Source organism: Oenanthe melanoleuca, chromosome 4 (assembly GCF_029582105.1).
Source record: "Oenanthe melanoleuca isolate GR-GAL-2019-014 chromosome 4, OMel1.0, whole genome shotgun sequence".
NCBI classification, from domain to species: Eukaryota; Metazoa; Chordata; class Aves; order Passeriformes; family Muscicapidae; genus Oenanthe; species Oenanthe melanoleuca.
In genome coordinates, this window is record NC_079337.1 from 30,429,993 (window position 1) to 30,718,350 (window position 288,358).

Here is a 288,358-nt window from a genome sequence, read left to right on the forward strand (position 1 = left end):
TCTTTTGATACCCTAGTTAGATACCTTCAAAGGTAACTACACACTATCACCTGCACTGTACTTAAAGCACTATTTAACTCTGCTTTTATTAGCTTATAATTATTTTCCTAAATTTCATTAAAAGCCTGAGGCTGGAAAAGTGCAAAAGAAATGAAAACAAGCTCTACCTTCCTGTCAGCTGCTAACAGTCTTTCAAGCAGTTAATCAGAACACCCTATGAGAATAACAGAAATGATATAGTGAATAAGTCCTGCTTGGCCAGGTTTATTACTTAGTTTACCATCTTTGCTTCCTTGAGAAGATGGTTTCTGAGGCTGTATGAGACCTTAGGTTTTTTGACCTTAGGGATGTCAGTTTGATCAGGAGATCTGTAGAAATGTGAGTGCATTATTTTTTTTTAAAAATTGGATCACAACAAGGGAGTCATATATTCTGTTGAAATCAGGACCAAGAAGCTTACAGATACTATTGCATAAATAAATCCCATTTTATTTTTAAGGAATTATTTAAGGGATTTTAAAAAATAATCTTCTTATATTTAAACCACTGGAAATGGAACAGTAAGCATAAACCTATCTGGAATATTAGGAACTATGAACATAGATGTTTGGTTCTTTATCTAAAGAGTCCTATGCTTATAGGATATGAATAATATGCTAATTATGAGCCACTTGCTAAGTTGTAAATCTGCAATAACACTCTTGCTTCACTACATGCAACAGAACTCTATAAATAATCAGGTGAATTTTACTTTTCCTTTTACAAGGTATCAGTGTCACTAATAGCAAGCTGTGCATTCCCGATTAGCGATTATGTTGCCAATATTAAGTTACTTCTGGTGCTTCAAAAATAACCTTGTCTATTCCTCTTGTCTCAGAAATGCCTGGCACAAATCTTTCACAGAAGCAATGCCTGTGTCACACAATACTGCAGTGACATTATTGGATTAAAGACAGTCAGCAAGAAGAGTCCAAAGCACTTCCCAAGATAAGTTTCTCAGGAAAAGTGCTTTCTACAGAAAACCCATGCTCCTAAGAGAGTGTAATCCACCATCTACTGAGAATAACAGCAGCCTTGCCATGATACTAGATGGAAAGCAGGGTAAAAAAGCTCTTTGGCAGGAAAACCTCTTAGGACCTCTATAGCACAGTAGCTGGATTGAAACAAGGTTATCCAACTTGACATTTTTTCTGAAACTTGCTCAATTTTTTTAAAATGGCATTAACAATGCTGTAGAGGGGTCGAATAGGTAAACTGACAGGCTGTTTTCATCTCTGGGTGCTATTTATGCAATTTACACCATGCAATTTCACCACTTTGTGCTCCTTCTAGTATGGAGTGGGGACAGTATCATTGGCTTTTAGACAATTCAGCATAACCTCCAGATATTATACCACTGAATATGTTGGTGCTACACCTATATCTTGAATATCTTGTGCAGTTCTGATTCCCCACTCTTTTCAATATCATGAAATGATCCGTTAAAAGAAGAAAAGATACAGAAAAGTGTTGATGTGGATGTACTTATCTACCTGTGCCATTCTGTTAATCTTAACAACTGACTAATTAAAACTATTGGTAATCTAGAATCAAAGTCAATGTATTTGACTTCATTTTTTTCAGGAAGTTGACAGAAATGTTCCATTCCCTCTCAGAAATGACTGAAAAGGGTGTGGTAGAGAGTTGTTAAATATCGTTCTGAAGATGAAGAAGGAGCAGTTGCAACACTTCATAAGCCAAAACTTAGAATTCAATTCCTAGAAACATATTTAAATATCAAAGGGAATTCTTTTTTTCACACAGTTCATAGCTAAATTGAGTAACCTTTTGGCACAAAGGAATTGCAAGGTAAGAACCTGTGAATGAGATTTAAGAGCAGTTCTGGCAAGGATATGAGATGATATGAAATCTTAATCTGACCTCAAACTGCTGATTTTATGTTCCTGTGACTTGTACCTCAATAGTAGAAGCTACTGCTGTGTATAGCTTGAATAGAACATACTCATATGTTCAGTGCTACTGGAACACATATACTGTATTACAACTCAATTTGTACTATCCAGATATTGGTTGTAGTATTTTGTTATTTAAGAAAAAAATAGAATACTGAAATGCAATTTCTACAATTCTTGCTTAATTATTACAAGATATAAATGTATCAGTCTCTAAATCAAATCATATTGTGTCTGTACGCAGACCATCACTATAATATAAAAGCAGTTTCCAAAACACATACAAATTCTTTTAATAAAGATACATGTTTTGTCAGCCCATCAATTATATTCTGGGTTCTGCTCGTTTGCAGTCATACATTTGAAATTCAAATGGCACTGTAGTAAGATAACACCTCTGAAGCAGCTTTTAACTAGAAGCCCAGAGAAATCTTTGCTGATGCCCAGCAGGAGGTTTTCATTCAGCCCCTGGAGCAGAACCTAATTTTCTTCTTGAACACTGCCAGGGCTTTTTCTTCAATATGGAGGTGCAGGGCATGCTTTTAAGTAATGAATGAGAACTGCTGGGCAAGGCATAAAAGCTTCCACACTGAAAAAACATCCAGTTCATGTTGCTGTCCCTAGGTGTGCATGCCTTTATGTGCCTAGCACACCATAAATAATCCCTTGTGGTTGAAAAATACCCAAATACTTGATATGAAAAATGTAAACATCAATTTTACTTTTCTTTTTAGGCATTAGACTGTCATGAAACAAAGACTATGGTGCATTTAACATACATTTCGTGTCACTGCTTAATCTTTTCTGCCTGTGTGAGTGTCCCTGGCGCTGGCCTAGCCTGGTCTGTGGCAGGGGGCAGCCCTGGGGAAGCACCCCTGCAGGTGCCCTTGGAGAGGGCTTGGCTCCAAGTGGGGCCCACATCTGCTCCCCTGCATTTAATAAGTCTGCTGGAGACCTCCCACTCACAATTAAATTATTTGTCTTCAGGAAACTGGAGTTGTAGGAACCCTGACTTCCTGGGTTTTAGGTGCTATTTGCTGCTTCAGGGGGTCTTTGTCCAAAAAGATGGATGCTGGGCAGCACCTGTGGCTCTTCAGAGTCTTCCACTCCACGAAACTGATCTGAGTGAGGATGTGTGGGTCTTTTTCTAGAGCTACTTTTCCTATGGTTCACTGAGTAATTTTGTTGAGATTTGGTTTTTTTGGTGCTGGCAAAAGATATGGAACAAAGGGGCCCCAAACAAAAATCTGTCTGACATGCCTGTCAGAGATGCCTTGATTTCTGCCAATCCTCCTCCTACCAATGCTCCATCTGTCGTCTCCTGATTTTTTTTTCACTTGTAACCACCGTAGGGCACAAGCCACTTCTGTGTGTGTGAATCTAAAGGGACTGGAGTGACACAATTACAAATACTCTATGCTTCAGCAATACTACATATTAAATGTAAATACTAATGTTAAAAATGCTCAGCGAGAGATTTTCAGTGTATTTCCAACCACATCTGAAATAAACTTCCAATCAATGAATAATAAAGAATATCAATGTTCCTTACACTCTGGTTAAACAATTGTGGCAGCTCTGATTTTTGTACTGAAGAGACTTTATTGTCACTTTAATAGTTTTCCTTTTCCCAAACATCCCTACAGGGCAGTTTCAGAGCATTTGATTGGCAGTGCCTGTCTGTGCGTGCCCACTGGCACATGCTGATCCTCTGAGTAAGAAGTGAGCTAGTGGACACCTTGAATCACCAGGGATGACTTGTTCATCAACATTTTGCTGCTGTCTTCTCTTGACCCTTCAGCTGCACCTCCCAGTGTGATTTGCCTCAGTCTTTCTTCCTCTTCCTAGCCTGGTCTCCCGTTTCCACTCCTCCTCCCTTTACTTTCCCACAAGCCAGGTTTTTTCCTGCTCTGTCATGCAGGGCTGGGAGTGCACCAGCCTCTGCCAGGCACATCCAGGGCTTGGCCACAGCCTCCTGTTGTCATCTGAGCTGTTCATCTGCAGTGCTGTGCTGGGCTGCCTTGCAGCACACACAGGTAGGCTCCAAGGCTGGCTTCATCCTCAAGCCCTTGTTTTCATTAAAAAGGGTAGCTTTTGAAAACAGCAGTGTGGTAGAAGAGCTGTTATACTTACACAAGCACTGCCATGCTTTTTAGGTGTGCATATGTTCCTACTGATTTTCATACAAGAAGGGGAGTAACTTTTATTTTTTCTGTCTTTATTTGTGCTACATAAACTTCTTCCACAATTGATGGTGGTCCACAATTCTCAAAGTAAAAGACCACCCTTCTAGTTGGCATGCTTGTATTTTGTGTAGAAAAAGCCTGATAAATAAAGTTAGATAGAAGATGGGAAAGTACAGCTGCTGTGTCATTGTACTGCAGATGAAATCACATGATTTGAAAATTTTCAGCAGCAACAAGAACAGCAATGTCAGTAAAACACATTGCAGAAGTACATTCAGTTTTGAGGCAGCCACGTGGTGGACATGAGGGCTTCCTCAGGCCTAACAAATAAGCTGTCTTTTTGAAATGGTCTGAGAGATTCAGGGAGATATGAGGCAGCACATGGTCTGCTTTTTCTATCTGTATGGGCTTGGTTACACACTTAATTTAAATAAAGCTTCAAAATTAACAACATGTATCCCCCAACTAGGTGAATAGTTTTGTTTCAGTCCACAGTGTGGCATTGCAATTTCAGCAGCAAAGACTTTGTTGGAAGATGCCAGGCCCGGGAGTAGAACAGCTGAGATGTGGACATGTGCTCTTCTGCCATCCCTGCTGTGGAGAGGGGGAGGTCAGGAAATCGAATGCTGGGATTAGTAATACAATATAGCACAGTAGGAAAATTCACCAGGGCTCATTTGTTTCATCCTGAACATTTCTGAGAGCATATTCAAAGTATTTTGGTTTGGTATGGGGTTGGAGTTGTTAAGAACTGGTTTGGTTCCTTGGGTTTTCTTATTTCTTTTTTCAGTGGACTGAGCTTCTCTATGGATTTCACTCCAGGGAGCCATGGAAGAGCTGGCCTGTGCTCCATGGGTTCCTGGAGCAAACTGCAGGAAGACATAACAAGGACTAACAGAACTCTGAAGTAGATGACCTGCGGCCATATTAATTATTGATCATGTTAGCAGCTGATAAGTTGTGCTAAATTGATCTGTTGCAAGATAATGTGAATTAAAAGCTGCTTAAATATTTAATTTTGGGCTCTTTCTATATGGCAGAAATTTGAATGAAAGGCTACACAGGAGTCATGACTGGAATCAACTTTTCAGTAAAGACAAGCTGTCAGAATAAAAGGTACTATCTAAATGTAAATCATGATTTATTAGAGGAGGAATCTCTTGCAAGTAAACATTTTAATGGAGGACTGGAAATCTTTCCTTACAAAATTCTCTAAAGGTAGGACAGTAGATTAAGATTTTTTTTCTTATTGGTTTAATTCCTCCATATTTTACTGTAATTAAATGCTGCTGCATCTGCAGGGAAAAAGAGAGACTGAAAGCCTGTAGGAAGTGAAGGAGGACTATTGGCTGAAACTCCATATGTTTGTTGCAGCACTGCAATGCTGTACAGCTGGAGCACAGCTTGAGCGAAATGAATCTGTGGATGACTGGTGAGAGGAAGTAAGGGGGCTAATTCTGACATTGAATACATATATGTGTGTGTGTGTATATATATATATATATCAGGCAAAAGAATTTGCTGATGACTCTGCACAGGGGCTTGTAAAAGTAGGGAGCCAGTGCCCTGAGCTAAAGTGCTTTTGCCAGTGAGATAAGTCCCACTGAAGAAAAAGGTTGGCATCACTCCCTCTGAAGAAGAGCTGCTTAGATCCCCTCAGCATACTCAGATCCCACTGCATTGCATCACAAATTATTTTGAAAGACTTCATAATGTCATTAATAGAGTTTTGAAGGCTGACATGCATTCTTGGTTGGTTTAGGTGCTGTAGTTCCAAATAAATCCTTCCCTGGCTTCTCCCAGCCTCTCTACAAAGAAACATCCTTAATGTAAAGCAGTCTTGGTCCTGAAGTAGAAATGTGTTTTATTTCACCAGTTTAATGCAAACAGGCTTGAGTTATCTTCAGTGAGAAGAGGAGGTTCCTGCCTACTGTAGTTTCTTCCTTACAGTTCATCTCGCTTCATTCCTCCATGTACCAGAGAGCACTTTGGTATTCGAGGGTATTTGTCTTGTTTTTTCTCACCCTTCACAAAAGCTGTCCTCTGCTTAACATGCACATTTTTTCCTTCAGAGCCATTTTCCTCTCTAGGCTCTCTGAGCTGGCCAGCTGCCAAACAGTAGGGTGAGCTCCATGAAAAAGCCTTGATCATTGACAGGCTGTCTTACAATTTCTTTCTTGTATTCAAGATGCAGATGGATGTTATTAGAAAGGTTTTTACTTCGAATGTGCATGGCTTGTCCACATGGCTGAGATTAGTACTCAATACTCATATAATGCTTTTCATCCTCAAAAGGACTTTACAAGCTCCAGCCCTCACAAGGTAGGTGCATGGGTTTTGTTGTATGTTATAACAAGGAGGGACACATGTTGGTAACTTGTTCAAAGATGTATAGCACAGCAAGCATTATAAAGGAAGGAATTATTTACACTTTCCTAATGTTCGTCTGTGATGTGTTCCTATGAAAAAAATAAATTAAAAGACTTCACCATGGCAACGTGGCTTCCCCCACAAAAGAAGCGATTAGTGACATCAAAAATTAAAATGTATCTCAGGTTATAGTACTACTAGATAAAAATGCAGTATTTCTAAAATTTATGAGGCCAAATATGCTACTGCACTAAGCTTCAATTAATGCAGCAGAACTGGAGCCTACAGGGATAGTCAAAGAGACTCAAATTTGATAGAAGATTTGGAGCACTTGCCTCAAACCATACTTCAAAACAGAGGGAAATGATTATAGGAAGAATGATGAAAAATGCCTTCTCAGTTGAAAGGACAGTGCAGGATTATTTTTTTTTTCTCTGCATGATTATAATTAAAACAGCTCCAGTAGCCTGAATAGTCCCAGTATAAACTCCCTTCCACTGAAAGTTCTTGTAATAGTGTACCTCTTAGTGAGGAAGCTGAAATAAGCTGTAGCTATAAAAGATATCTTTATAATTATGTATTTGCACTGAGCTTCTACTGGCAAGGCTACACTGACATGCTTTACCTTGCACAGAGAAGGCAGTGGAAGTTTCCAGTGTTGGCCAGCACACACAACCTGGCCAGGGCCACTCTGGGAATGTGTTTTCTAAACTAGGCAGGCAAGACCTCGAAGGCTGTCTGATAATCATCATTTAAGGTCTTTGTAACCTCAGTGGGCCCTAGGGCCTGCATAGGTAGCTGGAAAAATTGGCTTGGAGAACAGTAGCCAACTTGGCCCCATAAGGAATAGTTGATACAGCTGTGAGATGGTGAAGCACTTCTGAATAAACCAGCAGGGGCTGTCTGGGAGAGTCTACAGGCACAAGGGTTTGCTCCACAGACACACACCTACTTTATGCTTCCTGGGTAAATAGATTGCAAATAGCCCATGTCCTGAGGAGGGTAAACCTTGATAGGCTAAAGCGAGAATATATTTTAATTCTGTTCCATCTTCCCTATTTTTTGATGCAACCTTGATTTCTTTCAGATCATTGGTTTTTTTTTTCACAGAAAGAATACTTGGATAGTTATGTCTATTGAATGAAGGACTCTGCAGCATCTCAGGAAAGGTGTGGAGTGTAACTGAACTCTCTGGGGTATCAGGTAGGACTGCATGGTTAGTGCTGCATACAGTGGGGTGGATTGGAATAATATTAACTAGTCATGCTTTTTTAACCCTAAAAATGTCTTATTTTTTTTCCAGAATACTTTGACATTCCATCTTATCTCCCTCTTGTTTCCCTGGGAAAGGTATCTGGCCCAACAAAGTACTCTAGAGAAAAAGGAAAAGCAAGTTATTTTCTGGTTTTATTTTCTGGTTTTTATTTTATACAGTGCTTCAGGTAAATTCAGGGAAATTATGGGTACATAAATTAATGGAATTTTTCTTAAGGGAAATTACAAGTGGAACAAATTATCACATTTTCATGGTTCCTACATCCTTAGCCTATAATGCCAGCCACCCTATTTCACTTTAAAATTGTGCAAGTGCGTGCATCTAGGCCAATTAAGTATTTTCAGTTGCCTTCAAAAGAGTTGCAAATGCATGCTAGAAGATGCAGATAACAATATGATTCAACCTTAATAATTTGGGTTTAAGGTTAAGAGATGCTTTTTCAGGGCCACAACTTACCTGCATGGAAAAGACATACATGTGCTCATACCATGAGGTATTTTAGTGAATAGCTCAAAGATATATATTTTGCTTTGGATATCTTCAGTATTTTTATTTCTCTTTAAAATTTACTAAAACAAAGATCTGCAAGCACTGCAGAATGAATTCAGGTCACCATGGTCCAATTTTTCTCAAATGCCATTACAGCTTCATCCACCTACAAATTCCTCTGCTATTTTCCACAAGATTAGCCTTGGAACCTTCAGGTTTGAGGCTCCACAGTGAAGTGCAACTTAATTCCCACATGCACAGATCTTTTAAGATCTAACCACAGTAGGAAAATACTTCCCCTAACCACAGTATTGGTCTTCAAATTCAAATCAACTGAATAGCTGTAGCATTATTGATGGTTTAAAAAAAATTATTTTTTTGCTTGAAAGGCCCTTCTTTGCACTTTGAAGATCTGCTGGTGTGTGTTTTTAATCAATTGTGTTTACACAATTAGGAGTATCAACTCACTATCTGGGTCAGAGATTTACATATAAGGTGAGAGGGACCCTCACTGAGAGTATGTTAGTGATAAGTGTGGGTTAAGGAATTACAAGTACTTCGAATAAAACTTCAGAAAGTCTATTTGAAAATAAACAAAGTATCCATGCAAATACTTGACTTCTGGAGCATTGAGAGTATTTTTGTAACACAAGGGACCAAGACAGATTAATTAAAGCTGAAATTTTCTCCTGTACTTCAACTCCTTTGCTCCGTAGCAGGAGGAATCTAAGTTCATACCTGAATGCAGTGGTAATGCAAAGGCTTGAGGCAACATTGTTAGCTACTCACATCAACGGAATGAAGTTATACAGCTCGCTTCCACCTGAGAAAAGAACTATTTTAACAGTTCGTGCATCGCTAACAAGACACAGATGTCGCCATTGGGCAAATAGGGGCAAGATTGTTTTGCTGTTCGTCATGCAGCTCTCCCCGGGCACAGCTGAGTGCATGTTAGAGAGGTGTCTCTCTCTGGGGGTTTCAAGCAGTGGATTTTATTTTTTTTAGGTAGAGACCATCCTGTGCTGTAGCACTGTGAGAACTCCCTAAAAGACAGGGGCTTTAATCAGATGAGGATCTGGGCTGTAAAACAGAGGTACATTGAAGCAGAATGATCCTCCCCAGCTCTTCTCCCATCGAAGAACCTGCTTCCTCATGTGAACGCTGCTTGCGCACAAACTAGAGCGGGTGGATGCCAATCTCCACCCTCCAGTTTATTTGCAGGAGGGTACTTGTGAAGTATTTCAAGACTTCCTTATCCCAAAGACTAAATACACAGGACTGTCTCCATTCCAGCTAGCTTGAGCTGAAGGAAGAGAGATAAAATTTAAATACGGATACCAGGAGTGTGGTTACTGCGGCAGTGCACAGGGCTTTCGTCATGCAGTCAGGTGCCAGCACATATCACCAGTCTTGTAAGTGGCTAATAAGAAAAAAGAAAGAAAGAAAGAAAGAAAGAAAGAAAGAAAGAAAGAAAGAAAGAAAGAAAGAAAGAAAGAAAGAAAGAAAGAAAGAAAAAAAAGGAAAATTCTTGGCAAATAGCTTCCTCAACAAAACAAAATCTTTGAGAGTTCCTGTGTTTTCCGAAAGTTACATCTTCCAAAGAGGTATTTATTTGCCACAAAGCATTAATCTCAACTACCTCTTTTTTGTACAATTGCTTCCCACATTTCAGTTTCTCTTCCTGACCTAGAAAACTTATTTACAAGATATACTTGGTTGGCTACAGATCTTCATCTGCAACTTCTCTCTGCTACTTGCTCTGCTAAGCACAACAACAGAGGCTTTTTCTTCTTATTTTAATTTTTTTCTAGAAAGGAAAAGTGAAACAGGCTGTGTGTTCCCATGTTTTTCCACCAGTGGCACAAGAAGGCAATGGTGAATGTTCTCAGCATGAATCAGTTGTTGCAGGAGTAGGAAGATAGTGCTTATCACAGCTAGCTGCTGAATGTTTAAAGAGTATTATGAGTATCTGTTACATAAATGAAACAAATAACAAAATTAACATAAAAACCCTAAGGGAAAGCGATAAGTTATTGCTGTCTGTCTTAGATCCAAGAAACACAAGGAATACATTGTGTAAACTTCTACCTCAGAGCTAGTGACTGCTCAAGAGTGCAATACTGCTTATTTTTGTCTGGTCCTTCAAATCTCTGTTTTTGTGTTACTGGAGGATTTGTTGCTGAGTTTAATCCTTGAATTTATCATTATGCATTTGTACAGAAGCTGAAAGTTACAGTGGAAATAGGGATCTCTTTGTATTAAGTTCATTACAAAAGGAAAGGAATAGAAAGTCTGAGTCTTCACTGCTGACATTAACAACGGTTGTAGAATCTGAAATTTGGTCATAATAGTGTTTTGAACCTAAAGTGTGTAATTTTTTTAGTGATCAGTCTATTAAGAGTATTCTTTGAATACAGGTTCAATGGTGAGCTCTGCACACACAAGGTCAGGCATATTGTCATTAAATTGTCTAGAATGATCAAAACAATTTCACGATAATCTTAGATCACCTTGGTAGCTTAGCTCAGTGTCCATATACATGGAATATGTTTTCTTTGGATAGAGTAAAATTAGATTTTAAAAGTCTTCAAATTCAGTTACTAGATAGTTTCTTCCTGGAAGAAAGATGGGACACAAATTGATGGAGTCTGGCATCACTAATTTGTAAGTAACAAAAATACCAACTTTTACAGAATTCACTGAACTTAAAGCTGATTCTATCCATTTAAATTGGTACCTAGTACTTGTCACATTATGATATAGGTGTGAATGTGCTTTGCCAGGATATGTATGCACAGCAGAGAAACATTCACTTAAGTACACACCCACACATCCCATATGCTTTGAACAGAGCTACATGGTGACTGAAGGATGAAGAAGGCTGAGCCACACAAACATTATCCACAATGACTATTAATTTCAAGGCAAGGCAATAATTTATAAAGGTTGTTAGGAAGCAATGTAAATGCAAATGCTCTTCTAATAAGCACCGGGAGTATTATGTTGTAACATGTTTGTGATTCACCATAGTGTGTTAAGCAGGGAAGAGTGTGGATGATTCCTGTGGAAGATGGTGACAAGAGTAAAGAAGTGAAAACTGACAGGAATGTGGCGGCTGGGGACTCGGTCCAAGGAATAGCTCTAGCAGGGGCTGACTTAGCAGTGCAGTAAGCAGTGTTTGGTGCTGGAGCAAGGACGGGCAATATCTGGAATAATTAATCAATAATTCATTATGGAAAAATGCTACCAGCTGTAAACTTAATTTGTAGAATAATGCCCTGCGGTAATGCCAAAAGTTATAAATATATTCATATTTTTGAAACTGCTAGTACAAGCTGAAGCCAAATGCTTCAGTAATATATAATATATAATAAAGATGACTATAAAAAAAATGAAAAGGTTTCTGATGGCAGTCAGTGAAAATTAGGCATTTGGTATAGAATCCTAATACTGAAAATAGCTCATGTAGGGTGAAAGGTCTTAATAACAACTTTAACAACATTTTTTTTCTCATATAAATATTTTATATCTTGATGCAGGAATTAAGTTCTTATCTCCTATGTCTTTCATTTTCCTAGCAGAGCTTTACATATTTTATTAATCACTGTGCATGATCTATTAAATAACTTTATCATCGAGTGTTTTATGAAAAGCAGTATTGTTGGATATTAATGATCATCTGGCTATCTATCATTAATATGTATGAATTAAATTATTTTAAAGACTTGGCCAGCTTCGAATAAGTAGTAATCTCATCTATATTTGACTCTATATAATTTCTACTTTTGATACTTTGGCACAATCATGTAATATTTGGGTTGTAGAAACAACAAGATTATTTTAAATAACTCAATTATAGTTATTTCAGAAAGAGTAAGCTTATATTTTCTTTTAGGAAATATATTTAAAAGGAAAACTCTGAAATGTAAGCTTGGGCTTTAATTTGTTCAGTAATTTAAATTTCAAAGGCAATGAGTAAGAATTAAATATTTTTTTCCTTATTTGAGGTGTCATTTACTGAAATATATTATTAGAAATATATGTGACACTGCGTATATAGATCATGAAACTGTTATGATATACATCCAACAGTTGAAATCATTCCTATGCATATCCTGCCTGTATTAGTTCATGGATGACTATTTGGAAAGGAGTGGAGTCCGTTTTTTAAGCTATGTATTATTCAGAAAGTATAATCTATCTAAAACAACACTGGCTTTAGTCTCTCTGATACCTTTGCCACTGTGCAGCAGGTGCAATTTGAGACCCACTCAGAGCACCTCTCCACGCTGGCAGCCTGCCCCAGAGCACATCAGGACTGAAACACTGAGTTATTGCTGTGGGCTTTGTACTGTCCCACTGAACCAACCTCTTCCACCACATGTCCTGATAATGACAAAAGATGCTATTTCACTGTTTCTCTCTGTGGTGCATTTTCTGTTTAAAAAACCGCTAAAATACTGCTGCTACTGTTACTAGAAACAGCATTTTGCAGTGCCTCCCTATGTCTCAGAATACCTAAGAAGTTTAGTTACTACTTTTGTGTGTCTTTTCACAGAAGGAGAAGCTGAGGCAGATGTTGGAGCACACCTTCCCAGTGAGGGTACCATGATAGAAGTCCTCCCATCATCACTTTTACTCCTGAGGGTACAGCAGACCTGAACCTTGGTCACAAGCACAGAGGAAATTTGTGGAGATGTTCCTGAGCTTCAGAAATGCACACCTGACCTTCGAGAGTTGCTGCTAATTTGTTCAGGGTTCACACAGTGTGTAGCATAGGCCTCCTGCTATGCCTCCTGGGTGCTGCTGCAGTACAGACACCTTTCCTTTTGTTTGGGCACTTTTATCAGTACAGCTGAAGGGAATACTGTGTGGACTGTAAATTCCTCTCCAAGATCATGTAAATACTTGGATGGTACATGCTGTTGCTCCTAGTATTAATCTAACTAGCTAAAGCTGGTTTGCATACATCTGCAGCTACAGCAGAAGTTTAATGATAAATATTTCCAAATTTAGCTATGCAAATAGTGTCAATTTCTGAATAAATGCATTATAGTAGTCAAAAATTTTTCTGTTTTTCATTCAAGAAAAAAACAAAGGATTATTTTTCCTTTATGGTTCTCTTTTGTAACCCTTAGAATTTCATATATCTTATGAGTATAAAAGGGTCATAAAACCTATATTAAACATTCAAGGATTATTTTAGTATGGTCTATGTTATCCTTCTATCCCACCCTCTGCATCAGAGGTGCAGAGTGGTTGTCCCATATTGTGCCCATACATAAATGATTAGTGGTCAACCATAGCCACAATAACAGAGGATGTTAGGTAAAAAGCTAACAGACAAAACCACCCACCCAAACAAACAAAGAAACAAACAAACAAACTCACATGCTCTTCATCATAATGTAAAAGACACTAAAAGCTGGAAATGCAAATGGTAGTAATCCCAGTCATGCATAAATCCCAAAAGGTGAGAGACATTCTTGGAAATGGTGCCACCCCTAAAGAGAGAGCATCGAGGCTGATCTTATTTGAAGCATGAGATCATCTCCCCTTGGTAGTGACCTTACTTGTACCTAAAATAATTCATCTTTGACTTAAAATCTGACAAAATTTGCTTCTGCCCAGTCCAAAGGGGATGGCTACTGTTCTCAAGGTCACCTCTGGAGGGGTTCACCAGGCCAATACCTCTGTTCCCCTACAACTCTCTGTCTCCATGAATGGTTATGGAAATATCTTTCCATAGTTGCCAAGACGGTGCCAGGAGAGAGCTGGGAAGGAGAGGGGCAATTCTGAGGGCTGGAGTTTGACTGCATGGATCTGCTTCAGCTGCCATGCCATCTCCAAGAGACTGATGAAAACCCTACCCAAAGAAATTGGAGAAAAGAGCATCCCTGGGCTTATAACCATACTGACTGTATAGAATTCATTAAACTCCCTCAAAGTAGCAATGTTTTATTTCTTACGAGGGCAAACTGGAGCATTCCAAGCAAACCAAGTGTTTAACTGTGGGTGCCTAACTATAGGTGTAATGAATTAAAAGCCTCATGGTTAAGCCCAGTGCAAGCTTTTCAAAGTGTATCTTCTTAATAATGAGGTTTAGCAAAGGAACAAAATGCTCCCAAAACTGCTTTTTTGTTTTCTTAACCTTTTAGTAACTGTTTGATCTGACCATGTCAATTTACCACCCAAAAGAAATGGACATATTCAGGAGGGCAGATACCCTGTATTTCTAAGGCAAAATATTTCTCAAAAATAACATAGCGATTACTTATAGCTATCCAAAAAGATATTATGCTGAGCTTTCATATTTTGTGTTGCAGCCTTTTCATATTGTTGAAATATCAACACTGTATGTAGTGCATGTGTATAGTTAACTCTTGGTTTCCTGGTGTAAGATGGGTAGGAGCCCTGTAAAATGTATTAACATGACCAGAAAAACATGCCCCCCCTAAAAAAAAACCAACAAACAAAACCATTGTAAATAAGAATAAGCCTAGATAATAGAGCCTGAAGAGTAACCATTAAGCAAAATGAATGGCATGTCCTGGTATACAATTGTATTTTAAATCATACTGATTTTTTGTTGAAGCTGGAAAACAGGAAGACAGTGAGACTAAGAGAAAATGTAAGTTGCAAAAACCTTTTGACTCTGTAAATTATATTTTGTTGAATACTTGAAGTGAAAAATTAGGATTTCTGGAGATAATTGGATGTTTTCTCTAATAACTGTCCTTACTCTGAGTCTTGATGGCTATTTCCTGATTTATTTATTTTTTTTTTTCTGTTCAGAAATAACTAGACTAATTTCAGCAAGAGAAAAACCCTGCATAAAGGACAGGCTAGTATTCACCATGGAGGATATGAATAATCAGAAGTATTTACATTACACAGATATGTTTCTTACAGACACTAAAAAATATGTTAACACATCCTTAAATATTACTGAGAAATTGTTGAGTATATTTGTACATAGTTCTCTACCTACAATTCTCTTCTTTCATTCATTCATTTATTCATTCATTCCCATTTATAACAATTCATGTAGTGTGTGATTGGCCTTTGACACAGATCTATAACCACTGGGATTTGTGACACTGATCAGAATATGAGAGCCCCCAGATCTCATCCTCTCAAGTGCAATACCTCTGTGAATCACAGGTATTGTGTTACCAGACAGCACAGCAAAGATTAACCAGTGCAAAACACTCGACTTGGTGCTGTTACAGCTAATAGGTCTGAAATGAAAGATAATTGCATATTAAAATGAGTGGGTAGCTCTGTTTTGATGTAGAGATATAAAGATGTCATGCAAGCTAGGCTGCAGCAGCAGGGAATGGGTGCCCTGAAGTGATTGAGAGTGAAGCCCAATAGAGCATTCCTCACATTCCTGTGGCACTCCTCCTATACATATGCCCCCCCAAAAAAGGGAATTCCAGCACTCTGGATTGGTAAACTGAGCTTCAGAAAAGCTGGCAGCTTTCTATAGCTGCAGGCTTGATTAATTTGAAGGAATTATTATAATCTCTGGATGATGAACATGAGGCATATTTAAACTGTTATTTTTTAGGACAAAGGCCATGACATTTCCAATCTGTTGCTTAAAATAAGAAAAAAAAAAAAAAAAAAAAGAATAAGGACTTCTAGTAAGCACCAATAAGCAAGATGTAGGGAATGTGGAGAATGTAGAGCACTCCCTAGTATTTTCCCAAGATCTGCCCAGAATAATTGGTATTACTGCAAAAATATTTTGCTGACACATGAGTGGGATTAGCCTAAAGAGCTATCTTTGTTAATGAGCCATATCTAGAAATTCAGTAGGTTTAGTAGATTACTATCTGAAGACACTGAATTTTTGAGAGCCACTTATGTCTAAAAGTGTAACATTTTTTCTCTTGGGACTAGCAGCATATGTTTTGTGAGGAAAATATGGTTATCCCTGGGAATTTCACAAACAGAAAAATCAAATATAGATGACACTACCTCACTTGGAATCGAAATGTGACTGCAAGTGACTGGGAATTAAACAGATTTATTAGTGTCGACATTATTTACATTGTGTGATCCGTATCAGCGAAGGGTACACATCACTTGTGAAAGCAAATACATTAATAGTATTACCCGCCGGTAATGGCACGTTAATAACACTTCCATGATTCGCGTTCGTCAGGCTGCTGCTCAGGCGTGCTCGGTGTCGCGGTAAACAAAGAAAATCAGCCATGTTGCGAGACCCTTTATTCTTTAAAAACTTAAGTTCACGTGAGAAGAATCCGCCGCTAGATAACCCCCAGAACAGTGATAAATTAACGATTTCACACCCTTCCCTTCCTCGTTTTTACCCCGTATAGTAATGACAGAGGGGACAGCCGGCCGATACGGATTACTTTTGAGAAGCGTGACAACAGGTGGCCTCCTCGAAGTCACTAGATCCGGCAGATCAAGTCTTTATTTATTTATTTATTTATTTTTGTTGCGTCCAGCTTGCCCATCGCCAGTATCCACGCACGGGGGGCACCGCCGAAGCTGCGAAGATGCGCGTCCCTCGGGCCCATGGCGGCAGCCGCCCAGACTGATTATTTGTGGTTAAACCCGGGAAGGATGCGCTCCCGGGGGCGGGATGCCGAGGCACCGGACCCCGCCGGCCGCGACCCCGGCGACCCGCCCCCTCCCTCCTGCGGCCCGCCCCGGCCCGCCCCCCGCCGCTCCGCCTCCCGAGCCGGCAACTTCCCCGTCGCCGGGCCGGGCGCGGAGCCCCCCATCAGCCCGGATGGGAGGAGGAGGAAGAGGAGGGAGGAGGCGACGGCGGCGGTGCCCGGGGGGATGCGGTGGAGCGGGCCGGCGGGAGGCGTAGTGCCGGCTCGTGAGGGAGCGCCGAGCCCTTGTCGCCGCCGCTGCCCCCGGCGGGGCTCGGCCGCCGCCTGCAGCTCCGGGCGGCGGCGCTGCTGAGCCCGCGCTGCCTGCGCGCCGCCGCCTCCCCGCTCCTCGCCCAGCGCTCCGGCCGCGCAGCGCCAGGCCGCGGCCGCCCTCCCCCAGCGCCTCCCGGGCGGCGGCGGGAGGCAGCAGGGGCGCGATGGCGTCCTACGTGGATAACAGCTTCCGCCAGGCGGTGATGAAGAACCCGGCGGAGCGGAGCCCCCAGGTAAGCGCCCCTTCCCCGCGGACCCGGCGGAGGGGCCGCCCCGCCGCCCCCCGCCCCGCGCAGCCCCGGCCGGGGCAGCCCGGCAGCGGCTCGGCCCCGCTCCGGGCAGCGCGGGCACGGCTGTCCCCTCCCAGCCCCCGCCGGGCTCCCCGGCGCTGAATGCCCGGCCGGCAGCTCCCGGGAGGGCACGGCGCGCGTTAGCGCCACAACTTTCCTCCTACTCCCTAATTTTGGGGGAAGCGCAGGGAGAAACACCAGCTGGGTTTGTTTTCAAGATTGCTTCCGGTAAAAAGAAAATTAACTTAGAGTATAATTTTTCGGTGTTGTGTTTTTGCTTCCCCCCGCCCCCTTTTATTTGTCTTTTTTTTTTTCTTTTTTTTTTTTTTTTTTTTTTTTTTTTCCCTCCCTCTTTTTTTTTAACCTCTGTGTGTGAGTGTGTGTGTTTAGTTATTGCCCCGGAGTACGGGTGGCTCAGGATTTGAATTCAATCCCTACTTTTACAGAGCTGGCTGGAGCTGGCAGCGCTGTTTCATAATGTAGGGGCTGAGGTCAGTGGTATTCTTGGCAAGTCCTTGCTCTCCAAAGTAGGGTGAAATCCTTACACAATGGCACCAGGCAGGAATTTTTCAGATACCTGCGCCGGGCTCCTGGAGCCTTCTTTGTCAGAGGAGTGTGTGAGTTGAAGCTGTTTCTAAGCGTTGTTGCGCTTAGAGAGGCTGAGAAAGGTTAAGCTGGGGACTGGAGTGCGTAGAGAAACATTTTGACTTAACATGACCTGAAAAACAACTAAACTGAATGAGTTCCTTCTGCTCCCGAACGGTTGCTGCAGTGGCTGTTGCTGCCAACTGTCTAAAGACTAATAAGCTTTACACTGATCCCCACATCAAGCCGCGGTTCAATAGCTAATGATACAAGGAGTTACTTTGCTTGGAGTTGTAATGCCATCTGTCCTGTTTTCTGAGGGCTTGTCCTGCCCTCTGAGCAGTCCCCGTGTTCGGGTTTTGGGGAAGAGATGCTGTTACTGATTGTTTTGGCAGGCGTCTGACTGGCTGGTGATGATTTCAAATTGGGGCAAAGAGGAAACCTTGACTTTTGGTCAGCACCAAGTCATTCCTCCTACTATAGATACGTCATTGTGGTAATGTTATTTTTATCCCTGTGCTCATGGAATATGTGTGAGAATATAAAACTTCTCATAGGAAAACGTACTGACTACATAGGCATCACATCACATGTGGTGTGCCTTTTTGGCAACTGTTTTTTTTTTTTTTTCTTTTATAAAAAAAGGAAGCTGCTTCTGAAACATGTTTTTGTTGGTGCTAAACTTGTTTCTCTGTCCTTGTTTGACCTTTTCCAAATATCTGTTTGCCTTCAGTGCTGGACCCAGCCCTTCAGTGTGTTGTGAAAGCTGAAGGAGGCTGAGTGCTCTCTCCTGGGGAAGACACTCTGCAAGCTGCTAGCAAGGTCACTTGAATTGTTAGAGGCATAGATTCCAGCTGGGGGAGCCTCCCAGCAGTGTCCAGCCTCAGACATGGTTATGGAAGCATGGTGGGTGTTCATGAGGAGAGATGCTGGCAGATGCTCAGAAACCACCAGGTCAGGCTGTGGGGCCATCAGGCTGGGCTTGGGGGATGATGCTTCCCATGTGGCATAATCTGTGCCATGTGAACTGTTAAACTTTCTCATGACCTTGCCAGTTGGCCTTGCTGTCTAGAAGGGATAATAAGGAGACACAAAAAGGCAGAAAGTAAGAAATGACGCAGTGAAGAATCCAGCCTGGATGCAGGGATAAAGCCCAGTGAAGGGCATGGAGCAGAGAGCTAAATTGGGAACACCTGGGCTGTGTTAGTGCTGTGAAACTTCCCGAATCAGCACACTGGCAACCTGCTGTGGCAATCGGCATGGAAAAAGAAGCCCACCCTTAAATCCATGAAGCTGACACTGTCCCAAAATAATCCACAAATAAGACCAAATATGTGAGAAATCTAATGTGTTGTTAGCACTGGAAACACTTGAAACTGGTGGTGCTCTCCTATTGCTGCTGGGGAGACTGGGCTTGCAGTGAAAACTTGGTTGATGTTTTTTAAACTGCTAATGTTGAATTGTGCGTGTTAGTTTTCTACTGCTGGTTCTCTGTTCAGGAAATTTGATTTTATTTTACAGTAGTATTGGAATTTGAAAGAAATATGCTTATGCATATAGTCTTTCATCATTATGTAAAAAGGAAAAAAAAATATATAGAAAGGTACAAAGAACTTGTTTATCCTTCTTCCCTTAAAGTAACTTATTGCCTCTTTACTTGTATTTTCCTGTCCTTGTTATGCTATCTCTAGAAGATAGGTACTTAATTTTGGCTTTTGGTAAGTCATGAGGCTTTTTTAAAGTTGAGAGAGGGTTGGAAAGAGAAAATATATTTATCATATTCATGTCAGTGCAGGAAGTAGCAAGAGAAGTATGTTAGTAGCATATTTGCTTCTAGCTTATGTAAACAAACTCTTTGGGGCTCAGTTTCTCCCAAATCACGATGAAGTAAATGTCTGTTTGGTGTTACTATTCACTCCGGACTGTCAGGGTGCAAATTTGGCACCGTGCCTTCACTGCAGGCTCAGAGGACAGGAGTGACAGAATGATAGCCAGTATGTACAACTTTGATAAGTAGGTCTGATAAACAATCTTGGAGAAAACAAAGTTAACTTGGCATGAACTTCTGCAATGCAGAAATCTCTTGGTAATTTTGGACTGGATATTTTGTATTTTTTTTTCCTTTGAGGTAAACAGTGTAGTTGCAACTGCAGTTGCTTTTGTAAATTCATAATGTTATATCTCTTTGCTATATCCAGCCTTTACAGAGTGTTCCTGAATTTTGTGAATTGGAACTCAATATTCTGTTGGCTGGCAAAAGAAAATGAAATTTGAAAGAAAAGGATATATATGTGGCCTGTACTTTAACATGCTTGTTGTGTAACTATTCTCTTAAATTGATGTATTAAACTATTCATTTTCTCTTTGAAGATGTGAACTAGGAAGTTAATTTAACTACTTTGGGGAATGTAACTTTTAAATGTTCCTAAATTACAAATGGTTTTATGCCCTTAAGCTGTGAGTAATAGCAATCCAGTTTTTTTTCTCTCCTAACGTTCTCTTGTGTGGACTGTTACAGCTTTAAGTCTTTACAAAACAAATTCTTTTTGGCATTATAGGCCATTTTAGAAAGTGTGCAATTTTTATACTGGTGTAGCTTGGCCTGAAAAAATAGGGTTGCTTTTGTTTTCAAACAAGAGAAACTGAGCTCTAATCTTTCTTTATCCTAACAACTCATTTGCATGGCATGGTATGTGAATAGCTAGTTGCTTCAGAAACTCTGCATGCTGTTCACTGTTTTCATGCCATGTAGTGATGTCGGCGGGAAGAAATTTTTTCAATGTGTGCCTTATAGATGTTAGATGCCTAAGGTTTGCTTCTGGAAACTGCCAGTGTGGTACATGAAGGCAGTTCAGTACAGCAGTAAGGAAGAGCACAGATGTAACAGCATCGGACCAAATCTCCAGGGCGGAGGGGAGAGCTGTACAGTAGCCCTTAGTTTGATACTAATGCGTCATTTAATGTCAGAAGACATCTAAACAGGATGCTGTTGTTAAGCAGATACTCCCTTCTTGAACACTTGAGAGGAAAAATGGTTTAATTATAGGATGTACCTATGCTTTTTCCAAATAAACTTTCAGCTTGTTCCCCAGTTGTGTTATTTTTATACTTGTAGCCAGTGATAGCATGATTGTCTGCAATCTTCAGATAAGCCAGAAATGAACGTTTCCTTCTTGCTACAGTCATCTCTTAAAAAAGAAGTACAAGGCTGTGTAGTTTAATGGGATCAGAGGAACTAAGAGTATTATATGTGAGTCTAGCAAAAGAATATTTAGTCTTTAAATTTGGGCTGATTGTGTGTCTGTATATCACTAGAAGACTAAAATGATCTTTTGAAAAAGAGCTTATTTGGGATTTTTCCTTTGAAAAACAAAAATATTTTGGAGCTTGAGTTTTGCTTTCAGATTGTCTTCACTGTCAGCATGCTACTGTGTTGCCATCTTTCTGAGGTGAGCATTTACAGAGGAGCATAACCCCTATTATCAGGCTGCTAACAGCAGTATAATGCTGAGAACTGATTCTGTTGCTAAGTTCTCCTGCTGGTTCTTGGTAGCCCTGAGATGCAAAGGTCTGTGACAGGTGATGCCTGGTATTTGGCTGTACTGCAGTGATATAGTGGTCTTTCCATAATACATCTCAGGGCTTTGTTATGTGATTCTTCAGGAGTAGCCTTATTTTGCAAGATTGGACATTATTTCTTTCTGGGGAGCCCATTTAGCCAACAAAATTAGATTCCTAACTGTGCTTCCCAAAGTGGTGTTTAGGCTTTCTGCAGACTGCAGTGACTAATTTTAAAGTGGGGTCATGAGCCTGTTATGTTTTATGTTAACACTGGAACCATCATTAGTAACACAGCTTAATGAAGAAAGGTTGTTGATGGTTCTTGATCTGGGCTTCTTTCTTGCTCAGCAGTGGGCTTCAAGTAGAATTGCCATCATAAAGTCAGCTGTAAGGGAGTTGGTCTGAACAAAAAATCCTCAACAAACCTCTAGATGCTGTAGGGTTTTGGAAGCTTGTTTGAAACAAACAAACTGAAAAACTGTAGGTTGAGTGGTGTCTTGTGGTGGCTCTTGGGCTGTAAGTAGGGGAGGTGGATACAGATGAAAAAAGTTACGATAGGCTGGTGTATCTAGAGACCTTTAACCATAGGGATTTTCCCTGCTGTGTTTCAGCACTTAAGTGGGAGCATAAAAACCAAAGGACCTATTGGAAAAGTGAGACCTTTACCTGACAAAGCCAATAATGTATTTGTTTAGTACAGAAATAATACCAGAGAATGTATTTTGGAAGTAAGTATACATTTTTTCCCTCTTCATACTTTTCTCAAGCTAGTATTACTATGCTGCATTATTTCATGCCCAGCAAACTTACTTGTATGAATATATTTTTTTTGTGGCTGATAAGTAAAGCTGAAAATCCTTGCATAGCTCAGACTTTCTTGTGAACTGTAATCTCAGTCTGTTGAAACAACCTTGGAATGTTTGATTCTGAGCTTGCAGTGTCAATTTTCATGTCATTTTCAACACTAAGGGTATGTACTGTAATGGGCTGCTTAGTATCCTGTTTGTTTTTAAAGAGTGTACTTATTTCCCAGTCTTTCTAATGGGGATATGTGTGTGTGTGTGTGTCTGTGAATTTTCCCATAGCCATTCATATTTTCATGGCCAAGATATGAGGATGGCAAGAATATTGACTTTTTAATTGCTTTTGCAGTAGTTCTACCCTGTCATAGGGCTAGTACTTTCTGCACTAGTGGATTTCTATATCTTTTAATGGTATGAATTTTGCCAGCACTTGCAGAAACCTCGGTATGATCAGGAAGCCTTCACCTATAGCATAGAAATAGCTGAGTTGAAGCCTTATCCTAAACACTTGTGTGCTTTCTCATTGCATCAGGAGATTGCAGCTCGGTTAGCTGTATGCATCTGAGCCGGTTTGAAACTGGTAAAGTGAGGCTTTAACTGTAGCAACGATAAGCTCTGTGTAATTTCCTACTTGATTAATTATCTGTTTGGTAGAGTTTGCTTTTGATTTCTGCCCTGCAGTGGCTGCAAAAGTGTTTGCCCTGGGTTTGGGCTGAGTATGTTCCTGTGAGCAGGTTTTTGTCAGCCTTTGTGAACACAGTCTCTTTTCTGCACATGAAATCTGGGAGCCTTTCTGTGGCATCCTTGCCTAGGAAATGTACTGAAGTGAGCAGTGCTGGGCCCAAAGCCCAGGGGTCTTCTTCTCAGTCCAAACTTCTTTTGTCCATTTGCTTCCTGAAGTGCTGTTCAGACATCAGAGCTGTGTCTGTACCCTCTGTGATGCCAAAGGGCTGGGACACCCCAGCCATCCTCACCCACCCACTGGGGCGTGGGGTGTAGCCAGTGGTGCTGCAGGGGAGGCTTTGGTGGGGGAGGATTACTGTGAAAACAAGCCTGCTTGCCATGGAGAGGCTTGCTCTTCTGCCAAAACTAGTAATGAGCAAAGTCATCTGTCGGGCTTCTGAGACCAACAGGACTGATAACTCTTTCATGTCTTGGGTGTGAAAGTGTAGGTCAGCAAAAGTAAAGGATGCATAAAGCATTTTCCCAAGATCATGTTTTTTTTTTAGTAAGAGGTTGGAGTCTTCTGTGGGTTATCTGTTTATTCAGGGAGAACCCTTGGTACCTGAGGGGAAAAAAATAAATTTAAGTGTAACCTCTAAAGATGACTCATTTATTTTACTCTGATTACAATATTCCTTAGCTAAGTTTTTTTTGGTAAGTTGTTGTTTCTTGATATCCATTGTTTTAAAAAGCCTGTATGCATAAAAGTTTTTAAAAGTCTATGCATATGCAAATTACTGAGTAGTAGCTAGTAGCAATAGCTATTCATTCTGTTAAACTACTGATCTGATTTAATTTTTTTCTCTGTATCAGAATGTTGCAAGTTAATCTGTTAGCATGTTTCAAGAATAACTATATGTACACTGAAAAGTCATTGTAAGAACTTTGACTTCCTCATTGAGGATCTTTTTGTCTCCTCATGAGAAAATATATTTTGGCTTGTGTTTTGGGAACTTTCCCACAGTTGGAGATCTAATTTTTGCGAGGTATTGTTTGGGAATTCAAAAGGAGCACTGGCAGAAAGATAGCTCCACAAAGATGCTTTGTGAAGGGCAGCTGAGCCTGCATGCCTTGTTTGCTGCAGCCAGTGTTGCAGATTTAATTTACTGGGTATATTTTGCATGAAGGGCTGTATTTCAATAAGTCTCAAAATGGAAGTGGTGCTCTGCTTCCCTTTTTCTCAAGTTGGTGAAGTTGACCATTTTTCTTTAAAAGGGAGAGAGGAGCCCTACTGCAGTGCTTTTCTTACAGCTTTGTTTGCAGTTAAAATTAGCTATTTGTTCTCTCTGGGTATCTCTGTTACGCCCATAGAGCTATAGATGTGTTTCTTTGTGTGTGTCGGTCTTGTCTGACCTGAGTAAGAGTGATTAAATATTTGATTTAGAGCAATTGTAAGGAATTCTAGTCAACAATAAAGAGCAGCATGTATACCATTACCTGAGCAAAAGACTGAAGGAATAAGAAAAAAATCAAAATATTTAAATGTTTTTCAGGGGGAAAAAGGGCATGAGTTTGCTTTTCAGCACTGATAAAAAATGAAGGAATATTCTGTTACTAACACTTCTGTGGGCAGCAGGATTTTCCTATTTTTCTCTTATTTGTGTGTGTTCTGATAAAAGTGAACAACACAATGAAATAGCATCTGGTTTCAGTGTAAATTACCTGGGAATGGGTATTAAGTTTCATGGAAGACACGTTTGTGGAGCATGCCTGTTGTTGACTGTCTTTACTGGGCTGTTTGTTTCTGTTTGCTTGCTTTTAGTATGTCTTAAAGTTGAAATAAACTTTGCTTAATAAAAACATTTATTATGTAGTTGTTTTGGGCTTCTAAAGGGGAAGGTGGTTCCTGTTACCCATGGATTGTTTGCTTAATAGTTTGTTGTTTTGTTTGTTTGTATATTTGCAGTTCTATATTGTTAAGGATACTGGTCTCCCATCTTTATTTTATGTTTACTGTAGTTGGGGAAAAAATACTGATATAGCCTTTTCCATCTGAAATTAGTCATTCACACTTTTTGCCCTGTTATGCAGAAAATAACTCGAAACTCAGAGGGGTGAGAAAGAATGTTACACAAATGTGGTTTGTAAATAGTTGATGGGAAAACAAGACTGTACCACCAATATCTGCTTGAGGTTTGACTTGCTGAAACCAAAGGCTAGATCTTTTTTGGTACTTGGTATTTCTTTAGCAGCAAAGCTAGTTGTAGTGGGTTGATACTGACTGGATGCCAGGCACCCACCAAAGCCACTCACTTTGTTTCCTATGCTGATGTTCTCTGCTGCCTCATTCCTGCCTGTCCAACTGTTTGTGAGGCTACAATAAACACACGATAAGTGGTACAATCTTGTTAGCTGAACAGAAGAAAAGGATCTTACCTTTGAGAGAAAATGTAGTAGGGTTTTTGCTTTCTAAAATTTAAGTGACTTGGTCTGGTTTAGATTGTGGCTTCAAATGTTTGTGTTGGTGCAACTGAAGGTGTGAAGACCTGTGATATAAGAGATTGAAAATAAATGCTTATGGTTGTGTGTAGGATCCTCTGAAATACCTTAACCTCTCCCATAGAGTATATAGTGCTCCATTTTCAAACACTATCTAGAAGTATAAAACAAAGTAAACTGCATGTAATGTTATGACATTATTTCTTTTGATGAATTTCCTAAAGTGAGATTTTGTTGGTTTTTTTTAGCTTAAGGGGCATGTGTATGAGATGCTTCTTGAGAGAGGTCTTCTATTTTTTCTGAGGATTAACGTAAAAATAAATTTTTGTAGGAAGTTTCTTGCTCTAAGTGTTTCCCTCCACTGGAATATAGCAGTGGTAAGAAGCCTGGGTAGTAATGCTACCTTTGCATTCCCCGAGTTGGGTGGGGGAGATGGTAATGCCTGGGTTTTGTTTGTTTGTTTTGTATTGTTTTACTGAATCTTGTATGTATTTACGTTGGTTTGTTGCATAGTTGATGAAAATTGGATGCTGGTGGGGCTCTCTTCCTGGGGGCAAAACAAAGAAGTGGCAATTTTATTGGCACGCAAGTTAAATAACGTACACATTTTTCCATTCAGAATGGGAAGTCTGTTGGGACATACCTAAAATATGTACCCTCTATTGCTTTTGTTTTGATTTTGAGGTAAGTGCTTAATCTTGTCAGGAAACCATTCCCTCGCCCTCATAGAACATTTCCTCAAAATTCATGACCTTGCAGAAATCAGTTAGGCATTGCATTGTGTGAGTAGCCAGCACTCATTTGAATGGTTCTGCGGAGTTTTGCTGTTTGTCAGAAGACGTGTCAGAGTACACAGCATACATGGTAGTAAATATTTAGATACATTTTGAACTGAGAGAGAGAGGCTTGTCTGTGCAGTATTACAGACTTCTATTGTCCCCTGCCAGTGGTGCTGTGGGTGTTCAAAGTCAATTTCCTCGCCAGTGCTGTAGGACAGGCAGGCACTGCCAGAATGCAGCACCCCATTGCTGACTTCTCCTTTGGTGCAGTAGCTCGGGCAGTTTTTGAAGGTGCCATAGCTGTAGTAACAAAAAAAGATGGACTTTGGTTTTACTAGCTATGTCAGTATTTCAAAGTTGTGGCATTTTATTGTGCTCATGTATGATGGTGCTTTATGTTGAAATAGCTTTGAACTTTATATGCTATTAGCTGCAAAATTATAATGTAGTTGTTCTTATCTCTTGATCTCAACCCGTGGTCTTTACCTTTTGTGCCTCCAATTCCCCTTTCCATCCTGCTTCAGGGGAGGGGAAGGGGAGAGTGAGTAAGCACCATGTGCTCTGGAATGTTTCTATAAGCACTAAATTGGAGAACACTATTCCTAAACCACAGCAGAAATTCTCCCTGTGGAATTCTTCTTCAACTCTGGAGGAACCACAGTCTCCCAAAAGAGTCAAAAACTGGAATAAAAAAGCAGATGCTGGATGCTGCTGAAGCAGAATGTGTGCGAAGGTGTGTAACATGGTTGGGCTTTTATCCCAGTTGCTCAATTCATAACAAGATGCTGAAAGCTGAAGTGATGTAGTTGATCATGACACATTTGGTGTTTTCCTGTTGAGGGTGGCTGATAATCAGCAGTTTCACCAATGAAGGCAGTAAGTGGACCATCAATTGAAATTATATTGTCTTAAGAAAAACAGTAAATGGGAGTGTGGTTCATAGATGATGCTCTGAGTATGAAACAAGACTTTGCACTGGTTAATGATGAGTGGTGTTCAGGTGGTGTCTTCCTCTAAATTTGATTAGTGCAGTAACTAAGTAGCTTGAATATATTCTGTGCTAAGGAGGTGGTGAGCACATGGTAAGCATTCCCAGTGTGGCAATTTTCCTTCTGAGTTACAGGAAAGTAGTTGTGAGGGTCTCAGTCTGAGATGCATTTTGTGTTCTCCATCAATCCTATGGTACACATGGCTGCATGATGCATCAGATTTATTGGGGGCCTTCAGTGGATTTGCTACAAATTTATACAAAGCACAAAAGGTCAGACCTCCGTGTGAATGGCCTGCAGTGGTCTGATCTGAAGACTGAAGTATTTCACATGTGCCATAGATATGGAAACACAAGTGGCTCTGCCAGCTACATGCTGACCAGGAGCAGGCGCTTGCTGGAACGAGGGTAATTGAGCTTCTGTCCTTGTCACGGCTTCTCCCTTACTGCTGAAAGCTGCTAATTAGCACCAATGCCTTCTTTTAATTCAAGATGACTTAGTTGGAAGATGCCAACTTCTTGGTCATAGGCCACTGAGCAACTATCAGATGGCAGCACAATTCTACCTCAGCTGTTAAAAATGGCTTGAGGTAACAGTGCCAAGGGAAGGGTGATAGTTGTTTTAGCTTAGTTTTAGTTGATGTTGTAGGTGTTCGTCAAGGTGGAAGTGAGAGTATATCCCATCTCTGCTGTATTTTAGACAACCATTTATTTTAGTGCTATTAGCCTGTTATTTTACCAGACTCAGTATGGATAGATAGCTGGTCTCCACTAGTACTAAATCTTCTTTAAGCATCTTGTTAAACTCTTTAATTTAAGATGATTTTTAGAGTAGTATTACTTGAATAGTTGAAAAATTTCTAGACTACAGGATGTTTCTGGAAAATGTGATTGACGCAATGCATGGCACAAAGGGGTAGAAATGCTGTTAGCTTTGTGAAACAGTTCTAAGAACATGAAACAAAGAAAATTGAGTTTTGGGATAGGATACTTCTTTTTGATGTATGTTTCTGAATGCCCAGGCAAATTATGAGTCCTTCTCCCTTTTCATAGTAATTCTTTCTATCTAGCCTTGTGCTATGGTTTTTACTTCTTAGTAATTTGATGTCCTGTGGTTTCTCCCTTTCTAAACCCCTATTGGAGTGCTTTTTGAATTTTGTGCCTTAGTCATTACTTCAGGTATTTTTCTTACTGCACTGTATCTTTCTCACCTGCACTTAGAGCAGGGTGATTTGGCTAATAATTTTTCACATTTATTTATTTCAGAGTGGGAAAGAAACTGTCCTTTATTTATAAATTGCAATACAGTGTACCCTATGCAGGTTATTTTTCATTTCTGAAACAAAATGTACCAATACCTTGAGTCAGTCATCATCGGAATTGTCATATGTCAGATTGCTACCTTTACCAGGTTTGATAAGCAAACATTCCTGTTTAAGGTCTAATGTTCTTATGTGAATGAATATTTTAAGTGAATTCAAAAGTGAAGAGAAAATAATGGCACTTTCTTACAATCCATGTTGGCTTGATAGTAAATGAACATTTAGCCATGACGAAAGTAATGTGGTTTATAGTGACACAGCCTACATAAATTCAGTTGGGTTTGCTGTTGACATTGGCCCATGTTCCAGCATGAGAGTTACCTTACATTTCTTTTGAACAAAGAAGGTCTGTCTGAAACAGGTGCTCTAATGGTTGCTCCGGCCTTCATAAATAGCTTTTAGGTGAAGTATTACTTCTGTTAACCATGAGTAACTTCACAAGGCACTTTGGTTTATTGTGTGAGGTTTCCATTTTATATTTTAAAAAAACCCCATGGCTGCAGCTTCGTGGTGTTTGGTGCCTCATAAGTCGCTGTTTATTTTTAGAGCACGCTTATCACAATTTGTCAGCCAAATATTGGCCTGTCCCTTCTGCTATTAGATAGCTGCTGAAATGCCATTCTCAAGATAACTTTACCTACCCTGATTGTTCCAGGGTAATCTTAGTTTCAAGAGGAAATAATCTAAAACTTGCCAACTCTGCAGAACACGTAAAATAGTAGGAGATGGGTTTATTAAATTTTGCAACCATATCATAATGTGTTAAACTTAATGTGACAAAATGGTTTTGAGAGTCTGTGGTAACTTGCCTGAGTGTGTTGAAGTTTGAATGTTGCTTATGAACACTACTAAAGAATATTTCTAAATTGGTTGTAAAATGAGCCAGGAGATAGTGAAGTAATAGCTAGGCCAGTCTCTAGGCTGGTAAGACATGGCTACTTGCCCATTGTGCATTGCTTTAGGAAAACCATGTCACGGTTTCTTTTAAGGAGAAAGGAAAGTTCTGCTTTAAACAAGTGACATTTTATATCTTGATTTCTTTTCCTGTTTCTTCTATTTATAGATGTCTTCCGTTTGGGATTTATCTGAAAGCTAAGGTCAGGATGTGCCTTCCTCCAAAAATGCTACTTGTTGTGGTTTTCTGGCATGTCCTGTCCCTTCTCCTTCCCAAAAGGAACTGTACAGAAAGTATTTTTCCACAGTGAAACACAGATCCTCAGTTCTGCAGTATCATGCTGAGACTCTGGCATACACTGGTTCACCTCCAAAACCAAAACTTTTAAAAATCATCTCTTGGTGTCCACAACACTTACGTGAACGATTAAAACACAAAAGACAGTAGCCACTTCAGTTTCAATTATTTCTCATTTTAATGGAGTCTATATGTGGAATGGGATGTGGAGGCAGAGGAACATAGGCTGTAGGTAGGACTCATTTCTCATTTAGATTTTCAGATGACCATAATGAGTTTGGTTTACATAGGGATGTACTTGAGGGAAATGCTCATCCATTCCATGCTTCTACCAACCATGTAAGGTCTTGGAGGATCTTAAATATGAAAGGTCTTTCCCACCTTGGAGGTAATGAAAATAACAAGTAAATGATCATTAAACATGTACTTTTTTGGTGTATGGAAGAGGTTCTCTCCAGTTTACAAACAAAAGGCTTAACCACTTAAACTAGTCCTCTGAGAGACTACAGCAATCCTGAGGGCAGCAAAGATGTGGGAGTGCAATGAAGGCTTTTGACTAAACTGTTTTTTTCATAGTCAGGGTTCAGTGCAAGTGCAATCCTTAAATTCAGAATTGATTTCTCACAAACAGCCCTGTTTAGTCATTCAAGCTTGCACTATTGTTTATGCTGCAGTACAACTGAACCTGTATGCCTGTGGTATGACCACTTAGCAAGCATGCACCCTGAAGTACATCTGAGGAGTAAATATGAAATTTAAAATGAAGTTATATTTGAAGATGTGATTCAAGTCTTTAAATAAACAAGGGCCATGCACCTAGGTCTTCCTGTGATGTTCCCTTTTAAAAGTTTATTTAAGCCTATGTTACTTATTGAAACTTCTGATAGCAAGTATCTCCTTTTTGGAATATGGGTTTGATAGTATGTTATATAGTCTTTAATGACTATTTTGTCATCTGACTTTGTTTTTATATTGTTTTGTACTTCCATATGCAGTAAACTATGTTTAGAATTAGGACTGTCAGCAGTAGTTGAAACTTTTTATAATGGAGCTGATTAGTGTTTAGTACTTTGCATTTGCTTTAGGAGACTTTGCAATGCGTTGTCTTGGGCAGGTTTCAGGAAAGCAAATGGTGAGTTTGTCACTGTTAAACTGCCTCATCTTCAGTGTGCACTGCCAGTTGAAAGAGGCTCATGAAGCCAGCTCTGAAAGTTTTCATAGCTATTGAAATTCAGAGTACTGAATGTTCTAAATTTGTTGTAAAAAGTAGTGTGACATTTCTTAGGAAACAGCCACAAACAAAATATTTTTCTGTATTTAACTGTTTTTAACCTTTTTGGGTGTCCTGATAACTGGGATATCAATTTTTAAGTATTTTTACTTTTTATTATTATTTTCTAACTAACAGAAGTGATGAAACCCCAAGTGTCATATGAGTTCCAGTAATCAGAGGTTTTGTGAACTAGTTGACTTGTTCCTTTTTTTGGTCCAAAATATTCTATAGACTCTGCAGACAGAGTTTTTTGTTTTACAACTTTTCTTTTGCTTTCAGGTAGTTCCTGTAATAATTAGGTTAGTTTCATGTTTCTCTTGTACTCCTAATGCTAACCCTTTAAAATAACAGGGACCTACAATTATGACAAAAAACCCCTTTAACCCCTTGTCTTCCAGCTGTAAATTGTTGAGGGATGGTAAGCATCTTTTCAGGTGTTTTGCTGTCTGCTGAAAGTTGGCCTTGAAACCACTGGAACTTAGTTGCAAGTTAAAATGAGTGATTTTTGTATTCTGTTTAATGAGTGGATTTTGTAGCTTTGAAGTAAGGGAAGAGGCTATATGTTGTGTGCTGAAGACGATCCTTTTTGCATGTGCTTCTTGGTCTCTTAGTTTAGTGTCTGCTGTCTGAAACCTCAGAATGACATTTGTCTTTCAAGATGAATGTGTGTGTTTGTATTTTTTTTCCCAGAAGAAGATGACAAAATAGTGTTCTTAAGGAGTGAAAAATGACAAAGTAGTGTCTGTAGATGATCTGTGACTGCCTCCAGTGACAGACTATCAGAAGTAGTGGTCTGCAGGCAGCACCATGGTGTGCAGCAGTGGCTCCTTGGCATTGAGTCATTTTAGCAAATTCCAGCTCTTAAGGATAGCATGACCCTGCAATGCCTGCATTGCAGCTTCTCTGGAAGGATAACCTGCTCAGAGTACACTTAGAAAACTTGGAGATGCTGCAATCATGAGTCATTTAGAAAATTTTAGGTAGGAGCGTGCTGTTCAGGGACAAACACTCACATGCAGTAGTGTTTCAAATAGATTCCAACTTAATAATTTATAAATTCTTTACTTTGAATATTAAAAGGAAATTATTCCTGGGGGATTAGTTTACCATTTTAATTAATCTTCTAAGGAAAAGATGATCTCTTCAAGATCTTACTAAATATTTTTCCTGTCATTATAAAACTCCAAACTAACCAACCAACAAAATAGGGAAAAGAAGAAAAGCCACAAAAGGGATCTCTGTGTATAAGTAGGTGATGTGTGAGACCACCTGCTAACCTGAAAGTTGTCTTTTGATCTGAGGCAGATAAGGAAAATGGTGAAAATCTCCCATGTAGGTGTGAGATAGTGACCTGATAAGAAGCCAGATACAGTAAAAATGTTTCACTAGTTAATACAGTGTCCCTCACGCAGTGGGTCATCTTTTGTCTGTTTCAGCTTGCATATTATACCACCATCACCCAATTTTGTTTCTTTGAGCAGAAGGCTTTTTTTCCTTTCTCTAGCTGAGAATCTCTGTTATTATCAACTGTAATTTTACATTTTTTTCCCCCCTCGGTTACTCTTCTCATTCTACTGTTTTATTCTCTGCTTTTCTTATTCTTTTCATAGTTGTAGGCTTTCTGTGTGTGGAACTTTATTTCTGATTGGTTTGTGCTGCTAGGATTCAGCTTTCTAAAATTGCAACATTATTCACTTTGGTAATGAACAATGCAAGAAAAATGTTTTAAGGGGTAAAAGGAATTCAGCCTGTCATAAGCACTAAAGCTAACAGATTCCTCCTTCAGCCTAAAAGCTATATGGGATTTATAAATCCCATGCAGTGTCAAAATCTGAAGGGTAGTTTAACAATTGCCCTGACGTCTCTCAGTATGCTGAAATAAAAAAAAAAAACAAACACAAAACCCCTTGGTTTTTTTTCTTAGCTTGTTACTTATAAGATTGCTATTTATTCAATAGTTTGTAGTTTACATTTGCTTTTTATTAAAAAATAAAGTTCCCAGTAACAACACCACAATTCTGAAATGACATACTTAGAAATGGTTTCTGATTGTGTTTATATTAAAAAAATACTATTTTCAAACATCTGTTTACACTTGGATAAAATAAAGAAAATTACCTTTCTGTCCTGTGGGGTGTGTGCGGTTTCTTTGGTTTTGTTTTATTTTGCATTATGGATAAATGTGTTGGGGCAAGTGGAACTAACACAGCTACACTGAAATGGTATTGCTTGGCAGCATGGAATGCTTGAAACAGCAGGAATATGCTCTGTATATTCAGTTGTGAAGGTTTTTTTTTTGTTATTCAGTTCTCTCACAATGCTGTCTTCAGTTATGTGAGTTATAGGAGCTATTAATACAGATCTAACATTTCATGATCATGCTCAGTTTGCACAAATAAAGTGTCTTTAAGAAAGGAAACAAAACTTCTCCAGTTAGTGTAGGAGGACTGTAAAATACTTTAACTGACTGTAAGAATGAGGATGTACTTTCCAAATCATTATTTCATATTTGGAATTGTGGGTTGCAGTTTGTCAGTCTTTCCCCATGTCTGTTAAAGATGTAATCTGGAAAATCGACTGGCATGTAAATTATTCAAATGCCATATCCCAGCTTTAAAAGTATAGGTGGCATCCAGAAGCAAGTATTATTAATTCTTAGTGGACCCCTGGAGGTATTTAGTTGGGTTTCCAAATAGTTTTGAGAAATAAAGCTTTATCTCTTGGATTTTCTGTGAGCTACTGCTTGTTTGACAAAGTAGACCTGGGAAAAATAGTGGATTTGGATACCAAGAAATGCTTTAATAGTCAGTGTAAACTTAGAGTGGGAGGTAAAGACGTATTTTTGCATGTGTAAACAAATATTTTTATGCCAGGCTGCTTTGCTGTCTACTGCCATTAAAGCTGGGACATCAAGCCAAGGAGTTGAGTGCTCTCTTTTCCAGATAATTTGACTTTTTATAAATAAACTCTGGCGTAGATTTTTGTGTCCACCTCCTTTGAGCATCTCTGGAAGTTATAATACTTCCAGTGATAGCAATGTAGAGAAAAAGACCTTCTGGTGTTTCTTCACTATGACTTGTCTGTAATTGCTACCCTGTGGATAGCTGAAAGATGTTGCCTGTTTCAGAAGGCAGATCCTAAGGCTTTTTGGTGGTAGGCTGCTGTTTGGAAGGACCTTACAGCCCTTTCTTTATATTAGCTGAGTCATTTAAAAATGAGTTTTAAAATACTCCAATAGCTTTATCTAACCCTGTCTGTCTGCCACCCGTGTGCACTTATTTACAGGAGAAACACATCCAGGATAAAATTATTTTTGTATATCTTCCAGGTCCTGCAGTTTAACTTGGTAGGTGAAGGTGTAAAAATCACAGTCTTGCTCAGCAGCTCAAACCAGACTTTTGTTAGGGAATCTGCTACAGTTTCAGGTAGTTACATTTTTTGATCCTTTTTTCTAACTAAAGGGAGGAAGAGTGTTTTATCATAGTTATCGTGGCTGAGTCGAGCTGTGCATATAACGTGGTTGTTGCTGATGGAAATGGGTGTTCTTCTCTGTGCATCAACCTGAGTGTACCTGTGCAACTGCTTGTGGAAGGCTTTTTTTGAAATAACCATCTGTAATTCTTTCCCCTCCCTTCAGAATGAAGTTACATCCTGTAGAATTCTGTAGAATGCATTTGGTATACAATTAGTGGTTTTGCATGTTAATGTGACCTTTTCTTCCTAAAGAAATATTCTCCATTATCCAAACCTAAGAAAGGCAATTTGGTATAAGTATTTTGTCCTGTTTCTCTTAAGAGGAATTTAGTGTGGCTTATTTAGGGGGGAAAAAGTGTATAATAAATAAATAAAATAAATGTTAAGTCCAGCTTGAAAATACATGTTGGATTATATCATATGACCAGGTGCTAATATTTAACAATAATGTGGGCAATAATTACTGTCTTGGACAACTTGGAAATATTAGCTGCAGGCATTTAAAAATGTTAATAACCTTCAGTCCACTAGTCCAGACAGTTTCTGAGTGCTGAGGAAGTTGTTAAATAATGAAGTGCAGTGATGTTCGCCAGAAGCAGCCTAACAGCCAACAGACTAGGTACTACTGTATGTGACATTTTCACATATAGATGAGTATTAACCACTTTACCAGAACAATATCTTTCTAAGAGGTTGGTGGTTTTTAAAGGCTAAGCCCCAGATGAGAAGTACAGGAAAAGGAATGAAGTAGAAGAGGATAGGAGGTCAGAGGACGTGGTGCATGTTTCCAGGTAGCTTCTTTTTCTGCCTCTGTTAACTGTCCCCTCCAGCGTTTGGCACTTGGTTTGTGGTTCTTTAGAAAGACATATTGTTTCATTTACTGTAGTGGCAGAAGAAACTGCTTTTCAGAGGGAGGTTATATAAGGAGAAAGAAGTAGACTTCAGTTTATAGCAATTCATCCCATGTTTTTGCATAAATACAACTGAGATAAATTTTAAGATAACCTTATTAATTTTCATTTACTGAAGGAAGTATGTGAATATCTTTTATTGAAAAAAATTGTGTGAAGAGCTTTTTCAGTATGGCCAGGTTTTTAGTTTTTCTACTTTTTTCTTCTCTCCACTGTTGTTTTCATTCAGATTCAGGTAGAAATGTGCTTTGACTGTAATTGGATTTGAGATCTCCATGATTTAAATGAACTGTTCTGGCAAAGCTGTTCATGCACTGATTAAATAGGCTCTAATGTCATATATAAATTGTATGCAGTAGGTTGTGGGAGTTTCTTATGTCTGGACTGAGATGCTCAGAAGGAATAGGAACATCAGTGATGCTCTCCTGTACAATGGCACCAGTCTAGCTTATGCTCTGATGAGGTTTTTCACACAAAAATTCTTTTGATCATGTCATATCACCAAATTCTCATTTTGTTCTGAGAAGTAACATAACTGTACTGGCAAAGCGGCTTTTACAAATGTCTCCACTTGTGGAGACACCATGTGTCAGGTTTGACTGCTTTGCAGGCTGTTACTTTTATAGACCTGCCTGGAGAGAGAGAGTGTAGGTGTGATAATAACAGCTTTCATTTTAGTAAAATGTAGTGAAGTGTTTGTAGTCTCCTTGCTCTCTTGCTGTACAAGTATTACTTCACCAATGAATTAAGTGACTGGTAAGCTAATTAATGACTAGTTAAGTGGCTCTTAGCTAATTAAGTTAATTTTTTTATGTCTATGGTGTCAATAGGCATGTCTCCTCTCTCTGTGCTGCTAATCATACATGCAACAGTCCTATAACTTTCTGATTACAAAAGCATGGTGCAATTCACTACAAATCATGTTTGGAGAGCAAAAAGGGTGAGAGAAGAATGTTAAGGTGGTAAATATTGCTGTATGAAACCATTAGGCAGGCTGACTTAAAACTAAAGGACTGTATTTGAGGAGGATGAGCAGGAACATGGATTGACTGTGCCTTCTGTAGTATTATTTCTGATTTTACTAGTCTAGCTAGAACATCTTTCAAAAAGTGCTGCTGTTGTAAGGGGAGAGAGGGAAATCCATAGATCCATGATTGTATGGTTTGAAGAGGAGGATAAACTTTTCCTATAGGGACACCAGACATACTTTCAATGAATTAATTAGAAAAGCAACCTTTTTATACATTTATGCTTACCTACCAAACAGTGCTTGTAGAGAGAAAATTGAGAGTTAGTTAACATTTTTGTCCCACTTTCATTGACAATATAGGACCTGCAAATACAGGTTTAGAGTATATAAATATGTAAATTTTTTTTGTTGCTTAAAAACTGGTTATGCCAATCTGACATTGAAATTAACAGTGCTAATGGCAATTAAAACAAGCAAGAGTTTCCAATTTCAATGAAACATCCTTACATGGAATAATTACATTTTTAATTCTTCACTTAAAACCAGGCAAATCAAAAGAAAACAGAAGGAAATTATTTGTGCTGGCATTGGATACACTGCTAGCACTGGTTCAAAACATGAGCAACATTAAAAATTAATACATCAAATAAAACTTGAAAGTATGAAGAAAATAACACTTCAAGATGTCCATTATCTCCAATTTATTCTTTTACAGAAAAGTTTATAGGCTCTCTTATTTCTGTACAGGAAAATATTCTAAAACCTGACAAAGGCTCAACCTTCGGTTGCTATTGGAAATGGAATGTATTTACTCTTTGGCATCTTAAGACAGCCAAGTATTTATTTAAATGATGACTTTAAATGATCTTGAAGTGTTAGGAGTAGCATCTGTATTTGTGTTTGGGGTGCTTTTGTTCTCTGAAAGGCTATATTGCATGCAAGGGATTGAAACAAAAATCATGGCATAATGTTCTTAAATACATAAATCTCTTAAGTTTTTTCTAATTCTTAGTTCCAGACTGTACTCAAGAGAGAAGTTTTATTTTGGTAATCTGAAAACAGATCTTTTTCCATCATGGCTAAACAGTAATTTTAGAGACAATGCTACTTGTGTAAACTGTGGAGGCAAAAAATAGACTTCCAGTAGTTGTAAGAACTTGTTTTTCATGGCTGTGTTGTTGCTCATAGGAAGGTTTGCAATTTGTTAAATTACAGCTTGCTCTGTAGCCAGTGGAAAAAAGTTACAACGTTTTTTTACCTGATGCTTCTTTTTATATACTTTGAAAGCTGACATGCCATATTTCACTGGAAAAATGTTTGTTTTCTATACCTGCAGTTAAGAAGCAACTTCAAGTAGTCACTATCTAGATTTACCACACTTAAAAGTGAATCATTTTAGCACTTTTGACAGCATGCATTTAACAGCACGTGTTGAGCGTAGCAAGAGGGAGCAGCAAGTAGATGGAGCGGTCCATCAGCAGCTGCCAAAACTGTACATTGGATTTAAGCCATAGCTATTAATCATTTCTTCTGTGAAAAGGAAAAAAATGCATCAAAAGCCTTCAGGGCATTAGGAGGGGAAATTCCTTCCCTCTGCTAAGCAGAGAAATGCACTTTATTTAGTCATAGAGCAGCTTCTTAAGTTGTCTAAACTAGTGGAGTTTGCTTATGAGAGGTTTCACTTTTTAATGTTTTATTTGTTGCAAATATACTAGCAAAAGGTTTTTTCTGAAAATGTAACTGAGGCCATCAGCATTAATTTATTGTCTTTTAAACAAAGCTGCAAAAATTTCATCTGTTAAATTCTGTGTTTCCACAGAAGAGAAAGGGAGGACGTGAACAAATTGCTTCTGTTGCTACTTTCAGGTGTTGTGAGATCACTTTGTTGCCACCTGATTTTTTTTTTTTTTTTTTTTTTTAAACCCCAAAAAATGTAATGAATTGGAGGGGACCTTTAAAGATAATCTAATCCAGCTAGCAAAGAGCAAGGCCATCTTCAGCTACATCAGGTTGGCCAGCCTGACCTGGAAGGTGTCCAGGGAAGGGCCATCCTTTAGACAGTCATTCACTGTCCTCATCAGAAAAAAAATAAAAAAAAAATCTTCCTTATATCTAGAAGATAACTCTATAGTATTTCTAAATTATAAATTTTTGCAACATTTAAAATTACTCAGACAACATCCTTTACTTGTGTGCTATTGCTATCAAAGCATGAGTTGTGCTGGATTGAAAATAGAACTCAAGAAATGGATGTGTTGGTGGAACCTAAAGAAAATGTTTTTCTTCACACTTATATAAGCTACCAAGACCGCCTGACTTGCTCAGATTTAAAGGGATGTGTCTTGCAAAAGCCCTGCAGTGAGTCATGGACATTTTTATCTCAGGAAACTTTGAATTTCCATTTCAGGAAGTGAAATATAAATAACCTTCTGTAAGAAGATAAGAAATTCTTTAGATAATATTAAATTTTAATAGTAGATAATAAATGGCTGATATTTTCAAGACTGAGAAATAGTCAAAAGCAAGTCAAAGATATTTATAAAATTTTCAAATTTTTTTTTAACATGTTAAATGTTTTTCTAGATTGCAGATACTGAAACAGTTGCAAAGCCTGGAGCTAGATATGGCTATTCAGAGTCTGTTTTTATTTTCTCCCTTAAAATTTTGAATTAAAGATTTGGAACAGGGGTTTGAGTTATTAAAAAAGCATAATAAATGGCTTAGTATGCACCAGTATTTCTTATTTATGCCTGCATTGGTAAAAGCTGGACTTTCAGTCAGCATAGACTGAAAAGGTATTTTTGGGTTCTGTAAGGAGTGGCTGCCTCCCAGTAGTTAAAAATGTCGCTTCTGTTGCATCATGATTTGCAGAAATGTCTGTGCAGATCATGACTCTGGAAAAATTCCTGTTCCTCTGTGCTGCATAGCTGTTAAATAACTTAAATATTTACTAATGTGCTGTGAGGGGTGCTATTATTTCACATGAGATAGGCACCCGAAAATTTTTCTAACAAATTTTGTGGATAAAATACTAAATTGGCAGCAGGGTAGTGAGAAGAAGGATGTCATTCATTCAGTGAGATGGAGTTTTGTTAGACATTCCCAGAGGAAAACTTCCATGTGTGCTCAGGCTGAGAGGGAAGTATGGACCAGGTAAGGAGTAAGAAAGCAGAATCTTGGAGCTGTTGTTAAAGACAAACCACTCGAAGGTGAGGCATCTGTTGGTGAATTATGCTACTGCTTGCTTTTGAAATGAGTCGGGGTGGTGCAACCCAAACTTATTTGGCAGTGCTGGCTTTTAAGGCCTTCTCAACCTTCCTGTCTGGATTCCTTGTTTTGCTCTAATAGTGCCTGAATGGAATCTTAATGAATCAGTATCCTAAATTAGTACTAAAGTGTGTAGGGAGGAATGTTGCTGGTATCTCTTTTGGTCCCAATCCTCCTTATGTTTTCTATGTTCTCTTCAGCAATTATGCTGTCAGGGATGGTAAGTGATTGACAGCTATGCTTTGCATCTTGGACAAGTGAATGACAGAAGAAAAGCGTTCTTTGTGGCTTCAGGAGAGGCCTGGTTTGTGTTGGGTGGAATATATGCAATTTTATGCTGTTATTTAAAATGCAGGATTTAATTGCAAGAAATAATGCCAGCTCACTTGTGTAGCAAATAGGAAGGAAGTAAACGCTGTAAAATAAATATGCAAATATATTCTTGTGCTCTGGGCTTATTAACTTGCTATAATATCATTATGGTACTGCTTAGTAATGGCAGAGTTATCAATCTCTTTGAGATGGATTTTTTTTTTGTTGTTCCATTGTCTCAACTCTTAAAGAAGCTAGAGAGTAATAGTGTGGGAGAAAAATTAGTAAAAGTTAGTAGAGTATAATTAAAGAACAAGTTAATACGTTTCAATGTCAGACAAAGAACTCTTAACTTGCAAAAGTGAACGACTTTGTCCTGTTGATACTGACCTGATGAAAAAGGTCTTTCTTCTGGTATCTTCCTATACTTGATGGTTTAGGAGCCTTAGTTGAAATTTTTATAGTACTGAAATATTTTGTTGTTTCTTGCTTCTTGTGTATTTCTTGCTTCCGTCATTTTCCCAGGGGCAGGACCTTCTAAGTGTAACCACCCTGGTATAAACAGAACTCTTGAAATGCCAGTGTCTTTCTCCAGTGGAAAGGCTGTGCTGCAGCCCACAAAAGCCTTTTTCATGCTACAGCCTTGATATTCCTAATATGCATGTTCAGAAATATTTTAAATACATTGAAGTGCATAAACTCTCTTGCAGTTTCTCTGTAGACAAGCTTCAGGTTGACTTAAAACTTTTACTTGCTAATTAATTTGAAAAAATAGGTAAGAGTTTTTACTAAGTACTTGTAGTAAGGCTTTTTGGGCTGTGTGGTGGGATTATGCCACTGTATTAAGCACAATATTGTTAGAAAAAAGGATGTGTGCACAGTTTTTGTTGGATAATTGAGGCATAAAATGATAGCCCTCTTTGGTCTTGACCTTGTGAATTCATTTAGCTCACAACTCTGTTATTTTAGTTGGGGTGTTGTAATGCTTGAACTTGGTGATAGGAGCTATATACCTTTCTCAGATGCTTTCCAACACTGTAATGGTTCTTGAAGATATACATTTTATATGTATTTTTTGGCTTCTGCCATCTATCACCTTAACCTCTGAGCTTTTCTTTTCCCAAAACCTGTCCTTTAAGGAGGTTTTTTTCCCCTCTCCTCCTGTAGTCCATTTTGGATATTGTGGGCAATGACCTGTAAGGGTTTATAATAAGATATGTCAAGTCTGTAGCTTGATTTCATGGCCTTGTTTTATACAAAATGTTGTAAAAATAAATACTTGATTTTCACTGAGAAAGTGAGATATTTTCCCCCAAACAAAATAATGTATGTAATGCATGCTGTCCAAGGGAGCGTGAGAGTTCATGAAAGGTCATTAGTCAGATAGCTTAACTTCTTGGCTTTCATTGTCATGAAAATATTTCCATGTTGCTGTGGCATATCTAAAAATAGTGACTACATCCCCATATTTTTGTTCAGTTCCAAATAAAAATGTATCCTGTTTATCGTGTAAAAAATATCCAATGGATATCTACTTTAAAAAAAATCAAATTTGTTTTCTTGAAGAGTTAGGGGAGATTTTTGCAGATGGGAACTCTTCAGTTTTTAGTGGTAATGACCTGTCTTTCAAGAAGAATGAGTCCTTTTATTCTGTTCTTTCAGTTTATTTCTTTAAGCCTCAGAATCTAAATGCCAATCTAATTGCCAAATGGAGAATAATCTAATGGAAAACATTTTCTTATAGTGTTTTCTCTCTGAAAACAAGTGAAAATTTTGCATGCTTCTCCTGTCTGGGGGGGAAGAAACCCAACAGTCGAGGACTTCAGTGTGGTCAGACAAAATGCAGCTCATTACAATAGTATGGATATTCTAGAAGCTATAACTTACTTTAGGGTATGTTTATGTTCAGTCTTACGGCTTCATCTTTGCTCAAATTGTGTAATTTTTTTGAGCAACAAAACTTTGCTTTTCCCCAAAAAATATACAGTCCAAATAATGTCATAGTCAAGAACAGATTACCAAATATTCATTGTCATTGAGGAAGACTGGGGTGGTATGAGTGATGGCAAAAGATGTAAGCCTGAAACTGGAAAGCTGACTGTAGCATTGGGATGGGCACAGGTTTGTTAGGAGGTATTCGGATCTCCCTGGTATCTGAGGGTTGGAAAATTGTTGGTACGTTTTGTAGTGTAGTAAGGAAGGTGAAACACATACCTGGAACAATATATTTCAGTGTATCAAGTGTATCTTTTACGCTGTGTGAGTTTCTGGCAGGGCTGTTGGAAGAGCATGGATGAAGGAAAATTAATTTCTACGGAGTAAACAAAAAATGACCACCAATTCCTGTCTCCCTTGAATGAGTTGCTGCCAAAGATAGTTCTGCTGGTCTGTAACCCTTCCTGAAGGCAGACTTCAAGGGCTTGTCTAGCTCCTACTCAGTCTCACTTTGAACTATTTTGCTTCTCACCTTCTTGTCGTAACCCTTTAAACCTCTGACTTTTAATGCTCGTTGTAACCCAGCTGATGGTCCTGATAAGGTGTCCCTAAACCTCCTCATTCTGAGTTTGCAATTAAAGGAGGTAGAGTGAGGATTGACTTTATTGGATGCTTATCTGTTCTGCTTGCATAATTTAATGGAGGGAAGGAAAGAAGAGAAAGATGGTTGTGATGACTTGTGAATTTTCTGGCCTGGAATTTAGAAAACCCTAGAGAGGGGAGTGGTGCACAAAGAAGTGCTTATAGGATTAATGAACAAGGGGAAGGAAGACAAATGGAATCAGAATGCTCAGAGACTTTAATTCTTAAGAGAATGCACAGAGAGAGTTTGCTGCAGAGGACACAATAAAGCAGGTGACTCACCAGCTGCTTGGTGGCACGAGGTGGCCAGGATGTGCTATAGAGGCAGCCGGTGTGCATGTGCTTGTGGAGGATGTGCCAGCTGATGCTGTGGGCAGTCTCTTTGGCGCTTAGTTTGTCTGCTTCAGTTTTACAGCACAGCTGCTGTGTGGGACCAGCTCCTGGGTGCAACTCTTGCTATATTTATGAAGTGCAAATGTGTAGGATTCATCTTTGACTGCAGCAAGGAAGGTTATAGATAATAAATGGTAATTGATTTGTAATGAGAGTGGTGTCATTTCCCAAATCAGCTTAGGCTATGCTTTTCTTAAAAGCAATTGTAGTCTTTTGTTTGCTACAGCAAATGACAACTTTTACAAAACAGAAAAAGATGGTGTACAGAAATTATCCTAAGACTGAATCAATACGTTCAAGTATGATCTCGTTCAGTTCCCTAAATGGATTTTGTCCTTATGTCTAAGGCAGCAGCTGCTGGCGCTGGGGAGTTATGATACCACCAAACAGTAGCCTCCCAGAAACTGCAACAGCTCAGGTTCCTCTCTTCCTGCACCTCTTGAAGCTTTTGCCTCTATCAGGAGTTGTTATTTTTAAATGAACTGAACAAAACCACTTGGGATTTTTCTGATCATAGTGAAACCTGGAGAAAAAGAGGGGTAATATTCTTCTTTTAGAAGTACTAATTCCAGGTAATGGGAGTCATCACTCAGTAGCTGTGCAAAGGATAAGCACTGTGCTCTTAATGTCAATATTTTTTAGAGCTGGGTTCACTGTGCATGCTATTTAATGCTGAAAAATGAATTTAATACAGGAAATCCTGTTTGGGTGCTGCTGGGAGGATGGCAAAAGAATGTGTATCAGAAACAAACTTCTTTGGCAGAACCAACAGCTGTTTTTGAGCCTCATTTGACAGATATAGATAGCTCTGACTGTCAGGCTTTGGTTTTGGTGTTTTTAGTTCTCTAGTTTCAAACAAAAATCTCAAGCCAGTAATATCTCTAGATCAGCTGGTGTCTGGACTTAGTGAATGAGTCTGAATTACATTCCTTCTACATTTCTCACTTTGGATCTATAGACTCTGCTTATAACAAATCCGGACTTTTATCAGCAACTTAGTATTGTAAATATAACTTTATCTATACTAGCTTTTCTTAGTTTATAATTGTGTGCCTAGTCTCATTTGTGGGCACTAAACTTTGAATTTACAGATCCATCTCTCCTTCCTTCTTCCAAAGGAACCTATTTATAGCTCAACAGAGCAAACATCTTAGCAGTGTTTTTCAAGCTGTATAACTGCTGTGGAGCATGAGAACTAGAGAGCTGAGGAAATAAAATCACTATTTTCCCCTTCACTCATTTCTTATAACAAGAGGACCAAATGAAAGCTTAATGAACAGCAAATATATTCAATAGGAAAAAATAATAGGGGCAAATTGGGGAAGTAATTTTTTCGTCTTCAAAGAAAACGTTGAGATTTTCTTATATTTTTGATAGGAATAGTGAATAGTGCTAGAGTTACTTGTGAGACAACCCTGCTTCTCTAATCTTATGTGTTTATCAAAAAGGATACAAGTATTTTAAGTTGGTTTTGATTTCCTTGTTGTTGAACAAATATTTTTAAGAAATATTTTAACTCAAGTTTATGAACAAATTGATATTTCTGTGACTTGTTCAGAAAATTGTGTGGACAGCTTATTTTTTTTCTCAGTAGTAGGGACCTGCATAGATGTTTCTCTTGATCCATTCTTCTCTCATCTTTTTAACATAGCTTATTGCTTAATACACTGAAGATGCTCACCTAGGAGACATGAGTTTAACACAACTGCGACCATTCTAAATTCTTCCAAGTCATTCTGAATAGCCCAGAGCTGGTGGGAGGAGGAGGGAAAGTGGGAGAAACAATACTTTGTACCACCCGAATTGAGCAATAAGTTATTGCTACATGGGGTTTCTGAGAAATCCAAAATTGTTGGTCTCCAGAAGATGAAGCTTTAGTTGTACTCTCTGCAATGTTGCTTGCCCTTATTTATTCTCTCAAAATTCTGGTCAATGTTTTCTGTCCAGTTTTATTCCAACTTTTGAACTCCTTTCACAAATGCAAGGGGACTTTTATAATAAATGTCTTGCATAATTGGTGTCAGTTCAGAGCTGCAGAAGGAGAATAATATGCTTGGCACAGAGGGTGAATCTTGACACAGGCAACTGATGAACAGTGAGGAAAGAAAGGGCATTTTAAACTTAAAATACTCTCATCAGAAGAATCTTGTAATAGAAATTATTAAGTGGAAGTGGAAAAACCCCACTTACATTAGGTTCAGTGCTGATTCCTCTACTGCATGCAGTGAAGTTTTTGCTTCTCTTTCAACTGTTTTGATTCAGTAGTTGCTGCAGTCTGTGCAGCTCTGTTCTTGGTGACAACATCAGGTAGGCATGTGGTGGGGTGTTTTGAAAGCTTTAATAGCAAGAAGAGTTCATTCACCTATTTGTAACTCATGGCATCCAGGGTGTGGGTGAAGGCTGAAAAGCAACTCTGTCTCAGAGGTATGCAAGAACTACAATTTCTCGGTTTCACCTCATGGAAGAAAATGATCTATGGTTAATCATGTCGCCTTCCTCCTCCTCATTATGGTGCCAAAAGGTAGAAAGGATGTGTGCAAGAGCTGAGATGGCAAAGCTAGATCCAAGGGAACTCAACTTACTGGTTTGAGAACCCTGAAAACAATTGCCATGCCTGGTCTAGTACTAAGGAATGAGGAACTGGGGATACCCCTCTCCTTAGCAGTATTAACTTCATAGTTGTCAAATTGACACCTGAGTGTAATCCCAAGTCACTCACTCACCTACATTCCCTGTTTCTTAAGCTGAAAACAAGCAGCTTAGCTTGGGGCAGACACAGGGCAGGGGCTGGAGAGGAGTGAGTGATACACTCAGCAGCAGGCACATTACCCTCAGTGAGTTATACAAACTTCCTACCTAATCTCTTAACTATATTACTATTCCAAGCAGTAAAGTATGCAGTATAAACCTTTACCTATTAAACTCCCCTAAGCAAGGCAGGGCACCATTCTGCCTGCTAATAGTACTAATAGCAGGAAATGAATGACTTAATTTCCCTCTCCTTTGCTGACAAATTGCTCTTCTAAAGTGGGCTGGGGCATTGAGTTGGAATGAAAAAAACCCTTGTTAGTATTTCAATTATGGTGGTTTTTGTGATTTTCTTTTTTCCCCCTTTTTTGCTTTTAAAATTTTTAAATAAGTCTTACTAATACTACAAATAGTTGAATATATTGTTCTTGCTACTCTTTGACTTGGTAGAATGCTTGTATTTGGTCACATGCTCTCTTTGTTCCTTTTTATTTTATGGCAAGGATAACCATAATCTTAAAAGCCAACCATTCTAATTCTTGAGGTAATAAATAGTTTAAGTAGCTGTAGCTCAATGATGCAAGCCATTCTACCATCTCCTACAGGTGTTTTCTCATAAAGGGCAGATGGCTGATATGCTACTGACTCCTCAGGGACAGCATATTAGAAGAAGGCAGATATTTGCTACTTCTAGAAAACAAATTTAACTCCATGTAGTTTCATTTTTTTTAAAGATTTCTCCTTGTTTCTGTCCTTGACAGAAAGGTTTATGTAACCTTTATTAAACGCACAGTGAAGTAAAAAATACAGAATTTTCATCTTGCTGTTTGAGTTACAAGCCTTTAGGAATTGTTTATGTGGGTGAGCATGTATAAGTTGGTATAAGTGTTACCAAATCTAAGCAATCAAAAATCATGTGGTGGGCTTAATCTAATAAACTAGTTTATTAATAAAATGAGAAGGGAGTTTATTTTGTTTTTCTACATGATACACTTGAGCCTTTTCTTAGGACTGAAATAGAAGCCACTGACTAACTGAATCCATCTTTTGCCATGTCAGACTGCTATGCAGCAGAGTATTTCCTAAACGGTTTGTATTCCTTTCCAAATTCCCATTGCAGTGGTGCTTGTGTTACTAGGTCAGCTTTGTCTTTTAATAGCCCTGTGTATATTCTAGTTAAATGTATTTCTAGAGAGCTGCAATTGCCTGTGACCTCTTCTGTGTTTTACCGTAGCCAGCATTTGGGGAATACTCTCTTGCAGAACAGACTCTTTTCTGCAGCTCTCCTGGTTTTGAATTAATCTGAAGGAAATTACTAGATTGGATCTTCAGCTTTTCTACAAATTGCTCTCAAGTAGTTTTGCTGTTATCATAGTATTTATTTCTTTCTTGGCTACATTATGGGCTCTCAAAACTGTCATGTTATCATGACTCACAAATAGAAAGCAAGTATTTTATTATTAGTTCATAAATGTTTTTTCATTATGCATGACTTCTTTAAAATGCTCTCATTTGGCATGGGCATAATTTGGAAAAAAAGTTTAATAATGAAAAGATTAGTGATACCTTTCTGTACTACTTTGCTGTATTCCCTTTTAACTAAATATTTGGCTTTGGTGTTTCTTTGTGTCTTGTTATGTTCTCCATATTCACAAGTGTTCTGTGTGGCACTGCAGTGGTAGTGGTGTTCTGTGTGGTGTTTGTTAGAACTGTCTGTCTTTCTGGATTCTGTCTAAGAAAGCAACAAAAAAACATAACCAAATGTAACTAAAAATGTGGGTTTGGATATATTGTTGTCTGTGTGTTGTAATGACTTTTATTCTTCCCTGTGATCTCTACATTTGGTCAAAATCTCTATATTCTGGTATGTGATGATAATAATAGATGACAAGACTGTTTTCTTGTGTGCCATATTTCAGTGAAGGTACTGCAGGGGCTCAGTACCCTGTGTGTACATGCCCATCACTTGACAGACCCACTGGAAGCCCAAGCATGGGTGAATTTGGTTTTGATCAGCCCCTCAGATTTAGATCATCAGCCTTTGTCCTTTGTGTCTTCTGCTCGTGTTTTGCATCTGGTAGTTTACATTTCTGTATCCTTTTTTTTCTCCTAATGACTGTTGTTTACCTCTCATATCATCCATCCAGTGTTGTATTTTGTTCATGGCTATTAGTAAAGATATAAATAAGATATCTAATCTCCCATTGAACATTTTGGAACGGCTCTTTCACCCTCAGCAAATTTGCAGATGACACTGAGCTGAGTGGTGCAGTGACACACCTGAAGAATGGGATGCCATCTAGAGGGACCAGGACCAGCTGGAGAAGTGGGCTCATGGGAACATTGTGTGTGTTTAACAGGACCAAGGTACTACACCTGGGTTGGGGAAATCCCTGGTATCAACACAGGCTGGGGATGAACAGGTCAGGAGCAGCCCTTCCCAGAAGGACTTGGGGATGCTGGTGGGCGAGGCAGGACATGACCCAGCCATGGGCACTCACAGCCCAGAAAGCCAAACATGTCCTGGGCTGCATCCAGAGCAGTGTGGGCAGCAGGGCAGGGAGGGGATTCTGTCCCTCTGCTCTGCTCTGGTGAGACCCCAGCTGGAACCCTGCATCCAGCTCTTTGTCCCCAGCACAGGAAGGACACAGTCCTGTTGGAAAGTCTAGAAGGCCACCAAGATGATTAGAGGGATGGTGCACCTCTTCTGTGAGGAAGGGCTGAGAGAATTGAGACTATTCAGTTTGAAAATGAGGACTTCAGGTTGACCTAATTGCTGCCTTCCAGGTGCCTCATCCCTGAAAGCATTGGTGCTAGATGTTGAGGTCCCTTTCATCTGCAGGCCATTCCATGATTCTTTCTTTACTGTCTACCAAGATGCTTGAAAAAGCTTTAGTTTAGTTTGCTTTGCAATTTTCAGCTCTATTTGATTTATGATGATACTACTTTGTCACATCCAGGTGTCAAACTGTGGCTGCTGTTAAGGGAGCTGCGTATGCAAAGAGAGAGGAGATGAGTTCATGGGAGTATGGGATGGTAATAAAGGAACATTTTTCAGAAATACCTGTCAAGATTCGTTGTTACTCTTTTAAGACACTGGTATAGCAGAATGAATTCTGAAACTGCATTGGTAATGTCTGAGCACTGAAACATCTGCAGATGGATGTAAACACGTGCTGGCTGAAAGTAAAGAGATTTTGCCAAAACAGAGATATGAAAGCCATGTGTCTCATTTTGTTCTTGGTCTCCTGTATACTCCTTCCTTTCTTCTGAGGGATAAATAAATGATCAAATTGCAGCTGTGTATGCCTTGAGTGTTTGTAGATCAAGTTTTTGAGCAGGCTGCATTGATTCTAGCAGTGTTTTTTTCAAAACTATTGTTATCTGGAACATATAGGCAAGCTGTCACATAGCAAATGCTGTAAGCTAAGTATTGGTGATGCCAGATAAGGAGAAAAGTGTAGACTTGTTCACACAAATATTCAATTTTGTGTAAATGACATTAAGTTTTTTCCCAGTTCATCTGGTAATTGTAAAAAGAACAACAATATAGTTGCTTATTAAAATTATGGTTATTCTTAAAGAAATTGAAGAATGTTCAACCAGTTAATATTGAGGATAATGAACCTAATTTCATATAGTAAAATTAATGTAGTGTATCTGTAATTCTTGGAATTCTATGCTGAGTGCAAAACCTTGGATTAGTTGAGCAAGAAGGTTTCCTTTTTATGGAGGATGTTAAACACCTCTGTCAAACTATTTCTCAGAGTGTGCTCCTGCAAAATAACAGTAAGTCTTAAATCTCAGCATTGTGCACTTGCAAGTCTGTGTTCCAGATGATGAGTGGGAAAATTTAAATTTGAAAATCTACAAAAGTCCCTTGAGGAGATAATGCCTAATAACTATTTAATGTGCTGCATGATAACTGTACAGAAAATATAGAAATTGCAAATGCTTATTCATTGACCACAAATCCAGTGAAAGGCTGTAGGGCTAGTAATCATCTGTATATTCTCTGTGCCATTTCAGCATTCAAATCTCAGATACAAGTACAAAGTAAATTTGATCTGAAGTGTCTGTGCTATTTATGAAATAAATAAAGCAGAATCAATAAAAATATATAAATTCAAAAGGCTACATAAACATTTGTGTAGCAAGTCCATGGGGGTTGGGAGCTGTGCAAAGGAGAGGAGGAAGGAACACTCCTTTAATTTGCTCATGCTGTGATACCTTTGGGAAATAAAAAGTAGTGAGAACAGAATAGCTCATGATCTTTCATAATCCTGTCTTTGCCGTGGCGGAAGTGCTCAGGGGGGTTGTGCTGCTATAGCTGTTCTTCCACAGAGTTTGTTTTGCTGGGATGAAGGTGATATTTCCTTATGCAGTGAGGAAGGTGCTTCCTTTTACCCTCGTGCCTTTGTGTTTGTGCTGCAGCTGACTCGCTCCAATTATGCCCTCTATTTTAAGTGGCTGTTACAGCACTGCTTTCTTTTGGCAGTAGCTCATACATAACAAAGCAACCTCAGTGTCTACGATATATGACTCTGCCTATTTTATGCTTACAGTGGTTGGAGTAGGGAAAAAAAGAACTGGAGGAGGAGGTGCTTTGTACTAGAACACAAGAAATACTTACATTAAAATCTGCCCAGAAGTCACCTGGCAGCTATATATTTGGACTGCCTGAAATACTTCTTTCTAATGAGAATGTTGCATGGCCTTGTTATAGGGAGCAGTCTTACAAAAGGACTTCTAGATACTCAGTTAAGTCATGTTGTGTATGCTGCCTAATCCAGATTATGAATTTGGTGCTGCAATACCTTTCTCTGGAATTCAGTTAAAGTAGACCCACCATGCTATTGCTGTGCTTTTATGCTAAAGCAGTAACATTTTTTTTTTTCCTTTGGTCTAATACAACTTTTGTTGACTTGATCTGAAACCATAAAAACACCTCTGTTGTTTTATGATAGATTATGCTTCATGAGCACTGTAGTGTTCTTTTAGTAGTGTTTACATAGCATCTTTTTTTTTTAAATGGTGAAATTTGTGTGATGGGCAGCTGGGAAAACAAGCAAACAACATTATTAAAAAATGCACTTTTGAAGCTTTGTCCAAAAATAAGAGTACTTTTTCTCAGGAAAAAGGTTAGTGGTAAATGTTATGTTAAGTACCTTGTAAAAAGTTAATGTTTGATGACAAACTGTCTAGCTGATGAACTTGCATAGCTACTGTATACTATTGACATCTCTGCAAGCTGTGAAAGTCATTGAAATCCTTTAATTGATATTCCAGAAGAATTAGAAAAATACATTCCTTTCTGAAAAATGTTATGAGAACTTAAATAATTTGGAGTTGTATGATGTGCATGTTGTTTGCCCTTAAAAGCCAGTGAGTGACTTAGCCTGTTTTCAAATTGGATTTTTTCTGATAATTCCAGATGTCTGTAGATTGTGGGATTCAGCGCTGAAAGGTTTTTTCAAAGGGTTTTAGCCTTTTAGACTAAAAGGACAGTAAATCATAACTAATCTGTGGCTGTGTGAATTGGTGCAGACTTCAATTTTGAGTTGAGGCTTGTTCCTCTGGGGAGGCATGAGTATGTGTGCAAGCAGCACAACTTACTGTTAGCAGCCTTTAATGCTTTTCTTTAATAAAAGCAAGCAAGTCATTTATCTGAAGAACAGAGTTAAGCACTTGGTGAATACCGATGTCACTTTGTTACGATTACTGGAAGTCACATTTTTCTGCTAAACACAGTAATTGATGCTGGAGGCTTCTGGCATTATTGAGTGTAAAAATAGGGGTTTCCTGCTAGCAAGAAGAGAAAGTTTCCTCCAAAATATATGCTTGTATATTTTTGAATTACAAAGCAAAACAATTGTGTTCAGAGCTGCTTTTCCTATATTTATAATGAATTCACTAAATTATGAGCACATTTTGAGTCTGTTGGGTTGTGCTTTTTACTCAGAATTGCTTACAGTTTTCATTCTGACTGCAACGCTTGTTTCTGCCTCAAGTGCTTAAAAATTTCCTCCCTAACGCTATTTTTAGTTTTTTGGGGTTTTTTTTCTTGCTGCCCCCACCATGTTTCTGAGGGCTTGCCTTCTTTCCATGAAGAGAACACAAAACTTAAATCAAATTTGCCACAGTGGTATGAAGCTTAGTACAGAAAAACCATCCAAGAAGTTGCATATGGCTTATCAGGAATATCTGTTTTTCTGTCTTCCTTATGTAGATACAAGAAGATACATCATATATATCTTAAATTGAGGCTGTGTGGGAAGGTACAGTATTTTTCAGCTCAGGTGTCCCTGAATTTGGAGCCAGATTAGAATTTAATTGTGTGTGAGTGTGTTCTAGATGCATTATGAAAGATGGAAACATTTTTATCTGAGGGGCGAGGTTTTTCCATAGGTTTGGGGTGCACACCTACAGCAGTAGCCTGACTGGTAGGAGCTGCTGGGAAGAGGGAGCTAGATGACATCTTGGCAAGGTGTATGAGCTTTTTAAGGAGTGTTGCTTCTCTTCCAAACCAGAACTGTCTTCTGTCACCAACAGCTTCAGGGTAATGCATAGAGCAGCCAAATCCCAATGGTGAGTGTACTGTAGCCAGTGCAGTGCTGCTACCTTAATACACTTTTCTCAAGAAAAACTTAAATTATACTTTGTAAACTAAAGGTACTGATGAAATGTCTGAGTATTTCTAATATAATTTAATTTATGATAGTGCTAATTTGGATTAGAGGGTAGTGTGGCTTAATATAATTTCTATCATCACAAGAAAAAGGTACATCACAGAGGAAGTATTTGACAATGGATCAGTGAAGTTTTATTATCTGATAAGGGTAGGAAGTGTTCTTTTTCCCCTTCTTCCTTTGTGAATCCTCTACTACTCATGACCCTGGGATCCATCCTTGTCTTCTTGAGCTGCAGTTTAACAAAGCAGTACCAAAAGCACTTGGATTTTCTTGTGCTTCCCTACTCGTCTCCCTTGTTCTTTTCATCACTTAGGAGTGAGCTGCAGATTGGAGTGTGATATATGTTAAGCCCATCCTAAACTCATGTTCCTAAACTGCCATCTCAGTTGATGAGTAATACAGGTTTTTTTTCTATGCTTCTTCTGTGTCCTCCTTGAAAATCTGAGGTGTGATTTAAATACAAGTCAGTATGTACAGATAGGCCATTAACTACAAAAATCTTAATCAAAGCTCAGATTTACATTTTCCTCCAGGTGTTTGTAAAGTATCACTGTATGTACAGTATGTGTCAGCCCTGTAATCTCATAAATTATTACTAGTTCCACTGTTCAGTGGTTTTTGTTACAGTTCAGGTTTGTCACATGTCAAGAACCTGGAAAATATGAGACTTGTATAAACTATTGCATTTCTCTTCTGTTCACCTTTTTGGTCCTTTTTTTTTTTTTTTTTTTTTTTTTTTAAGGTAGTGGTCCTGTCAATTCAAAGAAAGGAAAAAATACACCTTGACCCTCTTCTCATGTAACTGATGGACTGCTGAAACAATAGTAGTCACATCTGATACAACAACATCTTATTTATAGATGGAAGCAGCTGCATCCTCTGTCTTTGCATGCAAGAAGACCTATTGTTTTCAAGTCTCCTGGTTAATGACGCTGTGGGAAAATGAAGGCCTACCATGCAAGCACTATTAAAGATTATTATTTAACACAGAAATGGAAGATGTGGCTGGTGCAACTGGCCCTTGAGCTAGGTGTGAATGAAGAGGTTATCAGTGCTGACAGTTATAGGATAGCCTCGAGTTTACTCATGGATTCTTGTATCGTACTTAAAGCATTTGGCTCATTAGAAATACCCATTTCCACAGGCCTGCAATTTCTGATGGCTGAGGCCTGTGAACATTGAATGAGTTCAGTTTTTAGGGGAAAATGCCTGCCCTGTTACGTTCCTTTGCCACCACTGAAGCTGTTCTTCCTTCCCACTCCCCTGGGTGGGTTATGTGCTGGGGTGCCCCGCTGTGCCATCAGCACAATCCTCACCGGGTCATTGGGGCAGGCACTTGTCAGGTGGGGAGAGGGTGGCACGGTCTGGTGGTACTTCTCAGCTAGGAAATGCTCCTATGGGACCAGCTCACTGACCTCTGAATCTGTAGCATGGAATTTGAGAGTTGTCATAGGCTGTTAATCCTTCTGTTGTCATCCTCCTTTTTCCGCTCTGTAGGATGCCCTAGATGGAAGGAATGATCTCTGTCTTCATGGGAGAGCTCTCCCAGGCTGAGGAAAGTGCCTGAGCTTCATTACAGGTCCCTGGAAGTCTGTGGATGAGCAGCCAGGAGATCTTTTTCTGTCCCATTTCAGTCAGGTGTTCAGAGGTGTCAGCACAGCCTGTGAAGCACAGAATGCAGCTCAGTGCAGTGTTTACCCCCTTGTGTAGCACGTGCTCTTAGGAGCTGTGAGGTGTTTCTCATATAGTTCATACTGTGCAAATTAAAAAAATATAGATTGGTTAATGTAACTATAGGATGATAGGAGCATTAGGACTGAGCATTTATTTCTTCAGTGGAAATTCAAGTGGCAGCAGGGCTAGGTTGGTTTAAGGTATTTTTTGCAAAATACTCTTTTTTAAAAGCACATACCTTTGAAATCTGTGCAAGTCTCTGACTAAATAATTAAGTGTGGAAAGATCAACCAACATACAGGAGCTCTGGTGTCTTTCTGTAGCATACATGTAGCTTACAGCCAGTTTGACTTTTGAAAGCCATCTGTCCCTGGTGTAAGTGATAAAATTTGCTGAATTCTTTGGTAAGATAACTGAATGTTTTTAAACAATCTACATAACAAAGACTCCAATAGCCCTTGAAATTTCTAGTTTGAATTGTCTTTTTCCAGGTTCTGGATTATTGAATTTCCCTGTACCACCTTTCATTGAACTGGGATTTGGAAGACTGATATGTGATGCTTGCTTGCAGGCAATCATCCAGTCTGGGACCTCAGAGCTGTCTCTTGGTTCAGCTAACTTGATCAGCCTTTTAAAAAAATTAATTTTATATAAATTTTTTATATATATTTATATGTATATATGGTTTGTTAGGTTTGTGTTCTAGATCTGATGCTGGTTGTTTTTCTTTCCTTTTAAAGCAGTAATAAATGCTTTTGGACGAGAATCCCATGTCTCAATTGTGGAATGTATTGAGTAGGTAATTTCTTAAAATTCGAGTTTTAGACTTTTTTTTTTCTATTAGCAATTAAATTTTGGCTTTATTTTATTGATTGGTTATGCTGTTTAGTACTGATAGTTATGCTGTTCCAACATAGAGGATTTCTTATTTTATGGGGAGGAGGGTGGGAGTTGGGTAAGGCCTTTAAAAATTTTTTTTTTTTCTCCTTTGGCATCCATTCTTGTACTTTTAAGGTAATTAAAAGCAAAAGACTTATATTTTACTGGTCAGGTTGTTACTTGGCTTACATTGTAATGTGTTTATAGTAATTTTGGCTCTTGATTTAATTAATCTAGAGAGTTTTGCTTGTTAAATTAGATGTTTTAAATGGAAGTCATCAAGGTAATATCTTTTTCTTCTGGAGTGTATTTTTAGTTTTATAAGAAGTCATTATTAGGGAGATGTTTTGCAGTGTTTAGGTCTCTTGACCCTTATCTTGTTGAAAATCTAGCTTCAGTAATCTTAGTATTAGACTGCTTTGTTGCACAGATTCTTTGGTAAATAGATTAATCTCTGGGTCTTGTGACTATTAATCTTGCTCTGCTGCTTAGGTTTGTTGAGGGATTTCCAGTAATTAGGACATCTTTGTGCTTGGTCTCAAAACACTTACTGTTTTTTTTTCTAGTGTTGTAATGGTGAAGTAGTAAATAACCAGAAGTATTATTTGGTTACTCTTGCTTTTCATGTTGCATAAAAAGCTTATAAATATTTAAGTGTTTTTTTCAAGTTACTGACCTGAGGCAAAAACCTTCTAAAACCATATTAACTGTGGGATTTGGTGTTGAAATGACCGTGCAGGAGATATTAAAAGAAAAAAATAAAGACTTCTTTTAAAAAGTGCAGGCACTTCATTGCACCTTCTGACATCTCACTGTGGTTGCTTGTAAAGTGTGAGCTACAGTGAGGCTAAATCAAGAGCTTTAATAATGTCAAAATGTATTTCTGCAGTAACGTGATTCTTGTTGAATGGTGCCTGGGAGTTCAGACAGTCACATGGTCTCTTCTTGCTGAGAGTTTATGCTTATCAAAAGGGCTTTTTTAATTTACCTCTTCATGCCTTTTATTAATACAGTGTTCTGGAGAAAAGTGTTGACACCAGGGGTAGTGGAATACTTCTTGTTTGGGAATCTTGTGTATGTTTTGTTGCAAAACTTATTTCACTACACTGCTTCCAGTTATTGAATTTTCAACATTTTACTGCTGCTTCGAACTACTGTAGGGTGCTTTTTAGTACCAACTGAATAGAGAATAGAAGAAGAGTTTTGTATGATGCTGCTTGGTCAGGGTTATTGTGTTCATTGTGTAAATGGTCCACCCATAACCCTTTTTCCATATGTGATGCATGTTATTTTTTTTCAATAAAGCTTGTACTCACCAACAAAGCACTTTCTGGGAGTTAAGTTGGATTTATGTGGGCCATCTCAGTGTTGTGAGGGAATTCTGAGACTTTCTTCTGCTGGCTTGAGGTCAGAAATAAAACTAATTCTTGGTAATAGTCATATTAAGGATTCAAACAGCAGGCTGTTCAAGTGAATGAAATGCTGTTAACCAGACGGGCAATGAAAGCATTTTTTGTTATTTTAATTTGCTTAAGAGAATGAGATTACAGCCAGAAAATTGTCTTGTCAGACAGCCGGAAACTGACTTCCTGGTCTTCCATTGCCAAATGCTCCAGCTTCTCCAGCTCTTCCCTCCCTGAGTGCTCTGCCAGCTCGCCATGAGAGCCAACACTGAGAGCTTGGGATAGTCCTTTCCTTGTTTGTTGGGCAAAATGTCACCTATCAGAGATATAAGCATTGCTTTTTTTGGTAAGATCCAAGAATTTGGATAAGCTGTGCTTACTTAAAAACTAGCAAAGCTCGATTTTTTTTTTTTTTTTGAGGTCACCTTTTATTTGTAATTTACAAGAGTGTATTCATAACTTGAAAGAAAGTAGGATGCTCTGATTGCTAAGATAGGACTCACTTTTAGTTACTGGACTAAGGAAAACTCTGTATTAAATATTAACTTTAATTTAGAAAGCCTGGAAAAGCTGATCTTTTGTTTCAGGTCATTTATGTTAGTATGCAGGCTTGGGTTTTATTAATATTTAAAGAGTTATTCTGTGAGTTTATGAATCTGTGTAAATGTTTGTATTTTCAAGTGTTAGATGTTCTCAACTTGTGCCTTTCTTGTGATTCTCTGCCTACAGACTTGTTGCTTCCAGTTTATTTGAATTTCTCTATTTCTCTCTGTTGTAAATCTTCCATGCTATCAAAAATGTTTGAAACTAGCTAGTGGACTCATAAGTGACAAAAATTAAGATATATGCAGGATGTGTACAAAAGCCTTCTTTGTTCAATAAAAAGAATAAATATGTTGTAATAAAATATGGGGTCCACTTTTTTGATCTGTACCTTTGAAAGAGCTTCAGGTCGTACTATTTCATTTCTCTAAATTATATTCTGACTTTTTTAGATCAGGTTTGCAAGCTTCATCGGTTCCTGTAAGGCTGTTAGCATAGTACTCAGTTTTTTTTTTTCTTGACAACATCTAAAGTTAAGCTTAAACTCAGGTTGTCTTTGCTGAGAAACCTTTATTATTCCAGTCAAATTTCTTCTGCAGAAGGTTTTATGTTTTTTTCCCCCAAGACTTTTTAGGTATAAGTGAATGGAGAAGAGAATTACAAGAAACTTATGAAAAGTTTCTGAAATCAGATGTGCTGCAACTCCATCAGATTATTACAGTGACTTGTGCTTATTTCTTTGGTTATGTCTCTGGATCAGTATTGAATGCAGTATTTGTTTCTCTTCCCCTGTCCCTTGGGAATTCTAAATCACTTGCAGTGAAACTAAGGCCAGTTTGCCTTAGATAAATTCCCATTTACCAAGTGAGACCATACCAATGCCACAAGGTGATCAGCTATTGCCAGAGCTTCAAAAGAAATGCCTAAGGATCTATTGTACAACCCTGCTTCTCAGAAAGTCCTTAATTCCACTGTTTAGAACATCAAAATGATGTAGTTAATTCCCCAAACACTAAATATCTTTGAAGTAACTCCAGAAAATGAATTTCAGAAAGCACAGAATGAAGAAAGCTGTAGGCTTTCTTACAGTGGCCTGAGCCTGGCATTGTCCTGTCACCCCCTGCCCCCTCACAGTTGTGACCATTCCCCCAAATGCCAAAGGAGCCCAACACCTCCACCAGCTCCATGATACAGTAAAGGATATCATGTTGACCCTGAACTGCCTGGAATTATCAGCTGGTTCCCTAAAGGCCAAATGGTCCTTTCATACACTTTGTGTGTCCTGCCTGTGACTGTAACTGTAACCTAGTAAATAGCTAACCTCAACTAGCCACCCTCTTACTTCTTACTCAGCTGGTACCTTCTGGGAGTTCACAGTGCAATTATTTCAGAGAGTATGTGTTCTTGCTTTAAAGCTTAAGCTTAGGGTCTTGTCATGTGCCGTGGGAAAGAAAATCAAAATATCCTTTGAAGGAAGCTGCTCTGTAATTTTAAGGTTAGAAATCTATGACTCCTTTGTATACTAAAATGAAAATGTAGTATTTCAATAATTAACCCCCTCCTCAAAAAAGCCCCCAAAATACAAACCAAGTCATTTGCTGTTCTTGACTTGTAAGTTAACTTTTAAGTCTTAAAAAAAAAACAAAACAAGAAAAAAAAAAAGCAGAAAGGGAAGTGCAAGTCAATGGTAAAAAAAAGTGCAGACCTTGACCCCTGGGTTAGCCAACTGTGCAGAGCCAGCTAAATCATGACTGTAACTCTGGGGAATCTCCTCTGGCAAAACTTGCTGTTGAAACTGGAGGAGCAACTGTCTCTGTCTGTCAGTGTGGTCTTTCATCTGTACAGTACCCACCCGAGCAGAGCTGGCAGAAGACAGCACTTAGTACATGTGCTGCATCAGTACATAGCTTGCAATCATAGGGCAGTCTCTGGGAGGTTGCAAAAAGGTCTTCACAATCTTCCAGGGCAGAATTTAAATTTAGCAGGGCACTTGTGAGTGCAGGTTCCCCCAACCTGCGTGCAGGGCAGGTTTTGTGCCAGCACGTGCACTAAATGTGAGCAAATAGTATTTGGCCAAAGTGCAGTCAAACTGCAGAGAGCTTGAATTTGTTATTTGTGACTAAGATCCACAGCCAAATTTTGCCTTATTTTTAGTCCATTCAGCTGTGGGAAGATAAATATAAAGCATAAGCAGTACAGTTGTGGTGTATTCAAAGTACAGAAAGGAAGGAATCACAGAATATTTTGAGTTAGAAGGGGCTCACAAGCATCATCGAGTCCAACTCTTAAGTGAATGGCCCATATGGGGATCAAACTCATAACCTTGGCATTTTTAGCATCATGTAGTAATCGGCTGGGCTAACTGAAGCTGCAGGGTCCCCTATTTGAGAACAGACATGAAGTATTTACAAAATTTACAAGAAAATTACTGCATTGCTGGTTGTTTTCATGGGCACATCCAGAGTTCCTGGCTGCTCTTTGTACCTTCCCAAGAGCCAAAAAGCTTTAGTTAAAAGTACAGCTGGAAACTCTGTAGAACTTTTACCAGATTTTGCAGGATTTGGCTTGCAATTAAATGTGTGGGGTCTTGGAGCTACTGCTGGATTCATTCAGGCTTTTTCTAGTATTTGAGACTGCCAAGAGAGGTGACAAGTTCTTTCCTCTCCTGGTAGTTTCTTTAGTGCTGTTTTCCCTCTAGCAGCTACTTTGAGACCTCTCATTCATTTCTATGCTGACCATCTGCCTGTTAGGGCTGAATGTTAGTATTACTGAAACTACAGAAGGGAATGCACTAGAAATATAAGAAATTAATTCCTCTGAATTAAGGATGAGGAAAAAGCAAATGGTAGATGTATTTGCTACTCTACATCAATTGATAGTTTCACAAAGGAGCCAAAAACCTCATGTCTTTGTGAAAAAATCAAACTTTTGAAATGGGTTAAGAATGCTGGTGAGAGAGGTAAAGTGGAGGGGCTAATGTGACAAGGTAAAACCTTAGTTTGTCTGAAGCTCTCAGCTGTAGTGCATGGGTCTTGTATGTAGAAACAATGACTTTCTAATCCGAAAACACTTGTTTGTATTGTGTTGTGGATGAAAAGTTTGCAGTCTGCTGTTTCTTGAACTAGATGATTTGTCTGAGACTGCTGACCACTTGCAGATTAAAAAGATAAAATCTGGCAGAAAAGCCAGTTGTTGATGTGTGACATAAGAAATAATAATGATCTGTGTTAAATGTAACTGAGAATGTTGTCTTCAGAGGAAAAAGTCTTAACACTTGCACGCTTCCCTTTCAGTTTACACGTGCTGTGATAATTTTTCAAGGATAGGTCAGGTCCTGCAGGATGCTTTAGTTGAGAGGCAGCAGACACACTGAGGAAAGCTTATGATGATGCAGGGATGGTGTAACTACTGGGGTTTATTTTTGAACCTGGAGGTAGTGAACAGGATGCAGAAAGCACCTTGGATTTCCACAGAGCTAGTTTTGATCCAGTTCTGTTGCTCCTGAGCTGACTCCCTGTGGATCTGCCTTCTGCATCTCACTCTCCACGGTTTCTGTGGCTTACTTCTCCAGCAGAGAAGTGCTGTCTAAATGTAGTGGAGGCTGTTGTGGGTATTGCCTGACTCCTAACATAATGAGCACTTACAAGTGGGGTTGGGGAGCAGAGAGCAGAAACAGTAATTAGCTCTGTAGGTACCAACAGACAGCCATGGAGCCAGAGCTAATGATAAACCTGCCTGTATCTCAGTTCCTTGTGCTGAACACCACAGGTGTGGTGTCCTTATGCCTTGCCCTGCCATCCCTCTGCGACCATTACCTCAGTCACCATGGCCAGCCTTTGTAGGAGCCCTCTGCTGCTAGTCACGTCACTAATCATCCCTCTGCCTCTTTGCCCAAAGCTCAGAATCACCACGGGTGAACGTGGTGCATCCACATGTCCCAACAGATGTTCCTGGAGTAAGGCTCCTGGAGGAGATGGCAGTGTTTCTGATGGGTCTCCCTTTTTTTTTTTTTTTTTTTTTTTTTTTTTTCATCCAGCATCACCATTGTTGGGCCATTGTTACTTTAGGAAAGGTTCACTGCTGTTTGAAATTGTGTTTGTCACCCCTATGTTCTTGTGGCAGACTCGGGAAAAAACATGGAAAGGGGTTTGTTTCTTCTATATTTTAGGACATTCGAGGGCTATGGAAGCAGCTAGTTAACTTTGGCCATATGTATTAGTACAGCCTTAGGAATGCTTAGGTAGTGATGTGGTGCTCAAACCTGCTTAGAGTTGGGTTCCTAATTGCAAAGGCTTCTTGCCACTGAATGTGGTGTTCCGCTGGCAGAGATTGCACCTATTGTCCATCTGAGTGCTCTTTGGAGGGCTGTGATATTCCACTGCCATGCCTCACCTGAGCTCTGTTTGGAGTTGTTTTTTATGTTAAGAGCGAGTCGTCAGACTCAGGAGATAAGAGGTAATCTCTGATGAGGAATGTGCATACCTTTAATGTCTGATTTTGGAGACAACACGTGATTTTAAGCTGCTGTGAAGGTATGCACTTGGTTTGAGAACAAATGTCCTTTGCTCAGGAGTTGATAAAGCAGTATCTTGTTAAGATTTGGTAAATGGATGGCTGTCATATGCTCAGTCTAAATTAGTATGCAAATCAACTGTTAAGTTTTTACATATCAAGAACTGGTTAAAAGTTTATAAAAAATGATGCTTAAGAACTAGGTCAAAATACTTTTATGAAACCAAGGATGTGTATTTTATTATACAAGAGGAATTCAGTGTTATACCTCTAATGTGTTTAACTTGCACTGAGCAAAGCATGTGACATATGGTCCTGCTCTGGAAAGACTATGGAAAAACCTCTTTCCTTTTAATATGGGTTGGATTAAGATTCTGAGAGGCTGCCTGCTGTTGTCCTGTGGACAGGGTTTTCTTGTGTCGGTGTGTTTGGATTCTCAATCCTGCAACACTTGCTGTTGGTCCTTTGGAACTGTACCACCTGCTGACTTGTAAATGTCCTTCTTTGTTGGGGCTTCTGGGGAGAGAAATGAAGATAACATATGGAGGGACGTTTTTGAACTTCAGCTGTGACATGACAGCCACATATCTCACTAGCAGTTTGTAGAAATTAAAGTCTAGTTCAGTAGATCGTTAGCAGGCCAGCCTAGAGCAGTCACTGCTATTGTGATACATTGTGTTCTTAACTGGTCACAAAAAATAACTGGCAATATCTCGGCCTTTATGGTTGTTGGTAGAGTTACTGAAAAATATACAGAGCCAGCAAGTCAGGGAACAGAGTATGTGGCAGATCAGCTGAATTCGCAGCTTCCAGCCTTTTCAGAATCTCCTCTTTGTGATAGCCAGTGAAAATCACGTCTGTGTGACCAACTCTGCAATCTGTGGTACAAATGCAGTGTTTAAGGTATGGACCTGGCTATTTGACAAACGGTGTAAGTGTAAGGTCTTGGGGTTGAGCTATCTGATGGATGCCTTCAGCAGGTGTGAGGAGATGAAAAGGATTTCAAAGAGCTGAGAAAGAGCTATCTAGAGCTGCTAATGGGGGATATTTGAGAAGGGTGGTTCCAGATTCTCTCCTATGATTTAACAGTACAGCCAAACAGGCTGAATGGTTTGTTCCCACCAGGAGGGATTTTTTTAGGGGCTGGCAGAGTGAAGTTTAACAGTGTGACTTCTCTTGTGTTCTTTAAACACTTGTGAGATTCCTGATCATTTTCCCTTGCGGATGCTGTGCCAGGTAAGATTGAACCACTCAAGTCCTTCTAAGGCAGTGATGTTACTTAAGCTGCAGCTGCTCTGTGTCACTGCACCTTAACAGGCAGAGCAGAGCAGATGAGCTGAACCCAGCTGGGTGCCTGCATGACTTCTGCTTGTTGGACTTGGACCACTAAAGGGTCACACCATAAGCCCAAGACAGAGAGGAGACAGCTGTGCCAGGTGGGCTTTGCTCACTGAGGTGTGAGATGCTTTCCCAGTGCCTGAGAGAGCATCTTAATCTCAAAAGTGGTGGTCACATCCTTCCAGAGCTGACATTACTCCTCTGTGTAAAGGAGGCAAACAAACAACTAAAGTTCTCAAGTACTTTCCACAGAATAATCACCAACCCATTCAGCAATGGAAGGGCACTACCTAGTGTTTTGCATCTGGTTTTATGGTACTTGGAGCTGCATTTACCTTGCAGTGCGATGGCCTGAGAGGGGCCAGGCTTCACCACCATGATCCTACAGAAGCTTGACCTTTGTGGATGTTTGCCCATTTGAAGTGCAGATTTCTTAGGTGATTGGTGTTCTGCTCTAAGAGTAAAAATGTGTGCTGAAGTCAGATCAAAGCAGTGTCCCCAGAAAGCCCATCTGAAATACAGAAATCAATTCAACCCTGAGTAATACTCAAAAAAGCAAACCTGGAACTTACATCCCTCTCAGAATTCTACATTGCTTATAGGAAGAGAAAAAAAAACCCACAAAAAAATCCCAGAAGGTGATAATTTGGAGTTATTAAATACAGTCTCTGTTTCAGAAAATACCTGAGCTAAGAAATAAAATCAGGCTTGACGATTATTCTGTGGAAAGTACTTTAGGAGTGTTTAGTTGTCTGTTTGCCTTCTTTACAGAAATCAGCAATGCCAGCTCTGGAAGGATGTGACCATTGGTAACTTTTGTGATTCATTTTTGTGTGAAGAATGATTTGACATGCAAATATGTACTTCAGTATCATAATTTGCCTGATAGCCTGGGAATAATTTTCATGCGACCTACTGTTGATGCTTCAAGTAAGATTTATATCTCTTGGAAGCAGTGCTCTGAAATATGCTGGAAATGTAGCTGCTGAGAAGAAAAAAGCACATGACTCTTGGCTAACTTGTGTGTTTAACTTCTGGGAAAACTCTGTCTGTCTAAATGAATTTTAATGCTTTCTTTAAAAACATGAATATAAAGGATCTATATTGGGATATAAACTTTTGAAATTAATTGTGGTGTAATATTTTCTCCCTCTTATGATTTTCTTCTATCTGCTTTTTTAAAATTCATAAATATGAAGAAACTGAACAACATTATTTCCAATTAAAAAAACCCCAAACTTTCAAAATCAAAAAGAAATAGTTCAGTTTTACTTCAGCAAATACCCACTGTTGCCTTTGTGGTTGGAAAGGGGAACTTTATTTTTGTTTTGTTTGTTTCGTGTTTTTGCTTTGGTTGGTTGTAAGCCAGTAATATGAAATGATTGTAAGCCAGCCACAGAAAACAAGTCAGTGTATTTTCTGGTGATTATAGTACTACTGAGATATTTTCGTAGTACGTTCTGGCAGAGCACAGTTCTCAACGCGTGCAGTTCCTTTTGTTTCTGGATGTGAGTTGTCATGGTAGTCAGCCAGGAGCTGCAGCCTGGAGCTCCTCATGGCTGAAGCTCAGCTCAGTGGTGAGAAGTAGCCTCTGGAGGAGTGGTCAGGGTCTCCCCTAGCATCATGGGCTTCTAGAAAACTCCAGTTTACAAAGTGGAGGTGGCCCTGATGCTCTGGGTAGTTCTGAAAGGAGTATATTGCTGCCTGGGTTGGGAACTGATTTTTTCTTGATGAGGATGGAGCTTGTGTTTCTGGGTAGTTTTGGGGTTTGTTTGGTTTTGGTTGGCAAGGGAGAAAATGCACAAACCCGAGGGTGGAGTGTGATGACATTCAGCACTTGGGACAGTGCTGAAACCCCCATTTCATTGCTGGACTGCTCCTTCCCAACAACACAAGAAGGCTTGTTCCAAGGTGTTGTTTTAAAAGCAAGGTATAATGCAGAGAATTATTAACTGAGAAGTTAAATATGAGCATTTGGGACTGTTACAGCTTCAGGTGCAGACAGATGATTGCAGGTAATTGTGCAGAGGTGGCTTACTGGGTTATCCTTTCATCAGCTCAGGCACATTTCTGCCTTGTCCTGGTACTGAATTTACAATTTGTTCATTATGGAAAGCTTAAAGTATTCACAGGAGCAATTACTACGTATCAGCTGATGAAAGGCACCTCTTCTATGTCACTGTGACATTTTTCTTATGATTGGGAATACTGGCCCCATTTAACACATCTCGTCCACCTTGTGTTCATCCACCATGGATACCAGTATGCTACAAAGTGTACAGTGTTGGGATTTTTTAATGATCACAACACTTTTAATGATGCATTTGAAGAAGGAATAGCTGTGGCTGTGATGTTGAAGTACCAGGACCTAGGCTTTACAGAAGCTTAATTTTTTTCAGAAAATAGATATGCCCTTGCTCAGTATAAGGGAGTTTGTATGATTGTTTCATCTAGGTCAAGTTTGCAGTGATGTGCTTCTTTCGTGGCAAGTTGTTTGACTGGCTTAGTTATTCCTAGGTTGTGTCAACTATAGTCCTTGTGAGTAACCTGGTATAATGGATATTAACCTGCCTACTTTGATATCTGTAGACTAATTAAGCACTCTTAAAAAGCCCCCCAAACCCACCATTAAAGTATCTGAAAACTGTCACAATCTTGCTCTCACAGCTCTTGGGGAATCCTCTAAACACAGCTTACTACTGGCCCTATTTTTGGAAGGAAACCTTAGATGATCCACCATGGTCGTCTTTTTGTAGCCAACTTAGTTTTGTGATGCTGATGTCCTTTAAAGTGCTTCTGCCATCACAACTTGGTGCCAACCTGGAGTTACTTTTTGACTATGAACTCCAGGACATTTGTGTATTACTTCACTTTTCCCTTTTCAGTTCTTGATTCTTTTTTAAAGATTTTTTTTTTTTTAATTGAAAGCTGCCAATGATTATAGTACTGTATTTTTGAAAAAATTTACATAAAATTGGTCTCTGCTACAAGTAGTTGTTTAAAAATAAGTATACCACCATGTTTAGCAGCTGATCTATTTGTTAGTGCAAGATTGATTTTTGTTTAATAGGATACTGAGTGTTATTTCATATAGCTAATGAAAAGTATGGGATAAATAACCCTATCTCAAAACAATTTGAAACTCTATTTAGCATTAAAAAAACCTCTCTGCAACAAAAGATATGAATATTTGTGCAATGAATGTGAAAATGGATTTAGCAGTCTTAATGCAAATCTCAACTACTGGCAATAAATATTGAAAAGATGCAAAAAGACAACTCCATATATTTTCAATGGTGAATAATTGAAATGCCATTTATAAGTATGGACTGTGCTGTCAGTAGAAGCAATCTTTTGTGGTGGAACTGTTTTTCTTCCATTTCGACATGCGATCAACCTTTGGATTTCTGACTGCAGAACTTGGTCTTTTGTGTTAAGCATTTAATTGTCTGACTTCTGAGAGTCCAGAAAGCAGAAAAGAAATGCACTGCACTACCCTGTAATTTCCTATGCTCATTAGTTAGCTCATGGACTTCTATGGCATGGCAGGCTTTAATTTCGTGTCTACCCTTTCCATGTTCATCCCCTCATCTTATGGGATGATTATAATAATGAATGTCTTAATTTTTTTTTCCACTTTATTCTGGTGAAAGCTCTGTGACCAGCAGGATATGTTGAATCAATTGTACTACTCTTGAGACAGTGTTAAAAGTCTGTTTGTGTGGGTGGGTCGCTGAACCTTCCAAGTCATTTTTGTACACTTCCAATTAGAAAAAAAACAATTCTGAAAGGCAGAAATGAGCATGTAATGAAATTGTCTTTTGAGGGAAGCTCTTTAGAAATAAAATAGTTCACAAAAGAAATAAAGTATCTTTTAAAGACAGGAAAGCTGATTTCCCCGCTGAAACATCATATTTCTCTGCAGTTATTTTACTGTGATCCTGTGGTGTTTCTCCAGCATCTGACATGGAAGCAGTAATTCAGTTCAGTCTTTGGAAAAGCATGTTTCTGTTTTGTACTGGGACTACTTCTAGGAAAATGGAATTTCTCCTTTTTCTTTATGGGGTTTTGGAGTTATTCCTGATGAGCTTCATGCATGGGTTTCAGATTAAAATCGCCTGTTCCTTGTGTTTCTAATCCAGTTTAAAAATTCCACCTGTAACCCAGAACTCCCCATGGTGGAGTTCAAAATAACAATTTTTGTGTGTCAACAACTCTTAACAAGATCAATACGGTATCTCTTTTCCACTGCCTCAAGGAAGTGAAGGCTTGGGTTGGCTGGATGGCCTTCTGGTGAAGGCTGATTCCCAAGTTTAGGCATGCCTGGTTGCTGTGGAGTGATGTTTTGTCATGAATTCCCCAGGATATAATGCATGTTAGTTGCGATCAATGCATACAAGTTAAGATGGTAAGATTTTTCAGAACTTTCAGGTAAATTTACAAAATTTATGTTCTTCCTTAAGGAATGGCCCATGGAATTTCATTCATGAAAGTACCAATGAGGGCCATTAAACATATGTAATTTCACATAAATATTTAATTTCTTTTTGTATAGTTGCCAATTCAGCATCAGTAAATTATTTCCAATAACTTAGGCTTTAGTTTATTTTAAGCCATGGATCTTTATATACAATAGTAAGAATGGCTTGTAGAGAAATATTTTTGAAGCTTGCAGTAAAGGTAAAAAGAAAAATTTACTTTAAATTGGTAGTATAATAGGTTGGATAATGCCAGGCTTTTACCGTGTGGCAGCACCCTCACCTGAATTTTAAGGTCCTGGTGTAAGAAAAAGAATGTTAAAAATTTGCAGACAAATATTCTTTTTAATCTCTTTATGGCTCAGTGATAAGTGTGTACATACCTGGGCACGTTCCTGCACAGCAGTTATCAGTGTGTTCAGGTTTTTTTCCACTGCTGGCACACTGGAGGTAAAGATGAAATATTCATCTTCATGTGTATATGGCAGTGACTTTGGTATCAGCAATACTGGATTTTTCTGTCACTGTGGAAGTCAGTTTTTGTGGTTTGCTCCTGTATTTTGCAGGTCACTATTTGCAGAATATGAGCTCACCCTTAGGTGAGTGTTTAGTCTCCCTCAGGTCTCGCCTTCAGAGGGAGGTTTGGCAGGGGTAGCTGATGAGCTGCCCTGCCCTGCCCTGCCTGCACACCTTGCTGTCTCTGAAATGACCTGTCATCTCCTCAGCTGCTCTGGGTGACAGCCTGGCATTTCAGTGTGAACCAGATGTGAGCAAACCTACATGGGAGTGGCCAGAGCTCTTCCAGGCATATGGAAGTTTTTGTGTAAGCCGGGTGGGATTGATGTTGCTGTAGTCCAGTCTTTCTTTTGGTGACTGCTGTGGCCTCGATGAGCCAGTACAGGCAGCCAGACAGGCCAGTGCTAAATCAATAGCAGAGGAAAAAAAGAAGAAAAGTGCTTGGTATAGCTACCCTAGCTGAGACTCATGTGGTTTCAGGTGCTGGTTGTGTGAAGAAAAGGGAAAAAGACGGGATCCTACAGCTACAATGAAAGAGAGGCAGGACTTCAACAACCTGGGTTTGGATTGTTGCTCTTTGGATTCATTGCTCAATAAGAAGAAAAAACTTGGCACTGCTGCTGTTGTTAGTACATCACAATTTGGGGAGGTCCCAGTCTGAGCTAAAATAACTGTTCAGTCAGCCATACAGAAATGCCTCTCTTCCTGCCAGCAGTTTCATGGTCTGTTGAAACCCGTGAAAGACTTGGAGGTCCCACCTCCTCCAGGCTGCAGGAGAGTTGCCTCCCTGACCTTGACACTGGGGATCATGGGTCTGTGCTGCCAAGAGAGCAGCTCCAAGTTGGGTCCCTGTGAGCAGGTGCTCACCCTGGGGCTGGGGAGGTGGCAGGAATCAGCATGGAGGGACCAGGTGGGGCCTCCTGTTTTCACTGCAGTGAAACTTGGGCTTGGCGTGGGGTCTGGAGTGGCCACATGAGATGGGGAGCCTGGTTCTCCTGGTGGTTGGCTGAGTGTGAACTAAAGATAGGTTGTTTTTAAGAGATCAGCCTTTCAAAATACTCAATTACTCTCAGCAAGCAGACCTTTTTGAGCCTCAGGTGAATATTAGGTGCTTTGAAAAGTTACGTTTTTTTTCTATCCTTCAAGACCGTGAATCAAGTCATTAGCTTGTTTTTTTATTTTTGCCTTTTGATTTGAAAGAAACCAAACTATTATGAGATGAAAGCTGCTCTCTGCTTGTTTGCCACATCACAGAAATGACTGAATTTCTTACTTGGAGAGCAGTGAATTTCTCAGGATTTTGCTTAACTGTGACAAGGGATGAATAGTCAAGCTTGGCCTGTAGTTTCATACCTTAATGCCAACCAGGACTGAAATCAGTGTAAGTTTGCATTTTTTAGAGAGGTTTAAGTTTTTCTGTCCAAAATAGCAAGTTTTCACATCTCTATCATCTTAATAAAGTAAAAAATGTCTTCATTAAGCTAGTATGAATTTGGGGCCAGCATTCTGGTTTGGGTTTCTCTGGCTTTTGCAAATGGCAAACATGTTTGAAGCACAAATCAAATGGATAGAAAGTCTGGGCATAAACATAGACAGATTTTTATTAGAATGGAGAGCAGAGGTAAGGTTGCAGACCAGTATGTTTCTGCAGATCTAATTGAAGTTGAGCTGTGTTAAAACTTGAGTGTCTCTGTTTTGTTTCAATGTACAGTCAGAACTTTAAAATGATCCATCTGACACCACAGAAACAAGTAAATTAAGAAATAACACTGAATTAAACAAATTTCATGCTGCTTCCCACACAGCAACCTAAGCATATGACTTTGGCTGCAGTACAGATTTAAGTGTAGATTAGATTTCAGTCTTTTAGCTTTCATTTAAATAAAAACATGCTTTAAAATCTGCACTAATTTGTGCTTTGCATTTAATTTTTGGGTTTGGAGTTTCCATTGAGATATTTTTTCTTTCAAGCTGTTGCCACAACCTTTGTGTACCAAGCCTTTGCATGGCTTCTGCCTTTTTTTTTTTTTTTTTTTTTTTTTTTTTTTTTTTTTTTTTTTTTTTTTTAATTTCTGCTGGCTGGATAAAAGTAGAAGGCAGAAAGCTGGTAGTTCCTCCGTGATTTTGGATAAATGGTCCTTCCTGTAGCAGAATATTGAACCAGTTGTGGTGGTGCTGATTAGCGTTGCTCCTCTTGGAGTGTTCAAACTCTTACAAAGTTGCGTTCGAAACAGTGCAGGGAGAAGCTGGAGAGAATGGCTCTCTCTGAGGTTTCGGTGGCTCGCTCTGCCCTCCGGTGGTTATTTGGGTGCACGCCTTGTGGAAACAGCACCCAAGGAAGCATCTGTGCCTTTGTCACTTGCCTACTTGTACATACCCTGTGCATTAGCTAGAGGCAGCTTTCAGGGACACTGCGAACTGGCAGAAATGTTTGTGTTAGTCACAGTGGGCTTAAATTTAGCTGCTGCTTCAAGGGTTTTGCTTAACTAGTTGGCATAAATCGTGTAGGCGTGTCATGTCCTTTAAAGACAAAGTTCTCTTCCTTAGAAATTTGGAAGTTTAGCTTTTGTCAAGTGTCTTGAATATCAAAATCAAAAACTTTCATAGCTTACATGTCTAAGTTTGTTTGTGTGTGTGTTATTTTTGTTAAATGGTTTCATTTCAAGCACTTGGAATCTGCTTAGGATATTGCAGTATTTGGCACTGATGTTTCCAAAGGACTCTTGCATTCTGTCAATTCACTTTGAATTAAGAAGTTGAAACAGCTATTGGTGTTCGATAATGAGTATTTCTGCCAAGCAAGCACAGTGTAATTTTTCCTGAGATAAATGGAAAACTGATGTGACCTAACAACAATAACTTGACATTCAGATTTTATTCTTTTTTAATTGCCTTCCTCTTCTTCAGTGCTGCAGGCTGACTGAAAGTGTGTGCAGAGCCTACTGACCACGCATGAATTTATATTTGCTCTTTTGACTCTACTGTAGTTTTTTGTACTTTGCAGTATTATGGAGAAGTTGGTTGAAAGGGGTTTTTTTTGTTCTTTCAATTTCAATGCCCAACTTTTGGTGCTAGAGGGAGCTGTTCCCTGCCAGACGCCTCTGGGAAGACTGCTTAAAGAATGAGCAGCAGCTCACTTTGGAACTTGTCGGAAACATCCAGTGCATGGCAGCTGAGATGTTAGAATGCTTTCTTGCTGTCCTTCTTTTATTTTTTTTTTTCCTTCCGAGTCAAAAAAAGCCCCTCACCTTATTTATCTCAGTAGTGAGGTATCTTTAGCCAGCAACTATGATGGAAACAAAAGTAAAGACTTCATTAATTGTACTTTTTTCTTCCTTACCTCTCCCTTTTATTAGAGTTCTTTACATTTTTTTGAACCTCTTTTTATTTTTCTTTTTTTTTTTCTTTTTATTCAAGGACATCCACCATCTGGGGTTCCTCATCTGTGGACCTATGGGATGTTGTACTTGCAAATATTTGACAAGTATGCTTGTATTTTGAAAGGGAATTACTTTAAAAGAAAGAGTTCACTAAGCATAACTTGTTGCTTGTGAAGTTGGTCAGAATGACTTAAGGCTGGGCTGGATGAGATTTTGAATCACCTTATCTGGTGAAAGTAGACCCTGCCCATGGCAGGAGTGTTGGAATGATGATCTTTAACATTCCTTTTAACCCAAACCATTCTATGGTTCTATGACTCCTTTCCTTGATTTAGTGCATTCCCCCTGCACTGAGTCACTTCAGCTGCATTTCTCTCAGAACACAACCTGTGTTCATCACTGCTTTGTTCATCTGTGGGGTTGGTCACTAGGTTTGTGTCACCCATCAGTTTTGGAAACCACATGCCCGTGGGTCCACTTTTGGGTCTGTAAGCTAGCATCCTTAATGGTTCTCTATTCTTCTGTGAATACTTTACAGCAGATAGTCTCTGCCATTCCAGAGAAACCTCCGTGCAAGATGGTGGCAGAAGGTTACTCTCCTTTTTTCTCTGCTTGTTGTTAGAGAGACTTGCTGAAAATGAGTTAGGGCAGCATTTTTCTGGCCAGGCTCTTTCCCATGTAAGATGCTGCTATGAGCATCTGATCCTCAGTGGTCCCCTCCCAAGTTCCCAGGGCAGCTGTTGGCGTGTGCCGCGGCGCCCGGCGCGTCTGGCTGAGCAGCAGCGGTGCCACGGGGACTGTCTGGCTTGCATCTCGCCCTGCCGCCAGCACAGGGCTCCCGGGGGCCTCTGCTCACCTCCAGCCAGTCTGCCGAGTGAGCAGGTCACTGACTGCAGCAGACACGTCTTTCACACACTTCAATTTTATAAAAAAAAGTAAAAAGACGAGCCACTACTGTATTTTCTCTTCAGAGCCTTCTATGTGCAGAGTCCCTCCATCCCAATACATGCATAATTACTTCTGTCTTTGATGTGCCCTTTTCTCTTCGAAGGACCAAGGCCTCTAGAGGGCAAGGGAACAGAAGGGCCAAAATTGAAGTGAAATTGCAGCACTTTGGCGTGTGTGTTTCTTCTGCTTTTTCAAACTGAGCATATGCCTTTTCCACTGTGAGAAAAAGACATGCTTTTTGTTATAGAATGAGTGGTATCTATTTAGCCTTAGCCACTGAGTGTAACTGCCGGTATCTTTTCTGATCTGTACCATGGTTTTAACAAGTACGGCATGTTTCTGCACTTAATGTATTTAACAGGATTTTCTTTTTCTTTCTTAAATTCAAGTTCTCTCTGCGATGTCAATTCTTTGTCTTTGCCCACAGAATATTCTTTCATTGTGTCTGAAAACAAGTATTTCTGTACTTTTTAGGCAATTTTAGATTCACATGTATTTCACAGTGATCAACCTTTCATATATTTCTAACTTGGATATATTCCATTACTTGAAAAACATCTCACAGTAAGTTACGAGAGTTGTGTTGGTGTTAGTTGATTCTCAACTTTGTCAGCCTCAGCTAGTGGTTGTGGACTGTTGCTCTGATTTTTAATGAATTATGTATCATACTTTGTCTCTCAACTACCAAGTTCTAAAATAAGAAAAAGGATGATAAAACAGCACGAAATCCATGATCCAAAGTTAAATCACTCTAAATAGAGGTTGCTGGCTTCACTGAAGCTTTCTCTTAAATGCTGTAGTTATTTTGTGTATAAGTAGAGCAAAGCCTCTAGCCTGGCATTAGTGTTTCCACAGTTGCGTTTTAGGATGTTTTAGTCTTGGATGTTGTTTTCATATCTTTATTAATGTTTTGTCAGCTGAATATTGGAGGTCCACTGTGGTTGAATGTAAAACTTCGCCATATTATGAATAGGATCATATTTGGTTTTTCTTATTATCTCATGCCAATAATTTTCTGTTCATGACAGCTTTTTTTTTTCTCATTTAAGATTGTTGTTTATCTTCCGTTTGAAGAGGATACATTTTAGAAATATCTCTGTACAATGGGGTATTTTGTTAGACTGTGATGTACCTTTTTTTCTTTTCTCCTGAACAAGAAAATACTGATTTCTTATGACCTTGCTTTACAAAGTAAATAAAAGTTTTGAGGATGTTGGCTTTAGAAAGCAGGACTGTGATAGCTGCAAGATAGTTCACTGTAATTCTGGACTAGGCTTGTTTCCTAGACATAGAGTAATGACAGCAGAAGCAGAAAGGATTCTGTATTTGACATGGACATGCTATCATTCTTCCTCATGTGAGGTTCCAGATTATAATCAAAGGTGTTCCTGCAGTTTGCCTCTAACCTCCTGGAAGTGTCCCTACTACCCCTGTTAAGAGAGCTTTGGATGCTTTTAAAACCAGTATTTTAACAGCTTGTACCAAACTGAGAATAATAAAAATGTTTTCCTTATTTTTGTAGGACTTGGAGATTGTGTATTCATATTTACATGGAATGGAAGCATTGTCTAATCTGAGAGAGCATCAGCTAAGGTATGGTACTTTGTCATTAAAAACCATGTATGTTAATGCACTAACAAGGCAAAAGAACAGTAATTTTGGTAACCATATACTAGTCTTGTGTACCCTACCTCAAACTGCCTGTCACTGCGTTCTTCCTTCCCTTCTTTATTTTTCTAACGCTTCCTCCTTGTATGTCTGCCTAGTGTATCTCTATTTGTTCTATCTATTTCCATCTATTATGATGGAAATTTGTTTTGTTTTCATACTTCCAGACAAGAAATTAATGCTTTACATACAGAGTACAAGCCCATATATTGATGAAATGATTTATGTACTTTAGTAGTTATGAGAGCAGAGTCTGTTTTTCAGCTTCTGTTTCAGTTTGTACTTGCTTTTGTGTGGAAATTTTAGATGCATTATGTATAACACATGCAAATAATACTTAGTAAAGATATTTGACAAATGTCATCCACACTTTTTATTAAAATGCTTCATGTAGCAAATGAATTCAAGTCAAGACTTTCCTGACAGCTTCCTATTTTTTTAAAGACTTGTGTTTGTTTGGTTTTTAAGTAATTGTTTCAGTTGTCCTCCCACAAGCATCTTACAGCAGAGGTTTTTAAGAGTATTTGGACATTAGTGGGAGACTGGCAGCTACAGAAGGAGGCCAGCACATCTCTGTGCCTTGTGGGTAGAGGGGGTGAATTACTGGTGTTTTATATCCTGAGCTTTGACAACATTTGACACATCTGAAGATGCTGAAGCAACTTTGATTTGATTAATGCTGGTTTAGGTTCTAATTTCTGGTCTCTTGCTTCGTCATTCTGTGGGAGTCCACATTCCCAAGCCAATATTCTGTAATTTGGAGAAAATAAAAGGTGGGGTTTTCTTTCTGTAAAGTGCTAGAGAGATACATTTTGCAATGTGAATGTTAATTTCAAAGCAGTCTCTGTAATTACATTTGCTTTGGAAGGAGGTGATGGTTACATTCAGTATTTTGTGTTATGTTGTTATATGCAATACTTTTAGCACGTGAAGTTTTGCATAGTTGAAGTTGAACTGATGTTAAGTTGTTTACAAAGATCAAAGTGTGCACATATGGTTGTGTGGTATGTTGATGTGTGCTTCTTGGCTTCCTGTGCAGTATGAGGTTCTTGCTGAGGAATGTGTGGAACTCATTCTCCCAGCATAGCGAATTCCTCAAAGAGAGCTTCTGTTTACAGTACCATACATGGAAAAGGCTGGGCTCTTGGCAGATGTTGGACTGAAAGCTTTTATAATATCCTTTAGGATACAGCTCTTCTTGTGGCACTGGAATGCCACAAAACCCTCTGAGATTCATTAAAACCGAATGTATTAAAAGCAGCCTTTAGTAGTGAATAGCTTACCATTTGGCTTGCTGGTGATCTCATCTGTAATTTATTGCATTTGTTGAGGAAGTGGATAAAGATCACAGTTGAGTGACTGAGCAAAAACTGGATACTGCTATTGATCAGAACTAATTCTATGCTTCAAATATTTGAGAAGCAATCTAGTTTGTACTACTTGGTTGCTGTAGTTTCTAACTGTTTGCTGCAACACAAAAATTGAAACGCTTGGTTACCTTCTGTTAAGAGGCATTTTCTCCCCTATTGCTGTCCTAATAATGGGACAAAAATGCTGTAAAACACAGTGGCAGTGGTGAACTTGTGTGACTTTATCAAGAATGTGCTTCTTTCTATCCCAATTCAGAGGGGAACAAAACTTGCTTGTTAAAGTGATTCTGTTTCCTGTGACTCCTGCTCTTAGGTGGCACACTGCCCAGCATCATTCCAGACCAATGGGGCACAGAGTATCCTTGAGCAGTATTTAAATTTTTAAATCTGATCACTAGCAATGACTTCTGGTATCTTCTCATCAGTGACTTCATGTCTGTGCTCCCCTTCCCTCTCAAAACAGGATCAGAGAGGGAAGATGGAAACCCAGGAGGTAGAAGCAGACAGTAGCCTTTTAGTGTCTGTAAAAGATTTTGACAAGACCCAACTTTATGGTGAAGTGTCTGAAAAAAAATGATTCTGTGGTTCAAAGTTGTTTTGCTGTGCCAGGATGGAAGATAATTTTTCATTAGCTGAAATTGATATGCAATACATAATGCTTAATTTCATACAATAGAGATTTTTCTGTGAGAAAAGTTCTCAGAGATGGTCCAAGGTGTAGATCTAAAATAACAGGGTGTGGGAAAGGCTGTGGTTGTAAAACTTGATTCTTAACTTTTATATCTATCTGCAAACAGAATTAAGATGTCACTTTTCTATTAACAATTTATGAATCGCCATGATACCACTATAAGCCTGCCACTTGAACCAAAGAGCATTATTTTTTAGTGGGCTGAAGTAACAAGTAAAATCCTGTGAGAGATGAGTGCTAAGGTGACTTCTGTAGCAATCTGTTGACTATTGAAATGAATGATCTAGTAAATGGCAATTGATTGTTATATCAAACCCAGAACAACTCTTACAGGCCTCAAATCAACTTTTTGGAGACTTTTTGCCTTAGCAGCAATTCTTGAGTGCTTTTGTCTGCTTATGATTGCTGGCAGCTGGTCATTGATATACCAATATTCTGCTGATGGATTATGTGAGGAAAGAGAATTTATTTCCAGAATTTAAATATAGTTCCTTATTTGAATGTTCTCATGAGCCTCTTAGGTAAATCTCTGTCTGACTGTCAAATAGCCTTGGGGTTTGCAGTCTTCTTTAGAGCTGTAAGACAGGCCAAGGGAGGCAGTGGGATGTTTTTTTTGTCGCCACCCCCCAGTAATTCACAGGGCAGTTTTCCTTGAGGCAATAGATGGAGATGGCATTGTGATTTTTCTACATTAAGTTAACATTGCATTTCCTAGTATGTGGTATGTTCTATTATAGTTGCTCTCTATTATGCCACATTTGTCAGGCAGACAGTGAATATGAAAGCACTTTAATCCTCCCCTCTAGACAGAGGATTTTCCTGCTGGAAATTCTCCCCACTTTGAGCCCTCTGGGATTTCAGCATTAAAATCTCATGGTAATTTTCAAGGTGCTGAATTTTAGCAAAATGAGAAGCATGCAACATAATTTCTTGTTTTATCTATTGGGCCTGCCTTGAAAAAGAGAGCAGTTTTAATATTGTCTCTCTGATTAGTGTTGCACATAGTACATTTCCCACCATTTCTGAAATTCAGAATTGTTTTTATAAAGCTACTGGCTTTTATCACATCTCTATGAAAAATGAGATCAATATAATTTTTACTTATTTTTATAATTTTTTTTATGGAAACAGCTTCATTTAGTGTCCTAAATCAAATCTGATCTTGTATGAACTAGTAAATGCTTAAATTTTACAATTTGTTCTCTTGAATTAGGATTCAGCTTGGGTTTAAATTAGTGGTTGGTTTCTGTAAGTGCTGGAACTTGTGGAAATTACCTGTGGAAATGCTGAGTAACTTTAGAAAGTGAAGTCTTTGTGACACTGAAAGGAATCATAACTACAATTGACTTCTTCTCTTTCAGACTGATGTGTGAAACCGTTAGATATGAAAGGCATGAAGCAAATGAAGTGCTGTACTAGTAAGTATTTCTGCTTCCTCTTGTATGATGTTCAAAGAATTAATTCATATTAAAGTGAGTTGAGGACTATTTAATGCCAAAATTCCTTTCGTAGCATGCACAGTCTGTAAATATAAATGATCCACTTCATTTTCATCAAATGCCAGAGAAATTTGCTGGTGCCAGGGAAAGAGCTAACAGTGGCTCTTGCTTGGTGGTGCATGTTGTATTAAATTTATATAAAATTACTTTATGGATGTGAGATGTCTTCTCCTTAATTATCGTTTAGTCTTACTTCAGTTTTGTGAAAGTAGTAGTAATCAGCGTTTTATGCCAGTGGTGCCAAATTGACAAATCTAACATGGTTTATAATTAGCAGGGATGTGCTCTAGTGTCAACTCAGATTTACAGTAGAGATCTGAAAATTGTAATTGCTTCATTTATGGAAGCAATTTATTGAAACAAAGTGTTTACCAGATTCTTACTTGCTGCTCCTAACCCAGACTCTAAAGGCATATTTTTATAAGTTGTCTGGCATTATTTGAGCATTTAAGCATATGAGGAGTACATGTCTATACCTTCTTTTGTACATGTGTAATTTTTTCCTATATGGAGCATCAAGAGGACGATGTGGTTGAGTTAACTCAAATGCTGGGCCTTGACAATTCAGCAAAGTTAAGTTAAGGTCTAATGAAACCCACTAATGTTATGTATGGGAAATACACAAGGTCAAAATCTATAGGTGGATAGATAAAATCTATAGGTAAATAGATAATTTTAATTAGACCGATATAATCTTTATTCATTTTGCACACTGATTTAGTAGGGATCATTGTGCTGGTGATTTGTCCTTTTCTAGGCAGTTGGTTTGTGTCTCTTATGTAACAGGGTTATTGTTTAGACCCAGTATTTTGGTCACTCTAAGCACTGACTTAAATATGAATTATATACTGATTATATACTGATCCATACTGTTAGCTAGCCATATATTCAATGCTGGCAAAAATTACAGGAAATATGTGCCTGAGCAAATACAATTCATGAACAGAGATTGTGAAATCTGGGTTAACTGGAAGTGCATTTTGGAGTTCTTTTGCACTGATTTCCTTTGTCACTCCTTTCAAGTGACTTCATCTTCACTTTGGTTGTTTGCCTGTCATTCCTATTTAGTTGCTTCTTGACATTTTTTTTCTCCATGATTTATTCAAAAGATTTAATGGGCAGTTTGGCAGTTTCTGGATATAGATGCTAATGCAAAATGTGCTTGTTCTAGCATTTCACATCTCTGATTTAATGTTTAATGGACTAAACCTGAAAGTTAACAATTAATATTTTTTATTTTAAGAAATGAATAAGTCTGTATTTTGAAACTAAAACTATATTTTCTGTTACTCTGAGCTGTAGCTTTAAATTTTTTAAATGAATAATTTGAGATCTACTTAGTAAGAAAATCCCATGAAACCTGCATTCTAATTTCAGTGTTCTATTTTTAGAGTAATGAACTTGGAGGGGTCCTTTTTTTTGTTTCATAAATTCAGCCTATATGTTGAAGATGTACTCTTCTTAAAAATGGAATTTCAGTTTTGCTATGCACATGTTTGGAAAAATTCTTTGAGTACTACAGGAGAGAAACAAAGTGATAGCCAGGCTGTGATTGATCCACTCAGTTCTGAGTGGAAATCAGCTTTGGAACATGCAAGCTGGTTACTTTTTAATGAACTTGGTTACCAGAGTTATCACTTGGGGCTCTTACTTTCAGCATAATGACAAAGGTGTTAAAAGAGTATTAGATTTAAACATTTTAGATTGTTTTTTTTTTTAAGTTGCAACTTCTTCCCCTTGCCCCATGATAGTGTATTTGTGTTGAAATCTCAAATTGAGTGCTATATCTAAAATAGCTGCAACTGTTGGAACTGTTAATTGACCTGTTTGACCTCCCTGAGGCAAAACTTAATGTCTCAGTGCAGAAAAGCTAAATCTTTATCCCTAAATGCTAATGGGCAGACTAATGCAGTTGCACTGTTTACTTGATCAAAAATTTTTCATGGTGAAAGCTGTGTCTATCTGCTTTGTCAGTGGTATGTATAAAAAAGTAAGTTTCTATTGCGTGTATGCAACGCTGAAAATAATTGTTACAAGCACATATTTTATCCTACATTAAAAAAAAAAAATTGTTAATTTTCATAGTAGTTCTATAGATTTTTTTTTTATGACCAAAGGGATAAATGGAGCACGTTGCTTAAAATTGGCTCATCTCATCTGCATTTACTTTACTATCAGTGGGTGTACATGGTAGTGACAAATTCCCAAACCCTACGGCCATCTCACTGTTTAAATGGAAACTGGGTTATTAGAAATGGCAGTTCAGCTTGAGTTATTCTTCATTTGCCAGTCATTCTACTCCTTTCATTTGATGAGAAGTTAATGTTAAAAGGACTTAAAATCTGCAGAGCAAAACTTCAGAATTGAGGCTTACTTGACACGCATATTTGTTTTAGGTTGTTTTTTAATTTGCTATCTTTATTCAAATCTATTTGGAAATCTCATTTAAAAAATATTTATTTTGGTCATTTAATATATATTTTATCAGTAGTCCAAAGAAAAAAATGTTCTGTTTTCATACCTGCTTGATAGTAATTCTTGATGTCTCCAACAGTGAGCTTCCAATTATCATTTTCTTTGGAAAACAAAATTCTAGCAGATTTGTAGAGGGTATTTATGCCTCTGGACAGTTGAATTAAATTTTTCAGATTAAAACTGAATTTTGTGCTATGATGGCAGAGGAATCTTTAGCAATAAGTGCTTTGGATGTAAGCAAACAAGCATGTGTCTACCAAAACAAGCACATTTTTTCCTCCTCATTAGTCATATGAGGGCTGTATGTGTTTTTCAGCCATGCTGTTTGATGTTTCTGTGTGTATGTATCAGTGGTGTTTGGTTTACTCTTTCTGTAAGGAAATATTGTATATTTTTAAGCCTCACTTATTTTTTCACTAGGAATATTGTATTGGCCCAAAATATCTTATGGTTTGCTGACTTGCAGTCCGAAGTCGTTTGATAATAAAACCTTCTGTTTCTGAATTGCCAAGCTGTAGCACAACATAGTTTTGTGATTACATTCCCTGGAATCTGAGCAATTTAATCGGGAGCTACTAGTTACTGCTTGTATTGTTTTTCAAAAATATGAAGGAAACCCCAGTCCAGGTTATTGTGAAGTATAGCTTTTTGGTGGGGTTTTTTTTTTGTTGTTGTTTGTTTTTTGTTTTTTTTTTTTGGGTTTTTTTTTTTTTTTTGGAGATGCTTTAAATGAAGTTCTGATAGGATATATGCTCCTACCTCCCACATGTCCCTACTGAGAAGATTTCATTGATTAAAGTTCATAATAGTAACAAATTCTGCAGCCTGTAGGACTTTAGTAGTAGACTACTGGTTGTGATAGTGGTGATTCTTAAAAAAGGACAAGTTTAAAAAAGGGTAGTTATCTCTTGGACATCCTGAACTGAATTTTAGTGTTAATGTCTCTGACTGGAAAAAGCTCTTAGCTAATGTCAAAATGTTTGTGTGCTTTTATGTAATTCAGTTTGCAACCTTTAATAAAATTCAGCATGGAGAAAGAAAAGTAGAAGTTTATATGAACTGGAGATTGGAGAGAAAAAATGTTGTGTGTAAAGCAGTTATTACTACAGAGAATGTTCACAGCTGAAATAAGAAACAGCAAGCTGATTAATTTCTAAGTTGCTGACTGTGGTAGGAAGGTGTGAGACAAAAAGCTATGCACTTACATTGTGTCTTGAGTTTTTTTCCTCATTCCCAATTTGTCATGCAGTCTGGAATGAAAAAAAATCTACTTTTATTAAGACTGTAGTGCTTGTATGGTGATGGAATTGGTAGGGAAAAGGGGATGAGAAGTGAAGAAGGCTGTTAAAAAAATAAAGATATATAATTTCAGGTGATTATTTTTGAAATTTCCATGATTAGAAGTAAATTCCCAGGTCTATTAGCAGTAATATCACCATCCAGCCTTAGCCAGGTTTTCTGAATTACATGACCATGGCAAATCACAAGACCCAACCACATTGATGCTGGGCTAGTCATGCAGCCTTCTCCAGGACTGGCTTGGCCCAGCCATCAAATCGTGAAACAAGTGAAGTCTGGAAAGGGGATAAAGGAGCATAACTTCTTGGTAGCTACTCAGATACTGATTTTTTTCTTAGATGAAAATGTTAGTGTCTTTCATGAAGGTAGAGCAGAATGCCTCAGAAGTGCTGCAGGGCAGTAGTTCTGTGCAAGGACAAGTAAGAAATAGATCTATGAGTAGTCTTTTTAAGAGTGGGAATCCAAGAGTCACACTTTTAAGTCCTACAATAAAAACAACATTTACTGAATTCACGGCTCTTTCATGGTAACATATTGCCCTGAAGACCCTCAGGAGGACAGAAGCAGTGCGTGTAAGCCAACAAAAATTTGTGCCAAAATTGCTGTATGTTTCTGCATAGGCTGACTTGAAGTGTGGCAAAAAATGAGCTAAAACTATCTTCTTTAGCTATTCACACCCACCACACTCAGAGAATATTCTAAGTTGCAAGGTACTCATAAGGATTGTCATGGCTTTCTCTTAAGTGAATGGCCCATACAGGGTTCCAAACCACAAACTTGGCATCATTAGTACTCTGCTCTAGCCAACTGAACTAATCTCAGAGTCTCATGATTTTTAAACAGAACAGCAGTGCTGAGACCACCTTACTGAAATTGTGTTATGGTGGAGTGCTTTTATATATGCAATGTATATTGTCTATAGCTATATATGCTTGTATCTTGCAGACATAAAACTTAAGTGCTAAAAGACCGCAAAAGGAATTGCTATAGAGTCTCCCAAGTCAGAGTTGATAAGAGGAACTGTCCTCATGTTATGCTGAGGAGGTTTGGATTGGATATCAGAAAAGTTACAGAAGTGGTTGTCAAGCATTGGCACAGTCTGCCCAGGGAAGTGGTTTAGTTACCATTCCTGGGGGTATTTAAAAGATGTAGATGTGGTGCTTGGGAACATGGCTTTAGTGGAGAACATGACTGTTAGGTTAATGGTTGGGCTTCATGATTGCAAAATCTTTTCCAGCGTAAATGATTCTGTGATCTCTGGGTCAGTGTCAGAATTTTCAGGTAGATCTCTGCAGGCAATATATGTTTTCATTCATGCTTCTTCTATATCTATAGATTTCAGTGGAAGTTCTGCAGCAGTATATCTAATAATGCAAAGAAGTTCTGCAGGAGGGCTAGCCTCTTCTGTTTTGTCCTGAAAATATTCCTAAAGGTGTATCATGCCTTCTGATAGTAGGGCAGTTGCCAAAATATCATTGGGATACTGCCAGTTCTGCACTGCAGTAAATCAGGAACACATATGTTGTGTTGTGGATACATTTTCTGTAGGGATTTTTTTAGGAAATGTCTATCATTAAAATAAACACATTCAAGGACTTGGCAGTTGTCTCTGGATAAACAGACCCTGAATCAAGGCTTCACACACAATAGTGTCAGTGATCAATGTTAGTCTGTTGGCTTTGCACAGCCAGTTCCAAATTTGTGTTACTGTTTGACCTAATTTTGAGACTTCCTTGAATGATTACTGAAGTAATGTTTTTGCACCTTCTTTTCTGTGAATATTTCACTGAAAACTATCATATTTTTGTTGTAATTCTGAGAACTTTGAGGCACTCAAAGCTTAGGTTTTGGAGACACATTAGGAAATTGTAAGGTATAAGAACAGATTTGTCTGTATTGACCTCAGAGTCTTTTGGATGCAAGATAATTTTATTTTACTGCTTCTGTAATTGTTTTCTGGTGATTTGGGAGACTGTAATTTTTATTCTGAATTTTTCTTCTGATTCAAAGGGCTAATTCACTGTACAAGTTTAATATCAAGACTTCAATGACAATAGGTCAATTAGTTTGTGTGCATATGTTTGTATAATGTATTTATTGATTGCATGCTAAATCCACTGTCTTAGACTAGCAGGCATTACTGACACTCTCTAATGATCTCTAATTTGATCAAAATTCTTGTTTTATTTCACTGATTTTATTTCAGAAGTAAAAAAAATGCAAATAACCTAAATAAACTAAAGAAATATATATATACACTTCTGATTATTTGTTTTCATGAATAGTGAGGAATTGTTCCTGTGGTTCATTCTTCTGCATTACCCATTGTTGCTACCAGGAGTCAAGACACCAGTTTTCATCTTGAGTCCATCTGTAAAATATAATCATGGACATAAGTTGAAATATGCACACTATTTAGTGGCAATCATAAGCTCAAAATTCTGAGTTACCGGTTTTGTTACTGAATATATTTTAACTGTGTCTTAAATTTATTCCTATTTCTAATCTTCACTCTAAATAGGACTTTAATGTGTTCATATAAGAAGAAAACTATTTAAAAATTGTGTGTGGCTAAAGCATCAAGTACCAATCTCTTTTATTTCTATGTTTGGGATACACCTCTTAATGTGATCAAGAGCATCTGAAATGCTCTGGGAGATGTCAGGTAACTGCTTAACTGGCTTAATAAGGAGGATTAGAGGCAGTGCTGACCATATTAGTAAGCAGTTTTCTGGTTATTCTGTGTTTCAACACTGCAGAGCTAGTGGGCAGGATCTTCAGGCAATGAGATGTCTACCTGAGGGAATTGTTCAACTCTGACATGTTTGACATCCCAAGGCACTTCAAGGCTAGTGTCTAATTCTGGCAATGATTATTCAGGTAAAACAGTAAACTACCTCTACTCTCAGCATAGAGAGGATAACCAAAATGAGCAAAGAGAAACAGACAGATTAATCTGCTGGAACAATATCATATGAAACATAAGCTTGCAGAGCAATGTTCTTTGGGATTTCTTCTTGTGTAGTGCTTAAATGTCTTAAAGAGCTCCCAGTTCTGCCATGTCAAATTTCCATTGTTTTGCTTCTCTGAAGTGAGACCTGGGAACATGAGGAATGTCTTTGGAATTACTCTGCTTACTTTCTGGAATTTATTCAACTTTGAACAATACCGATTATGATTACGTGAAAATGTAACAAGTGCACCTCAGTTTGTAAGTTGTTTTATCAAAACAATTGCAAATGTTATAGATTGTAGGATGATGGTATTACATCCAGTTTAAATGTAAGACTTGAATGAATCCTTTAGAGATTGGAATTGTAAAGAATTATTGTCTCCATAAATCAAACCAGCTCTTTCACAACCAAGAAATTGTTCTTGCTGCATTCATGACCTTTTTATGACGTAGCTTGAAAATAGCTCTGAATGGAAAGTAATTCTGGGTATTGACAATGACTTAAGTTAGGGGTCCTTCCAGCATCTGGAGTTGCTGGAAGTGAAGTGTTGGAGGGAGAATGACACTTCTGTTGTTTAGGTCTCAGGACAGATACAAGTGTAAAAGGAATATTAAGCAGTAACTATATGGAAGTAATTTCCATGTGAAACCTGCATGCTGCTTATCTTTTTTCACGTGCTGTTTTAAAGGAGTTACCTGAGAAGCCAATGACCAGAAGGTGGGCAGAAGAGCAAATACTTTTGTTTAGCATGTGCTTTCAATCCAGGTACTGAATTTTGCACTGAAACGAGGTCTTACTTGACAGAATTAAAGCATGCTTGACAGCAGTCATCACAAAGGCCTGCAAATTCTTGCCACTGTACATTCTTAGGATGTTCATTGTCTCAGTTGAACATGAGTGAGTAAGCATGTGCTGAATATGATTTCTTATTCCAGAGGTTTTAGTAGTACTGTCTCATTTTGATGGAGAACGAGAATTAAATGGATTGCTTTTTTTAAAATCTAGCTGTTTATAAAGAAGTCTTAAAGAAAAGTGACGTATCAGAACTTGTTAGGATAGAGGAAGACACTATAGCTGGTATAGATACTTGAAATTTATTTGGCCTTTCAATAGGTTAATTTAAATCTTTATTATAGCTGAATATTTTGGAGGGTTTTTCAGCACCTTAAGTAATCAGGAAATCTAAAAGCTAAAACTGGACACCTGTACTACTGTAGACAGATGCCGTACAGAATTGATATGTGTGGTGGACATGTTTTCTTGTGAAGAATTTATTTGATATGCCATTAATATATAATTCAGATATATAGTTACAAATGTATAGTTGCAAACATGCAAGTGCTGCTGATTGCTTTATATAGAAATAAAATGTTTATAATTAGAAAAGAAAACTTTGGTTTTAAGTAGTGTATATGTAGCTACTTGATGGTCTGGGAATAAGAAGCTGCACTTCTTGGGGCATAAATAGACCATAGCATGAAGAGTTTGATACAAGTGCTGGGCACTGTGAGAAAGCCTGAAAACTTCTTGGATTTTGTCAGTCTGGAGATTTACAAACACTTTTTGATTTTTGAACTTTGAGTGCCTCTGAGGTCTCAAAGAAAACAGTTATATGCTAGAAAATGTGAAAGCCTCAGTCTGAAAAGACTGTCTAAGCTCACAACCTAATGATGTCATAAGCCATTGCGTAATTACACAGTTGAAGTTTCCAGGCAGAACAGTTGATGACAGATATGAACTTTCTTTGCATAGTTCTGTCATCTTTTTTTGTGTAATTTTCAAAGCAGAAAGATGTCCTGTCTGGCTGCAGATTGTAGTTTGTGTTAAAGGACTACATCAAGGAAGCTGGACTGGGAAACACAACAGGAAGCCATTGCAATCCAATTTATGGCTTTCCATTTCTAGCTCCTGAATTCCTGTAAATCAAGTTCTCTGGCATTCTGGGAAATTATATATAGATTCCCCAGGAAATCCTCTGCTCTAGAAAGTGCTACAATACAAAAGTCAAGACTTCAAGCATATTTATTCAAATTTTGTTCAACTAAAATTCAGATTATGAATAAAACCTGCACATTGGTGGCTGTTTTGGTATTGGCTTTCAGTTTTGCATCACTTTAAGGTTGCTGCTAGAACCTGAATGTTCTGCAAACTTTATCAGTAGGTAGCTCTAACATAGTAGTTACAAGAGAATAACATTAAATCTTGGTACTGGAATCCTTTTGTTGTTGTTTCTGCAGAACACAAATCTTATTTTTAGGACAGAATGAGTGTGTATTGATTTTGTTTTTCTTACTGCCCCTAATGAGTGACTTTGGGGTTGACTTCGTTCTGATTCTCTGCAAGATAAATTGCTTGTGTCATCTAACTTTCTTGGCAATAAATCTTGATTTCTGTAACTAGGGAATGTTGTATAGCTTTGCTGCTTTTGGTAGGCTGTATAACTTTTAACAGTCCTATGTTTCATCCTGATAAATACCCAGAACAGTAGCTGAGCTGAAGAAAGATCCCAAAACAAGCAACAACTTTGCCTCAGTCTTAGGTATTTGAAGCAATGTATTCTGTCACTTAAGGCTAACATGTGGAGTAAAGACTACCTGCAAAGGTCTTGGTATGCCTGCTTGGAAATGTACATGTGTCAATAGTTCCTGATTTCAATTTTTTCCACTCCCGCTATGAATCTAGCCCTGCGAGAGTGGAGGGAGGGTGCAGAGAGGAATTCAAAACTAGAAAGGAAGTGCTATTTGCCTGGGTTAGGTGAGCTTTGCTTTCAGCCTGATCTGGATCATAGAATCATTAAGGTTGGAAAAGATTATTGATTCCAACCACTAGCCCAGCATTGTGAGATCTGCCACTAAACCCTCTCCCCAAGACATCTGTACGTTTTTAAAATACTTCCAGGGATGGTGACTCAGGCATTTTCCTGGGCAGCCTGTTCCAGTGTTTGACCACTCTGTCAATATCCAGTGTAAGCCTGGGGCAGCTTGAGGCTGACTTTTGTCCTGTTTGTTGCCTGGGAGTAGAGGCCAACCCCATCTGGCTACAGGCTCCCTTCAGCTGGTTGTAGAGAGTGATGAGGTCTCCCCTGAGCCTCCTTTTCTCCAGGCTAAACACCTTCAGCCACTCCTCACAGGACTTGTGCTCCAGACCCTTCCCCATCTCTGTTCCTTTGTGGAGCTTTCACTGCCCTTTCAGTCTTCTCATGTGTGACAGCTGGCTCCTCATGCTTCAGTGGTTATGGTAATGCTGGACAGCAGTGGCATCCTTACTAAACTAGTAATAGGAAAGATCTTACCTCAGCAGATGTCTTTCCTTTTTACATCAGCCTGACTGACAGGTGCTATGGATCTTCCCCTTAACTCTCCTAAGCTGAAAAAACCCCCATGTCTCTTGAAGGATGCCTTTGTGGAAAGGTCATCAGCATCAATCCTGCTTCAGCTAATTCCTGGTGAAGTGCTTACATGGACTTAATGCCCTCCTGCAAACCCAGTCAGGGAAGTGTCCTGTCCACAATAAAGCCTTTTAAGAACAATTTGCTGTTGTCTCTTTGGCAGAAGAAATAACTTTAGGATAAATAAAGTTTCTAGATTCTTCTATGGGCTGCTGGGGGTAAGCATTATTCTAGAAGTGAAAGAAAACTTTTTAATTAGGCTTATTCTCTAGAATTCAGTTTTGATGTTGAAAATAAAATGTAAAATGTGAATGCAAAGAAAATTTTTTTGAATTGTGAGTGTTCTCTATTGGGTAAAATGGTATTTGCATAAGTCCTCAGGTGGCTTGAAGAAGTACTTTTATGGTTCAGCATCTGCTTCTTCTATAGTTCCTTCTGCCTTTCATTACGGGCACAAAAGTCCTGAAGAATGCAAATGCATTGTTGATGAACAAATGTCAAGTGTAGTACAGAAAACATGGAAGCTTGATTGAAAGCCACATGATTTTTAAATAGGATTGTGGAAAGCCCAGAATCTTTAAAATGAAAGAATTGCACGTGACAGTACTGTGTAGCAAAAGCTGACTGCCAAATGGCTTTGTTGAGGCTTAATTCTAATCAACTGGGAGTGTAGCAAGTGTTAAAAATGCAGGAGTTAAATATATTTTCATATGAAAGGAATAGATAGATCAGTGTTTAATTAGCTTTTTTTTTCTTTTTTCTTTTTTTTTTTTCCTCCCTCCCCTGTGAGAAGCATGTGGGCTCTGGAGAAATAAATGTTTGCTATATATGTGGGATTTTTTCAGATGTTTTTCAGATGTCAAGACTATATTAAGATACTACTAGTTGTAAAAAAGAGGAGAATTACTACCATATCTGTCTTCTTTGCTCTTGAAGACTGTCTTGGAAATATTTATGATGTTTTGTCTGACAGTGAAAGTTTTAAAAGAATAGAGTGAATTTTGGGGAAGATACCTTGAATACAGGCACATTCTGTAGTAATATTCCACTACTGTGACATAGCAATATTGAATTTTTTTTATTTAGATAATTAAAGTGTTGAGTTCAGTACATATTCATGATGCAAATATCTTAGGGCTTAGAAATTCTCAAATGTAACTGTAAAAATAAAACCAGTCATTACGTACACATAAAGCAAAGGGAAAACAAATCCAATTAGATGGTATTCCTCAAGTTTGATTTATTTTTTTAAATCACTTCTTTCAGCTGTCAAATGAGCAGATTCTTCATTTGATTATATACAAAGTGGATAAAGTATGATGTTCATGACAGATAAGTGAGAAGGAGCAACAACCTTTGAAGAGCCAACTTTCAGAGAAAGAGAATAAACCTGTGAATGGGCCAAAAAAGAGATAAAACTGAGTTGGATGATTAACTGAGTGAAAAGTCATGCTGTGTATGATCAAATAAGAAAAATTCAAACCACTGCAGTTGAATGCATAATCATGCTAGCTGTTTGTTAAAGGACTCAAAGGTAGATTGAAAAGTAGCCTTAATTTGTATATTGAACATGTTGACTGGTGCTTGTGAAAGCCAGTAGCTGCTTTTCTCTTTGGAGTTAAAGGATCTCCAATGAGAAAAGATAACTGAAGCCCCTTACATATAGGTGGTTTGAGAGAGGATTTAATAAGTTAATTAGCTCTTAAAAGAAGGAAAAGAAAAGCTTTCATGTTAGTAGATTTGTGAAAGTTAAAATACTTCCTATTGCCTTAATTTTTTTCTGCTTCAATTATTTTATCATTGGAAATGCCTTTCTGGGAACATGAGAAGATCTAGATTACTTTTGCTTTAGAATTATAAAATCTGAGACTCCAGGTTCTATTCTTAAATACTTGGTCAAACTGCCAGTTTTTAGGAAAAGGAAAAAAAAAACAAAAAACCAAAACACCCCCAAGACCACAAAATTTATGTGGTAATACAATGTGCTGTAATCCACATGGAAAAATCATTATTTACATCCTAGTTAATTCCCAGGTATTTGGGAAATCACTTTATCTAAATCCTTTGTTGAAAATTTCTATTTCAAAAACTTTTAACTGTGCTAATTAGTCCAGATTATTTGTTTGTAGAATGACAGCTATTAAAGAACATAATAAAAATCCTAACAGACTTGCATTTCAGCAGCAATGCTGTTGTATTCCTGTCAGCATAGGACTTGTGGGGAAAGAAGGAAGGGTTTAAAGATGTGTAACTTAACTCAGGTGAATGTTTATGTTTTTAGGAATGATTTTTTTGGAAGTGCTGGGTTGTTTTTTTTTTTTTTTTAGTTTATCTGCTTTAACCTGGTTCTCTGTGCTTATGCACAATGTTGATTTTTCTAGACCAGCAAGTTTGAGGGTGATACAGGCCTATGTGAGAAGCAAGCAAGGCACACTTCAGAATAGGCAGCTTAGAACACTTCAGCTATGTGAATCAAAATGATGTTGTTTTAGCTGTGGGACTGTGTTATTGCTTTGTTTTCTATGGTCTATCAGTATAAAGAAATATTCCTGAAATTTTGATTTTTGAAGATGTTGTCGCTTGTCTGATGTGTGGGGCTGACCAGCATCACTTCACTGGTCAGGACATTGGCTGCTAGAAAAGAAATACAAGCTCCATCTTCTTATTCAGCTCCTCTCTTCTTGGACATTGATTGTGTCCCCTCAGTTTCCTTCAATTTTCTGTGTTTCTGTCCTTTTCCTCATGCTTACGTTATACAGTAGAAAATGAAAATGGAGCATGAGTTTAGATTGAATGGTTTGCTCTCAGCTCTTTTAGTCTAGCACATTTGTTTTGAGGACCACTGTGTATTTTAAATTGTATTAAATTGCAGTTCTTCAAATGAAAAAATACACTGCTAATGTGTACATTGCCTACTAAGATTTAAGATTAGATTTTAATACTATGCTGCCATCATTGTTAAAAGATGTGGGCTGTTCTTACTTGAAGTAGACCTAGTTGCTGGTAAAGACTTGAGACATATAATTTAAAAAATGAAGGTGCTACAAATTAATTAAGTAATCTCTTAGTGTCACTAGGGATGTGGTCTTTGATAAAAATGCTTATGCAGTTCATAAGGATGAACTCCATTAGTATTACATTTAATTAGTCAGTTTCTCTGGAAGAAGCAGGAGTGGTAGAAACTGAAGTACAGTAGAGAGGTTCTCAGCACTGATTGTCAACATGGAATGAGACTTCTACTGCAGCTATTTCTAGTAGCCTTAATCTATTTTATTTTCCAGTCCAAACATTATTTGAGCTTACTTATCCAAAAAGAGTCTGAGCATATGAAAAGGATTTTGTATTACTCAAGGAGCAACATCTGAATCTACAGCAGAATGGATGACAAAGTCTTCCAGTTCCTCTGCAGGTTGAAGAGAGGGGAAAAGAAACATTTTGCCTGTTTTGTTGGGAATTTATTCTGGTGCCAGGAAGAGACATGAAAAGAGCAGTGCTTAGCAGCAGCAGATAATGATGACTGGCAAATCTGATGCAGGTTTACTATCTGCAAATGTTTCCAGTAGTTTCTTACCTTGTAGAAAGGCATGCTGGTGCAGAAAGGAAAATTTCTATTTTGAAGAAAGGGTTGAGAAGAAGATGGCTAGTATTGGGAAAGGATGCCTTTTATTTATAGAAGCTAAGATGCTGCAGCTCTCTTCAGTAAGAACTGTCATTCTTCTTCAATGCATTCAGTAGTATACAATACAGTATATTTACTGTAGCTTGGCTTCCTTTAATCACTTACATTTAATTTGAATTGGGCTGTTACCAAATGGATGGATAGATAGATGTTTTTAATAAAGTCAAGTAAATGAAATTAAACAATCTAATAATGTATATATTTGCAGGTGGAAATTAGAATAGTTTCATGGAATTACTTTTTAAATAATTGAATTGTGCCTTCCTTCCATAGTTTGGAGCTTTTTTGCCTCTTTGATGTTCTTTGTAGTGCAAATTTGTTACTGCTGTGAGTAATTTAAATCAAGTATTTCAAACTGTGTCTTTTTTTTTTTTTATTTTTTATTCCAGCCCTGATGATATTGGTACCTGTTGGTATATCCTGCTGTCTGGTTCAGTCTTCATTAAAGAATCCATGTTTCTTCCAAGGAGCAGGTATGTCAGCTATGAATGTACTGCATTCTATATTTTAAACATAAATCATGAGATGTAGAGAATTTTTAGAATTAAAAGGCAGTGTTTTATATTTAATGAAACACAGAAGAACAAAACTAAATGCACATCTCCTTCCTTTACTAGCTGTGGTAACTCGTTCATGCCCATAGCTAGAATTGAAAGTCCGTCTTTGTGGACAGTGTACAACGTCATGCAGATGCTGTCAATTTAAAAAATAAAACCACTAAAACCCTGACAAATGGTGTGAAGTACTGAGTAGTCTCTTCCTGTGAGTAATCAGATTTGAAATTATAGAATGCACTAGATTTTGGATGTGGATGTTTTCCTTTACTTACTGTGCACAAGTCTTTGGTGCATGTTTTAACATATGCATAGATCATGTTACTGCAGGTTTTGCTGCTTCTGTTGTGCTTCATTGTCCTGGTTTGAAAGACAGGTGTCTCCTAAGAAAGGCAGGAGCCTCTCTTGAAATGGAAAATGTAAGCTTCCTCCTTCCAAATTATTGTAACTTTGAAATTAAGGGGCTCTCAGGCAAAGATAGGGGAATAGGAATAACAATTCTTTTCTGGGAAAAATTAAAATAAAAGTACAGTAATACAAAAAGAACCAAAACACTGACGGAGTCAGAATAAAACCTGACACCCTGTCAGTCAGGGTGTGGGTGGCAGTCTGATTTAATGGTGGCTGCAGTCCTCCTGAAGTGGCAGATGTGGTTCAGTTGAAGCAGTGATCCTGTAGAAGGGTGCAGTTTTCCTCCAAAGGTCCAGTGATGATGTGGAGAGGTCTGTTTTGACTCTGGAATTCAGTGGAAAAAGGCTGCTCTGATGTTCCAGATCTCAGATTTTATCTAAATAGGAAAGGCTTGGCTCCTCCCACTGGGTTGAGCATCTCCCAATGGGATGATGTAATTTTATCAGTCATAGAGTGGGACTCAATGGCCCATTAATAGAAGATATCTCCGTGGAGGAAGGATGGGTTGTGGACGCTGCTCTACCTGATTTTAACAGATGGCCCATTAGCACGAGATATCCCTCTCCAGAGATAAGGATCACTGCCCCACCTGATTTCAACAGATGGTGATAGGATACGCACTTTTGGTTACATCCTGCTTTGCAACCCAAGACATTAATGCAAATGGATTTTCAATAGAGTGGTTTCGTATATGGAAAAAAAAATGTTTGAGCATGAGGCACTCAAAATTTATGTTGCTTCAGTAAAAATAAATATTTGGAGCTATGAAAAAAAAGTAAGATTGCGGTCATTTTAGACTAAAGTGACTGAACTTGATCATTTTAATGGAAGTAGAGCTGAATTATTTGAAAATGCTGGTTCCATGCATATTCATTCAGACTACTGTAAAAGACTCCTTTGAAGTATATGGCTTGTAATAAAATCTGTGAAAGGCAGAGTGAAAGAATGACCTGTCTCTGTGTAGTATCATGATAATGAAAGCACTGGAATTTTTAAAAAATGTTTTAAACAGTGGGAAGCCGCTTCTTGGCTAGTGTTCGTTGGCGTATGAAACTTTAGATCTTGAAATCTGCCTTCCAGTGGGAGGGAGAGCAGTGCAAATCTTGGGACTTCCATTTGATGATGGTGGCATGTTCTTGGTGCAGTCAAGTGTCTTGTGTCTGTCAGACACTGTTGATAAAAAGGTTATGCCATCTAATAGTTAATGCTAAAGGTGCAAAACTGATTATTGGAAAAAGCAGCACAACAACAGAGTATAGGACCCCTACTTCTGTAAGAGTGAAAATAGTCCCATATGTCATCCGTGAGCAGGCAGTGCTGGGAGAAAAGCTGGCAGAAAGTGCTACCTTTTTTAGATATCAGGAGACAAGATATGTAATATCTGAATTAGTAGAGGGGTTGTATGTTGACCATGGCAAGAATCTTCTGTACCTGTGAAATACAGCAATGCTTGTGCTTCACTTACTTGAACACTTGAAGAGAGGTGATATTAAATAAGATAAACAGTGAGCTTGAGATTCTTCCTGGGAGAATGAACAAAAAATTACAGATCCTATACAATAAGCAGAACATTTAAGTGCTGTTCATATGCAGAAATATACATGTCTGGGACAATGTCTGATACCTTAGTGAAGTACAGGCATGGAAGTTAGCATAAGAATAGGTTTTATAGTTGTGGATGAAGTCAAGTGGATATCAAAGCTGGTGTCTTGGGAAACAAATGCAAGAGAGACAATTTGTTAATTAACACAAATAATGTAAGTCCATGAAAATAAAATTAAGAAACTTTATATAAGAGAGAGAGTATTTTGGGAGAGTCAAACCAGAGTCATTCTAGTGAGAATGACTTTGTGCTTAGAAGCTGTAGTCATTGAAGGATAGGTGAGGGCCTTATTAAAATTTAGGACAAGGTTAAGCAGGATTTTTTTCTTTCTAAATGAGTTAGTTGTGGTTGGGCTTTGGGCTCATCCATGAATAAGAAACTTGGCAAAAGTGAGAGGGCACCCAGGTTAAATTTCTGATTTGAATTCTAGTGGCTAATAAGTTATTTATTGATCTATTTATTTACTATAAAAACTGCCTGAGAAGAAAGCTCAGTTTTTCAGCTTTACTTATGCTGCCAGTGAACTGCTGGGAGAGAAATAGCAAACTGCTCAGATATACATACTGGACAGAAGAGACTGACTAGAGGAAATGCAGAAATAAAATTTTACAGTGCTCAGAAAATAGGGAGTGAGACCTATGAAAAGCTGCGAAGAACTTATAAGGTGGTGTTCTGGAATGTAAAAAGTAGTGTCAAAAGTGGACAAAAGATGATGATTGGGTAAGTGTTTGCTGAAACCAACTGTTTGAATATATAGGGAGTAACAATTTCAAGAGCCTTTTGGAGCATTACATAATTCGTGCATCTTCATGTCCTGTTACTATTAAAATGAACTGGCTGTGGTTTAGTAAATGGAGCACATCCTCATGCATCACTGACATCAAGTGATAGGAAGAGATCTAAACACTGCAAAGCAGAGATCATCTAATTTTGATTTTGTTTGTCATTTGAGTAAATTAAATTTGCAATAGTAAATTAATATTTACACTATTTTAGTGTGGTTTTTTTTTCTGTTCAATCCATTAGCTTTGCCCATCTAAAAAGCCACTAGGATATTATATTGCAACATGTGAAGCTTGTGATTAAGAGAGCAGAATGGAGCCAAGAGGTCTGTGTAGGAGCAATCAAAGATGTAGAAAGCAAAAAGTGTGTGCCTTTCTTCAAATCTGATCAACTCAGAAAATTCTCATTTCCCTTTCTTTTCCAAAAGCCAAATGTAATTCATCCTTAAGCATCTTGCCATCCAAAAATACTCTTTTTTTTTTTTTCCCCCCAGTTTAAAATTATTCTTTTTTTTTTTTTTTTTTTTTTTTTTTTTTTTTTGGCAACCTGCCCCATACACCTGTAGTAAATCTCTTTAGACAGGTTCTCTGGGCTGCTGATCCTGCTCAGACTGAGGGCTCCCCCTTGCCTGTCCTGCTGTTCTTCTCAAGCTCACCTTCATTGAATGATGGCTTGCCAGTAGCTGACAAAATTTAAAATAAGACACATGTTGTCATCCCGCCAGTTCCATTCCCACCCCGCCCTGTGAATTCCAAGAGCATTTGCTATTCTTTGTTGGATTTCACTCTTCTAAAACGAATGTCTTTACATGCCAGAGTGTAAGTAGTATCTCTGGGTCATTTAAACAGTCCTAGTGGACAAATCTACTTACAACCTTGCAGGTTTGTTCTCAGTCCTGTGCAGAATTTGATCTTACTCTGAACTTGGTGGCAGTTGGCATGTGAGTCTGTAAAGAACAGGATAGAGGGCTGTCACTAGATTTAAGCTGACTCTTGCAAGTACCTTAGTGCATTTGACTGCATATGCTCAGCCCATTATTTGCATTTGGGTCCTGTATTAGCTGATTTGCTTGCATTAGTTTTAGATGTAGCATCATCAGGCTGGTTGGTGAGTAACACTGGAAATGCTCTTTTGTTTTATATGTTATATCAGGTAAACTTACTGATTTATTTCTTTCTTCCAAATCATTGTGTCCATGACTTTTCTTTTCTGGTGTTAAGATACCATTTAAAATTCTTTCACTAGAGACACTAGGTTTGCCAGATAGTTAATATATAGTTGGGGAAGAAGAATGTTAAAAAAAAAAAAATCTACTTTACCTGTCATGAAGCTGTGTAAAAGCATAAGAAATGACCACATCTCTGCTTTTGCACTGCTGTGGCTTAGGAACAGCACACTCTCAATTACTGTCCCCTCCCCCCTCAGGGGGACTCCCCCAAACCGGACACCTCTCACTCCCCTCCCCTCTCTGGTGGGAGACACAAAGGCAGAGATCATGACTTGGGATAAGAACAATTTACTGGAAGCAGCAATGAGATGAAAAAAAAAGTGGACAGTACCAACATCAATACTACTAAAACCCATGTAAATAGAAAATAGTACAGCAGTCAAAAATAAACCAGCTTTGTCATGTATGAGATATGGCCAAATAGCTACCGTTGAAATAGTTTGAGATGAGTGTCAAAGCTGCCAATTTTTGACAAAGTTTTATAATGTACTGGATGACTTGTAAAATTACTTGTAACTAGCTACTGGACAAGTCTTTAATTCCAAATTTAAAAAAATAAGTTGTTCAAGATGGGATAGTGGAATACATTAAGTCCTAAATTGAGTATTTAGCTTTGGAAGCTGTAACATCTAAGCCATGTCTGTTTTTTTTGGAAAATATCATGAGTTTAATTTTACTTCCCTGTTGTAATACAGTTTAGCTTGTATTTATTCAAATGCCAAGCCATCAGCTAGTAAATGTTCATGAGATAAGGCTGGATTTTATTATCTTAAATTATAATTTTGGGAAAACATTCAATCCACAGTTTAAAGAATTTTGCTCTGAACAATTAAAGCTGCCATTTATTTGGTGACATAAATTAAAGCTTGATCTTGTTCTTATATTTAATTTCTGTAAATTAAAAAAGTGAAATTTATTTTGATAGTTTAATGTCAGGAAGATCATCCCTTTTCCCTTCTACTCCTTTCCCCCCAATTTTCCTATTAATATTTACAAATGTCTTCCTTTACTTTAACCTATCAGGCATATGTTATGCTAAACGAAATATTCCTTAATTCTTCCTCCCATCATGACCATCAAGCTAGCACAAATTAACACTCAGTCCCCTCATTTCCCCTGATCATCTGTACCCTGAAGCAGCTCATGTGGTAGAATAAGGCTTATGTATGAACTCCAGAAAATAAATGAGCAGAAAATGCAATTCCCTGAGGGCTGTCCTGGCTCTTCTCTGTTTTCACATGGCCACTGATGGCTACTATGGTATGGTGACAGTCCCTCAAAATGTCTTTTGGAATGGCCTCCAGCTTGCCTTGACCTGCTCCATGCTCTTACCCTGTTTGGTTGTTTGCTTGGACTTCCTGAGGGTTTATTGTACCAGAACTTTGCTTCTAGTGTAGGCTGCACTGGGTTCCTCTGTATTACTGAAATGGGGGCTGCAGTACCCAAAGGTCTCCTGTATCTCTCACCTCGTGCCTGCTCTTGGCCTCCACAACCAGAGGATGCAGCTATCTCTTAGCAGCAGCAAAATACAGAATTGCTGGGCACATTTTCTCAGACTGGTGGCTCTGGTGCTTGGGATTTTCTGCTTCTCTCCTAGAATGCTTCCGATCCTGTCCGGGTGGTATGAGCTGTGCTCAGGCATCCTGCTGTGCCGACTTGCCACCCACAAACCTGGCTTTACACTTGGTTTTCACTGCTTGCTCATCTACTGTTTCCTTCCTGCAGCCTCTTTTCCTTCACTGCTGCTACCTCCAACCAATTCTTCCCTCACTGCCTCATATGGCAATGGCACAGCTTTCCCTTTGGCAAGTTCACAGATTTTACATACAGGAGCACTTATTTAAGCTTTTTCCTCTAATTAAAAGTTTTAAGTTTTGAAGGTGAGAGAACATGTGTTTTTCATTATTTTCAAAATTAAAAGGGATGTATGTTTAAATATTGATGGTTTTGCCCTCTGGTCTTTCCCATACTAAAACAACTTTAAAAGTGGAATGGAATATCTAATCATACTGGAGAGCCATTGAACAAATAATGAACTTCTTTTGAATGTGCATAAAGCAAAACTCAGTTTATGCAGAAATGTTTTGTCCTCATCCAAGTGTGTCCTCATTAACTTATGAAAGCAACTTTTCAGGATAAAATTTGTTAGGGATTTTGGCAGACCTTTTTGTTTTGACAGGTAATGAATGTGAGTGTAATGGTACTGGAGCTGAGCCCTTGGGTATCTACATGCATTTATACAGCTTTATGTATCTGAAACATACTTCCTAGTTTTTGTGATGTCTGAATCATGCTGTTTTGTGTGGTTTACATAAATCTAACTGATCATGTGTTTATATTCTGAATACAGAATTGCCTTTGATCTTTTGAGTCAGTAAAATTATGCTGATATCTTTAATCACAATGATAAAATCCTTCACTCAGTATGACTCATATATTTGCAACTTAGCGTTTATTAATAATGACTATTACTGACTGAAATCTATGAGATAACAAAATGAAACTGGGATTTTAACTGAGAGTGATCAGTATATGCAAATATTTAAACTATGATAAAAACCCCTAAAAAGGTGATTTGTTTTTTTTCTTTTTCCCCTGAGCAGGAAACAGAGTTTTAGAACAATGGATTTTTGGGAGTCTTAGAGTTGTACTTTTGGGAGCTACTATAGTTTAGTTGTTTAAGCTGCAGAGGGAGTTGATGGAGAGCTGTGTGGAGCTTATTTAGCTTTTTCCAGGTTCTGACTTTCTTATGGTTAAGGATTTGCAGCATTGTGATGGAAACATCAGTTGGATATTCATACAGAAAAAGAACTCCCCAGGTGTAGTTTCAAGTCTGTTTAAGAAGCTACTTGGAAGTGCATGCTTGGGATTTAGTTTGTCCTTGCAACTCTCTATCTTGAGTAGGAAACGTCACTGTTTTTGCTGCTGCTGGGTTTTCCTGTGACCTGTTTGTTGTCTTGGTATGTCTGTATCAAGCTGGTGTGTTCTGAAGCCTTGCTCATGATTATCTCTAAGGGCTGGTGGGACAGCATAGAGTGTGGTATTGTTGTGGGCTGACCCCCCTGCTGCCTTGTCCTCTGTCTGAGGCGTTTGAATGCCTTGGTTCAGCATTTCAGTCCTGTCCATTGAAACTGGATGCGTGAAGGAGTGTCATCTTAGGGTTTCATCTAGGAAAGACTGAGATCATAAGCTGAAGGAGGAAGTTGGTAGTGGTAGTGAGGTCAGTCCGTTTATGACTGTGTGGCTATCATGAGTTACTCACAATGAATTTTAAATAGACGTTGAGAAATAAACACTAATTGCTTTGTACTGTCTGCATTTACCCACAAAACTGCATTTGTCCTTTTGGATGGAGATGTTTACTGTTACCTGCAAGCAGAAAATTAAACTTAGCACGTGTGACTGTGATTACTTATTGAGACTCAAACTGCTAGAGAAAATAAAATCTTGCTTACAAGAGGTAGCATTTTTCTGGTAGTGCCTGATCTGGCCATCTACCTTGAATTTGCTAATCTCCTGTTGGTATCATGTTACCCAGTGAAATCAGCACTCGCTCCTGTGTCAGTGCAGGCTTCCTTATGAGGTGCTGGAGGAGCTGGAGCTGCCATGGGGCTGTGCCTGAGCCCAGCTCCCTGAGGGCTGGCAGGCAGGCCATGCAGGGAGCATTTCGAGTGAGTTGGACTGCATCACTTCAGAGACTGTCCATAGCTGAATTAGCTAAGCCATAAACCTGCTATTTCAACAAAATTTGTGATTCAGAGCACAGGCTACATGTCACCCCAAAGTGTCCCTAGAGTTTGAAAAAAATGGTGTACAGGTTTCTTTGAATATGAGCACTTAAAGTTATTTTTATAGTTAATTTATCCTTTATACCATCCATCTTCTGTTCTGCTGAGTAATTGAAGAGTTCATTGAGGTCTGAAACTGATCATGACAGTATCTGAGGTGTTGGGAAACAGAAAAGAAGACCATTCCTAAATGATGAGATTGGCTGGTGTCTGGTGTTGTTCCTGTCATATTTCAGTGCTACTGGAATTTTGTTTTTGTGGAGCTGATAAAATGTTAAGGGACTTAATCTATTACACTGGCATCTTTTGAGAGCAAAAATAGAAATTCAATGTTGTGGATCTGGTGCTACCAGGCTTTCTTCCAAGTTTGTAATGACAAGATAACAATGAAGCCAAAAGTGTCAAATGACCTGAATATGTTTTCAGTGAGCCTGAGTTGTTTTGATTCCTCTTAAGGAGAGGGAGGCTTTCAGGGATGGAAATGCTCGTGGTAGCAGAAAAGCAAACTTCAGGAGCTCTCACAAATGCAAACTCTATACCAGTTTCTGGATGTATATACTTAGAGCTACTGACTTCTGTCTCTTTCTGTATGAAAGACCTGCAGATGGGCTTGAGAAGGTCTGGATCACCTGCTGGTGCTCAGGGGCATTTGTGGAATGTTCAGAACAATTTCATGTACTTTCTGTAGGGTAGAGCTTGCAGATTTGAGAGATCCTTGGGTTTGATTTTTCGTTGTTTCGTGCATGGTAACTGTAAGCTGAGTTAAGATGACACTTCTTGCCACTGTCAGTACATTTAAAATAAGTAAAGAAGTTAGGCTTTTCTTACATTGTGCTTTATTCACTTCAGCAGTGTTTATCTTTCCCATTGAAACTGCAGCTCTGTAAAAATACTTAAAAAGTTAAGGGTATCTGGTGTAATGAAAAAAATTGTAATATAGAGCATAGAAACCAAGTATACAACATTATAAATCCAGACCACTGCTTTTATGGAGAGTTTTGTCCGTGAACCAATTCAGGTTATTTTTTGTATTTACTATACAAATTAAGTATAATGAAAATTTTTCAATGGGATATTGTCAATGCCAATGAAAAACAAAATATAAGGTAACAGGGGCAGTACATTTTATCTGTGTAAGCATGAATGTATCTTAATAGCTCAAAGTAACTGAAAAGGACCTTAAGGAAAAAATAAAATTAAGCAGAAGAGTTAAACAACCTACATTTATGGAGCATAAGTTTTAAACAGAAAGACAGGAGAGGAAAAGCAAGAATGCTTTAAGGTAGCTGATAGAGGAAATGTAATCTTTGATGACTCTGATACCAACTGTGAGATCCCATTTCTTTAAATCTTAGTTTGTGTTAAAATTTTGAGTAATTGCTGAGAAAATATGCTGGAATAGTGGTAGGGGGTTTTTGGGGGCTTTTTTGTTATCTCCCTTCCACATCTTCCCCCCTATCTGGGCACAAAAAAGATTAATTCCACTGAAAGCACTCACTTTTTTCCTGAAGACATTGTATTCTCAATTGTTGAAAATTTTGTCGCTGTTTAATTGATTGCCTGGTTTCTAAAATGTGCTGCAGTAAAAGCTGGCCTTGAAACAATATGGTTTCATTGCTGACTCTTCTCTTCAGTTTATTTTGTGTCTCATTAGCTAGAAGCACCTTTCTAATCCCAGCATTAGGGTCTCTAATGGAGCACGTCACAATTTGAAGTCATTGAGAACAACATCTAAGCAATCTTAAAAACATTGTTCATCTTTGCTTTTGCTTTTACTGCTCTTCTCCACTATATAATTATGTGATATATTTTATTTCAGCAGTACTCACACTTGTATTTTCTTTCTAAAATTTCAGTTTTTATTTTAATAGTAAAAAGCTGTTTTCTGAAATCGTAAGTAATTGTATACAAATGAGGATGTGGAAAAAAATTCTTTCTGAGAAATTAAGGAGGAGAAAATTTTCTGTGTAATAAAAGTAAATGGTTACATACAAGTTTAATGTGAGACCCATTACATCAGGGTATCTGCTACTGCTTACATTGTTAATTATAGGTATCTATCTGAAGAAAATTGTTGCTTTTTCACAATTGATACTGCAGCTGGTGAGATGTCCTGTTGCATAATCTCTTCCTTCTGATTTAAGATTTCCTCTGATTCAATTTAATAGTACTTAAAGTTTGAGTTTTAGTACAAACCTCCAAAACATCAAAGTCCCCTTCAGTTACTTGGGAAAACTGCATTATAGGATTCTTGCTGAGGTCAAAAGGAAGACCCTGTTTGTTTTATGTGCTCTCAGGATCTCTGGATAAGTTTTATAAGTGTAATTAACTGAAGTAATCTGGTCATTGCTTACCTCAAAATAACAACAAAAAGAGCTATGTGCAAAAATAGCATGAAGAATACCAAAAGGAGAAGTTGTACCCATGTGGAGAGAGGAGACAGAGGACGTTTCATTTTCTTTGCCTCATGTGAACCTCTCAGGATTTAAACTTTCATAAACTTAATTTTGCTGAAGGAAAATCTTGATAAGCTGAAGTAATGATGTTTACTTATGTATTTGGAGGACTGTAGAATAACTGAAAGGAATTAGAATTATTGTCTTGGTTCTTTATATGTACTACTGTAGTTCTTCCACAAATGGTCTTTTTAATAAAATGTTGTTCCATATTGTAGAAGATTTGAAAATGTCTGACAGTTTTGTTTCATGATTGTCACGGTGTGACTTGGGTTTTGCCAATTTTAATGTGTTTAATTTCTTTTAGAGATAGGACCCAGGAGTAGAGACAACGCAGGCTTAAAACTTAAAAAGGTAGAATAAGAAATTTATTAATAACACAAAAAAAATTCAGAATAAGATTCCTAGATTATTCCCTCCTCCCCTTCATTCTACATTTGTTACCAACAAACATACAGAGAACACTTCAGTCAGTTATACACCCAAATAATCAGTTCAGTTTACGTAAGAGAGAAAAGTCTCTTTTTTAGTTATGGCTTAGGGGGTGTCTTCACCTTCACAATCCATATCCGCCCAGGAAAATATTGCAGATTATGACTCTCTTCTCATTTTTCACAGTCCTTCCAGAACTGTGCTATGGGTTATGTTGCACAATTGGGGTACTACTTTTAAAGGCAGGCTGCTGAAAAACAAAATTCTCTTAATCTCTTTTTCTATCAAATGCTCTGTTCATATTCCAGTCCCAGAACAGAGAGCTCAATTTCCCCGAGGCAAAAAGTCTTCTTCTCAAGCATCCAAACCTCCCCAAGTATATTTCACAGGTTAATGGAATTTTAGTGAAGTCTCAATCCCCTTAGCCCACAAAATAGGTTTTCAGCTACTTATCAGTTGCATCTTTTCAATCTCTTCCCACCAGGAACTTTATCTTCATTCAGCTGACCTCTGTAGTCTCCATGCTTCATTTCTTCTCATTCAGGGGAGCTCAGCAGATCGAGGATCTTATCCAGGCATAAAGAAGTTAAAATTGTATCCAGATCATGAAGAAACAACACGGGCAGCTGGAGGCCTCTTCTCTCAGAATGAGGAGGGGAGGGGGGAAGAAGAGCCTTTGGTGGCTCCCCGATCCCACCCTTGGCCACGCCATGTGGAGGGTTGAGCCCAGGCTGCGCGGGGCCGCCCGGAGCCATGCGGTCGGGAAGGGGGGGCCAGGACCATGCGGCCGGGCCGGGCCCCCCACCAAGCCGGGGCCAGGGTCCCGAGCTGGGCCCCAGGATGAGCCCGGAGCTGGGCCGGAGCCCCAGCCAGGGACCCCCGCCCCTCCCAAGGCCGGAAGCTGAAAAAGAGAGACAGCCAACCCGATCCACTGTGATTTGTGAAAGCGAAATAACTTTTCATTGGTTTCCCGAGCTGTCCATCACCAAATCAGCTCTCTGATTGGTGGCAGCAGCCCACAGGGGAAGCTCCCAGAGATGGGAGAGCCCCTCCCACTCCCCAGCCTCATGGAGCCTGGCCTGAGGCGAATCCACCCCTCCGCCCAAGCACGTGAAACCAACACAATGATACTAAAATTTTCATAATTTTCTGAAAAACAAATCCAGGGGTACAAGAAGTGGTATAACATTTTAAGTGAGGAATAATTTATTTTTCAAATTATAAATAGCTAAAACAAAACTGTCACTACTACTCCACTGTTTTACTTTATTTATTAATTCAAAAATATAAAAATTTATCTTGCATGCATCTGCATTGCACACTAATAGATTTATAGAAACTTGTTATTGAGTAATGTGTTTAGCTCTCCATGGGAATGAATCAGTTTTATCAAAATGAATTAGGCATGTAAGTGTGTGTGTGGAAAGTGTCAATATATATGGTTTTGTTTTACTTCTAAAAACCTAGATGACTTGTCAAGTTATTTTAGTAATTTAAAAGAACAGACAATTTTATACCTTTAATTATGAAAATCTCTAGGGGGACTAAAAAATACTTATTATGTATTTTTCAATATCAAAAGTCTTCATTTAGAAATTAGCATCTAAAGTCTTTGTATGACATTGGAAAAATACTCCTCTGTTTTAATGACTTTCATGAATGTTAATAAGCCAAGCTGTGTTTAGACAAGGTCTTGCCTCTTAAGTAATGTTTTCCAACAACTTCTCATTCTTTGAGACCATTATGTAGATCTTGTGATGTCACGGTAATCTCCATGGCAACACAGACGTCATTAACATGAAGCATAAGCAAAGCTGTTTTTATTCAAGCCATTTATTTATTTATTATTTGAAAGGATAAGAAAAAAGTAGGTTAGGAAAAAAAACCTTTCGTCTTTGAATGTTTGCTGAGATAAAATAATACGAGAACTTCCAATTTAAAAAACAAGGATAATTTTTACCAAAGAAGGATCTATTCCCAGGTGTTGTGATGAGGTACTTGCCTTCTGGCTTTCTGTGCTAGAGGTGTTATAAAGCTGAACTGCTGCAACAAGATAAATTTGTTGTTGCCTCTACTAGTAGGTTCCAGTTTTGTTTGTTTATATGATTGTATATTTAGTCTATAAACATAGTTCTTGAATTCAACAGAAAAATGCCATCAAAACGTTTTTTTTTGTGTAGTATATGTAAAAGGGTTGTAAAGGAACACTAAGTGGCATTCTCATCTTAAAAGTATTCAGGTTCACCTGCTGCTATAAAGACCCTGAACATCTACCTTTTTTACAGTAAATTTGCAACACAATTTGTTATTCTCAAAAGTGCTTTTTCAGATAGGGTTTTTAACCGTGTTTCAGCTTTAGTTTTGATGTTCCATTATGAAGAGATAAAGTGAAAAGCAAGAAATGTGAAATTTTACAAACTTGCTACCATATTCACTCTTATAACCAGGTACAATTTTAAAATTAGCCTCACTTTTCAAAACAGTAGTCTGTTCTAAAAGAAAAATTATGTGAAGATCATAAAGCATATGTTTCAGTGTTGACTGAGGGGACTTTATATGGAAGCAAACTTCCAGAATCTAGCTAATTTCCAGCTATTCACTGTGGGTTTTCAGGAACTTCCTTTGAAGTGCTTTCAGTAGTCAGCTATAAATTAGCAGATTAATGCAACCTCTGATCTGGGTTGCATTTGCATGAGAATTAAATCCCTAGTAGTATTACATAGATAAAGCACTATAGTCTGTCATCTGTGAGGATGGTAACTAAAAGTTAGCAAGTGTTCAAAAATACTTAAGAGGTTCACTAAAGTTTTCAGCTGCAGTTTAACTTCTACACATTTTTAGCAGGAATTATTTAAAGCATTCAATTACTGTAAATGTGCTTATTCTGTAGTTTTAATATGGTCTGGTTAGTCATCAAGCATTGTCTCTGTCTGGCTTGCTGGGTTCTTTGCACCCTTCTGCAGCAGCAAAAGGGTTATTATCCTTGGCACCTCTGCCCCACAGCCAGCAGGTGGTTTGGGTCCCAAGGCAAGCAAGGAGCTGCAGTGATGTCTGAGGCTGTTTCCTCTTGTGAAACACTCCTCCCAGGTATTATTAAGTAGCGTGTATTTAGCTGTGATATCGCAAGTGAGTCCCTTCCCTGACACATGAGCTGTTGTATCTGAGACTGTAAACATCTCAGCTATCGTATGACATTGGATAAGCCTAATCATCCTTATCCATGGTATGCAGTGAGCTCATGTTTCCAGGATTTGCAAGCAGTGACAGTTCTGCAAATGCCTCTTCAACTTGCCAGCATCTCAGTTTTCCTTTCAACTGAAAAGCATTTCTGTAAAGCAGCTACTTGCTTTTGCTGAAAAAAAGCTATAAATAGAGTAATATTGTAGGAATTAAATAAGTTAAAAGAAAAAGAAGAGGCTAGTTATTATTTCAATGCAGATGACCACATTTTAATTAAACAGAATAGTTATTACAAGTCAAAAGCAGCTTGAGCTTCCCTTGCATCTTTACTCGCTTTTCCTAAAAGACAGACACTAATTCAAATGAGTTTCACAGAAGTCAGCCTATATTATCAGATAATTTGATGTTCTGTATAATGATGCCCTGTCTTCTAGTTGACAAACCCTTGCTTTCATGGTTTTCAGTGTGCAGCTCTAACTGTGGGGAAACCCGCCACTGCCTTCCCTGCTTGCATCATCCCCAGTGGAGCTGTTCACGTTAGAGTGGCTCTGCATGCATGAAGGGCTCTGTCTTTTTTCTGAGGGGTCAGAAAATGGCCACGCCAAATTTAGTTTTCATCAGAGCACTTAAGCATTCCCCAGGGAATGGCTTGTGCATGTATACAAGCTTCTAAATTGTAACTTTCTTCTTTTCCTTGGCAAGGATGGGTTGGGTGGGAGTCTGGGTTTCAGAGCACACTGATGTGAAACCCAGTTAAACCTAACTTGGCTAGAATAAACCATGTAGAGGGACTTAAGCTTTTCATTCTGATCTGGACATACCAAAATGAAATGTGGTAGCTCTTAATGGAAAAGATGCATGAAGAGAAACTTGACTGAATCCCTTATCTCTCTAAATGGAAGATAGAAAATAGTCCCCATTTTATTTCCCATCTAGATGTCTACTTACAACTGCTCTATATTTCATCAAGGAATTCAGTGTGACTGGTTGGCTTTACAATTAAATCTAACGAACTAACATTTTCATGTTGTTGCTAGCTGAATGTTGATTATTACATCAAGATATGATTTTGGGATTTTTTGGAGACCAGACATTCTGCTCATGTTTTTTTCTGTATCATCAGATAATAACTGATGCAGCGATTGATAGCAGTACCTGCCATGCCCCCTCAGTCATGGCACTGCTGTGAGGGAGTGGTGTGTGCAGGTGGGACATGCAGCACATGATCCATCCAGTGGGATGGGGACTCCCCTCTGCTCTGGTATTGAGAACTGGAGGATAAGAGGGAAGATTGGAAATGCTGAGGATGGCACTTGAATGTAAATGGTGATTGTAATAATAGCATTTTCAGGGTGAGGGCTACCTAAGAGCAAATGAAGACACCTTGGCTTATGTGACTTCAAATTCTAGATATGCTCCATGCAATACTCTGTATTTCATTTTGGTAGTTTTCTGTGTTTCTCTATATAGGTGTCAATTGAAGAAATGTAATTTTCACAAAAAGCACTTTGAAGTATTGAGTTTATATAACTTAAAATCCATTTTTATCATGAATATGTTAAAAGCTTGAGAAACTAAACTGAGCCGTGCATAGCCTTGTGCTTATGGATTTATTCATATACAGTGTTGAACAGATAAGTGTTGGTTGTAGTGAAGGTGGGAGAAGGATAATGTTTACTTTAATCACAATTTTTATTCAGGTGTTCTGCATTGGCAAATACTGCACATTGGTGATCTTAAATCCATTGTACCTCCCATTTGAGAACTTCAGAACAAAGAAAGTTTTTTTTATATCTTGATTTCTAGAGCTTTGGCATAAAATATTTTGATATTCATGCATTACATTTCTTCTTTATATTGTAAATTTTGTTATAAAAAAAGTGCAAAATCTGTATGGAACTTATTTCCTTGCATACATATACCCTATAAGATTCTAAGAACTTGAGAAACAACAAAATTTGCTACTTGTATTTTTCTTTTCATTACAACTTGTAAAAATAGAATATTCTTTTTGATTCAGAGGAAGTGTCAGTTAAATAGATTTTATTCTCAACCAGTAACTTTGTAAAAAATATTGCAATTACATATACATAAAACTATAGCAGTGTTTTTTGCTGAAGAATGTGCACCATGGACATGACCATACCTTGTGGAGCTTTCTTTGTGAGACTTAAGAGTTTTATTAAAACCTTAAGCTAACGTAATGTAGGGAATATCAAAAGAAATAAAAGTTAAGATTACTTTATAGAGGAAACCCTAAATTTTTGTCTGTCCTTTTTGCAAAATAATTGTCATTAGTGAAACTGAGTTTTCTCTGTGAGTGATCTTTGATTTTTAAGTGGGAAAAAAGAAAAAGCTTAACACTGAAAACTCTTTTCTTGGTGTTGTGAGGTTTCCTTCAGATTCTGCATCACTTTTGATGAATGCATTTACATTCCAGTGCTGAGAAGTAACTTTCCATTTGGGAGCTGGGTTGACGTGAAAACAGGAATGTGGAGGCCCAGGGTGAGGGGACAGAGCTGAATGCTGATAGAGGAACATTCCCTCTTCAGTAGCTGCTGCCTCTCCAGCGAGCTTTGAAAAGAGCATCTGTGTGTGTGTATGAGGGTGTCTGGGGACCTGGGGAAATGGATGGGTCATGTCTGGAGAAAACTGCTTTGTCCTCCAATGTCATGATGATAACAGAAAGAATAGAACAAGTCACCTCAATACCTGCAAGTTTTTAGCTGTCTCTATGTGTAAGTGCTTAAAAAAAATTGTGTGTTGCTTATGGCTGTAGATGTTTCATTTAATTGATGTACTTTGTTGTTTTATTAGTAAATCTATTAAATTTGAAGGGGAATAAGTGCTGAGAGTGGTTCAAAATTATTCTGTTATTAGCCACAGTCATACTTAAACTACTGGAGTCTCGTAATAGTGAGGAGTTTTTTAAGTGAAAACTGAGAGTGTAAACTTGGGAAACGTGGAAACCCTTAATTTTCATTTAAAATTTGTCTTCTGTTAACAAGCATGAAACCTGAAAACCGATATCTCTGCTTTTTAGCCATTTGTGTATGTTTTCAGTATAACAAGTTGTAAGCTGAGAAATGTATGTAGTAAGATATACTTCTGGATAGGGGAACTGTCATCTCTGATCAGTGTAAATTCAATTTAAGAATGCGTTAAAAGTGAAACAAAATTGTAAACTACTTACATGCTTGTAAACTTACTACAAACATAAAATACCTGCTTTTAATACACAGTGAAAGAAACCCAGTTTTTTAAAATACTAATTACTTTATTTGGAAATAATGCTTTTGAATAGTCAAGTGGGAGATTAGACTTTTGTCAATTGTTTAAAGGACTAGTATAGTTAGGGAAAATACCTACCTGTCCACTAGAAAGTGGGTTCCTGTGAATAATATTTTTATATATCTTTAGGTAATTGTTTGGTTTTTTGGTTTCTTTTGTTGTGGTGGGTTTTTTTTTGGGGGGGAGGGCGAGTTGATGTTGGAGTTGGTTTTTGGTTTTTTTAATTAAAGTAGGTTTATATTCACATCATGCATTCTGTATCCCTGTGAGGATCTAAGCAGTGTTATAGAAAAGGACTCTAGAAGTGAAATTATCTCTCCTCAGGTACTGAGGAGAGCATCTGTGAAGCTTTATACTCAGGGAATGTCAAGTCAGAGCTTATGTGGTAGTAGGCAAGAAAAGTGTTGGGAAAGCTGCTGCAAACAAGGTTCTCTGGGGAATTTAGGTGTGGCAGCAATAATGACCAGGCAGCCCTTCTGGCTTTTTAAATTAATGTTATAATCTCTGCATCCCATATTGACAGCTACAATTTTAAAGATACCTTTAAACTGCCTTATCTTCCATTGGAGAAATTCTCTTATGCACATCACCAGTTCAGAGAAAACAGTTGCAAATCTGTGATTCTTTCAGGTGTTACATTGACTTAGTAGTTGCAAACAAGCTGTATTTAGATGTTGAAATTAGTAAGGCTTAAGAAGACAATTTTAATTTAAATTATTAAGAAATGGTATGATCCAACTAAATGTGAAGTGTATATGTAAAATTCTTTACTACATTTTAAGAACAAAAATGGGGTTTAAGCTTAAGGTCTCTATATGCACAGGCTTATCTCACCCCACAGTAAGGGAAAAATTAAATTTGTCTAATCCCTGATCTATTGAAACCTGCTGATAAAGGCACTCTACATTGTACTTTAGCCAGCCAGTACTCATGTCGACTATTTTGTGAGAAATCTGGGTAGTCACTCACTTTCTATGGAAAGTCTGGCATCAAAATTTTGTAAAGACTATTGTTTAGTCAAGGTTATTGAAATAGAGCTGATACTAAAATCTGTCAACCCTTCCACTGAAACTTTATTTGCTTGGTACTGCTTCTGTGTGGTTCCTAACATCCCACAAGCTGGCTTACATGCCTGCTCATGGTCCCTTGTATGAACAACTGCTGGTATTTCAGAGAATCACAGAATGGCTTGGGTTGGAAGGGACCTGAAAGATCAGGTAATTCTAAACCCCCTGCCATGGGCAGGGATACCTGCCACTGGACGAGGTTGCTCAAGAGCCCCATCCAACCTGGTTTTGAATAATTCCAGGGATATGGGTTATTCACAACCTCTCTGGGTAACTTGTTCCAGTGACTCACATTCTTATAATGAAGAATTTTATAAAAGGCTTACAGTAAAGTTGGGGCTTTTTTGACAGCTCAGTAAACAGACTGTATCATATGTTGGGTATTTGCTGCTTCTTACTCATGCTAATGTTTCAAATAACCTGTTTTCAATTAAATTGAGTTTGTTTGATGGCTATTACTGCAGCTAAGCATTTTGGAGAAGACTGTCACTGAAATATTTTCGTTAATCCTTTACTTTTCTTTTGGGGGAGACTGATAAATTGAATTAGATACAACTTACTGATTTTGATGTCAGTCTTATGAATTGAAGCAGCAGGGTTAGCAATACCCTAATATGCCAGTTGCTTCTCAGAGGGGCATGTCAAACCCAAACCTGTGTTCCAGTGTGGTTCTGCAAGAGATGGTATGCACTACTGTGATGGATCTTCTACCACAGTTGGAGATGGACATCTCTGAAGTGCCCAGATGTAGTGGACAGTAACAAGAAAGTTCCCTAATTTTCACTGATCATATGATCCTCACTGGTGATGAAGTTTCACCAGAGATTGAAAGTCAGGAGGTTTAGCTGGTGTAGGCATCTGAGAACTGCAACACTTGAAAGGTCTTTTAACTTTCCTGTGCCTTGATTTATTTGTGTTTTTTCTTACAGAACTTCACAAAGTTTAGAGTTTGTTTGGAGCCTGAAGTGCCTTGTGATCTTTGGTCAAAGATAATATATACATGTGATGCACTGTCTGCTCTGATAAATTTCATGCTGTCATAAGAGTCGGAATAGTCCAGGAATGGTGTAGATATTTGTCGTGAGAACCAGTGTTTTACTTGGGGGCAGAAATCAAGAATTTTCTTTATGGGAACTGAATTCATGCTTTCTATCTTAATATGCCGTCTACCTGTTCTCTGGTGCTAAAAAGGTAAAATCTAAACACGTTATTCAAGAGTAGAAAAGCACATCCAAAACACAGCTTTTTGTTTTTACTCTGTTTGCTAAAGCTTGAAACTTTTGCATGTCAGCAGTGATTAGCAACAGATAGAAGTTTAAAGTTGATACTTACAGACAGCAACAGAGGAGGAAGAAAGGTGGAGTGGAAAAGTGTATATGCATGTTCTGTTGAAATGAGTGGTTGCTCTGAGGCAACAAAAATGGGTTGGCAAAAAATACAGCAATACGTGTTTTCTAAGTGGAAAGAGAATGTTTCTGTGTGCTTCCAACTAGAATATCAAATAAGTTGATTTATGAATCACAATTTTTTGCATTTTTGTTTCTCAATGACTTGATTTGCTTTCTCCTTTCTTTACTTTTCCTTTCTGTTTCTATGAAAAAACTGTGGTATGAATCGGGCTATTGGCCAAGAAAATAAGTTTTGATACTTCTGCAACATGAATCAGTATAATGGTTGCATTTTCTGATGTCTTTAAGAGTAGTTGAAATTGTATAAAATTCAAGATTGTATTGTAGAGTAAAGAACCTCGTGTTTTGTTACTGGACTGTAGGATAAAGCACGTGTTTGCCTCTAGGAAAATAAGCATTTTGTCTAGAGACTTCTTTATTGAATATTCTTTTCAAGAGGCCTAGTATTCTGGAAAATTTTTTCTATTGTAAAAGTCCCATGTACCATTAAATGCGATTATTATTTTGATGAATAAGCACAGCTGGCATTTCTTTTCAATATCTGACTGCCTTCTTTTTGAGCCTATAAATGTACTGTTGTTAAGAGATTAGCCTTTGGGGTAGCAAGTTAAATTGTTCATTTCTACTAATCGCCAGGCGGGACAGGAGCATAGACATGAACTGGCTAGATAGACTGTTCTGAGTGATGTGCCAACTGCAGTTTGTGAGTTAGAAAATAAAGTTTAAAACAGTTATCTTTCACCAACATGCTGGCTGCAATGTGTTACCACAAGCCAGCATTGGTTAAAATTCAGATGTTACAGTTTTGTTGAATTGGGTTTGTTTTTCAAGGTGTTGCCCTGGAGGCTTCAGACAGGAAGTTTTCCCACTTTTGTCTGTCGCACAGTGCCAAGTGGAAGAGAGGCAAAGGCCAAATAGTAACATTGGCTCTCAGCTATTTTAGGGTGGATTGGTTACAGCAAACTTAAAGAGGGGTCCTGAAATTGTGGTCAATTTATTGTCTGTCCTGCCCTCCAGTCTGTGATGGGAAAGGCTGGCATCGACCAGAACAAGAATCACACAGCCCTGAAACAGACTTTAGCTGGCTGCCTTTCTTCCACTCTGTGTATGATTAGGGATCTAACTGTAAAGGTCATGGATTTCACTGACTTATGTACTGGTTTACCTCTCTGCACCTTTACGTTTGCACTTTAAGAATTCTTTCCAGTGAGGCCTGAATGTGCACAGGTTCATCTAATAAAGGCAGAGCACTCCAGAAACCAAAATAAAAGCCCTTTCAGTTTTTTCTTACAGGGAACAAAATAGTATCATGTTTAATTATTGCACTATGATGAGAATGTCTCATGAAAGGGCAGAACAACCTTTTGTCCTCATCTATTTAATTTGGGAATATACTCATCTTCCTTATTTTATTAGTTCATTTTAAGTAGAAGAGAGCTAATTGAAGTTGATCTGCCTTTTCATTCTTTCCTGGGTATGCCAGTTAGCTTTTGTTAAAGAAATGCAGATAGCCTAGGTAACTTAATACTGTAATGCCAGAAGATACAAGATCAAACTCTCTAATGCAGTTCAGAGCCAACTGTGCCTCTTCAGTAGACAGCTCTTGATTGACACTTGTTTTGGTGTAATAGACTTATTTACTCTTAGGGAACTGTGTAAATGAAAAATAGTCAGCTCTCAGTGTCCTTGGGTCTCAGTTAATTATCAAAGGATATATGCATGAAACTTATATTGTACACAGGTATGTATGTTTTTTCTGTGCTTTACAATATGTGGATGAGATGTGAATATGTTTATGAATTCTATTATAACTCTGATTTCTTTTCTAACTGAAATATTTTTGGTTTTCAGTTTTGGCAAGCGTTCTGCCGGCAGCTTCAGACGTGGATGTGAATGCATTGTTTTAGAGCCATCTGAAATGATTGTGGTAAGAACATTTTCAAGTCAGTTGCTTTCAAATTTTACAGACCAGCTTTGGTAAGACTTCAACTTCCAATAAGCCTTACCATTTTCTGGTTTCTACATGATTTTTTAATAAATATAAGATGTGATACCTATAATTTGTTGTTGTTAGATTTACTTTTTCTGATTTCTTGTAAGATTAAAGTTTTTTTGTGCTAGCAGAATACTTTGTGGGAGGTTTTTTGAAGCAGCTTTATTATTATTGGTAAACATTGATGCTTTAAAGTATTAATATCAGTTTAGTTTAAGTAATTAATGTTTGAATTAAATTTAATCTCAACGGTCTCAGGTTTTTAAGAAGAAATTTGAATGTTTTAAATTCTGCCAACCTTCCTAGGTGAAGGTAAGGGTATTTTGTCAGCAGCATCTGCTGTAGTCCAGTGGCAGAACATTGTCTCTGAGGGTTTACAGGCTTAAAAGTTTTAAGTCACCTCAGGGTGCATCATGTGAACAAATGGGCTAATTTTTTCTTCTCTCTGTGATAGAGATACAGATCAGTTCATAATACAGGCATGACAATTGTCTAAGCCGTATAGATAGACACCATCTACTTTATAAAAAGTAACAGTTTCTGTAAAACTTGTGCAGGCTCTAGAAAATGTGGTTATTACTTTAGGATTTTACTTGTTTTTTACCAGTTTATGTAACTCACATGTGACCATCTGGGAAACAGTTTGTTGTCCCAGTTTTGTTTTGTAGAAGTATACAATTTCACTGGTTGTAGCTGTGTGAATGTATGTATGTTTCACATGCATTCCTTGTCAAGTTATAAGGAAGAGTGGTATAAAGATAGGCATTGGGAAAGGAGATGACTAAACAAGAATTCTTTTGACTGATGGATAATGTTGACACGTGTTTGTCAAAATAATAACCTCTCCAGTTCTGGAAAGATGAAATTGAATGCTTCACTCAGGCTTTCAAAGGAGTAATTGCACTTTGAATGGGGAGAATGCTATCCCCAGAGCTGTTTGGGCACACAAGAGGTGTAGCAGGGTGTGAGTGTGAAGGTGTCAGATGTGAAATAGATACTCCCTGCAGAGGGGGTAAATGCTGCCTGCTCTTCTGGTGAGCCAGGGACTGTGCTCATCCATTTGAGTTAGTGCACTGAAAGCTGTACTTAGTCACATGGGCTGACTGATGTGTGACACTTCTGACACGAACAAGCTGCAAATTCATAGGAGTATTTTGTCTAACATTTCCTTGTCAAAAAATATGCAAGAACCTTGTATCTCTCATCTCTCATTCTGAGGGATGGAATTGAGTAACAGGAATTAGCTGAATCCACTTATATAGCCAATGCTGGAAACTGTGATTTTTTTCTTCATTTCCTTGTTAGTCTCAAATAACTTAAGTAAGGTTTCTATTAGTAGGGTGAACACAGAAGAGATGTTGATTTTTTTCAGCCAAATTACTGCAAAAAGATCATTCTCTTCCAGGAAAACTAGAAATATTAGTTAAAATATTTTCATGGCAGCATAGTGTTGTGTAGTGAAGTAGTCTTCAAACTCTGTAAACACTGAAACTGAGAAGACTGATTTTATACTAGAATTTACCCAATAAGTATTTTTTATTTTCTCTGTTGTTGTTTTGAAGTGTTTTTTATACATAAATCCAGTGTATTAAAAATCCTTTTATGCCTTCAAAATATTTGAAATAATAAAACCAGTCCTGAAGAGTGAAGCTTTTGCCATGGATTGGTTAGGGAATAGATGAATAGGCTGAATAGATGTCAATAAGGAAACAGGCAAGTGTTCTCTTGTACCAGTATTCATTCCATAATGTATTGATTGGTGAAATGTTTGTATTTGTGCAAGAATAAGAAAGGGGTGAAGAAGGGAGAAATTTTCTTCTTTCATTTTTGAAAAGTGGTCATATTCAGTGATCCTTTTCATACTAATGTTATTCTATTTTTTTTAATACTGGTTTTACACTTAGTGCTGAAAATGCAGGAAACTTGAAGCTGGCTGCTCGTTTTTGGAAATAGGATTTCTTGTGTTTCAAACAGGAAGGAACATTTCTCTCTCTTGTGGGGAAAGACGCATTCTCTTGCATCTGTTGTAGGTTGATTACATGGAAGAAAATGAGGAATATTTCCAGCGTCAAGCATCTCACAGGCAGTCTCGAAGAAGATTTAGGAAAATCAACCAGAAAGGGGAGCGGCAAACAATTATTGATACTGTTGACCCTTATCCTGTGGGGAAGCCACCTCTTCCTAGAGGCTACCATACGGTAAGCTGTCTTTATTTATGGTTCACAACAAAACATAAACAGGAAAACTGCTGAAAATAGCACAGTCACAATGGCTGAACTCGCTGGTGTCTTTGGAGTGTGCTTCTGTGGGGAGGTTTCCCTACAAAATTACTGTGAATGTGGCTCCATCAGTATGTGAATATGTGTGTAGCTTGCATCTTAGTTCAGAGTTGAAAGTATGTTTCTTATGATTGTGGATGTCGTGTATTATTTTTTACTGTTCCAGTCATTATGGGAAACTGTTAAGGAAATTCTGTTCTAATTTCCTTTGGCTATTAAGTTACAGTAGCATTAGTTTAGTGTACTGTGTTAAAAGGTCAGTTAGTGAAGCACTCATTCACATACATGAAAACAGATGTTGCCTGAAAAGGACTGTGCTGCATTGCAGTACACCAAATTGGGTTAAACCTGTACTTTCTTTTTGGAATTAAGAACTTAAATGTAAAATTTAAATTAACTTCTTCAGTTATTTGCCCTTTATACTTGGATTTTAGTGAGCTATATAGTTGGCCCATCATTGAGGAAATCATTTGGTCATTTTGCTTTATTGCTTTTGGGGGTGAGGGAGGGAATCTGTATCAATGTTTCCAGACTTTCTCTTGAGATGAAAATAAACTAATAATTAAAATTTATTCTACAAAGTATTTTATATGGCTTTCAAACTGAGAAAAGCTCTATTAGATTGTTTTTGTATTGATTCCAAGTGTGAGCAAAATACTGAAAAAGCTGTTTGTGTTTGGCTCTCATTTATTTGTGTAAGCCCTAAATCTGGTAGAACCATAAAGGCATGGGCATAAATGACTTTGTGCATATTTAATCTCATTGAGTTCCATGGGCTGAATTTTGTAAAATGTAAGCCATATGCATATACATTTGCAGGATGAGAGCTTTAGTGTTTTTAAAATGCCATATTTGGTAGAATGCAGTTATTAGCTTTTTCAAGTTTTCCTTCCTTACCCTTATTCCTTGAGTTGTTTGCCAGTTCACTATATACTCAATGTGTGTCTATAAGTGTGTAGATGTTTGATTACATCTGTTAATTATACAGGCTTTTCCTCGTGACTTGAATAATTACATTTTATGCCAACAGTTTGGTTTTGTTTATACAACAGCTTTTAATGGTTTAATTTTCAGTGCAGTTTTAATTGCCTTCTAAATTGAAGGTGATTTGAGCCAGTTCACTTTGTTTGAAGATAAAACTTTTTACTGGCCTGTTTTTGCAAAAAAAACCCCAAAAAACAAAAAAGTGATATTGTACTTTGTAGGAATTACAGAAAGAATTACTTTAGTTCATATTCTTTAGATGTGTTTGTTGTGCTTAGCAAACAGTGGTAGTGTGATTTGTACCTAACTCTAGAAGGGCAATATTTAGATTACACAATGCCATTTGCATTTGTAGGTCCCTGCCTGTTGTATAAATTTCACTTTAGGTGTGCCTGATGAGTTTTTGTTAGCTTAACTGGTACTAAAAGCAAAAGTCCATCCTGTGCTATTCTGTTGTGCAATTTCATAATGGTTTTGTGTATATGCTGGGAAATCCATTGCAAGTGAGATTTCATATTAAGATGGAAGAGATTGCCAAATAAACTGTAAAATTTACAATAGTTACAGTCAAATGTTGCTTTTCAAAGTGTAATAGAATGCATATGACTGACTTTATTATTTTTTTCAAGGTAAATAGAGCCAAATAAGCTCAAATGACTTTTAAAATATCATTAAGACTCTTCATGCTGGTCCATTTCGTCCTATTTTTTACAGTATTTGGTGATCTTGTAGACATTATTCTCTCATTCACTTCTATTGCTTCAACCATACATGTTACAGGCTGCGTTGTCTTTTCGCCCTTCCTATTTTATGTCCTTTGACTTCATTTTATTGGTCTTAATTTCTTGAAAAATTGTCTGAAAAAAGCAGGATTTTTTTGGAAACATGTAAGAATTCAAGACATCTTATAGCACTTACCTTGTGAACTTGTTGCCCATCTATTCTCTGGTCAGCATCTGTCAGGGTGTTATCTTTGTTTTGACTTATTAATTTTTGATAAAAAAGATGGAAGCATTATATTAAGGTAAATTGAAAAAGGATTAATATACTATAATTCTTTTCAAGCTTGCTCTTCCATATGCATGTGTTCTACTTTAGGTGTTATGTGTATGAGTCTCAAATTAATAAAGCTGCTTTGATAGTATCCTCTAAATCTTCGCAATGTGTACTTTTCTTATATTCTGTTTTACCCTAAATCCGTAGAGTTAGCATGTAGAATTATTATTTTGGTAGTTGGTAAACAATTATGCTTTATTTGCAGTAGTCTCTGAATGCTTTTCTTCAGAAGGTCCAAACAGTATTTTCTGAAGAAAGTTTTCTATATCATAAAAGCATAGAGTGAAATGTAGAGATGAAGTGCAGTTGCATGGTGTGCTTTTCAGGAATTAAAAGTTAAATGCAGTGCTCTCAGTTGCAGCATGGCTTTCTGCGGTAGAGCCCACTTGTATTGGATGGTGGACCCTCATTAACATGATTTTAACATTATCTTCATAGTGGTGGAATTTACTATGGCATGTCTGATAATGTTCATCTTTTCCTTTCCTCCTATATGGCATTCATTTCATTTTGGCTCACAGGAATGCACTAAACCTCAGGTATTGTAACTTACTGTGTGTGGTCCACTAACGATTTACTTGGGGATTTGTGGTGTGATACCATAATGCTGATGCGACATTATGACTAAAGTTGCCTTCTAGCCTTTGCTTTGATAGTTCAGCAATCTCATTGTGATATAAAAATACTTATGTAAGGGTGAAATTTACTAACAGCACAATGTCTGTTGCCCAGCTTGGCTGACCTTCCTTGCTTTGACACCCTGTGATGTGTAGGAAATGAGAGCTATAAACAAAGGGTGTATATCAAATATTTAGTGTTTGGCCAACACTTTACTCAGGTATCTTCTTCATGACACAGAAGACTTAATCTTTGATTTTGACTTGAGAAATTGGCCCCCTGTCAGCGTTTAGCACCTGTATGTCAGTAAAATGGGGAAATGGCGTGTGACAGGATGAGGAGTAAAGAAAAAAAAAGCCTTTGCCGTGGTGTTTCTTGCTTGTCTTCCATTCTGGTGGTTTCTGCTGACTCAGTACAAAGAGACTGGGTTTTATAGGCAAAGTATGTTTAAATGGCCATTATCTGAAACACTGCTTTGCCAGACTAGGGAGAAGAAGGTGCTCAAATAAGTCAAGTATCTTGGAATGGTACCAAACCAAACAAAATATGGAAGTTTTTCCTGATATCAGACCTCAAATGCACTCCAAGAGGTCTGAAGATCTGAGTGTAATCTTTTAAACTTTAGTGGCATTTGCAGTTGCACATGTCCATGCCAAAATAAATACTGAGCATCCGTCAGATACGTTTGATAAGAATGTGTATTATCAAATTGTTAAATGTCTCCACTGTTATGCTTGAGAAATCTCTTGTAATAGAGCTGAAAACAAATTGAAACTACTTAATGTTTTTTAGGTGAAAATTTCTTTCTTTCTTCAAAAATTGCTTTGATAAATTATCCTGGTATTTTTTTATCAGGAAATGTGTTTATTTTAAAAGTTCCTCCTGTGTCATGTTGTTAAATTCATTTATATAAAGCATAGAGGGTTCAAATATCAAAATGTTTCCAGTATCATAGACAAGTGATTTCTGGGCTGAAATGTTCTCTTTCTTCAAAATGTATAGTACACTTCTTTTAGGAACCCACTTCCTTACCTTCGGATCAGTGCTCCCCAGTTTTTCAGTGGCATGATCCTAAGTAACCTAAACACTAAAACTAAACTACTAACTACTAAAACACTATGTTTAAGAGTGATAATGTACTTCTCAAATTATGGTAGGAATTTGAAAGACTTTGTTGTATTTTATAATTTATTCTAATGTTTGAAAGATCATTTGAAGTGAAATCTAATATTGAGTGTACTTAGGATTTTTTTTTTTTTTTTTTTTTTTTTTTTTTTTTTTTTTTTTTTTTTTTTTTTTTTTAAGAGGGAATAGTCATCTGTGGAATGATTTTGAAACAGGATAGACTTTTTTGTAGTATCTTACTGCCAGTAAACACTGTGGCTGCTTCAGTGCATCTGTGAAGAATTCGTCATGCTCAGTCTGAGTGTTGCTGAGCTGGCTGTTCTGTATATGATGTATGGAATATTTGGCATAAATTGATGTAAGCTCATAAAGGCAAAATCACTTTGTCCAAAATAATGTCCTGATCTTTGGAATGTAGAGGTTACAAGTAGTGATTTGTAACTCCCTGGTTTGTGATAGTCTCTATACTTGGTATGTAAACTGAGATGTGGGTTTTTACTAGTCTTTGCCTTGTAGTCTTTGCTAAAGGCAAAGTATCAAATCTTATGGGGGTATATTTAAAGAGATGCAGGTAGGCCTGTAGGAATAATGCTGAAGCACCTGCAGATAGCCCTGAACAGAAAGATGGTGTGTGGTGTTTTACTCTGTGTGAATCTCTCTAGATTTGAATTACTTAACATGCTTATGAAATTTACTGCTGGTACATTCAGGTTTTCTATAGCCAGCTGCTGAAATCGCTGCAGAAGGGCTCTCTGCCTTTAGTAGCCTTCCTTATCCCATTAAGCTTGAGATTCACGTGGGGTGACAATCTGTTATCCGGTGTTGGAAAGAAAAGAGTGGTGGGCATGGAGCCGTTAATAACACCAGCTTCTATCCCAGTTACAGGCATGTAACAATTTTATCCACACACTGCTGTGGAGCATCGTGAGCTGTGTTTAGGGCAGACAAATACTCCTTCTGGATTTTATTTGAAGGAGTTGACTGAAAATGTGAATGGGAGGAGGGCTGGAAATTATACCATGTCTAATGTTGCTGAGTCAAATCTGATCTGCAGCCATGACTCCCTGAAAAAATATGCAAGAGAGTTTTTCCAGGGGGGGTTTTGTGTGCTATTTTTAGAAAAGGATAAGAGCCTACTTATTTAGTAGCAAATTGTAGGAAACTTTCTTCCTGCCCCTATCTTCTTTTAAAACTAATAGTGCAAAGCATTGGTGAAGTAGCCTTTTTTTCCTGATAATGTTTGAATTCCCATTATTTGCTGAGAATCTAAAACACCTGGGTTGAAAATTAATGTTCAGATTATTCTGTTTTATGAAACAAATTTGCCTTTACGTTTATTTTGTCTGCAAAATGACATTATAAAACTATTATAGATCATATTGCTACATTTTGGAAGGATTTAAAGAAAAAACACTATTTTTTTTCTGCCTGAATTTGATGCAAAACCCTGGTTGTTTTCCTTTATTCAGTGTGTGGCTGCTGAAGTGATGTGGAAGTTTATAAGATGACAAGCAGTGTTTTCTGGTTGTTAACACAGTAGAGAAGAATCCTAAGAAGTTGATTTAAGTTTTAGTGCTTTGTTACAGAAGTCAGTATAATTTGGCATGAGGTTTAATGTTACAAACCAGCAAAATACCATTGCTGCTCTGCATGTTTGCTTATGTTGTATGTTGTAAAACGCATGTTGCTGCATATCCTTCCATGGACCGTACTACATATGATCACGATCATGAAATACCTCACATGTGCTTGGTTTTCAACAGTGTGGACTTTGCAGTATTGTAATGTAGCTTGATAAACTGTATTCATCTTAGTGCTTTGTATTTTACATATTAAATTGATACCAATGCCATAATGTACTTAGTTGTCTTGGTGGAATTTCAGTTGTTTTAAATTTGTTTGAATCAGTAGAAACAGTTACCAGATACCCAGTCTACAAGAAATCTGTTTAAAGGAACACTGTCAATCTTTTAAGCCTGTGAATAGCTGCAGCTTTTAATGTTTTTTTAATGATTTTTAGAAATATCTAGAACTTCCATTTTAATACAAGATCACTTGATAAAACAAAATACAAACAACAGGCTCAGTCATGAGTATTCACATTAAGAAAAGCTTGCTTTCAGGAAGAAAGAACTACATCTAAGAAAATTATTTGGTAGGACACTGGGCAAGAAGGTGTGATAGACACAATGAAAGCTTGGCTTTGTGAAAAGGATGTGGAGAGGTTGGAGGGAAAACCAATTTTTAAAGCAGCCTTGACCTTAGAAGTGTTGTAAATGTATTTACAAAGGGAGAAAATGCCCAGAGAAACAAGTGGGGACAAATCTACTCAGTTGTCAGAAATGTTTGGAGTGCAGGAGATGTTTGAGGGTTTTGGCTTTAGGAGGCTTGTATGAGTTGTGGTACCTGGACCTATTTAAATAGATTAAATATTGGGACTTGCTGGTAACTGATTTTTTTCCCCAAACTGAGGAAAATTGGGAAGGGGAAGGAAGTTGAGAAGGTTCTGCTCTGTGACTTATGCAAAATGAAAGCAAGAAGGTTGCCTCACGTAAATAAAAGTTGAACTGAACTCACACTGTTCCTGGTTATGACACAAATTAATTTAAGTAGTGTCAGCAGAAAAACATGATTGTGTACCCACCTAAATTTGCAGACTATTGCTGATGAGAAGTAGCATGGTATGCAAAGTTTTAAACATGTTGGCATAAATAATGCATGCTTGTTTGCACAAACAAATTTGTATTAATAAGAAAACAGTATAAAATAATGTATTTAACATTTCTAGTGATCATGTTGATAATAAAATGCACTGTATTGATTGTTCCATTAATAAAAGAGAGGGGCTAGTTCTTCTTCTGCCAAGCACGAGTGTCCTTTTACCAGGAAAGGATATTTGTTAACTTGCTTTTCTTCATTTACAAAATCCAGCGTGTAACTTCAAAAGCAACTGCTTTGTTATTCCATGATGGTGATGATCTGCACATGATTTCACGTGAGCATAATGGGAAGTAATACAAAATACTAAATAGATATACGTAGTCTGTATATTTGAACACACCCAGTAATGTTAATTCCTGAAGAGTGTCACAGTGTTATACATGGTAGGAGCATTTTGAAGTGAGACACTACAAAAATTGTAGGATAATTTTACCTGAAATGTGAAATGCTTGAGATGATTTGGGCAGCTCATGGTACCACTTTCTTTTACAGAAGTTGAATGTTTCTTCATGGGAACACCCACTGATAATGTTGTAATGGCAAAAAGTAATACCCATCCCTGTGTTCTGGCAAAACACCACCTTTTTAGCCTTACAGCTTCCTTCCTTCATCTGTGTTGTAAGGGACTGTTCCTGTTATGCACTTATGGATTGTTTTGTATTTTTATTAATATATGAACAGTGCTATCATTTTATTTTGTGTAGCACTCGGAACAAACAAAATTGTTAGTTCATCATTCTTTTAGTAATTACTACTGGCAAGCTAATGAAAAATTAATGACATGCGGTGTCTTATTTACTCAACTTGCAGCTTCTGTCAGAGGTTGTCTATTTTTATAAATTACATCATCCCTACTGCAGAACTCTTGTATCCATTGGGATTTACTGTTCTTCCTTTCCCTTTGGAAGGGCTCACATTGATGTCATAAATGGATTTGTAATTGTGATTTGATTTGGAAACTCAAAGAGAAGCATTGAAGCTATGCAGTGTTTTCTGCAACTGAAGTGTCAGTAATATTTCTGAGGGTTCTTTTTTTTTTTTTTTTTTTTTTTTTTCCCATGACACTAGGTTCTGTTTACAGGTTATAGAGTTGCCAGTACTTTATGACCACTTGTATGTAAAACTTTGGCTAATAATTTTATTGCTGTTACTGACTTGTGATGTGCTCTTTTCTACTATATAGAAGATTGTTTTTCTGAGATGTACAGTATAAAACTAAATGTGAGGTATGTCATCAAAGCAGAAAGTTGTTCATGCAGCAGAAAAAATGAATTTTTCATAACTCTTTTCTAAATTGATCATTGTACAATGTAATTAATGCAAATACTGAATTTCTACCACTTACTCGACGATCCTTGTGGGTCCCTTCCAACTCAGCAGATTCTGTGATTACAGCAGAGGAAAATTTAAGAAATCAAATATATACATGTGTAAAAGGATATCCTCATTAGCATGGGGTTGTTCAGTTAGAAACCCTGTTTGTATATAAAGTACATATGGGGAAATGGTATCTGCCATATTGTATTTGTAGAATGCCAGTACAGATCCTTGCAATGCTGGCATTTCTGTATGGATGAATATCATGAGTGATAGTAGTAGTGCAGTTATTTGCCCTCTAAAGGATGGAAAGAAGCTGTTAGTTCATTTTTTTCCACAAGTATCTGAGCCAGTTATGTGACCTGAGCTTGACATAGTGACTTAAAGATAAAATTATTAGTATTATTAGATGTTTCTGAGTACTTTTAATAAAGCCTTGACTTGACTAATTTGACATGATCATTTTGCTGAGTGAACTTCAAAGCTCTAAAATAAAAAAAAAAAAAGCTCTAAAATTTTAGTAGTTAAAATATCCTAAGCAACTAAGAAAGTATAGAATTGAAACATGGAAAAATGAAATGTTCCAAGAAGGCAAATGGCATTCTGGCCTGAATCAGCAATGATTGTCACCTTTTACTCAGAATTAGTGAGGCCACTCCTGGAATCCTCTGTTAAGTTTTGGGTCTCACTACAAAAAAGGACATTGAGTTGCTGGAGCGTGTCCAATGTGTGATGGGTAAACCCTTTTCAACTTTATTGGGTAGATGTGTGTATTACAGTGCCCAGGCTAGATCCTGCTGAGTGCAAATCCCATTATCCATGGCATTTACATTTACTTGCATCTTTCATGGGTGACAGTTCAGTTCAGGAGAGCTAAGTCCTAAGTAAAGCAAGGTAGTTACCTTGAATTTACCACAACATTTACGTGTGAATTCTTTCCCTGTCCTTTACCACCCTGTTGTGTAGACATACTTTTAAAGTTGGTTTTTTTTTTTTTTTTTTTTTTTTTAATTCCTTGTATTTACACTTTCCTAATGGAAAGATTTGAATTTTTTTTTTTTTTTCATGAAAAAACCATTTTTTAAATGTAAGTTCTAGTTAAAGTGATAGTATTCTGTTGTATGCGTAATGGTTTTGGGAGCTGGGCTTTAGGATTGAGTGGTTAGCCTTAATTATATTTGAATTTTCAGACAGTAAAGTTTTGACATGCAGCTGAAACAGGTGGCAGGTGTTATGTGTATTGTTGATATGCCTGGCAGAAAACCTATACATATTGTGTTCACACTTTTTCATTATTTCATATGCTGTGTATGCGTGTGCTACAATGTAAAATATTTTACTTTTCCTTCCTTCTAAATTGCGTGTTACTCTTGAACACTGTAATTTGCTGAATGTAAATGCTTTCAGCTAACTGGTTTTAAACTCTTCAAATGATCTGTGGTGCACAAAAGGCCACTTTAAAAATAAGAATTCTGACACCAGCCTTGGAATACAAAACAGCATAGAACGATATTACAAGGGAAAACTCGATATGGTAGGTGCACTTCTACCTATTTTTATTTAACAATGCTATATCTAGGTAGCTGATCTTGTAAATGCAAGGGAAAAATGTAGTGTTACATTTGCAAAATGGGACATCCATCAAGTGATGGTAGTTGGCTTCCTGATTTATTTGATTAGGGAAGAGGAAAGGGCATTTCTTAGAATATTATATTAAGCTCTCTTTATTTGAAGGATATAATGTTGTGGTTTGACTTTTTTCCTACATAAAACCAATTTGGCTCATTTTGCTTGGCAATTACTTTAAATATAAAGAACATGTGAAATTGCATGGGGTTTGTTACCCGTAAGAGGTTTGTATGAATTATTTCTGTGCAGTTTCTAGAGGCAGGGCACAAAGCTCTCAGGATATGTTAGTGCATGGTGCATTACACAAGAGAGGATATGCAGGGGTACAAGGAGAGAGTTCTCCCAAAAGAAAATGATCTTACACTGGTAAACTCTTCAGTGTTGATTTTAATTGGGAACCCCAATGAGACTGTGACTAGAGAAAAAAACAAGAGTTATTTCCTTCCAACAGACAACTGGAGCAAGTGAAAATTGTCTGTAACAGCAACCAGCTCTTTCAAAGTTAGACTTCCTCAAAACATCAGAGATAAATAGTAAGTTACTCTGGGAGATGTCCAAATACACATTTAAAAAAATTAGCAATCTGGTGGTTTTCTGCTGGCCCCATCTACATCTGTACCGTGAACAGAATTTCAGATTCTCCCTTAAAGCTTCTAAGTAAGAAACTGTTAAAAAGCATATTGTGTTAGCTTAGAATGAAAATACTGCCCCTTCACTACTGCTGAAGTCACCCAATGAATCAATAAACAAAAAAAGCCCAACAGAAAACCAGCTAGCATTTACAGGAGACTGAAAAATCTGGGGATTGTTTGTTTTTAATCCATTAATATTTCATATGAGACATTAAATAATTATTCCTGTGCCTTGGTTGATCTTAGATGTGTTCAGATCTGTGCCACAACAATCATCCTTGTAATGCAAATAATGTCAGCGTATTTCAGGTAGCATGTTTCAACGGGGCTACTAATGACCTTAACAATGCAGAATTTGGACAGGTGATTGACCTCAGAAAAATCCCTGTGTTTTATTTTCACATTTTAACAGTCCAACAGTAGGATACCTGTGAAAGAGGTAGTTATCCATCTTCTATAAAGTTTTCCTACCTTGTTACACAGCAAAGAGTGTAAAATGTTAGGCTTGCCTCGCGTAAGTGAAAGACTTGTGTCCCTGGATTCCTGCTGTGAAATTGTTATGGACATGATGATATTTGGGAGTTTTTGTGGATATTTTGATAGTTTGTTTTTCCTCCCAGACAGTGGTCTGATTTGTATCTCAGTACTGAACCTTGTCCCCAGTAGGTATGGATGTCTAAGTGCTGTTTAGACCCAGTAAAGACAACTTGCTACACCTGTATGCTTGAGATCATGATTCTTGACCTTAAAAGTGTGTTTCCTGTTTGGCTTTAATGCATTTTCTCCCAGTTTAAAAGCAGAAAGCACCTTCTCATGTTCTCTGATGTAATTAGCATGCCATTGTTAAATCTGGTCATAATAGCGATGTGAGAAAATTTTCTAAATGTTGGGAAAAACTTCCGTCTATCCTGACATAATGCATTTTTTTCTACTTCTGAAGTACTGAAACAGTGAAGGAAGTGAAACTAATCTGTGGCCATCCTGCCAACTGAAGCTATTAATAATGCATTTAATAATGATAATATGTATAGTTTTAAAGCCATGACAATAAGCATTCAGCTTCAGGCTTGTGTAAGAACAAGTGCTTTGTTTTGTGTAAAAATCATAGGTAAATCTGTTAAACATCACATAAAGTGACTTCACAAACATACATATTATACATTATTTTGACCTAGCAGGGACATAAAAGATAAGGTTTTTTTTTTGTTGTTGTTGTTGTTTGTTTTGTTGGGTTTTTTTCCCAAAAGGGGAAGATGAAAAGCACAAATAATTATGGAGTCCAGTGAAAAGTTTCTGTGCTGTGGTGAGCCTGCTGTGGTGAGCCTTTGCTCAAGTCAGTTTTATGAGCTAATTTAGATATTCTGGAAATAGAATGTCTCGTCACAGTTTGGATGAGTGACCATCCATTGGTTTCCTTCGTATCTGTTTGACATAGTTGTCGAACCAAAGAGAATTCAATGGCAAGTATTCTAGATGAATATTGTGACTTGCTCCCATTTTAAGAGGGATGCAAATAAAACATTTACTGTACTGAAAGCAAAGCTGTGCACAGAAGGTGACAAATGAGTCTCCTGTCAGAGGGATGATTGGCAGTCTATGGCACATCCACCCAGATGAGGCATCTGGGTTTGTCATTATTTTAAAGATCTGGATTATAGATTCATCTGCAGCAGCAGTTCAACAGAAGGGCATTTGTTCAAATGGTCTGTAACATTAGTAAATGTGTTATTAAACAGCACACACCACTCTGTAGCAAGTCTTGGTTTGGTGTCACCAGTTGTGCAGTGAACATCATTATAGTATGGCATTATAGTATGGCCACAGCCTTATTTTTAAAAATTAAATTAAATAACTTGGCAAATACTGTTACTTTATCAGTGTGTTTTGGCCAAAGTGGTATTTTAGTACCTTGGAGAACATATTTGGTAATTTCCTTTTATTCAACAGTTTTATCTAAAGTTCTCAGAGTTCTTGGGAAAATACTAGTAGGGTTAGGTATTCCTAGACTGTCTCACATCTGCTTTATGCTGATATGTAGGAACTTGCTTGCATGAAATCAGGTCAGAGATTTAAATTGTTGGTAGTAAATTTGTCTGAACACTTTAGAATAAGACTTATGTATTGTATGGGACATTTAAGTGTATCGTAGCATTTTGAGTGAATTATTGTTTTAGTGGTTTCTGTTGGTGTTCTTAAATCTAATGGGAGCAACAGATTGCTACGTAGTAATCTCTGGTGAGGTTAGTGGGAGGCAGAGAACACCAGCATTACAAGATTCAGAAGCATGCTTCTGGGAGCTTAGTAGTTTTGTGTCCAATAGCCCTGAGCTTAAATTTAAAGTTTTAAACTTTCACTTCTTTCCAAGTGAGGAGGACAGGGAAAAAGATGATAGCTCTGCCTTATTTTCCTTAAAATTACGTACTCTGTTCTTGCACTCTTCAATTTAGCTGTCTTTTATTCCTCCTACACAGCTGTGTAATATCTATGTAATTGTCCCTTTACTGTGAATGTTTTTTTTAGCTACTGCATGGAGTCATGCAGTGGCAGTAAATTTGGTGACCTTAGACTGTTCTGTTGGTTTTTGACTAGGTATTCGAACATGAAGGAAATGATACTTTATTGTGTTTAAAGGGAAGGGGAAAATGTGCTGATAATTTCTGATTTTGAGGTACTTCAGGAAAAGAATGGTCTCTGTATGTAATCTGTATAAAAATTTAGGTACTTTTGTAAATAGTTTTGAGTTTGCTTGAAACTGAGAAATAGAGGTAATCTGTTGTTACAGAATTTGTCATTAACCTAAAAAGGTTTAATACTCCAGGCATTGTTGGCACTGCTTAGGAGAATATCCATGTGATATGGTGTTCTAGAATTTAAAATAGTTGTGAGACATTAGTCAGATGATCCATATTGCTGAGATCTCTACCAATTTTCTACCTAGAATTCTGTTTGTTAGTGAATCCCTAATCCTGTGGGGTGGTACTAGGATGTCTATACCTCTGTAGTTGCTTTTGAAATGGCTTTTTAGCATTCTTTTCTGTGACTCATAAAAGGACATTAGATTTCTTTTTATAAATATAGTATTTTGAAAGCAGCCAGGGGTAGTTCATCGTGTGCAATTATTGCATGTTGGTTTATTAACATTTTACTTTAGTAGCCCAAAAACATTTGAAAACCTGTCTTTCCTTTTTTTTTCCCCCGAACTTTTAAATCTAAGCAAGGAGTTCTTATATAGGTTTTGAAAAATTCATGAACAGGAAGTTGCATGTTGGTTTTCAGTGATGTATTTATGCTTCTTTGTGATAGAAGCTTTCCACAATACATTGTTCTCATGTTTTACACTGATTTAAATTCTAATAATTTTTCACTGTAACTTATAACAATTCACTGGACTTCTTTAATTATTTTTTATGAAAATAAATTATATGTGTTTTCTGAACTGAAAATGGACAGTACGTACGATCGCACCATACCCGGAAATAGTGGCACTTGAGGAGGAAGGAGCAGAAAAATGGAATTGACCATTTATTTTTTAAAACTGTTTTGACTCACTAGTTGTCTGAGAGGGATGTTTTCTTCACCTCATTTCATAAATGTCACTTTTTATGTTTTGAATGTAAAGAGGCTAATTTTTCTGTTTTGAAAACCACAAAGTTTTTGTCAGTCTGATGCATGTAAACATCAATTAACTTCATTAGATTAATAAAAATTTTTGCATTAATGTACAAAGTACTGACTTAATTTACTAACAGATGAGTAGAGGTGTATAATAGTGACCAGCATAAGTGTAAGAAAGTGTTTCATGGCAATGTTACATGGTTTGTGTGGGTTTAAGCATGTTCTCATATTACTTGTGAAGGCTTATGGCACAGAAACCTATGCTGGATTTTAGCTGGAAATATCAACTGTCGTAGAGAGGATGCATGTTGATAGTTGTGTGTGTGACAGAGTTCAGAAAGTGGTGTGCTGCCTTCCTGTGCTGGGGTGATATTTCTGTTTTGGCAGAACTTAATTTTTTTTCCTGACATGAGTATAAAATACTCAAATTCTGCTCATGGTGTTAACCACAAGGCCACCTAATCAGACTGAGGAGGGTTTTAATTGCTTTGTCAACAAGTAATATTTTTAAATTTTGTACTAGAGGGGGTTTGTCTAAGCTTCCTAGAATTTGTAACTTCTGCTACTTCTAATAAGGACTTAATCAGAAAATTGATTGTTCTCAGCATTAAACTGTTTTACAGGGCTTAAGCATCATTTGATGATTTAAAATCATCTGCACTGGCACATGGCAAAGACTTTCAAAATTCTAAACTAATTGCTGTAATTGAATAACTTAAAGAACAACTTATCTTTTAGAATACATTGAAGACCAAAGTCATAAGTGTCATTAAACTCACATAAATGCAAATACATTCAATTTAAAAGGTGCTGCGTGTGAAAGTGTGTCCATTGAATAATTGTGCAAAAAACAGACTTGATTATTTCAGGATCTTTTTTGCTGTTGCTAGAATTCATTTCCACTAATTTTTATAGCCTCATTTGCTTGCAATCATTGCCAGGAGTGAAGGAAATCAATGTGTAACAAACTAAACTCATTATCAGTGTACATGTTTATTTGGGGAAAGGCAGCTGCAGATTGTATGACATAGTATTCTGTAGTATCCAATTTTTTTCCTGTGTATTTTTCCTCTCTAACAACTGTTAAGTCTTTTCTTCTGTTTTCATTGTTGGGGGAAAAAAATACTTTGAAGTTATTGTAAGGCCAGATGGTCTCTGATTTTAAAGAATGCATTGCGAGGATGTTACAGAGAACTGTACTAATGTTGAAGCCTAATGGAAGTGTGTCATGTCCCTGGCTTGGTCACTCCTATGTCAAGTGGTACAAACCTGTGGTACTTAAGAGGTGCGTTGTATGGGGCTGACAATTTATTGCTTGAGCACATCCCTGTTACATTTCAGCTCCTCTGCAGCATGATTTTACTGGTACAGCGTGGGAAGGGCTGGAGTGTAAATGGGAGTGACTGGGACATTTCTGAGTTTAAGATACAATTACATTTTGAGGGGAGAATTATAAATGCCATGTTTATGTCAATCTCTTCCACAATCCTTATACCCGTGTTTTTTTAGTAGAATTTGTGTATTCAGTGTGCAAGGAGGAGCAGGAAAAGCTTGAAATGGTATGTTAAAGGTGTGTGCACATGTACCTCCCACACCCCTGGATGGATGTCTCTGGCCTGTGAAGGGGCGAAGCTGCTGAAAATCTGAGAGAGCTCATCCAGTGCACTGTTTGTAAATACGTGATGAAAATGTTTACAGCTCTGCAGCAGCTCTCTTCTGGGTGGAGGGGAAAGGGAGGTGATGTCTCTGCTCTTGCATTATCTTCTTGAAAAGTCGCGTTCCTTCCGGGATTTGGCGAGGTAAACGTGGGTCCTCATTCCGACCCTGACTTCAGTGATATTCTTAGGAGCCAGCAGCAAACGGATCCCTCCCCTCTGGGGATGCCTTGATCTTCCAGAGGCTGATGCCAGACACAGGCAGGAGCTTGCTGTTTTATCTGCATTGTCCATCTCCACCTTAATGAGTGAAACAGTTAAGTATCAGAGGGGGCGAGCCTCTAGGAATGTGTCTTCCATTTGACTCGAATATTTCTGTGGATAAAGGGAGGGAGGGAGAGGAGAGAGAGAGAGAAATCCACTTACATCACTCGAACTGCATTGAGTGTGTGCCTGTGTGCAGGTTAAGAGACAGACTTCAGTGTCTTTGCTTTCTGCAGGAAGCAGCAATGCCGTTTGTATCCTAAGAGGAATTTTTTATTTAGAAAAGGAAGCATTCTTTCTACCCAGGAAATGGCTTTCCTTGTGCGTTGCTATGCCAACTGCCTGCAGCCATGGTCTTCCAAAGTAAGCACAATAACGTAATTATATTGGCGTATTGCATTCAGACTCATGATTCTCTGGGTTTTTGTGTGTGTAACTGTGTTGTATTTTTGTTACTGGCTCTTTGGGCGGTAGAAGTGCTTGTCTTGATTGTGAGGAAACAGGCATCATAAAATTAAATGTCCATCAATGTCATGCTGCTGAGATTAATTGTGCAAACTTGGTTAGCTGAGTGGAGCAGAGATCACTGGTCACTACTCTGTCAGCATCATTAGCAGCCAGGGGAGGAGGTCCCTATTCGCGTGCGCTGCCCTGATTTTGGGGGAGTGGAGGGTAGTGGTGGCAGGAGGGGGGAGACTGCGTTTGTGAGTGTGTGATTGCAAATGAAACAGGAGTATTAACAATGCTTGACTGAGTGCTGGAGGCTGGTTCCTGCACCCTGACCAATATAATACTGTATTAAGCCTTTTTGAGGGAGTCTGTGCAGTCAGCCATTTTAGCTTTTTTTTTGTCCTTTTTTTCCCCCCCTCTTTCCCATTCCTCAGGCTCAGGGAACGGTTTTGTTCCCTTGAATGGATGCTGGATATGTAGGGTTTCATCAGGCTCTGTACGTCCTGACATGCTTAGACTTTGTGTTGCAAAAATGGAGACTAACGCTGTCATTCGGATTGCTGCTCTGCACTACAAGTGCGAGGGGGGTTTTGAGCTTACCAGTAGTGACACTTTTAGCTCCAGCCTGGCTTCATCCCCTCCACCTCTTTTTAATTTAATGCTGTAGAGGGTGACCTGCCATCCATAAGATATTGGTACATGATGTGTAAATTCAGTTCAGCTTATGTTTCTTCATTATGAAACCACTTGCAATCCCAGCTAACCATGGAGTTATGGGCCAGCAGGAGAAACACTCAGTAAGTATTGCAAATTCTGTTTGTTCTATCAATAACCTGTCACGGGCAAACTGCATGTAGATTGAAACTGCTTGTCGTCCTGCTCACTGGCTTTCCTGCTTGTGGATTTAATAGTGGGTTTGGAGGGAAAGCTGTCTCTGAGGTGGCATTAATGTCGGTGGCTGTATTTAAAATCGTTTTTAGCTTAGAAAAGGCAACTCTGTAGGTTCTTTTAGAATGTTAAAAATTTACTGAAGAAATGTTGTCATACTTTGGCTGGGCAGGGAGCTTTGAGCATTCAGTTAAAATCATTATGCATTTGTTAAAACTTTAAAGCAATATATAAGCTGTATAACAAGTGGTATAATTGTAGGTGATGATAAGAATAGATTTAGTCTGTTTAGTGTATGGTACTGCTGTACTGTTGCCTTGTAGCATGGCGTTTAACATCTGTGATACACTTACGCTGAAATGCAGAAACTGTTAGTAAAACATGGAATGAACAAAAGGCGTAAGTACTGCTGCTTTCTAATTGATCCCATGAGTCAGCTACACCTTTGTCATGCTTTAATCCCATAGGCTGCCTGTGTTTATTGTTTGGGAAAAATGCATTCATAAGCAGACGAGCAAACATTATTTAACAAGGCCTCAGGTGTCAGGAATTAGAAATTTAGGCTTTGCATGACGAAATGATTCTGCAAGTTCTATGAAAATATATAGAACCTTATTGCTCAGTTAAAATGTTTAAATCTTCATGATAGATTTTATATGATTCAATATAGTTTTCAGTCTTGAAATTTGTTTCTTGAGTTTATTTATGAGTATGTGTTCTGTGACTACTGTGTCTTAGAATGTGCATGGGAATGTGAACAGTATGTTCAGCAGATACACTTAAAGAGTTGTAAATAAAGAAAAGAGGTGATAGCAGGAACTTTTTGAAGGAAGAAAAAAATTTTTTTTGCAAGAATTCAGTGCTGATTGTGTAGAAATACATAAAGTAATCTAGAAATGCTTTAGAATGTGTCCAGTGAATTTTTCTTACACATGTAGCAACATATCACAGTTCTTTATTGCAGACTGTTTTTTTCCTTTCCCTTGTTAATTACATTCTAAGTAAAAGGGAGTTCATGTAACTAAACCATTTGGTGCTCATGAAATATTTAGAACTTAATCTAAAAAAAACCCAAACAAAACCCACCTTCTTTCCTCCTGAAACTCAAGCACTGAAGAAACTGAAATAGAATAGGATACTTTGAACTTGCAAATAGGAATAAAATGAAAAAGCTGCATATGTATGGGGTTTTTCTCTTCTTTCTGCTCTCCAAAGAATGCCAGTGGAAAGTTCTAGATTTACTCTGGTAGCAGAACAAGTTTAACTGATGTTAAGTAAGTGCTTATAGATAAAGGAAAAAAATAAACTAGCTTTTTAGAAACTCTACATTACAAACGCTGTCATATTCTAATTGTATAACTTTGAGTTACTTAAATCACAGAGATGAATTTCTCCAGAATGGAGAGTGGACTAAAATGTAGGAATAGTAAAAGGAAAAAGGTCAAGGGTATTCTTTTATAAATGTCCCCATATATTCAAGAGGAAGAAATCATACTGTCTGATATGCAGTTGTAGATTTTGCATGAAAAATAAGACTTAATTTAAAAACTATATAGAATTTTATAACTAAACTGTTAGACTAGGTCAGCGAAAACCATTGCTTTGACAATGAAACTCTTCATGCCTGTTCACCAGGTAGACATTATTTTCCTTGGAAGGTAAGATTGAAAGATGTAAAATTTTCATTCAGAGGGAAGGGAAGCTTGGACTTCCAGGGAAGCTTGGACTTCCAAGCTTCCCTTGGAAGATATGACTTTATCTTACTTTGCCTAAGAGGAAAACTTCTTGAATTAATCATTTCTGGTAATGAGTTATTTTCATGTTAGTGTTTTCCCAGAATTCTAAATATTTTATTAATATCTGACTTGAACTTATTTCAAGGGGAGAGGCTTAATTACTTCTGTGACATCCCCATCCAGTCTCACAGCTTGATTTGCTGAAACAATGCAAAATCCAGTTCCAATCTGGAACTGAATGCAAAAATCTACTGTTCAAGCTTTCACAAATTTCTGTGAATTAATTTTACTTAATGCTGTTAAATCTTAATTTCACACTAGTTTAATTAGGGAATGAGAGTATATGGTTTAAATCTACTGTTCTGTGAAAATGGTGTGCAATCTGGCCATTGTGTTTGTTAATCATGGTGAAAATGGAGAGAGGAAGAGTAATAAAGGCTCTTGTGTTTCCTAGATTTTTTAGATCTATAAAATAAAGTCAGCACCATCAATCAAGTGTATTGGTCTCATGAACCTCATATTTCATAAATTGGAAGAGTTTGAAGCACATATCTGAAAGTGATATTCCTTGATACACAACTACTGTCCTCTGTTTAACAGGTAGTAAAATTATGCTGTGGGTGAAAGATGGCAGAGAAATGAAAGCAGGATTGTTGTAAAAATGCTTCTGCTTAGATGTTGTATTTGATGTACTTTACCAGATTTTGTGTAATTAAAAGAATCTTAGAATAGTTTGGGTTAGAAGAGTCCTTAAAGACCATCTTCTTCCAACCACTCTGGCAGTGGACAGGAACACCTTCTACTAGAGCAGGTTGCTCAGAGCCCCATCCAGCCTGGCCTTGAACACTTTCAGTGCATGGGACATCTTCACTAGGTTCATTCTTTTTGGCTGTGTCGTTGCTGGTTATAGAAGTCCTCTCAACCAGCTTTGTAGGACTTTTATTATAATTTTCCTAATTTTAAATTTTAGGAAGATCAACAGTGTTTCAAAAAATATTGCTTTGTGGATGTTCAAACAATCTGAAAAGCTTCACATGTTGCATCTTATACCTGATTTATTATGTGGAAAAAATCACATGACGGTCTAGTGCTTGAAGGTTCCCATTGTAGGCTTGAGCCTTGGAAGGTCTTTAGCTTTCAAGCTCATTTCTCTTTTTCCTTTGTATTTGTTGTTTGTAGGAACTTTACTCAAAGTCAACTAAAAAAACAAAATGAAAAAATTGTACAGGTACAATGACTTGTAAAAATGGAACTTGAGATGCATAGTTCTTATATGACTGTGTAATGATTACCAACTCATGAATTGCACAATACATTGGAGTGACTTATGGACAACCTGTAAGAAAGTATATTTTTACTTCAGGTGTAATTGAAATAAAGTCTGCTAAAAAAGGACAAGTTTCGCTGCTGGTACAGTGACACTTCTTTAGTGATCATGGATGCTACAGTCTTTGATGTGCTCGACCTGTCTTGAATTACTAAAAAATATTGGAAGCAGTAAGTCAAATTTTTGGGTTGTTATTACCATATTTTAATTCACAAAGATTTGTGACTAGAGGTCCCCTCCCTCCCAGGAAAGACAAGGAAATGAGTGGTATTTCGAGGAAAAGTCTTGAATGGGGATTGTTCAAATATGATGATTTTAGTTTGATGTGTAGTGAGGGTTGGCATGCTTTCCTAAGAAGTCTAGAACTATACTAGAAATCATTTTTTGTTATTGGAAGAGATCATCAGTATTTTTTCTTAACTCCTAGTAATGAATGTAATGTAATATAGTTATTTGTCCTTTGAGTGATCATCACACATCATTAATAAGTTGTGGAAAACAGGTGTGGTGTTGTCATCAGATGACTGCAGGTTGCTAAGCTTTTGCTCGTTTGTATATACATATAAAAATAAAAAATTAGGTGTATGAAAAAGCTCAATCTAGGTAGTAGCGACCTGTTAGCTGCTGCAGCTGCTGCTGGTTATGATTTTGTTCATCTTGATGAATTACCTTGCTCTGGGACTTGATACATATTATCTTCTTTTGTTGTTAGGCACCTTTATTTTTAGTGCTTATTGAAACCAGATTCCTGTTTGGCCCCTTCTGATTATTCCTTTCCTTTTAATTTGCGTATTTTGAAAAAAAAATTCATCTCTGGAGACCAATAAAGGGGTTGTGGATTTTTCATGTGATTAGAAATAGTGTTTCACCTCTTTATAAGTGCATTATGATAGAGTTTAATTGCACTACCGTATATCTTCTGCAAGATTTATCTCAAGATGCATTGCTCTGTAATGAGCAGCTGTTTGATGTTTTGGGCTAGCTTCATTGCTCAAAAGGCCAGGTTGTGTTTATGGTGTAATATTGAAGTCTTACTCTGAAGAGAAAAGCATAAATATTATTCTCTTCTGTGGCTTTTCAAGATGCTTGTAACTACAGTGTTCAGGCAAATAATTAAAGTGTTGCAGGGGTGACATCTTAGTTTTTCAGGTAGGTCTGCTGAAGCAAACCTTTGGCAAAATGTAAGGAAGAATTGTAAGAGCTTAAGATGGTAATTCCATAGCATAGGAAGGTCTAAATAAGCATTCAGAGGATGAATTTTGTTGCTTCAGTCTTCTGTATTGGTCCAGTTCAGGCACTCACAGCCTAATGATCATATGAAAGGTTGATTTTAAGTGATTTGCCTGGCATCCTGCCTGAGATCTGTGGTAGACTCTGGCTAAATTCCTGTTCTGCAGGACAGCATTTAACTGCAGATTTTCCCCAAAAGCTTATAAATAGCAAAATTTGGGTCATTTCATAGGAATGACCGTGAAGGCATTTAGTGACCTGTAGAGATGGCAGAGACAGCATCCTTGGCACATAGAAGATGTCCTGCTATCTTTCTGTTATGGTTTCAATGCCTGGGGATTGCACAGCCTATTTCAAATTGAAGGGAGAAGAGAAAAAAACCAAAACAAAAAACCCCACAAAAGCATACCAGAAAGGCTGCCATCTATGTGTAATGAAGTAGCTAAAATTTTTTCAGGTCAGCGTAGATAGTTGATGTAGAAGATTGCACAGTAGGACATTTTTCAGCAAGTTTATCAAGTAAGAGAGTTTCATGCCTCGCAACATAATCAGTATTATGGCTCTGGTTTACATTCTAAAGTGGCCAAATCTTGTGGTGCTGTTGGAGTGTTTGCAGAGTGATATTTTTCATGGTGCAGACTGGAATGTGATATTTATAGTCACAATGCAGATGCGAACCTGAAAAGGAAAGTCAGCTTCTTCCAAAATGCTATTTTGAGACCAAGAGACTAAAGCTATTCATTATTACTGAGTTGTTGACACTCCTGCCTGATTATCAGACATGCTGAAAATCTAGCTGAAATTGAAAGCTGCTGATACCCAACAATATAAAAAACCAAAAACTATCCAAGCAACCAAAAATCCCAAATATCAAAAGAAGTAAAAATTCCAAAATCCCTTAACATAGTGTTGACTTGCTCCTGGTTCTATGAGTTAATAAAGGCATAGGAAGAAGATAAACTCTAAAATGCAGAGATAATGTGTTAAGTAGCCTAAGTTAAAAATAACTTAAATGTGGAATTCACAGTATGCACAATGAGTAGCATGAAGATCATTGTAACTAGAAGCAAGCACTAAGGAAACTAAGGAAATCCTGTGCCTCAGTATCTCAAGTTCATTATTCCACCTGCAAAATAATTGCAGTCCCTTGCTGAATACTGGCTCAAGTGTTTTAATCAGTGATACTTAATGCTGGTACTTCATTTCCAAGTGACGTAAACTCAACAGTTTAGCAAACAAAAAGGTAAAAATATTCCAGTGAGAGGAAGTAAGTTGGATTTTTTGGGAAGTTTCATTTTTAATTATCAAAGGCGGGGGGATCACAGTGGTATGTAAAGAAACATGTAGCTTATAAGAGGATTAGAAAATGCTCTGAGTTGTGCTACTTTTCTCTGCAGTTGTGATTGCTGCTGGTACTACTCCAGTATGCAAAAGTGAGGGGAGGTGTCTTGTGTTCTCTATTCTGCTGCTAACATGGCCTGAAGCTTATCTGCAAAATACTTGTGTACTTGATAACTTACAGGCTGTCTGCAAAATCCATGAAATATCAAGAGATAAAAGGAATTGTTTAAGAATATGAGCATTAGGAACTATGATTTCTACATTCTAAACTAAAATTGAATAAACATTTAGGCTTTGTTCAGATCATCAGCACCCTGGGATCATGGTGATGGAAACTCTTAAGTATAATTTTTTTTAAGTTTATTTGAAGCTTGTTTCATCTTCAATTGTCTCGCATATTTTTTATTCCTTGTTGCATTCTAGGCTTTAGGCTTTAAAATGCTACAAATTAGCCCTTAACAGCATCCTTGATGTTTGGAAAAACTGAGCTAATTTTACTAATCCCTCAGTGAATACACAGGGGTGTGATTTTTGCTTGAGTGAAATAGAGACAAGATTTTCAGATCTTGGAGTTATTTCATTAAAATCTGATTTTTATTTTTGATACCTTAATTGCAACAATAGATACATGATCAGACTACTAATTCTTTTAATTTGCTATTACTGATGCATTTATGGTAGCTTTTTCTAAAATCTGAAATTAATAGAAGTAATACTGCTAGAAAGAGGAAAAAACCACCACTTGATAGGGTATTTCAGGACTTGTGCAGGTGAGTGTAATACTGAACCAATGTTTCCAGTGTTTTAGAAATATGGGTAATGTTAAGGATTTGAGAAACATGAAATATTAATGTCTTGAGATTCACCCTTGATCAAAGAACCATGTACCCACCACACTTCATTCTCAATATTGTGTTTAAGAATGTGGTAGCTATAGTGCAAGAGAAATGTGGCATGACTCCAGCAGTCTGCAGTGTTTTTAGGATTCTAACCTCTGCCTGCTTAACCCATCAATCTGTTACAGAAATATCACTGGCACTGGTATGGTATCCCAGAATTGGATGATGGGTGGTTATTCCAATTTTGTCAGCTTGGCACTAGTATTTTTGCTGTTCATTTTGAGATGGTGATGATTCAGCTAAGAACTGGGAGAAGAATAAACTGTGATGAAGGGATCTCTGCTCAGTGGGTTACTTGTGAAAGCTGATCCTGTGCCCAGAAGCTAAAATTTATTGAAGGGTTTATCATTCCTTCCAAGCCCCCTGTTTTGTATGAGGATACTAGAAGGACAGATGAAGGACTACAGATTGCATTGCTGATGTGTGGATGATGTTACATTAACAGTACCTGACACAAGCAGTGCTACTGCTTGGTCCCTAAAAAAGTATGAAGTGTAGGGATAGAGATGAGCTATTGCCTGATTTTATTTGTTGGTGAGGACAGATGAGGGCTCACAACATTTGGTGAAATAACTGGAAGATAGGAAATTTTGTGTGTATGTTGTTTGTAATTTACTCTTTTGATGCTGGACCTGGTTACTAGACTGCAAGATTATATTAATTCCATTAGCAGGAATGTTGGTCCTTTGGGCTAAAGGCTGTATTTTTCTTTTTGGGTTGCTCTCACTGCAAATATGAAGCTTGCTGCTGTGAACCAGCTTCATGGTGTTCAGCTAACCTGGCATTCTATACTTAGCCTAAACCTTAGAAAAAGTTTAAAATAACCTAAAAAAGCTAAAAATAAGACTCAAAAAGCTAAAAATAAGGCCTTAGCTCCTTTTGCAATCACTGGTCTCCATTGTATTTGCTGGAACACAAAATCCTGGTGTGTTTAGTTCCCTTTTAATGAAAAGTGAAAGAGGATATTCCTAAATGAAAAGTAGCTTGCTAAATCTCACAGCTTGGTCTGAGTACTTTTCTAGCCTTTCCCAAGTGCTGAGTTATAGGCAGTCAAGTTGATGTCTCTGGTAATATGATGTTCCTTCCAAAGCCTGTCTGAAATGCCTTAAAAAAGCATCAAACAATTTGATCTGCTCCAATTTCAATAGTCCCTGTCCTTTGTGGTGTATGGAGTGTGACTGCCCTTCCTTTAATTTAAATGGATTTTCTGATTTTTCCTTACATGTCTTCTGAATTCCAGTTTAGTGACTTCTGTAAACAGCAGGGAGCTGTGAACCATTTGACAAAATGTCAAAAAGATTTTGGTTTTAATGTGAAAACAGTTGTGACTCCCTACACTCAAATGTATGCATACCTCCATGGCACCTCCAGCTCTTACATGCTCATGGAGATGACAGTTCTCCTTTGGACTAGGAATATGCAAACTGGTTTAACACCAGCCTTTTCTTTTGGTTCCAGCTTCTCAACATGGATCAAGAGCTAGTTGCTTCTCAAAACAGAGGAAAAGCAGGCTTGTGAGTTAGCATGTGGAGAAGAGCAAAGTATTACATTATATGTGTATTTAGGATCTGTTAATAAGCTAACAAATGCCATGCCAGGCATGAAATGTAGCCCTTGTGGTATTCTACCTGCAGATGACTTATTTTAATTGTTCCAGGCTTGGCTGATGACCATATGCCAACATTTGGTGACAGTAATGCATCCTCTTGGTAACTGCAGTTACCTGATCTTCAGAGGCACAGGGACAGCCAGAAACCATGCTGCAAACCCAGACAATAACCTGATGGTCAAATACCTCAGCCTGGCATTTCTTTCACTCAGTCTATAAATATTGCCTCATTTTATCTGACTGCAACCTGTCGATTGCTTGCAGGCATGGGTGCTGTGTGCTGGGTCGTTTGGACAGACTAGATAGGATTTCTGAGTTTATACCTTGACTCCAAACCATGACCTTGCAAGTAAGAAGAATTGGTTTAAAGCTTTCTTCTTTTATTCCTCCTCTGAAGAATGATTTCATAAAAATGACGCTGTTCTATTTTGTGGGTCTCCCTTTGTGTGTGTAGTCATGTTGGCTTGTTTTATTGTTAAAAATAGGCTCATACTGTTCCCTGCTGCTGTTCTTCCTGCAGAGCCAGAAGAATGGGAGCTGGGCTGTGCTCTTAGGCCTCCATCCATAGCATTGTTTCCTAAATGCCTATCTGCTGCTGTGTGCCCTCCAGCCTGCCAAGTGCTGTAGGAGTTGCATGAATGTCAGGAAGGTCTAATGCAGGATGATTTGAAAGAACGTGGGAAAGCCTGAAAAAAGAACATGGATGCAGAACTGGGCCATACATTTGCTATTGGTAGTGGGATTAATGGCTTGAAATCAGGGTGATGAAGGACATTGTACCTGAATGTATTTGGTCATGGTTTAAAAAAATAATTAAAAAAATTCAATTTTGTGAAATTTAAACAGAATTTTGGAAATTATTTCTAGTATCCTAGGTTTGCTGAACCATCAGCCCTGTTCTCATTTTAGTCCAAGTAGGTTCTTTGTGCCCTTCATTTGAGCACAAAGTTGAGTTTTTTGGTGGATTTTTTGTTTATTGGTTTGATTTGTTTTTGTTGTTTATTTGTTGTTTTGGTTTTTTGTTTGGGGATGTTTGGTTTTTTCTTTATGTGTAAGGAGCTAAATAAGGGCTCTTCAAAACAAGCACTCTTAACCTGTGCTGTTTCACCAGTCAAGGTACAATTTGACCTCTAAATCTTAATGTATTTCTGATAACAAACTAGGGAAAAAGGAACCTGTATTTTCCAAATTATTGTCAGGCAGTAGCTCTTTTCTCTGCTAGGTTGCTCAGGAAAGAGTCAGATGCTGGATTTGGATGTGTCTCACTCGCGTTTTCAGTCTTGACCTGCATCACCAGTGGATTTTCAGGTTTTTTGACCTTGAATAAGCAGCTGATTATAGAGGGATTTTTTTTTTTTTTTAAATACACGTAAATAATGAAGAATATTATTTTTTCTGTTGTCCTCTTTTAAAGAATCAGGAGGAAAAGGAAAATGCATGAATTTATGAATTTTGGTGCTTTAATGTACTACTTAAATAATTAATTCTGTATCTGGAAATGGTTGTTCATTGGGTTTCTTTTTAAAGCAGCATAGAAGACTCATATTTTATTTTAAATCTGAAGTTGTTCACAGCTGCAGGAGCAGATTGAAAACCAAATTAAAATGAGAACTGTGTTGGCTTATTTTAATAACTGTGGAAGTTTGTTTGCTAGGTGAACCTCTCCTTGCCTATTGGTGTATGACTTCTTTGGTCTGACTCTGGGAATTTCTGTTCTTTTCAGTCTTGCTGATTTTAATATCAGTAAGTTCTCAATAGTTGATAATATTGTTGTTGTTGGAAATTTATTTTTTTTTTTTATTGTCTGGTTTTTTGGTTTGGGGGGGTTGTTTGGTTGGTTTTTTTTTTTTTTCGTCTTTTGTGTTTTTTGGTTTGGTGGTTTCTTTGGTGGGGATTTGTTGTTGTTGGGTTTTGGTTTTTGCTGCTTTGTTTTTCTGGTGGTGTTTTTTGTGTCTTATGAGAAGATTAGAGACTTCTTGCATTTCAGGGCAAAGAATTTTTAGAAATTTTCAGTTAGCAGATATTTTCCAAAGTCCCTGAATACAGCTGCTTTTCCTAAATAAATGGTTATTAAAGTAGAGTTTCCCAAACAGTGGTGGTGTGCATGTCAGCAGTGGGATATAGAAAATCTAGTTATCTACTTATTTCCTGTTGAAGGAAGAGTTTGTTTAGGCAGTTAAATGTCACTCCTACACCTGCAGCTTCCATTAGTATTGTACATTAGTATTCCTTCTGTGATCATGGTACCCAGGGAAAACTAAACTTAGGAATTCCTGAGTTAGAGTAGCATGGTTATTTTTAGAGGATTCTTTTAAGTGGAGGTTCAGTGTTCCAGCTGGGGTTTTATTCAGTTAAGCATCCAGAGATAACATGCTTAATGTAGTAATGACTAAAATGTCTACCACTTTTATGAAAGTAACTTTCTAAATCTCCTGCACCATGTGTTACAGCAAACTACTACCACCATTTTAGTGCTGTTGTAAATGAGCAGTTGGTTTGGCTCTCAAATTATCTGGTCATTGTAAGGTGACCTAATGCAGTAGTTGATGTAAATGCATGCACCATGACCATGTAAATGCATGAACTACTCCAAAGTTTGCCTGCTGGCAGGTGGGAGAAAAAAGAAGAATGTCTCTTGATTGTGTTTGTATAATGGGCTGCAGTTACTGGTCTTGGTATTTCAACCTGATTTCTGTGCTGCTTATTTTTCTGCAGCTCGGCAATCTGTGATGTAAAAATCTCTTCCTGAATAAACACTGCTGAAATATTTTGTGGATGTCAGTAGAATATGTAAGTTGTTACATGGGTTGTGTTTTTAGGATGCTGTTGACGCAAGGCAGGACCATACAGGATGATTTAAACTGTGCACACCTGCACGGACATAAATAGATGAATTTCTGAAGGTCACTAAAGAATGTCAGCATTTTAAGTGGAATAATATGATGCTTCAATTGACAGTGTCTGCTTACTCTAAAGCAGCAATGGTTATAACAGGCTCCATATAGGACCTTGTTGTTTTGTTTATCATATAATGCAGTTGTGGACATTTGTGAAAATTAGGCAATTAAAAAGCCAAGATGGGAGGCTAATGAAATTTAGTGTTAGATATTAGAGTTTTGAGTAAATGTCACTTGGAGTATAAAAGAAGCTCTGCAGGTTGTTCCAAAATTTATTGGATATATTATTACTATAAAGTATCTTCCTGTGTTGATATGTATAAATAGTTTTAAATGGCTTTGCACAGTTGTTGCTGCATTGTGCTCCAGAATTGAGAGAGCATGTTAGCACTTCCTAAAGGCTCCTTCATGAAAAAGGAAGAAAAATGATCCTTTAATTTTCCCCTTCCTGTGATCACAGTGAGCACACACTAGTAAGTCTTTTGCCCAAAGTGGTAAATGGTTGTAGTAGTTCATAGAAGTTGGAGTCTTGCTCTGTGTTACAGAATAGAAACTTTGGAGGTATTAGGAATGCATAATGGCACGTACAGTTTTAAAAGCTTGTGTCAGTGTAAAATATTTTCATTAATTTTCATTGACTACCAATTGTAAAATAAAGCAGCAAGCAAATCTTGGAGTGTTGCAGCAACATTCACTGCTGTTATATTGCCATGGCATGAGTACATTTGCATTTGCAAAACTCATAAAATAAGTAATAAAGCTGTTTGACTAGTAGTCATGTTAGTATAGTATTAAAATTATAGTTACAGTAAAATCATTTGAAGAAAATGTTTGAAATGTTTGTCATTAAAAATATTTTATCTTGTTACTGTACTAAATCTTTATTAGCTAGAACAATGGGAAGACTACCTATTCTATCTGTAATGCAAATATGAAACCTTTTTACTCTTTGCATTGGTCTCAGAAGTATTATCTACAGACTTGTAAGATTTTCTTAAGCAAGCTTTCTTTTGAAATTCATCTTTGAAAATTATATCATCCGCATTTTCAATCAAAATTAATTGCCTTGTAGTTGTCCAACTTTTTAAAAAAATTTTGTAACGTTATTTTAAAATGCTCAATGTTGTGCAATTACCAAGCTAAGACTAGAGATTATGGCAATATGCCTTTTTTCTTTATATGAAAAAATGCTACTATCAGAATATTTGGAAAATAAGCTTTAGCAAGGGTTTGATGTCTGCTTGTGTGTTATTTGTAATATTGCAATTATTTGTGTTGTTTCTTTTTTTGTTTGAGGTGAAGGAGAAGTGTGCAACTTTTGTTAGACAAGGAAAATAGTGGAAATTTCCACCTACTCTTCTCCTGAACTATTCCTTGATACTGTAAAGCAAAGATAATCCTTTACTTAAAACTCCAAGGGTGGCATTGACGTGGCTGCAGCCATCAGACTTCAAACAAAATTTCTGTTTAATTGCTTGTGAATAGTCATGTCTCTCTTTAAATTTTCATCAAATTTCTTTCAATTAATGTGGCGTTTATAGAGACAGGGCTCAGCTTTTGCATCTGTGCACAGGAGCTCCCTAAGTATTTGTATCTTTAAAAATTTTTCTTTGGAAGTGTACAGAGTACTTAGGTGTTAACTAAGAAGCTACCAGTAAGAAAATCTAAAATGTTTTTCTGTTAGTCATATTGGGTCTTGTCTTTTTTTTTCCTCCATTGGTTAGCCTGCTTCTGAACAATAAGTATACAAAAAAAGTAGTCTCACTTCAGATTTTTCTGCTTGGATGTGTGACATGGATCTGGAAAGGATTTTCTGGGTCACTGCCATTGCACACTTGTGCAGCACACTAATAACTTTGCCTCGTTTCAGTTTGAAAGCCTTCTCTGCCACAGCTCCTGTGGAGTCTGGTTTGGAGAATCTCTGTGGTTCATTAGATAGCAGCCTTCTTTCAGCTTCCTGCTCATTAGGCTTTACACCTGCATTGCCTTTCACTGGAAATACTTCTTTTTGCTCCTTCCTATTTCTGCATAGTGATCATTCTCTGAGTGTGGGATGAAAAAGCTGTGTTCTTCCTGCACTTTGTCAAGTGTTAGCTTTTCTTCTTCTCATAATCCTGATAGTTTGTTTTTTTCCTGACTATGTATGTGTATGGCTTGAAGCCATCTTTATTTAAAACACACAGCTGGGAATGTGTGCAACATTTCCAAATAAGGTCTCTGCTGGGGTCGTGGAGAAGAGCCCAGAACTGTATTTCTGGAGGATGCATGCTGTGATCATACTGGGTTCTCCTTCTGCTGCATCACCTGAACAATTCAGTCACCTTCTGATCAGCTGATACATGGAAACTTTTTCACATTCATTTCTGACAGGGAATTTCCTAGGTTGTAGGTTTTTGTTTTAAACTGTCTGATTTCACATCTCTTCCTACTGCTCATCTCTTCTGTCAACAGTGTCTTTTTGCACCGTGGTGCCAACAGGTTTTTTTTGCCACTTGGAAAGTGGGGAGTTCTAAGATATTTTGTATATCTTTCATATCTCATCTTCTAAAAAATAACAATTACCTAAGTAGCCCTTAATTTATTTTCCTTTATTCTAGAGTCAATTATCTTTCACTATTTTAAGTTAGCTCAATGCAGTAAAATTCAGTGATGTAGTTCAGTATTGAAGTGCAGTAGTTCAGATTGAATGGCTTTGGTTCAAAACTGAACTTCATGAATGTTGAAAAACTTCATTAAACTTTGTTAGTGTGGCTAGAATGCTGTACTTGTGAAGTATTCAATGATCAGGTATAAAAAGCCCCACCACCAACATACAGTGTGGTGTAAGAACAGCCTACTGATGGACAGGCTTCAACACTTGGAACTGTAGGCATTTCATAGGTCTTTGCTTTAACCATTTGAGATGTGCCCAGGATATATGCTTTCACCTCTGGGCTAAACTCTTTTACTTTTCTGTTGTGGTTTTCAATTCTGAGCAGTGCTTTAAAGCTGAAAATAAAATCTGGTTCCGGGTGCCATCATTTTTTACCCCTGCTGGTGTAATTGCTTTTTAGCATCCCCCATATCCACTTGTGAGACTGCTGTGTAAGTAATCCTAAATGAGTCTGTATATGAGATATATATGAGCATTCTATCATTTATTTAAAATATTCTGCAGGATTTAAAACATCTTCCTTGAACATGTTTGAATTAATATTTCCTGTAAACATATGTGCCCACATAAAGTGTACTTGAACTTTTTTTGCTTTTATTTCCTTAGGCATGAATCTTTTGTCTGGTTTCCTGTGGAAACAAAGTTTGTGACCAGGTTCTCTGTTCCTTCCTCTCCCACAGTTACTTGTAATAGGCCAAAGAGTTCAAGATTTAACCTCACAAGCCTCCAAAAGACCTGAAAGTGGGCCATTTAGTTTCCAACCCAGCAGTAGTTCTCAGCATATTAAGCACCCAAACAGCCACAAAAGGAAGTATTTAGAAATACTTACTGTGGGAAAAACATCAACTGGAACATGCATTTTCTTAGTATGGAAATCAGTTATTCCCAAGAGAATATCTCTGCAAAGCCAAGCTTTATTATTTTCTTGTCTACATATATTAAATAACAGGGAGCCTTTACAGAAGTTCAGTGATTTAGCTCAGTTTTCTACTCTCTTTCCCTAGAGATATTTCAGAAGTCAGTTGAAATGCATCAGAACAGTCTTTGCTTCTACCTAAAAAGCAGTCATCAGTGGATGCCTGTCCCTACTCGTTTGTTTTCATTACGTAGATTTCCACAAGATCAATTCCTTTCCCAATTTTATTCAGTGTTATTGGGAGTCTACTAATTTGTGGGAGGGTGTGGGGTGTGCAGGCTCTGTCAGCACTCTTAAATGCAAGTGCTTTGTGGGACAGCAGGGTGCTACCAAGCGTGATAGGCTTTGTCCGTATGGAATAGGAACTCTCTATGATATAGGGATGTATGCAGACATAATACACTGGAACAGATATTCTGCTACTCACAGTAGTTCAGAGTGACTGAGAATAGGATTTGGCCTAAATCTGATCACTGTGTGAAAAAAAGCAGTCAAAATAATACAAAATATCAGACACGTAACAAAAAACAAGCAAACAAGCATATGCACACACACACAAAAAAAAAGGAGATTTTGAAATTTGAAAATTCTGCATAACTCCCTAACTGCCTTCTGGAAGGTTTAACTTCCATTAGACTGTTTGGAACAAAAAGTATCAGATCATGTTTCTACACGTGGGTAGGGGTGTCAAAGAGTTGTCAATACTTGAATGTGTATGCACAGTCAAAACAGTTGTAGAACAGTCGTTTTAGCTTGATGTCTGAGCAGAACTGCTCTAACTTTAAAACCAGAGTCCATGTTTTAAAAGTACTGAATTCTCCTTTGTTGGCCCATGAAGAAGCACCACTTTTACTGGAGAATTTCTGAGACAGGTTTCTGAATAAATGCTGAATAGAAGTATTTTGATCTTGCATATTTATTCTGTTCATTGTAAATATGTTATAAATGCTTGGGTTCGGATTTTCAGAAATCCGAGAAAAACTTCAGAAAATTGTTAACAATATTTAGTTTAGTTTAGCATGATTCAGTTCAAATCCATACTGCTAATTTTTCTTTTGTATTTGGAGTTCACTGGCACTGTAAACACCTATATAAAACAGTTTCTCTTTTTTTTTACTCCCACTTAATTTGAGCTGTTGCCAATAAATTGACATTTGTGTTTCCTGAAGGAGTAGTGTTTATGCCAGGCTTTCTGAAGAAGACACTTGAATGTGAAATGCTGCATTGAGTCTTTGATTCAAATACTTCCAAAAGGAAGAACTAACACATGCTAACACATTCGAACATACAACGGAGAAGGTAGATAAATTAAATAAGAATGAATGTGTTTCAATGATGCATTTTTAACTTTTCCTTTAAAAAGAGTTACTTCTGAGAGGTTTTTCTTCATTCCCCAGACACACATTTAAATTTTACCACCCCTGCCTCTCTGCAGAAGTCAATAATGCTTCAAGCAAAGGATTCGATGCATGAAGTGCTCATAGGATTAGCTGCTGAGAGCTATGAGATGAGCAGTGGCAGTCTGTGTGTGTTTTGTAAGGGAAGCAAAATGAAGTTCCTGTGCATTCACTCTCTCCCTGAGACCAGCAGCTCACATTGCATTAGCTTGAACCTCTGAATAGTTTTTTTGGGAGGCTAGCTATAGCAAAATATCAGTGGAGGAATGAATTAAGAGCTTGCCATGAAAGCTCCCTATAGTATTTTTTCTTTCTGTCATTTTGTGTTTGGTTTGGTTTTTTGTTAGAGGTGTTCTTCTGTGGGCTTTGTATAGAAACAACTGCTAAACAGCAAGAGTATCTACATGCAATGTTTTCAGAAGACAGATTGTGTCCTGTGCTGGATTCAAGGAGGAGAACATTCTTAATAGTAGATCTCTATGAACTTTCACAGTTTCACAGTAGGATGTCTGTCTGAGAAAACTGTGGAGATTGAAAATACTTGAGGTATTGTTGTATAAAGTGAATGATGATACAGAAGACATAATTCAAGTCAAAAAGGAGGTTTTTATTTAAGTCTTGCAGAAGTTTTTGTAGAAAATATATAGAATCTTCTCAATCTTTTCCACCTAGGTGCAAGAAAATCCAACTTCCCTGGGAATTGCATCCTAATTTTATTTGTATATAGTTTACACTTTTAGTTTAAATTTAACTCTGCGTGGACATGTCAGCCTGCATCAGGTCTGTAGACAGAATCGATAGAAATTACTTTCTTATTCTGTAATTACTTACATGGACTGCTGTGTTTAAAATCAGTCAACCATAAAAATGTTTTCCTTGATGTCTCTCTTGGTTAGTGAAAGAATTATGTTGAAATAGCATGTTGATGAATGCCCAGCATTATTACAAATATTTCTTCCTTATCTTATTAAATACCATAAATGTGGGCATAGCTTTAAAATATAAAATACAACAGATGTACAAACATTTAATTTAAAAAGTGTTTCTATAAAATATTGAAATTAAGTGTTAAAATTTTTATAGGATACTGAAGAATGCTGCCTTTGTGACCTATTCTTTTGTAGTGCAATAAAAATTTTAGGATTTCTATTTTGGGTGAGGGAAAAAAAATGATGAAGACTAAGGCATGGTATTGCTTTTATTTGTCTGCTGTTGTTCTCTCTTCATGAAAAAAAACCCAGAATCCCAAAATAAGTTTATTGTAGTTTACTTAGACTTGTGGGATTAAGTGTGTCATCTATAAAAGGAATAAAAAACTTTTTAAAATAATTTATTTATTATGGTCACTTTTATTGTATAGTAGCTTTCATTAGTTTATTAGTAAAGAGCTGCTACAGAATAAATGCTCAGATACATGTGTTTGGAGGTTGAAGAATTAGTGCTTGCTTGTGTTTCTTTAATTTCAGAAAGTGGAAATAGAGGCTATAAAGGTGATAGTTTGTGTTGTTTTATGTCTGCTTGCTTAGCCTATCTCTGTGGAGCTTAATTACATATAAAATCATTCATTGGGAATTGCATAACAGAATGTTACACCTTTGCTCTCTTTAATCTCATCTTTTTTGCAGATGTACTTCAGTCACTTTGCAGGCTTTATAAATATATCATAAAGTGCTGAGCAGCCTTCAGTAGAAGACCTTGTTTATAAAAGCTTGCTGATATGTTTTCCTTAAAATGAGCTGTATGTTGAAGCTTTCCAACCAGAATTCGTCTGGTAATTTAAAATTGCATTCTTGTGTTTTTCTTTCACGTTTTGCATTTATATTTGTTTTCACATATAACTGCATTTTAAAAAAAATGAAACTACAAAAAAAAAAAAAAAAAACAAAACAAAAAAACAAAAAAACCAAACCAAACCAAAACAAAAAAACAACAAAAAACAAACAAACAAACAAACAAAAAAAAACAAAAACAAAAACAACAAAAAAAAAACAACCACAAACCCCAAACCTTCAACCCCAACAAACAACAACAAAAAACAACAAACAACCAAAAAAACCCCTTGAAATGCTATGTAAAGAATGAAAATGTTTTGGTGTAATTTATTTTTTGTCTCTTCTCCTTTGTTTTTCTGCTGTATCCAAGGATTTTAATTTCTTGTCCAGTGAACATTTTCAAAATTTATTTCGTATTTTTTTTAAACATACTGTATTCGTAGCGAAGCCCAGTGTTTCCTTGGGTAGAAGAGGCCTTTTGTTATAATGAAAGGCACGCTGTAGGGTAGGAGAAAATAATGATGTTCTTAAAATAGGAAGAACATATTCAGAACAAAGTAGTTGTTAGCTTTGCATGCATAACATGGTGACTCACATGGAGGGTGGAACTAATAAAATGATGCTTTTAAGATAGTAAGATAGAATGTACAGTGTTGTACAGTTCTAGATGGATTATATATCTTTGCCCTTAAGATAGTTTCACATAATTGTTGAAGTTTTCTTTTGATTTAGGGTTTTCAAGAAGTAAAAATTGGAAGCTTCGTAGTTCTTGTAACTCTGGTTTCTGTCCACACGTGCAATCTCTATAAATGTGTGTACGTATGTAGATATACTTGCATATTAAGAACTACATTATAAATATAAAATACTGTTTTCACCTTTGTCAAATTAAAATTAGGGCTTATTTTATCAGGTTACATTTTCTATAGAAAGTTTTGTCCCTGTTACATGTTTGTCACTTCAAAGGTTGTACTTGTGATTAGGTTATCAGGACAGTTTCTGACCCTTTTAATGCCTATCAATTATTTAAACTAGTGTACATATACTGTGTTTTGAAACTATATTTACCTAAGAACAAATCATGCTTTAATTTTTCTAAATTACCCTGCTATAATTTTACTCTGTGTGCCAGTTCCTTCAGATGGTGTGACTAAAAGTGTTCAGTAATGAAGTTAAGAAATATTGTACGTGTTGGCTTCAGCAAAGCTGTACTTAAGTGTGGTGCTTACTATGTAAAATATCCAAGTTGCTTAATAATTTAATAATAAAGTGATACACAGGACAAACATACCTATTGTCATGAAGTTAACTAGCCGAAGATGGTTCCTAGCAATTTTTTTTCACTGACTTATAGTAGTATGACTTCATTATGTTATTCTCTAATCATGTTCCACTGCAAGTAAGAAATTGGATGTAAATATCCTGGTTTGGGGTAGTCAACTTTTTGCTGGTTGTTGAATGTGGCATTTTGTTCTGCTTAACTGAAAAACATTTACCAGATGTTGTGCTCCAGGAATAAAAGGTTTGACTGGTACTGGGTTTGTGTGGCAGGATTTTTTTTGGTAGTGTGGGCCACAGGGTTGGCTTCTGTGAGGAGCTGATAGAAGCTCCCCCCATGTCTGATGGAACCAACACCAGCTGGTGCCAAGACAGACCTGCCACTGGCAGGGCTGAACTCATCATGATGGATGGTAGCACCTCTGGGATAACACAGTTAACGAAGTGTGAGGGTGGGAGGGGAACAAAAACTGTGCAATTGCAGCCACAGAAGAGAGGAGTGAGAATGTGACAGGAACAGCCCTGCAGACACCAAGTTCGGAGCAGAAGGAGGGGCAGGAGGTGCTCTGGGTGCCCCAGCAGAGATTTACCCAGCCTATGCTGCAGATCATGGTGAGGCAGCTGTGCCTCTGCAACCTGTGTTGATGCACAGGGAAGTAGAGATCCACCTGCAGCCTTTGGAGGACAGCCACACCAGAGCAGGTGGATGCCTGTGGAAAGCCCACAGTGGAGCAGGCTCCTGGTGGGAGTTGTGACCCTGTTGAGAGAGGAGCTCACACTGGAACAGGTTTACTGGCAGGACTTGTGAGCACAGCAGCACAATTTGTGAAGAGCTGCAGCACATGGGAAGGGCTCACTTTGGAGGTGATAGTGGAGATCTGCCTCCTTTGGAATGAGAAGAGTGTGAGAGTCTTCCACCCAAGGAGGGAGGAGTAGTAGAAGCAGTCTGACCTGAGCTGACCACAGCCCTCATTCCCTGCCCCTCCACACCATTGCAAAGGAGGAGGTGGAGAGTTTGTGAGTGAAGTTGAGGCTAGGAAGAAGGGAAGGGTGGAAGGAAGGCATTAAGATTTGAGTTTATTTCTCATTATCCTATTGATAATAAAATCAATTGATTGGTGCCCAAACTGGGTCTGTTTTGCCCATGACAGTAACTGGTGAGTGATCTCTCTTAGTCCTTACCCATGAGCCTTTCATTGTATTTGCTCTCCCCTGTCCATCTGACAAAAGTGGCAGAGTGGCTTTTGTGGGCATCTGGTGTCAAGCCCACCACACCTTCATAAAAGACTTAAGCAGATGTGGGCTTTCATTGTCATCAGTACTTTACTTTTTTCTCCATTGTGTACAATGCAAATATTAAGCATTTTAAACAACTGTTAGCAACTAAAATAGAAATGCATGTATTCCTTACATACATTTTGCAATCACTTTACAGTTTAAATGCTTCAGCTTATTTAATTTTTGTGTTTTATTTTTTTTATTCATGCAGTCTCTCACCTAAACTTTGGGGGGTAGGGCAGTTGAAGTGGATGCTGCTTTCGGGCATGTAGCACAGAGATGTAGTGTTCTGCAAGGATGTGAGCATGTGCTTTCTGCTTGTAAATAGTCCTATTTGATTAGGATCAAAGTGACTAGTTAGGTTGCCTAAAGAAAAATGCTTTCTTCTGATCTTCTGTCACCACTTGGCAAGTCCAGCTTATGCAGCATGGCTTTGACTTGAGGAGTTACTCTGAAACCAGTAATCACCAAGCATTCAGCTGATTGTCTACAGCCAAAAAGATTCAGATAAAAAAAAGACTGCTTTTATTTGCAGTGTATTCCATCAGTTCTTGTGAGATCCCCTGACTCTTCTTTTGCCTGTGCAGTAGCAAAACATAAATCCTTGGTGTTCATTTAAAACAATGAGTGGCTTGATTTCACTTTTTCACATACTAACTGGAGTTGCTTAGATCAAAGGTTCTTTAAAATTTTTAATACGTTGATAAAAAATAAATGCTGTTTTTAATGTTTTTAATGGAGATATTTGCAGGGCACTATAAAATTGAATTGTTTGGCTGGGTGCCACACTGTGTTCATATACAGTTCCCTATGAAGTTAATATTTATTTGGGATTGCAATAGTTAGTGCTTTATAATAGGTAAAACTCTCAAAATATATCTGTAAGTTATCATTAAATGTGTGAATCTCAGGCGATTTGTGGTTGTATTTTAAAATAATACGTAGGATTTCTACTTTGAAATTAACATGGACTGCTTCAAGTATGAGAGACTGTACTTTGAGAAATAGTCAGCAACACATTGCAAAAGCTGTGGCAGTTCATTTCCCTTGCATTCTACTTATGGAATATGTACTTATTTGCAGAATGGCTCAAAAATTATAAAAAAAACCATATAGTGGCCCTGAGTATCAGTATATATGGTTCCATTATATGATAATTCGAATTTACAGATTGAAAAGTAAAGTAGAAAAGACATCAAATACTATAATGCATTCCCTAATGCTGTATTTTCTCCTGATACTTCATTAACAGTAGAGAGCATAACTAGATTTTTCTGGAGGCAGCACTCATGGCTGTGTGTATTAGAGTATTGCTTTTCTTAATTGCCTTTTCTTTGTTGATGAAGATCAAATCTAGCTCTGGGCTTATTGTAGCTTTTTAGAATTATTAGTATTTAGGTGCTGGTTTTATCCCCTTTTTCTGGTAAAATACTAGGAAAAAATTATTTAAAATGTAGCCATTTTTCCTATGACAGATGCAGTCTTTCTGTGATAATGAATAAATCAGTTTCAAATGTATTAGAATGGGAAATGTCATTCAGTCAAAATAAGACTAAGGTTTGCAGTTGTCTGTAATTTTACTGTAAATCATAAAGCCAAGGTTCTTTCAGGGCATGTTCCATAAACAGAACTAAACAAGGCAAAAAGCAGTAAAATCATTCAGTATCTTTGGCTGTATAGAGCTAATAATTTTTTCAAGCACGCTCTCTTGTGACTTGGAGTTGACTTTTTTCTCTAACCTTTTATACTGATCAGCCTATTCTCTCTTAATGCTGGATGAGGTCTTATTTCCATTTCCATCCAGGGAGAACCAGTGCCAAGGTAGCATTCATAATTGACATGGATGGACACATTGCATGTGACATTTTTCATACAGACACAACTCCTTAGAGATGAGAGTATCTGCCTTGTTTGAATTGAAACAAAATTAATGAACAAAGATTTTTGGTTTTAATTATTGAAGAATTTATTGCACACAAAAATTTATACATTATCATACTTTTATTAACTAGCTGTGGGATGTGCAGACTTCTTGGGGAAAAGAGTAATTTGCCCCTGAAATAGCATTTAAATATTTCTTCAGACAGCAAATATTTTCCTTTGCCAAAGTTCACTTTCTGCAGTCTGGAAATGTTTACAGTTCTTAAAGATTTTCATGGGAGCTGTGGACATAAAGCAATAGTGGAAATACATCACAAATCTTGGTGAATGATTGTTAAATGATCAAATACACTGTCTCAGTTCATTCTTCAGCACTGCATGTGAGCAAACTAATTTCAGGATTATAGTTCTTTGTAATTGTATCAGTCTTCCCACATTTCCTATTTGCTGTCTTATTATTTGGCTCAAAGTATAACGGATAGCTCAGTGACTTGGATTTTCCTTGTCTCTAATGTACTTTGTCAACTTGAGAAACAAGAGTTTACCAAATCCAGAGCAGTGCTTGTTGATTTTTAAAGAAGTATGTGACTTAACTCCCTTGTTAATTCCCGTCCTGCAGGAAACCATTGATTTTGAAAGTAGCACAATATTTATATGTGTTTTAATTCTATCCAAACCCCATAGCAAGCTACTGTAGAGTTTTGGCATAGTACTTCACTAATGTTTGTCATCAGATACATGCTTTTCTTAAATCTCTCGTATTTGCAACAATTTGGTGGTATTTTGCTGGCCTCTGCATGAGTTAAAAAAGCTGCATAACTCAAAATTTTTATGCTGCATTCTCAAGCCCGAGTGGTTTTCTTAAATAGTTGATACTGGAAGAGAGTAGAGTGTGACATATATGATTTGAATTAATTTTGCTGTGTATCTCCCTCAAATTGTAATGATGCTTTTTCTGCTCCACCTATAGCTTCCTGCAGATTTCACAAAGCTGCACCTTACTGACAGTCTCCACCCACAGGTGACTCACGTTTCATCTAGTCACTCAGGATGTAGCATCACTAGTGATTCAGGAAGCAGCAGCCTTTCTGATATCTACCAGGTAAGACTGGAAGGGATGCTAATGGGAGGTACAGTTGCCAGCAGTTTTGCACTTAACAGCTGAATGCCCTTGCTATTGACTCTTGCCAGTTTTTATCTGAAGAAGTACTCAACAGACTTAAAAAAAACACTTTTTGTTTGAATCGTAATGATTTCAGGCTTTAGATGTGTTGGGTTCATAATGTAGAACCTATTCAGTGGAAAGAAATATGGAGTGAGCAGCCTGCTTGAGTGGCATATTTCTATTTCCCCACCCTGTAAAAATCTGATGCCAACCCCTTAGCAGTGCTTTCTGTCCTGACCATCCTCAGAAGGGTGGGGAGGTTGAAATGGTGATGCTTTTTGAAGTTAAGCTTCTGAGGTGGCTTCTTCTTGTAAAGCTCTGTGCTAGTCATTTGGAACAGCTTGAATTTAGAGAGAGACTCTGAAACTGATCCAGAGTTTAAATATAAAGTGGAAAAAAAGTCCAAAGTTAAACAAAATGAGGAATTATGCATTTTTCACTTGATGTTTATGGTTCTTGCTATGTCGGAGGAGGATCTGCCCTGATAGGGAAGTGTACCAATTTTTTACTCTGAGTGGAAGGAATCAAATCCAATTAAATACATTTCTATCAAAATAATCATAAAGTAGTGAGACCAGTTCAGCATGAAGTACTGTTACCTAGAAGAGGAATAATATTTTTTGAGATGCTTCTGAAATTGCAAATGTAGTCATTTAAACAACAGGAAAAGCATATCTACGAATACATAAAAGTTCAGCTGTGGTCACAGTTGTAGAATAAGCTTATTCACAGGTGAGTAAGCTTATAGGCTTCTTTTTGTGAAAGAAGATAGGCTATAAAAAGGTCACACTTCAATTTAAACAGTAATTACAATAATGCAAAGGTTTATTTTTGCAAAACTATCAAATTAACTGAACACTTCACGCATAGCATATATCAGTCAAGTAAGTTTGTCAGAATTTCTCCTGAAGACAGGATTGCTTTGAGACAGAATTTAGCTTTATAGTGTGAGAGTGAAGATGTGAAATCAGTTTTATTCTTCTAGTCTTCTATAGATTTTAATTTCTTTCATTATAAAGATTTCCACTCTAACAGAAAAATAACATGTACCTCTAGAGACAGTTATAGGTGGCATGCACTTGCAGTCATATAGTTACTCTTGAGGTAAGTTGGAAGTAAATTTTTTGCAAAGACTTTCAGCAAAACATTCATAACTGTAAAAAAGAGAATTGAATTACTGTTCAATTTAAGAAAAAAACCCAACCAAACAACATAAACTGAAGAAACCTCAGAAAAATACTCTATGTAGTTGCCAACCTGACTCCTATTAGTTTCATTTGCACTGTTGGAATCAACATAATGGTTGTTGTTTGGAGAGAGTTAATGCTTTACTGAAGTATTTATACAGAGAAAATTTACTTTTTAAGTATTCTTTTAAACTGAATTTACAAACAAAATGCATAATCCATTCTTAAAAATATTATCAAGTTTCTTCAATTAATCTGCAGTTAATACCACATTTAAAGGTGACTTGGCACAGATGTATCAAGAACTGCGTAATTGCACAATGTGAAAGTATGAATAATAACCTATGCCCATATCTACATCCTGAAATATGACCCTGTATTGTAGAGTGCAACCTCATGTTTTTATTTTAATACATACCCTTGAAGAAATGTTTATTAATTAAATGGTAAATTCAGGTGTGGAACCTGATAAGTTTCTTAAATTCTTGAATTTAAGTTAATGGTACTGAGTATTGTTTGCCTTGATTTCTCAGATTGTGGCTAATCATTAATTTCTGGCCTCAGTTTCAGTCATAAAGAAAAGTAATGTAGCAGTGTTAGGCTAGGTTAAAGTATGGCTGAAAAACCCACCCAATTCGAAATAAAATGACTAATTTGAATCCTCTAGGGGGAAGTTAAGAATTAAAGAGATTTTTTTTTTTTTAAAAACAAGAGAGTGGATCAGCCATTCTCTCTCAATTGTTTACCTTGTAATTCTCTCCCTAGTATTTATTCAAAACCAATAAACCATAACCAAGTCATCAACATTTTTTTTACTTCAAACTTGGTAATTCTAAGGTAAAGCTCATGATCATTGTTCCTTTGATACTTATTTTCTGTATATAATGGCATTTTTCTGTTCAGTGGAGTGCACTTCTGTTCATTATGTCTAAGTAGAAAGCAATGATTTAGAAAGATCATCCTCTTGTTTTGCATTTGATAGAAAAATAAGGTTTGAAAAACTCTTAGTGTTACTTAGATTATTACTGTTGAAATCTAAGGTAATATTTCATGTTTTGCATCCCGTAAGTTTTAGTTCTGTAGCCTTAAGAGCAGCTGCTTCCAGTGAAAATGTGTTCATGGCCTTTTAAGTTTTTTTTAATAAATCATGAAGCTGAATCTTCAGATGCTTTCAGCATTGAACTGAGAATACTTCCTTTTAAATATTAATGCCATATCTAAATTTGTTTGTCAAATGTTGCACATGAAAGAACTTCTTTTAGGATAAGAAGTACTTACCAAAATAAGATCAACCTTTGTGTTTACCCCACCCAAGTTTCAAAAACGTATCAGGTGCCAATTAATAAGATCCTTAAATACTGTTGTTTTAGGAAGTAAGTTCAAGTGATGAACTCTGTAGGGTAACTTGAGAGGAAGGGGATGCTGAATGTCAGTAGATCATGTGTTGGCTTGTGTTTGCCAAGAACTATTCCTTGCTTCTGTCTTTTTTTGACTTGGCAAAGTAAATCATCCACGGCTGCTTCTCATGTATGGCTGCTTGCTCTTGATTCCTAGGCTTAGTTAATGATTCTTAAATGAACTCATTCCTATATGCTCCTAAATGCTGCTTCTACCTGCTAAATATATTACCAGGTGATTGGAGAGTGAGGAGCTCTAAGCTCATTATTCCCCTTCCCTGTTTTGGGAAGCATTGTTGTGTTGGCTCAGCTCTTTGCCAGCCTTTCTTTGCTGCATCCTGTCCCCAGACTGGTGGCTTCCTGCCACATTTACGTGCCCTCTGGTGCCTGCCCAGATACCACTGTCGGTACAGGAAACCAGGAACATCCTTTCTGAGACCCTCCCAGGATATGTGTATTGCTTGGAAATTTTCAAGATGTCAGCTTTGTTTTCTCATGATTCTGATATGGTAGCTCCTAGAAGAAAGGTCCACCCTTCAGCAGCTCTTCCTGAGGGAGACCAGTCTTTTGTCTCTCAAACCAGAGAGCCCATGTTACTGTATGCAAAATAAAGAGGTTTTACCTTAAGATAAAGCCAGTCTTTTTGACTGTATCAGCTGCTGGAGTGCAGTACTCTGGCTAATGCCAGAATGGCTGGAAGAGCTCAGGTAAATTGTCCTGTGAACTGCCACCCCTGCCTTCTCAACAAAGCTCTGTGCAGTTCCCTATCACTCCTGTAAATTCAGGGCCTCTTAATCTGCTCTGTAATTTCCAGAGTCCATATTCTGCATACCTTTAGTCTTGACAGATGTTGCTCTGTTCTGAGAAAGAGGCAATTATTGGCAGTAAGGGAGGACACTGTTCCTGGTGTGCTACACATTTACATCTTTACTGAGGAAAACTGCTCAGACTGACTTCTGTGACAGATGTGGGCTGCTGTATTGTATATTTGGGAGGTAGATAATGAAAGAACAAACATGGAGAGCACTGAAAATCTTGGACTTGAAGGAATTTTAAGGTATTTCATGGACATTTGCATTCATGTCAATGTTGTATGAAAAAATAACCTTAGATTGTGTATAATTTCTGTTAGTGTAATAATTATAGTTGATTGTAGTACATATGATAACTATTTAATAAACAAATACATATTATAGTTGAATTGATTGAATTTCATCCTAATTTATTGATTTTATAAACTGTTGCTCAGTCATCTGAAAGCTTATTTAAAACAAAACCCCAGACATGATTTCTTTCTCTGGAGACATGGACTCCAATGTTTCTGTATGATGTGAGGGAATATTTCAATGTGCTTTGACTTCTGCAAGTCATTTCATGAGACAGGTAGGGCCAGTGCTCTTGGTGTTTTGTATCGAAATCAACTAAAAATTAGAAAGTAAAAAGTGAGTAGTTTTGGTAATAGACATTCTTATTTTAATTTTTTAGTTTATTTTTATAAATGACAGTGGTTGAAAAATAATGTGGAGATGGTGTTTTTGAGCTGAGCATGGCTTCTTTCTTTGTTAGCTTCACGGAATTGAAGGACTGCACCAGAAAATGAGCATTTCTTGTTTGTGCAAGGAGTTTCTTCTAGTCTTGATTTTTTTTTCTTCTTTTTGTCCCTGGTATTTTTCTCTTGCATGTTTGGAGATTTTGGATTGTTGATTTAGGTTGTAACATAAGTTACAAGGGGAATTTAGTCTTTAAAATTACAAAATGTTTCTTAAAGGAAAAAAAAAAATTTTTTTAAAGTAAAGGTTAAAATACTAAGAAAACAGTAGTTCATGTGGTTACTTCTACGAGTTTTCTAGTTTTTTGTCTTTGTTGTCATCAGTTGGAAGTTTTTCCCAAACCAGTGTAGAAGGAAAACTATGAAGGCCACATAAAACAGAGACAGTCATCTTGTAAGCAGCTCTCCAAGTCTTTCCACTTTCATTCCCTTGGTAAGAGTGGGGTGTGTGTGATGAAGCAGTTGTTTCACTGGAGCAAGAGTGGATTGTGTAGAGATTGCCCTTAACAACTTCTAATCTGTTTTCTCAAGAAACTCAAAAATTCACTGGAAGAGGAGGAAGTGAGGCAGTAAATGAAGTCATCTTTAGCTGCTCATGTAGTCAGTCCATCACGTGTCTCATTATGCTCATCTTCATGATGCCTCTGAAAAATGAAAGACCAGAATAGTTGGGATTAACCAATTTCCTCTCCTGCCAATCTGAAGTGGCCAGAAGGCTCCAATCTGTCCAGTCTGACCTAGGGAGAATGAATGCTATTCTTCTTTTCTTAATCCTCCCCTTCTTCCCAAGAACTCAGACAAGGTTTCTTATAGTTTACATCTTTTCCCTGGTTATTTCACAGTATTTGTTTAATTAGCTATTGTCACTCAAATCTGGAAGTGTGTTTGGACTTCAAGATCCTCAGCAGTTGAAGTAACTAGTTTTTTATTGGTGCAGTATTAACCTTTATAGCCGCTGCTTAAAATTGGTCAAATTCTCCTTAGGTGTCAAATATGAAATACTCCTTCAACTCAGGCTTGAAAACGTCTGTCTTAGTCTCTTAACTCTCGTGTTGGTGATGCGACAAATAAAATATTAGGCTGTCACTATTACAAGATTGCTTTGAAGCTTAAAGAATTTTCTCCACATTTGGAAAGATGACACGAGAAATTTGCTGTCACAGTTGGTATTCAGACTATGGAGAGACAGTGTTTTGTACTTCAGGCTGCAACCAGCATTTTTCTTGCATGCAATTTCTTAAGATTTATTTAAGTGAAACTAATTTCTCTTATTGCCCAAGAAGCAAAGTACAACATGCACCCAGGAATGGTAATTTTGAGGTGCATTTCATCCTTGATTACATGCCCTGAGAAGATCTAAGCCTCATGATTGACTGTAGTACAAATTCTGTTGGATATTCATCTTGTGTTTGGGTTTTTGTTGGCCGATATTCATAAGGAATCCCTTGTACCCAAAGGAGCTCATGGAATTTTCCCCTTTAGTCTTAGATGCAAGGCTATTGCTTAGTAACCAAGGGTTCCTGTGCAGACATGTTTGGTTTTTCTCATAAAGAAGGGGGTACAAAAGCACTCAGAGTAGTTGGGTCATGAAATTTAATGTCTCAGCAAGAGGACCTTGAGTACTTGATATCATACATGCTGATACTAAACCTAAGAAAGCTCTTTGCCATGTATAAACACAAGGACCCCTCGAGGTTTTCTTGGTTTTCTGGTTTGGTTTTTTGGTTGTTTTTTTTTTGTTTGTTTGTTTATGGGTTTTTTTTGGCAGGGGGGAAGGGGGATTTGGGTTTGCTTGGTTTAGTTTTTGTTTTGTCTTGTCATGCAGAAAGGCTACATTTGTCTTTCTTTGCCATCTTTTGCATGATCATAGCAATTTCAGAAAGTTGTTTGAAAACATGTTTGTTTTTTTTTCCTCAAAAGGTGTTTTTAAAGGTGTCTAAAGTAGCAAGCTGTCTTACTACTTTGTGGATTGTTGCATTCGATACTGAGCTGCTTTGTTGCAATGGTTTGAATTTTTTGATAGGAAGTTAGAAATAGCTGTTTTCCATCCACCTATGACTTCACTTTAAAAAAAACCAAGCAAGTGTAAATAGTGATCATCCTTGGGAAATCTTGTAGCCTTTAGTAGTATTTGTAAAGTGTTTTCTGAGTTCAAAGTTACATTTAATTCAGTATGAGAATTTGTTGTAAATAGCCTCAACTCTTCTTGATACTTGAGCTTCAAGAGTTTTTCAGTTTTATTGCTTTAAGACACTAAAATAACTTCTCTTTTAATAATCAGATACTGTACAATAGGTGGAAGTTTCTCATCTGTTGTTAGCATTGTGTGACTAAATTGAGCTCTGCATTCATTTTGTTAAGGTGCTTTTGAGAGAGCTTAATCTGGGCAGGTAGGAGGGCACTTGTTAGTGATGGGAAGGTTTGCAAAACTGACTGTGAATCAGTCCCACTGTCACCAGAATTGTCACTGCTGGAGACTTCAGATTCTGACAGATAGGTGTCATGGGCTGTGTGTCTACTGACTCATCAGCACTAATTTTTCCAGCAGTTGCTTTTGATGAAGGCAATTTTGAAAGAGTAGTTACAACAGCTGTTTCAAATGTATCACAGGGAATGTGCATGTTAAACACAGTAAGGCTGCTAGTAAAAATACTGCTATCAGTGCTATTTGTTTCTATGCCAGTAACATCTTTCCTTATCCTTGTTAAAAAATGAGCAGCATTTTTTCTTGACAAAAGCAAAACCAAAAAAGCCACTAAGCCCCCAAAACAAACAACAACAACTAAAGAAGCCCCAAGCCAAACCACAAAGTGAGAATAATTTGAATATTGCGTAGAAGCTGTTATCATGCTTTTTATATTAACCAGGCCCAGTTACAAAGCTTGTGTTGTGCTGTAGGACAGAAGCATTTAAGACTCTCACTAGCTGCCCCCTGATCCATCTCCAGCCATATGCTGCTGTTCATGAGGTGGCTGTGTATAGTGGCATTAAAGTAACAGATGTCAGCCACAGATAGGGAGGCAGAAATAGAGGAGATGATTCTACAAAATTACCAGTGCAATTTCTCTTACCTTCTCTGTGTTCAGAGAGTGACCTAGTTTTGTGGGCTGTCTTTTATACCAGTCTGAGATAGACTGATGAAACAAGCTTTAGTAGGTGTGTTTGTCCCATGTATTATTTTTAAAGGAGATGTGAATGCATTGTGTGCTTCCAGAGTGTCAGAAGCCATCCCTTTAAGACTTGTGAATCTCAATTTCTGAAGCCATGGTTTAAAACTTACGCATTAGAAGATTGCATTTCCTTAAAAATTGTCATAGCTGAGCCTTGGCAGCTGATGTGGTATTAAATCAGGTTCTGAGAAAAAGCAGCCGTAAAAAGCAGCAGACAAATGTTTGTGGGATTTATTAAAGTGTTCAGTCTTCAAACTGAATCATTAAAATATATATACCTTTAGGTGCTATGCCAGTGATTTCAAGCTATATCTGGACTATGTTTTCATTCATTTTAATACAACTTAAAGGAGGTTAAGTCTGACAGATATTCTATGTGGTCCATCTGTGGTGTTTAAGCAATGACTTTGCTTTTTTTCTGCATCTGTAAATTCTTAGGCAGTTTATCAGCAAACGAAAGCCATATTTAACTATGTTCAACTGGAATTCTAAAAGAAAAATACAATCCTAGGTGACTGAGAGATAGCAAAATTCCTGTAGCATTTTTTGCTGTTCTTATTTCTTACTTGATGTTGTTCTTGTTTTTTATTTAAACTGTTTAAAATTATACTGCTTTCTTAAGTGTCTGAAAATGTAAATTTAGGGTGAGCACAGAAATAGTTAAATTAATTGTTTATTGAAAAAATTTATATTCAGCTCACAGTCCAAGACATTGTTGCTTGAAATGTAACAACCTTCAATCTCCCCAAGATCCACAGATGAAAAATTTTCTGTTGAGTCGTTTGTACGTGTGACTGATTGAAACAAATGTTAACAGTCCTGTTTAAACACAGTGGGTTTTGATTGATCAATTGTTAGTTGTTTTGAAAAGACATATAAAGAAAAAGCAATATAAAAATATTGAACAAATTTATCTGCTAGATTATAGAATTAATCTCTGTACATTTAACCAGAAAACTACAGCAGTAAAGAACACATTTGAATGTTTTTTAATTGTTTATGCATTAATTAGGCTACAGAAAGTGAGGCTGGTGATATGGATCTCAGTGGATTGCCAGAGACAGCAGTGGATTCTGAGGATGATGATGATGAAGAAGATATTGAAAGGGCATCAGATCCTTTGATGAGCAGGGATATTGTTAGAGACTGCTTGGAGAAAGACCCAATAGACAGGACAGATGACGACATTGGTAAGTATTGTGATGTAGTAAAATATTGTCAAACATGTTCTTCTTCACCTCCAAAAATTTACTTTTTGAGCTTGCAGTTTTGTTTTAGTCATTGGCCTTTGTAGTTGGTAAGTTTAGTGTTTATTATTATTGTTTTTTTATATAAGTGTATATATATATATAATGTGAACAAGTACAACCAAAGAAGAGGAAAATACATATAATATGGGTGAAACCTATTGCTTGCTGGCCCTTTTGATCTCAAGCTTCAGCTTCTAATTGATATCAGAACAGCTTTATGAAGGAAACACTGTTGATAACAGAACCTTGGCAAAAGGCAACATTAATGTCAGCAATGCTTCTCACAGTATAGTTTTAATTGTCAGTTGTGACATTGCGACTTGACATTTGTTGCAAATATTGGAGCATTTAAAACCTTAACATAAATGTGCATCTAATCAAACTAATTTGTTATCATAAAAGTAAATACATTGAAAGCAAAGCAGAACTAGAATCCAAATTTTAATATAATTTGCTTCATTGGATGAGATATTTTTCTTTTTTTGAAGTATGACTAAATGATGATTAAAGTTGATTATCAGATGATTAAGAGACTAGAGCATCTCTCATGCAAGGAAGGTCTTAGAGAGCTTGGAGCTGTTTAGCCTGGAGAAGACTCAGGGGATTTCATTAATGTACACAAATACCCTGGGGTGAGGGTGTAAAGATGATGGAGCCAGAGTCTTCTCTGTGGTGCCCAGCAAGAGGACAAAGGGCACAAACTAAAAGGGAGGCTCCATCAGAGCACTAGGATATGTTTTTTGTTTTTTACAAAAGTGACTGAGCACTGGGAGAGGTTGTCCAGAGAGGTGTTAGTATTCTTCCTTGAAGATGTTCAAAAGGTATTTGGATGTGTTCCTGGGCAACTGGCTGTAGGTGGCTTTGCTTGAGCTGGCAGGTTTTGAGCAGATGACTTCTGGAAGTCCCTTTTAACCACAACCTTTCTGTGATTTAGAATAAATAAAAAATTAGGGAAAATATGGGGTCCTATTGAACTCTTTCACTAGGCATTTTAGATCAAACTGGATGCAAAAACAGTTTTAGGGCATGTAATCACTTGGCAGGGCTGCGAAAATTGAGTTCTGTGGTTATGAACAGTATAAAAAATGAAAAGACAGGAAGTTCACCATTAAGTATGAGTACAGCTCAAGTGCATGTAGAAGACAGAGTAGCAGTAGTCACCTTTAAGGCAGCAATCCTGTCTGGTCCATCTGAGAGGACCTTTGTGAAACCACCAGACAGTGATCAAGTACAATTTACTGTTAAGCCTAGCCTAGGAGGGGGTGGCTTTACCAAACAACTTGCTCAGTTTTGTGAAATTTGTCTTTCTGGGTTTTATATATTCCTATTCTAGTTACAGTGAAATTATTGCCCTGACTGGAGTATTAAAAATATCATTGGTTGTATTCAGAACTCTTGGTTACATTACAATTCTTCCATTATGCTGACTTGTAGTTTGCAGGGTTTCTATTGATGATATGACCAGCCAGACAAAATACCCAGTAATTAAAACAGGCCACTGTACATGATTTATTAGTATACAGAAACGATTGTGCAGCATTTTAGCTTAAGCAGCCTCAGGCATCTTGCTGAAGAACTGTCTTTACTGTGCTTTGTTGTTTTGACATGCACGACTCAGTGGGCTTTTTCTCCTTCAGAACAACTACTGGAATTCATGCATCAATTGCCTGCTTTTGCCAACATGACAATGTCAGTGCGGAGAGAGCTCTGTGCTGTGATGGTGTTTGCAGTTGTGGAGAGAGCAGGAACTATTGTACTAAACGATGGGGAAGAGGTCAGTAGAAGTTGCTTTTCATTCTGCTATTATACCAAACGTCCCAGATTCCACAGAATTAAGGTCCTCTTTTGTTACTTAAGAGAAAAAAAATAGCAGCATTCAGGTAAATCAGATCTTTTTTTTCCTGGATCTCTGAAAGCTTTTGTTTAAGCACTCACACATTTCTTAAGCAATAAAAACAAAAGAAAACATTCCCTGTACTATACAAAATGCTTCCTGCCTATTTGAGCTCATGTGGGGAGTTCAGTGCTCAAGTGCTGTTTTAAAACTTCATTTTTTTTTCTTGTGTTATCTCGTAATAATAAACTTAAGATCCCAATTTTCTTGAGCTGGAAATAGCTGTACATTTAAGGAAAATGAGATTGTAAATTTTTTAATAGGTGCTAAACAATAGCTTTTGCTTTAGAACAATTGCGAGAGTTTTCTTTGTAAAGTAAGATACTACAAAGTTAAGTGATTTGGTCTTTATGTCCTGCAATGTTTGATTTGTAGCTGGATTCCTGGTCAGTCATTTTGAATGGCTCTGTGGAGGTGACATACCCTGATGGAAGAACAGAGATACTGTGCATGGGGAACAGTTTTGGTGTTTCCCCCACCATGGAAAAGGAATATATGAAAGGAGTGATGAGAACCAAAGTGGATGACTGCCAGGTAGAGTGTCTGTGGTACATGCAATAATGAGACCCAGTTTTATTTTAAACTGAACATATGTAAAATCTACAGTGGGTAACTCTGGACAGTAGTTGGGCAGTATGGCACCTGTATACCCACAGTCTGGGAAATAGAGTTATCTTTATCTCAGAAAGGGATCTTTTTGGATGAAGATGCTTTTTTCAGAACAAGGCCACCAGCCTCTTCCATACATCCATTGCTTTCAGTGTTCCTTAGGAGGATCTCAAGGTCTATTGGCTATAACAGGCTCCTTCACTTCTGCTGCTAATAGCCATTCTTCCTTACTCAACTCAGCCACTGAATATCAGAGTAATACAGACTTTATCTTCCATAGTTTGAGTGAAAGATCTAATTTTGGCTCATCTGACATTTCAAGGGAAAAGCCTTGATGTTTGCTGTAATATAAGCAGTCAGATGTAAAGAATGCTTTTCATAGCATAAAACTACTGGCTGAATCTGGTTATGTGGTTGCTATTTGCTTATTCCTATCCAGAAAATAATACCACAGCCATGGGAGAATTAAGCAATTTGCTTGGTCTTGATGGCTAATTAGCTGCAAGTAGATGACCTTTGAAAGGGATGTAATTATGTGTCAATAGAATCACCTGGTTTAGCTTGCCCATCTAATGACCAAAATGTGCATAAATGGTTTCTTGTTAGGGTAAGGTTTTCAACAAACCCAAACTGTAGGACTTCTGTTTCAGCTACTACTATCTGCTGGAAAAAAGAAATGGTGTGTAAATGAATTTAAAGAGAAAATACTGTCTCTGATTCTTGTGCCCTTGTCCTAAGTATGTACATGAGGATGTAACAACTTTTCAATCAGAAGAAACACCATTCCTTTCAGTTAAACAGCCAAATTCTTATAATAAGGCAGTTTAATCTTGCCCCCCAGAAGAGACAAGTGCATAACAATTTGTATACAATATAGTCTTTTTCTACTTTGTTATGGTTGGTCTTAATTATATTTGCATAGTGTAGGTATTAGGAATATTCCTAAGATATTTTTTCTGGCACTTATTCTTGGCTGAACTGATAACTGTAGAAAAGAATTTTCCTGCTGTATGCTTTAAGCCAGAAGTAATTTGTTTCTTCATGCCTGCACTCATTAATTGAATAAATGTTACTTTTCTTAATAATTTACTACAATAAAATAGCTATAAAAAAAAAGAAGATTATTTACCAAAACAATAAGTCCAAAAAATAAAGGCTAGGTTTTCACTTAATCGTTCTGAACACCACAAAAGAGCTTTCATGTAAGGAAAAAAGGACTGGCTATGATACTGGTCTTCATCTCCAGCAGTGGGGAGGTCAAAGCAGCTGAATGAAAATGGCTGAGAGTACTAAATCATATGGCTGTGATGGATCTTGGTCTCCTCTAGCTGCAGGACTGTAGTGGCAGTCCTGTGCCTGTCTGTTCATCTGCTTGCTACAGCTGAGCTGTGGGAAAGACAAATTTGGCTCACTGCAGGTTGAGAAGCTACTTTATCTTGTCTGTTGATAGAGTACTTGCACCTGAAGTCTAAATGCTTTTCTGAAGATTTTCCATTTTAATACCGTTGCACGATGTTTCTTTCCAGTTTGTCTGTATAGCCCAGCAAGATTATTGCCGCATCCTCAATCAGGTGGAAAAGAACATGCAGAAGGTAGAAGAGGAAGGGGAGATTGTGATGGTGAAGGAGCACAGGGAGCTTGACCGCACTGGAACAAGAAAAGGTCACATTGTCATCAAGGTAAAAGGAAAAGAGTCTCTTGCAAAAGTCTGTGTTCTGTAAACCTCTTAACTTGGCAAGTTAGGTACAGGATTAGTTGAGAGATATTGTAGAGGTAAATATTTGAAAATGGACTGTTAATATTTCTAGGTTTTTTTCTAGTTGACTTCTGTAGAGATTAATTAAATTATTTTTTACTTACCACAGTGGCCAAGCTGTTATGTTTGCTTAGCTCATAGTTAATGAATGGCAGTATTCTTTCTAGTGTGATGAGTCTTCAGTATGTTACAAGAAAACTAATTTGCATGTGTTGAAAATGTGTTAATAACTATGATTCATTTCAATTTTTTGTTTTCAATAGGGAACAGCTGAAAGGTTAACAATGCATTTGGTGGAAGAGCACTCTGTGGTAGACCCAACATTTATAGAAGACTTCCTGTTGACATATAGGACCTTTCTTTCCAGCCCAATGGAAGTGGGCAAGAAGTTGTTGGAGTGGTTCAATGACCCCAGCCTCAGGGATAAGGTGAAAATCTTCTGAATCATATACTGTTACCATTGGCATTGAAATATAAGCTAATAAGAATAAAATATGCTTTAGAGAGAATAACTAAATTGAATAAGACATAAATAGCTGGTGACTTATTTGAATGGCAGAATATTTTTTCCTTATTTTAATTAAATATTACTGTGTTCATGCAAGGTAAATTGTCCATGTTTTACCTTGCTGTGTTTTTACAACTTAGTTGCTTGCAGGTGTACAGGAATCTTTTTTTCCAATAGGGAGTATTTTTATTTAATGTAATTCAGTAGAATTTTATTGTATCTCCAAGTTTGAGCATATAACTAAGTTTTGTGTTTTCTGTACGTAATACTAGTTAATTCAATTTTGCAAATGTGATTTTTTTAAAAAGAGAATAGAAAATTCATGCATTGTTGCATGAATTCATGCATTCATGCATCATGTTGTGCTTCATGTAGCATTAAGAAAAGAGCCACCAAGCCCAACCCAAATGCAAGAAAGCAATCTAATACCTTCTTCCCTAAACATAGTTTTCATGATGGAAAAATAAGGCATATCCAGTTTTCGCACACTGGCCATTGAGGCTTTATCGTGCTTCAAACTTTATTGCTTTATTTTCTCTTGTATGCAACTTCTTCTTATGTAAAAAAAACCAAAAAAACAAACAAAATCTGAAAATTTCCAGATGCCCTTTTCTTTTTTGTAAATTTGGAACCTTGGGAATTATATTAGTACAGTGAAAGAGAAATTTGGTTTTCAGGTTTTATTTAAACCTGGGTATTTCTTCCAGAAATGTTAGTATAGCTTTGCCTTGAAGGAAGGATCTTATATTTAACAGAGGGTAGGCTTTGCAGCTAGTACTGTTCAGAGCTATAATATTGGAGTTCATCTTTAAAGTTATGTTGCTTGTCCTCCAATGGACAATCCCCTCAGCCTCTGAAAGCATGAGCCAGCACAGTTGCTTGTACCAGTCTGAACATGGAACAAGTCTGTTCTGCTGCCTCAACAATTAACCTTTTCTGACCTCCAGTAGCACTGATAGAAAGGCAAGAGGCAGAGAACAGCTTGGGACAAGTGGAGATAAGCAAGTAGGTAATAAGGAATCTGGAAGATTTTGGCTCTTTTGTACTGGGTGCTGATAGACAGTAAGGGGAATGAAGGGGGTGAGTAAAACTTCCTGGGGATTATCAGTACTCAGGAGTATTCAGATTGGGACACTGGATATCCAGCCTTAGTGATGATTTTGCCCTGCAGCAGGTTACTTGATTTTACAGCTTTAATCCTCTTTTAATGCTGTTCCTGATTTGTTATACAAGTAAAGGCATTCCTCTGGAAATCAGTGTTCAACTACTCCCAGCTCAGTGTTCTTTGGGTATAGATGAGTAAGTCCCAGCTTTAAAAGTGAAGCTGTCACTGTGGTAGTTTAAAATACATTGCGTGGTAGAGCTTGCAACTTCCTAGACAATTTTAATAATCTGAAATTACACTAAATTTAACCAGACATTGTCTGGCTCTTCCAATGTCATCCACAGTAATGAAAATATCAAAGCTGTTTAACAGGAGTGAAGTTAATCTTCAATTTCAGAGGTGCAGATATCTCAAGTGTTTTCCTGTGCTGGGAGCTGCAGCACGTAGAGCTGGGTAGTTGCCTTCAGCTGGAATCTGAACTTGAGGAGTTCTGAAGTGCTTGATTTGTGTGGTCATTAATTTGAGCAGTTCTTCTGAATTAGTTCCTTTTCTAAGGTAAAAGGAAAACTTTGAGGGTGGCAGGGATTGGTTTTGCATGCCTGGTGTCAGACCTTTAGCACAGAACCTGCAGAGGTTTGGAAGACAATGAATGGACAGGAGTTAGCTGATTAAAATTTGTATGAGACACTGTTCTTAAGCTCTATGTTTTGAAATGTTTAGAGATTTATCTCTACTGATTTACTTTCCTAGCATAAAAGAAGAAATGCAGCTGTATTTTTAGAGGTTGCATTGAGTGGTACAACTCTTTTGGATTCAGCAACTTCTTAAAAATAGCACGAATCAATATTAATTCAAGACACTAAAAGAGTTTTGTTTGGTCAGGACAAGTGCTGCTGATGTTCCAGGTCAAATCGCATACTAGAAGAGAGAACATTATAATAAAAGCATGTAGTTTTTAAAAATGCAGCTCTTATTTTGTGGCTTTACCTTCATTAGTGTTAATTAATAGTATTCCTTTTGATTTTTTCCTAAGAAACTGTAAAATACCAGCTAAGATTCTTCTCAGCTTGATCATCATAATTCCATGGGGGAGTAACTGGTAGAGGGAAAAAAGAGAAATAAATGAAAAGATTGACTCCAAGGAAAGGAGTTGCTGATTTTGCTGCTAAAGCTTCTTTCCTGCTTCTTGCAATATCTTGTTTTTTCTGCCTCTCTAAATAAACAGTAGCTCTTTTACGGAGGTAAATGCCAAAAAGTTAATGGTGGCACATCTAAAGACTTGGGAGATTCAAGAGCTAATACTAAACTGTATTGTAAGCTTTGTGATCATGTGCTTGGAGAACTAAGGAGATTTGGAAATGTACATGAACAGGAAATTGTTATAAGTCAGAAATGGATCTACCTTGTTGCGTTCTACCTTTGCGCACTATTCCCTACTTAATCAAATTTTATACAGCCAGTGTTTTCTGACTCATAGTATTCATTATGAAATATAGCATACAGTTGCTTATACAAGTGAAAACAATTTTAATACTTAATTTTTTTATATTGTCCTCATAAATAATTCCATATTAGTGAACTTTGATTTGTATGTATGTATATATGCAGATGTATTATTTAAGATTCCAGTGGAAATTTACAGGGCCTTTAATGACCAGTATTTTTAAAGGACTTGGCAGTAGTGTGGTTCTGAGTATTCCAGCAAAATATTTATAATATTGATGAATTTTCAGGTTACACGGGTAGTATTGTTGTGGGTGAACAATCACTTCAATGATTTTGAAGGAGATCCTGCTATGACTCGATTTCTGGAAGAATTTGAGAACAATTTGGAGAGAGAGGTAAGAGCGAGGGATTTTCTGACAACTTGGGATAACAGGGAGTAGCCAGGCTATTGTATATAACTTAGTATGCTTTTCTCTTGTAGAAAATGGGTGGACATTTGAGGCTGTTAAATATTGCTTGTGCTGCTAAAGCTAAACGAAGATTGATAACCCTAACAAAGCCATCTCGAGAAGCCCCTTTGCCTTTTATCTTGCTGGGAGGGTCAGAAAAGGGATTTGGAATCTTTGTTGACAGTGTAGATTTTGGAAGCAAAGCTACAGAAGCAGGCTTGAAACGTGGAGACCAGGTATGTAATTGTAATATGTGTCCCTCCATTACCTCTCCCCAATTTTTCTGTTTCCTTTTTCTTCACTATATGAACGTTTTTCAAACTTGTTTTAATTGTAGATATTGGAAGTCAATGGTCAAAACTTTGAAAACATTCAGCTGACAAAAGCCATGGAAATCCTTAGAAATAACACTCATCTGTCTATCACTGTGAAAACCAATTTATTTGGTAAGTTTGTCTGCATTGCTCGTTCTAGTTCTGATAGAGACCTAAATTATTTTTTTAATAGTTTAAAATAGTTTTGTTTGAAACTCTTTTGTACTGGAGAGAATAGGAAAAGGAAACATGAAGATCTTAAAATACCTTGGATCCTAATTGCAAAGAAAAATTGATGAGTAGGGATTTACATGAAGTGACTTCTCTCTCAGAAGTGTATGTTTCTGGATTAAGAGGAGCTATTGTGACCATGCAGCTCAAACTTAAAAAACGTGCTTGTGTATATAATGTTTGGTTCTGTCTCAAGAAAGATGTCTCTTCAGGCATTTCAGCTGATCTTATTCTGTCTGCTGAATTTACTCATGGTTTTTCAGCCCACTCTGAGTGTAACAAGCTCAAGGCTTTTACAACCTTTCCTACCATCTAGGTGAGAATATTCTTGCTACCCTCTGTATTTGTTCTCTACATATTTCTCTCTAACAAGTACTGAAGTACACATGGAAGAGTCCTCAAGCAGCTCAGGACCTCAGTTAACATCATAAGTAATTAATAGATTGGGGTTTTGGTTTAATTTTTTTTACCACTGGATACTTGGATTACTTACACAATTTAGTGATGTGTTCCTTGAGTCTCTCTTTCAGGATCAGGTTCTTCATCACAAGTAGGTAGGGCAGAATATTACCACAGCATGTCATTGCACTAACTGAAGATCTGGTTTGCCTAGGTTGTCTCCAAAAGTCATTGTTCTGTTTCCTGGGGATGATTTTTTTTTTTAATTTTGCTTTTCAGTAAAGATTCTAATATTTCAGTTGTTTCTAATAATTAAGACAGTTCTTAATATATCTGCATATGGTTATTTAGCTGGATGTTCTTGTTTCTCTATGTATAAATTCTGTAACCATCCTTCTCACACTGGGTGTTTGAATCTCATGTGTTGCTTTTCTGTGTTAAAGATTAAACTGATTTCTTCCATTCTTCAGAAGTTGTGTTTTTCTAATTTTTTTCCTATCTAGTGGCTCCACTGCCAGTACTGAAATCAGATTACAGTATGGTCCCAGAGCAGTTACTTTCTGTGTATTGCATGCAGAACTCCTCCTCCACAAATCCCAAAAGGAGAGTTTCCTCTTTTCAACAACATCTTGTTATCTGTACCTAATTTCTCTCTCCAGCCTCCAAGTCCTATTCAACAGAACAGTTATTGCTGGGATTACTCTTCTCCACTTGTGTCTTATTTCAAGCTTTTGAAGTATCTTGGTAATTTGTTGTACCTTTAGATATTAGAGAATATTAAGGACAAAATTAATAAGTAACAGTAAAGCATAGCCCCTAATACTCATCTGCAGTTAATTGCCCTTGTTCCTATATTTTTCTACAGTTCCTTAGTTTTAATTATCACTTTCCATTTATTATTACAAATGAATTCATCAGAAGATTTTTCCATTTTTGTATGTAGAGTTCCTTTAACACTCAGAATACATGACTTACTCTCCAGTTCAGGTTTGTTTGATTTATTTAAATAGATCAGCTTTTTTTTCCAGGCTCAAAGCTGCAGTAGAACGAACTAACAAATGTGTCAGATATTTCTGCCTCAGAGATGACTCTTTGCTAGGGGACTGAGCAAAAATGAATGTTTGTTTGGTATTTCTGGCAGAGGGATACAACAGCACTGTCAAACATCCAAGGTGTCTCAGTAGTCTCCTGCTTAATTTTCTGTATGACTTTGTTGCTGTTTCTCTTCTGATTTTTTTGATCCTGTTGATAATAACTTCTTGTCCATCTGAAAGTTTTCGTTGCTGCCTCTCTTTAAAGGAAGGTTTAAACCTTTCTTCTCACTTTTGTCTAATGTGCTCTTTTTATACATGCTTCTCTTCTTCAGAAGCCTTTATCCTTAGGCTGAAAAGTCAAATTCCTTCTGTTGATACCATCCATGTAACTATGTGGGCACCTGTGTATTTGTCTTCTAGGCTGGGCCAATTTTTCTGATTCATACTACAGAAAATGAATGTCATTTTTAAAAGCAAAAATGTTTTTCAAGTCTTATACCTAAATTAATTTAATGCTGGAATTGACAGAATATCCAATTTTTTTTTTTCTTATTATTTATATTAAACTGGTCTGGTGCACAGAGCTTTCTTTACATTTTTGTCCTTTTTCTTCCTTCCCTTTTCCTGTCTTGTGCAGTTTTTAAAGAACTCTTAACACGGTTGTCAGAGGAAAAGAGAAATGGTGCTCCCCACCTACCTAAAATTGGTGATATTAAAAAGGCAAGTCGTTATTCCATCCCTGACCTTGCTGTTGATGTGGAGCAGGTAATAGGATTAGAAAAAGTAAATAAGAAAAGCAAAGCCAACACAGTTGGAGGAAGAAATAAGTTAAAGAAGATACTTGACAAGACTCGGATCAGTATTCTGCCTCAGAAACCATACAAGTGAGTTTATTTCCTCCTAAGTATTTCCTCCACATTAAATTATAATAATTTCTAATGAACTTATAGTTTTTGTATATAGTTTATTTATTAATACAAATATTGCTTACATATGAAAAAAATCCTAGAAAAAATGTTCTGAAAATTGAACAAGCATAGACTTACAGTGCAGCTCCTGACATCAATTTAGATGTATTTTGTTTCTTATAGATAAAGTAATTACACAAATACTTTGTCATTTCCTGTTTTCTTTTAAGAGGACTGTTAACTGGAATTATTTCAGAATAATTCTGCAAGCAGGTTACTTGCAAAGGGTTGGTATGAGCTATGATTTCAATGTATCCACAGTCCAGTGGTCCATAAGAATTTCTATGTATTGCTGTAAGGGAGATTGAGGTTAAAATTTTAACTTGGGTTCTTTGATAGAATTGTGGGGTTTGGTGTTTTTTAAATGAAAGCTAAATATGCTATCTGATAGCTTTTATTCTATGTACACATTTTAGAAATAAAGTCCTGAGAATTGCTGGCAACAATAGAAGAGTGAATTTTATGTGATATTATGGGAACCTGGTTCTTGGCAATGCAGATGGTATCAATGGGGGGAAAATTAATTGTGGAGAGTAGTTGTGAGATCAGTGTTTTCTCTTGAATTCTTCTTTCCTTTGTCCCACTAAGGGAGAAACTATTCCAGGTAAATAAAAAAAATAAAAAAAAAGACACTTGTGCTGAAAATGCAGGACTTTTTTTCCTGCTATTACTTAAAAAAAGTTTGCTTTTTTTAATGTTAGATATTGCCTACTAAATGGAAACTGTTTTGAAACATTATATATAGAATGTTAGTAATAGAATGATTGAATTAGTAATAGAAGGATTAAATTAATATAAATTATTATATCCAAATAATAGATGTTTCTTAAATTGGTTGGCAGTACCTTTCAGTAGAGGAGAATCTGTAAATCCTCTTTTTATGTTGTTTGTCTTTAGCATGTTTTCCTTTATTTAACTGGTCTTGCATGTTGTTTTTTTTAATAACTGTGCATAGTTAGGTGTGTTTTTCTGCATTGGTCACTGTGATTCATAGCATTTTCATAAAATTTTCATGTTTATTTTCTTTCATTTTTACACTTTTTCTGTGCAGGGACCTCTTTGGGTAAGATTCAGGAAAACTTGACCTATTTTATTTTCTCCTTGCTAGCTCTACTTCGTGTGTTATATATAGCAGTTTGTCTCTAAAGCCTGTTGACATTTGGTTGTTTTTGTCTGCACACTTTCTGCATATAGATTTGTAGCTATAGATTTTAGTGTTTGTGCTTTTCTTTCCCTTATCATGTAGAAGCATAAATGTCATTCTTCCTTTTAATTACTGGTGTTGCATATATTAAGGGACTGTACCTAGTCTCATTTTTTTGCATATAAGAAAATCAAGGGGGGTGAAAAAGCTGATTTACTCTTTAGTTAAAGTAGGCATTTAAAGACTCAGCTGGCTTAAGAGGTGAAGCTGTCCACTGTTTTTTGAGTGTGAAGACTGCAGAAGGCTCCAGTGCCTCAAGGATGTACCCAGACAAAACCAATCTCTAAACTAGAATTAGGTCGCTCTTAGAGGGAGCTTGTCTGCTTCATGAGACATTAAGTCAGTATCAAATATTAATCAGTTTGAGCAGGAGATAATGCCTTCCTTCAGTCTTGCTGTTTAGTCCAGTAAGGTTAAATAACTTCCCAAACTGAGCAAACAGCACCATTTCCTCTGCATATATGGGGAAATCTTCTCTTCACTGTGTGTAAGACATCTCTTGAAGAGTTCTGGGTGCAACCAGAAAGGATTAAACACAATCCCCCACCTCTCTTCTTAGTGAAATTCTGCCTGGTCCATAGTGTAGCATCCCAGACAAAGCAGCAGCCCCTGTCTCTCCTCTCTGCAGCCCTGCAGTGGCACGCATGGGACTTTGCTTTCTGGGGGAAGAATCATTCAGATACTTCTGTCATTTCGTTATCCCTTCTACCCTGTTTGTCATTCAGCAGGAAAGTTATTTCTTAGATAATGTGCTATGTCCCTACATGGCAGATGCATACAGAAAGCAATAGAAATGCTGTTTCCTTAAAACCACAATCTCCTTTCATTGGCATAATAAAATATTTTACCTAACAATAGTTTTTTGTGGGACCTGGATTTTTTTTAGTGTTGCTCTTTGTATCTGATATTTCTAGGGTTCGTGACTTGTTTGCATAAGTTAGAACTCACTCCAATTCTAAGTTTTTAAAAAAGAATAGACTGAGTGTAAGGTAAATGATTTCCAATATCTTATATGAATACTTAAACTCAAGCACAATCTTAGATGAGTTTTTGCTTTTAAATCTAACATTTTCAGAGTTGATCCACTTTACTGAAGCTGCTTCAGTCATGACGCACAGGATAGGTATAAGATTATATAAAACTGGAAACTGCAAAAGGAATGCATAATGCAAGTGAAACTATTAATAAAAGATTCACACGTCAATTGATTTGATTTTATAGAAAATCCTGTTGTTGGCACACTTATGGAATCTGTTATATATTAGTTTAGAACCACCAGAAGGTATATTGAAGTACAAGGGCTGCAGGGGTTTTTGTTTACTTTCTTTTTTTTTTTTTTTTTTTTTTCCATGTGGAGTGACTCCTACTTGCAAGACATGATATTGATTGCTGGCAATTCTTTTGGTTGTAGCAAAGATTTTATTTGTTTGTGGCTTAGCATAAAGATGCCGTGCGCTGAGTAGGTCATCACTGCTTGTCACAGTATGTTGTGCTTGACATGGAAGTACAAAAATAAAAATGTTCAGATTCACCTTAATTTCTGATTAAGAGAGAATCCTATAACTTTTTTCAGTGGACTTGAGTATTTCTGTCACTCTCATGGCTTGAAGTTTACACTTCGGAAAAGTATTTGGTAATACAGAGTTACCTTGTTTTTTAAAAGCAAAACAATGAGAAAACCCAAACACAACAGAGATACATTGACTTCTCAAAAGTAGTTGTGTCCATATCATTTAAAATGTGTCTTTAATACTCAGATACTGTTCTAGCTTTCCAGAGTAATGTTCAATTCATAGCACTTAAAGAAGTGGTACAAGAGTGTACTGTGTAGAGTTATTCATTGGTAAGCATTGGTGCTGTAACAGCTACCAGGGTAATTATCTAGCCTTTTATTACTTCTGTTTAGGTTTTCTGAGGATGGATAGAGCACTAAGACAAAGGCTTAAATGCCCAACATTAGAGTACAAGTGGTCATTTGTGTTGCATCATTTAGTTTACTAGGCTAACTTAGTTGTAACATTTGCAATGAAGTCTAAATTCTGGTTTATGCATTACTTAACTGTGTACAGATTTAGATGTGCTTGGCTTTTAGAAAGGCCTTGCTTATACTTGCTGCATTTTTAATGCGTTTCACTTTCTATAATGACTGCTATTCAGCATTTTGCATCCTCTGAGTATTTTATTAAGAGTTTTGATCTGTATATTTAGAGAAAAGTTCAATGACTGTCTCCAGTTCTACATCTTGTTGCTGGTGTTCTGCTTCATTTTATTATGAACTCAAAAGCAATAAGCAAATCAGTGCCTATTGTAATATTATGTTATTATAATAAATAACAATAATATAATAATGCATATAATAATACACACATATGTGTGTATATATATACACACACACATGTATACACGTATACATATATACATATAATAATGCATCTCTGATCCATCTAGCACTACTGGCCTCCTGTGGGACCCTGCCTTACACAATTTAATGGACAAAACACTTCAACTTTATCACAGAATACTTTATTTACAGCTGTCAGGTACTTTGGAGAGGATACTTACAGCACCCAAGTGTGGCTGTTTAGCTTAGCCTTACCTGGTATCACTTCAGTCACATTGAGTGAAGAGAAACTCAGAGAAGTGATACAGGGTGGGAAAACCAAATGATCCTCTCTTATCCATCTGTTGAAAGATCTTATATAGTATGGCTACAGTGCATCACAAATATAGTTGCAAATCCTGTGTGTGACAGGGTAAAAAAATCTCTGAAGTCCAGGCCTGAAAGCAGCACTGAAGGGATAGCAGCATTACTCAAAGTTCGGGTGATGGGATGGTGCAAGAATGATGAGGTGTTGTTCCACCTTCTCAATGAACATCTTGGCCAAAATAATTAAAAAAAAAAAAAGGAGCCTAGCAACTCCTCTGGACTTAGTGGTGAGGCTCTTCTGGCAGTGTGAGCAAGCAAACTAGTCACTCTGAGTGGACTGTTGACAAAGCAAGTCCTGTTGTCTAGAGAACTTTGACTTCTAAGTAGCAATTGCTATATTAACAATTGAAAGTATGAAAATGTAACAATAGAGACATTATTGAACCCCTCTAGTGTAGCCAAGCTCTGAATGTCTGTCAGTCCTGATTTTATTTCTTTCTGGATGCAGTGACATTGGAATTGGCCAGTCTCAGGATGACAGCATTGTGGGACTGAGGCAAACAAAGCACATTCCTCCTGCTTTACCTGTCAGTGGAACCCTGTCATCCAGTAATCCTGACCTGCTGCAGTCTCATCACCGCATCTTAGACTTCAGTACTACTCCAGGTAAGGAATCTTTTTTTATTGTTCTTGACCTTTTGATTTCCTTTCATAGATCAAGTTTTTTTTGTGTGGATTTGTGGAGTTTTAAGAGGCATGTGAGTTTTTATTAACTGTTTGCTATAACACAAGAATTAGTCATAAGAATATTCATGTGTTAGGATTTGTTATGTCTGCTACAATATACTTTACCCACATATAATAGATGTCTGTTTTTCATGTATGCTGTATACAGAGTGCTTTTTACTGATTGAATATTCTTCGTCAGTAAAAACCTGTTTTGCTTGGTATTTTATCATTTGCCTTCATGGATCATTGTTAACAAGACTGAAATGTTTTCAAATAGCATAATAGATCATTAGCTTACAATAAAGGGAAAGGACATTGGAGTGGGACACAAGATGTGTATTTCAGTCTCTTTCTGAACAGACTTACTTAATTTGTACTACATTTCTAAGGGACAGAATTTCAAAGTTTCTTGCTAGTCACCCTGCCCTACAGCTGTATGCCAAATTCTTTGAATATAAAAATCCCTTTCTGAAATAGATAAAAAATGAACACATTTAGAGAGGATCAAAGCACAGGGGTGAGTGAGGGAGAAATAGGGGGAGAGCATGAGAAACTTGAGAGCCTTATCTTATAAGAACAGTTAAGCAGGAACTCCTGGTAGGGTTGGGATTTGGGCTCTTATCTGGCTGCAGGAAGGTTCTTAGTGGGAAAACTTTCCTGAGTTAAGTATACAAATCTTTGCTATTAAAATGCAGCTTCTGGAGCAGGATATGATGATGGTAGCTCTACAGACACTTGGTTATTTTAGCCTAATCTTTATAGAATTACTCAGAAGTAGAACTGAAAATTCTTAAGACTGAGGGATTTCAAACATTCCCTAAAGGATTAGCTAAAGGGCCGGTGCTTAAATATCAGCCTACACACTGGCCAAGTTGGTGCAATCATTGTGCTTGAAACTGTGATATTGAGCATTACTTACTTAATCTTAGGTGTTTTAGGGCTAGAGGAGTTTGCATGGGAGTGGTTTGTAATTTTTGCTCCAGTGTCTAAGATGGATCCTGAGAAACCTGGAAGGTGGATATTTTTTTGCATTTTATCTAATGACTAGTGTCCAACACCTTGAAGCTATTCTTTATCAGTAAGAGCCTAGCTTTTCACCAGGACTTTTTCCATAAATGGCATTCTCTAGCTTGCCACTTGCCTAGACCAGACAGTTCTAGGTAATTAGACTGCCCTTAATGCCAAGTGCAGCCAGTGGCCAACTTCCAGAGTTGTGGGCATTGCTGTCTCATGGAACTCGAACAAACTTCCATGAGAAGGAAAGCCATTGCAGGCCTAAAGACCTTTCAATTACAGATGGAGTTCAGAGAAGCTTAATAAATGAATAAGGTTCAACTGTTTGCAATTTGCATTGAGGAAAGAAGATCAATATGATGTAATACCATGGCTCCAGTGTTTTAACAGTTTTTCTATGTCTCTGTAGAAAATTTATTCCTTATTAAAAAAAAAAGTTGGGTTTTTTCTTTTTTCTTTTTTTTTTTTTTTTTTTTTTTTTTCCTTAAAATTTGCCTGAATGAACACAGGGAATATTTTTAAAGTAATTCTCAGGCAAAATTCTTTTCCTGTGTGGAAATGAAGGAAAAGGGCGCTTGAAATGAAAAACAAATAATTTAAGGGCTTTACAGATGGATGCATTGTATATAGAAGAGTTGAATTATATCTCTATATATTCCAAGACTCGAAAATATTAAAGCCGGCAGTTTTAATTCCTTTTAGTACCTTGGTCTAAATTAAAGACAGAAATGAAGTCAACTTGCAAGAAATTGAATGCACTGAAGGAGAAAGAGAAATTGGTAGAGCAGCTGTCCTTTGAGGCTTTGAGAAATATCCCTCAGGATAGAAAATAAAACAACTCGTTCCTTTTAGAAGAGTAGTCTTTGAGGAGAAAGTGTGAACAGCTTGAAATCTGCAACGAGTCATTTTAGTTTCTCTTCTGATTGGCTTGGGCTGTCTCAAATATACTTTTAAAGGTTTATTTTTAAATGTTCAATAGCACTTTGATTTCTCTTTCCTTGTGCTGCCTTTGCTATTTGATTGGAAGTCACAATAATAGAGTAATGATGAACTGCCAGTCACTGGTATTTTTTCTTTCCCCTCACAATCTTTCTAAGGGAATAGATTCCTATCATACAGCATTGCATTCTTCAGCCTGCCACTCCAGTTTCCTTTTTTGAAAACCAGTGAAGGGGGGTGATTACAATTTTCTTCAAGTGTTTTATTTAAAAATTATTGGGCTGAATTACTTGCTACCACTGCTATAGCTGTAATCATTTCAATTGCTGGCAGACGTCTGTGTATTCTGTGTAGAGCTTTTGCTCCCAGCTCTGACAGGTAGGCAGCCTGAGAAACTGGGTGGCAAAATTCAGTGCAAAGATGGGACTCCTCTGTTTGCTGTCCTCTGCATTTCTTCATATCGACTTCAGTGGCCCAGCAGAGAAGGTTATTTTCCTGTTGCAAGAAACACTTTATTTCTAGGGAGCATTAAACAATTTCTCACCTTGGTATTGTTTACAGTAGCTTCTCAACTTCACAGTGTTTCTTTGGCAAGTATTTCTATAACAGCAAGATCTAGAGAAGGATCTGATTTTTAAAAACATCTCCAAAAGGCTGTATCTTTGGCATCTCCTTTCTTCCAGATGTTAAAAAAATGTAGAAATTATTTCAGAAAATATTCTGCTTTGTATTCCTCTTCAGCTAACTACTGAAAGAAGGTGGGATAAAGGATAGAGTTGGGGATAAAAGGCAAAATTGGCTTGCTTGTTATGAAGTATTTGGGCACTTGACTCAAATGCTTCAGAAAGGCTAAAAGCTGGCCTGTAATGATATCCTTTACATGTAACTGATGATGCAATCAGTCAGTTCTAGTGTGTTCTGGTATTAGTGCTTCTCAAGGTGCAAAAAACTACTGTGAGCTTAAAAGTTACAGGCTTAGTTGCATGAAAATTGTAAAATAATATATTTCAGTGTAAAAAGTCTTTGTGGCATGTGAATTAACTCCTATCAGAGAGATTCATCTTAATGCTTTCCAAATTGTTATTTTGGAAATGTGCAAGAGCAGTGGGGAGGTGTTAAGTTCTGCTCATCACAAGATTTCTGCTGCTGAATAGATCTTTCTATAATAACTTGAATACATGTTATGCACATTCAGGTCTTGCCAGAAAACCTCTAGTTATACCGAAGTGAATGTTTTTGTTTGGCAGTTGTTTTGTCAGTATTTTTTCATGATAGTCATTTCAAAAGCCTTCATTTAGAATGCTTTCTATTATTATTTTTTATTTTATTGGTTGTATGACCTCTTTGATCTAAAAAATTAATTATTTTTAAGAAGAAATAGATTAAAGAAAAATGAGTAGATGTCATGCCTCACAAAACTAGAAAAGCTTATTTCTAACAAAGCGAAGAAATTAAATTAATTGAAATACTTGTCAGTTAAAAATACCTGAGGTTAAAAAACCCAGTGATGGATACCTGTATAATTTAATTTATCTTTTTTTTTTTCAATAATACAATGATAACTACAAAAATTCAATTGATCAGTGGGTCTGGATTTCAGTACATTCATGCTTATTAGTTTGTCTGTCCAAACTTTGAAAATATTAACATATTTTTGTGGCTTGCTCCATTTATAGCCTAACTAGCTTGTTTTCCTGGATGTTAATAGAACTAGCTTTTTAAACTAGGATGTTAATAGAAGATACTCTTTATCAATAAGAGCCTAGCTTCTCATCAGGAGTTCTACTGAAATAAAAACTGATGACACTAATAATTAAACTCAATGTGACTTGCTCGTTCTTATACCATTGAGTTTTTATTTTTCTTTGCTTACTATATTGCATAACTTGCTTGTAATTTTTTTCCAGACTTACCAGACCAAGTTCTGCGTGTTTTCAAGGCAGACCAGCAAAGTCGCTACATAATGATCAGCAAGGACACAACAGCAAAGGAAGTGGTCATCCAGGCCATCAGGGAATTTGCTCTGACTGCAACCCCGGATGCGTATTCACTATGCGAAGTCTCTGTCACACCTGAGGGTGTCATCAAACAAAGGAGGCTTCCTGATCAGCTGTCCAAGCTTGCTGACAGGATACAGCTGAGTGGCAGGTAAGATGGAGACTGAGCTACAGCTAATGATGCCAGTTTATTAAGTCAAAATCTTGTTAAAGGAGTGTTGCTTAATTATTTAATGTTCTGTTTCCTTGCAACACATTGCTGCTTATGCAACTTCTCATTAATGCCTAGGCCATGGTGAAGTTCATTTCATTGCTGTAACTCTCAGCACTAATCAGGTTTATAATATCTAGTGTCTTTTTTAAAATTTTATTTTTACAGGTATTACCTGAAGAACAACATGGAAACAGAAACTCTTTGTTCAGATGAAGATGCTCAAGAATTACTAAGGGAAAGCCAAATTTCCCTACTACAGCTCAGTACTGTTGAGGTCGCTACCCAACTCTCCATGAGAAACTTCGAGCTGTTCCGTAATATCGAGCCCACGGAATACATAGATGACTTGTTTAAACTCAAATCAAAAACAGGTTGCACTAATCTAAAAAGGTTTGAAGAGGTGATAAATCAAGAAACGTTCTGGGTGGCTTCTGAGATTCTAAGAGAAACCAACCAGCTGAAAAGGATGAAGATCATTAAGCATTTCATTAAGATAGCGCTACACTGCAGAGAATGCAAGAACTTCAACTCGATGTTTGCCATCATTAGGTATTGCACACTAATAATTTTGCTTCTAAGTTAAAAGCAAAGTCTTGCTTATGTTAGTTTACAAAAAATGTACTTAACAGAGTAAACCAGTTTATACTGCTAATATCAACACTTGGCAATCTGCTAAGGAGGACATTTTCTGTATTTGAAACTTTCTGTAATTTGAAGTGTTTGCTGAAATATTATTTGGAATGCTATTGTTAGGTAGTTACTGCTCAAGATAGTGTGGCAATGTTAACATGGCACTAGAAAAACAAATACACTTATTTAAAGAAAAAGACCAGAAGAAAAAATAGGTATATACAAGAAAACCATACAATTGTTGCAAATTATTGGATTAATTTCCCCATGGCAGCTCATTTTTATTCTTACTGCCCAGTATCTTAAATTCATTCAGCCATGATATGTTGCATTTGGTTTTCTTCATATCAACAGTTTCTTGCATGGAACTCTAATAATAATCAATAATAGACTATGATACCATAGCAGTCAGTAAATAAAGATCTTTTAATAAGAATTTTAAAATGTACTGAAAATCTCAGAAAACCTTTCTTAGTTTTGGAATGAGAAGGAAGAGAGAAAACTCTAATGTCTATGTTTATACACATTTTTTAAAACCCAAACAAAATCAAACAATTCCCCTATATTGTCTCTCATGAAAAAACTCAAGTTTCAGTAAACTGACAGTGTTATCACTGTCTTTGACACAACCTCTTGTCATCATTATCTTGACATTCAGGCAATAGACAGAATATGACACTTTTCCTGAAGATGAGTAGGTTTGAATACTATTTAGCAAACGGAGCAAGTTCCAAAGTCAAGTCAAGGATCCATGCTGATTATCAGTCAGCATCTCCGAGACATCAAAATTCTAAGATTTTGTTCAGCCAGTCTCAATGAGAAATAAAAGCAGCCTGTCTGCTAGGAAAAACTTGAAGGAAAGATTCTAGGTATCAGACTTTGCCACCAGGTAGAAATTAACAGCAAGACAGTCAATGTCACTACAAGGGACAAAGGGGGTTTGTACCAACTACAGCTAGAGAATAACCTCAGGTATGGAGAGTATTACAAAATTTCATCCTGAAAGAACAAAGTCAAATGGACTATTGCAGAAGAAGATGTGCTGTCACCACCTGAACATCATCATGACAGTGGAAGATGTTTTTTTCTGCCAGTTTGTTAATCTGGAAGTAAGTGGTAATTGTGAGGTACTTAGATTATGATAGTCTCATCAAACTCAGACACTGTTCTAAAAGACAAATACATACTCTCTGTAAGGTTTAATTATTCATCCAGGTGTAACTTTTTTCTGTTCATGGTTGCATCATGTAGATATCTTCAGTTTTTATGGCTTTTATAAGAACGATCTTTTGTAATACATGTATTCTGTGATAAATGCTGGCAAAAGGAAGTTGTTAAATATTTGTTACGCACTTCTTTTGTTTCAAGTGGCCTGAATTTGGCACCAGTTGCAAGGCTCCGAACTACTTGGGAAAAGCTTCCAAGCAAATATGAAAAACTGTTTCAAGATCTGCAAGACTTGTTTGATCCATCTAGGAATATGGCAAAATATCGTAATGTCCTTAACAGCCAAAACCTACAGCCCCCTATTATCCCCCTGTTTCCTGTCATCAAAAAAGACCTTACATTCCTTCATGAAGGTAAAGGCACAAGCATATCATCTTTTACTAGCTAAGAAAAAGTGGCTTTCCTGCCTAATCACTGATGTTGTTGGTTGTAGGAAATGATTCTAAAGTGGAGGGCCTGGTGAATTTTGAGAAGCTGCGGATGATTGCGAAGGAGATACGCCATGTTGGTCGCATGGCGTCCGTGAACATGGATCCTGCTCTCATGTTCAGAACAAGGTAAGTGTGTTGTACCAGGAAGAGCTTTCCCCAGCTATGAGAAGCTAGGTGGCAGCAAAAGGCACTTTTATGTGCCCCTTCTATTGGTGCAGTATGAATTTTTTGTGTTAGCAATTGACCAGCATGATGTGGTGGTCTAAAACTGGAGAAACCATTACATTTTGTGACTACTGATACATTCTAAAGTGTTTCTTACTATTCTGTAGTTGACATTTACTTCATAAAAATGAGGTTCTATCAGTGGGAGGGAGAGAAAGAGAAACTGTTTTAAGAACATATCTATTAGTCTGTTTGAAACATTGACCGGTGTCAGCCTTATAATTTTGATTTAGTAGAAGTGGTAATGTATCTGAAGTAGTGTCAGCTACTTGTGTTAGAAAACATGGAGTGAATGCACTTTGGTTTCATATTTTACAAGCTTTTTGCATACTCTTTTTTCTTACTTTGAGCTAGAAGGGTTTGTAATATCTGATTGTATGCCTGAGTAAGGCTCTTTATAATGTTTGTGGGCTTCCAGAACTGCTTGTCCTGAGGTCTGGTCTTTTTCTTTCTGAGCTTGTGATCTTTCTCTGTCTCTTCTTAAACCCATGCTTTATTCTTCCTGGCTCTCACTTGCAGGAAGAAGAAATGGAGGAGTTTGGGGTAAGTGATTGGAGACAACACACACACATTCATTCTTCCTTTATCATTTGCATTTTTTCCCACTTGCTATCTTTAATTTTCTGGTGCTTTGATATTTTTTTTTTCTTTTGTTAACCCTTTTTTTACTGACAATACATTTTAATGTAGCAGTGCTTTTGGTTTGAGATTAAAACACTGAAGTTGTAAATTATTTTTAAGTGGTTATAGATATAAGTGGAGTGTTCTTTCCCACCTCCAGTTTAAATTGCTGAAGGGAGAGACTTTTGGTCAAAGAGAATTTACAAAATGACAAGGTTGCAACAGCTGAAAATAGCTGTTAATTTCCTTATACCTATTAAACAATTATCACAATCAAAAGTTAAAACTTACAGTATCTGCTTGACTAACTTACTTTCATATTACAATTAGCAATCATTTTTACCTTAACAATTCAGGACAAATGCGTAGTTCATGTAGATATACATACATTGAAATGTGCATGACATTTGTTTCATCATGAGCTAGCTGATCATTTTACTTAACAAAATTCTCTTCAGTCTTGCAAGTTATGAAGAAGTTCTATTCTGTAAAATTGAGACGTGTATTCTGTATACAGTCTGATTTGAAACACAGAGGGCTTTCAAAATGTGTCCTTTATATGTATTTGCACCTCAACTATAGTCTTCTGTCAGCACTGCCTTACTGCATGAGCTTTTCCTAATGCTCCAGTACTCTCAGTAGATGGCTTATGTGAGAGAGCTACCTTGAATGCTTTTCTAGACATGTGAAGTGTTATTGCCTAGCTGGAGCAAAATAGGTTAAAATATCTGTGCCATTAAAATAGTGCTTGTAACCAAGAAAAAATATTTCCTGGCCCTCATCCTTCTATCTGTTATAGCTGTTTGACTTACTGGAATGAGGCATGTAAGCTTTGACCGTAGACTGACCTTCATGCAATCTCTTGCATGTTTCATGTTTATTGGCTGACACCATGTTGGACTAAGTCATGCCTTTGCTCTCTTTCTTCCCCCTCCTGCTCTCCTTCACTCCAGGTCTCTCAGCCAGGGCAGTGCCAATGCAGCTGTGCTGGATGTTGCACAAGCAGGGGGGCATAAAAAGCGGGTCCGTCGCAGCTCCTTTCTTAATGCTAAAAAGCTCTATGAAGATGCTCAGATGGCACGGAAAGTAAAGCAGTATCTCTCAAACTTGGATCTGGAAATGGATGAAGAGAGCCTCCAGATACTCTCACTGCAGTGTGAGCCAGCCACAAACACATGTGAGCATTGTCATATGTTGTGGATTTCAAGAAAACTGTTCAATATAACTCTGTTTCTAGTCCAATGAATCAATGGGGTACAGTAACTAGACAATGAAGTAGAAAATTATTTGTATAGTCATTTTCAAGTACTAAACATCTATGAATCCTAAGGAAATAATCTTGTGGATTAACAGGATAGAGATATAGTATTTATACAGGTGATAAGGCTTTAGGATGATGTCATGATGAAGTGTACAGTGGCTTTTTAGAATTGTCTGTACAAAGGGTATGGGGGAGTACAAAGAGTATGACATATGGAGATTAATAGTGTGAATAGTGATATGATTATTCTGAGGGAGTAGGGGATTTTCTTATGTCCAGATGTTTCAGAGATACCTGGAGCAGCAGAGGGGGACCCATTTTGTTTTGATTATAGGAAATGTTGTATCTTGTGCTCTTCCCTTCCTGCAGGGTAGCAAAAACTAGTCATTATATGTCTGTTCTGAATCAGTTGTGGTCCTTATGATAGCCCAGTATAACTTCTAGTCATGTTTTTTCAACAGTGGTCATTTATCAGGGATTTATTTTGAGAAAGAAAACATTCATTGATAATGTGCATCTTCTAAATGAAGTTACATCTCCCCCTCTATTCCTCTTCTTCTTTTCTATCTAAAGATACCATGCTGCATTAATTGTATGAGTATTTGAGCACTTTTTAATTCAGAGGGCTTTGCACAGCTCAGACTAAAACACCGTGTTCTTAGATGGTAGTCATTCAGTGTTTTGTCCCCTTTCTTGCAAAGTGCCGAAGAACACGGGAGACAAGCGATCCGGGAAATCTGAAACGTCGCCAGTGGCTCCCCGGGCAGGCATCCAGCAGAAAGTGCAGCAGCAGCAGCACAAAGTAAACCAAGCATTGCAGGTCCCAGCCGTGTCTCTTTATCCCTCTCGCAAGAAAGTGCCAGTCAAAGACCTCCCACCATTCGGTAGGTGGAACAAGGAAGTATTTGGTTTAGTTTTCTGAAGTTTGTTTGCCTGTGTTGGGAAGACTTTTTTTAATCAAATAAGGTTCTATTTCTTATAGTATGATATGCAGTTATACCGGTTCATGCAGTATATAGGCATAGTTCCCTTCTCTAGAAATGGAAAGAAAGAAATCTAGGGAAAGCATCCTGTCAATTTAATCAGTATAAGTATTTACCTGTTACTAGCAGCTGGAAAGAATAAATGCTTCTCAGTTTGTCCTGGGATCTTGCCTTACCTTCCTTAGCGGAATTAGGGACATGGAGTTCTTGAGATGTCTCAAAGTTCTGGTGTTTCTTCACAAGTTAAATTTTTAAGGTGAAATTCAGGCCTGCTCGAAGTGGCAGTCCTGTTAGAAATGTTGGTCTGAACTTTCTTTGACAATTGTCCCTTTGGCTTCTACTCCCTTCTGCTATTTTATTGTTGTTATGCAGTTGTTGCTGCCTCCATATTCTACAGAAAGGTATCAGATTATAGGAACTTCTACCCTGATTTCCAAATCTGTGTCCCAACATGTGTACAAAACATGTATGCACTAGTAATGAACTCCTTAAATCACAAGTATGGTGATTAAGGAAGTATAAGTAGCATAACTGGCTCTTCCTTTATGATGGTTATTGCACAAGAGCTTAATTCTGATTTCGCTCTTTATTGGTTTTCCTCATGCACTGCTTAGGCTGCAACAAAGTGTTAGAAGCAGCAAAATGAGCAAGAAACAACTCAATATTCATCTAGATCTTGTTGATTTTACCATTAAATTTTAATCTTAAAAGGACTTTGAAGCACCATAGACTGCAATTTTTTGCTCATAGTGGCAAGGCTTCTGAAAACTCACTAGGTTATGCTGATCAGGCAGCTGTGAATTATTGATAGCAGGACTGTGATCCAACAGATCAAAGATAGAAGTCCACGAATGCTTGGAAATAACCTCTACCACAAACAATGGCAAAACTGTCAGACAAACTCTGTCTTAACAAGGCTGTCCCAGGGTGGATTTTGAGGGGAGCGGAAGAGAAAGATGGATAAATGTGGTCTGAAAAAAGCAGTTCCTCATGTCCTAGATCTTTACGTCATATATCATCTTCAGGATGTTTTTACTCTGTAGTTTTCCAAAATAAACTGGTGCAGAGATAGTTCTCAAAAATGAAAGAGAAAAAGCCAGCTGCAGGATGGCCTTGTTTCATAAGTCTAATCCTTAATTTTCTTTCCAGCAACCTTCTAGGCTACTCTGAATAGAAAAGAAACAGGAGAGCAGCTTGAATTATTGCTATATAAATCTTCACTAACCAGTGAGATGGTGTGTGTCTGTATTTATGCTAATTTTAGTTCAAGTTTCTCAGTAACCATTCCTATGCATGTCCTTGTCTTGGTTTGAAGGACAGATGTCTACTAAGAAAGGCAGGAGCCTCTCTTGAAATGGAAAATGTAAACCCCCTCCCCCCAAATTATTACAGTTTTGAAATTAAGGGGCTCTCAGGCAAAGATTTGAGAATAGGAATAACAGTTCTTTACTAGGAAAAATTAAAATAAAAGTACAGTAATACAAAAAGAACCAAAACACTGACAGAGCCAGAAGAAAACCTGACATCTTGTCAGTCAGGGTGGTGGTAACAGTCCAATTAGATGGTGGCTGCAGTCCTCCTGCAGTGGCAGATGTAGTTCAGTTGAAGCAGTGGTCCTGTAGAAGGATGCAGTTTTCCTCCAAAGGTCTGGCGATGATGTAGAAGAGTCTGGTTTTCCTCTGGAATTCAGTGGAAAAAGGCTGCCTTGGTGTTCCAAATATCAGATTTTATCTAGGTAGGAAATGCTTGGCTTCTCCCACTGGGTGGAGTATCTCACAATGGGATGATGTAATTTTATCAGTCATGGAGTGAGACTCAATGGCCCATTAATAGAAGATAACTCTCTGGAGGAAGGATGGGTTGTGGAAAAGATAAAGAGCACTGCCCCACCTGGTTTTAACAAATGACCCATTAACAGAAGATATCCTCCTCTGGAGATAAGGATCACTGCCTCACCTGATTTCAACAGATGGTGACGGAATACATACTTTTGGTCACATCTGCTTTGCAACCCAAGACAGTCCTCAACTATATATTGTATAGGCAGTATTCTGCAACATCAAATCTTCGTGTTTTCTGTGGCAAAGTATTTATCTTAAGTGGCCAGAATGAAAGACCATCTGCACTAATATGCAGAAATAAAGCATTATATTTTAAACAGGAATAAGTTTTAACATTTTGCTTCATTTAAGCTGGTGTCCGTAACTCAGAAATATACAGGAAAAAAAATATAGCTTTTTCTTCCTGTGAGGTGTCTGCTCTGTAACTGCATTATGAAACATAAGGATGTATTTATACTGGACTTGACTCCTGCCTACTTTAATTTTTACCTAAAGGCATTAACTCCCCACAAGCTTTAAAGAAAATCCTTTCGTTATCGGAAGAAGGAAGTTTGGATCGCCACAAGAAACAGTCTGAAGACACTGTCTCAAGTGCATCTTCACAGCTGTCTTCTCCTCCTACTTCACCACAGAGCTCTCCAAGGAAAGGTAGTAGTAGAAGATGTTCAATATTTCTTATCCTGTTTCTTGAAGCTCATGGACTTTGGAAGCTTCTGAGAGAGAATTTGGACACTCAGTATTGCTGCTCCTATTTTTGTCGCATACGGTCAGCAAGAGTGCAGAAAATATAGTGCAGAGTGGTATACATGAAAGGTAGCTGTGAACTTGATTTCAAGGGTACTTGAAAGCCCTCTGCTGATCAAAAGCCAGAATAGAGCCTGGTATGATACAGGATTTCATGCAGTAGGTCACTCTGACTCCAGCTGCTTCTGACAAAAAATATTCCCATGATCCGTGTTTCCTGCCTTCAGTGGAAGGCTGTGCCAGTTGAAACTTAAAATCTTTGTACAGCATTGTCCACACTGGTCTATTAGAGAAATTATTTGCTGTGTCATGCATCTGAGTGGGATGTGACCTACATATGACAGAAAGGCTTAAGGTATTTGGAATTCAAATCAGAATATTTAATCCTGTAATTTATATTTTAATAGCAGCCCGAATATTTAAACCATGTATATTAATTTTTGAGGAATGGTATTATACATTGGAACTTTCTTGACCAAGATCTTTTAAAGTAGTTCCACAGAGTTATTTTTTAAAGCAAATTTAGGACTTCAAAGGAATGTTTTTAAAAACCTGTTTGTTTGATTTCATGGTGGTTCTGGCTATGAATTGACAAAACAAAGTATGGAGGCATTGTCCTGTAGTTTAAACAAAAAAAAAACAAAAACAAAGGCACTTTGGAAGTATGATAGCCCAGATGGATTGAATGTGACTTCTAAGTTATTCTCTTTTCAGAATAGCATAGAAGTGCAGTTTAACAGTTACATAATAGAGCATTATGGTAACATATACATTGGGCCTGGAGTGACTTCTACTGAAGTGCTATTTACTAAGGCCAGATGGGGGAGGACAATACGTATAGGATATATCATCTTGAGTTCTTCTAAGCTGTCATCATTATTTCTCCCAAATACTACTCTAGCAAAGAGTGAATTTATATAAATATGGTCAGGCCTGTGCACTTTTAGAAAAAGGAATTGTAATTCTGTACTTTGCTCACAGTGTGAACAGCACTTAATTTTTGCAGAAGGCAAATCATAAACATGATTTTTAAAATCCTTGGTTACATGAAGGTAATGATATGTTCTTTCAGATAAAAATGATAGCATTAATTCCCAGCATTAGTTCTCAGCAAGTGAATTGGGATAGATCAGTTGAAGTGATTTTGAGACTTATGAGTAGAGTGAAAGCAAAAAGTGAAAATTGTGGTAACTTGTGGATGTGTTTACTGATCTTTAACTTACTTGGCAAGAACATTCAGCGCAATTTGTTTAATACTGAAAGAAAAGCTGAATTTGCTTCTATGACATCGTTTGCAGATTTTATCTCAGTTGGGCTGTGTCAGCCTACCTACCTCCAAATTTCACCATAATTCTGGTAATGTGGAATTTGGAATTAAGTATCACAAAGAAAACTTGAAAACCTGCCCATCTCTCAGCTAAGAGATGTAATAAACAGTCAGCCCAGACATTTGGGCTTCATGTATCTGTTCATCTCTGAAGTGTAGCTTTGCAGAATAAAAAGACTCTATGAGAGTCTCTGGGAATACTTCAAGCAGTAATCTCAACCAGAGCATCTCTTTCCTTCCAGTATTGGAGACTGTTTATGCACAAGCATATTTTGAGAAGTAATATTTCATAATATGAGGATATAAGTACGATGATGAATTTTAAAACAATTTAGGAGAGGAGGGCAGAGAAAAGGAGAGCAGTTGGTTTGTAAATGAGTAGTACACAATCCCCAATCTCTGAGTAAGATACCAAAGATGGTGTCACACAGTTCTGCTGTGTATCTTTATCTTTTGCAGTGCTGTGCAAATGTAATGGTAGCTTTGTTTATTGCAAGTTTTATTGCAGTATTGCCAGTGGCCTGTCAAGAACTGAGCAGGCATCTTGGAGAGTCTGATTAACACGATGTTCCCTTTGCAGGCTACACTTTGGCTCCAAGCAGCACCGTGGATAACTTCTCTGATTCTGGTCACAGTGAAATTTCTTCTAGATCTAGTATTGTCAGCAATTCCTCTTTTGACTCTATGCCAGTCTCCCTGCATGATGAGAGGAGACAGAGGCATTCTGTCAGCATCGTAGAGACAAATCTTGGTGTGGGAAGGATTGATAGAAGAATCCTGATTGAACCAGATCAATACAGCTTAGGGTAAGAATTTTATTTGTGCTTACTTATATTATACGTTCATATTGTATGTATTTGGAATGTATATTTGTCCATGTAACTTTCACTGTATCCCTCAAATATTTTTTTTCTCCTCTGCCTTTAAAAAACTACTACTTCAGTGCTGCATTTTGTGATAATGCTCCATTCCTGCCAAGAAAAGGTTTTGCACTCCTGAGCGAGTGATGAGGTCTACAGCAGCAAGACTTTACCTCAGTAGATGTTACCATCTGAGCATTTCAGTGGTGCCATAGATTATCCACTTTGTGGCAGTCTAGTACCCTAGCCTGCTTTCTCCATGGGAAATTAACTGAATTAGATGAGATTTTCATACAATTATTCACTGATCAAATTGAGAACAGAAATAGCTAGCAGTTTTCCAGTCTGCTTCATGGAAAAGTGCATATTTGTCAAACTCCAAAATATTTTACTCCAAGTATCTCTTCTAGTCAACAATAATTGGAAACTAAAATTCACATTACTCTGCTGGTTTTCTAGTAATTTTCTAGGTAATTAACTTCTGTAATGGTGGGGAAGCTAGTGCTGCAAGGAGTTCTCTAAATCTCTAGCAGTGAGCCTTGGTGTGAAAATAATTTGAGCTCTGGCTCCTGTTTAGTCTCCACTTACTCTTTGTTGTTGTTGTTGTTGTTTATTTGGATGCTTTAGTCCTCTGAATGGTTTCTGGGGTTTTAATCCTGTGAGGTCTGTGAATGGAAGACTTGTTCCAAAAGTACTGTACTTCAGTTTTGGGAATCTCAGGCTATGCAAACTCATATCAAAATCAGATGTCTTAAATATTTGGAAGAAGAGGGTGCTAATCTGCATAGGAGTGTGCCTTGGAAGAACAAGTCCCAGGAGCCTGGCTATCTGCTAAGCGGAAGTGACATTTTGTTGGTTTTCTCTACTGCTGTGTAAGGGATCATGTCAAGCTCACTTAATCATTGAAAGGCTATGGAAAACATACTTGCTCTACAAAGTAGCATATGTTTCCAAAAATAAGGTTGCAGGAAATGCTGAAAAGTTAGTTTTCACAGTTTCCTAAGCAGAAAAAAAACCCCATGAAATCTAAACCTGAATATCAGCTAGCTCCTGCTAAATTAGGTTTCTAACTTTTGAGCCATTTGCTCAGCATGGCTGGAAAAGCAGTAGAATAACCCTGTCTGTTTCCCTCTCTGTGTGTCTGTGTGGTTTGCCTGTCTAAAAGGGCTGTTGCAAAGTTTAGATTGTACCTTTTGAAATGACATGCTGAAGAGTAAGGCTTCAGCAAGTTATCAGTCCAATTTTGTTTGTTTGTGTTTGTTTTTGTTTTATTGAGGATATACTTGAAAGAAAAGTCTTATATTCTCAAAATTGAATTAGCCATTCATGAAAACAATAAATTTATAAAGTACATCAAAATCTTCAACCATAGAATCATAGGTTAGGATAGAAAAAGACCTTTACAATGTCATACAGGTTACCTAGTCCAACCCACAGCATGTTTTGTTTTTCCTCAGTTGTTTCTTTGTGCGTCTTGTTCATGATTCCCAATTCCAACACTGGATTTTTTGTCCCCCTCATCACTGTGTATCCAGCTCATATGCACCGCTGTCAGAGACCAGAGGCCTGTATGCTGGAGCAACTGTACTTTCTTCTCCTAGTACAGAAGAGCTGTCGCAGGACCAGGGGGACAGAGCCTCGCTCGACGCAGCTGACAGTGGCCGTGGGAGCTGGACCTCTTGTTCGAGTGGCTCTCATGATAACATCCAGACAATACAGCACCAGAGGAGCTGGGAGACTCTGCCTTTTGGACATGCTCATTTCGACAGTTCAGGCGATGGGGCGGGCCTGTGGGCCTCGGGCGGCCACATGGACCAGCTGATGTTCCCTGACCATGGTACAAAGTATGGCAGGCAGAGTCAAGGTAGGGAGGGCCTTGATCAAGCACAGTCCAGAGCAAGCTGGGCATCTTCCACAGGATACTGGGGAGAGGACTCGGAGGGTGATACAGGCACCATAAAGCGGCGGGGTGGGAAGGATGTTTCGATTGAAGCTGAAACCAGTAGCATGACATCTGCACCAGCAGAGGAGACAAAGCCAGCTCCTGTCCCCACTCACACAGCAGCAGCATCAAGCAGTACAAAGGGGCTTGTTGGTAAGTTAAGTTCAGTTTACCATGAAGTATTTTAATTAATTTGCTTAAGTTTTTCCATGTTGTTCTAAGTTTCTTTTTTCTGGTTTGCTTTTCTTTCTTTTTTTTTTTATTTATTTTTGAAGCAGAGCTTAACATTTTGTAGTCTTTCTTAATTTTTTTCCTTTAACTGTGTGTTTATTACTAGTGAAAATATAATTTATTGTTGATTCTCAGTTCTGGCAGTGCCTCTGTGTTTCAAGTGAGCCTGCCATACATTGAAAAATTAGCTCAACTGCTGGATAGTATTTTGAGAGGGTGATGTATTTAGATGTCTGAAATTTGAATTTCTTATCACAGTAAGGCTCCATAGGCTATATTTAGAAATCTTAGTAAATGTGGCCTGATTTTTATAGAAGTGTTTTACTTTATACCTTTGTCTGACTTGTCTGATAATTGTGAATATTCCTGACTTCTGAAAATGGGATCCCTTTGTGCTTAAATACCAGTTGAAATGTTTCTTTGGACTGCCGAAAGTGAAGAGGTTTCAAAGAAGTTAGAGCTGAAATAAATTTCTATGCATTCAATAAATGAAAGATCAGATAATATATAAATTAGTATGCAGGTGTCTTTGGCAGAGCTTAACATTTTTATCATATTGTTCCTTCTATGCATCCCAATCCGTGGGTCATCCAATATGTCTGCATTTTTGCCTGTTTTCTTCCTTTCATTCCCCCTCACTTTGCCTTTTGTCAGGTTAACACAAAGAACTATCTAAAAGCCATTTTTTGCTGACACAGTTGAATGTCTGCCAGATGGAGGTCATTCTGAGACCACTGTGATAAACTGCGTTTCCATTTTCTGCCCATGTTGCTGTGGGTAAATTGCCTAGCAGTGGCCTTCAGCCTCAAAGCTTGGGTGTAGGTCTAAATGCCTGGAGTTTTAAGAGGAAGAAGGTGTACAGATTCATGCCAATCTCTAATTTACTCTTTGGTACCCTTGGTTTCCTCCAGACTGTGTAACGTATGCTTCCAAACTCACCTCTCAAGGCAGCGCTTGTCACTCCATTTTTTAGAGACTTGAAAGAACATGAAAGAGACCTGAAAATTCAAACCAACACAATTCCATGCTCTTCATTACTATCAACTAACTGCCCTGCAAATGGAACTCTGTGTATCACTATCCAAAAGAGCCTGCTGGTTTACATATTTCTTTTGCACTTAATAGATATTGATTTCTCGCAGTATTTCAGTAGAATTTTTCTACAATAGAATTTTTCTGTAGAACTACTTCTGATTTCCAGAAATCTTTGAATAAGGTTTCTCAGAAACTTCTTCATGCTGCTTTGCACAGTTAAAACAGTTTGTCCAAGAAAAATGCTTAGACTCTGTTGGAAAATACTTGGTTTTGTTGTAATACCAAGGATTTATTTTTAGTTTATAAAAACTTGCATCCAAGTAGCACCAGTCCATTTTAAGCTTGTACTGCCCTTTCAATCAAATCATGCTGCCTAATGCAGGGTGGTGTTGTCATCACCATTTATGCAAGAATATACAGTGTCTGACAAGTTAGGGAAAAGAAATTGTCTGTGTCAGTGGTTTTTCCTGCTGCATTTATAAGGATTTTCATTGAAGTGGTCATGTGTTAAAGGGCTGGGTCCACATTACGTGTTCAGTATCAAAGTCCCAGCTGACTTCTCTAAGTACTTAGTTGTGAAACAGAGGCTATTGCTTATCTGTTGTGTGTCCCTGCAGATACTTAACTGTTTTTTTCCCTTAAAGTTCTCTCTGAGAGAGCTTCTCAATATACCCTGAGTTAATATTTGTTCAGGTAAACAGTGAGATCCATCCACAAGCTAGGTGGTCGTCTTTCCATCTCCTGAATAAAATCATATTCAGTCTTTGTGCTTACACGAAGACTTTCAGTTTTGATTTTGTAGAGAATCCAACCACCGGGGCTGCAGGCAGTAGTGCATGCAAATACTATAATGATAAAGCCCACTTCTTTTCCTGACCTCTTGGAGTTGTAACTTATGCCTCATTAAATAGTAAGATTTGTAGGAAGAAAATAATGTATCAGATGTATTTCTTTTTTCCCCTCCAAGATGCTAAAAACAAAAGAGATGAGCTCTTGGATGCAAAGCCCATCTTCAGAATTATGATGCATTTGGGGAGATGCCAGAATTCCTGACATTTACTACTTCTGTGGACTCTTGAGTCTTCCATGTTACTTTGATCACATTTTATTCTGTACCATTTATGGAACAGCTTCAGTTGCAAAGTTTGACCAAATTCCCCATGAAATTAGGTGAATTTTGTTAGACTAATGCGTCACTGCTGGAAGAATAGCTACATCCTGTGTATGCTGTATATTCTGTACTTTCTTGATTGATTTATTTTTCACAAGCTCTTTGTCTAGCATATAATAGTTAACCTTTGTCATTCAGATTTTCTGTTTCTGGGCTGTTGAATTGGTTGATAATTATTTAGCTTTTAGCTGTCTGTTTTCCTTTGAGCATCCTGTCTCTAACAATCATCTGTTGTTTTTCCTGCAGCAAGAAAAGAGGGTCGATATCGGGAACCACCCCCAACTCCTCCTGGTTATGTAGGAATACCTATTGCTGAGTTTGCAGAAGGTGGCTCCCATCCAACCAGGAAGCCTCCAGACTACAACATAGCACTTCAGAGGTCCAGAATGGTGGCACGGACATGTGAGACTCATGGGACAGCAACTCCACAGCAGCAGTCTCACGGCCATTCAGCTGGCAGGCCCGTGAACAAACCTCAGTGGCATAAACCAAATGAGTCAGATCCACGTCTTGCTCACTATCCATCTCAAGGGTTTTCCACAGAGGAAGACGGTAAATGTTTAATTCTTAGATTTTGAGTGTGCTGCATGCGAAACAGGTCAGCGCTTTCGCAAACACAAAGCAAATTTCACAAATCTTGCCATGATTTGAACTCTATTTCATTTCCAAACTTGCTATTTGTTAGCTTTTTGGAAGGGAAAGAACTCAGTTCCTCCTAAATATAATTTAAAATTTGGAATTTCGGTCCACCTGAATCTTGAACACCCAAGCAGTTGGCTTAGGCAGCTTCTCTGAAGTTGCCTATGTTCACCTTGTACTGCCATGATTTTCCACATGAGCCATGTATTTAATGATCAAAAAAGTATCCTGGTCTACAGAATACTTGACTATCCAGCCCTGCAGAGCACCATTGCTCAGGTTAATTTGGATAGTCGCTCACATTTTACCTGGAACTCTTTACACTGTGGGCACTGAGTCTTCCACTCCAGCTGTTTCACATGAGCCCACTGCTGTTTCGTTACCTTGCTGGTCCATGTGCATCTGCATGTTTATGCTTTAGCTCAACTGTGATGTTTTTCCATGGAAGAGCAAGTGTAGCTGGATTGCAGCTTTAGGTCCTTAAAATTTAGGCAGGGTGGTGCCAAAATCACTCACTTGGATGCCTCATTTTGCTTAATGATAGACTAACATTTTCCTTCTTGCTCTAACTGCTTAGTTACTAAGGTTTTAGGTGCAGGATGAACTTTGCAGTTGAACATGATGAAATCCACCTTAACTGAATTGCCTCAAACTTTGAGAGTTACCATGACAGAGAATTTTAATTGTTTCTACTAATGATGACTAAATTGAAGATATATTTAGGGGAAAATGTCAGATGCCTTTCTGAAGCTATTAGGTATCTAGGAGTATCTATTGTGCTCCTCAGGGTGAATAACTGCATCTAGCTCAGTTAAAGCAATTGTCTTATTTTCTTCAAGATCAAAATTCCAAAGGAATATGTTTCATGAGACCGGAAATGTACTGAAACTTGGATTGTTTTAAAAGTATGTGTACTTATACAATATACAATGAAATGGAGAACACATGAGCACAATACACACAGTTGTTGTTGTATGCACAGCTTGTTTCATTCAGCAGTCACGTTCTTTATGAACTAAATTCTATTTTCCCTTATCCTATTATGTTTGCAGAAGATGAACAAGTCTCTGCTGTCTAAGACTTGGGCTTTTCTGGATCCAGAGTGAGCCACCTTAAAGGAGAGCACAAGAAGACGTCCCTAGAATAGGAGCCTTGGAACTATGATTAAAGGATGGTGGACCTATTTGCCTCCTTCCCTGCCTTAAAGCAGCATGGGGCTTCTTCCTCTGCCCCTCCCCCTTCTGTCCCCTCTCCCCTTGCATGTGAAATACTGTGAAGAAATCGCCCTGGCACTTTTCAAACTGTGTTGCTTGAAATGCACAGTGCAGCAATCTCCAAGCTACCACTGTCGCTGTCTGCCACATCACACAGTATCATTCCAAATTCCAAGATCATCACATCAGGATGATTAACTCTGGCTGCACTTCCCAATGCCTGGAAGGGTTTTTTTAAATCTTCCTTTTAGATTTTAATCACAATCCTAGCACTTAGTCTCATTGGGATAATGAGATAAGTTAGTTGTCAAATTACATTTGGCCTTTAACCTACAAAGAGAAAATTGCTTTGAGATCCTTCAAGGAGGCAGTGCTTATTTGCTTGTTTACAATGCCTTTGTTACAATTTTGTATGTTTGCGTTTGGGAGATCAAATAGTGCATCTGAATAGTAATTACAGTATTATTTCACACCTGTAAGTAGGGTTGCCAGCCTGAGCTCCTGGAAGAATATTGCTATCACATGGCTGAGTAGGGCAGAAGGGAAGGCAGAGGTTGCAGGATGCAGCCTTTCCTTGACCACCTGGCTTTGCTCTTAATGTGCCCCACCCTGGAATCTTCACAAGTTTGTAAATGTTAGTGTTAATGGCATCCTCATCCGGGTCTGGTGTAAATGCAGAAACACAGTGCTCACAACTGGTCAGTAATGGAAGAGGACACAGTGTGTCTCATACCTGTGCCTTGTGGAATACAGGATGGCATGCTAAAAAAGTGTCCCATTGTAATAAGACAGATGGCAACCCCACAGTTAAGTTATATATATTTTTTTTTTAACTATATAGTAGTTATATTAAAATAAAAATTAACTGGATAACATTGCAGTGAAGGCAAGTTGGGATGTCACAGCTCGTGTCAGCTGTTAACACTGATCTAATAACCTCCATCTATTGACTTCAACATTAGGGGATAATCGAGCCTTTAAATGAAAAAAAATAAAATAACAGTTAGATTTGCCAGCCTTTGCAATGCAGAAATAGTCACAACTGTTAATGGCTTCATGGAACACTGCATGTGTAGAGAAGGCCAATGTGTAGCAACCACCTGCTCACAGCTGCTATTAACCCTATAATGACTGAAATGACCCTCCCCTCTATTTTTGTGTTGTTTTTGCACAGACTCCGGAGAAGTGAAGGCTGCCAATCCGAGTAGTACTCAAATGTGAGGAACTGCTGGTCTTGGATTTTTTTTTTTTTTTTCCATTGAACTCAGCTGATCATATTGATCAGTAGATAAACGTAAATAGCTTCAACTTTTAAAGATCAAATTGCAGTGTTTTTTCACTGTATCAAACAAATGTCAGTGCTTTATTTAATTCTCTCTTCAGTAATCATAGCTTTTGTCTATTTGCTTATATACCACATTGTCAATTATGCATTTGTAATTTTATATGTAATATGCATTATCTGCCAGTTTTATTCTCAAGGCTATGGACCTCATGTGCATATAGAAATACAAAATCCTAGCTCTATCACAAGTTGCACAAATGTTATATAAGCATTAAGTAATTGTAGACCATAGGACTGCTAATCTCAGTTCGCTCTGTGATGTCAAGTGCAGAATGTACAATTAACTGGTGATTTCCTCATACTTTTGATACTACTTGTACCTGTATGTCTTTTAGAAAGACATTGGTGGAGTCTGTATCCTTTTGTATTTTTAATACAATAATTGTACATATTGGTTATATTTTTGTTGAAAATGGTAGAAATGTACTATGTTTATGCTTCTACATCCAGTTTGTATGAAGCTGGAAAATAAATAAATATAACATTAATGAAGTCCATATTGATTCTTATGCATTTTCCATGTTCCACATACTTGAACAAATTTATGAAAAAATTTTATTTCTCTGTGTATTAATATTAAAGGGACATTGCCAAGTGATGTGGGCAAACCACTGGTGTGGAGTTTTTCTTAATATACAGTTGTGCTGCTGATATTTTTTGAAAACCTTGGTGTGTGTACTGATGAATGAGAATGATTGATACTGTGAGCATACCCAGCAGAAGCATTTGAGATGCCAAAAAATGTATGGGCTCAGGTGTATGTAGAATGTAAACAGTTTTCAAGATAAGATTGTGTTGATTATAAATTCTGAATAGTGTAAAAGTAAGGAATATATGTTTTAACATTTGGGTAGGGAGAAGTGTGGAAGGTGATCCATTTGAGTTTTTACCAAACAAGGTATTTCAAATAATAAATATCACCCAATAGCATCCCCAGTAATAAAAGCTGATGTTAATTCAAATAAAATCTGTAGATTTTATTTTTTCCCCAGAGGCTAGATTCTTTATTTCCAATGGTATGCAGAAGACTGGTTTTAAATGGTACTGCTAAAGCCATAAACAGCTGTATCCTATTTAGCTTTGAAATGCCTGGCAGGTGGTACTTCCAAGTCTAAAATTGGTTCAATGTAAAGAGAAGCAACAAAATGCTGTCTAGATTTAAGTCATCCTAACACAGCTCTAGAAATGATCCACACTTAGAATTATTAGAAAGCTAAAACCACTGAAAATATAGGACTTGTAAACATTTTGTTTTTCTTGCTGTAATCTTTAGCACTGTAAGGAAAGAAATTATGGAGGCTTAGATTTGTGTGTTGTGAGTGGAACTACTGCCTGTGAATCTGTGGCTAATATTTGTTGGGTACATTTCAACAAGCTAAAGATTAATTTTTTTTTTTTACATTAGAAGAATGAACACACATTTTTACATATTTTACCTGCAAAATTGATTGATAATGCTAAAGGCACAGTGATAGGGAAATAATTCCTCTTACCAACTTGTGAGGTGTTTGCACACTTGTGAATTTTTTCTCTGTGCTTGATGTATTATTGAGTTAGGCAGCATTTCCTATCCTCGTGTTTATGCCTCCTTACTGTAATTAGTATTTTTAGAACACATTATGTAGAGACATCCTCAACATAGCATCCAATAAAGATAGCTTAATTCATTATGGACTGGGTGATAAATAACACATCACACAGCAACTTGATTCAATAGAAGTAAAGGACTTGGTGTGACATCTGCAACAGGTTTGGTAGATGTAGTATGCATAATATGAAGTTTTTACTTACTGAGTGGATGCAGCAAGATGCAGGGAAGTAAATATCAATTGTTGGGATTTAGTGTTGCATTCAACAAAATAGAAAGGAACACTGAAATCTAAGAATTTTTTTGTGTGTGTTTGAAGAAATGCCATTCAATTACCTCTTTCCTTTTTGGCCTTTTTTTTATTTTTACTCAAACTTACTGAGCCAGAGGTTACTCCATTATGCAGCATAGTGTACATTGGAGTCAGCATGAATCTGTAAAAGCTTTTTTTTTTTTTTTAATTGAGGGTACTGCTTTAATGGATTCATCTTGGAGGGGCATGCATATTTTACATCTGTATATCTGAGACTCAAATATTTGGTCAATCTAAGGTGAGGAACAGGTTTTGTTTTAAAAAAGAAACAAAACCAAAAGCCCCTATCTTTTTCAACACTAGTAGGAAATGCAATAAATTTCCAGGTTATCTCATATGGAACGTTTCTTAGTTGAAAGAAAATCAACTCTAGACAATTCAAGTAATGATTTAATTGCAATTATTAATATTTATGTATTCCCTGATATGAAATGAAATATTAAAAGTACTGTGAATAAAGCCTATGTAGCAGCAACAGACTGTCAAACATAAATTAAATAACACAGATCCATTGAAGAAAATATGAACATTGCTAAAATTACTCTGAAAATTGACTCCCTCAGGAGAACAGCAGCCATGTGAGATGAGGTCCCCTATTGTCCTTTAAGTAAGCTTTACAGCCTTGTCTCTAAAAATGGCACCCTTTGAGAGAAGGCTGGGAGTGAAAGTAGGTTTATTGCTGATGTGCAGTCTGTTATTTCTGTTTCCCAGTGAAAATGCGATAAATGAAAATACAGAATTTTTACAAGAATATGAAAACCTTTAAAGTTCTCTCTTGCTTATTGTATGTGGTGAGTATGTAGGAATCCGTTGAAGATATTCAACTGCTAGCAACATAATCTTAAACTATTCTCATTTGATTTTCCTGGGATTAAATTTATACAGTGACACTCTACACACCTACTCACAGTCTGCATTCTTTGTAGAGAAACGAGTCTTGGCTCTGTGTGTTAAAACTCAAGTTCGTGTTAAGTAGAAGTGCTGGCTTCTCCTTAAGTGTAGACTCATAGCTCCCTCAGCTTTTTACTTGGTGGCTTGACATGCTCAGTCTTCTCTTTCAGTTTGGAGAATTAATTTGGATTTTCTTTATTGGGTTGATCCTTAAAAGCATAGTGTTTGCCTAGATAGTCTAATGTCTGAAAGGAGGATTATTTTCTTGGCAGCAATGTTGCACTTGCTGGCAATGAAATCCTTTGTGTATGTATATAAAAACATATATATAAACCTCATTTTATATGTGTGTATGTATAGGAGAAAACCCAATGTATACTATTGCAGCATCCACTTTCTTAGCTAGGATGTCTGCACTGGAAAATAAGCCAATGCAGCATTATTTAAAGTAATGTTTTTCAGTGAAACTTACACTGGAGTGGTGATGTTTAAAATACTTTCTCAATAACTACCAGACTGTTTTGACATGCAGTTGTTAATCTTCTGATATAGTTCCAGGAAGAATTTGCCATTTGTGCCAGGGTCAGTAGGTGTGGCAGAGATAAATTACCTAGATGCTGTGTTCAATATGTTTTGAGGCTTTTCTCATAACTAGAGAAATATGAGTAATTTTAAACTAGTTTTATTGAGTTTTGTGTAACAAGTAAGGTGCTCTGATCTGTGACTTTCTAAGAGAAGGTGGGCTGTGAGGCCCAGGATGTCTTTTCTGCCTTGGTGTCTTTGGTCAGAATCCAAGTAAAATGCAGGGAACTGCACTGATAAAAAGCAACCTTCCACATTGAGGCCCTACATCCAACAGTGTAGAACTGGATTTGTTCTGGTTTGACAGTCCCAGGAACCCTCAGATGGCTTTGATACACATTTTGCTCTTAAGGAGAGGTAGTGCTGTTGCTGCATTTCTTACTTGGGAAATGGATCCATTCCTCTGGTTGTCAATAGATAATAAGCCTCCATATGCTGGTTTATATGTGTATGTGATTTTTACATTGAAGGTTCTTTGGGCTGAGCAGCTCTCTTCCCTTCTCCTTTCTTGTACCTTTACCTTACAGTTGCCATATGTTCTTCCTATCTGTCCTGTCAGAATAAGTCAAACTTAAGTGGGACAAGTAGAATGGAAACTTGTATATACACTCTGCATCTTGTGGAGTTTGGGGTTTTTTGTTGTGTTTATTTGGTTGTTTCTGGTTTTTTTTCCCTTTTAATGTAGATGTTTAAAAATGCTGCTTAAAATGAAGCATGATCTGCATCTTGATCTGAATTTTATTCTAGTTTTGTCACTGTCATTATCTTGTCATCACATTCTCCTCTTACAATATTCTGATCTGTTGTCAGTCTCTTCCAACACTTTAGTCTCAACCATTTGTGCTATGATGATTATTCTTCGTTATTAAGGTAATAATATGATCATCAAAAGCTTCAGCAGTAGTCTCTCTCCAAACTGATCTTTCTATGTGTTACAGCACATAGTTTATTCCCTCCCATGCAAGTAGATGGTTGATTTTACTCAATATTGCCTCTACCTTGCATTTTATTCCTTTCTGTATTTTCTCCAGGATCTATAAACAAATTTCTATTTTGAGATGTGTTCTCAAGGTTTTATTAGGTCAGACTGATGACTTGTTTGTCCCCACCACATTTCTCACATGTTTTTAATGCTTCAGTCTGCTGGTGTAGCTCCTCATGTGACAGCTTCACTAGGTTTTGTTATTCAATCAGTGGTATCAAATACCAGCTCTTTCATGACTAGTAGCTATAGTTCATAGCTGTAGATGGATTATTCCTGAGCTCTGTTCTTTCTTGGCCATATAGTGGCACTGCAGACTCATTTTTGTTTCAAGGTATTTATTCAGTTGAAGAACCTTTGGCTTTTTGTGTTAATGAGAAGTCTAATTCAGATTGACTTCTGTCCATTTTGATTTTTCTTCTCCATTTCCTTTGCTTATTTTGGTTTGGGTTAGAGGACAGAGTTACTAAAAAAATTTGTTTTGGTTGTATTACTTACCCTTGCTTGATGACACATTCTGAACAATGTGTGTCTTGGGTAACAGTTGAAATAAGTGAATATTTCACTCTAGGTAATGTCAGGGGAGCACCTGGCTGAAGAATTTTATTCAGATTCTGGCACTGTACTTTGAGAAAGTCTGTGCCTTCTTAGAGGAGAAAAAGAAAACCTGTGAAATGCAACTTCCAAGGAAACCTGGGGTTCTGTTTCCTGTAGCTCCCTGAGAGGAGGTAGTAGCACAGTGCAATGTTTAGGCTGAACAGCCCTGAAACTGACAGAAGTCTTTGTGTCATTCAGGCTGAGCATAAAATTTTCTAAAGAATGTTGAATTTTGGTTTATGTTCAATTAATGTTGGCAGAATCTCCAAGCTTCCTGAAATTTTGCATGCTATGCCTTGGTCCATGTGAAATTCATTTGGCAAGTCAGTTATAGTATTTATGAGAAGCTCATAACAGAGACTTTACCGAAATTCGTGTTCATATGGCTTATTTATTGCTCTTGAATACGATTCAACAATTCATTCATGTTTTAAGTGCTTTGTTGACTATGAAAGGGTGCACTTTGCCTCTTCTCCTCTTCCCAGCACATACGTGCTTTTCCTCTGTCTCATGCCTCCCTTGTTCTTTAGATGCATAATTCTCCCTCCCTGTTAACCTTTTCCTGTTGCTTATATTAGCAGCTTTCTCACACAGCTTCTCTTTGTTCCTTTGTAGAACACAGCACCACCCATTTCCTTCCTTCCAGAGTGTTTTGTGCACAGTCCTCAGGAACAATGGAAGGAGGCAGCACTTTAGTGCTCAGAAAGCTTGAAAGGAGTGTACCCAGACAGGACAAATTGAGACTCCAGTCCTTTGTCTGCATGTATATAGCCCTTTTCTCAATTGCTGCATGAAAGCTGGATTGTTCATGTTTCTGTATAGTGCCCATAATATATTCATAGCGTAATTCTTACTTTGTTATGATCTGATGAGTACGAAGTTTTTGGTTTTTTATGTGCTGAAGTCTTTGTCAGATAGAAATGGGAGTGTGGCTGAGGACCAATGAAGGGAGGTGGGGAGGAGGAAAACTAAGAGAGCAGCATGGTTCTGGCCAGACTTCACAAGGCAGAGGGGTCTGTTGTGTAATTGAAAGGACCTATTTAGTCTAACTATTCTTTTTTTAAATCACATTTTTGCTGTTTTTCATGTTTAACCAGTATGCATACTCTATAAAAATACGGTTGAAGACCTGTGCAGGACTGAAGTTACCTCCACCTTGTGTATTGCAGGCTCCCCAGGGAAGTGGACACAGCACCAAGGTGCCAGAGTTCAAGAAGTGTTTGGACAATGCTCTCTGGCACACGGTGTGGCTCTGAGGGCTGTCCTGTGCAGGGTCAGGAATTGAACTTTGATGATCATAGTGGTTCCATTCCAGCTCAGAATATTCCATGATTACAACATTTGGTTGGGATGTTTTCATTCTGGCACTTGCTTTTAAAGCAGTTGGCTTTCCAGAGTGATGTGCATAGGCATTCTTTTTTGGTGTAGCTTTGTGTTTTGCTCTTTTAATACTTCTTATGAAAACTGGCATGTCACACATTTAATGTCTTTGAAATCTCATGGGTCTTCTGTAATTCCCTGAAGATTGTGTCCAGTTCTTAGTTGCTTATACTGCAGAGCTACCTCAATTAAGGAGTCAGTTGGATATATCCTGTTTCTCATGATGTGGCATGTTAAGTGGGATGTAACACTGCCATTTCAGCTAAAATGCAGCAGTTTACAGGTTCTGATAGTTCCTGAGTAGCTGGAGTACTGTCTTTAGGCACTTAGTATCACACTTTTCCAGTAAGGGATTGGATTAAGGCTTGCAGAGGTCAGTAAGTGTCCTGTAGGTACTATTGCCAATTTTGTTTAAATCACCTGGATCTGATGCAGACATTATTTTGGTGTCTTTGCAACCACTAGTCTTTGATTTAAGTTTCTAATTACAGCCTTTGTTTTGCAAGGTTTGTTTTTCATTTTCATTTTGATCTGAAGTAAGTGTGCATGCTCTGCATCTTTTAAAATCACTGCTGACCTCTAAGCTGCTGGGATGTCACATTGCATCATTTACTCTTAGTACTTTTTTTACTTTGTTTTTTATTCACCTAAGTACTGTTTGAATTTTTCATTTCAGGTTTAGGGTCATTGAGGTTTCTGAGTTTGCATTTTAACTGAAATCAGAAATTTAGTGATGTTTATATAGCATCAGCAGAATCAGCCTTTATTCCTTTCATACTTGTAAGCTTGCCCTTGGTTTCAGTGTTGTCCTGATGATTGTGTCCTCATAATTTTAACAGCTTTGGCTGAAATTTCGCTTTCACCTTCTGTATATTGCTGAAACAATCTTTGCAGCTGAATGTATTTGCTGCCTCCTGATGTGCTGATGCTATTCCTCTTTGCATCTCCTGCTAGTCTGAGTGTCACAAACAATTTCTTTTCCTTGTGTTGAAGTGCACTAATGTTGTATGCACAAGCTGCCCTTGATACTCAAGATGGACTTTTTCATTTGCAGCGGTTGGTGTCTTTGGACAACAAGGAGATATTTTCTCTTGAGGATGCATCTCAGCATCAGCCAGATTGAAAGAAAATGTTGATCCTGTCCTAACTTGTTCTGTTAGAATTCTTAATTCTTCATACAAGTCACAGGTGCCTGAGGAGCTTTCTCATGGCAGCCTGTACTGCAATGTTAACTTGCTGATTATTTCCTTAAAACAATCTTTCATTCTGTGTACTGGTTGTTCTGATAAGATGTTCCTAAAGGAATAATTTTTGTGTTTGGTATATGGAGTAGCCCAATTTGCAACTGTTTCTGCTGCAGATACATAGGCCTTCCTTAGTCCAATTGGCAAAGACAAAGTAAGAAGTGCATAATTATCTAGGTAGTAGTTGGCATTCTCAACACTTTATATTGTGAAGTGAATAAACTTGCTTATTTCTAAACAGTGAAAAACCAATAATGCTCTGTTTTTTAAACAAGAGTTCTAAAAGCAAAAGTTATACTCCTTTTTATTAGGATAATTGGTCTTTAATTCCCTGCTCCTGCTCCCTGATATTGCAACTATATTATCCAATGTTTTAGTTTTAACACTGTTTGATTATGATGTAGACCTGTATCATATTTTCCTATAGTGAGCCATCCCAATGGCTTCATGATTTGCTGCATAATTTCATCACAGCAGAAGTCCCAGTTCAGTTATTCTGGAATGCTGGAGCTCTGAGCTAAGAGGGTCCTGCCCTCAGACCTGGTGGGCATTTATGAAAGCTGCCATTTGGTGTAGGTCACTCCAAAAAGGCATAGTGAATGAAGCAGGAGCTCCTTCATATTTCTCATGCTCTGAAAGTGTGCATAAGTAAAAGGCACACATAAATAAATGGGAAGAATGCAAATTGCTGACCTGGTGAAAGCAGTCATGTCTCCCCTTCATCCAAATGAGTTGCTTGACAGTAGTTCAAGCTCCTGTGGCATGATGGGCTGAAGGCTCTCTTGTGGGCTGTCCCACTTCCAGCTGGATCCCTGCCTTGTGTCCTTGTGGAGACAAGGGCATAGAGCTGAATTAGCTAGTCATCAGTGGTGTTTTTTTGATTATTCACCTAGGATAGTCAACTAAATTGCTGTTGCTGCTGTTTGGAGTTTTGATGTTGTAGGTTAATGTTTTATACATTATTTTACTGCTTTTCTTCTATCTTCCCCTATATATCTTGCAGTCTTTGTCAGTTTAGCCTATACCAATATTTGTTTCACATATAATCTTTCACTGCACTGTACCAGCACAATCTGTCCTTCCTTTCAGTCCCTCCTCACTATTTACCTTCATTTACTACATCCAATTTGTATGCTTAATTTAGTCTGGACACCCTATGACAAAAGCAGTATGCATTTATAAAATTGTATCAGTGGATAACTCTTGGCTTTTTTCTTTCTCGAAGCATGCTCTGCATTGCCAAGGTTACAAAAAAAAAAAAAAAAAAAAAAAACCCAAAAAACAAGCAAACGACCAAAAACCCACAAAAAAACCAACCCAGTTCTCTGCAGATTTCTTAAATTATAGATGCATGCTTAAATAGTTTAAAAAACACTGCTTGCTCTGTGAAGGTCACCTTTTTTCTGAAATATTATTTTATAAATGAAATGTGCTGGGATTTTAGAAACATGGAATTGGCCAGATGTACCCAATCAATACCTTTCACAAAACTGCTAAAAATATCTACTTACAGAATACTGCATGTTGATGACATAGCATTTATTCTTATTAGAATAAATTGGATTTTTCAAAGATGAAAGTTCAGTTAAAGTTACTGACCTCTTCATACATACTTAAGAAAGAAAAATAGTGATAAATTGACTAAGACTGATATTGGTATAATGGTCTAGAGGATTTGAACAAATTGAATGCTTACCTCAATCTTCAACTTTTGCCCTGCACAAAAAAATGACCTTAGCACTTCCAGCTTTTTGTTACAAAATGGTGTATTTAATTCCAAGGAGAAAAATGTACAAGGAAGAGCATTGGTCCAAACTACAGAACTGACATCATATTAATCTGACCTTCATTCAGTAATCTTTAGGTATACTCACATTCTGGCCAAACAACAAGCATGCAGAACATGTGTAATACACACAAATAAAGTCTTGAAAGCAGTTGGTTTTGCAAGACAGGGTGAGAGCAATTCTTTCCCCTGCCATTAGTGCTAGAAACCTCAGTCAGATGAGATTAGATATTTTTATTTTACATGTCTCATTTCTTGTCATAAATGAGTGATAAATTTAGCTCAAACTAATACAAAGAACAAAATACAATTCAAAAAATAAGGCATATAAATAATATGAGAAAATTACTACTTAAAATTATGTTATAAGAGTTAATACCTGAAGAAAACAGTTCTGGAATCTTGTTCTTTAAAATCAAATTACCTGTATTCATAATGAGGCTTATATTTTTAAGTTGACAGGCTGATTCTGCCTGCTGATTGTTACTTTGAGCTGGTTTTGGGTCTCCCTTTCAACTAAGATGTAGTAAGTAATAAGCCATCTACACATATTTACAGATGAGTAGGGGGCTGGACCAAACAAGGCTTGAGGCAAGCACAGTATATTTGGATATTTATGGTCTCCTCTGACTGTAGTGTACAGTGCAGGTGTTGCCAAGGCCTATTCCCCTGGGATCCAGGTTAAGGACATCACCAGGAAACTTCCCAGCCTTGAACTGCTACCTATTATTGCTGTTCAGTGTGGGTGCTGATGGAGCTGCAATGTGTAGTCCAAGGGCAACCAAAAGAGACTTCAGGGCCTTGGCATGGTTGGTAAGGAATTGGAGCACAAGTGGTTCTTTATCTTTCCAGTTTCAGCCAGCTACATGGGATGAAACAGACAGGACCCTACCATTAAAACACGGCTCCATGACTGGTGCAGTTTTGGATTTTTCGATAATGGGGTGGCCTAAACAGCATCAGACATCCTGGTGTCAGATGGGATTCACATTTCTCCAAGGGGGAAGAGAGGTCTTTCCTCATGTGCTAGTGGGACTCAGTGACAGAGCTTTAAGCTGGTCTTGAAGGGGGAGGGGGATAATACCAGGACTACATGTGACAAGATGTGGGACATTATGCTGAGGTTAGAGGGACAAGAGATCTGCCACCTACACTGGAGCACTTGAAGCTTTACAGAGATGAGCCACATATAGGTAGACAGCCAGAAAAGGAAGATCAAAGAAAGTGTCCTCCCCATGATGGGCAAAGCTGGCAAATGGGTAATAAGGGACAAGGAGAAGGCTGATTTACTCAGGTCATGGAACAGATGCTCCTACAAGCTATGTTAAAGCACATAGGGGACAGGGAGCTGATCTGGGACAGCCACCGTGGCTTCAGCAAGGGCAAGTCCTACCTGACCCACCTAGTGGCCAGACCAAATGATTCTGTTCCTCTACTCCACTCTAGTGCAGACCTGGCTTCAGTTTTGGAGCCCTCAGCACAGGAAACACATAGACATATTGCAGCAGTCCAGAGGAGGGCCACAAAAATAATAACAAGGAAGGAACACCTCTGCTATGACAGAAGACTGAAGGAGTTGGGATTGTTCAATCTGGAGAAGAGATTCAGGAGGACCTTACTGTGGCCTTTCAGCACTGAAACTTTTTAACAGGACGTGTAGTGATAAGAGTGGAGGAGTAATGATTTTAAACTAAAAAAATATAGATTCAGGCTAGACAAAAGGAAGAAATGTCTTACAATGAGGGTGGTGAAACACTGGAACATCTAAGACCTGCCCAGAGAGGTGGTAGATGCCCCATCTGTGAAAACATTCAAGGTCAGGTTGAATAGAGCTCTGACCAACCTGATCTGGTTGAAGATGTCCCTGCTCACTGCAGAGGGGTTGCACTAGAAGACCTTTAAAGGTCCCTTTGAACCCAAAGTGACCTATGATAATCTATATGTTGACAAAATATCAGGACCTTACCTGTACCCAAAAGATCTGCTACCTTTTTAAGACACCTAAAAAACATCTGGAGAATAATGTTGATGGGATAACAAGGCATTGGGATATTGTGTTTAAAAAAGTGGCAGATAGAAATGGGGAAATCAAAGCAGTATTCCTAATATTCCTGATACCAGTTTGTGCCTGAGTATTGCAATGTGCTCCAACAGGAGCACGTGAATGTTACAGATAGATGGTATAACTGCATATAGTCAGAGTAGAAATTAGAGAAGGGAAAGGCAGGATGAAGAGGAAGGCAGCTGAAGGACTATAATTGCTGGAACTTCAGCAATGAGATCTGGACTACTCTGAGGATGTGCCTGTGTGCCTGCTGCTGATGGGCAGCAATGCTTCCCATATCTGTTTTGTTTTTTCTGCAAGATTTGCAACTTAAGTGCTTGGCACCTTGCATATGTGGGCCCAGCTGTTTCAGGGAGAGGAAAGCTAACGTGGAAATGCTTTATGAGCATCCTGTATACGTCCATTACGGATTATTCCTCTTTATGTACGAGGCAAGGCTGAGGGATTAGTGTCAGTGTGTGCTGGAGACCTCCTGTGCTGGCTCTGCAGAATTGCACTTCTGGGAAGGCCTGGAAAGCCTGTTTGGGTTTCTCCATTAGCTACAATGCTACACACTTCTGCCTAAAAAATTCTGATAGTTCTAATAGTTTTGTAAAGAAAATTAAAAAGAGAATCTTCTCCTAAGGTAGGAAAAAGACTTAAAAAAGCAGCCAAATTTTAGAAAATGGTATGATATCCACACATGGTAACTACTCGTGTATTGAAGAGCTGTGCTAACTATAGAGTAAATCTCAGATATGCTGAAATTGCAGGAGAGATTCTTCTCCTCTCCTCTCCTCTCCTCTCCTCTCCTCTCCTCTCCTCTCCTCTCCTCTCCTCTCCTCTCCTCTCCTCTCCTCTCCTCTCCTCTCCTCTCCTCTCCTCTCCCCTCCCCTCCTCTCCTCTCCTCTCCTCTCCTCTCCCCTCCCCTCCCCTCCCCTCCCCTCCCCTCCCCTCCCCTCCCCTCCCCTCCCCTCCCCTCCCCTTCCCTCCCCTCCCCTCCCCTCCCCTCCCCTCCCCTCCCCTCCCCTCCCCTCCCCTCCCCTCTCCTCTCCTCTCCTCTCCTCTCCTCTCCTCTCCTCTCCTCTCCTCTCCTCTCCTCTCCTCTCCTCTCCTCTCCTCTCCTCTCCTCTCCTCTCCTCTCCTCTCCTCTCCTCTCCTCTCCTCTCCTCTTCTCTCCTCTTCTCTCCTCTTCTCTCCTCTTCTCTTCTCTTCTCTTCTCTTCTCTTCTCTTCTCTTCTCTTCTCTTCTCTTCTCTTCTCTTCTCTTCTCTTCTCTTCTCTTCTCTTCTCTTCTCTTCTCTTCTCTTCTCTTCTCTTCTCTTCTCTTCTCTTCTCTTCTCTTCTCTTCTCTTCTCTTCTCTTCTCTTCTCTTCTCTTCCTCTCTCAACCTGTTTGATTGTGAGGCAGCCCTGAGTTCCTGGCAATGGTTAGCATATTCCAAGGAGAATGGAAGAGTTGAGAAGGTGATGCTCTGTCCTGTCTAATCCTACTTAAACTATTATAAATAATCCAACTTCAGTGCCTTTATTATTCCATTTTGAGCAGTCTGCCTTCAAGCCCAAGTTTTGGAAGCGCATGTTTTCCTGTTTACGTTTGGAGGTTGTTACTCTGAAGACAGAACCTATGATGTGAGGTGTGTGAATGAAATTTTTCTTTTCAGGGCTTACAGGAACTTCTGTGTATGTGACCAAACCTTATTGCATCAAAAATTGTCACTAGCCAGTAAGTAATCTCTAGAACTGAGGTCTCTTTTCTGGAATGAAATATTTGTCTCTGTAAACTTATTTCACTTATATTAACTTTCCATTTTAATGCTACATGGATGTAGCATTTCTGAGTGTTTGAATGTTAGACCTTTTTGGTTACAGTAGGTGTCAATGTCAGGTGCTGTTACTGTACCAGTATCAAAAGACAAAAATGAGACAGCAACTGCAGAGTGAGAAAGAAATTTCTTGTTTCCTGCATGGATTTTCTGATATTTCAAGCCCAATAAGCTTTTCTGTTCAATTTTTTATACATCAACAGAATACTGACTATACATCCCTAGTGTGATGTCACATTTCAAAGAGATGAGAGTTGTATATGAGTACAATATCATGAAGAAATTTTTTTATTCTGGAGTGCAGATTAATATCTTAAACACATCATTAAAATAATGAAAATTTATGGGTTTTCTTCAGAATTTACTAAATCCTTGGGGGAGCAATTACCTTCTGCAAAACATGCTATTAAAAAGCCTGTTGTAAGCTGGTTTTTTATAATATCAATACTGGGAAGTAAAAATGCTCCTGGAGTTTTTTGGAAAAAACATGCACCAAATGCTGTGAGCCTTTTTTAGAAAAACAAAATCATGCAAGCTGACAGCAGGTGGCTCTTTTCAACTTGGACTATCAGCAACAAGTGTGTGACTGAATTTTCTTGGGGGTCAGCAGACCATCTTGGACGGGGACTGGTTTGCAGACACTTGGCAAACAGGCCAGTTATTCCCACTAGGGATGCTTCCTACTACTTGGTCATCGCCTTTAGATGAAAAACTACAACTGCAAATATATTTTAGTAGTGGAAGACACATAGAAACAGTGATGTATTAGGAGTTGCCAACAGCAAGACAAAAAATCTTTGCTCTGGAACGTAACAAGAGCTGTAGCTAAACACACAACTTCAAAATCTGTCAAAAAACTAGAATAGCTCTAAAGATCTCAAAATCAATGGTAAATGCTGCTCAGCAGAATAGCTTTTACAAAGCCTAAAGATGAAACAAATTCAGTTCACAAGAGATTTAAACAAAAAATTTTCCTTGTTAAGTGATTTAAACTCTTTGCACTTTTACTCATTGCTGAACACAGATCTGCCTTTAAGCTACTTGACATTTGGAATGGTTTTCTGTGTCTCTTCATGCCAACTCCTAGTGTATTATGTTTAGCTCTGCTGTAACATTTGCAAGGCATAGCATGTGTAAGTTTTCACGGAATCACAGAATGGCTGAGGCTGGAAGGGACTTCTGGAGGTCATCTGGTTTGATTCACCTGCTCAGGCATGATCACCTAGAGCCAGTTGCCCAGGGCCATGTCCAGATGGCTTTTCAATGTCTCCAAGGAGGGAGACTATACTGCTCCAGGCAACCTCAGCCAGTGCTCAGCCACCCTCACAGCATTAAAAAACCTACATTTCCTTGTGTTCAGAGAGTTCTTTACTTCCAGTTTGTGTCCATTATCTCTGGTCCTGTCACTGGGCATCACTGAAAAGAGCCTGGCTCTGTCACTTTTACACCCTCTCTCCAGATATATGTACACATGTATGTGATCCACCTTGAAACTTCTCCAGGCCAAACATAGAGTCATAGAGAAAACAGTCACTCTGAACCCTTCCTAAGGAAAGGAAAAATAGGAAAAATGTCCCATTCCCATAATTATCTTAGTGATCCATCACTGGAGTTTCTCTAACATGTCCATGAGTCTCTTGCACTAGGGAAGCCAGAACTGCAAGTATTACCTCACAAGTGCTGAGAAGAGGAGAAGAACGAACTCCCTCCACCTGCTGTCAACACTCCTAATCCTAGTCCAGGAATCCACTACACATTTCTGGTTCATTATCAACTTAATGTCCACAGGGACCCCCCAGGTCCTTTTGCTCAAAGCTGCTTCACACCTGAGTAGCCATTAACATACATTGGTGCATAGAGTTTTTCCTCTCCAGATGCAGGACTTACCCTTATTGAACTTCATGAGGTTCCTGGCAGCCAATTTCTCCAGAATGTTCAAGTCCCTCTGGATAGCAACACAACCCTCTGTCTTATCATCCACTCCTCCCAGTCCAGTGTCACCAGCAAACCTGCTGAGGGTACATTCTGCCCCACCATCCAAACCATTATTGAAAATGTACAGGAGTGCTGACCCTAAGGATACACTGCTTGTTATTGCTCTTCAGCTAGACTTCCATCAATTTCCATCCCCTGGGCCAGGATGTTCAGCCAGTTTTCAGTCCACCTCATTGCTTGTTCAGCTTCTCTGTGAGATTCTTATGTGAGACAATGTCAGAAACCTTATTGTTGTCCAGGTAAATAATATCCACTGTTCTCCTTCCATCTATCAGACTGGTCATTTTATTGTAGAAGTTTATCTCCTTGGTGTCAAGCATAACCTCCCTTGAGTGATGTGAGGTTGACAGCCCCTTTACCATTCTTCCTTTTGATATGCCTGGAAATGACTTCTGGGAATTGCTACTCCAAGACACTGCCAGGGACTGAGGTGATGCTGACTGGAGTGTAGTTCCCAGAGTCCTTGTTCTTGGAGACAGGAGGGATATTTTTCAGTTTTTGAGTACTTCTTCCAGCTGCCATGATCAGATTATCAGAAGTGGCCTTGTGATGACATCTACCTGCTCTCAGCACTGGCAGTTCATCATGGACATAGGACATCAGAGCCCATAGACTTCTGTAAATTCAGGTTGCCCAAGTTTCTTGACTTCATCATCTCCTACCAAGGATACAGCTTCCTTGTTACAGATTTTCCCCGTAATCTCTGGCAAACAGGGGTCCTGAAGGCCAGACTTTAGGCTGAGGTGAAGGCAGCATTTGGTACATCAGCCTTTTCCAATATCCCCTGTCACCAGGGACTCTGTTTCATTCAGCAGTGGGCCCACATTTGCATATAAGTGCATGTGTAATAAAGCTCATAAAATGTTCATGGGTAATATTTTTGGAGAATTCACCTTTGAAATAATTTACTCTATTACCATAAAGGTCTTGCTAGAAGCATTGTGCACTAGCAGAACTCTCTTCTTTTACTGTATTAACTAACATAAGGGCCTTTTAATAAGTGAAACCATCACTTCTGTTTCACAATCTGTTACATTATAATCCTGCTCTACATACTGTTATTGCTGTTGGGGATAGATCCAGCTGGTACTTATTATCTCAACAGATTCACTGTATAATAGGAAACTCCATGTACTTGTACCAGTTGACTATAGCCTATTTTAGGTATAGAAAAAAAATAGTCTATTTTAGTGGGAAGATCAAAAAATAAAAGATGTTTTGAGAAAATGAGGTGAGCTTTTTAGGTTCCTTTTTTTCCCCCTCATTGCTATTTCTAGGATTTAGTCAGGATTTTTTTTCCTGCAGTGGAATAATATCAGCCAAATTTCAAGTCCTTCAGTACATTGTATGTCTCTGTGTGCACAGCTTGCAATGTATACATGGAAGCTGAGAATGTTTGCAGCTGCAAAACTGTCACATGTAGGTTTTAAAAATACTGTAGTTAAGTTTCAAAATAATACAAATTAGCAGATTCATTCATGAGCCTGACAAAAAGCTTCTGCCTTCAAACAATGTACTTCTTACAGTAATCATCCTAATGTGGATAGTCGAATAAGTTTTCAATCCTAAAATATAAAGATATAAATGAATAGAAATTGGTCGATTTTAAGAAGAAATGACTTCTCAGATGACAAGTTTCACACATCCAAAATAGGATGTAAAGCAGTCCATCCTTTCTGCAGAATTATTAGACATTTTAATGAAAAATATTTGAATTTGAATTTCTTTTTCTTAGCTTTTGCTTTCTGTGTATTCCTTTCTACCCCTCAATGTGCAGCTTCCTAGTGTTACTTAAACCAATCCAAGCCCCATCTTGGGCAAGCTGTTCTCACTTTGTGTTAGCACAGACATTTGATATGCCAGATACAGAAACTGATATGACTAGAAGCAACTCAGGGGAAAAGAAGTGTAGCTAGATCAGTTTCCCAAAGCAAGCGGTAACACAGCAGAAGAAAAAGCAATATGAGGCCAGTGAGGGCATGGTGCAGAGCAAAATGATCCCATTTTGGCAACTCCAGCCTTCACTCATCCTATAATTCCTTCTCTCTCCAAGTTCTGTTATCTTTGCATGGTGCCTGGTGACTCACTCATCCATGGAAATACACAGCAGAGTACTTGAGTGGTCCTACCACCCTGTGGAGCTTTCTGCCCTGTCTCCAGGCCCAGGCAGGCAGTGCAGCCAGGTGTGCAGAGCAATGTAGGGCTCTGGCTGTGTTGCAGTCTGCTTGCTTCCCAGTCTTGTAAAATGCTGGCTGAGATGATGCCATACTCGCACTGCAGCCAAGCTGCTTGTTACAATAGCTTTTCCTGGAAATGATGTGACACTGCAAGTGGATCTTCAAATGGGAGGATACACCGGTGCTAGATTAAACGTGATGTTTAGTTTCTCCATTTAGACATTAGATGTAAATGTGAGTGATACGTGCTAATATTAGTCTAGCTACTTTCCTTGTATTTCATCTGTGCTCTTTCTTGTATTTTACTTAAGCTGCCTATGTGTACATATGACAACATATTTGTACTCTCTGTATGTATTTAGCAAATGAGACTCCATGAATTTTTGATTCCATCTGTGGTGTTTTTTCTAGGCATAAACTGAAGTTACATTGTTAATGCAAAGGAAAAAGGCTGATTGCATTTACATAAGAATCTGAAGGGGGTTAGCAAATGATTCATAAAAGTGGCTCTCAACTCATTAAAATAAGATACAATCCCGACATAGATTTTTGCAATGAAAATAATGTTAAATTTAATAAAATCCCTTAACCCACTCCAAAAAAGAACCCCAAACCCACCACCACAAAAAAACCCAAACACACAAAACCAATGAAAACCTCCAAACAAACAAACAAAAACCAAACAAAAAATTCAGTTTCAGGCAGCTGGTTTCAAATTGGTTAACTTCGGTTTAATTTCTCAGACGAGCTGAAGTCTGGTATCCCAGGAGGTAGAGGAATGTAGTCAATCATAACATTTAAATCACACCAAAACCCATGGACTTTGTCAGTAAAGTGTTATGAGGAAATGCAAGGATATATATTCTAAGGAAATGTGTGTCTGTGAAGATGGAGACTATCTTTAGTGAAAACCCTCAAATGTGAAAGGGGATACTGCAATTCAAACTCATTCCCCTCTTTATGACAGACTTTGTAATCTTCTTGATACTGCAAGAAGTTAACTCAGGTGAAATTACATTTATTGCCAAACTGGGCACATTAACCTAATATGTCAGTGGTATTAATCTTACAGAATAGTTTACAGAGAGGGCCCACCTGGGGTCTGCAGCTGTGACACTTGATTTTGACCATTACTTAGAAAGTCTGCTCTGGGGCGGAGTTAAGAAGTGATGTTGTGCTGGTACCTGGTAACTGGATTGTCACCTTGTGGTGCCTGGCTGAAAGGGAATATTTCCTAGGATAATCTTAAAAGCAGTATGCTCCTCCTGGGGTCATACTCTTTTGTGTGTTTGTGTGTGTGTTGCAGAAGGTATTATTGACACCTGTGTCAGCAGGTTGAATACCATTGAAATAGTTCTTGGTGCCCGTCTAACCCCCTACAGAGAACTCCAGCAGCAACAGCCACCTGTGCACCTGCAAGTCCCAGGCCAGGATCTGTGATTTCTTTTGCTGGGCTAAAAAGATTCAGCTGAAGGATGTTGTTACAATCACGCTAGAGAGAGGTAGATGATGACTAGACTCAACATAGTGGCTGTTTGAACTGGGAGAGATGAAGAAGCATTTAACACTTTTGAGCTGGGTTTGTGTACTGTTGAAATTTATTGTTCTTCTCTATGGCCTTTGAGCTTTCAGAAGGTAAAGTAACAATTGCTTTTTTGGTCTCTGTGTATGTACATGCATATGTATGTACATATGGGTGTATGAGTTCTGAGTTAAACCTTAATTAACACATCTCTTCTAATGCTGCAGGTAATTCCATACAGGCCTAAGACTCTTGGGATTTCTCTCTTTATATATGCATATATATTCCAGGCAGAATGAATCTCTCTGGATTTTACTGCAACACAGATGAACTAGAACACACAAGGTAACTTTTAAGACCAGCGTTAACAATTCTCCTTGTAAAGTGAAGCTTACTAGTATTTGTAGAATAAACATTCAAGTCTGAAATTAATTTTATTTGGAAACAGTTCTGGCTCATTGTTTTCTATTGGTTTTGATTATCGCAAGGTCGGGAAGAGGGGGAGGGGATGATTTCAGACTTGAAGCACGCGTGGTAGGAACGTGACGCTGATTTCGAGAGCCGGTTTGTTTCAGTTTCGGTTTCTCCGAGGCGTTCCGAGCGTCCCTCCCGAGGCCGCCCCCGCCGCGGAGAGCGGGCGCCTCCCAGCGGCGCCGCGCGGGAACTGCAGGGCAGCTCTGCCCCGCGGGGCCACGTGGGAAATTCACACGCAGAGGAGGCTGCAGCACAAGGAGAGTTTAAGGATATGTATTTAAGCACTGTCCGTAGATTACCATTTCTGCAATCTAAACACCGCCTCTTTCTGTAAGCTTTCAAGTGCACAGTCTGCAGGTAAGTTACATATTAAAAGGCTTACAGCTCTCAATTGCTCCACATAACACGGAGCGTATGGTACACTGGTTAGTATCTTCCCTAATTATTATTGCACTTAATTAAAAAAAAAAAACCAAACCAAACCAAAACCTAGTATCATTTTGAACTATTTGCAGTCTATATTATCTAATTGGGCAATATAATATCGCAGGCTTACAGGCTTGTGTCCTACACAGAGGAGCTTTCTATGTGTTGTGCAGTTTTAGTGCAAAATACAGACATAGTTAAACTCCAAATAGTGAACCAGGGAGATTAGGTGAATAAGTGTTAACATTATTGTTTATCAAGTAATTGTCTGTGTCGATTCTCCATCCAGTCTGCTCTCCACTTAGACTGTTTTCTTTGATGTAAGGTTAGGTGACTTTTAGATACCTACATTCAGGATCTCTGTCTGGAAGGTCTCTCACTCTTGTAGATTAGTTCAGTTGTGCCTGCACCAGTATTTATTAGAGGTGCCATAGGGAACCTGTTTCTTTCTTTTTCAAGGCTTTTCTTAAAGCCTTCATACCAGCCAAGAAGCATTTGCTAACTGATTCTTTGTTATGTCTGACATTCTAAATCAAGTTTTGACTTTAGAATACCAAAATACTGAATGCTACAGTAACTGAGCTTTTTTGTTATGATGTTGCCACACTACAAGTTCCATTGTTTCCACAAGCTTTACCACTTAAATGTGTCCAAAGTGACCTAGAAACTTCTGATAGCTGAGCTGTATAACTGTTTGAACAACCCAGGCCTTGCCGTGTTGGAAGGATTGACTGCAAGGATCCTGTGCTTCTGCAGACCAAGACTGAGACTATCAATACAGGAATATATTACCCTAGTTAAGCAAACATAATGTTCTTTTGGAAAACATATTTAGAAAGAAAATTGTGTAAGTATTCTTACAATGCCATGAATCAGCATTGAGTGCAAGTGATTTAATTCAAAATTCCCTTTTGAAAAAGGGTCTCTGGTGTGAAACAGCTACATGTTTGTTACCTCGTATTTATTGAGTGGCAGCACTCAGAAGACCCAATGCAGAATGGATTCATTTGTAGCTTGAAAGGTTATAAAAATATGCACATAAAAAGAGAAAGCCTGGCTGTGGGAATTCAGCTAGTTGGGGTGGATAGCCTTTGTCAACAACAAAGACAGCAACTTAAGGCCTTGGGAAGTGGGATGCTAAGAAGGGACACACTGTGATCAGTTAGGGCAAGAAGCATGGAGTTATGTTAATGAGGTAGTTTCATATAAAGTTCTTAGTTATGAGTTTTGATTGGTTAGCAGCCTATCCCATATATGATAATGTTTTTGATTGTCACTGTTCATTGGTTCCCTACCCCTCAGGTAAGATTATATAAGGTTCTGTTCACCCCGTTGTCGGGGTCTTACGAGGTTGCCCTATGCTGTGTTTGGTTGATGTACTTTTGTTGGCACTGCTGTTATTATAAAAGTTCTTTTCTGGGTTACTCCATCGCACTGTCCTGATTATTTGATTTTCCGCTCCTGGCTGGCCTGGTCCCGAGTCACAGAGCTGAATTACAACACCTGGCTGAAAAGGAATCTAATATTAAGGTTTGGATTTAAACAAAAGTTACTGGTCCGGAGCATGAATGCATCTGAGTAGGAGGAAGTTTGGTGTTCAAGGACTGAGATGATGCCAGTGTGCCAGTGCATATTGCTGTGTTCTTTTTAGATCAATCTGCTGACTATTCCCACCTACTGCACTTTGCTTTGCATCCTGGAGCAGTCTCAAAGTGAGTGAATTGATTCCTCTTGGGTGAAACACTGGCAGAAGTGCTCCAGGAACCATTTAATGTTCTTCAAACACAGATGGGTGTTCTGTTCTTGAGAAAAAGTCCAAAATGAATAAATGGACAAACCCTAACCATGTCTGGTGTGGACAGCAGGTCCACAGGACCTAATAGTTTCCATTATAAATTTCCTCCTATTTTTCCACTGTGCCTCCTGGTAGTCTACAGTGTCATGCTGCCACATGCTGTCATGCTCCATTGGTAAGTTGTGACTTCAAAAATGGTTATCCTGGCTGAGAAAGAATTACAGCAATGCTTGGCAAGATGTGAACTCACCTGAAACTAGTTTTGGGTAAGTAGCCTGAAACTTGAAGTTAGAGTGAAGAAGCAGGGAGATACAGTGAGTGGGAGAGGGGACCCCTTTCAAATACTCTTTTCTAATTCACCTAAGCCTCCCTGTCCCAAAGAAAAACACTATCATGGATTCAAAGCAGTGTATACAAGTGGACAAAACCTTTTCCTCAGGAACTCATGCCAGATAAAAGAAACTTACAATGTAATATAAATAGAGTCTACAAGAAAAAGAAAGATGTCTTTGTCCTAAGCTAGAGCAATTTATTTTCAAGAATATGTCTGCAGTTAATCACCCTCTGCTCTTTCCACAAACAAATTAGACATTGATTTTTGGGGGAAAGATCTTGTGTATATGTTCCTCATTAAATTAGTGATGTTTCAATCCTCAATGTTTTTTAACTGGGTTCAAGCAAATTGATTTGCACATGAATGATGATCTGTGAGACAATAGTAATGTATTAATAGTATCTTCTGTGTTACTAGCAATGATGTCATTAGTGTAATAGGATATTGTAGTTAGGACTGAAGGCATATATCTACTGTGAACTTAGTTATCATATGAAAATTGAGCATCTGAGAGATGTTCTGTTATTAAAGCTTAATCTTGTATCAAAAATAGCTAATATTTCAGGAGCCTTTGTTGTCTTGCATTGTAAATTTTCTGCTCATGACATAATTAGTGAAAGGAAGATAACTATTCTTTTCTGTTTCTTCTTGGTTAATATCCTTTAATGACATAAAATAACAATGTTAAAGGCACTTGTCTCTATAGTGTGGTGAATTTTTCTGCACTGTTTCAGTGCAATGTATCATACTTACTTCCACAGATGCCTAAAATGGAGGATCAACATACTGCAATTCTAGTAAAACAAGAATTAAAGCTTACAAGACTGGTTGCTATTGAATTCTGTTATAATAGTGAAAATGAGATCAGGTGTTAGATATATGTATTTGCTATGAAATCTAGCTCTCAGACATTAGAGATGATGAAGTAGCAGTACTTTGTTGCTATGTGGGTAGGCAAGTGAATGATTCTTTACTGTAACCAAATGTTGCTGCTATCTGTGGTCTCTGGACCTACCTGGAGCACACAGAGAGTCATTCTCTAACTTTCAGTGCTTGCTAAATCAGGGGAGAGCAGCCATGTGCATTTGGGTTTTCCCACTGAATATGAAAATAGAGTACTGGTAGGGACTGTTCTCTGTGTACGTCACCAATGAGGCTGGAGTGTGGAGCAGTCTGTACTTTACAGACATGTCCATAAGGAATTCTTTTAAGTATTCAGTAGTGATTCTTGTTCCACCATTAAGTTTCATAATTCCCCTCCTCTTCAGTATCCTTAGAGTTGAAGTGAAGGGTGTCTCACCACCACTTGTTGCTGAGAGCTAAATTCACCAGGTAGCAACACTGGTCTCTGCCTTCACTGAGCAGAAAAAGGCTGATCTGGTGGGTGATTTATGGTGTCTCCCAAACTGCACAAGGAAAGACCTTCTTTCTTTTGACTCCAGAAAGTCCGTAGATCAGCTAAATTGTTTCATTTAGGTTACATAAACTATTTTCTGTGCTGACAATGCTGAATTCAAGTTATTTATTTCAGATACCTACTAATTAATTTTGTATTTTAATATAGATATTTCTTCTCTTTATTTCCAGTAGCTCCCTCCCCTGCATGGAAAGGTTGTTTCTCTAGACTCACCAGAAGAAGCTGATCTCCACTGACTTAGCACTGAGTGACACTGGAACATGAAAGGAATAAACAAGCAAACTCCAAAGATGGGAAAATGTAGCAACATGAACTTCTGCTGTTGTTGAGATTCACTAAAATCTGGTGAGGGACCAGAAAGATGAGCTGTAAACAGTTGCACACAATTTTTTTTCCTTTTACAGGACATGACTTTTAAGGGGAACATGAGCCCTAAAGAAAAGAGGTGGTTGCAAGGAGTTAACAAAAGGCCACGGGAAAGTTCAGAGCTACATTAGGTACCTATGAATCTGACCAGTAAACTTGGCAATGGAAAATCTAATTGAGACAACAGAGTTATATTAGGGTCTACATAATTATGACATTGCAAAAATTCTTAAGACTTTCACACAAGCCAAAATAAAGGTTAAATTGAACAATATACCTTATGTTTGCTGCTAAAGGAAAAAAAAAAATGTTACCAGCAATAAGGTATACAGAGAATTTTTTTTTTGCACTGAAAAAAACCCAACCTACTTCTTACTTCTTGTGATGTGTTTATTTTCTTGCTATAAACTCACCAGATATGCTTACAACTAAATAAGTCATCATGCTTAGTAAATTTTTTTTGCCATATATTACCTCTTTTCCAGATGCTGCAATCTTTGACAATAGGACATAGTTTGCTGAAAATGAATGCAGTAAATTGGTGGAAAAGTGAAGATTTAGACATGAAGTTGCTAGAACTAATCATCTCCAGTATAACAGGGTGCCCTGGTTCCAGCTAGGCTGGAGTTAATTTCTTCTCAGTAGCTTTTACAGTGCTGTGTATTGGATTTGGAATAAGAATGGTGTTGATAACACACTGGTGTTTTGGTTTTTTGCTAAATCAAGTTTATTCTAAATCAAGGACCTTTTCCCCTGTCTCATGCTCTGAATGCAAAAAAATCAACCAACCAACCAACCAACCAACCAACCAACCAACCAACCAACCAAAAAAAAACCAAAAAAACCACACACACAAAAAAACCTAACCAAAACAAGAAACAACTGGACTGGAGCATATCTGGAACTCAAACTGACCAAAGGATTATTCCCTATGATACAATATCATGCCTGGTATATAAACAGGAAAGAGCTACCTGAAAGGGGGGACCAGTGTTTGGGTTCAGGAGGGGAGATTTGCCATCAGTCAGCAGGTGCTGAACAACTGCATTGTACATCAGTTGATGGCTTTTTTCCCCTTTTAATTAACATTGTTATTATTACTTAGCATTATTACTGTATTTTTCTTTATTTTCAATTATTAATCTGTTCTTATCTCAACATACAAGTTTTACTTCTATTTTCCTCCTGATTCCATTGGGATGTGGGGGGAAGAGAGGAGGGGTTGAGTATAGGCGATGGAGAGGTGGGGACATTCCGAGTTTGGATCAGAAGCCTCTTTTATTGAGTATACAGGGCATTTATATAAGGTTTCATTTGTATGGCACTTACATAGGGCTCTATTTTTGGTAATAATTTCCCACTGGTTACACATTCTTCATGACATCAGGGCACCTGGTAACATTATCTTATCACAAAATTTCACATCTTTCTTGGTCACTTCTTGCCCAGGGAGCACTTACCTTGTGTTTGTCTCTCCCACAGTTTTGCTCAATTAGGCCTAAGATATCAGGCCCCTTTATTAGTTCTGTTGTACTCTCTGTTTTATTCACCATAGTTGAGTGAGTGGCTGTGTGGTGTTTCATCTCCAGCTGGGCTTAAAACCATGACACAGGCTAATGGAAAATGATATCAGAATAATTAAGGTCATGCTAGCTAGAAAAAACAAGAAAATCACTCTGATCCACATTTAATATTGGTAAATTGCAGAGTAATGTTAATGAAGCATAAGTTATGTGCTAATAATTTGGTTGCTACTTAGAAAGATGTCTGTTGGGACATGGAGGCATATGATGGCCCAGATAAAGAAATTATCCCCAAACATCCCTACCTAACAAAGCTTGTCTTGATTTAGTGTGCAGGGAGTTCTCCTTATTTCATGAAAATAGTGATGGAAATGACTCTACACTGTGCAATGAAGCACTGTGCAATTATCAGGACAGTTGTAGAGAAGCAACTTCCTCCAACTATGAAAGTTTTCATCCCCTAGAAATATGCAGTGCATTTACTGACCCTTACAGAAAGAGATTAAGAATAAAAGGTTATGAGCCTTCTGTTTATCTGAGAAAGGAGCAGTTACTGCAGAGGTTGTCTGCACCCAGACTGGATGTGGAATGACTTATACCTACTCTAAGTCAATTGCTGTCTACCTGACAATGCAAAGATACTTGCCTGATTTCTGGAAGCATTGTTCCCACATTACCTGCATTACTTAGCCTGGCAGGGTGCTGTGAGAATATTGTTGCATTGATTTTGGTACTGGGGCTGGTTCAAGGATGCATGCACTGCTAGCTTTTGTGCAGCATAGACACGTCCCATGGATAACTTCTGGGAAAGAAAGGCCAGGGGCTGCCACAAGAAATAACCTTCTAAGTCCTGTGATTTTGACATCCAAAATAGCTACATGTTTTGTAGAAATAAGAAATGCTTATCAAACTTGAGATAGCAGGGAGCAAAGTGGGTCAGACTTGGGCATTTTGCCCGAAAGGGCACCACGTTTGTCTAAGCAGTATTGACAGAGACAGATTAGAGCCAGTTCCATTACTGAACCGCAGAATGCTGCAGCCGAGGTCTCGGGCTGTGACAGCCAAGCCTGTGCTGTACATTTGTGTTTTGAAGTGATCTGAAAAAAGCACTCATCTCTTTTGGATAATGCAAGAACTCACGTGTAAGGATTGGAATAAAGGAATGAAAGATCACGTTCTGCAACCTCAACAATGCTATAGCTATGATGTAGTTTTGGATCAGTGATGTCAATATCTGTCAGCACTGCTACCTTGTAGATTTCCAGATGTATTAGCCTCACAATCATTTATTATTCTTCTAATGCTGTCTTGGAATAGCTGCATATATCCATTCATTTGGATATTCTTCTGTATATGGACATGCAATTATCTCGACCTTATTTATACATTTGACTTTACCTTTCTGGGGTGTATTTTTAAAGGAATGTGTAGTGGTACTGAAATGTGAGAGAGCATGATAACAAGAAACCCCCAAATGTTGCCTTCAATAGATCTGTGTCTGGTATAACTTTCTCTACAGTTGGAAGAGATGACTCTGTAGAGTTTTGAGGCAGAGCCACAGCTGTAATTTGAAGGTATTTTATTCTCAGCTGTCACACTTTCTAGAAATGTATTGGAGAAAGGTCAATAAAGCCACTGTGCAATTTCTCAGAGAGATTCTTTTTGCAATGCATTTTGGAGGAGACACTGAAATAAATATTTGCAAATGCAGTTTGGTAATTCCGAGCACCACTGTGTCACTCAACGAAATGTTCAGTTGTGTAAGGTTTCTGTAACAGAGAACTTGCTTATGTGCTACTGAAGGTGGTTTATAGAGCAAACAATAGCTAGTGTCAATGTACAGTACTGCACACTAAATCAGTGAGGGGTGCCTTTGACTTCAGGTTTTCTCAGGTACACAAAAGAATTTGTTCACTTCCATCTCAGCAGTTGGCTGTGAGACATGTTAGCCTCCTGGTGAATGCATTCTCTTTTCTTTATTCTAGGACCTGTAGGTGATCTGTGGTAGAGGATGTTATTGATTAAAATAACTGCATGTATTTTTTATTTTTTATTTTTTTTTTCTTCCTGTCAAGCATTGTAGGGGCAAATGACTGAGCTCGTGTCCTCACTGAAAACCTTCAAATAATTTCAGTCTGGTGTATGAGGAAATACAGTTGGTTCCACATAGTATGTTATGTTCCTTTATTTTGTTATAGTGGTAAACTATTGAAAATAGTCAGCAAACTGATGAAAATAGATGTTTGGCACTGAAAACTTGTAGCACTTTTTAACAATATAAAGTTAAACTCAAGTTACCTTGGGCAGTACCAAACTTGGTACTGATGTCCCCAAAAGTCCTCACTTCTTAAAAAATGGTAGTGTGAAATGTGGGAAAACCCCCTAAACCTTGCAAGATAAAGATAAGTAATTTGGATAGCAAAGCTCCATACTTTTTGCCTAGGAAATGCATGAAGAAAATATTCCTAATCCCACCTCAAAGACATTCTAAAAATAGCCTTGAGTGTGTCTCTGTCTTGCTTGTGTGCTCATATGCAAAGATGACCACACAGGATGGTTAAAATAGTTTAATAATTATTTTATCTTGACATAATATTTGAAATTATTCTCTTCTCTACCTGCTGAGCTCCTACTGATTCCTTCAGCCTTCCTTCTCAACAGGTGTGTGGTATCACACCACCCCAGCTATCTATGCCTATCTATTGGAGACACTCGGGATGCAAACACCAGAACTCCTTCCCTTCCACCTGCAGATGGCAGCGAGATGGGCGCTGCTCCACAGCCACATCCTGACACCGTCTTGCTGTAGGGAGTGGCTGGCTGCTGTTGGGAGAGGCGGTGACAACCAGACCGATAACACTCCGAGCCGCACGATGAAGGAACCAAGACAAAAATTCAAGGAACTTTGAATCACTGAGATTTTTTTCCCAGGAGATTGGCTGCCCACAAATAATTATCTTACAGCAGGCGCTGTTCACTGGGTGAAAAAGTGAGATGGGTCCAGGGCACTGACGTGTAGGAAAAAATTCACTGGGGGACACACCATCCCCGAGGAGGGCGGAGGGGCAGCGAGGAGCTGGGTGCTGCCGAGCGCTGCGCGAACACCGAGTTTCACGGGCGCGGCCGCGGCCGCCGGGCGCTGCCCGCTGCGGGACTCCCGCGGGCCCAGGCCGGGCACGGGCTCTGCGGCGGGGCAATAGGCGGGCCGCTGCCGCCCTGCCCTTCCTCCGCCTCTGCCCGCAGCGGGGCAGGGTCGGTGTGCATGGGGGCTAGTTTAACCCCGGTCGGCTGCTGGCTGGGCGCTGCGGGCTGCCCGCTGCTAGGTGGCGGTGCGCCCTCAGGAACGGCGCCTCAGCGCGGCCTCGCCCGCCACCGCCGTGGGACAGCCCTGCCGGCCGTGAGCTGCTGCTGGGCGGCTTCTGCGTCAAACCGTACAGCAGATAGAGAAAAATATATACCGTTATGTAGTTTTAATTTTTAAACTGCTCACATTAAATGGCAAGAGGTTTAGAATAGATTAGGAGGAAGATCTCTGCTGTGAGGGTGGTGAGGCAGTGGAGCAGGGTGCCCAGATAAGCTGTCCATGCCCCATTCCTGGAGGTCTCCAGGGCCAGTTTGGATGGGGCTCTGAGCAACCTGGTCTAGTAAAGGGTGTCCCTGCCACGGCAAGGGGTTGGAAGTAGGTAATCTCTAAGGTCCCTTCCAACCCAAACCTTCCTACGATTCTGTGAAACCCTGTTTTGTTACATACCTAATTGATGAGTGGAACAGAACCCAAATCCCTGCTCTGCCTTAAGTTAACACGCAGGTCATATTATGGGTGTGGGTGCCTCTGGAGCCAGGGTGCTGCCAAGCCACCCCATCCAGCCCCAGCCTCTCTGTGCCACACATCAGGGTGCTTGGGAGCCAGCAGGCAGGGCCTTGTGGACAGACTTTAATATAAAACCTAAAGAAACTACCGGCAGGGACAGGCTACTAATTTAGAGTCTGGTGAGTATTCCTGGGTTTTATGTGGAGTTTGTTTGTTTGTTTTTTTTTTTTTAAATTTAATGAAATAATTTCATTTAATAATGAAAATGCTGCAAGATGTAAACCAAAGATGTCTCTATATCTGCCTGCAACTTTTGCATGTTAACAAGTGTGTTACCTTCTAATAGCCTTTCAGTCTGGCTCTCCTTCTCTTTGTAAGAAAACCTTATGTTAACTTGGCTGAACTCGAATTACCCTGCACTAATTGATGTGCTGGAAGTAGCTTTTCTTCAAGAAAGTGACAGAGTTCTGGGTTGAGAAAGCTTCACTCTGTATAAACAAGTGGCATTTGTTTTAAACAGTAACATGTGTTCCAACTTTTTGTTCTGAGCAAGATATGCCAAGGATACATCCACTATTTTTTCATGCTTGTAATTGGAGGTGGAAGGGAAAATTCTTTTCATCTATCTGATCATGATTGTTATTTACTCAGAAATGACAATTAATTAGGAGCCAGTCACAGAACTCTAGTTTAGTGCAGCTGGCTGGCAATGACTGATTCAAAAGCAGTAATTATTACAGGTTTGAGAAGAGAGCTGAAATGACCCACATGGTTACTCTGCTTAACTTGATCCAAAAGCCACCAGAAGTAGCACTAATTCTCTGCTTCTACTGGGTGCAACAGTGCATTAATACCTGTGATGTCAGTGGACAGGTGTTCATGAATCAGCTTAAGGTAAGAGAGTTACATCATAGCCATCCTGCTGTAAGCCAACTCAGTAGACTTTTGAAGCACAGAGGCCCTGATGGTGAAAAGCGGAGGTTAAAACATGAATAAAATGGACTCCCTCTGCCAATCTCTGGTTAAGTGGTTATTGGCCCATACACCATAAAGGGATAAAACAAACTAAAAACACAATCTGAGAAGAAGAATGAGAGCAAGAAGAGACCCATTCAGAGCTGAAGCTCTCTGGAAAATAATCAGGACACAGTTTAAGTAGTGTTTTGTTTTCTATCATGCCTGCAAGCATTATATTACAACAAACACCAAGATTGTTTGGTATTAGTCTTATATGTGACTAGTTTTAGAGCACTTCATGTACTCTGGCAGTGCTACCTGTACAAATGTGTTAGTGGAAGCTGCTTCTCTATGATAAAAAGAAGCACATGACAGAAATGTTTAAAAGAAGCGAGGAAAAAAAGCAAAAAAGAATGTGTTTATTTGAAAATGGATTAGTGACTACTAAATCTGGTAATGCTGAGGTTAAAAAGAATGCAAGAAGGACCCTTAAGACTGAAAACAATATGCCTGAATTGTCATAGACACTGTGTCCTTTCTACAACTAAGGAATTATGGGAGCTTTTAAAATTTTCCAAGTTATTTCCAAACAATTGGGCCACTCATGGGAAAGAGTAGTATCAGAGAATGTACCAGTCAGGAGTCTATGAGGTTGCAGTGAGGTAGTGGTGTAGCATGTCAAGTCTATGAGTTTATACATAATAATTTATAAAAAATACTTGATTGCCTACTAAAGGACTATGTAGGTTCAACCTGTGATCCCTTCTTAACTCTGCTAAATTACAGGACGGGGACAGTGAAGTGTGATTTATCATCTGTGACATTTGTTCAAGTAGAAACTGAAAACAAAATATGGCTCCATAATAAAAAAAAAACAAACAATAAATATCTGGGTGAGTAGGGAATTGGAGCTATAGATGGAGGCAACAAAGGCAAATCAAACCAAACCTTGGTATTTTTTGGGATCTTGGTTGCTACCCTTAATCCACAAAAATGAGGCTAAAAGTACCTGCAATAGAAAAGAAAAGCTATGAACAACAGGAGTGTCTCCAGATGTGGCCATTGGATTGAGTGAAGTTGTCATTCCAGACAGTCCCTTGTTCAAAAGTAACAGTTTCTGGTAGTTCCTGAAGGAAAAAAGACAGGGAATATGAATTAGTTGGCCTGACCAAGGAATAGGCAACAGACAGAGCAGTGTTAATTTGTGGAATTAATTACCTTGGTATCACCTGATAACTGTGATTCCCTTGTGACAGGGAGATCACAAGAATGAAACTCTCCACAAAGACACATTAACATTCCTTTTAAGCTAACATACATATATATATATATATCTTTCTGGCATTCAGATAAATACTTGCCATATCACTGGTAGTTATTTCTTGTTACATTTGCATGGGAAGGTAAGACAAAGCCAACTGTGCCCCAGGAGTTTCTGGAACAGGCTGCTGATTGTTGTGTGAGTGTTTTGTTAAACAGAGCTGTGTTAGAAGTTTGACACCAAATGGAGTAGATCTTTCCTTGAATTAGATTTCTAAATTCTACAGTGTGCACAAGACAGGCACATATGTGAATGATATAGGTACCATACCAGTCTATCCTTTATCAGAAGGAATAAATTCCAAAATAGTAATGACTTTTTATAAAAGCTTAATGTGAATTAGATGAAACTGTCCAGTAAATGGCAATATACTTACACTTCAAACACTTGTATAGTCTTTCTTCAAATAAACTATCTCATTCTTGTCCTCTATACTCATTGCTTTACAGCTTAGAAAATCAGCAATTGCTCTATGCTGTTAATCCCATTTGTTTCTCTCTATATGTTACATTGTAAATGTTAAAAAAGTATAATTACCTGAAAAGTCACAGTGAACAGATCTTGATTGACAGACTATAATGACTTAAATTATCTTCTTGTCCATAGCACTATCCTTGGAATGAAAGCAGTTTCAAAAAAAGCATAATTTTGCCTAACTACTGTACAAATATTTTAGAAAATAAGGTCTTTACCAAGAAATATCTGTTAAACATGGACTGAGCTGGCAGAGACACCAAATCAAATGGAAGAGATAGGGAGGGCTGTTAAGAGGAAGAATTAAGTTATTCATCTCTGAATGGCGTTTCCATTACTGTGAAACTACTTGGAATGAAATGGGCAGATAGCTTTGTCTGAAGAAAAAATAGCTGCAGTGTGGTCGTAGCATTTGCTGAGGTTATTATGAGATGACTTTGATTCAAAAGAAGGGTGAAGAAGAGTTGGAAAGGAATTTTAATCAGTGCTATAGTAGCAAAAAAGGACAGAATGTAAGTGATTCATGTAGAGGAGCATACCCTGGGCAACAGGCACTTATATAGATGGGAAGACAGAGTTAATTTCCTTGAGCATTGCTTTTCTCTTCCTCTTTCCAGCCAGCCTGTGCATATACCAGGTAATGTTTGCCCGGTGCCATGTACTGCCTTTCCAAACTTCGTTCTGTACTGTCAGTGAGACTGGCAAGGCACTGTGCTTCCTGAACTGAGCACGGGCAAAAGAGGAAAGAGTTCAGAGAAGAGCAAAGGAGGGCTGTCTGAGGCTGGAGTGCTTTGGATCCAATTGCATTATCACTGGTGACCTAAGCATGGAGCCTGGATTTGCATGGCATGGTTCAAAGATTGTATCATGAGTGTTATGGGTAGTGGGAGAATCGAACACCAGTGAAGGGAATGCAATTGGAGTTACATAAGGGGTAATAGGGTGGTTGGTGCTAATTAATTTATTTTCCTTAAGGCACTGTGAAATAGTCTAGTTTGGGTTCAATTACCATGACTTCTACATGGAAATGAAGCAGGCTGTGATTCTGGAAAAATCTGGAAGCTTCTCAGCTCAAAAAAGGCATGTCCTTCTATAGTCTTCTGTTGCAAGGAAGACCAATGTCCTGTGGACTACAAGGGAGGGATTACTTTGAAATGCCAGATTGCTTCCCAGAAACCTCACTGTTGATCTCATTGCTTTCATCACTGTTCAGAAAAACTGGAAGGGCCTATTTGTGGTTTACTTGGTCTTTCCCTTTCCCCTCTTTCTCCTTTCCTTTCTTCTCCTTCCCGTGGTACAGATCCAGTTAAACAGAGGATGAAAATGTATTTGATTTCTGTTTCCTGGCTTTTGAATCCCTCCTGTACTTTCACCCTATTCAAATGCATTTACCTGTCAAACAGGCTGAGATAGAAATATATGTTTTTCACTGGGAAGCACATATCCTAGGAAAGAAATAGATACAGTTGTTTCAGGATGTCATTGAATTAGATTTGAGATGGAGGAGCAGTTTCTGTCTTCCCTGCCCCCAATATTGTCAAAGCAAGCTTAGAAAATTGTACAGTTTAGTAGTGTTGCCAAAAAGTGCACCTCTGTAGTAATTCCAGTTTGGTCTATTATTTCTTTGTACCATATAAGAACCCTTCAAGGCCATGATATTCTGATACATTCAGAGACACTTTGTCTTGAATCAAAGATATTTATATTTTTAAAGAATACATAGTGTAAATTGAGTCTGTCAAGTAAGGAAGTTGGCAAATCTTGCTGTCCCTGTGAGCAGAGTGGGAGAGCCAGGCTCCAGCGTATGACAGAGGTGGAGTAGGAGGGTCATGGATAGTTGGTTGCTTGCTGCATGAATTGGAGAGGACAGAGAGGGAGGGATGGTGAGTATCAGAGAAATATATGGTATATTCAGCCTAGGAAAAAGCAGGGAAAAATTACTAAACCTAGGTCATAGTCAAGATATGCATGCTTACAATCATAGAGCATCCACATGACTCCATTCTACAATTTAGGGACAGCTTGTGGTAAACACTAATTGCTGCCTTGGGACTTAGACTCAGAATACTCTGATGGCTTACCATTATGCCTGCTATTATAAGTTGTGTAACTTTTAAAATTTCTCACCTTAAAAAAAAATTAACTGCTACCTTTCCATGACAATTTGCATTATCATCTGAACAGCCTATTTGACTTAAAGCAGCATGCTTTAAATAAACTGGTAAAATGAATGTAGTAATTGTTATAAATGAGGCCTGGTCTTTTTCGAAAGACCAACTCGTTTTATTTAAAATAACAACAGAGAACGGGGGCCCCGGATAAGCCAGAGCCCACCTGGCAAACCGGAGAAACTTAAACCACAACAGTGTAACACCGAGCGCTCCTTCAGGCACGGAGCAGCGTGGGAAGGCGGGGCTCTGAGCCCCCAGCAGTCCTTTTATACCTCCTCCTCTTGGCTGATGGGGTCACCTTTCAATCCCTCCTGGGATCGGCTCCCTCTTCGCCGGCCGTTTGGAGGGCCATCCAACCATTGCTCAGGCTGTCAGCTCACGCAGCAACACCCGCACCTGGCAGTTAACTGTGGGTTGGCCCTGCCCTGGACAGAACCACTCATACTGCCACGCCCACTGATCTTAGCCCTGCCCACTGCTACCTCCCCAACGACCCCCAAACCAACCACTCATTAACGATTTACTAATTATTAACTAACTAACCCAAGTTCAGCCCTGGAACTTATTTCTAACAGTAATGGGTATCCTTATTAGTAGATTCTATCTAACATGAACCACTGCTGTTGAACAGTATATTTTATCTATAAATATAAACATACAGTTGTTCAACTTGTCCAAAACTAGCCAAGCAGGAATACAAATGGACTTTCATTCTCATGGCTCTGCTATACAGATAGTTCCTTGGAGTTTGTTTTCAGTAAAATTCGCAACAATTTCTTTCATATTCTGATTCAAAGTACTCTTTTTGTGCAGCAAATGTTCTGCCAACTGTAATACTATCTTTACTAATGCTTATCTAAATTTTAATCCAAACATTGTAGTAGGACAGACTCTTACACTGCAGACAGATGACCATGTGTTTCAGTATTGTCTTTTGCATTCACTTTAAGTATTATTAAGGTACTTCAACCAGGGAACCACTGCATCACATTTTGACCCTACAGAGAATAAATGTAAAAGATATACGATGGACAGAAACGGCATATGAATAGTCATACTGTTGGGAAGCAACAGAACACATCTCTATTTACTTATTACTGAGCCAACTTTATGATAAGTCTTCAATACCGGCATCTCTGTGTAGTGTAAGGAGATGTAATTGTAAAGATGTAATTGTAGTTTATATAGCCTTGTTCACCTTCTGATGGGACAGATAACAGTTGTGTGCTTTATATTTGTGGACTTGGTTTATGGGAACTAGTAGATATAACTATTTTTAGTGAAAATATTAAATGTTAAAATTATTTTAATTTATTAAATGTATATTATTTTTTATTTTTTATTAAATTATTAATGGTTGTAAGTTAAATTATTTCAAAGATGCCAACTTTACCATCTGCAGAAGCAGCAAACTTCTGTCATCACAGTGCTAAAAGATAAGTTGTCAAGAATATAAGCAGCTATCTACACTGCAGGCAAAACTGTGACTAGAAGCAGAGAATGTCAAGCTCATGCTCAGTTTCTCCAGGACCTGTTTTCTTCTTTCTTTTAATAGACCTTCTGTTCCCTGTCTTTGTTGCTCTCCAGTGGTTCTACCAGGGTGTGCGCAAGCTTCCTCAAGTAAGGTGTTCAGTCTCCTAGCATCATAGCACTGACTTTTATTTCTATTACTGATAAAAAAATGAATCACTTCAAATTTCCCCTTAAAAGTATTTATGTTGTGTTCCATCTTGTTGCTCTGCAAGTCCACCTTAACTAATTGTTACTAGAGATGCCTTGACAATAAAGCTTGAAAATCTCTCCTTTTCCTTCCTATTCTTGTCTGCTTTGGAGGTTCTTTACACATTGAACTGATAGATCTATAAAACATTTGCTCTCATTTTCAAGCAAATCCAGGACTCCAGCATTTTCAAGTTTTTAATATACATTATGTATGTATATATGCTGTAAAGCTTTTTCAGCTTCTGTGTTCCTGCTGATTTGTAATCAGTTTGCTCTCTTTTCTTGTTTTGTGACACCATAACAAAATATTAGATTATAGTGGTGTAATGTTATACATAATAACATGAAAACAGGTAAAACCTAGAGCTTTGCATGTCCAATATGCTTATATCTTTGAACCCAAACTTGATTTCTTTTCAGAAGTCTGCTTCAATGATTAAAACATTTTGAGTCCTTCCATAAAGAAATCCAAATAACTTTTTAGAAAAGCAGACTTTTCAAAAGATTCACAGCTTTATGAATGAGACATTGTGCACTCTGGAGCACCATATGAATATATTAGATTCTTGCTAGAAATTATTTAGTAAGTTGGACTGGCAAGCACTGAATCAGCATTTAAAAATCTGAAGTCAGTATAGCGTTCCCTATGTCAGGCCTTGAGTTTGCTCCCTTCTGTCTTTTATCCCAAGTAAAAATCTCCAGAACCACTAAAGCTCAAACATACAGAATAATTTTAGTGAGACAGGGGATCTCAAGACTGGAACTAGACCACAGCCTGGATGAATTCTGCATTTGTTCTTTTGCCTTTCTCACAGGCTTTCCTCTGGTAATAAATCAGTCTTTGAACTGTGGAAAAAGCAAAGGCATGAAAATACATGTATATATGAAAAAGAAGACCATGACAATTTTATAGTTAGGAGTTTGTTTGAAATCTGTCATTTCCAGGTCTAGATACCCAAAAGATTTACCCTACTATCTACCATGTATTCAAAATAACTATTCTTCATCTTTGGAAGTTTTCTCTGCCTGGATTTATGTTGTATGGAGTCCCCTTGCAGACCCTATGAATATTATCATTGTATCTTCTTTTCAGTGTGGCTTTTACCCATTTACAGCCAACCTGTGACAACTGTTATAGGTTCCCAGAAGTTCATTCTTGGATTTCTTTCTATTTTTGCTCTGGTATCACTAATCATTTATACTACTTGCCTTTGATTTTTTTGCAAAGAGTGGAATCTGTTGATTACTTTCATATGGTCAAAAAAACCTGACAGATCACTGTAAAGACTATCCAATGTAACGCTCCCTTAAATACATATATATATATATATAATATTTATATAATATACATATTTAAATGCATGGCTAGATTTTAAACCTAGGCAATCTTAGCCCAAGTGATACATATTTATGATGAGCAAACCTGACAAAAAGACCAGTGAGAAGGAATGGGGGAAAAGACATATCCCAAACAAAAACTGAACCTATTTAACACTATTGGCTAAGAGAAGAAATATTGTATTAGCCTCTGTGTAACATGAGCCTTCTGAAAAGAAAGAAGGATTTAAAAACTGCAGCAGAGGGCAGAAATTCCAAGTGGCAGCAAGAGGCAAAGCAGAGCACGGATGGATGTTAGAAAGCATGTCTCTCTACATTTGATGTCATTCAACAGGTTGGAGAGATGGGCAAGAGGAGCCAATTGAAATTCAACAAAGGCAAGTGTAGGGTCCTGCCCCTGGGAAGAAATAACCCCCTGCACCAGGACAGGCTGGGGGCTGAGCTGCTAGAAAGCAGCTCTGCAGAGAAGGACCTGGAGATCCTGGTGGACACCAAGCTGTCCATGAGCCAGCAGCATCCTTGTGGCCAAGAGGCCAATGGTGACCTGGGATGCATAAGGAAAAGCATTCCAGCAGGGCAAGGGAGGTGATCCTGCCCCTCTGCTCAGCTCTGGTGAGGCCACATCTGGAGTGCTGTGTCCAATTCTGGGCTCCTCAGGAGAAAAGAGACATGGAGTGGATCCAGTGAAGGGTGACAAAGATGATTAAGGGACTGGAGCATCTCTCTTAAGAGGAAAGGCTGAGGGAGCTGGGCCTGTTCAGCCATGAAAAGAGACAACAGAGAGGACCTCCTCAGAGTCAGAGGATGGACCAGGCTCTTCTCAGTGGTGCTGAGCAATAGGACAAGAGGCAGCAAGCAGTAACTGATGCTCAGGAAATTCCACCTGAATATGAAGAAGAACTTTTTTACTGTGTGGGTGACTAAGCACAAGTTGCTCAGAGAGGTTGTGAAGTCTCCCTTACTGGAGATACTCAAGAACCATCTGGACACAATCCTGTGCCAAGTGCTCCAGGATGACCCTGCTTGAGCAGGGAGGTTAGACCAGATGACCCACTGTGGTCCCTTCCAACCTTAGCTATTCTGGGATTCAGGCTTTTACATGTTCCTTGTGTAGGAATGACATCAGTCTTGGAAAAGAGAACCTGTAGTGGTTAAATGATTCAGAGAATAAAGCCAGCCATCTGGGATTGAGACAGCTGGGTTTTTTTGGTTCAGTGAGTGAAATGAGGGGAAAAAAAAAAAGCAGGAAAGGTACTGTGTCCCACCAGCTTAAAAGCAAAATCTTTTCCCCTTGGTGAAAAAAGGCAAAAACCCCTAGAATAATTCACTTTCTCTTAGAAAATTATTCTGATTGTTCTGATTAAATGTAACCAACTTTGAAAGGAAAGACATACCCATTTTCCCCCCAAGATAACCCAAATTTTTAAAAGATATTAAATGTTTCTTGACTATAAAGATATAGCAAGCTTGACTTGAATTCACAAGGGCTAGAAGCTGAAACTTTTCTCAGTTTTGTTATGGGAATGCAGAATTGTCAAGTCTCAATGGCTGCTTTTCAAGGCATTAAGAACATACAGATGTCAGTTGAGGAAGCTGGAAGAAATTAAAGTGTCTGAAAAGACTGTTTAAAACCTACCTATCTGGCCTGTGTACTGCTGTCATGGAAAATCCCCTGTTGCTTCAGTGACCTCCACTTGGATGGCTGTGTGCACTCATGTTGAAATACCCATTAAAATCAAGGGAGAATCTGCAGAGGCCTGTAAGTTTGCAAGTGTAGAATTTACTGCTGCATTATTGACTAAAATACCCCTGTGAAGTATGTGTGGCTAAAAAATAGATTGGTCTCTGAAAACACCAGATAGGTCTCAATTCATAAAGTCTTTCACCTTATTAAGTAAGTAATGTAATCCAGAACGAGAGACAGAAGAAGAAATAGTCATGATGGAAAATTAAAAGGTTGCTTTCTCTTAGTGTGAGTTGCCCTTTTTAGAACTTCAAGCTTACTCTCAATTTGTAATGCAGTTTTTTTCTGCATTAAATAAAAGAGATGCCAAATCATTAATTGATATGGGGATAAAAATGATTGATGTCCCTCAATGTGTACAAGATGACTGAAAGAATGAATTTTAATGCTGTAAAAGTAACACAGAAGTGTTTATTCTTCTGATGGGTGGGATGATGTTTTCACGTGGCGGCAAAAAAGAGTGTGACTTAATGCTTAACCCTGATGGGGTGGGAAGGCTATGCATCTAAGTGGAGGTCTGTACAAAATGGCTGTCTGCAGCCTTGACTGTTAATTAGTTCCAATAATGGCTCAGCAATCACAGCTATGTTTTGTGTGACCTCACTGGTGTGGCATCTGGCAATTATCTTTGGGATAATGAGCCCCTTCATCCATAGCAGAACAACATCATCTCCATTTGGCTTGCAAAAGATCAGAGCCAGTCTGCTTCTCATCAGGGTGCCTGCCATCCCCTTTGTATCACACCTTATCTCAAGCTTAACCTTTCACATCCTACATTAATTGTTTTTAGATTAAAAATTAATGAATCAATTTTAACAGCATTCAGGGAGGTGTGGGAGGGTATGGGGTGGTGTTAATAAGCCCTAAGTATCATCCAAGAGGTAATTTAGATCTTAAATATTCCTGTCTGAGTTCTAAAATGAAAGATAAACAACATTACAGAACACTGGTTACAAATGATTATAATATTTTTCATCTATGAAGAACAGTAATTAGAAAAGTATGTTTTTTTCTCCTCAACAGTACAGTTTTCATGAAAATAGTATCAACTAACTATTCATATAATGTACAAAAATTATAGAAACAGCCACAAAAAGACTACTGTTTAAAAATACTTTTCTATTACACATCATGGTGTAGAGCAAAGCCTTTAAAACATTTGACCCTTTGAGAGGTTCTTCTCTTATTACAGTTCATTCTTAAAGGGTAATGCATAGATTTGCTTGACTCCATTGAAATTACTGAACATGTTGTGGCAAAATTTCTGTAAAGCTACTCTTTCATGTTCATTGATGGGCTATGAAGCTTTTCCCTTGCTTAGAAGAGCTTTGGGTTTTCAGAAGGTGTGGCATTCAGTGCAAGAACGTGACATGAATTGCTAATGTTTTGGATTGCATTGTTTCAACAAAGCAGAAATAGTAAGTACTTATTGAAGCTGGGTTTTGCAGACTTTATGTGCGTATACCTTTTCTCTCCCACTTGCACATTGCAGTTAGGCTTCTGCGGACTTTGATTAACTAAGAGAGAACTGTGGTTTAATTTTCCTCATGGTCCAAGATAAGGGTGCTAGCTTCCAGCTAGCTATTGACTTTCCTTTAAATGGGCGCTAGAAAGTTACCCAATGCCGAATAAAAAGAGGGAATATAAAAATTTGTTGTTCTTTTTTTTTTTAAATTTGTTGTTCTCTTTTTTTTTAAAATATAAGTCAATGCTAATAACTCATCATCATGTTGTTTGACCTACAGAACTTATCTTTGATGGCTCTGGAAATATCTTCCTTGTTTTTATTGACATAGTTATCTTAAATTTTCTTTTGTGTTCATTCAATTGTAACTCTCTACTTATGGTTTACCATGTCTTTGAACCGTATCACAGCTCTTTTTTCCTTCCCTTTCTTTCAAACTAATCAAATACTATTAATTAATTTATATTGTAGCCTAAAGACTTTTCATTATCACATTGAGAAGGTGAGAAACTAAGAGACTCACTCGTATGGGATATTTACTTAAGAAAGTTAGGAGATTTTGTTTTTATATGTAAAATTCTAAGTTGCCCTGATCATCCTTCTTCATGGCTAAAAATTATTGTGAATTTCATCTAGTCAACTTTTATGAATGCAGTAAATTGAAAAATCTGATATGGAGTTTAAATTACTCAAGTATCTTAAAGACAAAGTATTTAACCTCAAAAGTTACCTCTGTTGGTAACAACTCAATTTTCTCGCTTGCATGGTGAATTATGAGGGATGACAACAACGTTTTGAGAAAGGCATATGTCATGCTGGACTCTCCGTACTTCATGAGCTAATACTGATGCCATCTGATGGCTTTCTCTCAGAACACGTTGCCTTTTATTTTGGATAGCTGGTGAATGCAGCTTCTGTTACTGTGCCTAAATAGCCATCTCCCCACATTAATTATCATCTGCTGTTCCTCTATTGATCCATTCCTATATTCAGTTCACTCTTTCAAGTGTGGCCACTGCTTTGATGAGAGAAAAATAAAAAAGTCTACTGTTTCTTGCAGCCACTCTTCCTTTTCGGTGGATAAGCAATTCAGTATACAGGCTCTTTTGCCAATAAAATTCCTAATATGAATCTTTATGAAACATCACAAATGTGCAGAGTGCAAGTACAAGAGCACAGTTCAATCAGCAAAGGTTAATGAAGACAGCCTATTAGTATCCTGCTGGGTTTGTTGCTGAATGCATTGTAGCAATGCTTGGAGGCTTTGCTTTCAAGGGAGCCCCATGGAATGCACCATATGTGGACACAGAAATGGAGAATGCTTCTAAATTCACAGACAAGGCTGAAAAAAGGGTTGTAATTAGATGACTAAGTAATAAAAAAATTTAAACAGCTTGCAAGGACCATTCGAAAGGGTTCCGTTCTCTTTACTTTGCTGAGGTGGATATGGGAATGGGAAAGTTATGCTACAGACTGAAGTACTTCTCTCCTCCTTTTGTGTTTATCAAGGGCAAGTGCTCCTCTTTGCAGCCAGGCCAAATTGAAGAGTCTGGATGTTGGCAAAGTCATTTAAAGGTGATTAAGGCCCAAGATATATCTGCTTTGTGTATCAGTCTTCTGGGAGTTGCTAGAGAGCACAGCAAATAAGCTGAAGTTGCTCAAAGCATTCTGGTTATTGCAGATGGGCAAAACCTGCTTTTGATTCTAGAGGCTCTTTTGGTACTGAAGGTATTTCTGAGGAGTGAGCAAAAGAGAAGTTCCTTGCTTTATAGTAAATGACATCTGTGTGCCAGGGACAGGTCTGTCAATCTCTTTTTGGAGATGACTGGCAACCAGTGCTATTTTAAATAAATCTTTTGCTTCTCTGAGTGTTGACATATTCAGAGTTACTCGATTGCAGTCCTCCTGATTATTTAATTTGCCACTCCCGACTGGCATGGTCCTGAGTTGTGAAGCCAAACCGCAACAGGTGGCAAACACATTTATAAAGAAACCACTCAAGAAGAATTGAAGAATTGATATTTTGAAGAATATTAATGTAAGTTAATGTCATATGGAAAATAACAGTTAGATGGAGAAAATAAAAAATGGTGTTGCATAAGTTTATTAGATATTATTTGTCCATGACTGAGAGTTTAAGCAGTATCTTGAGTTTCCTGAAAAGTTACCTTTATTTAAATTTCACGAAAGTGAACATTTACTGAATATTGTAAAATACAGTAAATAATTTTCTGCATAAAAAGTCACATTCAACTTCATGAGCTTAACAGGCTGGAAAGTTGCTCTCCCTTGATTCACATTGCAGGTACGTGTGGAACAAATGTAATGATTTATTTTTTTCAAATTAGTTCCTTCTCTAGCCCCTTCTTTGATTCTCAGATCTGTCAAAGACAGTTAAATAGTTTTTCACCACTCCTTTTCCCTCAAGTGGATATCTGCAATTCTTTAGTTATGATGACGTACCAACATGTAGAAATTTAAGAGCTCAACCATCTCTACCTTGGCTACTAACTCCTATTCAGCCGATGCACTTCAGACTAGGAGGTTTCACTTACATGGAGTGCTGATCCTTGCTGAACATTCTGCTAGTTAGGTTTGATGCCATTTGCAGTATAGTAAAGCTCCAGCAAAACCCATCAAGTTTTACATATAATTTGCTTGTTTGCAGAGACGAGACAGACTTGTAGCTATGTAACACACTGCTGAATGTTTCTTTTATGCCCTCATGTTCTCCAGTCAAGAATTTCAAATTAATACTTGAAAAATAACTATAACTTACCCACATAGTTCCTAGAAATTTAACAGGGTGTAATATAAAATAAAGCATGTATGCAAGAGCATGAGTTAAGACACAGGAACCATAATTTTGTATTTCCTGACTTTTCAGTGTTAAATGGGAGATTAAATTCCTAATTGTACTAGCATTAATATAGTTCAATGCATCAAATACCTTTCCTGGCTTTCACACATTTTTCTTCCCGATGCAACCACCAATTTCACCAGGGGTTTTTGGGGGGGGAAATAAAAAATTTCGTAGTATATGCTTAGGATCAGTTGATTCTTGCTCTACCTGAGCTAACAAATCCAGGTGATACTTTAGATAAAATAATCCTCAGTTTTCTGATTAGTTCACATAGCAGGAATAAAAGAGAAGAGTATTATTCAATTGTGAGGGCTTGTTAAACAGTAGGGAATGCAGACTTCTAAATGAAAAAAATTGTGCTTGTTGGCATAAAAATTGGGGGAAAAAAGGAGTTTAAATAAAGCACTACTGCTTCTATTTAACATGGAGCTGATTTCACAGTGCCATAGTAACAATTTAGAAGTTAATGGAAACCTGAAAACAAGAGATTGTTTCAAGCTTAACATGGTTTACTCCCTGTGAATAGATTATTGGCACTTCTGAACAGTAACTGTCAGCAGAAAAGAAAGCTGTGTCATTCTGAAAAGCTTTATCTGAAATATATTAAAAATTAAGATACTTGATGAGATGATGGTTGGCCTGGAACAGAATACTGCTACTGGCAGAGTCTGAAGTTTTGACCTTGCTACTGATGAACATTTTCTAGTTTACTTCCTTGAGTTAAAATGGGAAAAAAAAAGTTTGAAACTATGGTAGTGGAGAACAATATCTTGGGCCTTCACAAAGCCTTTAACTGTCTCTAAATCATTGGTGTAGGAGTATAAAAAGGGACAATTAAAAAAATAAGCCTGGCCAGTTTTTTTTTCTGAAATGTTGGCAAAGATGGCTGTAGAGTTCCCCATTCAAGTTATCATCCTGGAAATATACCAAAAGATTGTAAAAGTATTCAGCCTTTTTAATAATTCTGCAGGCATTCAAAATTTTCTTTTTTTTCTTTTTTTTTCCCTGTGGTTTTTAAGAAATTGTTATTCTGTATTGTACAGCATTCTACCAATTACAAGGTAGAAAGACTATATTTACTTTTGTCCTGTAAATATTTATACTTGGCCATCTTGATTAAAGGTAGTCACAATAGTTAGAGGCAAAAATTCTAGGCTGAAGTGAGAAACTATATCCCTAGTTCAGAATATTTTTTAGTATGGAGAAAGAATTGTAGCTAAAGAAAGATAATACCCTACAGAGTCCTCTGTGGTACTATTTTGTATGTTGAGTACTCGGTTCAGTAATTCTGGTAACCATTTATCCTGTTAAGTCCATTTCATTTTATTGCATCTTCTTAATTTTGCTGCTTCTAGCACTTGTGCTTAGTGGATTGATGCAGAAATGACAAAATGCTTATCATTCTGGCAGCTGATAATCACATTTGTTAGGAACCATGATTATACAGCTCAGACACACAATTACACAAGAGATAATATCTTTATTCTATGGACTTTCATTTATTATGGATAATGATAATTATTATATTATTATTCATTTTTATTTTATTATTTATTACTGTTACTACTTCAATTGTTAACATTAAGCTACATTTTTCACTTTAAAGTTTTGTTCAACTAAATCAGCATGTTTTACCTAGGTTCATCAAATTCCTTGTGTATAGATTCAGTGTGTATCATAGAAATATAGAATGGTTTGGTTTGGAGGGGATCTTGAAAAGGCAGCAGACTGAGGGAATGAAGAGGATGTGGAATAGGAATGGTTAGAGGGCAGCAGTGCATACAGATCCACACAGAACTGGGTGCCTGTGAACAGCCTGTTATGGAGATTATATGGTGTAGGTAAAAGAGGAAGGATTGCTATACATATATATGTAGTTGCTTTGCTTTTATTAGGCCATTAACTGTAGTTATTTTTTTAATAAACCTGTGATAACAACAAAGGTAGTTTAACCAGCCTCAACTTTAAATGGTTCTGTTGATAGAAGTAGGTGTGCAGGAGACTGATCATGGCTTGGTGACCCTAGTAGGTTACTTGCTCTGTAAAGGCCCCTATATGGCTCCATGGAAGATTAATATATTAGGACAAATATTGCTTTCAGAAAATCAAATTTGTAATCAGATTTATGTCAGCAGATGTCTTCACTGAAGGGTGGAAGCAAATGTGTCCTTTTATTGAAATTTCGCTGTATTTGTAACTGTGTATATCTTTGTGCGTTTTGTTGTTTGCTTTATCTAGGAAAACAGGTGATTTGTAAAACATGGGTTGTGTTGATATTACTGGTGTTACATCTTATATCTCTTCACATTAAGAAAATAGCAGAAATAACATGGATTGTTATGAATTCCAAATATGTTTTATGGGAAAAATTTAATTACTCTAATTTTAGGTTTATGGAGCTGTAAAACTGTGTAGGTGCTGAGATTGTCTGTGATTGCTGACAAAGTTTATTATGCTCTATATTTGATGGTACGATATACTGTTACATTTTCCCTTCATGCATAGACCTCTGCCTGCATAGTATGCCAAATAATGTATGAATTGTGAACAACTTGAGGAATTTTGGGGATGAAGCTTGGTAGTAGTAGTTTTGAATTACATTGCATGGAGTTTTATATATAATTCTGAAGTGTGCCAAAATATTGTTACATGCTGAATTTGTGCAGAGACTAATTGACTAGAGAGCTTATGTAGCGGGTAGTTTTGTGCTCCAGCAGAGGTATTACAGATATGGTGTCTTGTAATGTGTAAACTCTTCTGAGGGCTAAACAGTGACTTTTCCTTTTGTTGGGATGACTATTTCCTGGGATAGCTACAGTTATGAAGGGATTGATAAACTGTACTGTACTAGTTGGTTAGCAGCTGCCCTATGTCCTCTTCTACTTTGACAAGAATTGTGACATGCAGTATTGCAGTATAATCAAGTTGCCCAATATCCAAGTTGCTCTGTATCCTGCTAATGGGAATTCCACTTTGCTAAACTGGGGAAATATTTATGGCAACATTATCTGGCCATGAATTTTTTTAATTGGCAATACCCAAGGGCAAAAAAGAAAAGGAGTCCCATGCTGTTGCTAGTATACTTTGTACAGTTTTGGACTTCTTGCCAATGCGTTTTCACTTGGGCAACACTCTCAGGGCACGTGGTGTGACTCTTGGGGTTGGTCGTGTGCAGGGCCAGGAGTTTGGCTTTATGGTTCTTGTGGGTCCATTCTGACTTGTGAATTTTTTAGGGTACACATGGTGCTATGCAGCCATTTAGTCCATCCCTGACAATGGATTTTGCAAGCTGTTTGCTTGCCAGCAGAAGCAGGAAATAGAAGTGTATGCAAAGTCTTTGTTGGAAGAAATGGCATTTCCTGTTTTCCATGATTCCTGTTGGAAGCAAAGGAGAACATATGCTAGCATGCAGGCATCCTCAGTAAGTAGTAATATTCATGTTGCCTGTTTCAGTGCTGAAGAAGTTGAGTCAGTCAACCCAAGTAGCTGATTTGCTTACTTGAGTCTTATCTAAGTTTATGAAAGGAACAAAGACTGGCAGATAAGAATTCTGTAGAATATATTATACGGTCTCTACTGCAAGGAGAACTTCAAGGTATGAAAAAGGGTCATTAATATATGTGACACCTTTGCTGGACTTTTTGCACAGGAGTAGTGATTTGGCACAGTGGCCTGAGGAGTTTTTGATTTCAGCTTAGCATTAAAATCAAATTCATCAGGGTTCTGATTATGGTGAGATTTATGAAACAAACACCATTTTGAACTAGGAATTCTTTATGCTTTGCTAAGTAGCTCCAAATTTACATCCTTCATGGGATTTTGTGAACTTAAATGATGTTAAAATTGCAAAACATTCTTTTATTTTTTCTCTAATCAAAGATGATTGCAAAATTTTTCACTACAGATTTCTTTGCCCTGAGTTGAAATTCTGTTATTCCGTAAGCAAATACGCTTCTCTGTAGATGATGAGTTTAAGGAGTCATGAAGCAGAAGACAGTACTTCCCTGAGGCAGCTAACACCTGCTAGTAATTTGATCATAAAGAAGAAAGTTGAGCTTGATTATAGTCCTAGAGAAATGTAACCTAGTTGTTCAGAAATATCTTCTTCTTGTAGTATTTTTAGGTTAATGGGCTTTTAAAGCTGTTCAAAAAACCTATCACAGGTCTAATATATTTTTGGTAATCACAGGAATTTAAAGAAAAAGCCAAAAAACATTTAAAAGCTGCTTTCAGTTGTTTAATGTCATTTTCATATAAACTTTAAATTATTGTTTTTAGTATTGTCTTACATTAGGATCAATTTAAGAACATTATTGCAATACACGTAGTAATGTATGAAAACATGAAAACTAATCTTCCCCTTTCCACCTCTAACAGTTACTAGAGACATTTCTGTAAAAGTTGTGGTTACCTAATGTAAGTATTTTGAGCTAGGTGAGTGCCTTCAGCAGCAAAATTGCTTGAGAGATAAATCTGCATTTAAATAAACTCATGGAAATAGATGAGAAGTAATCAACCAGGATTTCAACTATGAAAGTATATGTAAGAATTTAGTATGAATATGAGAAACGGATGTCATAATATTATTACCCATTTACCTATAACAAGGTTTTGCCTTTATTTTTTATATTACTTATCATTTTAGACTCAGTGTTTTGAGAAAAGCTGAAGCGTAAGTATCCAAATAAAATTGATTTTGTGATATAGAATATTTATTTCCTTTAAAAATAGCTACCTGGATTTTCATGTCATGTGCTTTTCAGTTTAGTCTGATTTTTCCTCTGTTTTAAGTAAAGGTTTACATCTTAATAAAGGTGAATGCCAGAAGTAAGGTGAGTGTTCTAAGAATCTAAGAATGGTTTAGGTTGGAAAAGATTTTAAAAGAAAAGATATTAAGGTCATGTATTTCAACTTAACCTACCACTGGATTTCACGGTCTAGACTAATTGACAATGAACTGAAGGTTATATTTATTCTAAACTTAGAAGTCAGAATCACACTAATTACTTTTTGACTATTGTAGAAATGATCTGTAACTCAAGTCTATTTGCTTAAAGGAATTTTTAATTACTGAAAATGACATTTGTGAAGTAGTGCAAAAGATTAGAAAATGTGCAGAGAATTTGGCCAGTAGTTCTTGCCAAGGAAAAAAAAAGTATTAGATTTGGAGAAATCTGAATCTTTAATATTAGCATTTTTTTAAAGTACGACTTCTTCCCTTTTTATTGATATGCAGCTATTCAGAAAATGAAAATAAATTATAGTAAAAATGTTACTGGAGTTGAGGAATAGAAATTTCTCTTACGTCTTCCCCTTGGATAAATTATTATGCAGCAATATTCTGGAGGTGAGGAAAATAAAAAAAAGATGGTTTTTATTAAATTAACATAGCTAAGAATCAAGGAATTAAGTTAAAGAAAGGAAAGGAAATATAAAAAAATTAAATGAAACGGAAAAAAAATAAAATTCTGGCATGAAGTGGAAGCAATGAAATGGAATGGAATAAAACAAAATGCAGAGAAATGGATGGAAACGATGAAATAGTGAAATATTGAAATTTTGTTTCTTTTAATGAAATTCATTTCATGAAAGGAAATGGAATGAGGCAACAAGGAGAGAAGTTAAATGAAAAGACAGAAGAGGAAAAATAATGAAATAAATTTTATAAAAAATGAAAATACTTAGGAGAAGTTAAATCACTGAAATGGAATGAAATGAAGTGCCTCAAAACTAACCGAAATTTAATGAAATTATACTCATTGAAATATTGAGATTTCTTTTTCTTTCATGTAACAAACAGTACTCCTCAGGGCAGGGTGGTGACACTGCCAGCTCCTCACTTTTTAAATCTGTGCCACCTAGGGCAATAAGGACCTCTGCCACAGTGCCAAGCTGCCACTAGAGTTAGGCTTGGCACTGAGAGAGTAAAAGACCCTAGACCTCCAGGAACAATGGGGCTGGAAAAGACATGGAAAAGTGACCCTCGAAAGGCCCCAACATTGCTGCGCCTAAAGCGGAGGCGCCCAGCACATGGGTAGTGATAATGTGTGGAGGTAGCAATGTTGGGGCAGTGCAGCGATCCCCTTGTTATTCCTTTTGTAGTTGCTCTGTCCCTGGAACTCTAAACTTTGTGTTTTTCTGAAACCTAGGTTTTCTGGGTTTTGTGGTTTTTTGAACCCTAACCCTAAACGTAACCCTAACCCTTGGTGGAGCAGTAAGTAGATCATTCATTGAAGGCTGGTGCCAAGCAGAAACATGGAGAGGGAGCAATGTTGGGACAGTGCCGTGTTCACCTTGCCATGCCTCTTTTCAATTGCAGTATCACTGGAGCACAGGGCTTTGTGGTTTTCTGAACCCTAACCCTAAGCAAAATCCTAACTCTAGGTGGAGCTCTAAAACAAGCATTGGGTTGATCTGGTGCCAAGGAGCAAAATGAGGCATGAAAAATGTTGGGACAGTACCAAGAAGAAATTTCTTTCATGAAACCAAACGAAATCTTGGAAACAGGAGAGAAAGTTTTACAATCACTCTGGAAAGGAGAAATGATTAAACAAAGTGCAATTAAAAAAAAATTGAAATGGAGTCACTACAACCAAATAGGTTACGATTAAATGAGGTGCATTGGAAAGAAATGAAACGTAGCAAAATGAACTTTACTGAAATCTCCGAATCAGGGAACGAAGTCAAACAAAAGACAGCAGAAGTAATTGATGAAATTAAATGCTTAAAGAAAATAAAAAAGTTCTGCACCAAAGGGGAAACAATGAAATGGCATGTGGTGACATGAAGTGCAGGGAAATGGACCAAACCTTGCCATATTGATCCTGATCGAAATGCAAGATTTAATTTCCTTTCATGAAAGGAAGAGATTTTTTTCATAAAAGGAAATAAAATCTCAAAATCAGGACAAAATGAAACAAATAAACTTGGGTGGACTTCTAATGAAATTAAATTCTAGGGAAATAAACAAATGAAAATTCTGAAATGAAAGGATTGTACTGAAATGTAATGAGATGATATGAAGTGCTCCCCTTTGCATGCTTTTGTAGTTGCCTTGTCCCAGGATGTCTAGGCTTTGTGGTCTTCTGAAGCCTACTCTTGAGCACAAGTCTAACCTTCAGCAGAACAGTAAAAGCTGCCCTTTGCTGAAGTGCCAAGCACCTAAGTGGTGCCAAGCATGTGTAAGGAGGAATGTTAGGGCATTGCTGCACTCTCCTTGGCTTGGCTTTTGCAGTTGCAGTGTCTCTGGAGCTCTGGGCTTTGTGGTTTGCTCAATCCTAACACTAAATGTAAGCCTAACCCTACGTGGAGCAGTAAAATCAGCCTTCTCTCAGTATGGAGATATGTTTAGGAGAAGACATCCTGAAATGAGTCATGTCCTCTAAAAGCTTTCCAACAATTCCTTTTCACCAATACAAAACGAATACTTATGAATGAAGGCGAAGAAAAACACCCTACAGTCTATTAACAGAGAATGCCCAGAAGGTAAGGGAAAAAAAAAATTAATTCTAGATATTAAACTGTTGAACTTAGCCCCCACATACACCGGAACAAAAACCCAAACTGACAGGGAAAATACCTGCTCATGATGCAACATATAGTAGAAAACAGCACTGGTGTCTCTTTCAGGGAGAAAACCAAACAAACAGGAGCTTCATGCAGCAGTTCAGGCTACAGATGAAAATCTGGCAACTCTCTGGTTGACTTCCTCTCCATACAAGAAGAAGCATTTAGGCTGGAACCACTTGGTGTGCTTTCTCTTCCCCACTCAATTTCCTGAGGTTTGTGGCCAGGATGGAGTGACCCCTCTCCCGCCAGACCTGTTTCTCTGTTCTCAGACTAGCAGCTGGACTTCAGCTCACTTCAAAGGCAGCTGAAAGACTGCTGCTGCAGCTTTTCCAAGGCCAGTGAAAGGAAAAGCCTCGTGACTGGGCCAACAAAACCAAGCTAGGCAAGGAAAACCAGACCACATCACAGCCAGATGTCTGGGGAGTAAGGCTTTAAAAAAGGCCTGCTTAAGAGCCCAAAGCTCTGCCTATATGCCTATGTCTATAGTACTGGATATCTACCCCACAGGGAAATTAATCTGAACATTTGAAAATGGCCACAATCAATTCAGGTATGTTAATTAGAATTTATGTTTGAAGTCTCTAAAATTTAGACATGCTGATAAGAAATCTTTTCAACTAGATTTTTTTTCCTGGTTAAGCCATCTTTTATGATCCCTCTGTAAAAATCCATGACAGAGGCAGAATTAAAACTCCCCAAAGAATAAAAATAAATGTTGAGTACTCCCTTTACCTTAAGTACACCTCTCTGCTTAGCAGTTTCTTTTATGTTAATGTTAAATGCACAAAGGAAATAGCAGAAAAGGCTCATTTCCAGTGCTTAATGAAATGCCAAGGTAGATTCAAAGAAAGTTGATTTGACTAGATCAGCCTGTATGACATGATTATTCTATGCTTTATATAAAACTTGGAGTTCTGTATATCCAACAGATGTATTTGGAATGCTGATCAAAGCTCCTTTGTCTAAATTAGACAAATTGCGTCTGTCATCATAAAATTATCTTTTAATGGCACAGGGAAAACGGAAATATCTCAAAGTGGAAAATTCACTTAGCAGAAATAGATGGAGGCTAAAGTAAGGTGAAGTAATGGTATCTCTTTCACAGACATGCTCTAAAAGAGGATTTACTGTCTATTTACAATAAATCCATGAAAAAACCCCAACAAAGTAAAGTATTGACTATAAAAAAAATTCTCAGAAACATTTCCTTCTGATTAAATGTTGTGTGCAACTTGCAGATTCTTCACACAGAAGGAGAAAAAGTAACAAAAAATTCTTTGATGTGTACAGGAATAGAAAGAAACAGTGGATTTGCTGGATTTGCTAACATAGCGGGGGAGGAGAATGTGTGTAATTCCAACAAGATTTTGAGGCACAGGTTTACCTCTTGATGAAGGGTGGCAATGAAAAAGAAATGAGAACTGGAACAATAAAGGAGGGAAGATATTGACCAAACTCTGTGGAATGTCACTTTAGCTGAAGCTAAAGCAATCTCTTCATCTATGCAAGAGGCAACAAATATTTTTAGGATAGTGGACTATTAAAGCCAGAGTCTAGCTTGATTCAACATTGGGTTTTGAATTATCACACTGATATACAGAGGAATGAAGGTAAGGAAGGCAAGTTTTACTTGATGACTATTGTTATTTGTGTTGTTACTTGATTGTTGAAATGTGGTGCCATATTCAATGACGTGAGAATTGAAAATATACTACTAAGTCAGGGTTTTTTTTGTTTGTTAATTTGCTTGTTTGGAGGTTTTGTTTGTTGTTTGTTTTGTGTTCATGAGGCTTCTTTTCATGAACATAGATAATGTCATCTTTATGTTTGGTGTTTTCTTGGGGTGACTTTATGATGTTCGTATCCCCAGTCGTCTGTTCTGTTGATGTTGGATATTGAGTTCTGCAGCTTTAACACTTGCTCCAGGAGTGAAGGGGGAGAGAAGAGGTGCAGAGTTTGTTATCAGAGTCTGCACTTGCTCCCCCACATCCTTCACACAGACTGTGCTGTCTGCAGTGATCAGCGGGAGAGAACTCTCCTTTACTCTTGGTTAGTTTCTGTCTAGCTGAGGCAGAGAAACTCCCTGGAATCCCTTTTTCTTGGAATTGTTCGAACCTACTCTGGACTAAAAGCCAGAGGAGCACCAGGAGCTCGCACCTGTGGCCCACCAGGCCTGGCCTGGACCATGGCATTTCCCAGCACTGGAGGGACTGATAACAGAGTTATCTGGGCTGCAACTCACGGAAGGGACTTTTCTGAATTTGTCATCTTTTTGGAGCAGCAAGAGTATTTGCTGTTTAGTATTGTTCATTTTTGTGCTGGGAAGTGCTTTGCCTGTTAAATAAACAGCATTTTTTCCCACTTCTCTCTGAGGAAATATTTTCCTGAACCAGCTGGGGGAGGGACTTCTTGAATCTGTTTCCTAGAGGGACCCTATTCAGAGGTTTCCTCCCAAATTTGCCCTAAACCAGGACAGGTGTTAATTCAAATAACAGAGGGACAGAAAGTGAGGCATAACATTTACATGGATGTTTGTAGGCTCCCGGATGTTATTTGCAGGTGTCTATAATCCTAACTAGAGATATAGCTCTGTCTGTTACATGGTCTCTTGTCTTTTTTCTAGCACATAGTTCTAGTACAGCATTTGTAGAGAAATGAGTCGCATTCTTTCAAAAGCAAAACCAACCAAACAAAAAATCCAGCACAGAATCAGGTTAACCCCTACTGGTCTGAAAATGTAATTGGGTTAGGTAAAGGTTCAGTAATTATCTTTAAATGTTTGCATACTCTCAGGAGTATTTGCAAAAGTGGAAGTGAAAATTATCTCTGTAAGAGTTCTGTGGGTCAAGGATCAGTGAAAAGTTATAGAAAACGAACTGAAGTAATACTATAATATAAGAGGAACATCCAGGAAAAAATTCTCTCTGAGTGTGAACAAGGTATGTTATTTAAATTTGTCTTCAGTCAACTGTCAATTTTTTATCAAGATTGGCACTAAAAGGAGGGGTATAACCAGGGGCATCACAGCTGGAAGTAATGGGGGACACAAGAACTAATATTTCTGGGACAGGAGTATTACTCAGTGTTAGAAAGAAGTCTATATGTCTTGAATATCCCCAAAGTATAAAAAGTTTGAAAAATGGAGCTGATGTCACTGGTTTAAACTCACATTATTTTATGAAAATGAAGGAACAAAGAAACAGAACTGTAGTATATATTCAACCCATACATGATTTTATGTATTTAAAGTTTTCTGAGCGTGTTTTTTTCTGTGTGTGTGGCTGCATACTTAGTGATCAGAGTACATCTCTACAGGAATAATCTGGTGCAAATGTGATATGGTTTATGCATATATTGGTACTAGTTACAGTATTACCAATGGGATAACACGTGTATAACATTAGGACTCAGAAATTGCTGTCTGGGGAACTACTTGCTCTTTGGGCCGTGATAGAAGTTGGCTACCTTTTTAAGTTATTCTGAATATTGATGAGCATCTAAATGGGTACATTTTTATTTACAGGGAACCAAAGGAATGCTGAGTTGCAAATACACCTAGGCTCCCGAGACTTTCAACTGAGCTGTAAAAGAGTACTTTTAAAATTTGCAGTCAGAAAGAAAACACAGACTCCTCAAAATATTAAGTTGTTTAAGAATTAGGTGTCTCCTCAATATTTTTGTAATTTGAGCTAACAGAAACATTGTCTACTGGTCAGTAATCATGGGTGAAAATTAGGCCTTGTGGGTGTCAATAAGAATTCTGCCAACAGCATCAAGGGAGCCAGGATTTGCGTATTTATTTCTGGATGTGTGTGCATTACATTCATGAATAGCTAGAGTGAAACACTCTGTCTATATCCATAAATCTGCATTTCATATTTCTGTATACCAAATAGGTATGAAATTGTGTATACTATACTCTAGAGCCTATACCCCTGAATATGAAAAAATTGGGTTCTAAATATGTCTTTTGACAAATATACAGATTGCCTGAGAAAGTCCTTAGATGCAAAAATTTACTGCTGGCTATATGCAGTATGCCTGCATATCAATTGCAATGACACAGTAAAGTTTATTATGGATTTTCAGAGGTGTAGTGTGATATCAAGTTTAAAAAGTGCTTGAGGAATATAAACTGCCAATGAAAATTTTAAGGAAGAAGAAGTGCACTGTGCCTTATGCATTAGAAGAATGATGCTAAGAGCATTACACCTGATGGAGTTATAAACTAGCTGCATTAATGTTTGTAATACAGCACAATTTTTGGGAACAATGCAGAGCCAACTGGAAATTTCTCAGTTTCCCTTTAAGGTCATGACTTTGAAGAGGACACAGATGACTGAATTTTTTCTGGTAGCAGCAGACTCTAAAGGTCATTCATATTTTAAAATTACAGAATTATTTGTGTGTTCCCTTTTTGTTCACTTTCAATCTAAATTTATGTAGCTCAGCTTTATTGGCATGATAGTTTGCAAAAAGTGAGTTTCAAAGTCATGTGCTTGACAATTAAAGTAAAATGGATTTTAAATTTACATACATTAAGTGATCTCACCAGCAGTGTTTGCACATTCATCTGCCCAGGAAACAGGTTTAATAGTGATATTAATTTGTTCCTACTCACATAAAGTGTACAATAATTTGTGATGTCTTTAAAATTGTATTGAGAACTAAGGAATTTCTCAGAAAATTAACAATTAGGTCCTTGTTTAAGGTTGTTTGTAAAGATATTGTAATTTGTTACAAAATCTTTGCAAGGCTCAAAACTTGGTTCTTTATAGTCTATTAATCTATCTTCTATTTCTCCATTCTTTCTTTTAACATATTCCATTTCTTTTAACATAACGACATTATGTCGTACCTAGATGAAACTCCGGTCATAGGAATCAAAATATTTAAGGCTCCTTGCCTTGCAAATTTGCTTTGTTTGGTGTTTGTTTAAAACCTCTGTCAAACTAAGTGTCAGAATTGTGGAAGAATTGTAGCCAAAAAGATCCTGGTAGCACATAAGTATCCTCAGCCTGAGTGGGGTTTATGGCATAACTATGTAGTGCCTACATCAGTTTAGAAGACAGAGAATCCCAGGAGAAATTCTGTTGTCCTTTGATGGGATGAACTTGTTGATCGAAGATTTACACACACCTAAAATGGAATTGATCTTTACACATACTCTGTCAGCAAAGACAGTGTGTGCACCCCACTTGCTATTCATTCTTGCTGTTATGCTGGTTTTTTTCTTTTACTGATACAAGTACTTTTGAGCTCATATTTCAAACAAGATTATTGAAATCATAGAGGTCTCAGACTTCTTCAGTGTGTTTTCATGTAATTAGAAATATTTTAGAAAAAATTAGCTCCAGTATTTCTTCCAACTTTTGGTTTACCATTGAGAACCCTGTTTTATACTGAAGGCAGAATTATGTAGATAGATCCCAGGTTACCAGGTCAGGAGAAAAACTATGTTCATTCTTAGCCAAGAATATGCTAAATATATGCTGAATTTTTTGCATCACTTTCTAAATGAAATGGTAAAGGAGTGTTTTCTTCAATGACTATACTTTCTTTGTGTTTTTCCTCAGAAAGGAAAATGTTTTTGGATATGCTTTGTCCTTGTCTGATGGTAGAAGACGTAGAAGTTGGGCCAATGAAAATCTATTTTACATGGAAATTTGGTTCCTACAGTGCCTTGCAAACCAGCTTGCAAAATCATGAAATGCCACAATTATGCATTAGCATCCACAGCCTGTGTCCTTGTGCTTATTTGGGATTGATAAAACTCCTTTTTTATAGTACAGTATAGCCAAACATCAGTATTAAGCACTTCCATTCAGTCTGATAAATAGAACTAATTTAAATTTAATTAAGTCTAAAGTGACTCAACTAAAAACATTACAGGCAGCTGAAAAGTATGTAAATAAACTATCTTTTCATCCTTCATTTGGATACTTTGTGTTCTCCTTCAGTAGGTTTTTTCTGTGATATATTTAAAAAAAATATTTCTGGTACTCAAATGACAGAGTATTTCACAAGACCCACATTTCTTGCATAGAAGGAAGTGACAACCACAAGAAAACTAAGGTACAGCACATTCTTTTAAAGGACATGGAAGCCTTTTTCTGGGTGTTGTATATTCTTTCTCCAAGTATATATTTCTTCTGCCCTTGTATGTATAATTCAATTTATTATAAGATCCAATTTTCTCTTTAGTGGTTCTTGTAAAAAAGTAGTTTCACTAACAACTTGGATGCAGGACTTGAAGGAATACTAAGTAAGTTTTCCAACAAAATTTGTTGGTTTCACGTGCTTGGGGGGAGGGGCTCTCCCGTCTCTGGGAGCTTCCCCTGTGGGCTGCTGTCACCAATCAGAGAGCTGATTTGGTGATGGACAGCTCGGGAAACCAATGAAAAGTTATTTCGCTTTCACAAATCACAGTGGATCAGGTTTGTTCTCTCTCTTTCGGCTTCCTGTCTCCGGGGGTGGTGGTCCCCGGGCCGGGGGGCTGCGGCCCAGCTCTGGGCTCGGCCTGGAGTCCGGCTCGGCACCCCGGCTTTGCGGGGGGCCCGGCTCGGCACCCCGGCTCTGCTGGGGGCCCGGCTTGGGACCCCGACCCCAGCTCTGCGAGGGGCCCGGCCTGGCCGCATGGTCCCGGCCCCCCCTCCCTGACCGGATGGCCCCGCGCGGCCCGGAGCTCCCCTCTCCACGTGGCATGGCCGAGCAGGGGGGATCGGGGAGCCACCAAAGGCTCTCCCTTCCACCCTCCCTCCTCCTTCTGAGAGAAGAGGCCTCCAGCTGCCCATGCTGTTTCTTCGCGATCTGGATACAATTGTAACTTCTTTATGCCTGGAAAAGATCCTCGATTTTTTCTAAGCTCTCCTGAATGGGAAGAAATAAAGCCTGGAGACTCCAGAAGTCAGCGCAATGAAGATAAAGTTCCCGGTGGGAAGAAATTGAAAAGATGCGAACTGATAAGTAGCTGAAAACCTTTTTGTGGGCTAAGGGGATTGTGACTTCACTAAAATTCCTTTAAACTGTGAAATATACTTGGGGAGGTTTTGGGTGCTTAAGAAGAAGAACCTTATTTTTGCCTTGGAGAAATAAGATCTCTCTGTTCTGGGACTGAAATGTGAACAGAGACATTTAATAGAGAAAGAGATGACTTTTTGCCTCGGGGAATGAAGCTCTCTCTGTCCTGGGACTGGAATAAAGACAGAGACATTTGATAGTGAAGGAGATGAAGAGAATCTTGTTTTTTTCAGCAGCCTGCCTTTAAAAGTAATACCCCATGTGTGTAACATAACCCATAGCACAGCTCTGGAAGGACTGTGAAAGAATGGAAGGAAAGTCATAATCTGCAATATTTTTCCCGGATGTGGATTGTGAAGGTGAAGACGCCCCCTAAGCCATAACCAAAAAGGGACTTTTCTCTCTTAAGTAAACTGAACTGATTATTTGAATGTATCACTGACTGAAGTGCTCTCTGTATGTCTGTTGGTAAGAAATATTGAATGAAGGGGAGGAGGAAACAATCTAGGGATCTTATTCTGAATAGTTTTTTGTGTTATTAATAAATTTCTTCTTGTACCTTTCTAAGTTTTAAGCCTGCCTTGTCTCTACTCCTGGGTCCCATTTCTAAAAGAAATTAAATATATTAAGGTTAGCAAACACAAGTCACACCATGACACAACACTAAATTGGGAGGAACTGTCGACTTCCTCAAGAGAGACCTTGACAAATTAGAGAGATGGGAAATCACCAACCATATGAAGTTTAACAAGGGTAAGTACCAAATTCTGTGCCTGGGACAGGGAACCCTGGCTGTGAGCATAGAATGAGGAATGAGAGGCTGGAGAGCAGTGCTGTAGAAAGGGACTTAGGGGTCCTGGTTTATGGCAAGTTGAACCAGCCAAGTAGTGAAGGGGATTGTCCTTCTGTGCTTTGCACTGGGGCAGCCTCACCTCGAGTGCTGAGGGCAGTTTTGGGTGACACAATATAAGAAAGATATTAAATTATTAGAGAGTGTTCAAACGAGGGCAACAAAGATAGTGAAAGGTCTTCAGAAGAAGCCATATGAGGAGTGGCTGAGGTCACTTGGTCTGTTCAACCAAGAGGAGACTGAGGGGACATCTCATCTCTGTCTTCAACATTCTCATGAGGGGATGCAGAGGGGCAAGTACCAATCTTGTCACTGTTGTGACCGGAGGCAGGACTCAAGGAAATGGCATGAAGCTGAGTTGGGGGACATTTAGGTTGGATATCAGGAAAAGGTTTTTCACACAGAGGCACTGAAAAAAGCTCCCCAGGGAAGTGGTCACAGTACCAAGCCTCTCTGAGTTCAAGAAGTATTTGGATAATACTCTCAGGCACATGGAGTAAATCTTGCGGTATCCAGTGGAGGTCCAGGAGTTGAACTTGATGATCCTGATAGGTCCTTTCAAATTCAGCATATTTCATGATTCATATGTATGTATGCAGGTGAAAATTCTCTGTGTCCTCTTTGAGGGGTATCAATACTTACCAACACTATTTACATCGGACTTTTTTCTTTCATTGTGAATTGCAGACAGATTCAGACATGAAGAAATTCAATATGTTATTAAAAAAATAAGCTAAGTTTAGTACTCCTTATTACCAGACTTATGTATTACCTTTATCCAACTACATAATACTGGTTTCTGTAACACCTACAACCCAGTTTTTTGTGAAGCTATGAAACAGTGAAACAGGCTGTCCTGAGAAATGTCTCTCTTCTTGATTTTGTGTGTGTTTGTAGGTTGGCTTACATGACCTCCAAAGATCCCTTCCAGCTTACATTATTCCATAACTATATGATACAGCTGAAGTGGGAAATTTGTAGCTAAGTGGTAATGCCAGATGATTTTAAATTTGGATTGCAATAATGAGTATCCACACAAAATCACCTGAATGCCAGATGTCCTACAATGTTCCAGTGGGATAATTTGCAATGCAACAGTCACCACATTTTCAATAAGAATTGCAGAAAGAATGGGTATTTACTTTGGAATCTTTCCAGTGGGAGCAAAATAAGTAAAATCTGTCTCTGGAAATGGGAAGACTAGTATAAAGCATAATTTCCACGTAACCATGTGTGTGCAACCTAAGTCAGCTTGGCCAAACAAAAACAGCATTTTCAAGCTGACACATACTTACCAGGACTACAAGTGAACAAATTCATTCCAAAATTATGTGAAGTTTGTTTGAATGCTCTTCTGATAAGCAATCCAATTTTACAGACACCTGTTACCTCTGCTGTGGGTGATCCATACAAGAAGAAAAGTCTCGTATTTAAAAGAGAGTCTGAAAACTCCATAGAAACCTTTGATTTTTCTTGGTGCTTGAAGTGAGGATATAGCTTTCCTAGGTCAATGGAATCTGTAGGGGATTAAAAGGATTCTTTAAATTATTGCATGGTATCTATTACAATACAGGAGAATAGCAATATATTTTTCTGTCAAATGTACATCTTTCTCTCATACTGTTTCCTCCTTTCAACCACAGAATACTTCCTTATCCATTATCCATCAGGCTTTTTCTATCAGCCAGATATGAATTTAGACACTTATGGAATTGTGATCCCTTCTTTTGGTTGCAGAAGCTGTAGCTTTCACTGGAAATGGGAATTATCTGTCCCTTTTGATGTCCCTTTTCATCTCTCTCATTATGGCTCTCCGGCAGAGTTTTATATAGCCAAAATTTTATAGCAAACTGATTTTTTTTTTCCCTGAGTGTTCAGCAAATTTCCTTCAGGTCACTGCCAGATTATATTTTATAGAAGTATTTGAGAATTTTGCATTATTTTTCATGGGAACAACAAGCAACACCTAAGGAAATTCAAATTTCCCACGTTAGCTTTCCAAACATAATAACTCCTTGCATGTTTGTTTACATACCAAATCCAGAAGGCAGAAGATTGTATGCATGGATGTTTGGCAGAGTGATGGAAATAGTGAAGTTAAGCAAAGCCAGATTTGGTCAATGCTTATTTACAGCATACTGGCTAAAACAATGCTTATGGCATAAAATGAAATTTTAGGATGAGAATTATTATAGATTTCAATTTAGCCATAGGAGAGGAGAGTAAGTGAATTAACCCTCCAAGCACTACAAGAAAACCTCAATTTTCAGGCAATTCAAATGTCTTGGAATTGTTCCTACTTGTAGCCTTAAAATTTCCTTTTTATTTTTTAATATTCTGGGTTTTTTGTTTGGTTTTTTTTTTTGGTTTTTTTTTTTGGTTTTTTTTTTTTTTTTTTTTTTTTAAGAAGAGGGATAAGGTTAAATATTAGTAATAAAAAATACTCATGATCTGGGATGAATGAATTTTTTATTGATGCGTATGCATGTACTTTAGAGTGAGGTGAGCCAACAGACTATATGTTAACCAAAAAAGTAGTTAAATCAATTCATGTTCATTTATTTGCTTCTTTAAAACTTATATATGATATCCAGTCTTAGAATAAACTGATAATTTTGTTTTGTTTAATAAAACTGAATTGAAACAAGTGATACTGTAGCTGAATTCTGCACGGTGTGTTGACTTTTTCCAATTCCAGAATAAATTAGTGATCCAAGTTGGCTTGGAAAAAACCTGCTGTCTAAACCACAAAGCTGTCTTACTCTTTTTTTGAACTCAACATTAAAATAAGTACTCATTCTTTAAAACAGACCATTAGAGAGCTGAAGTGTAAATAACTGTTTGTTCCAGTTCTCTGGAGGAAAATGCATCTAATTTAGACATTGATTTAGTTCTGAAAATTATTTGTCTGTAATTATAAAAGATATTCAAGAAAAAAATTAATTAATTTGAAAGTCTAGTAGGAATTTATATTTGTCAATGTCAATATAGTAGGAACAAGTTAGAGGAGTTAACAAGCTATAGCTTGTCCTGAGGGAAGTTCTTTGACATGAAACATCTTTTGCTAATGTTAAAATCCTAAGGAATGAAGTCTTCAGAAACCATGTGGGATGGAGAAGCATGTCAAAAAGTATGCAAACATCACCAAGCTGCTCAACATTTAACTGTGCTACACAGAAATTGTGCTGGTGACAACACCTTCTAACTGGCTTAGATGTGACAGGGGAGGAAAAGGCAGTTTTATCGGTGTTTAGGCATTTGATTTCTTCAGCAGGAATGGATCTTGCTTGGAATTTCAGATAATGTGAAAATATGTTTTCTGGAAAAAGCAGTGGTCAGGGAACTAGTGACTTGTACTGATCCATCACGGAATGTACAGTTAGCAAAAACACCAGAGCAGGTAAGACCAGTTTAATTCAGCATGAGTGTTTAAACCCTTTGATCAGTGCAATTATGCATAGAAACACAAAATCCATTTGCCTGAAACCACAACAATAGCAAACAGCACTCCATAATCCTTAACAGATTTCTGTGTGGTTGGTCTCTGATAACCCATGCCAAGGTCTCTAGAAAACTGATGATTGTGTTAGGCTGCAGTTGTATCACACACAGCTGACACCATCACGGTTGAGAAGGGCACCTGTCCTGGACTTGGTTGCTGTGTGGTCCTGTCTTGTGTGGTCCCCGCTCAGCCAGCTGAAGGATTTTGCCTTAACCACACAATCCTTACACTATTCTACCTCCCCTTCTGCACAGGAAATGTTGAAATGATGACTGGAATCTCAAGCTGCCTTTAGGAATTGGACATGTACTTCCTTGTCTGAAACCAAACATTACTGGTATGTAGTTGTTGCAAAGAGAAGAAATACCTTTTTGTTCTCCTGAAATCCTAGGTCACTTTTCCGATACTGGCAAACTTGAACATGTTCAAGATTTGTCTATTTCAAACCTATCTAAGGCTTCATCTGCTCTTCTCCCTTCTCTCTTTCCATATGTAAGCAATAATGTCTGTCTTGATAGTATGTAAAGATATAATAATTTATTCAATAATGTTTTGTAGTTGTTTGGTTTTCCAGCTGATGTGACACTGTTTGAATATAACATTATGTAAAACTCTCAGGAAGGCTGGTTTCTACCTTTCACTGAGCATTTATAATTTCTCTCTCTGTAAATAGACCTTGAAAAATGAAAAAATGCTAACAGTGCGTAAGAATCATGGAGACTAAATAGCTGGATTTCTTTCTCAGGGCTGCTGCTTTCTCAGGCTGCAGAAGTGCTGAATTACTGACGTTGGGATGTGACTGGTCAAAATGCAGAAAGTCGTATCACTTCAGAGGAAATAAATAGTAATTACAATTTTATTAGAAATGTGTATATCTCTCATTATCTGCTCAGTTTTGTATTGTGATCTACTGGAGGAGTTAATTTGTTTCCTGGGACAAATGAGTAACTCTGTCAGCTGTGCCAAGAAAAGGAATTACTTTTGAGGCCCAAAAGACTTTTGATTTTATGCATTTTTCTTATATTCCTAGCTCTGTTAACTACTATTATACAGTTATATATCTTGTTAATTAACTGTAGTACGTTTCCTACCCTTTCTCTTAGATTTTAGAATAACTTGGCTTTCTAAATACACTCCTGAAATACTGCATAGTCGTATTGTCAAGAAGAGGGCCTATAAGAAGAACATTTTGTTTTCCAACCAGAATCTGAGAAGTAATAACAAAAAGTGGGGCAAAGAAGCCCTTGGATTAACTGGAAGGGGCTGCCCCAGGGGTGGGTTACTGGGTCAACTGAACCTCCTATTGGATGTACCTGTTAGATATCCTAATTAGTTAATTTTATAAAATTGTGGAAATCAGGTGCTGGGTGTTCCCCATCACTACCAGGATACCTGGAAGCTTCCAAATAAAGGTCTGCTTTTTTTCTTTACTATTCTAGCAGCTCTGCAAGAGTTTTTTCCCTCTTTTGGTTATAGGCAATACTTTGATGAATGGGCCTGTCTTTCAGAGATTATTCTGTGCTTCTGGTTGCACAGTTAGTATGAGTACTTGTGTACCTCTTTCAACTAAAATGAGCTGTGCTTGTGTACACCTTTAAATAGTTGATTTTTGATAACTTGGCTCAGGTTGTGGCTGTGGCTTTAGAGGCAAAGATGGCAAGAAGGAAATTTTACTTAAAAATTATGAGGGCTTTCAGTATCATCTGATTGCCAACAGATGAGAAGTAAAGTAGCAGGTCATAACTTTTGACATTGGCAGCTAAAGTCTGATGCAGAAGGAAGACCAACAAATTGTAAAAAAGGCACAGAGATAACTTGGTGCAAAGAAAGTGTGTTGGTTTCACGTGCTTGGGGAGAGGGGTGGATTCACCTCTGAGCAGGCTCCATGAGTCTGGGAAGTGGGAGGGGCTCTCCCGTCTCTGGGAGCTTCCCCAGTGGGCTGCTGCCACCAATCAGAGAGCTGATTTGGTGATGGACAGCACAGGAAACCAAAGAAAAGTTATTTCGCTTTCACAAATCACAGTGGATCAGGTTTGCTCTCTCTCTTTCGGCTTCCGGTCTCCGGGGGTGGTGGTCCCTGGCCGGGGGGCTGCGGCCCGGCTCTGGGCTCGGCCTGGAGTCCGGCTTGGCACCCCGGCTCTGCTGGGGGCCCGGCTTGGGACCCCGGCCTCGGCTTGGTGGGGGGCCCAGCCCGGCTGCATGGCCCGACCCCCCCTCCCTGACTGCATGGAGCTCCGGAGCTCCCCTCTCCACGTGGCATGGCCGAGCAGGGGGGATCAGGGAGCCACCAAAGGCTCTCCCTTCCACCCTCCCCTCCTCGCTCTGAGAGAAGAAGTCTCCAGGTGCCTGTGTTGTTTCTTCACGATCTGGATACAATTGTAACTTCTTTATGCCTGGATAAGATCCTCGATCTCCTAAGCATTCCCTGAATGGGAAGAAATGAAAGCATGGAGACTACAAAGGTCAGCGGACTGAAGATAAAGTTCCTGGTGGGAAGAGATTGAAAAGATGCTACTGATAAGTAGCTGAAAACCTTTTTGTGGGCTAAGGGGATTGTGACTTCACTAAAATTCCTTTAAACTGTGAAATATACTTGGGGAGGTTTTGGGTGCTTAAGAAGAAGACCTTATTTTTTGCCTTGGAGAAATAAGATCTCTCTGTTCTGGGACTGAAATGTGAACAGACACATTTAATAGAGAAAGAGATGACTTTTGGCCTCGGGGAATGAAGCTCTCTCTGTCCTGGGACTGGAATAAGGACAGAGACATTTGATAGTGAAGGAGATGAAGAGAATCTTGTTTTTCAGCAGCCTGCCTTTAAAAGTAATACCCCATGTGTGTAACATAACCCATTGCACAGCTCTGGAAGGACTGTGAAAGAATGGAAGGAAAGTCATAATCTGCAATATTTTCCCGGGCGGATGTGGATTGTGAAGGTGAAGACGCCCCCTAAGCCATAACCAAAAAGGGACTTTTCTCTCTTAAGTAAACTGAACTGATTATTTGAATGTATCACTGACTGAAGTGCTCTCTGTATGTTTGTTGGTAAGAAATGTTGAATGAAGGGGAGGAGGAAACAATCTAGGGATCTTATTCTGAATAGTTTTTTGTGTTATTAATAAATTTCTTCTTGTACCTTTCTAAGTTTTAAGCCTGCCTTGTCTCTACTCCTGGGTCCCATCTCTAAAAAAAATTAAATATATTAAGATTGGCAAACCCAAGTCACACCGTGACAGAAAGCCACCATAATATAAGAAAAAACCCACTCTCCTAAACACAGTGGAAGTGCTTGAAGTACCTTGGGCTAGAGTGGTAGGTAGATCTACTCGTGCACATCAACAGTCCAGCATCCTTTGCCCTTTTAACAGAGTCTGCTGCATGATCAATAATGATTACTCATCCTAGCTCCTAGGAAAGGTAAGTCTCCAGGGTTTCTTTGGAGCTGAAAGGAGGGTGATAATTATAAAAAGAGACAGGAATGTTGAAGCTGGTAAGACAAACTTTCATAGTTGGAGATTGTGACCAAACTTAGTGTTTGTACTATCTGTTATAACTATGTCAGATGAAATTCCTATCAAGATAGTATTTAAACTGTTAAAATCTTAAATCTGGAATCATGCTGAACATCCTCATGCTCCAGGTCAAGGACACATATATTAAAACAAATGCTTTTGCCAGTGTATTTAAACATCAGTTTATTCAAGTTTACCTCATGTATGGGTTGCGTCAGGCTGGTTTTTTCCATGATCTTTTTTCCATGCTGCCATGCTTTACTCTTGCATAGTGCCTTTTTCTGAAAGAGATCTCTGCCATTTTACACTTTCCTACATAGCAAAGCACTCTTACTCAAACATTAAAAATCCTAAATAATCTCCTTGTCTAATGACTGTGTGTGTGAAAACTGTTCTTTTTCTCTTAAACATGCCAGTCTGGCTATGAAAAAGAGAGTTACTCTCTTTTTGGCATTTAATAATGATTAACAAAGGCTGTCTGAAAAAATTCCCTTCTTCACTTCAGCTTTTCACTTTGGTCACTGCTGACTACAAAGTTATTGACCTTTTCTACATGGCAGTGCCCTAACACAGGAGTTAACAAAAATCAAGGAAGTAGATCTTCCTTGAACAGAAAAAAAACAACACTATGTTTTTGTTTCAACAGCTCATTAGAAATTGTGGACTGTATTTATTATACATAAATTATTTAATATTAGAGTTAATAATAAAATTCCCCAGAGAAGTAGTCACAGCACCAAGCCTGAGTTCAAGAAGCATTTGGACAATGCTCTCAGGTCTGTCCTGTGGAGGGTTATGAATTGGACTCTATGATCCTTGAGGTCCCTTCCAACTCAGCAGATTTTGTGATTCTGTTAAATTTGCAAATTATTATCAGTAATAGTTTTGCTGTCTAGTTTCAATTTATGTCATCAAAGATGAGTCAAAGTATGAATGCAACTCTGTATACATGTTTTTCTTAATACATTCCTTTAACAAAAAGCTGCTTTAACTGACCTGCTGTGAAGTTTTGGACAAATCACTATTCCCATACTCAGTTTTAACTTGATATCCAAAATTTAGGGATAATTTCTCGTTTGTTTAGATCTTTTCCAGAATGCTCATGGAAAATATTAAGTTTCAGCCAAGTACTGAAATCTTTGAAGTAAAAAGCAATACATCTCTATATGCTTATTAGTGGTTTCTCAGTCCTGTTTTTCCTAGTCTTTCAAAATAGATTAAGTCAATCCAGTGAATTATAATGGGTCTTTTACTTCCTTGTTTGTTGGTTTGATTAAAAAAAATGGGAATGGGATTGTAAGGAAAGGCATTTGCAGTCCCATTTGTTGAGGTGTTTTCTTCATAGACCTGTAAAAGAGAAGGTACCTAGTGGCTGTATACTCACAGCTGAAATATGGAAAATCCAAAGGCGTAAAGAGGCTGATAGGAACTTTGATTTCAGTCTGCTTATTTTGGGTGTAACTGCTGTATTTCAGGTATTTTAAGATTGAATATTGCTTATTTTTTAAAATGAAAAATTAGATTCTTTAATCTTAAATGCTATAACCATCAGTATGATGCTAATAATTTGTAATACATATTACTATAGTGAAATATTTACAACAGTTGAAAATCTCAAGGTTATACGGTATTTACCAGATGGATTTTGTGAAAAGGCAGACTAAGGATGCCTTTGGGAAGACTTAATTTGTTGGAATGTTGACAATGATACTCTGAAGATCAGATTCAGATGTGTATGTTTTCTACCATCATGGGCATGGTCACTACTTGACTTTCACAATGACTTTCATTGCCAAATATCCTAATTTCTCCAAAAAGGTCTGCATAAAAAAAAAAAAAAAAAAAAAAAAAAAGCAGCTACATGATAATCTCTTCATCAGAACATTTATAGCAATAAAAATTGTAGTGATGTTAGGCATGCTTTGCAATATTACAATTTCAATCTCTCTTGTAATCATGAGAAACTCTGCTTAAAGCATGCAAACAGATAGCAGGAGTATAGAGCTTGCACTCTAATATTTCTGCACATTGCTCAGCGTCCTGTTCCTCTGCCTGCCATCAGTCACTGAGGTGCCTATTTTGTGGAAGATATTAACCAACTGTTATAGACGTGTTTTAGATATTCATAGTCCTGGTTGAATAAAGAAAGAGAAAACAGAATAGTTAAAAGGAGCCATTATTGTGTTATATCCTTAATACACTGTGAGCAGCTGATAGTGTTATTAGTCATTGCCTTTTTTAGTTTCATGAAATGTTGAACAGATTCAGTCACATAGAAAATAAACACTTAGAGAACCTGGGACTTTCATTGCACCCTGTTTATTATAATATGTTATCTCTACAGCTTTGTCAGTAAAAACAGAACAGAAGACTTGTAAAGACCCACCCTTCTAATGACTTTGTAAAATAACTAGAGGTATAACAGAGAAATATAACAGAGATTAAAAGGAAAAAAAACCCAAACAGCTGAGAAAGATGCAAGTCCTTTTAGAGCTTCTTCATTATCTTTAAGCAGAGGAGGGGTCACTTGGCATAATGATTTTATTTGTTGAAGTGCTGGGTTTTGTTCTAGTTTGGATTTATTCATATTTGGTTATGAGCAAATGCTGGTTCTCTAACACACTTGAAATATAAGGAGGAGTAACTGCAGTCTACTCATTAAATTATATTCATGTGAAACTTCTATTAAATGATTGGTTTGTGGTTGGAAGGAACTCACTCTGATAAAGCTGGTGGTAAAATGTATCCCTGATTTTGAATGAGCTGTGAAATTCTCATATATATGCAATGCTTTTATAATTGAGACAGTATAAGGTAATAGAAAAATTATACTACAGTTCATGAACAGCATTATATAGTTTTCTGATCATGACATGTTTATGACAACAAAGGAAAGAAAAGCTTCTATTAAGACACATTTGTTCTTTTGTTGTTAGCTCTCCATCACCTAGGATAGCAAAACTACTGAGGTAGTAACTATATTTGGGTAATGGCTCAGACAGCAGACACTCTTGAGAAGTTCTGGTGACTCACATTTTTTTTTCTGTCATTGACTGTAGCTAAAACCCTGTCTCATAATAAAAGTGAATAAGCAGTAAAAATTTGTGTGATTTATAGTAGGCATTCAATATAGCCCTGCAAGTCACTGTTCATTCCTACGGAACAGTAGGTCAACTCAAAGTCTGGATGAAGCAATTCATGCTGTAGGTGGGGAAAATACATAAGCAAGATACATGCAGAGACTTTGTACACTTTGCCCTTTCAGCTGCCCATGGGATTCAAATGCCCATTACTACAAGAAATATGTCAATCCTGGTTTGCTTTGTATTTCCTATTGTACTGATCATAGAATCAAAAGTGTTCGCCTATCCAAGCTGTTCTGGTAGAATTTTCTTTTTAATTAATTGGTTGCAGCATAAATTTTGTCTTCAGCCTTCTTCACTTCTGTTATAGACCACTTATTTAAACTTAGACACTTTGGCATTTTTGCCTTTCAGTATATGGAATTCATTACACTGACATTTAATCACTTCAAGATTTCCACACCGATTTTTCTATTGCAAGTAGACTAACAGTAGAGCAGGGGTACACTCTGCAATTTGGTTTGCAAATGGAAGGTCTGATGAATCAGCCCTTAAGCACAAGAGTGGATTTGAGCTGATGCCCTCCTGACATCAGAAGGACTACCCCCTTTTTAAAAATGTTTAATCAGGTCAATAAAAAACATCAAATGTTGTCCTTTTGTGCATCACGTTCTGATTAGAGCTTTGGAAGACTGATGTGTGATTACCAAGTAATCTTCATGTCATATTAAAAGGAGCTCCACTTCTTCCACTTACATTTAGAACTTAAAATCTTTCAAGATCACGTAGACTATTACAGAGAGAATGTGAACAGGCCAGAGGAAGCAAAGAGTGAGTATAATGGATTGGAAATTATAAAACACCCTCCAATATCCTAAAATTCCCAGTAATTATTGTAACCCCTTTCTCAATTGGGACATTTACATCTCTGATTTTTCATAAAGGTATCTGAAGGAATCACTGCACCACCTGCTATCCACCAAGTACCTAAAAATATTAATTTACTTGGTCTATGACCTTTTCTGGGTGAATATAAATTTCTGCTTTTTTGAGTACTTGCCATGTTACTCCTTCTCAAGGGAATTTTCACCAATCCAGATATCACTGATATATTGGTAGTTTATCTTGGGGGAATGAGACTTTTGTAGAAGTTCTGCAAGTGCAGTGTGAGTGGTGGTGGGTAAATGTTTATACCCTTATGAGAATCTGTTAAGACATATTGTATTCCTTCCCAAGCAAACTTCTCCTTATCCTACCCTTCAAGGGATCATCCATAAAGGACATAACTTTTTGTACTGAACCCTGCCCATCCAGGGGTGTGCAGCTGCTTGCAATATAGATGTTAAGTTTGCAATGTTTGGTACAGCAGCTGTTAGTGGGGCTGTATTGTCAATTGCTCGGTCACCTTGGTGACCAAACTGACCGTACAGGTGAGATAATTGGAAGTAGTTCTGAAGATGATTGTCTTTTCTCCACACCAGCTGTGATTTCAGAAATTCTATTTTATGCCACAACAGAGATTGGGTACTGCAACGTGTCAGTAATTTTTCTGTCAGGTGGTGCAAGGGCTGCATGTAATAGCCATAAAGCAGATTCCCTGTTTCTGTCTGAGCTAAAGGAACATGCACTGCCTGTCACCGTGTGCCAGGTTTGTCCGTTTAAAGAAAAACCTAAACTATTTTCATAATGGTCTTTAATTGTGAAGTGAGCAATTGCCATGTGCCTCTCATTAGGGAGCCATAAACTGCCCTTGGCAGTTTAACACACAACACTTGTGCAGTTCATGCTGCTCGCCTCAGCTGTTTGCCATATGGATCTCATGCCCTGCTTCTTGGCATCTTGTGTTACCATTGAAATTTGTGCTCCTGTATTTATTAAAAATGTCGCCAGTTGTCCCTGAGGACTGGAGTTAAAATGTATGGGCCATCATCACCCATCCACTGATCAGCCTCCACATCCTGGGCAATCAGGCCCAATTACTCATTTTCTCACTTAATGGCCTGCAGTTCTCCCTAAGTGGGAGGAAGCGGTTGCCTCCCTTTTTGAGGCGTTGAAATATGCTTCTTCCTTTCACTGTTATCTTTTTTTCTGGAATGCTTCATTAAGACTCAATGTAATAACAGTAGGTTGACCTTGAATTGAGGCTATAGGAATGCCTAGGAATGTTGTAGAAATCCAACCATAATTCATTTCTCTTGAGATTCTGTTCAAGGGTTCTTACCTTTTTTATCTTTGCTCTAGTATTTTTTCCCTCTTTCAGCAGTCTTTGTAATCTCCTCTTTGGGGGCTTTGTTTTTTAGCTCATGTATTGTTCCAGCCCATTTCACAGCTGGACTTAGCAATGCCTCACATTAATTCCACCCATTTAGGGACTTTTTTTATTATATTCATTATCCCTTCCTCTCTCATCCCATTTTGCAGCTAGCTAAGGTTTAAGCTTTGTCATGGATCCCCTAATCAGTGGTTTTAACATTGTGAAATCTACTGTAGCAGATAGTGGGACATCATGGGATCCTCATTTGTGCATGGTCATGCGCACATGGCTTTTGTGACAGATCTAGAGAGGTCACTTAGGGATTTAATGGGGATTATGGAGTGTTCACCTTGCTCCATGGTGTCTAACCCTCCAGCCCAATAAGCTGCTTGTCTAGTGATGGAATGGGGGGGAGTTTGTTGCCTTGGGTCCTAAATTTAAGAATACTCCTGGGTCCCAAGAGCCATTTGTTCTCAACATGATTCTGTCACCATCACTTAGACATACTTGCTGCTAGTATTCCATTTGTTTCACCAAGGACTCTGCTCTATCTCCCTTGCAAATATATAAATCTCAATGGAGCCCATGTTTGTTTACATGTCAGACAAACAAATAAAATGAGAACGGTTTCCTGATATACTATATTTTTTAAAATACAGTGAGAAATGTCTAGGAAGGGCATCAGAAATAACAATAAACTGAAAGTTTCATAAATGGTAACTTAAAAAATAAATTTGTATAATTCAGTCTTTTTTTTTTTTCTCTGTTGCTAGTTAGAAAAGCAATAATGGGAATTGATGCAGCTTTTCCCCATTTATTGATGGCGAATTTTCAATTAATTCAATGTTGCTCATTTTCCACTCAATTTTCTGACAATTTTTTTCTTTGCCAATTCTCCTCTTTTGCCTGAATTTGATGTGGAATATATACATACACATATGCATATATATATGTACATGTATATGTGTATATATATGTATTGCTTCAGTTGTATCCAGGTTTGATCAGTGTGATCTAGGCACTCATTCCTTTTGATCATCTGTCTGGTGTTGGTGAATTGGATAGTGTTCTCTCTCACACTCCACCATTACACAGGAAGGCGACATTCAGTGATATGTCCAACCTGAAACAGCTGGGTGCAACCATGCAGACAGACAGTTCAGTGAGATTTGAAAATGTCTGCTAACGTGCTATTATGTTCCACTTGTATTGAAATGTTTCCCATTACCATATAACATTAAGGTTTGTATAACAAGGACAAAGGCACAAATATAACGAGTTTCAGACAATGTGAATGCTCATTTATGTCCTGTCCACTGCACTAACATTCTATTAGAGAAATGAAGCCCCTATCCATGTTTAGTCTATGCTGCATTCTGTGGTGGTGAACATGAAAACAAAAACATCACCCAAAAGTCAAACACTGAATTCTGAAGACCCATCATAAGGAAAGAATTCCTTTCTATATACTCTGTCTGGTGATGATTACCAGCCCTCCTGGATACTTGATTTGGATAAGTCCCATATGTGTATGTAACTTAGACATAAGTAGCTGTCTAGGAAAGCTTGTAAGAGGAACAAGATTTCTTATCACCAAGAAATCTTTTATCTTCTCATACAATATTATATATAAACTCCTAAGTCTTTGTCTTGAAATAATAGAATTTTCTTGTGGCTGTCATGACTCTATTTGGAAGCCTTCTGAATTTGTTTTAAAGATGCATTTATAGCTGACTTATTATCATTTAATCTTATGCTGATATTGGCCCACTTTGCTTTCTCTAATAATTTTAATCATTTTAGCAGATATTCCAATTAAAGTTAAACTTCACTGAAACTAGTTTGTCTAGAACCACACACAATATTTCTGATTAGGCCTTTTGCTTCCTTTCACAATAAATGTATTTCTTCATGCATTTGTGAACTCATTAGCCCATTCATAACTTTAGTAATTCCTTTTCATGGTCATCTTCCAGTGGTATGAGTATGCTTTTCCTACTATTAATTTATACTTCATTCTGTCAGTTAAATCATAAGCAATTTAATGCTTTTATAAGATATTCTGGTCTTTGTAATAATGATAATCCTGCTAATTTCATCTGTACTTTTCCTGAAGATCTTCTACCAACTTATTACACAGGACTGATAAGACACCAAGTAAACTATCCTCGTTCCTTGTCTACCTAGTCAGCATAAGTTGTTGATCCCTCTAGCTGCTTTAGAAACACACATCCCTAGCTACTTTAGAAACTGAGTATTTCCACCTGGCTTCTCCACCTTTAGCAAACTTTCTCTGCAGGGAGAATGAATCAAATGCCTTATTTAAATATCTGATGAATAATATTCTCCTAAAATAAATAAAGCAGAAAACTTTTGAAAAGAGATGTTGGATTGGTTTGAGATGATGCGCCTTTGATAAAGCCACAATATAATTTATACTGCCTTTTATTTATCTCTCTGCCTTTAAAACTTCCTTCAAATGGTATTCTGGGTATTTTTTGTAAATCAGTTTGTTAAGTCTGTTAAATCTAGTGGTTCCAGAATTTTTCTTTGTTCATATTCTTTTGAATTTAGTTCTACCTTTACTGTTCTCCAGTTATAAGAGACTGCCTCCAAAAATTCTAGCAGTTGGAGTGTCCATTTCATGTGACAGTTTCATATTTCTATATTCCACCATGGACTATCCACCCTGCCTTTTTTTTTGTTTTATGAAGTATTAAGAATATTAACATTTATTTCTCCCTCAGGTGTCATAATTTCTTATGCACTACCTTCATTTTTGCTCGTTTCTCCACAAATGTCCTCATCATTAACTTTATAGAAAATGGAGGCAAAATATGGGTTTAATATGTGATTCAGAACTGTAATCAGATCAGAGTAATGTTAATCTTTAGTAAAATTCTGTTTTGTTTAATAATAAATTTTATATTTGCACACTGCAACATTTTTGTTTCCCACACTCCTTTATTGATTGTAAAGAATTTGTGCTGATTGTTTTAATGGTAAATAAAGTCTCACACACAAAAAAATTAGTTATTTTCCTCTTTTAATATACTGTAACTTCTGAGAAACAGTGCTCTCTCTTTGTTTTTGGTAGATTTGCATGTCTACAAAAGCAGCTAATTCACTGAAATAAGCCTCATAAGCTTTTTCTGTTAGCTTTTGTTTTTTCTTCCTTGCAATTTAAACCTTAAATAGTGCCTTCTCTTTGATTTAAAGTAATTCCTTACTTTCTATGTTTTAAAAGCTTTGCATTCCTAATTCACTGTGTGTGCTTTCATTAGTTCCTTTCTAAAATCCCAAAAATTAGTCATAGGCAGGCCTGTTGTGTGTCTTGCAGTTTGATAGAGACTGATTCAGTTTATGATCACTACAGCCAAGATTATTTTCTATGAAAAGCTGTTCTGTAAGACCTTGATTCTTGCTAAAGCCGTGTCCAAAGAAGCATTAATTTTCATTGGTTCACTGGGTATTTATTAAAGAAATCTGTCTTACAGCAGGTTCAAGACTACCTAAGCCTTCAGTTCCTAATGATGGCATTTATATTGCATCCAAGTTTGGGTGATTAGTTTCCCAAGCTCTCACAATTACTACTCTTTATTTCTTAATCTTATAGAGATTTCCTTTCATATTCCATCCCAAGCTTAGTATTTCTGTGACAGTACTCCAAAGCTTTCTCTTCGGGCGCTTTTCAAATTTTATCCTAAAGAGACAGATTTGTTTCACTGCAGGATTAGTTTTCAGCCCATGGTACACAGGCCCAGGGAATTCCAGCATCTATGTCTTTAGCATGAGTAGAGGGTAATTAGAAAAGCAAGTTTAGTATCAATAGGCTTAAATACCTAAATTCTCCCTCGACAGCTTCATGCTGTTCTCATGCATTTCTGTAACACTGCAGAGCTGCCCAATCACCTCCAGTCTTATTTCTGTCCTTGGAGAATTGAAAGGTTTAGCTCTTTTATACAAATCACAAGTTATTTTTCTGCCTGTTTCCATTCCTGCAATATCCAGTTACACTTCATGCTTAATGTTAGGCTTGGAGGTTGAACGTGTTTTACTAAAACATGTTTTAAATTAACATGTTTTACTAATAAAGTAATTCAATGGAGAATGAACAATATTTTTCTTTTGAAACCAAATCAGGAAATATTTGGGTTTTTCGTAAATTTTCAGTAGCTTTTCCAATCTTCCAAAATACAGATTAGAATCAACATAATATATTATTATTATCTAAAACTCGTATGTTTTCAATTTCTTCCCCCTCAGAAGCATAAAATGAAAGTGGTTCTAATTTATTTATTTTTGTGTTACGATAGCAATACATTTCTGAAATAGCTCCTGACCAAGTCCTCCACTAGAATTTTGTGCTTTGCTTCGTTACGTGAACACTAACTAGTAAACTGAATTTAAATGCTTCAGGCATTAATGTAACTCCTTCTTGAGGAGAAGAAACTAAACAAAACTACAATAGGCTGCAAAGCATCAAAGTTTTCTCTGTGACAGCTATGCTTTTAAATTTTAGCAAACAATAGCAGAGCTAGATGAGGTTAGAAAATTGTCATAATTGGGAGGTAAAAAAAGCCCCAAACAAACCTTCAAGCAGCTAGAACTAATTAGTGAAGACATTTTTAAATCCAGTAATTAAAGAGATTGATTTAGAATAAATATCACTTCCTTTCCCCACAAGAAGATAGAAAATTTCACCTGTTGTATTTTCTTAGGTTTATTGGGAGTATATTACTGCAAAGCCATCAGGCAGGAGTGCAATAACACACAGTACACTGGTCAGCAATTACTGCCAGCATCCAAGTATGAAAAACTGAGTAGAGAGAACTGTCTGTTTCACTGGGTATTTTCTTCCATATGATTTGCTACCCTGTGTGCACCTTGTTCTCAGAATTTTCCATGGTGTTCCAAAGGCACCTTGTGACTTACATAAAGACAAAGAAATAATTTCACCCTCAAATAAACCAATAAATGGAACTGGGTGGAAAATAAGGTTTTCTACTGTCTGATGCAAGTAGATTCCTAGACATGAAATAATCAACAGGATCCTCAGGAAACAGAGGATTTCTAAAGTTCAATATTCCTCAAAATATTAAAATTATTGTCAGTAATTACAAATATTCCTATTGGGCAACTGACTGCACTAGTGTTATTTTAATGCTAATATGAAACGCTCTACTATTTTAAAACCTTGAATTAACTACTTATGATCAGTGCTTGCTTTCTCTTGTAGGATCTAGCTGTTTCACTATCAAATATTAATTGATGACAGCTTTCTATATTTGTTCTTTTTCTATCTGAGACCATAAGTGACTTAAGTGTATTTTGCAAAAGATTTGCTCAGGAAATGAAAGATTAATGGCCATGAGCCCAAGTGACTTTTTCCATCTTTTTTTTCCTTACAGATTTTAATCCTGATAGTATGTATAACTTGAATATTAGCCTTAGGTGCCAGATCAGCCGAAGTATTAATGCACAGGGCTAGTCCTTTGACTCTAGGAGTTCTTTCTAGTCTAAAGAGAAAAAGCTTGAAAAAGAGATATTTATTTAGTTGTTTGTAAAATTAAAAATAATATTTCTCACATGGGAAAATGATGTGTAAAAATTGATAAATTGGCAAACAATACATTTGAGTCCTACGTAAAAATGCAATGCCATATTCTGCTTTTAGGAATGAGATGGTATTTCTGTATTTGTCCTAACAGTCTTGGGGTGCCATTTTTATAAGATCTAATATAACAGCTGTAAAAAGTATATTTTTAATGTAAAATAATTTAATGACTTTTTATCAGAATGTGAATGCCTGGTAACAGGACCAGCTTCAAAAAGTTTCTTTACAACTAAAGTGAATAGCTGACTCCAAAGCAAAATTTGAAATAGCTGGATGAAATTTTCAGAAGTGAAATATGATTTTTCCTATTGAAAATAATATTAACAGATGACTGTAACTGTGTTAGTTATTAATGATAGCTACTATCTACAAGATGTTAATAAATATGAGAGATTTAGACTGGAATTGCTTACCTTTTCTAGGAGATCTCATCTCACCTATTGCAATTTGATAGTTGAATTCCTCTGCAATTCAGAAAAAAAAAAAAAGGAGACAAATGCTGAAGGTTGAGCTGGTTCAATACAGAAATAATTATGAAGAAAATACTTGTGGATTTTGAGGTGAAAGTATCATATCTTGATGTTTTGACAGATGAAATAATTTAAAATGTCTGTCTGTCTGGCAGAAAACTTGGAGTTCATTGATACCTATTGGTTGAACAAAGAGGAACTGGAAACCTGTCCCAGTGTTGGCCAGGATTGGAGTTAATTTTCTTCTGTGTTTTGGAATTAAGATGAGAGTGATGTTGATAACACACTGATGTTTAATTGTTGCTAAGCCACGTTTACAGAGAGTAAGGAACCTTTCAGCTTCTCATCCTGCCCCACCAGGAGTAGAATATGCAGCCAGGCCTGCTGATGCACACTGGCCAAGGGGATATTCCATACCATATAACAGCACTCCCAGTTTATGAACCAGGGTGAAAGCTGGTCTGGGGTCACTGTTTGGTATGGCTGGGCATCATTCAGCAGGTGGTGAATCACTTGCTCTGTATTAATCCTATTATTAATAGTATTTGTATTATTATTTTCCCTTTCTTTTCTGTCCTATTAAACTCTCTCTTTATATCAACTCACAAATGTGACAATTTCTCTGCCAATTGTGTCTCCCATCCCTCTGGGATGGTGTAGGAAAATTGAGTAGTGAGCAGCTGTGTGGTATTTCACTGCCTGCTATGTTAAACCATGGCAAAACTTCATGCTAATAAGGTGCTGTAGGTGTTTGCTTTTTAGTTTTAGTTTTATTTTTTATATCCAAGATTATATTCTGGTATCCATATTTATGGTTGGAACAACTGTATTTGGATGAGAGCAATATCCTTGTAAAGGCACATCATCTAAAGAAAATATATTTTGAGGGCGAGGATTCAGATAAGATTCAATTCAAGTGTCAGAAGTAGTCAGAAATAGAATCATCACTCCAAATGCTGGTAACTAGCTTTGTATTGTGTCAGGAGTACTACATATAATATGTGGGATTTTATAGGCCCTTATATGAGTTTGAAATATGTTAATGAGGGCTTGTGTATCTTAGCATCACAGAATCATTTAGTTTGAAAAAGACCTTTAAACTCTCTTGAATTTATTTTTGGGAGGAGAGAATAAGGCTTTTATAGCATTTATATATATTTTGTTTTTTCTTTTAGGGACTATTATCTCTCCATGGATTATAAGATCTTTATGCCCATGACTGTTAAATGAGATTAAATCTCTTCAATACACTTATGTGCAAAATGTGTCCTACAGAGTCAATTATAATTAAGGCTGGGGTAAATAGTGTGAAGTGTTTTGAACTGTTAAATGAATTTGTTTCAAACAAGCTTTCTTCTTCTTTCCACCTTTCCTTGCTGTTGAGATAGTCTGTCAATCTGAAACGTTCACAGAATGCAAACCCCAAGGTTTCATGCAAGGGGGAAACAGCTGCTTTTTCCTTTGAGTTGGATGACGCTTGTTGGATATGCCTGTACGTGCATCCAGTTGGGAGCATATGCAAATATCCTGCAACACAGCTGACCAACTGCAGCTAAACACTGCTTGGAATTTGACTATTTCAGTTAAAAAACAAGATCAATATATGAATCTAATCTGAGCATTTAATTCACATAAATAGCAGCCTCCTGGCAGCTTGTCCTGAGCACCCACACTGTCAGGATCACTGACTGTTCTGTAAGAATTACTCAGCAAGCATTTTTCAAAGTACAGAAATATCCAAAACTTTATTGCAGTTAACTGCTAGAAGGTAGCCCAATTTTCTGACCTAATATGATACTGCTCCACAGGTTTTATGATGCAGATGGTGGCAGATCTCAGACATTCATAGCTCTGAAATTATTTTGTGCCCATATTGCAACACTTGTGTATTTTGGAGGCTTCTGATCCATTCCAAAGAAGGATTTTTGAAACCTTTGAAGCAGAATTTTTGTAATTTACTATTGGATCTTATTGGAGTGTTTGACAGTATCAAAATAATTTTTCCAATGCCAAGAACTGTTTGGTTTTAGCTTCAGCTGAAATTTCTCCAGAATGTCTACTACCTCTATGGCAACTGGGAATATGCTTGGAAAATATTCAGTGAACTGCAGATTGTTGGTTTTTTTCTGCCAAAAAAATCAAGATCCGTTGAAGCTCTTACAGCTGTACCTTGTCAGAAAGAAAATACTCTGAAGAAAAAACAAACTACCATTAAACTTGATAACACATTAGTGTCTAATGATCAGTTATATTTTATAAATCAGTTTTTATCATCTACATATTGCTGTTACAGCTACCCTGAGGAATGACCAGGACTTCATTTCTCTTTGCAAATCACTCTTGAAGCTTCATATCTTGTTTTTTACTTTTAGTCCAAAATTACCATTCAGTGTAACAGTAATCTAGGGGGAATTTGTTTGAATAATATAAACAGTATGAGAGTTATTTTCAAAATAATAGTGGACCTGAAACATCTAGGGAAACAGTTGATAGCAAGTAGCTTATTGACTACAATTGAAAGGACCTTGCAATGATTAGCAGCTGTATCTCAATGACACAATTAACCTTCACACATTCATATGGTGTCTGAGAGCAAATAAATTAATTAACATTTACAATTACCATTACTAAATACTATTCTATGCAGGCTTATTGGGAAATTTTCTTTTGATGTAATATCTTCATGGTGTGTAGGTTAGCTTGACTGATTTTTCTACAGCTATGGAAATGGAACCAATTTAATGATCCATATATTGATAATAAACTGAATTCATATCATCTTCCTGTTTCTCTGGAGTGCATGGAATTGCAGAGAAAGTGTTATTCTTAAATACTGACATGTCCTTGGAACAAATGCCAGAAATATAACTGGAACCTTTCATGCCAGGTAACTTTATTTGTTTGTCAGATATGCAAGGATGAGGTAAATGGACAAAGTACTGACATGCCTGTTGGATTAGGAAAATCTGTTGTAAAAAAAGGGGCATGTGACCCCTATGGATGTAGGGTCTAGAATTATGAAACCTTAACCTTTGTTGTATTTAAAAAATGTTTTTCACTCAATTTCTTTTCTTCTGCCTTTTCTCTGCTTCTTGGTTCCACAGTTCTGCCCTTCCCTCATGCCAGCTTTGGTGCCTGTCAGACATTTATGGGAGCCAACTGAGTTCCATAAGCCAAGATAAAACACTCCCTACCCCTAGTGTTTTTTTGGAGTTAATTTCCTGCTAGATTAATGCTCCAGCTTCTCTTACATGGAATGCCCAACAAATGCTGTGGCTGGTTCAACTGGTTCAACAAGTACACAGCAGCTGAGGTGGTGCAGAGGGAGGAAGCCAGCTATCCTGTATCACTGCCAGCTAGAGATTCTGAGCTTCTGGATATCAGTGTCATCCAACTCTATGGGATTTTTCTTTAGGAATGAAGAGTGAGAAACAGTTTTCTTAAGTGCTTCCAGTAACCCGAGAAGAGCTAAACACTTCTAATAGCTGGCAGCAGCTCCCTTCTTCCAAAGTCAGAATAAGTTTAAGTACTTTACAAGAGGATTTTTTGCTACCTCTAACTTCTCAGCCCTAGAGTCACTGAACCACTGCCATCTCAGGGTACCAAGGAATTTGAGAAAAGCTCTGACAAAGTAGAATAACTTTTCCAGTGGCTGTCTTAAGTATCTGAAACTCCAGCTGAGGCAGTTTCAGTTGAGTTCAGTCCTTAAAATAATGTATAATATGGGGGTGAACAATTAAGTTTGTTAAATCTGTTGTAGAAGGAAAGCCCCAGGAGGAAATGTCTATGATAATGCCAAGTATTAAGAAATAATGATAAACAGATAATCCTGCCATTGAAATTCCTCTTTATGAACCAATACTGTCCATGTCAGAGAATATAATGACCTCATACTTCTGACCCAAACAGTCAATTTTAGAGACTCTTATGGGTTCTTCCCATGAGGAGAATAAACTGATAATGGAATAATATTTCTTTCATGTAATGCTGATTATTTCAAAGTAGGAATATTCTGTTGTCCTCAGCACAGTGTGAAACAAACAATGAAAAATAATTTCCTTTTTCACAGTTCAGAGCATCTTTCTGGCTAGCACTTTACCTAATCTTTTTCTGTCTGTTTGGTATTTGAATGCAATGTTTTTTGTTTTTATTTTTTTTCTTTTGTACCTATCTGGTCTGTATTCTGTGCCTCATGTTTTAAGAGGTGACAGACAGCGCACCTTTGTTTTCTAGACTGCTCATCCAGAAAGTTTTGAACAGCTGAATTGTCTTCTGCAGAGAAAAAGTCAAAAACCTTTCACATCAGTAGCTGAATAACCGGGCAGTAAATGCAGTCACAGTTCAATTTTGGGGAGGCTAAGGAAGTGAACAAAGTGCTGGTCTCAGTCTTGCTGGTTGCTTAGGCCATATGATTAAAAATACCTGATAAGGAAAGCAGGGACCTGAAGTCTTCAGCAGCCTGACTGAAGACAGAGAATAGTAAATGCAGCTAAAGTTCTCCTGACAGCAGTGAGGTGGCTGTAATTTCAAGCTTTCCGTGCAAAAAGGACATTTTCTTGTGTATTTTCAGTGCTGTGAAAAACATAGATTTCATGAGAAGGATATTTTTAATGAGACTGTCATGCAGATTGGGTATTCCTAGCCAGTAATATAGTCAGATGGTATTCAAAACATACTGTCATGAAGAGGCTGCAGTTCAGTCACAACCATCATTCCTATCTTGCACTTAGCCCTCTTCTCATTGAGGATGTTTTCCTCCCCATTCTGCTTTGTGCTTCTTCTTCTCTCTAGGACAGAATTTGAACCGAGATACATCCATATCTTCCATTTTACAAGGTCACTAAAAAGGGACAAGCTGAGAAGCTAATAAATATGCTTAATGTCACATGCAGAATGGATGCTGTTCCTGTATAATGATTTCACTGAGCTTCCTTGTACTTGTCTCAGTATAATCATTACGTCCTGGATAAATCAGTGTGGTCTTTGAAATTTGCTGCAGGTTCCTTTCTGTTTCAAATGGGGATTAAACTTTCAAAGAGAACTTCTGTTGATTTTTTTTCCTTTTTTTTAAGCAAGGAAAAGGAACAACCTGGTAGTTAACAAAAAAAAAAAAAAAAAAAAAAAAAAAAGGGAGAAAAAAAACCCAGAGTAGCGGAGACACTTCAGAATATGTTTCCTAGTAATTCTACTCTTGATTGGCTTCCAGTATCCTCTGAATAACCTCTTTGATAGTTTTATGGAAAGTCCTTCATGAACTGGCTGGAACATGCATAATGACAATGGTCTATGAATGCAGTCCTTTGTTTTTGGTTTCTAGGAGCCTTGATACTCATTCTAGGCAGACTTTTTGGAGAACTGAACTACTCTTTGAAAATTTCTGCTGGACACATGCAAGTGACAGCTTATTTTATGGATGTAGAACCTGGCTAGATGCAGGTGAACTCAAGTCTTTCCAAAGGTAGATAGGGTGAGTGATGCCTCTCTAGCAAATTTAAAGCTCCCTTTTGAAGTTTAGGAAGTACTAGAATTTATTAGTGCAGCAACTAAACTAATAGTTTTTTAGGACCTTTCTGCCACTATCCCCTCCAAACTCTCTCAAGTTTCTTTACAAATTGTTTACTTAACTGCATCAAAAGAGGAAGGCTGAATATAAAAAACAAAACTTCCTAACATCCATTAGTCTGTGCAGACACCCAGCATGGAAAATTTCAGCTAAAATGATAGTTTAATGAAAGTTACGGAAATAAATGAAAGCAAAAACTTTTACTTAAACATGTCTAGAGTTTCTTCATAGCTGTGTGTTAAAATTATTTTATCAAGCAACATTTCAACACTCAAGAAGCCAGAAAGCATTTTCATGTAGCATTAGTGAAAAGAAAATTCTGGAGACTTCTTTGAAGGGCTTCTTGTCCTTTTATTAAAGACTAAAAGATGGGATCTGTATTACTGGTTTCAGACTGTCCAACTATACCTCCTAGATATGATTTTGCATCTTTGATACTCTTTAATCAAAATTTTACCTGTATGTTATAAAATATACATGCTTACATTTACCTCAGAGTTTTTGCCTCTGAAGGGGATCCCTGTAGTGCAGGATGTCACAGTCTTTGGACTTACTTAGAACACTGTTTGCAATAGAAGGACCTGGATATTTGACTGAGTATTAACTAATACCCATATTCCATAGGGCATTGATTTACTTCATTGCCTGCTTAACAAACATGAGATTAATCTACTTTATCCTTGTAACTCAATAGAGGCTATCTGCATTTTGAGCACGAGAACCAGGAAAGGTTTTATCTGATGGTAAGAAAGGGAATGCCTGTATTGCCTCTAGGTGGCAGCGAGACATTATTTCTTGATGTTCACTGAACGACTGTTTCACTGTCTACTAGGAAGGGCTTGCTTAGATAAAGCCAGCTCTTAGATACAGCCACCTGTGTCTGGTTTTCTGACCATTTTCGATAGATCTTGAAATCCTAAACCCTGTATTGCAATGAAATATACGTGGTTTCAAATCAGTTAGTCCTAGAAAGGCACACAAAAGTACTATTTGGTATGTGCTGTGAATCAGATGGCCTCTGATCCATGCTTTCATGTGACTGTGCCCAGTGGTGACATTGGGGATCCCCAGCAGATCTTCCTTTTTTCAGAAACCGATGGCTTCAAATGGCTTCTTTGCATTTTTGCATCTTTTGTGTGCTGGTGTGGCTGCCTTCTACAAATTACTTTCCATGTGTTTGTAATGAACCTAGTCTGGTGAAGGACATCCTTCAAGGGATGAAGGGGTTTGGAACTAGATGATTTTTAAGGCCCCTTACAACAAAAACTATGCTGTGGTTTTATAATTCTACATTTGGGCTCAGTGTAGTGATGGTACATGTGATATTCCGTTCAGATAAATGACTGATTTTATCACTTGAGCATGAGCAATGGACCACACTAAATGCTGCTAATAAAGGGATCAGGGACCCTTTAGTAAATCCTTGCTGCCTGACATTATTAATTGTAATGCTGAGGAGATGGAAATTGGCTCTGCAATTGTAATTCAAGCTCTGATTTAACAGTGTGTTTAAATCAATTACTTTTAGCATGTGCTTGTGTTGACTGCATTTTAGCAGTGTAGCCACTAGCTTTCTCTCATGCCATCTGGGGAATGTTTTCCACTTTTATGAATGTCCTTATTTTCTACCTAGGAAAGTCCTTTTTGTGTATACACAAAGAAAAACATGTCCTTAAATGTTTTACAAATTGGTATATACATTGCCAGCTTTGATACTGTGGGTTAAGAGAAAGAAGCACAAGTTTGAGCTGGATGGGCTCCACAATGATCAACAGAAAATTTTTTAAAAAGCAATTTTGATTGTGATCAAACACATGCCCTTTTGAATATCATTAGTGTCCTATTCTGGATAAAAATACAAATAAGTTTTTTTATTGGAACAAGCACCGGTTTTTAACTCTGTGTTTTGCATGGGTAGAACTAACCTCCAATATCTCATCAGGAAAAGTGTGGCATTAGAAACATAGTGGGTCTCAGCTGCTTGAGAGCTGAATGTGTCTATAGAAATGTTTTGTAGGTTGTGCCAACTGAAGGAAAATGTAGGATGAGCAAGCAATTTTAAACTGACTGAGAAGAAAATTGTGTATTTGGGAGAGGTTTCTAATGCAATATACTTTGGTATTAAAATTTTAAATTACTCTGAATATATTTCTTTTAGAGAACACTGCAGTGATCAAAGACTTAGCAGCTTGATGGATGTGAATGAATGAGTTTCATAAATTGAGATTGCAACTATGATCGCTACATTAATAAGAATGAGATTATCATAGTGTTAAATCATCCAGCTATACATTGTATGTACTGGGAATAAATGCATATTGTGCAATATGTCTTCTGTTCTCAGGCCAGCACTATCATGCTACATCACAAATGTGAATGTTGGTAGACTGATAGTCTCACAACAAGGAGCAGTTTTCAGAGGAAGGCTTATTAAATGGTTGCATAATTGCAATGATTATTACTTCTGATAATAATGTAAAAAAAGTAGGATTTAGCACAGAATTTTCTTAACAAAGATGATGTAGAAAATAATGCTAGTTTCAGAAAAGTTTGTGTTGTAAACTGGGCTCCATTATAAATGTACTATGTTTTGAAGGCATGCCCTTGTGGGCAGTCTTTGCAAACGTGGCCTCAGCAGATGAGCCTGTGGGCTACGGCCTGCCCCAGCCCCACATAAGGAGGACATTGAGCTGCTAGAATGAGTTCAGAGGTGTCAGAGGGATCGAAAGAGTGTGTAAGATAATCAGATGGAACTCGATGATGTTTAAGGTCCTTCCCAACCCAAACTATACTATGACTTTAGAAGATGTGTGCATGTGTATTTCAACACGACATTATTTGCAATATTATTATCATCATATTTTATTTATTTTTTATTATAGTCATTTACTTCTACTACTATTTCTTTTTTTCTTACATCTATTTCTCCTTCTTCATTTCCTTCTTCAGGTACTTTTTGTTCTTCTTAATTTCATTCCTACTCTTATTCCTATACTTATTCCTATTCTTATTCCTATACTTTTACCTATTCTTATACCTATTCTTAACCGTATTTTTATTTCTATTCTTTACGTGTGTTTTTTCTATTCCTAGTTACTATCTTACTTTCTATTTACACCTATTGTTTCTTACTATTCTTCATTTTCTTCATAGTATTCCTAATCTAATTCTACTTTTTTTGGGTTTTTTTTGGTTTTTGTGGGTTTTTTTTTTTTTTTTTTGTGATTTTTTTGGTGGATTTTTTTTTTTTTTCTGTTAACAACTACGAGTATTTTTAAAGGCAACTTTCCTTTGTCTAGGTAGAGTGTCTTGTGTCGCTGTCCTGCAGTGTGCAGTGGGGTCCTGATGACAAAATGGCCTTGGATTCCAACATGGCAGCTTCTGATGAAAGAGTCGAAGCAGTTTTTCCCTGGAAGAGCGGCCAGCCATGGGTCGAAGTGGCTCCAGGAGGTGGCAGAGTCACTGTGGGAGTGCTCGAGTGGTCTGGATGTGGCACTTGTGGACCCGGTGTCAGGTGATGGTGGCGGTGCCAGGCTGACGCTGGGACTGGAAGATTTTCCGGGTCTCTCGTCCCCTCGGTGCTGATCTGCAATCCCCGCTGGGCAGGCGGCACCGAGTGTCCCCGGGCGCTGTGTGGGGCTGGCAGGAGCAAGGGGCCGGTGCAGCAGGCGGGCCCTGCTGAGGCTGCAGGGCCAGCGCAGGCCAAGGCAGCCGGTGCGGCTCCCTCAGGCCTGGGGCAGCTGGGGCCGGCCGCCATGGCAGAGCCCGGGCTGGCTGGGCCATGGCCCTACGGCTCGGGCTGTGCAGCCAGGCAGGGGCAGCGCCACAGGCGGCGCAGGGCCCGCAGTGCCTGCCGCAGCCGCGAGGGACGTTCACATGGGCCCGGCTCGACCCAGGCCTTGCGAGGGGTTGGTGAGGGGAACGCGCCTCCTGACAAACCTCCCCATCTCCGCACTCGCTCTTCCTCATCCTCGCACAGCTCGAGGAGGCTGACTCCGTCCCACTCATCCTCCTCTCGCGGCGAGCGCTGGGCCCCGATGCTCTGTTCGCAGATGTCCTGCCCGGGGTCTTGGT

The 288,358-nt window shown here is 37.8% G+C and overlaps 1 protein-coding gene across 8 annotated transcripts; it reads left to right on the forward strand.

Moving 5' to 3' along the window:
* Window positions 1-17,068: 17,068 nt before the first annotated feature.
* On the forward strand, window positions 17,069-202,317 carry RAPGEF2 (Rap guanine nucleotide exchange factor 2). Of its 8 annotated transcripts, none has more exons than XM_056490300.1 (29): window positions 17,069-17,415; window positions 73,675-73,745; window positions 77,243-77,299; window positions 91,565-91,648; window positions 113,229-113,304; window positions 115,401-115,568; window positions 155,788-155,919; window positions 164,298-164,475; window positions 166,173-166,309; window positions 166,805-166,963; window positions 168,565-168,717; window positions 169,058-169,222; window positions 172,141-172,248; window positions 172,335-172,538; window positions 172,640-172,748; window positions 174,918-175,164; window positions 179,608-179,765; window positions 183,689-183,929; window positions 184,158-184,541; window positions 185,991-186,202; window positions 186,283-186,406; window positions 187,025-187,048; window positions 188,080-188,303; window positions 189,089-189,271; window positions 191,707-191,859; window positions 193,863-194,088; window positions 195,600-196,237; window positions 198,768-199,073; window positions 200,213-202,317. In XM_056490300.1, the coding sequence occupies exons 1-29, from the start codon at window positions 17,347-17,349 to the stop codon at window positions 200,236-200,238; spliced, it is 5,016 nt and encodes a 1,671-aa protein (XP_056346275.1). In that variant the 5' UTR covers window positions 17,069-17,346; the 3' UTR covers window positions 200,239-202,317. The 8 variants fall into 8 exon arrangements, with proteins under 8 accessions (XP_056346275.1, XP_056346277.1, XP_056346282.1 ...); XM_056490302.1 differs by having other exon boundaries at window positions 195,678-196,237; XM_056490307.1 differs by having other exon boundaries at window positions 195,744-196,237.
* Window positions 202,318-288,358: the final 86,041 nt, after the last annotated feature.

What these genes read in the sequence shown, in the direction of transcription:
- RAPGEF2 (XM_056490300.1), top strand. Translation starts at nt 17,347, where the DNA reads ATGGCGTCCTACGTGGATAACAGCTTCCGCCAGGCGGTGATGAAGAAC. An exon ending in TCGATGTTTGCCATCATTAG is followed by an intron (nt 184,542 to 185,990) that starts GTATTGCACACT and finishes TTTTGTTTCAAG; the next exon opens with TGGCCTGAATTTGGCACCAG. An exon ending in CAGTACAAAGGGGCTTGTTG is followed by an intron (nt 196,238 to 198,767) that starts GTAAGTTAAGTT and finishes TTTTTCCTGCAG; the next exon opens with CAAGAAAAGAGGGTCGATAT.